Source organism: Malus sylvestris, chromosome 3 (assembly GCF_916048215.2).
Source record: "Malus sylvestris chromosome 3, drMalSylv7.2, whole genome shotgun sequence".
NCBI classification, from domain to species: Eukaryota; Viridiplantae; Streptophyta; class Magnoliopsida; order Rosales; family Rosaceae; genus Malus; species Malus sylvestris.
In genome coordinates, this window is record NC_062262.1 from 26,704,582 (window position 1) to 26,918,907 (window position 214,326).

At 36.7% G+C, this 214,326-nt stretch overlaps 12 protein-coding genes, 5 long non-coding RNA genes and 4 pseudogenes across 22 annotated transcripts; 11 read left to right on the forward strand and 10 right to left on the reverse strand.

The window, feature by feature from the left end:
- The first annotated feature begins 10,149 nt into the window (after positions 1 to 10,149).
- On the forward strand, positions 10,150 to 21,619 carry LOC126615760 (purple acid phosphatase 18-like; annotated as a pseudogene).
- A 6,427-nt stretch (positions 21,620 to 28,046) lies between these two features.
- Positions 28,047 to 40,426, forward strand: LOC126615758 (EH domain-containing protein 1-like). Of its 2 annotated transcripts, XM_050283656.1 has the most exons (17): positions 28,048 to 28,433; positions 33,627 to 33,695; positions 33,836 to 33,915; positions 35,063 to 35,131; positions 35,236 to 35,293; positions 35,480 to 35,538; positions 35,660 to 35,702; positions 35,783 to 35,844; positions 36,365 to 36,478; positions 36,584 to 36,686; positions 36,783 to 36,832; positions 38,645 to 38,773; positions 38,856 to 39,107; positions 39,224 to 39,303; positions 39,428 to 39,554; positions 39,733 to 39,876; positions 39,949 to 40,426. In XM_050283656.1, exons 1-17 carry the CDS (start codon positions 28,280 to 28,282, stop codon positions 40,132 to 40,134), a joined length of 1,779 nt encoding a protein of 592 aa, XP_050139613.1. In that variant the 5' UTR covers positions 28,048 to 28,279; the 3' UTR covers positions 40,135 to 40,426. The 2 variants fall into 2 exon arrangements, with proteins under 2 accessions (XP_050139614.1, XP_050139613.1); XM_050283657.1 differs by lacking the exon at positions 35,063 to 35,131 and having other exon boundaries at positions 28,047 to 28,433.
- A 2,230-nt stretch (positions 40,427 to 42,656) lies between these two features.
- Positions 42,657 to 46,671, forward strand: LOC126615769 (uncharacterized). Its single transcript, XR_007620895.1, has 4 exons — positions 42,657 to 43,269; positions 44,078 to 44,132; positions 45,138 to 45,255; positions 46,450 to 46,671. It is a non-coding gene; the product is annotated as an uncharacterized LOC126615769 (long non-coding RNA).
- Positions 46,672 to 48,935: 2,264 nt separating this feature from the next.
- On the forward strand, positions 48,936 to 51,568 carry LOC126615766 (exonuclease V, chloroplastic-like). The gene is made up of 4 exons (XM_050283667.1): positions 48,936 to 50,287; positions 50,389 to 50,541; positions 50,841 to 50,917; positions 51,008 to 51,568. The coding sequence occupies exons 2-4, from the start codon at positions 50,512 to 50,514 to the stop codon at positions 51,168 to 51,170; spliced, it is 270 nt and encodes an 89-aa protein (XP_050139624.1). The 5' UTR covers positions 48,936 to 50,287; positions 50,389 to 50,511; the 3' UTR covers positions 51,171 to 51,568.
- A 2,288-nt stretch (positions 51,569 to 53,856) lies between these two features.
- LOC126615759 (purple acid phosphatase 18-like) lies at positions 53,857 to 57,641 on the forward strand. Its single transcript, XM_050283658.1, has 5 exons — positions 53,857 to 54,037; positions 55,242 to 55,910; positions 56,711 to 56,899; positions 56,981 to 57,069; positions 57,296 to 57,641. The coding sequence occupies exons 1-5, from the start codon at positions 53,900 to 53,902 to the stop codon at positions 57,513 to 57,515; spliced, it is 1,305 nt and encodes a 434-aa protein (XP_050139615.1). The 5' UTR covers positions 53,857 to 53,899; the 3' UTR covers positions 57,516 to 57,641.
- Positions 57,642 to 58,002: 361 nt separating this feature from the next.
- LOC126615762 (CRS2-associated factor 2, mitochondrial-like) lies at positions 58,003 to 61,312 on the reverse strand. 3 transcript variants are annotated; one of them, XM_050283663.1, is made up of 6 exons: positions 60,739 to 61,312; positions 60,460 to 60,587; positions 60,139 to 60,364; positions 59,908 to 60,035; positions 59,678 to 59,810; positions 58,003 to 58,596 (listed from the first exon to the last, which is right to left on the reverse strand). In XM_050283663.1, exons 1-5 carry the CDS (start codon positions 61,238 to 61,240, stop codon positions 59,688 to 59,690), a joined length of 1,107 nt encoding a protein of 368 aa, XP_050139620.1. In that variant the 5' UTR covers positions 61,241 to 61,312; the 3' UTR covers positions 58,003 to 58,596; positions 59,678 to 59,687. The 3 variants fall into 3 exon arrangements, with proteins under 3 accessions (XP_050139620.1, XP_050139619.1, XP_050139618.1); XM_050283662.1 differs by having other exon boundaries at positions 58,003 to 59,076; XM_050283661.1 differs by lacking the exon at positions 58,003 to 58,596 and having other exon boundaries at positions 59,523 to 59,810.
- Positions 61,313 to 61,672: 360 nt separating this feature from the next.
- On the reverse strand, positions 61,673 to 63,611 carry LOC126617111 (uncharacterized; annotated as a pseudogene).
- A 1,685-nt stretch (positions 63,612 to 65,296) lies between these two features.
- Positions 65,297 to 67,800, forward strand: LOC126615765 (protein FATTY ACID EXPORT 5-like). Its single transcript, XM_050283666.1, has 3 exons — positions 65,297 to 65,683; positions 66,559 to 66,646; positions 67,561 to 67,800. The coding sequence occupies exons 1-3, from the start codon at positions 65,485 to 65,487 to the stop codon at positions 67,631 to 67,633; spliced, it is 360 nt and encodes a 119-aa protein (XP_050139623.1). The 5' UTR covers positions 65,297 to 65,484; the 3' UTR covers positions 67,634 to 67,800.
- LOC126615771 (uncharacterized) lies at positions 65,690 to 65,962 on the forward strand. The gene is made up of 2 exons (XR_007620897.1): positions 65,690 to 65,826; positions 65,913 to 65,962. It is a non-coding gene; the product is annotated as an uncharacterized LOC126615771 (long non-coding RNA).
- Positions 67,801 to 89,933: 22,133 nt separating the features above from the next.
- LOC126617112 (uncharacterized) lies at positions 89,934 to 94,095 on the reverse strand. Its single transcript, XM_050285169.1, has 5 exons — positions 93,995 to 94,095; positions 92,468 to 92,557; positions 91,846 to 91,913; positions 91,345 to 91,428; positions 89,934 to 91,130 (listed from the first exon to the last, which is right to left on the reverse strand). Exons 1-5 carry the CDS (start codon positions 94,093 to 94,095, stop codon positions 90,079 to 90,081), a joined length of 1,395 nt encoding a protein of 464 aa, XP_050141126.1. The 3' UTR covers positions 89,934 to 90,078.
- A 1,563-nt stretch (positions 94,096 to 95,658) lies between these two features.
- On the forward strand, positions 95,659 to 120,871 carry LOC126617113 (beta-glucosidase 12-like; annotated as a pseudogene).
- LOC126614540 (uncharacterized) lies at positions 101,426 to 103,201 on the forward strand. The gene is made up of 2 exons (XM_050282204.1): positions 101,426 to 102,738; positions 103,065 to 103,201. Exons 1-2 carry the CDS (start codon positions 101,655 to 101,657, stop codon positions 103,091 to 103,093), a joined length of 1,113 nt encoding a protein of 370 aa, XP_050138161.1. The 5' UTR covers positions 101,426 to 101,654; the 3' UTR covers positions 103,094 to 103,201.
- LOC126614534 (beta-glucosidase 12-like) lies at positions 120,810 to 143,479 on the reverse strand. 2 transcript variants are annotated; one of them, XM_050282198.1, is made up of 14 exons: positions 143,261 to 143,469; positions 143,029 to 143,098; positions 142,704 to 142,762; positions 142,466 to 142,541; positions 142,214 to 142,291; positions 142,032 to 142,119; positions 141,695 to 141,950; positions 141,393 to 141,508; positions 141,036 to 141,253; positions 140,868 to 140,899; positions 140,669 to 140,771; positions 140,417 to 140,525; positions 140,102 to 140,298; positions 120,810 to 120,879 (listed from the first exon to the last, which is right to left on the reverse strand). In XM_050282198.1, the coding sequence occupies exons 1-14, from the start codon at positions 143,429 to 143,431 to the stop codon at positions 120,872 to 120,874; spliced, it is 1,581 nt and encodes a 526-aa protein (XP_050138155.1). In that variant the 5' UTR covers positions 143,432 to 143,469; the 3' UTR covers positions 120,810 to 120,871. The 2 variants fall into 2 exon arrangements, with proteins under 2 accessions (XP_050138155.1, XP_050138156.1); XM_050282199.1 differs by lacking the exon at positions 120,810 to 120,879 and having other exon boundaries at positions 139,954 to 140,298; positions 143,261 to 143,479.
- LOC126614541 (uncharacterized) lies at positions 129,779 to 137,355 on the forward strand. The gene is made up of 5 exons (XM_050282205.1): positions 129,779 to 129,818; positions 129,949 to 130,127; positions 130,299 to 130,391; positions 130,490 to 130,513; positions 137,281 to 137,355. Exons 1-5 carry the CDS (start codon positions 129,779 to 129,781, stop codon positions 137,353 to 137,355), a joined length of 411 nt encoding a protein of 136 aa, XP_050138162.1.
- On the reverse strand, positions 136,060 to 137,910 carry LOC126614548 (uncharacterized). Its single transcript, XR_007620421.1, has 5 exons — positions 137,513 to 137,910; positions 137,191 to 137,409; positions 136,965 to 137,063; positions 136,783 to 136,866; positions 136,060 to 136,705 (listed from the first exon to the last, which is right to left on the reverse strand). It is a non-coding gene; the product is annotated as an uncharacterized LOC126614548 (long non-coding RNA).
- A 10,929-nt stretch (positions 143,480 to 154,408) lies between the features above and the next one.
- On the forward strand, positions 154,409 to 194,753 carry LOC126614555 (uncharacterized). 2 transcript variants are annotated; one of them, XR_007620431.1, is made up of 3 exons: positions 154,420 to 154,459; positions 187,073 to 187,691; positions 194,474 to 194,753. It is a non-coding gene; the product is annotated as an uncharacterized LOC126614555 (long non-coding RNA). The 2 variants fall into 2 exon arrangements; XR_007620430.1 differs by lacking the exon at positions 194,474 to 194,753 and having other exon boundaries at positions 154,409 to 154,459; positions 187,073 to 187,970.
- Positions 157,214 to 159,518, reverse strand: LOC126614542 (uncharacterized). The gene is made up of 3 exons (XM_050282206.1): positions 158,497 to 159,518; positions 157,747 to 158,017; positions 157,214 to 157,446 (listed from the first exon to the last, which is right to left on the reverse strand). Exons 2-3 carry the CDS (start codon positions 157,964 to 157,966, stop codon positions 157,325 to 157,327), a joined length of 342 nt encoding a protein of 113 aa, XP_050138163.1. The 5' UTR covers positions 157,967 to 158,017; positions 158,497 to 159,518; the 3' UTR covers positions 157,214 to 157,324.
- On the reverse strand, positions 160,475 to 163,996 carry LOC126614539 (beta-glucosidase 12-like). Its single transcript, XM_050282203.1, has 13 exons — positions 163,769 to 163,996; positions 163,537 to 163,606; positions 163,212 to 163,270; positions 162,984 to 163,059; positions 162,732 to 162,809; positions 162,550 to 162,637; positions 162,213 to 162,468; positions 161,911 to 162,026; positions 161,554 to 161,771; positions 161,386 to 161,417; positions 161,187 to 161,289; positions 160,936 to 161,044; positions 160,475 to 160,819 (listed from the first exon to the last, which is right to left on the reverse strand). The coding sequence occupies exons 1-13, from the start codon at positions 163,937 to 163,939 to the stop codon at positions 160,621 to 160,623; spliced, it is 1,575 nt and encodes a 524-aa protein (XP_050138160.1). The 5' UTR covers positions 163,940 to 163,996; the 3' UTR covers positions 160,475 to 160,620.
- Positions 175,031 to 200,955, reverse strand: LOC126614550 (uncharacterized). Its single transcript, XR_007620425.1, has 6 exons — positions 200,852 to 200,955; positions 176,256 to 176,494; positions 175,934 to 176,152; positions 175,708 to 175,806; positions 175,527 to 175,610; positions 175,031 to 175,449 (listed from the first exon to the last, which is right to left on the reverse strand). It is a non-coding gene; the product is annotated as an uncharacterized LOC126614550 (long non-coding RNA).
- LOC126614535 (beta-glucosidase 12-like) lies at positions 179,546 to 183,069 on the reverse strand. The gene is made up of 13 exons (XM_050282200.1): positions 182,850 to 183,069; positions 182,616 to 182,685; positions 182,291 to 182,349; positions 182,054 to 182,129; positions 181,802 to 181,879; positions 181,620 to 181,707; positions 181,283 to 181,538; positions 180,982 to 181,097; positions 180,625 to 180,842; positions 180,457 to 180,488; positions 180,258 to 180,360; positions 180,007 to 180,115; positions 179,546 to 179,890 (listed from the first exon to the last, which is right to left on the reverse strand). The coding sequence occupies exons 1-13, from the start codon at positions 183,018 to 183,020 to the stop codon at positions 179,692 to 179,694; spliced, it is 1,575 nt and encodes a 524-aa protein (XP_050138157.1). The 5' UTR covers positions 183,021 to 183,069; the 3' UTR covers positions 179,546 to 179,691.
- A 2,873-nt stretch (positions 200,956 to 203,828) lies between the features above and the next one.
- On the reverse strand, positions 203,829 to 207,200 carry LOC126614545 (beta-glucosidase 12-like; annotated as a pseudogene).
- Between the last annotated feature and the right edge of the window lie 7,126 nt (positions 207,201 to 214,326).

Consider the following 214,326-nt stretch of genomic DNA (forward strand, 5'->3'; position numbering starts at 1 on the left):
ATGACATTGTGCACCATGTTGCTTCTTTACATCAGGTTGCAGATATCTTCACCAAATCCTTACTTGCTGATAGGTTTGCAGATTTGACTTACAAGCTTGCAATTAGATCACCTAACTTTAGCTTAAGGGGGTGTGTTAAGGATAAAAAAGGTCCACCATATTAAATCTTTGCTTAGCTGTTAAGACAGGATTGTTAACTCATAGAATCTGTTAGAGTTTGTTAGTTTTTATGGTGACTCAGCCAATATTGTAATGTATTTATACATGTGTACTCATTCATTTGGATATATGGAAAATACACAACTTCAATTACTTTCTCTCTACAATTTCCCTCTCTCTCTACCTTCAATATTCTCTCAGAATCACGAGTCTCTACAAGGTATCTTTACCTTTGTCCACCCGTATATATATGCTTGGAGAAAGTGGGAAGAGAGGAAAGAATATAAAAAATAAAAGGATGAGTGAAAGTTGTTGGTGCCCACGTGAAGCAGAAAGAACAATATAATAAAAAATAAAGAAAATCTTAAAGGTTGTATGATGTTGTCGGAAGGAAATGAAAGAAAAATACAATAAAAAATGAGGGCCACGCATCAAGTTCTAAATTTTAATTTAGAAATTCTAATTATTTCTAGAAATTTTACTGTTTTGTTGGGCCTTCTTTTCTTCACCACGATCAAACAGCTTGGTAAGACAATATGAAACTTTGACACTATCAAGCTTAGAGACTCACGAACATTCTTAAATTGGAAATCACTCCAAAATTTGTCTGTTTGATCACTTTTTTCTCTAGAAGAAGTCGAATGTCCTACATTGGAAATATAATTCAAAATATCAAAATTCTCACAAAAAACCAATAAATTAATACTAAGCATAGCGTAAAATATATGGTATAATATCGACTCATCAGCATTCAACCTGACCTGGTAAACAAAAATATAACTGGTACCCGTGTCCTGGAAAAGTCTAAACACTAGCAGATGCCATCAAAACTTGATCAATTTCCCAATACCATTGATCTCAATAAAACATTGCGAAATATGATAGGAAAGGGAAAAAAAAGATGGAGAACGGTATTTATTACCATCTCCAAGAGGGATTCGCTTCAGCAGTGCAACCTATTTTCGTGTTGAAGTTGTTGGGATTTCTAGCCATTACTGATAGGGTTTATTACTAGGGTTCCTAGTTTTTAGTGTTGTTAATCACATAGGAGTCCAATAATCCCTATACTTAAGGGACAAGCATGTATTTTTCTATTTTGACGTAGTCTTTACCATGATTATATGACCTGTAAAATCGTGGGCAGTTGCTCTTTCTTTCAGTTCAAGTGGAAGCCTATTTGATAGCCATGTTAGTTGTTTTTCATTGAATAAGAATTCTCCCTCGTTTATGTAAGCTTTCAAGCTTTGCATTACAGAAGTTAAAAGTGATTTCTTGGTTCTAACATCTGGTATCAGAGCCTCGTTGTTGGGCCTGATCAAAATCTTACAACCTAGGTGCTAGAGTGAAGAAACAAAGACATGGTGTTTGAGAATAGTTTCGTGCAACCAGCCATTCCAAGGTTTGATGGACATTACAACCATTGGAGTATGCTAATGGAGAACTTTTTTCGTTCCAAAGAGTATTGGAACTTGGTAGAGATTGGGATCACTGCTGCAGCAGGGGGATCAGATTCCAATGAAACGCAGAAGAAGACTTTAGATGAACTGAAGTTAAAGGATTTGAAGGCCAAGAAATTTTTGTTCCAAGCCATAGATCGATCAATATTAGAGACCATTCTGAAAAAGGATACTGCAAATGATATATGGGACTCTTTGAAATAGAAATATCAAGGAACTGCACATGTAAAACATGCTCAACTACATGCTCTTCGTAAGGAGATCGAGGCGCTACACATGAAGAATGGGGAAATAGTCAATGACTATTTTGGGAGAACACTTGTCATAGCCAACAAGATGAGAACTCACGGGGAAAAGATGGATGATGTGGTGATCATCGAGAAAATTTTGATGTCCATGACTTCGAAATACGAGTTGTCTGTTCGATTGAGGAATCTAATGATCTGGACACGCTATCTATAGACGAACTCTAGAGTAGCCTTTTGGTACACAAAAAAAGGATAAGTTGACATGTGGTGGATGAACAAGCACTCCAAGTCACTCATGGAGTCCAGCAAGGAGAACGAGGTTGAGGAACTTATCGAGGAAAAGGAAGAGGACATGGTAGGCTAGGGTTCGACAAGTCAACCCTAGAATGCTATAACTGCCATGAACTAGGGCACTTTCAGTAGGAGTGTCCTACGAAACCTAAAGAAGAGAAAGTAAACTATGTGGAAACAAATAAAGAGATGATGTTGATGGCACTTGTGGAGTTCAAGGAGGCAACAATGGAGAACATATGGTTTCTTGACTCTGGGTGCAACAATCATATGTGTGGCAAGAAAGATATGTTTTGTGAGCTTGATAGCAGTTTCAAAGAATCAGTGAAGTTGGGAAACAATTCGAGTTTGACTGTGCAAGGCAAGGGAAATGTGCGAATGGAGGTGAATGGCATTATACATGTGATCACAGGTGTTTTCTATATGCCAAATTTGAAAAATAATTTGTTAAGCATTAGTCAGTTGCAAGAGAAAGGACTTACAGTACTCAGCCAACATAGAAGGTGCAAGATCTTTCACTCTGAGAAAGGTTTAATCATGGAGACCAAGATGAGTCATAATGGAATGTTTGCAGTGTTGGTTCACTATCCACCAAAAGAACAAAAGTGTTTTTCCTCCCTCACCACAGATCAAGCACAATTTTGGCACTGTCGTTATGGGCATCTCAGTTGGAATGGGCTTAAAGTGCTTCAACAGAAGCAAATGGTGGAAGGATTGCATCAGTTCACAGCCTCTTAAATGGTGTGTGAAGATTGCTTGGTAGGAAGACAACATCGAGATCCATTTCCCAAAGAAAGCTTATGGAGAGCCTCCAAGGTACTTTAGTTAGTGCATGCTGACATATGCAGACCAATTAACCCTACTTGGAACAAGGTATCTCATCCCCTTTATAGATGATTTCAACAAAAAAACATGGGTCTATTTTTTAGTAGAGAAGTTAAAAGCATTTGGTACATTCAAATCCTACAAAGCACAGGTAGAAAAAAGAAAATGGGGTATTTATAAGAAGTCTAAGGACACATCGAGGAGGAGAGTTCACCTCGCATGAGTTCACAAATTTCTGCCTTGAGAATGGGATTCATAGGCAAACTAATTGTAGCCTATACTCCCCAACAGAACGGTGTTACAGAAAGGAAAAATCGCACCATCATGAACATGGTGCAAAGCATGTTATTAGCAAAACAAATTCCCAAAACTTTCTAGTATGAAGCAGTAAATTGGATAGTGCATGTGTTGAATCAATACCCTACCCTTGCCGTGAAAAACAAGACACCTGAGGAGGCTTGGAATGGACACAAACCATCTGTGGATCATTTTAGGATTTTTGGTTGCATTACTCATGTTCACGTACCTAACAACATAAGGGTGAAGCTCGATGCCAAGAGTTGTAAGTGCATATTACTTGGGGTAAGTGACGAATCTAAGACTTATCAATTGTTTGATCCTGTTCTACAGAAAATAATTATAAGCTGAGATGTTGTGTTTGAAAATGATCAATAATGGAGTTGGGATGACAGTCACAAAGAAGCTATAGTGGCATATCTCGAGTGGGATACTGATGAAGAAAATAGCACACTAAAGGAGGAAAGTGACCCCGAGTCTAGAACTGATGAAGTTGTGGGAGAGACTGAGTCCGAATCTGATCATGGTGGCTCATTGGTTGAAGAAGACATTCAAAGTGATGAGATCTCACCTCGTATGGGACGAACTCAAAGATCACCAATTTGGATGAGAGATTATGAAACAGGTCAGGGCCTATCTGATGAGGAGAGTGCTAGCATGGCTCACTTGGCATTATTAATTCATCCAGATCCCATGACCTTTAAAGTTGTTGTGAAGTCTGAAAAATTGAGACAACCTAGGGATCAAGAGATACAATCCATCGAGAAGAACAATGTGGGAATTAATGGAGCTACCACCAAGAGGGAAACCATTAGAGTGAAGTGGGTGTTTAAAACAAAGCTCAATGAGAATGGGGAAATTGACAAGTACAAGGCACGACTAGTTGCTAAGGGTTACTGTCAACAATATGGGATCGATTATGCAGAGGTATTTGCACCAGTGGCTCGTCTAGACATTATTCGAATTATCATTTCCCTTGCTGCTTAAAAGAATTGGGTGATCTACAAACTTGATGTCAAGTCCACAGTTCTGCATGGAGAGATCAATAAAGAGGTGTTTGTTGATCAACCACCTGGATATGAACATAAAGGGCATGAGTCAAAGGTGTATCGACTCAAAAAGGCTTTATATGGACTTAAACAAGCCCCCTGAGCTTGGTATAGTCGTATAAAGTCATATTTCATCAAGGAGAGATTCAACAAGTGCCCTTATGAGCATACCTTATTCATTAAGACAGCGGAAGAAGGTAATACAAGGTTTAAACAATTTTGATAGTGTGTCTTTATATCGATGATCTCATTTTTACTGGCAATGATGAAACAATGTTTAAATAATTTAAGAAGTCTATGATGGTTGAGTTCAACATGATTAACCTTGGAAAAATGAGATATTTCCTTGGTATTGAAGTAAGACAAGGTTCTAATGGGATCTTTATCAATCAACGAAAGTATGCTCAAGAGGTCTTGGAGAGATTCAACATGGATCAATGTAACTCAGTACTCAATCATGTGGTTCATGGTTTTAAACTCACAAAGGATGAAGGATGAGTCAAAGTTAATAGCACTGTTTATAAACCGATTGTGGGAAGCCTCATGTATCTAACAACTACACATTCTGAAGGTTGATGTGTTTCTGAAGATGTGAGATTCGCTGGGTGTTTGCAAGTTTCCAGGAGTAAACTGAATGTCTGTAATCATGTAGGAGTCCAATAATCCCTATACTTGAGGGACAAACATGTATTTTTCTGTTTTGACGTAGTCTTTACCACGATTATAGGACCTGTAAAATCGTGGGCAGTTGCTCTTTCTTTCAGTTCAAGTGTAAGGCTATTTAATAGCCATGTTAGTTGTTTTTCATTTAATAAGAATTCTCCCTAGTTTATGTAAGCTTTCAAGCTTTGCATTACAGAAGTTTTCTGCGATTTCTTGGTTCTATCACTTTGATCACAGTGATTTCACAACACTCCCATTTTCACACAAGAACCCTGAACCAGAATATACAAAGGTTGTCAGAGTAAAAAGCATAAACATGCAAATGCATTTGATTGCTAGTGCATTGTAAACACCAGTTAAGAAAATGTTTCTGCATAATTGAATCATCTTTACTGTCCTATGTAATATGTCTGGAACCCAAACTGGCTCACCACTTTCATTCTTTCTTTCTGTTTCTATGACAACCTAGAACAAAGCTACATAAATACACACCATACCTCCGCAAGTACCCTCGATGAGCTTGTTCATGACCAAATAAAATAAAACGACTTGTATGCTAATTCTTGAAGTAAGCCTATATAAACTAGAAGTTCATATATGTGCCTTCAATTGTTCTTACTGAGTACATAAAAATATGGGAATTTTAATGAAACACTCCCAGTACTGTTCATTTTAACGAAAAATGATATTTTTACTCTAAAAAGTCACTTATGGTACTATTCACTTACAACACATTTTTGTCCTGTTGATTAAAACTCAAAGTTTTAAAATCATTTTCATTAGTTTTCTTTAAAAATATAGCTGAAAGGATACTTCTCTCACAAAATCAGCCTAATGTCTAACCCGCCAGACACATCCAGAATGATTATACGAGGGGCAACTCAAGCCCAATTTGGCACAATTTTTCAGAGAAGATTTTGGTTTCCAGCCCAGCTTTTAGGCACTTTGCCGGAAAAGGTGTCTAGGGAGACCATGCCATGGGATCAGTTGAGCATTCTTATTCATTATCAGTGTTTTAAAAAAACTAGTTTTAAGCATTGCCTAGGCAGTTTTTGGGGGCAGGGCTATGAAGGAAACGCCTTTGCCTGGCGGGAGACTAACCTAAATGCCTAGGCTATCGCCTTAGGCAGCTAGGTGACGTGGGCGTTTGAATTTTTTTTTTTTTTTTTTAAACAGCCCATCCACCATTTTGGGCAGGTTTTTATAAAATTCATGCTAATTTTATGTTTCTGACGTTTTTATTAGTTTATTATGACTATGTAATGTGAATTAGAGAAGTAATAATATGTCAAATATTTGCTTGCTTGGTATGGTTGCTTGATTGTTTTACAAAGTATTATATTTTATATATATTAACTACAATAATAATTTTAGGTACTGTGAGGGTATTGCCTCATACCTTGAGACTATTGCCTAAGCAAAACTATGCATAAAATGTCTTGGCTTTACCTTCACCTTTTAAAACATTATTCATTATTATTCCCTGCTTAAATACCATTAAGTTCTAAATTAACATTTATGTCTATGCTACTCAACTGTAACATTACAAATGCATAACTAATTTGATGAAATCATGAGATCTGTGAAAACAGAACCATGGAAAGCAAAAGAAAAGGCAGCTGCAACTGATGATGGCATTTGGTAATTAATGCCTGCAATTTAAAATGCGGTTTTGAAGGTCCCTAAACGGTTTCGGATGGCTAAAATCACCATATATCATAGCAAAGCAGTGTGTTTGAATTAAGACGTCGTGCTCTTTTCAAAAACGTGTCATGAGCCAAAACGAAGATCAGATACTAAATCTGTGTTCTTGTCTTCCCTAGGTCCATTCTCAAGCAACCCAAAAATATCAACCAAATATTCTTCTTCTTCTTTTAAAGCCATATTTGATATTTGAGTGAAGTTTTTCTTTCATGAGTCCTTTCCTGCCAATTTCTTTACTTTTCTTCATAAAAATTCATCCAAATATTGTCCTACATCAAAATGAAAAAAGAATAGAGAATCGGGTTAAAAGGCTAGAGGATGGAGAGAGGTTGGCATGGGTGAAAAGGATAAGAGGAGTGAGAGAGAGAGGGAGAGAGGTGACAAAAGAGAGACATAAGTCTGACAGTGGGAAAGAAAAAAAAAAAGCCGCGTGCATGATGAGATAGAAAGAAAGCGTGCATGTCAGTATGTGTAAAAGCATGCGCGTTACTGTGCGTGTGGCGTGTGATGCGTAGAATGTGACATTTGTTCTTTCTATCTTAACATTAAATAAAGTTATTAAAATACTTTTGATTAAAATTTTTAATTTTAAAACTCTTTTCTTTAGTTTCTCTTTAATTTAATGAGGGTCATGTTCTTATATATGATAATAAATGTGATACCGAATCCAAGCTCCATCTTGCATTTGATGGAGAGATTTTTTGATGTGACCCATATATAGGATGATATATCATGTGTTATTATCTAAATGGTGAAATATGTGTGTTAAAATATATATATATATATATATATATATATATATATATATATATATATTTAGAAACATAAATACAAAATAGAAGGATATATAAATTATATGAATTGTTATTGACACTCCAAAATTCTCATATTGTACTCCAAACTTTTTATATTTAGAAAGTAAAATACACTTGTGAGGAGTGTAAAATAAGATTTTTGAAGTGTCAATAACAATTCCCTAAATTAAGGTATTATAATTAGGGATGGGCAAAATACCCGCGGTTACCCGTCCATTTAAAATTCACGGTTACGGTTATGGGTAACCGTTTATTGGGTAACCGTTTGGATAAATAAACGGTTATGGGTATAACCGTTTACCCGTGAAATTTAAATTGGTAGTTATGGGTATTAACCGCTGTTATAAATGGGTAACTGTTTACCCATTTATTTTATATATGTAAAATTAACACAAACCATGTTTTCTATCGGACAAAACTTAGATCAATGTTGTTGACTATAGTGTGGTTTATATAGCGGTATTTTAATTAATTAAAAAGTAATAAACGATAATCCGTGGAGTATTTATATCCTTCAATTGAATAAATCAAACGAAATTTAAGTGAGAAAAACTAAACAGGAGCGCACTGAAATCATTTCCCTTGCAGTATGCATGCATTAGATTTAGTTAAGATGTTAGTCAAATTACCAGTGGAATTGCAGGGTAGAGCCTCTGTGTCTCAGTCAAAGCTGCTAAGAGATATTGCATTTTATTAAGGGCATCTTCATTAAGACTATCTGCAAGTTCAACGATGCTTGAATCATCTTTCAAATTTGCTACTTCTCGAACTTTCGTTGCAACCTTTTCTTGCATATGAGGGTGCTTGCATAGCATATAAATAACCCACGTAAGAGTGCACGCCGTTGTGTCTTTGCCGGCAATTATTTCAAAGGAAAACTAATGAAAAGGGTTTGAAAACTTTGAGTTTTAATGATAAGGACAAAATAAAGGGTAGAGTGAATAGTATCAGGATTGACTTTTTAGTGTAAAAATGTGGTTTTTCGTTAAAGTGAACAGTACCGGGTGCTTTTCGTTAAAGTTCCCTTATTTCAATTATTGGAATGATATAAGGATTTAAAAAATTAAATTATTGGAATGATATAAGGATTTAAAAAATTAAAATAATGAAATGTATGATAAATGTGCCTATAACGGTGTTTAATTATCAAAAAAAATTTAATTTTCAAGTTATTAAAAAACATGTAGAAGGGTGAAAAAATGGGTGATGGTAAAAAAAAAAAAAGACAAACGGGTTAAAAAGGGTAAATGGGTAAACATGTATTAAACGGTTACGGTTAAATGGGTATGCGGTTATGGGTATGGTTAACCGTTTATAAATGGTTATGAGTATGGGTATAACCGTTTAAGCAATTAACGGACGAGTAAATAGTTATGCGGGTATGAATATAAACGGTTATAGGTAAATAACCGCGGTTACATATTCGCCATAACCGTTGCCCATCCCTAATTATAATTGATTGATAGATAAAACAAAATGGGTAAGCTAGGAGACCAAATTTCATGATTTTAACCCGTTCACTTGTAATTGTTAAAATAATAATTTCATGAATTTTTGGTTGATTGCTAAAGTTATATAAATAAGTAATTTACTAAACAGCCTTTTATATTCTTTTAGACTCGCCTAGACGACTGCCAAATGCCATCTCCAACCGAAGGGTCCAGAGGGTTAGAGGGCCGAAAATAGCCCGAAAACCGTCTCCAACCGAGGGCTAGGCCAGAGGGCTCTGGAATCTGGGAGGGCCCCACAGAATCGGAGAGGGCTGGAGGGCTGGAGGGCTGGCTGCATGCAGCCAACCAGTTAGCCCGGGGCTGGCCATTTTTTTTTTAATGTTTTGTTATTTTTGTCGATTATAGCCGACAAAAATACATTCTATTACTTAATATAAATGTATTAATGTTGGTTAGAACCGACAGTAATACATTTATACTAAATAATATAAATGTATTCCTGTCGGTTATAACCGACAGCATTTCTTAAGAAATAATTCAAATGCAACGGCTATTTTTTTTTTACAGTTTTATTATTATTTTTTATTTACAAAATTTTTCATATAACTTCTATTTTTTCCTATAACTTTTATTTTACAAAATTTGTTTCATATTTTTTTAAAATTCCATTTTTTCCTATAACTTCTATTTCACAAAATTTGTTTCATTTTATTTTAAGTTGTAGTTTTTAAATAATAAATTATGTTTGGCCTTATGGCCTTCTAGCCTTCGGTTAGAGACGATTTTTTGTGACAAGGCTAAAACGAGCATTCTGGCCCTCAATTGAAGACGGAGGAAAATATGGTCATGTACTATTCATTAAAAAATTAATATCTTGAAGGATCTTGGAGAGCCAAATAACTAAAACGAACCCTCTAACTAGTCATCGGTTGCAAATGGCCTAACCGTCCCGTAAAGGCTTCACCAATTTTATATGCTCAAATCGGGCGCCCGGCCTCGTCGTAGCGGCCATGCCGCTTTTTTGAAGTGTGAAAAATAAAATATACAAACAACAATTTTCCCTAGAAAATTAGAAATAGAAGTTAACGAAAGGGACATGGGTAGTTTGGTCATTCCACAACGACAATCCAAAAAGAACACGGTGACACACGAAAGGGATATCCAACACCAATTCCCACCAAAAATGATTGCAGGCAAAGCAGGAATCAATGGACCCAAAGCTGATAATCACGGTCCTCTTCTTAATCTCCGCCACCGTCATCGCCGCCCAAGAATACGTCCGACCGCCGCCTCGCAAGGCCCTCCATTTCCCATGCAGTCGAAAACCATATTCGCTTCCCCAGCAGGTGAGTTCATCCTCGCCTTCTCATCTTCTCGCTGCTCCGTCTCTTTCACTTTCTGGGAATGTCAAGAGTTTCTGGGGATAAAAAATTGGATCCCAACTAGATTTTCTATCGAAAGCCGGAAACTTTTTCTGTTGGTCGTAAGGCAAAGGATCTAGGAAACTCAGGGTTTAAACTTTGGTATTCGGGCACAAATAGAACGAGAAACGGTGTTGGCATCATCGTGGACAAGACCTTGACACAAGATGTTGTAGATGTCAAGAGGGTAGGAGATAGAATCATGGCAATCAAGATTGTAATAGGACAAGAACTTATCAATGTGATTAGTGCGTACGCACCTCAAGTAGGGTTGGATACGAGTTCGAAGGAGAAATTTTGGGAAGAACTTGGAGACTTGGTGCAAGGAATTGTTCAGACGGAGAAGTTATTTATAGGAGGATATTTAAATGGACACGTGGGCAGGGAGACAGGCAACTATGGAGGTTTTCATGGTGGCCATGGTTTTGGGGAGAGAAACGAGGATGGGGAAGCTATCTTGGATTTTGCAATGACATATGATCTCTTCTTAGCCAACACTTTCTTTAAGAAGAGAGAAGAACATGTGATCACCTACAAGAGTGGGTCGTCAAAAACATAAATAGATTTTCTTCTAATGAGGAAAGGGGATCGTATAACTTGTAAGGATTGCAAAGTTATACCAGGAGAGAGCGTGGCTAATCAACATCGCTTGTTGGTGATGGATGTACATATCAAAAGAGTGAGACAAAAGAACAAGACTTGGAAGTGCCCAAGGACTAGACGGTGGAATCTAAAAGAAGAAAAACAAGTCATTTTCAAAGAGAAAGTAATCACCTAGTGTGTGTGGGATAGAGAGGGGGAAGCTAGCCAAATGTGGGATTCCATGGCTAGTTGTATCCGAAAAGTAGCAAAAGAGGTATTAGGAGAGTCCAAGGGCTTTGCCCCACACCAAAAGGAATCTTAGTGGTGGAATGAGGAGGTACAAACAAAGGTGAAGGCTAAGAAGGAATGTTGTAAAGCTTTATACAAGGATAGGACCGATGAAAATGGTGAAAGGTACAGAAAAGCGAAGCAAGAGGCGAAGAAAGCTGTCAGAGAAGCTAAGTTAGCGGCTTACGACGATATGTATAAACGACTAGATACCAAAGAAGGAGAGTTGGATATCTATAAACTAGCTAGAGCAAGGGAAAAGAAGACAAGGGACCTAAACCAAGTGAGGTGCATCAAGGATGAGGATGGAAAGGTTTTTGCTACAGAGAACGCGGTTAAAGACAGATGGAGAGGTTATTTTCATAATCTTTTCAATGAAGGACATGAAAGGAGTGCTTCTTTAGGGGAGTTGAGTAACTCAAAAGAGTGTATAAACTACTCTTTTTATCGTCGAATCCGGAAGGAAGAAGTGGTTGTAGCTTTGAAGAAGATGAAGCATAGAAAAGCAGTAGGCCCAGATGATATACCAATCGAAGTGTGGAAAGTTTTGGGAGAGACAGGTATAACATGGCTCACTGACCTTTTCAATAGGATTTTGAAAACGAAGAAGATGCCAAATGAGTGGCGAACGAGCACTTTGGTGCCTATCTACAAGAATAAGGGCGACGTACAAAATTGCATGAACTATAAGGGTATTAAGCTAATGAGTCATACAATGAAGCTTTGGGAGAGAGTCATTGAGCATAGATTGAGGCAAGAGACACGGGTTTCGGACAACCAATTCGGGTTCATGCCAGGGCGCTCAACCATGGAGGCAATCTATCTCTTACGAAGATTGATGGAAAGATATAGAGATGAGAAAAAGGATTTACACATGGTCTTTATAGATTTGGAAAAAGCGTATGATAGGGTCCCAAGAGACATTCTTTGGAGGATTTTAGAGAAGAAAGGAGTACGAGTAGCATATATCCAAGCTATAAAGGATATGTATGAAGGAGCAAAGACTGCCGTAAGAACTCATGAATGACAAACCGAAAGCTTTCCCATAACTGTAGGATTACATCAAGGCTCATCCTTAAGTCCTTACCTTTTTGCGTTGGTAATGGATGAGTTAACAGGACATATTCAAGATGATATTCCTTGGTGTATGCTTTTCGCGGACGATATAGTGTTGATAGATGAAACTCAGGAAGGGGTAAATGCAAAGCTTAACCTTTGGAGAGAAGTGTTGGAATCTAAAGGTCTTCGCCTAAACCGATCAAAGACAGAATATATGGAGTGCAAGTTCAGTGCAAATGGAGGCCAAAACGAGTTAGGGGTGAGGATCGAAGATCAAGAAATACCAAAGAGCGACCGTTTTCGTTACCTAGGATCTATCTTGCAAAAGAACGGAGAATTAGATGGAGATCTCAACCATAGAATACAAGCTGGATGGATGAAGTGGAAGAGTGCATCCGGCGTGTTGTGTGACCATCGTATGCCATTGAAGCTCAAGGGAAATTTTATAGGACGGCAATAAGGCCGGCGATGCTGTATGACACAGAATGTTGGGCGGTGAAGCATCAACACGTACACAAAATGGGTGTAGCGGAGATGAGGATGCTTCGTTGGATGTGTGGGCACACGAGAAAGGATAAGATTAGGAATGAGGATATCCGGGGTAAAGTAGGAGTAGCCGAAATTGAAGGAAAGATGAGAGAAAATCGGTTATAATGTTTGGACATGTGCAAAGAAGGCCTACTGACGCTCCGATTAGAAGATGCGACTATAGGACAGAGGTTCAGGGCCGAAGGGGTAGAGGAAGACCTAGGAAAACTGGAAGAGACTCTAAGAAAAGACTTAGAGTACTTGGATCTAACGAAGGACATGACACAGGACCGAGCACAATGGCGTTTTAAGATTCATATAGCCGATCCTACTCAGTGACTTGGATTTTCCAAGTCTCCAACCGAGAAGTTTTCCTCACTCGGGAAATTAAGGGAACACTACCTCAACCTACATGCTCCACTCACAAAGCTTCAACATACAAGCTTCAACAAAAGAAAATTCAAAGAACTTAGCGAAGAAGGCTTTGGTGTATTTAACACAATACGTTGAAATGAAGGAAAGCTTATTTTTTGATATCCCCGATAAGTTACAAATATGTACATATACATGAGTCAAAATAAACAAACAAGAGGGAGCCTTCACAAAGGTTGCTTAGGAGAAGTCTCAGCAGTCGGTAGAGCCCCAGAAAGAAAAGGCACCGGAGGGGGATCATTCGGAGCCTCAGTACTGGACAAAACCTTAGATGGAGGAGGCATCAGAGGTTGATCATTTGGAGCTTCATTACGCGGTACAGCCCCAGAAGACAAAGGCAATAAATGCCTTTGGAACAAACTCATAAATCTCTTATGATCAAGTAAAACCTGACCATCAGATTCCTTCATCTGGTCAAGCTTCATCTTCATGTTTGTAGCATAGTCATGTGCGAGCCGGTGCAACTGTTTATTCTCATGCTTGAGCCCTCTAATCTCCTGTTTGAGACTCATCACTTCAGCCGCTAATGATTCAACTTGGCGAGTTCGAGCAAATAGGCGTTGGGCCATATTAGACACAGAACCTACACACTGAACACTGAGAGCCAGAGAATCCTTAACAGCTAACTCATCAGACCGTTTGGAAAGTAGTCTGTTATCTTTGGGAGTGAGAAGGTTCCTGGCCACCACCTCAGCGGTCATATCATTCTTCATCACGAAATCCCCAACGGTAAGAGGACCAGTAGGGGAGACGAATGATGGGCGCCATATGTTGTCTGGAGAAGGCGGGGCTGCCTCTTCAACAAGGTTCAAGTCAAAACGACGGTCGGAGGGGCCAGACATTTTCAAAGGTGTTGAAGAGATAAGAGGTCGGACAAATCAAGATCTTAGAAGTGCAAGAATGGAGCTTCTACTGGTGGAGATTCAAGTGTGCTTTGGAACTTAATGTCAGCCCCTATAAAAATCTGCACTCGACGGAGCTTCAGAAATCGAAGAGGCGTCTGCTCAGAAATCGAAGAGGCGTTTGCTTTCTCAAAAGTTGGGCTGCTCAGAGACCACGATGGTCGATCTCAGAAATCGAAGAGGCGTTTGCTTTCTCAAAAACTGGGCTGCTCAAAGACCACGAAGGCCGATCTCAGAAATCGAAGAGGCACTTGCTTTCTCAAAAGCTGGGCTGCTTAGAGACCACGAGGGCCGATCTCAGAAATCGAAGAGGCACCTACTTTTCCAGCCTTGTCAGCACCTGTCACACGCACACTCAGCTTTGCGGAAATTATGGGCATTCAGTCGAAGACTTCTGGTGAAGTAGAAAGCACATGAATCTTACTGTTCAATCGTCCACTTCCCACACGCAACAGTAGCTCATGGGTACCACAGATAACTTTGCCAAAGTTCTCTGCCAAAGTTGAGACACGTGAAGCTTGCAGCTCCCACCACATTGCTCTGACCAAGAAGGGTAAAAGAATAGCAAAGAAACAGCATTAACAAAGTTTAGACACATAAATTTTGAAGGTCTAGCTACCATATTATTACCCACAAGGGTAAAGGAACAGTACCACTGCTGGATAATTGGAAAGTCCTTGTGTGTCAACCTCTGTGCTCCGTGGCAAGGTAGACTAGCAAACATGCCCAACCTTTACTCACATTCGAGAAAACACTCCCAACAAGATTGCTTGCTCCAAAATCGAAGAGGCATCGTCCTTCGAATCTCGAGAGCCAGACTCCCAACATGACTACTTTCTCAAAAATCGAAGAGAGGGTAAAGGAACAGTACCATTGCTGGATAATTGGAAAGTCCCTGTGTGTTAACCTCTGTGCTTCGTGGCAAGGTAGATTAGCAACACATGCCCAACCTTTACTCATATTCGAGAAAACACTCCCAACAAGATTGCTTGCTCCAAAATCGAAGAGGCACCGCCCTCCGAATCTCGAGAGCCAGACTCCCAACATGATTACTTTCTCAAAAATCGAAGAGACACCGCTCTCCGAATCTTGAGAGCCAGACCCCCAGCATGATTGCTTTCTCAAAAATCGAAGAGGTATCGTTCTCCGAATCTCGAGAGCCAGATCCTCGATAGGATTGCTTGTTCGAAAACCGAAGAGGCACCACTTTCCCAACTTCAAGAGCCGGATCTCCTTGGATAAAGCTTGTCTGTAATCTTCACACGCAACATCAGCTTTCCAGATACCATAGACCACTTTTTCAAAGTGCTCTGACAGAGTTAAAACATGTGAAGCTGACAGCTCCCACTACCGTGCTATGACCAAGCAGGGTAAAGGAATAGCATTACTACTTGTTGTTAGGGAGACTCCTATATATGTCGACCTCCATCCCCAACGGACAGGCAAACCTGCAAAAATGCTCAACCCTTCCTCATATTTGAGAGGGCATTCCCAACGAAGCCTTTCAAAATATTCAGCTTTCTTTCCCCCCGATAATACCTCTGCAAATAAGCTATACTAGAGCAAGAATATCTCATATCATCAGGGTTAAAAGCAAGAGTATCTCATATCATGCTTTTTCCCTGTCTTTTCCTTTGGCCTTGTTCTTACCTGCAAGATAAGGAGAAAGAGAGCAATCAGTCAGCACTTGGAATCAAGCTTCCAGCCAGGAACTGACTGCCTAGAACCCCTTACCTGATTACTTACCTGGCATTGCTCTCGAGTACTCATCTTCAACATCTTATGCTTCCAGGGAAGATACCGCATCTGCCTGAGGAACAGATACGCCAAGTGAGAAAGATACAAGGAAGCATGTGGAGACAAGCGTAACAGCACACATGCTGATACATCCACTACTCTGTCAAAAGCAAAAGTATCCCATATCAGCAGGGTCAAACGTACTCTAGATTTGATGGACAGCACACGTGCCGATACATCCACTACTCTGTCAAAAGCAAAAGTATCCCATATCAGCAGGGTCAAACGTACTCTAGATTTGATGGACTTGTTTTGACCCTCAAATTCTTCAGTCGGCCTTATACTCTGGAGGAAACCAGAAAACCCTCCAGCTCAGTTCAAGAATAAGCCTGTGGAAAGTTACTTCTTCAAAAGCAAAAGTATCCCATATCATCTATTCTCATTTTTCTTCTCTTTATCCTTCATGCTGCCTGCAAGATAGGGAGAATGTGAACAATCAGCCGAAGCTCTGATTGCTTACCTTGTCTATCACCTCTTTCAGCAGATCCCCTAGCTCGGCGACTTGGGGGACTCCTACTACATGGTTTGTATCACGCTTGACCAAGCCTGAAACTACAAGTAAGCTTCAAGTAAAATTGATACATTACCTTGTGCATCTCCACCAGTTAAAGATACCATCCCTAGATGGAGGAAGAGTACTTCCAGAGAAGATGCCACATCTACCTATGAGATAGATAAGGCAAGTCAAGACGATACCACACTCCGATACTTAGAAGTTTCGTGATTACGAGATCATTCTCCCACAATATTTCCTAATGTCATTTGTACTAAATCATTCACTTGTACTCACTAAAGGAGAGCTTGAACCTATGTACTTGTGTAAACCCTTCACAATTAATGAGAACTCCTCTATTCCGTGGACGTAGCCAATCTGGGTGAACCACGTACATCTTGTGTTTGCTTTCCTATCTCTATCCATTTATATACTTATCCACACTAATGACCGGAGCAATCTAGCGAAGATCACAAAAAGCGACCGTTTTCGCTACCTAGGATTTATCTTGCAAGAGAACGGAGAATTAGATGGAGATCTCAACCATAGAATACAAGCTAGATGGATGAAGTGTAAGAGTGCATCCGGCGTGTTGTGTGACCGTCGTAGGCTACTGAAGCTCAAGGGAAAATTTTATAGGACGGCAATAAGGCCATCGATGTTGTATGGCACAGAATGTTGGGCGGTGAAGCATCAACACGTACACAAAATGGGTGTAGCGGAGATGAGGATGCTTCGTGGGATGTGTGGGCACACGAGAAAGGATAAGATTGGGAATGAGGATATCCGAGGTAAAGTAGGAGTAGCCGAAATTGAAGGAAAGATGAGAAAAAATCGGTTCAGGTGATTTGGACATGTGCAAAGAAGACCTACTGACGCTCCGGTTCGAAGATGTGACTACGGGACAAAGGTTCAGGGCCGAAGGGGTAGAGGAAGACCTAGGAAAACTTTGGAAGAGACTCTAAGAAAAGACTTAGAGTACTTGGATCTAACGGAGGACATGACACAAAACCGAGCGCAATGGCGTTCTAGGATTCATATAGTCGACCCCACTTAGTGGGAAAAGGCTTTGTTGTTGTTGTTGTTGTTGTTTAGTAACTTGATTATTACTAGTTTATGCTTAGTTAATTGATTGAATTGCAGAAAAAGAAAAAATTTGTGAAATTTTGTTGCTATTTAAACGATGTGTAGAGCCCGTTTGTGTCAGATTAACATAGCATGGTTGGAAATTTATCGAACTCGAGAGGGGTCATTGTGTTGGTTTGCTGAGTGTAATGCTAGTTTTTGTTTGTTGTTGTGAGTTTTGTGGTAGTTTAAGATTAACAGGTCTTATTCCAAACTGTCATGTTCAACCGTAGGCGAAATCGAGTCCCAATAAGAATCAAACTCATTCTGACCAAAGCAACCTATCTCCATCTGATCAATCATTCGACTGACCATTGTCCACTCGATTTTTCTGTTATTTTTCATTCAAACACTAGGTACTGAACCTATGACCGAATCATTTTGTGTTGCGCCCTGAGCTGCACAGCACATTTTGTTCCTACGGCTACTTTAACCAGCACCATATAACCTCTACATCCCCATATTCAGCCAATTCTGATGCCTTTGCCTAGGGTCATGCTTGCTAATGCCTCTAGTCAATTAAGCCTAATGATTTCGTCTCAAGGATCTGGCCATTTATGATCTTAATTCATGAGCCCTCATGGCTGGATATGGGAGAAACAAACATACTTCATATGAAAAGATTTCTGGCCAATTAATCGGATGCATGCATTCTGTGCTAAACCGAAAAACAAGTGCAGTTTATTGCTAAAGTATAATTGTTATGTTAATTCCTACTCACTGTATTAAACTTGGAGTTCTTGGATGTTATGATTGCTTGGTGACATTATTATCATTGATAGTGACATAACCTATGTTAATTTGCATTCGGGGCAAGTAATTTGTACAAATTAGGTCTTTGTCTGATATTTTATCTTTATTGACTCCCAATTCCGTAACATTCTTTAGGGTTTATTAATATTAAGCATACCCTAAATATATCGTTTTCTGCAAAATGGCCTATTGCAGGTGCACATCTCTTTTGCAGGAGACAAGCACATGCGGGTGACGTGGGTCACTGATGATAAATCTGCTCCTTCAGTTGTTGAATATGGAACATCATCTGGGAAATACAGTTCTGTAGCTCAAGGAAAAAGCACCTCTTATACTTACATGCTCTATAGCTCAGGAAAGATACACCATACTGTCAGTGGGCCTCTTGAACATGACACTGTTTACTTCTACCAATGTGGAGGCCAAGCTCCTGAGTTTCAGTTCAAGACCCCTCCAGCTCAATTTCCGATTACTTTTGCTGTGGCTGGAGATCTTGGACAAACTGGATGGACGAAGTCAACGCTAGACCACATTGACGAGTGCAAATATGATGTGCATCTGCTTCCCGGAGACCTTTCATATGCTGATTACATTCAGTCTCGTTGGGATACATTTGGTGAGCTGGTGCAGCCACTTGCAAGTGCAAGGCCATGGATGGTACCCAAGGGAACCATGAAAAGGAAAATATACCATTGTTAAAGGATGGGTTTCAATCCTATAATTCCAGGTGGAAAATGCCGTATGAAGAAAGTGGATCAAGTTCAAATCTTTACTATTCCTTCGAAGTTGCAGGTGTCCATGCTATCATGCTCGGTTCATATACTGATAATGATGAGTATTCAGATCAATACAGGTGGCTGAAGGTGAGTCAAATTTCTCTTCTCCTATCAGAAGGAACAGATTTTTTCTGCTACATTAAATAATGCACAGTATATTAGTAATATTCATTCTTACTCTTTATCAGTAGCTTCTTGGATCTTGTAAATGTTTATGGTATGTGCCATCTCTTGTATGTGTTTCTGTTATAGGTCATAGTTTAGATATTCACATAAGTCCTACTATGCTGTTGGAGGCTAATAGTTTTGTCTGATTTTCTAGATAATGGGTGCACATGACATGCCTTCCATATGTCTTTATGTATTTCCTCGTCAGAAACATGGAAATTTCAATCCTGAGTAGAAGGGATGGGCATTGGGCACCCATTGAGTGTCATGGATGTGGTGGTGGTGGTGTTGGTCCCTAGTGAGTAGTAATATACGTGTATATGCACAATAAGTAAGTGAACCTGTTCTAACAATCCATCACAAAATAAGTTGGTACACAAGTTGGGGAGGGTCAGAAAATCTTTGGAGCCTCATCTGAGGGATTAGAAACATATAAAAAGGAAATTTATTAACATAAATCTCGTTGGGGTGTTGTTCAGGCCTTGAACAATGAGGGGTCCATATTTGAATATAGCTACGAGGCATGGGTTTCAAGAATTATTACAATCACTTCCAATTTAGATGTACTATTGGAGTTATTTTCTTTTATCTCTCTTGCGTTTGGAGCTATTTTCTTCTTTCACTGCCTCTCTTGTGTCAGTCTTTTTATAAAATAAAGTAGTCGTTCAGCTACACATGCAACGGTGATTTTATGGCATTCTGGTGAAACAGGCTGATCTTTCAAAGGTTGACCGACAGAAGACACCTTGGCTGCTCGTGCTCTTTCATGTTCCCTGGTACAATAGTAACAAGGCTCATCAAGGTGAAGGGGACAGCATGATGGCAGCAATGGAGCCATTGCTTTATGCTGCCAGTGCGGATATAGTATTTGCTGGTCATGTTCATGCTTATGAACGAACGGTAAAGCTATACTAAATTGGCACATATTTCTGTAGTAAATATAGAGCACTCAATTTTAATCCATGATGTCTTGTTTGACAGAAACGCGTGAACAATGGAAAATCAGATACATGCGGTGCTGTCCACATAACCATTGGTGATGGCGGAAACAAAGAAGGCTTGGCTCACAAGTATGTCTCTGTGCTCAAAAGATTTTCAAATTTGCAATGTAGGAAAATAGAATGTTTGTTCAACTCTCATGTGCTTGGAAAAAAACAATCCTGAAATCGGTTTGCATGGGATGAGTTCTGGACATTTGAATTTTATATTGTCTCTATGACAGCTACTAGTAGTCGGCAAATATGTGTCTCATTGGCACTGGTTACTAACTGTTTGTTCCAATTCCTCACAAATTGGCAGGTATAAAAACTCACCACCCGAGTGGTCAGTTTTCCGGGAAGCAAGTTTTGGTCATGGTGAGCTGAATATAGTGAATTCAACCCATGCCTTTTGGACCTGGCATAGGAATGATGACGACGAGCCTGTTAGGTCCGATCAGGTCTGGATAACCTCGTTGGTTAGTTCAGGATGTGTTGCTGAGAAGACACTTGAACTAACGAAGATACTTACGGAACCATAGAGCTTGTAATCACATGAAGTTTGTCTCTCTTCTGGTTGGCGTGTTCGTAAAATTGGCTTTCTGCAGTTCGAATGTGCAAGCTCTTCTATCTAGGCGTCAAACTTTATGCATGTACCATATATGGTTGAACTTTCCCCTTAGTGTGTGTGTGTATATATAGCCAAAAGCAAGCATGCAAAGTGGCACAAAGCTAACAAGATGGCAATGGCAATTATGAGGAACGCAATAAATGAAACTGTTGGAATACCAAAGTCTGACAAGGCCAAAGAACTATTGACCACCATTGGAGATAAGTTCAAATTGTCTGATAAGGCTGGACTGGAAGCCAATTCACCAAACTCACCTCTATGAAATTCGATGGTAATGGGAGTGTGAGGGAACACATATTGAAGATGTCAGACATTGCGTTGAAACTAAAAAACCAATTCATCAAGGATATGTGAACCTTTTGATGGTGGTTGATACAAGTAACAGATCCTTGAAACTGTTTTGTGACAACAAAGCAGCTGTGTTTTTCTCAAAGAACAACAAAAGATCATTGGATTGCCGGCTCATGGACATGCAATATTTGAAAGTCAGAGATGAAGTGAGAAAGATGACAGTTGACATTGAACACATTGGCACATACAACATGCTGGCCGATCCCATGACAAAAGCTCTACCAGTGGGAGTCTTCAAGAAGCATGTTCATGGAATGGGAGTTTATGAGACTTTTGACTCTGCAAATGAGGGGGAGTAAAAGTTTGATCATTTCTTGCTTGACTATTAAACTCATTTCAATTAAATAAACTGCCATGATGCTTTGTTATGTTTCATACGAGTAACCATTGTAGACAAATTCAAGTGAGATAAAAGCTTATGCTTAAAACTTAAACTGGTATTTTGCTAATCAGACCCATACACCTTGGCATTATCTGCAATCATTTACTGAAACCAAGCATACATGTAATTATGGAACAAAAGTGCAGAAAGATATGCACTCTGAGTTTCCATAGTTCTGTGCTCAACTTCAGTGGTGATTGTTCCATGAGGAAAACTAATGTGACGTTAGCTCAGCGATCACCATGATTCTTGTTGCAATTGAATTAAAATCACTTGACACCCAAAGTGGGATAATGTAAGATTATATTGGCTTGTCAAGTATTGTGTCACGGATCATACAAAAGGAAAGTTACTTACTAGGCAAGTAATTTTTCCTAACGTATGATTGAATAAACAATTGGCCAGGATCATGGAGCTAATGAACATTGGTTGACTTTTGTAAAACCTAAATTATGCAATATATCATGCACATGCCTTGGTGGGACAAATTAAGGAATAAATGGTGATTAGGTGTATCAATCCAATTACTATGATAGGGGTCGAATCCTAATATGAAGAACAAGTGACCTCAAGCTGGCTACAACACTCTTGATTAGCCACCTTAACCGCATACTTGTAATGACAATTTTGCTCGTCAAGGATTGGTGTAGAACTCCAATCAACAAAGTTCTCATTGACTTCTTCATCATCATCAACGTACTTATCATAAATTGGCGGGTAATTTCAATCGACTGAGTTAGTCTCTTCAACCACTTGATATTCCAACGGATGTAAAATCTCACCCATGACCTTCATACGCAGCGGAAAACCTGCTCTGATGCTACTTGATGCAGTATCTTAGGGAAACGGGGATAGAACCCGAGAATCGCTCAAGCAAGGACAACAGAGCTCGCTCGACGTTACTAATCGTGGATTCTCTCACACGACCAAGCCTAACGCTTGATTTGAGAAAGAGAAAAACTTGATGCAGTAAAAACCAAGGATCTTGAAGAGAAGGGGGATAGATGACCTGAGATTCACTCAACAAAGGCAATAGAATTTCCTTGACCTTGTTAATCACTTAATCGCTCAACACGACCCAGCCTAACACTTGATTTAGGAGGAAACACTCACTTCAACTGCACAAAGAAAAATGTATTTTTTTTAATCTAGTCTCCCAAATGCTTGTATTACATCATAATTTAATGAATGTAAAGATAAAGGAAGCATAAATGAATTATAACTTCGTAAAAGACTCTCACCATTTTTTAAATGGACTTAAAAAAATTCTAAGAGTAACTTCAATGGAAGTCCTTATAGCTATCCTTACCACCGTATTTCTCTAAATTTAAGGACTTAGTGACTTCCAATGGGTCGGAATTACAATCTCTATAGCATAGGGACTATCGGGAGTCCTAAAAAATTTCCTCACAATTAAGGACTGCTTAAGGACTCTCAAATGGGGTAAAACTTGGAAGTATTACAAGTTTCTCTCCGAGGTGAGAGTTCTCTCCACACTAAGAGTCCTTCTCACTGTTTGTGTGAGACTTTTAAACCTAAGCTTTACCGGTGGCATCGGCCCTAGCTTCGGTTGGGGTTGATTACCGTGTCCTCTGGTCTCCCTTTTCCTTCTTTTCTCATTGCCTCTACTGTTGTTTCTCCCAAATTTTAACTTTGGCATGTCCAATTTCTTAATCCCCAAAGGTAGTCCTCATCCCAGCTATCCCTTGGTTCGATCTTCAACCATATTTCCTATTGAGATCGTGTGTAGAGTTCCGATGTTTACACCAACTCGGGTGTTTCCAACAACACCACTTTCTCTGTTATCTACCAGTTTTGACAGTGTCGCTCGTGGGTTTCCACAAGCTTCATACTAGTAGTTGGCTTCTCTCACTCTGTTGCCGACTATCCCCTGCTTATGGTTGTGCTCATGTAGGTTTTCGGGGTTAGAGGTGGCGTCTAGTAAGGCATTATTCGGAGGCGATGGACTGGAATTCGCTTGGATGGATTGGAAAGCTAATGGTGGAGAAGACAGTGGAAGCTTCTCGGTTTCTTGGCTGCTGTGCAGGTCTATGGGACTTACTGTTTTCGTGGGTCATTTTATGTTTGTATTTAGTCTAAGACCCTTGGTTTTTTTGTTAATAGGTGTTTGTTGGGCCTTGTTTTGCTTGTAAATTTGTGATAGTTGTTTAATAATAATAATAATATTTTTTTTTTTAAAGGACTCTCAAATGTGTTGGGCACCATGTTAAATTTGAATAAGGTTGAAGTCCCTAGAAATGGATCCTCTCCGAATCCATTATATGGGGATCCTAAGGATTCTCATATCTCAGTCGCTCATCGTGTATCGTGCGTTCATAAATCATTTGACTTCGGAGAGGATCTGTGATTGAACTCTAAAACACTCTGCAGCTTCCAATGTTGCGGGTCACATTACTTTTTCTTTTGTTGGTCAATGGGAAATCAACGGTTGTGCGAGCTTTTTGAGATTTTTTCTGCTTTTTACTGTTTAAATCAATGGTTGTCAAATTAACAATAACTTTTTAGTCTTTTGGTCCCTATATTTAAGGACTATACTAAAAGATCATCTCCAACTCTTAGGTTAAAATCTAAAATTTTTAATGCAAAAGATTTAGGTTTTAACCCGAAACAATTTTTTTTGCTCCACCATTCTAGGTTAAATTTTTAGTCCGAGATTATTAAAAAATGAATTTAGGATAATTTTTTTTCTTAAAGTAACTGTTTTTTAAAAAAAAAATTATGTAGATTATCATAATTTAATTTTATGAACATTTTAACATAAAAATATTTAGATTCTGATAAATATTGAAAAATCACTAAATTCACATCTTAAAACTCGTGGAATACTGTAAAAGAATATGAAACATATGAAAGAATTTTGTTAATTATTTAGTCGTTGGATTTATATATTTGGACAATTATATTTTTTTTTTTTACCGTTGGATTTGATCATATTAGATTTGTAACATCCCACATCGCCCAGGGGAGTAATCCTTAAATGTATATTCTCATCCCTACCTAGCACGAGGCCTTTTGGAAGCTCATTGGCTTCAGGTTCCGTAAGAACTCCGAAGTTAAGCGAGAAGGAGGTCAGAGCACTCTCATGATGGGTAACCCACTAAGAAATTGCTTGTGAGTTCCCAAAAACAAAATTGTGAGGGAATGGTAAGCCCAAAGCGGATAATATCGTGCTACGGTGGTGGAACAGGCTCGGAGTGTGGTGGACCCGGGCCGGGATGTGACAAATGCTATCAGAGCCAATCCCTGGCCGGAAGTGTACCGACGAGGACGTCAGGCCCCTAAAGGGGGTGGATTGTAACATCCCACATCACCTAGGGGAGTGATCCTTAAATGTATATTCTCATTCATACCTAGCACGAGACCTTTTGGGAGCTCACTGGCTTTGGGTTCCGTAGGAACTCCAAAGTTAAGCGAGAAGGAGGTCAGAGCACTCTCATGATGGGTGACCCGCGGAGAAGTTGCTCGTGAGTTCCCAAAAACAAAACCGTGAGGGAATGGTAAGCCCAAAGTGGACAATATCGTGCTACGGTGATGAAACGGGCCCGAGATGTGCTGGAACCGGGCCGGGATGTGACAAGATTCCAGTCTTTGGATTTAATTAATTTGTAAATATAAAATTAAAAAAAAGTACACATATATGGTCGGCCAAACTACTAACCCAAAGGAAAGTCTGAGCTAAATTTGCCTCAAAAATGAAGTTTTGGGTTAAAACTCATATTTGGCTCTCAAGGGTTTGAGCAAGTTGGGGTAGGTTTAGAATCTAAAATTTGAGTTTTACTCCAAATGTTGGAGTAGGTCTAAGGACACTCCCATTGGAGCTAATTTTATTTTAGGTACATGAATATTCCTTAAAGTCCCTAAATAAATCCTCAAAAGTGGTAGTTGGAGTCCCTAATTTTCTTTCGAGTAAATTGTAGCAATAATCCCTTAACTTTAACTCAATTGGAGCAATGATCCTTCAACTAAAAATTCATTACCATTGGTCGCTCAACTCATCAAAACGTGCAGATGTGGTCTCTCAATTAAATATCTATTACTATTGGTCCCTCAACTTTAATCCAATTGGAGAAATAGTTCCTTAAATTTAACTCAATTGTAGCAATGGTCCTTCAAACATAACTCATTTTGACAAAATTCTAATAAAGTTGACGAAAATGACCATAACTACACGTTTTGATAAGTTAAGGAACCCCAATTGTAGCAATGTCCAACATAACTTATTTTGATAAAATTTTGACGAAGTTGAAGAAAATGACTATAGTTATACATTTTGATGAGTTGAGGGACCAATAGTAATATAATTTAAATTGAGGGACATTGCTCCAATTTGATTAAAATTGAGGGACCATTGCTAAATTTACTCTTTTCTTTTATGTACATGAATATCAGAGATGCTCTAAGTTATTAAAAGTGCATTGTCATTATTATTCCAATTCCAAATGCATGTGAGCAATTTTCAAGTTGCATTCTTTCATGCTCGATGCTGCATCAGATTCCACGGGCGAATCAAACACATAAGTATTTGCCTTTAAAAAAAAAATTCTTTTATTTATGAGAGATAAAGATAAACCAACGTAATTTTTCCGAGAATCTGATAGTTTTCCCGGAACTTTTTAATCATTTGGTCCCTACATTTAAGGACTATACTATAAGACCATCTCCAACTCTTAGTTTAAAATCTAAAATTTTTAATGCAAAAAATTTAGGTTTTAACTCCGAAACAGTTTTTCTGTTCCACCATTCTAGGTTAAATTTGTAGTCCGAGATTATTAAAGAATGAATATAGGATATTTTTTTTTTCTTAAAGTAACCTTTTTTTTTTAAACAAAATTATGTAGATTATCCTAACTAATTTTATGAACATTTTAACATAAAAATATTTAGATTCCGATAAATATTGAAAAATCACTAAATTCATACCATGAAACTAGTGGAATACTGTAAAAGAATATGAAATGCATGAAAGATTTTTTTTTTAATTATTTAGTCGTTGGATTTATATATTTAGACTGTTATATTTTTTTTTTTACCGTTGGCTTTGATCATATTAGATTTCAGTCTTTGGATTCAATTAATTTATAAAGATAAAACTAAAAAAAAGTACACATATATGGTGAGCCAACCTACTAACCCAAAAGAAATTCTGAGCTAAATTTGCCTCAAAAAATGAAGTTTTGGGTTAAAACTTATATTTGGTCCAAGGGTTAGAGCAAGTTGGAGTAGGTTTAGAACCTAAAATTTAAGTTTTACTCTAAAGGTTGGAGTAGGTCTAAGAACACTCCCATTGGAGCTAATTTTCTTTTAGGTACACTATTCTTTAAAGTCCCTAAATAAATCATGAAAAGTGGTAGTTGGAATCCCTAATTTTCTTTTAGGTACATGAATATCAGAGATGCTCTAAGTTATTAAAAGTGCATTGTCATTATTATTCCAATTCCAAATGCATGTGAGCAATTTTCAAGTTGCATTCTTTCATGCTCGATGCTGCATCAGATTCCACGGGCGAATCAAACACATAAGTATTTGCCTTTAAAAAAAAACTCTTTTATTTATGAGAGATAAAGATAAACCAACATAATTTTTCCGAGAATCTGATAGTTTTCCCGGAACTTTTTAATCTTTTGGTCCCTACATTTAAGGACTATACTATAAGACCATCTCCAACTCTTAGTTTAAAATCTAAAATTTTTAATGCAAAAAATTTAGGTTTTAACTCCGAAACAGTTTTTCTGTTCCACCATTCTAGGTTAAATTTGTAGTCCGAGATTATTAAAGAATGAATATAGGATAAATTTTTTTTCTTAAAGTAACCTTTTTTTTTAAACAAAATTATGTAGATTATCCTAACTAATTTTATGAACATTTTAACATAAAAATATTTAGATTCCGATAAATATTGAAAAATCACTAAATTCATACCATGAAACTAGTGGAATACTGTAAAAGAATATGAAATGCATGAAAGATTTTTTTTTAATTATTTAGTCGTTGGATTTATATATTTAGACTATTATACTTTGTTTTTTTACCGTTGGCTTTGATCATATTAGATTTCAGTCTTTGGATTCAATTAATTTATAAAGATAAAACTAAAAAAAAAGTACACATATATGGTGAGCCAACCTACTAACCCAAAAGAAATTCTGAGCTAAATTTGCCTCAAAAAATGAAGTTTTGGGTTAAAACTTATATTTGGTCCAAGGGTTAGAGCATGTTGGAGTAGGTTTAGAACCTAAAATTTAAGTTTTACTCTAAAGGTTGGAGTAGGTCTAAGAGCACTCCCATTGGAGCTAATTTTCTTTTAGGTACACTATTCTTTAAAGTCCCTAAATAAATCCTGAAAAGTGGTAGTTGGAATCCCTAATTTTCTTTTAGGTACATGAATATCAGAGATGCTCTAAGTTATTAAAAGTGCATTGTCATTATTATTCCAATTCCAAATGCATGTGAGCAATTTTCAAGTTGCATTAGGCTCGCTGCCGCATCAGATTCCACGGGCGAATCAAACACATAAGTATTTGCCTTTAAAAAAAAATTCTTTGATTTACGAGGGATAAAGATAAACCAGCGTAATTTTCCCGAGAATCTGAGAGTTTTCCCGGAAACCCAGCTGGAGAAAAGGCACGACTTCTGCATGACGATCATCTACGGGTTGGTGCTGATCGGCGTTGTTTTTGCGTATACTAGAAGTGCGGGCATCGTATTGCTCCTCGCTCTTGTTGGATATATCAATCTCAAAGACTCCGAGAGGAGGAAGAACTCGTATCCTGCTTTGAATCTCGAAACGGGTACGTTTGCTAAGATCATAAGACGTTAAAGGGGGAAATAAATAAAAATAAAAAAAACAAATCATAATCTGGATCTTTGTTTGTTGAGATCACAAATAGGTAACTTTTGTAGCTTGATTAATTTGATAGATTTAATTTTGCTGATAATTATGCTGAAATGTGAGTTGTTCCCTCGAATGATCTGGAAGCTTTGTGCTTCTGCAAGAGTGGAAGACTTCACTTGTTAAATTGTTTTTAGGTTTGTAGTTTAATCTTTGTCTTTTGTATATTGTTATGGAGAATAACTTACATGCAACTCGGGGGCGAATGTGGCGATATCCCAAATCAATCACGCAATGTCATGTGAGTAAATTAAAAACACGAAAAGTGAGTGATAGACTTGAATATCATCACCTACATGCAACTCGGGGACGAATGTGGCGATATCCCAAATCAATCACGCAATGTCATGTGAGTAAATTAAAAACACAAAAAGTGCGTGATAGACTTGAATATCATCACCTTAATGTTCCCGTTGTATGCAAAGAGAAAGACACTTTTTGGTATAGAGTAATGCTAGAGGCACCAAAGTAAATTCCAAAGTTTTGGTTCTCCACTCACTTCATTTGTTTATGTCTAGGCTCATTTTAAGCAGGGCCTATTTATGTCGTAGAACAACAGAGTTATGCCTTAGTCAATGCAGTAATTTTCGCCATTCTTTGGTTGTTGGGTAAAACGGTTGGAATTTCTTAAGACAATGGTCCAACAGAAACTGTAGGATTGTGTATTATTGCAACCCAATGAAGTTTTGGATAAAGATTTAGAGTTTTGGAGTTTGGAGGGTGCATTTAGGAGATGTATATACTTGGTCTAATACTTCCCTTAGTTTTCCTTACTGTCTGTAATTCTCCCCTTCTAGCTGTTCTCTTATTTCTTTAAATTAGTATCTAATCACTCGTTCCCAATTTTAATTGACTGAGATCTTATTAGTTTTCAAATTTTGATCGAAATCCCTAACATTAATGTATTAATGAATTTACATGTGAGTTACATTATTTTTTTTAAATGAAAAATAGTAATTTATTCAGGGTTTTACTGCTCGCACCTTTATTAAACTCATAATTAATTTTAAATTCAAAACATTTCCAAAATAAAAAATAAAAAAAATAGAATAAGTTTGTACCCATTAATTTTTTATAAAAAGATTTTCAATTTTTAACCTTAAATGTACCCATTTGTATACTTTTTTTTTAATTTTTTTAATCTTAAATGTACCATTTTATTATATGTAAAATGTACTTTTTAAAAAAATATATAAAATGTACCCTTTTTTAATATAAAATTCATTCAATTTAATCCAAAATTTTAAACTTATATGGTACATTCTTTTTGGTTGATTTGAGAATGGATCCATGTCAATTTAATTGAAGAAATTTACTAAAGCCTAATATCTTTGTTTTTTGTGGTGGTACATGTTTTGGTACAATTTTTTTTTGGTTAATTTTGATGAAATACCCATATATATTATATATATTGGAGAGTATAATTTATCTTTTAATATTTTTAATCCCACAAATTATCAATTTTATTTAAAATCTCATTAATATAAACACCTACAAATTTCAATTTTGAATTTAAAAAATATAATAACCTACATAAAAATACATTATTACATTAATGTAAGGAACTTCGATAAAAAACTGAAAACCAACAAGGTTTTAAGTCAAAGAAAATTAATAGTTAAGAATCACATCCAAAGTCTCCATTTATATTATCTTGCAAGTTGTAATTACAATTGTATTGTAGTAGTGAGGAAAAGAAGTCAGGGTACTGAGGTTGATCTATCTAAGGTTTAGAGATTTGGAGAGAAAAGTGGCAATAAGCGAAAGACTAGCTAGGAGGAAATTGATAAGGTGAGAGAAACTAAAAAGGAATTGAGAGTCTTCGTCAAGAGGAATTATGCGGTACTTGGACCGGACCACCCCTTCATTTTGAGGCCCACACTTATCCTACTGTGGTCCCACTCTCTCTCATTCTCCCCAATCCGAGTTCTTTCACACAAGAATGTGTCCTCCATCAAGGGCAAAGAACAAACTGTATATAGTCATGTGTCCATCGGGCGGATGGTCCTATATATTTTGGTCATTCTCTGCCCCGGACCACCATTGTGAGAGTCTTGTAATCCATGACCCTTTTCAATCGAGTTTCATTTCGTTTCTATTGTAGTTAGCTTGATTGTGTTGGGTTGGGTCTTCGGGTTGCCTTCCACCAATACGAATAATAAAAAAATTAGTAGCATAATTGTGCTCCTGTTGTTGAACAACTTTCCAAGTTTGATCATCCTAATATAGGTGTCCCCATTGCCAATAATTTGTAAGGTTTAGACCATGTGCAATGGTGCGGGTTAAAATTTAATTTTTAGCCAAGAAAATTAAGGTTCTAATCTATAAATAACTTTTCTTCTCCATTGGTTTTGGCTTAATATTTTAGCCAATATTATTAAAGAATAATTTTAGCCTATTCTTTTTTCAGTAACTTTTTTTAAAATAAAATTTATGTAGATTATCTTAATTTATTTTTATAAACATTTTAATTCCAATAAATAATGAAAAATCACTAAACCTACCTAATGAAACATAAAAGTCATGGAACAACATGAAAAACACTAAACCTACATAATATGCTTCAATCTTCTAACAATTACTAATACAAACAATAAATAAAAATTAATAAAGGATAATAAAAAAATCATAACAATTATTAATGCTAATAATATTCATCATCATTTGGTTGACTTTGTCCTTGACTTGGTAGTGGATTTTGTGGCGGACTCGACTAACAAACGTTAGATGGATCAATTGATTATCATCCTCAAAAATATTCCTTGTGGCATTCCTTTTTATAATATTTGCTTGCTTCTCATAGAAGAACTTCTTTCTATTGGGAGTGTATTTGTTGGGTCCTCCCTCATTACATCAAATTCAATCCTTTCTTGTGCTAAATAGTCTCTTGCATCCTTATTTTTCCAGTAAACGCATTTGAACATTTCTTCCTTGATCTACCCTTGGCCTTCAATTAATTTTTCAACTCCGAAACAAAGCTTGGCACCAATCAGATCTTACATCTTTCCTTATCTCTTTGCTTCCTTTTGCTTATCTCGTCCCGATGCCCTTGCAATAGTAGGAGATGGGGTCACCGATTCGTCAGTAGCGTTGTCAACATTAACACTTGAGCCTTCATGAGCAAATAATTTTGCCCATCGTTGGTCCGCATCAGTTGGTCACCTCATATAATCTTTGAGGATGTCCCAAGCATGATGCAACTTAAAAGTTTGGTTTTCGGGTGTAGTTCTTGTCTTGTAAATCGCCATTGCTTTCTCACCTTATGCAAGCAATAAATAAAGATCAATTAGTTGTAAAATAAGATTGTATACATGAAAAATAAACTATGAAGGTAGACACTTACCACTTCTTTGGTGCTCATTCTACTAGCCATGCCAACTACGGCTCACCCCAAGCTTCACATCCACGAAGTGCACGCTTTTTTTTTTTTTTTTTTTTTTTTTTTTAATCTTCCACCGATCGTGAACACCACCACCTTCCCTTTGGTTGGTGTTGGAGTCGCAGGGCCGGCCTAGGCCCAGTGCAGGCAGGGCGACCGTCCAGGGTCCAAAAAAATTAGGGGCACCAAAATTATTATGGCGGTATATTTATATATATTTTTATAAGAGTATAAATTTATAAAATTTGGTTCAAAGATATAGAAATTTAACTAGAAGTGGTGGTTTGTCATTTGAAAATAATGAGGAGGTCTTGGGTTCAAAACACCATGTGTGCTTATTTACTTTCCATTTTTTACAAATTTCTTTTTATAAGAGTATAAATTTATAAAATTTGGTTAAAAGATCAAGAAGTTTAATTAGAAACAATGATTTTTGTTGTTTAAAATTAACAAGAGGTCCTAAGTTCGAAATGCTATGTGCATGTTTATTTTTTACAAATTTTTGTTTGGTTGTTAATTTATTTTTAGTTACTATCTAGTAGCTATGTTGGTTGTTATTTTTATATATTCGTTTTAATTCAAGTCTAATCTTCAACAAAGAATAATATGTAAACCAAATTTGCAAATTATATGCCGTGTCATCAAAATGTTTAATTTAGTGCCCATTCATTAATAATACATATCAATTAAAGACTCGAAAACATCATTATTTTTTAGTCCCATATTGACAAGGTTAGTAAATAAGAAAAAAAACATCTCACGATTTATTCAAAAACACATTCAAAGTTCAGATGAAAAACAAAACTCATCATCTATCTACTTGTAAGCCTGAAGTTTTTTTGTTTCCCTCTCTCAATACAAAATAAATTAGTCTTTCTGTGTTTCTAAATTATTGAGTTTGAAGTGTTTTTCTAAGTATAATTTTTTCGATGTCTTATGTGTGAAAATAAATAATTTTCTTACATGAAGTCAGGGCACTTTTTTTTACGTCGCCCCGGGCCTCAAAAATCTCTAGACCGGCCCTGTGGAGTCGGAATTGATTTGTCCACTATTTTAGCTCACACGCCATTTTTTTTTATCTGTGCTGACGACACCATCTTCTCATAATAGAAACTCATGCCAAGCACAAAGCAACATCTTCATTATTTGACCAATTAGGCTCGAAAAATTAGGAAATGGGAAGAAATAGTTTTGGAAGTGGGTAGAAAGAAAAAAATGGAATAACTGTTATGAGGAAAGTGAATTTTGCATGGATGTTTAAATAAATACACAAGTATATATAGAATTTTTGGGTAAATTTTGATTTAAATAAAATTTTAATTGATTTAGCTTTAAATTTAATTATGGGTCGTTAAATCTATTTTTTATCGTTAGATTAGATTATATTCGATTTCACCGTTGAATTTGAAATGCTTGGTCTTAGGGGATTAAAAACCAGTGACTATCACAAAGTTGTGTAGGATGTTACAGATTGACAAGTAGTCCATCCTTTCTATTATTTCGCGCGCCACTTATGATATATACAGGCTACAGCTACGAATTAACCCCCTTTCCGTCGGTACGGAGGACACCCTGGTGGAAGGAGAAACAAAAACAAACCCTCCAAGAGCGTTTCCGTTTTAAAAATTTTGAAAAATTAAAATCTGAAAAATCCCAGTTTTCGATCAGATTATTCTCTCTTTGGTTACGATTTATGAAAATTTATTTCTTCAGTTCCGATCAGTTCGTGCTCGAAAGATCATCAGAAAATCTACCAGGAATGGTTTCGATTCGTTGATTCAGGTACATATTTACACTGTTCCGCACAAACACGCATTTATTTTCTTCACATTTCTTTTTTCAGGGAAAATTTCTTAGTTTTCTGTTTGGTTCCCGAGAAAATTGAGCAACTGTAAATTGAGTGTCGGTTTTGTTTTGTTCAGACGCTGATGGCCGCATCACCGGGAGTGATACTATAAAGTTCTTCGGCATGGCCAATCTGAATCGGGAGGAGCTCAAGCAGGTTAATTTGCGTTTTATTTTGTTTATTTGATATTTTTTTTTGGGTAATGCCAACCGAGTCACATAACAAACCGATTCTTCTTTATCTTTCGAACAATGTATACATTAACTTACTAATTTATTGTAATATCAAATTTATGTTAAAAAATCAGTCAAATTGACTGTCATCACTGACATGGCAAATGTGATACGTGGATCCTCCATTAATTGACACGTGGACTGACATTCAAACCCTTTTTTTTTTTCTTTTTGTATTTTTTTGCCTTTCTTTTTCCTCTTTTTCCATTTTTTATCTGGTCTTCGATGAAATCCATCTCCGCTGCACTTGCATATCGCCTGCAACCTGCATGTAAGCTGCATCTGCATTTCGCCTGCAACCAACCACGAACTTGTATCTCGCCGTGGCTTGAACCCAGCTCTCCGCCTCCAGGTGCGCACAAGGGCGAATCAGAGCGAGAGCCCCAGTCGGTGCTGAGATTCGAAGAGAGGGAAAAAGAGAACAGAGAGGCTTTATTTTGTGATTTTCTATTAATCAATTTAATTTGTCAGTCAGTCTACGTGTCAAATTTGGTGGGTACCATGTCTGCCACGTAAGCATTTAATAAAAAAATTGACGAATTTTTTAACGGATGTCTGACATTTCAATCAATTCGTAATATGAGATATGAGTTTGTTATATGACTTAAAATTGAGGTGTGCAAATGTAATTTACCCTATTTTCTTTTATCAAATTAGTGCGTCTCGTTTTTATTTGTTTCTTGTTTTTGCTGTAATTCAATACTATTAGTATTTGGTGAATTTGTTTTTGATGCAGAGGTTAGTGTAAGCTCAGTTAACGCGTGGTCATTTTTGAAATATATTTTGTTAGGATTGAGTTGAGGGTTTGTATTTCCGTTGAGCAATGCATAGTTATTGTGACGCTTAATATGCGAGTAGAGCCGTGGAAGTTGGCACAGATTGGGTTACTTTGATAAACTCAAGCTTAAGACTATGATCTATGCCAAACATTACATTACATTTGTAGCAGAAAGCCCCTTCCTTTTCTTTTTTTTTTCTTTGGTTAAACTTTGTTACTTGAATTTTGGGTTTACATTTGTCAAATATCATTTTTTTAGTGGCTTCCAGCCTTATTCGTTCCTTTTCTTAAGGTTTGGGCTATTGCCGATTCAAAGAGGCAGGGATATCTTGGCTTCAGTGAGTTCGTTGCCGCTATGCAGGTTATTTTATAAACTGATATTTTTATTTTTTATATATATATATAGCAAAAATCAAATATTTTGATTGATAGGAATCTGACATGTTGTTACTTTTTCATTTCCAGCTAGTTTCTCATGCACAAGCTGGACATGATATTACACACGGTTTATTGAATAGCAACGGTGGGTTTCTTTTGTTTGACTTTTATTGGAATGCATGCTTGGATTGGTAGAATCTCATGTATAAGTTGAATACTTGTAATACCTGCTTTTTAATAAATATGAATGGCACACAAGTATTTATTTATTTATTAATTTTAAAATCTTGTTTGGCACGCTCTTACTTAAACTTTGAGTGCTTTGTTTTAGTTGGCTTGGAAAGTCTGAAACCTCCTGTTATGGAGGGTTTGGATGCATTATTATTAGCGGTACGTAGGCTTTTTATACCTTTCTTATTTTTATTTTACTCATTGTCATGGATTTATTTATTTTTAATTAATTCGTTGTATATGGCCGAAGAAATTGATTTCGTGTACTTAATTTATTCAGAATAAAAAGCATTTGCCCAAGTCAAATGAAAACAAAGTAAATGGTGAGGAATTTCTCTAAGTACGAGATGTGTACTGTTACCTTTGGTTTTTGCTGTCTATTTACATATAATCTGTGACGCAGGAACTGCTGTGGTGCAGCAATCACCTTCAGCACTTTGGTTTTCTCCAGAATCATCAAAAAAGGTATATGTTGTTTCTTATTTTAAGAGGCAATTGCCCTTTTGCTTTCATGATAGTCAGAAAAAAAGGATTTATCGTAAAACTGTTTCTATTTGATACTAACTTGAATTTTCTTATTTTGATAAGTTGAGTTTATTTTTCATTGTTCGTGAGAAATTTATGATAGTTTTGCATTCCAGTCTCTCTGAGTTGTTATACTTCAAGCTGATTGCAAAAATACTTGTGTTTTTATTAGGTTAAGTTTATCAATGATCATGCGAAATTATGAGTCAGTTAGGACTCTGTCCACAACAAAGGCCAGGAGAAGCCATTTTACATAGTGAAAAAGAACGAAAAGAGCTTTGTTTACGTCAGTTTTAGGAGTGTTTATTTTATTTTTTTTATTATTATTACTATTTTATGCGTGATATGTCACAGACAGAGTTGATAAAATTTCCTGTGCATACAGAATGAAATTTGCAATACTCTTGGGTAGACATGAGTTGTGCACTCACCTTATAAAAAATCTTTGGCATATTTCTAGATACCGCTTTCTTCTGTAACATCAATTATTGATGGGTTGAAGAGACTGTATGTTCAGAAGCTGAAGCCATTAGAAGTTACTTATAAGTTCAACAATTTTGTATCCCCATTAATGGTGAGTGAGTATCATTCCCTCAGATTTATTTCAATCTTCTCAAACATCTATTTAATTGTGGCATGCTATAGTTATCAATTGATATTTAGTTGCTTTATTTCACAGACAAATGGTGATTTTGATGCCAAACCCATGGTTATGCTTTTGGGTCAATACTCCACTGGGAAAACAACATTCATTAAACATTTGCTTAAAAGTAGTTATCCAGGTAAGTTATCCTCTGGGAAAGTGTCTTTGTGTAGTTTGTCTTGCACAGAAAGCTTGTTCATCTATTTCATCCCCTATCTTACTTCACTTTTGACAGGAGCTCACATTGGTCCTGAGCCTACAACCGATCGATTTGTCGTTGTTATGGTAATTGTCAATTTATATCCTTTTATGTTGTCATTAAGACAGTCTTGAATTGCTTAGCAATTAAAAGTTAAAGTAAATGTTTTATATGGTTGTATGCAAGTTAAAAAGTAATATAATAAGGCTTTACAGGGACTCAGTAAGAATATAGAAACTAAGCTTCTTACACAAATAGCCATCCATGACTTGCCTTAATGGCACTTCCAACCCTCTCTAATCCCCTAGGGGATAGTGCCCAGTTTCTCTCCCAGGCAAAAATCAACTGGCCTAGTCCCTAAGGAATATAACGCAAGGCTGACGTTAGTCGGGTCTCAATTTCTATTTTTTTTTTTTTTTTTTTTTTTGCGCCAAGCAAGTAGAAAACAAGTGCGTGCTTCCCATAGCCTGCAGCTTGTGTGGCAACAGCACTAATGAGGTCGAATCAATCTAGAAATGTTATCGTTAGCCATGTGTCAAAATCTAAAAATGTTTTTCAGTTTTAAAAAAAATATGACAAAAAATCAGAAATGTTATAGTTGGGCCATGTGTCAAAATCTGGGTTGTTGTATTTCAATTTTTTTGTAATCCAACAATCTAGATTAACTAAGTTAATAAAAAAAATACATAAAAAAATTGTATTTTTTTTTAATAAAAACCTAACCATTATCTTCTACCTTACACCAAATTTCAATATTTTCAAATACTTTCAACCAATCTCTCTCAAAGTTTTCATAAATACACCAAATAAACTTAAAACTCTATCCACAAAAATTGTACCTTTTGGAAAATTACACATGGTTTGACGAGATTAGTTGAAAATACGAATTGTCTAGGGTATTCATGGAAGAGAATACCCTAGACAATAGGGCAGTTGTTACTATTCACTTAGGGGTGGAGATACAATAGGGCAGCTGTTACTATTCATTTAGGGGGATTGAACTGCCTATTGGCCATGGGGCTTTTTAGTGGTGGAAGTGCTCTAAACTTTTGTGTTTTGATTTAAAGAAACCTTTCCTTTATATTTATGTGTCGTCCTTTTTAGTAATTATCAGTAGGGGTTTATATCCCTTAACATTTCCATTAAAAAACTAAGGAAAACTAATAAAAAAATGCTTGAAAACTTTAGAGTTTTAATGATAAGGACAAAATAAAGGGTAAAGTGAATAGTACCAGGATTGACTTTTTAGTATAAAAATGTGATTTTTCGGTAAAGTGAACAGTACCGTGAGCTTTTCGTTAAAACTCCCAAACTAGGGTGGGTTGGCACATTTTGAAAATGTAACTTTGCATTTTGGCCTATATATTAGAGACTTGTATTTTAAATTTCAATAGAAAAAGTTGTATTTTGTCTGGTTTCTATTGGTTGAAATAGTCTCTCATATCAGTCATGAGCCAGGAATTTGGAAGGCAGATTGCAGTGTAGCGTGGCAGAATGCCAAGAGTCTGGATAGGGTACTAAGCTTATTATTAGCCTAGTTCTAGGAATTTGGAGACAAACTGAGGGACATTTTGTGTTTGTGGTCATTGATCAATAAAACAATTAACAATATTTCTTGCATCTCTTGGAAATGCTTCTGCGACGCTTAGCAGTTGTACATGTGCATTTTCCATTTTGCTTTTTGGGTGTCACTAGTACAAAAAACATGATGTCTTAGAGAGATTTCTTCATTTGTTACCTTATATTTCTTAAGAAAGTTGATAGGGTTAGTGTTAAGATATATATTCTGTTGCTGTTTGTAGACATTAAACTTTTCCAAATTCCATTTGCAGTTTTTTGTTTTCTGTTAATGCTTCTGAAATTATTATTGTTTACTAGCTAATTCTTCTTGCATGTAGTCTGGGCCTGATGAAAGAAGTATTCCTGGGAATACTATTGCCGTCCAAGCTGATATGCCATTTAGCGGTCTTACAACTTTTGGAACAGCTTTCTTGTCAAAGTTTGAGTGTGCTCAAATGCCACATTCTGTGAGTTGTCTTTCAGAATCACCTTGAAATTCTCCAAATTGTCTACTGAAACACCCAAAGCTTACACATTTTTATATCCAAGCTGCTAGAACACATTACTATTGTGGATACTCCTGGAGTTTTATCTGGAGAGAAGCAACGGACGCAAAGAGCCTATGATTTTAATGGGGTAACTTCGTGGTTTGCTGCGAAGTGTGACCTCATTCTACTTCTGTTTGATCCTCACAAACTTGATGTTAGTGATGAGTACAAGCGTGTTATTTCATCTTTACATGGCCATGACGATAAAATTCGTGTTGTTCTGAACAAGGCAGATCAAAGTGATACTCAACAAGTAAGCATAGGCAATACATGGATCTCTTTGATTATTTTCCCTCTACATATTTTTGTGGGAATTTAATTAGGTCATTGGATGTTACGCTCAAATCATTTTTCATTCTTGGTATGCAGTTGATGAGGGTTTATGGAGCGTTGATGTGGTCACTTGGGAGGGTTTTTAATACTCCCGAGGTCATGCGAGTTTATATCGGGTAGCCTCTCCATCCTTGCATTCATTAATTCCTTGGAAGCAAATCCTATAGTTTCAAATATATTCCAATGTTTCCTAGCAAATACCGTGGTTCGATCCTGGCAAGCTAAGTTTCCCTTTTGCAGCTCATTCAATGACAAAACTGTAAATGAGGCTGCTACGGGTCCAGTCGGGAAAGAACTCTTTGAAAAGGAACTGGGAGATCTTCTGTCTGATTTAAACGATATTCCAAAGAAGGCTTGTGAGCGCAAAGTGAGTTTGCTATATTTACGTATCTCGAATCTTCACTTTACCAAGATGCTCTCTGGTTTTATTTGCAAACTTATAAACTTCTTGTAGAGGTGATATTAGGTTAAGGCCCCTTATTTAAACTGAATGTTTCTTGCAGATTCCTATGGAATGGAATTTTGATGACCTTTGTTTTTCGCAGATCAACGAATTTGTGAAGCGTGCCAGAGCTGCCAAGATACATGCATGCATAATTAGCCATTTAAAGGCGGAGATGCCTGCCATGTTTTGGAAATCTACGGCTCAACAGAAGCTTATTGATAATTTGGAAGACGAATTTAAAAAGGTACCATTCCCTCCCTCCCCTGCGTATGCGCACTCTCTACTCTATATTGCTCACACTTGACGTACTATACAGGTTCAGGGGGAGCACCATCTACCTCCAGGGGATTTCCCGGACGTAAACCGCTACAGGGACATCTTGAGTGGTTACAGCATTGACAACTTCGAGAAGTTAAAACCTAAGATGATAGATGCCGTCGATGAAATGCTGGGTTATGATATCCCGGAACTCTTGAAGAAATTCAAAAATCCATACGACTAATGGGGGCAAACAGTTCTGAGAAGTATCATGAACTATGGTGGCTTTGAAATGTATATGTTGATGGAGCATTGCTCTTCTTGAGCACTTGGTGTTTGTTGTAGCATATTATGGTTTCAACTCGTATTATAGTTCCGGGATTTAGATATTGCCAATCGCTATAGAAGGTTTCTCAGGCAGGCGCGGAGAGATTTTTCAAAATGCTAGGAACACGGGATGGTATACCACATGTCTCGATACAAGTGGTAAGATTCTTGTGTTAAAAAATTAATAATATAAAAAATAAAATTTATCATCGCTTATATAGTAGCACATGATGTATCACTTGTATTATCAGCACAAAGGAAAAATTTATCGCAGGCTCCTTATGGAATGTCAATTTTATTGGGAAGTGATTTCGTATCAAGGGCAGTCTAGACAATGTCTTTTTGTAAACTGGAGGTGAGGATTGAGAGGTGATCGGTAAGTTGCGTAAGAATATTAAGGGGGCCTCAACATGCCGTGTCTCAGTTTTAACAGTTTTATTGACGGATTTGACGGAAAATGGTATTGATAATAAAAAATAGAGTTTCCGGGTGTAAAGTGACGAAAATTGGATTTCAAGGAATAAAATCAGTCCAAAATCAATTTATTGAGGGAATCTTTTTCACTTGCAAAAGTAGCGATAAAAACACTTATAATACTTGCAAGAGAGCAATGTAATTCTAGTATAAATAACTCAAGCAAGATGGTTGTAACAACCCATCCTTAATTTTATGATTTTATTAATTTTAAAAGAGTAAATTGACAAAAATGCCCTACATGCGAGATTGTTGACTCTCGTAGACCTTCATTTCGTGACGCGTATGAGCTATTATTTTACCGTATTCTCGAATTACTCGACGGTACGAACGCACAGGCACAAACGGAATGGACATCGGAGTTACGACGAAAATTTTATGAAATTACGAATCAGAAAGATATTTTGTAAAATTACTATTTTAATTATTTAATTATTATATTAATTTTATATTAATTTTTTAGGTAGGATATTTTTTTGGTGGCCACTAGGGCCCACAATCTCTCTCTCTTTCTCCCGTCTCCCTCACCTCTCGGTTCAATCTCTTTTCTCACCTTCACTTCTCTCCCACTCTCTCTTTCTAAATTTCTCCATGTGCACACAAGGTGCACAAATTTCAGACCACCACCATCCAAACTAGGGGCACCACAAGCTTTATCTCGTCCTCACGAGCATAGAACACCCAACCTCACCTCGAACTTCCTTCCAGGTCGTCAGGATCGAAACTTAATCGGGCCGTGACTTTTTCGGTCGATCCATGGCGTGTTAGCAGTCACTAAAGGTACCATTCTCTTCATCTCGTCGAGAGGTATGATTTTCGTTTTGAATCACCCAATTTCGTTGAGTATGGAAGAAGTTATAACCATTTGAACTTTCCCAGTTTCTGGCGACCTCCGCACCTTTATAAGAGTTTTTCGGCCATATCCAGACACTTTTTGAACTCCAAACAGATTTAATCTTGTTCTACACATCCCAATCTTCGTTTTGATATATTATGGGTCAAATTTGGTTAAGAAACAACGAAGTTACGAAGCTTTGAAAATTATCCAAATTTTTTACCAAAAAACCTAGTTTCCGGTGGGTTTTCCGACTAACCAATTTGACTCGACCCGGATCCATTTCTGAAATTGGAGGGGAATATTCCGTTAAAGTTAACCGTTGATCGTTAGTTGACTTTTGTTGACTTTTTTGGAATTTTCTCGGAAACCCTCCTAGGCTAATTTTGATGCCCTCGAGTCCGTTTTTAGCATCCATGTAGTGAAATTTCAAAATTTTAATGTAGTTGACAGCCGGGCCAGCTCAGTTGACATTTTAGTTGGTCGTTGACTTTTTACAAAATTTGCCTAGGACCCTCCTTAGGGTATTTCGACACCCTGATTTCAAATCCACACTTTGTTTTCCCAAATTTAATCGTTTTAGTTGAGTTTTACTAATGGCTTCCAATATTATGCTTCAATGCAATTACTATTGAAGACTCCGGTTTTCCTCTCTTGAACGGATGTGATCTCGCAAATAATTGTGAGTGGATCTTTGCTTTTAATTATCTCATATTTATTTAGTTTTCATATATATTTAATAAATAATTTTTTACGTTATGTCTAGATTAGACTAACGTTTATAAGACTTAGTGGATTGATGGAATTCATGAAATAATCCTACGAGATGCACAAGTATGCGTACTATTATAGGATGCATTAATTATACTTATGGCCATGAATAATGTTATATTGACTAGAATTATCAAATTACTATGGCATGATTATACTTGTGAAATCCTGTTCTTGGATTTCATTGTTATAATCTACGTATTTGTATTATTTAGATTTTATATTATTTCTCGAAAACTTATTTTAATTTGTTTGAATTTAGATTTTAATTAAACCAGTTACGAAGTTTGAAGTTTGGAAATTAATTATTTAAAAATATGTAGACCTTTTGAGGTCACAATTTATATTTTTGAATAGATCTTGAAACCACGAATGTTTAGGGGAAAGCCGTTTGCGAGTCCGGATTATAACGATATAATTACAGACATTTTAGTAAATTCAAGTGGAACTTTCTGGAAGCCAAGGACTTCCTTTTTCTTCTTTCCTGCGTGAAAAACCAAGGGGGCTGCTGATTCTTCTACCCTATAATTCTCCTTCACTCCAAAAAATTTCATGGAATCATAACTTTCTTGTACGGCAACGAAATCATGCACAGTCGAAGCTTATGTATTCGTAGCGAAGCGCTCTTCAAATTGATACCAAACCCATATGCTGGAACCAAACGTGCCCATATTTTGAAGCCTAGAAGCTTCAACGGCTTTTATGGTTTTTTTGCCGATTTCGGCTAACCTCGCCGGAGATAGGTCCTGACCCAAGAGGGAATAATACTCCTCTCTTCATGTGCTTCCAGGATATGTAAGTGGATCTTCTGAATTTCAAGTTTTATTTTCCCACAAGTTTGAGATTTATGTGTTTAACTTGAATTTCTGGTGTTCTTGATGGGGAGTTGTGGTGGTAACATTGATTCAAGAGCTTAGTAGCTAAGTGGAGATTGATGAACGACTTTGGAGGGCAGGACAAGAACAAAAAATGGTACATACTTTAATTTTATTGAATTGTTTGTAGTCTTTGGCTAAAAGATGAAGAATTAAGCATGTTATAGGTAAGCTAACACATTGAAATAGAAGTTGAATATGATTCCTGGATAGTTTGGGATTGCCCTGAAATTGTAAATTGGATTAAACTAGTATGGGTTTTACATTGCAGAAAACTTATTCATTTTGCAAAGGGAAACTATGTTTCAATTAGCCTACTTTGGCTCTTGATTTCTATGTCCTTGTGAGCTCTTTTGAACTAATATTGTGTGTTTTGAAAATAGACATGTCCATGATCAAAACCCATCTGATTTCACTTAATTCCATTGAGTTTTGGTTGACCAAAACTATGATCAAATTTGACTCACTAAGCGGCCAGACAGCAAGTTCTACATTTCTAGTTTTGGGATCCATTTTATAATTGGCATTACTTCCAATTTAGAGCTCTGTTTTCTACCAACATTATGTGGTTATAAATTATACAAAACATGTCTCCAAAAACATTTAAGTTCATACCATTTAGTTCAGGATTGAGCTTTCAAAAGTGAATTTCAATTTGGTTGATCAAAGGAGTTTTTATGCAGCTTATGTGGAGGAGTATTGTTTCTTTAGTACTCAATCATTCTCCTATTTTTCTTTAAATTACTTTTGATTTATACTAGTGTCGTTATTTGAAGTATAAGTTGCACTAAAATAATGTCTAAGCTACACAAGTTAATAATTTGTAATTACTCGCTTCCATGCTTGCTAATATGCATTTACTTGTGTTTGTTTTCATTTGTTCATGTGTTTGTAAATTGGTTTAGTTGTTGTGCTGGAAAGTTTGGAGGACTTGTGTTGACAAAGATAGTCGAACACGAGGTAGGAGGTTCTCGGGAAACTCCATTATAAGTATTATTCTTTATTATTTGTATTAATTTGGGATCTAAATATTCTTTGATAATTATTTGGATATGATTGCCAACTGAATACCTATATGAACTTAGCATTACTACCTAGTGTGGGATAGAGATGAAAGTCAGAAGATGAGTCAAGTACTTTATTAGTTTTTAAGTAGAAATAGTAATTAAGGGAATTTCTTGTGTTATGCTCCATATGACTAGGTGCTTAGTTGATACGTGGAATCGATAGCGTGTATGCGTACAACTATGTATAATGTGTGTTGAATTTACTGCACCATGTAGCAGTGGTACATGGATGGTCTTGCTTGGTTAATCCGCATTAGGGGACCATACTATATATGGATCGCGCTTGGTTAATCCGCGTTAGGGGACCATATGCATTCTAGAAGTGAGGAGGATTAGTTGTACTTGGTACATTTGATGGGGGAATCATATGCTTGTTTGGATTCCGTTGAGTGATGGTCTAGAATCGTATCTATATGGATTCCGTTGAGAGATGGTTCGGAATCATTTCTACTCTGCGATTCCGTTGAGTGATGTTCTGAAATCGTATCTAACTTGGGTTTCATTTAATGGTGATTATGCATTGTAATCCGTGATTCTGTTGAGTGATGGTCCGGAATCGTACCCACTTGGATCCCATTATAAGGGTCCAAAATCCCTTCTACTTTGCGATTCCGTTGAGAGATGGTCCGGGATCGTGTTCACCTTAGGGTTTATTGAATTTGGATTGAGATAGGTTCAGAGATGTAGACTTCGGCTGAACTGCGTCCCTCTAGCCCTAGTTTTTAATGTACATATGAACGATGAATTTTGTGAATCTTGTGGTTTGAATTAAAAAGGTCGTTGGATGTCTGGGTGACTCATTTGGAGTTATTAGAGACTTGACGATGTATTCATATTTACGAACTTATATTTGAGATTTATAAACTGTGATCGATGGCACTAATTTTACATGCAACAGGTCTGGGTAGATTACGAGAAACCGATTGATATTTTGGTTCCGTTGAGTGGTCCGGAACCCGACGTGGTGGGATTCCATTGAGTGGTCCGGAATCCTTACTCTTGCACATTTCCAAAAGGTTAGTCTAGAACCCTAGATTCAAGTGAATGGGAATTATTCACATTAGACTTTGTGAATATAGATTGTCGAACTGTTGCTCATAACCCAAGTAGGGAATTATATAGAGTTCTTTAATTAAATTCGTGAAAAGATATGTTATCGTATTGATCGATTAACGTAGTTAAATGCTTAGATCATGCATCCTTGTTTCATGGAATGGGTTACTTGAGGTGATTGTGGAATGATGTTGAATATGATTGTTATTAATACGATTAGATCAGTGATCATTGTGAATTGAGAATAATATTGTGCTTCATTGGTTCTTTGATATGTTATATACTACGATTTGCGGTATTATGTGAAACATAATGATTTATATGATGGATGAAATAGAAACCTTGATTGTCATGTGGGTTGTTATGTAGCTTGAATAGAATAATTCATGCTTGTAAAGTCCAAATGTTTGATTGAGGAATGTTATGCCTTTTAGCTTGAACGGACCGTGTTATATGTCAAGTTATAGCGAAGTTGAACTACGAATGGCTTGATCCCTATTGATGATACGTAGGCAATCTAACGAAAATGTTAGATGCAGCCATAAACTATACGAAAAATTTCTATGCGAATTCAACTCTTGAGTTGTGATTTGCCATATTCCGGAGGCGGGGTATGTTGGGATACGAGTTTTTAGTGACGTCACATGTCGATACTGGACGTATGTCGAGATCGGGGCGTGACAATACTTATGTTACTACTCATCATAAATGCTACACCCGGTGTTTGTACTTGCCCGGGCCAGGGCCAGATTCATGTGTATGTTCACATCGCACTATTATGCTCACTTTGGATCTATTGTAGGTGCTAGCATGTACTAGACTGCAATAGGCAACTATGTCTTGTATGTGACAAGCTTAGCGTCAGCTTCACGTGAATGTAGTACTAGAGCGTAGATTCTTTTACATCCAGCCTGTCCATGTAGCTACTTCCTATATGGCTTGTGTGTTAGCATATTTTAATGAGCACATGATATTATATGTTATTGTTGAGATATTGGGTTTTGGCATAATGTTGGAATACTTGCATGATTGCATACCTATATGTAGTATGATTTTGAAAACTATACTTACTTTACGGCAAGGGGTTATTACATTTTCAAAAATATTTTACAAAGCTTTATTTTTAGGTTGGTCACCCTTATTTTTCGCCCATCCAGGTTTTAGTGGCAGAGTTTTCGTGTCGACGATGAACCTTGGCAAATGTTCGTGTAGGAGATTACCTTTGATGGTATAATTCTTATTTTACCTCTACTGCACTTTACTTATACTCTAACATCACAGGTGAATTGGGTTCAATCCCACTCACATGCGCACTCTTGGATTTAGGCACTTTTAGGTTTAAATTTACTCACATTTTCCACATCATTACACTTTATGGCTTCGTCACCCTCCTGGTATCAACCAGCACAACTCGATTCAGAGTCCAGGTAGACATTTTGGGTTGAGGTGTGTCATGGTTTTTCGTAGGGATTATTGAAACAATTTATGTTTCTATTCTTAATTAATTGTTTGAAACAAAATTTGGAAAAAGATTTGAAAGAACAAAAACAATTAAGTAAAATCAATTAAAGAATTTGGCAAGAATAAAGAAATAAAAGAAAACGGTTTTGAAAGTTAAGTTTAAAAGGCACTAGGGTTTCACCGTCACCATTAACAATCATATGCAGTTCTATAAATTACTTATGAATTACCATACACATGCTTTGACAGTTAGGTTTTCGTAATGCACATTCTCCTCGTGATGTTCAAGCAAGAATGTATATCTAACATACACAATTTATCTGTGATGTTCAAATCAAATATAAACATGCAAGCTTTGAAAAACCATGCAACTATTAAAAGCATGATGTTCGCCTTAAGTGAAATTACAATTATCAATCACAAGAAAACTTCAGGGTGATGTTCCAACAAAAATTGCATCAAATTACTTGTCTAAACATCATATTGGTCGCAAATAATTAAGACAATTAGATAGTTTCAAACACGATGATTAATACTTCAAAATATTCAAGCATGCATAATATCATAAGCAAATTAAAAAGAAACTACATATTCTTGCTAAGGCCCATGGGACGTAGCTAAAAGTAAGAAAACTAATAATAATACTGCATGATTTCCTTCCATCAATACGTTCATGTTATTTTCATGTATTTTCTTATTCAATATGGTTCCTTTTAAAGGAAAACTAACGAAAATGATTTGAAAACTTTGAGTTTTAATGATAAGGACAAAATAAAGGGTAAAGTGAATAGTATCATGATTGACTTTTTAGTGTAAAAATGTGGTTTTTCGTTAAAGTGAACAGTACCGGATGCTTTTCGTTAAAGTTCCCTTATTAAATGTGTAAGATAGTTGTAAGGATCATGTAGGACTATTCTATAAAATACTATAAGCAACAACATAGGTAGATTTATTATGATTCAAATTGGTTTTATTTTTATCTGATAACAAACTTCATTTGCTAATATTATTGCTCGATGATTTTATCTATTACTGCTCTCTAACACTATGGAACAAATAAAATTAAAGATACCGGATTATAGTTGTCTAAGGGCTCCGAACCAGATTGGGTATATACTTGTAAAGACAGCCTGCTTTGTCCTCCAGTCTAATTATAATCCAAAAAACTTGTTTCTCTCTATATGCCTCACAGCTGCATGCTACAATCGGGAGTTCGGGGATTCAAGGTACCTTAGAGCATTTCAACAAGTTGGTGGAAGGCAATAGTAATTGGAGGGCAATGACAATAAAATTGTCCTTACTATTCACTGAAAACAGTAATTGCTTTTGTACAAGTCCATCCCGTTTGAAAGAAAGGGCAAGTTTTGGTCATGGTTAGCTGAATATGGTGAATTCAACGCATGCCTTTTGGAGCTGGCATAGGAATGATGATGATGAGCCTGTTAGGTCCCATCGGGCCATCAGGTCTGGATAATCTCGTTGGTTAGTGCGGGATGTGTTGCTGAGAAGACACACGAAGTAAGGAAGATACTTACAGAACCATAGAACTTATAATCACATGAAGTTTATCAAATCAAGGTTTGTATATTTAAACACCAGTTAAGAAAACGATTCTGCATGATTGAATCATCTTTCTGTTTCTATGACAACCTAGAACAAAGCTACGTAAAATACACATCATACCTCCGCAACTACAATCGATGAGCATGTTCATGACTAAAATAAAATATAACTACGACTTGTATGCTAATTCTTGAAGTAAGCCTACATAACTAGAAGTTCATATATGTGTTTTCAATTGTTCTTACTGAGCACTTAAAAATACAGCTGAAAGGGCACTTCTTTCACAAAATCAGCCCAATGTCTGACCCGCTAGACACATCCAGAATGATTATACAAGGGGCAACTCAAGCCCAATCTGGTTCAGTTTTTTAGAGAAGACTTCTGTTTCCAGCCCAGCTTTTAGGCACTTTGCCGGAAAGGTGTCCAGGGAGAGCATGCCATGGGATCAGTTGAGCATTCTTATTCATTATTAGTGTTTAAAAATAAAAAAAAATAAAAAAAAATAAAACTAGTTTTAAGACTTGCCTAGTCGGTTTTTGCGGGCAGGGCTATGAAGGAAACGTCTCTTCCCGGCGAGAGACTACCCTAAGGGCACGTTTATTTGGCTTCACTAACCTGGACTGAACTGGACTAGTTTTTAGTATAATCCTCTATTTGTTGGCTGACAGGACTAAGTTTAATGGTATTAAGTGGGACTCGCTTTCACTAACTCCTTCGTTAAGTGGTCCAAGCGAGACCTCCCAAATACGAGCGGACTAGCTAAGACCATCGTCGTCCTCCTGCTCGCTCGCTCTTCGTGTTCGTCCTGCTCGCCCTACTCGTCATGCTCGTCTAGATCGTCCTGATCGCTCGACTAACTACATCGGCCACGCTCGCTCGCTCGAGCAGGCTAAGAAATCGTCAGTCTCTCTCTCACTCGTCATTTACAAATTCCATTTGTTGTTTTGATTATGTGAAATCTGGATTGCTTTGATTTTGTGAAATCTGGGTTGGTCTTATGCTTTGAAATTGCTTGTTCTTCAATGATTTCTGCTTCTGGGTATTTTATGATGTAGTTGTATGGATTTGATTTCTGCTTCTGTGAAATTGCAAATTCCATTTGCTGCCACTGTAAGTTAATTCATCTGTGTCTCTTGATTCAATCTTTGACTCCTGCTACATTGTTTAGGTGGCTTTTAACCTCCTGCATAGAGCTACTTGATATTGTATCTATCAATCTATGCGAGGTCCAAGGTTTATCTTTCAATTTACTAATTTATCTTTGGGGGGAATTTTGTCATAATGAGTTAGATAGAGGCGTTCTTAGGGCTTATTTAGCATTATAATCAATTAATAAATGGATCATATGGATCATTGTTGTTCCATAAAGTAGTTAATTGGTTATCAATATCATCTGTAAGGAGTGATGTCTGGATTAAGCTTGCAGCTCTGTTCCTTTGTTTGGAAATTTTGTATGGGTTGGATGTAAGCATGAATCCCGGATTGTAAGATTATGGTGCCCTTTAACTGAAGCTTGTCATGTATTTGATTGAAATAATATGAAATAAGCACAACTGGTTGCTGATGGTGATCCAATGTAGTTTTTGGGACCAAATGAGACAATGCTCTAGATACCTGAAACATCAGTACTGAAAATGAAACATGATTGAGAAAGTCTTAGAAAAACATCCTACCTTTATATATAGGTACGTCAGATAGGCACACTCTTTCTTTGGCTTTATTCTTACAGCCAATTCTCTGTTTAGAATTGATGATATCAGAGCATTGATCTCCTTAACCTCCTTTCCTTCAATAATTGGCTATATTTTCTTATGATATCATAATAGGTTTTGCAAAAGGGGTATGGATGATGGGCGTGATTGATGAGATTCGAATGCCTGTTATAGAAACAAACCGAAACCCAATATTAGTTGACACAAGGACTCGTGTGAAAGATACACTTACTGTTGAACCACAACGAAGAAATGGAAGGTATGCACCTTTATTAGCTTCTGTTTTGGGCTGATTTTTTGTTGCCAAGTTGCCATTGATGAGGAAATGCACCAGAATGAAGTCACACTCTATTATGGCAGGCTTCAATTAATGTGCTACAAGTACATTTGGGATGATTTAGTTGCTGATAAATTCCCATCAAAGAAATTTTTCACTTTTTTTCCTTAAATCCTCATGGTATCTTATATGAAGAAATCAGAGAGATGGCTGCTAACTCAAGGTTCCCAGTAGAGGTAAAGTCTCTCCATTGAATTATTTGATACATTTAGTCTAGGAAATCAGGATTTTCGGGGTTTTCTATTGTTTGATGTTCCCATTATCACTATACTTGCTTCAAAAACCAATCACTTGATATTAAGGATGCTTTTTTTTAGTAATTTGTTTTGTTTATTAGTTCATAAACAAAATTGTGTGACATAGATTTTTCAGATAATTACCACTGATGACATAGGTGAAAAATTTGTTTCATAAACAAAATTTGTTTTGTTTATTAGTAATTTGTATACGTAAACAATTTCTCTTGGTTGTGCAGACCCTTGATGACATAGTGAGATACTACAGAAACATATGTAGCATGCTGCCCTCTACACATGACCAGCTGCTATTGAGGTGAGTATAAAATTTATACACGAGATCTTTTACATTTGCTTGGTCACAATAACTTTTGGGAAGATACTGATATGACTATTTTTTAGTTAGATATGAGTTACAGAAAGATCATTCGTTACTTGGTAAAGATGAGTTTGCATACGACTCTGATTGGGTCAAGAATCAAATACAGGGTTGTCTTGAGTTCTGGTTAGGAGAGCGAGAAGCAAGATACACTCCTAAGGATGAGGGATGGAAATGCAGGTTCTGTTAATATTCTTCTGTTTGCCCCGCTAGAAGTGCAGAGTCTGCAAACTATACTAATACACCAAGTTAGAGAAAAGCAGTAGCATTGGTGATGTTTCAATCAACATCGTCAGTAAGTGTACAAAGAAGCACAATTCTTGGAGTTGCTTTTTTGGGGTAATTGCTGTGTTGGTTGTGCCATGAATGTATCTTTCATGTTGTATTGTAGCCGTTGTTTGATTCAATTGTTGTAACTTATTCTTTGGATGAAATCATTAAACATGAGTAGTAAAATTCAATTGTTTTGTATTGAAAGCTACGCTCAAAGTGCAAAGGATGTCTCTCTATCAAATTTAGCAAAGTCAGATAGTGATGTTACAATTGTATGTTAACATTAGGATGAATGAATATGGTATTATTCATGGATTTTGGGAGGCTGTGAAGAAGAAATCAAAATTTTCTTCCTCCAAATTTGTGGTCTGATAAGTTTGAGTTTTTAACAATTTTGGGTTGCTGAATGTTTATAGATTTCTCAATATAGAGGCTTAAAGCGATTTTAGACCAAAAAGTCAGAAAGTTTGATGTACTGATTCTAAATTCCTAAGTTGTAGGAAAGCGCTGTTTGTTTTTGCAAATTGCAATTCTACAATGCACAAAAACTCAATATTTTCTTTCATTTCCAAGCAATTGTTGTTGAGTTTAATGTAATTATCATTTGATTTGACTGAGGGTATTTTGCAGTTGAGTTGGATGTAATTCTATCGTTAAAATTTGTAATTTCACTATTTTTCATTATCTTGGTTTTTAGTCCGACACTGCACCAAACGCTTCACTAAATTAATCCAGCTTAGTCTATTCTAAGCCAGTCCAGCTTAGTTCCTGAAACTAGTCAAGTCCGAGATAGTCCGGTGCAACAAACGCACCCTAAATGCCTAGGCTATCGCCTTAGGTGCCTGGCGACGTGGGCATTTTAATTTTATTTTTATTATTTTAAACAGCCCACCCAAAATGACACTGTTTTGGGTAGGTTTTATAAAATTCATGCTAATTTTACGTTTCTAACATTTAATATGACATTATAATGTGAATTAGAGAAATAACAATAAGTAAAATATTTGATTGCTTGGCATGCTTGCTAGAGGTTATGCATGAAACACCTTGACTTTGCTTTCACATTTTAAAACATTATTCATTATTATTCCCTGCTTAAATACCATTAAGTTCCAAATTAACATTTATGTCTATGCTACTCAACTGTAACATTCCATATGCATAACTAATCTAATGAAATCATGAGATCTGTGAAAACACAGCCATGGAAAGCAAATGACTAAGGGCAGCTGCAACTGATGATAGCATTTGGTAATTAATGCCTGCAATTTTAAATGCGGTTTTGAAAGCCTAAACCGTCTTAGATGATTAAAATTACCATATGTTATAGTAAAGCAGTGTGTTTGAACTAGGACGCCACGCTCTTTTCAAAAATATATCATGGGCCAAAACAGAGATCGGACATTAAATCTGCGTTCTTGTCTTCCTTAGGTCCATTCTCAAGCAACCCAAAAATCTCAACCAAATATTCTTCTTCCTCTTTTAACGCCATATTTGTTGAGTGAAGTTTTTCTTTCATGAGTCATTTCTTATCAATTTTAAAAGTGCTTCATTCATAGAAATTCACCTAAATATTGTCCTACATCAAAAAACGGAAAGAGGAAAGAGAATCGGGTGAAAAGGCTTAAGAGGATAGAGAGAGGGGGGGCATGGGCGATGAAGAGAGAGAGAGTTCGGTAACAAAAGAGAGACATAAGTTGGATGGTGGGAAAGATGAAAAAAGCCGTGTGCAAGATGAGAGAGAAAGAAAGCGTGTGTGTCAGTTTGTACGATGTGCGTGTCAGTATGTGTAAGAGCCCGCGTGTCATTGTGCATGTGACGTGTAAAATGTGACGTTTGTTCTTTTTATCGTAACATTAAATAAAGTTATTAAAATATTTTTAATTAAAATTTAAAGTTTTAAATTTTTTTTCATTAGTTTCTCTTTAATTTAGTAAGGGCCATACCCTTATATATGATACTAAATGTGAGGGCCATAGCCTTATATTCTACCAACTTCAAGGTTTTAAAAAACGTGCTAGTCGGGTGTTAGGCTTAGGCTATGTTAGTTTTTTTTTTTTTTTTTTTTTTTTAATTAAATTTATTATATAACAATAAGAATATATAAATAAGTGACTAATTATACCCTTATTTATACTTATATACATATATGGAGATGGATCCGTAGCACCAATTTTTTTACAAAAACTTTGACATATGTTCTTGGGGTCCACTCGGTAATGTATTTAAGTTTTAGGTCTTTCTTTAAAGATCATATTTATAAGAAATTACATAAATTTAAACAATATAATCGTTAGATTAAGAATTTAATGTTTCTTTGTACAACCGTATTCGTCAATTTTCATCATTACAAATAAATATCCTAATGGTTTTGAATTTACCCCCATACACACACACACACATATATATATATATATATATTTTTTTTTTTTCTTTTGCATTTAGAAACATAATATACAAACTACAATTTTACAGATGCACCTTCCCTAGAAAATTAGAAATAGAAGTTAACGAAAAGGACATGGGTAGTTTGGTCATTCCACAACGACAATCCAAAAAGAACACAGTGGCACACGGCGGAAACCTGGGTACTAGATATCCAACACCAACTCCCACAAAAAATGATTGCAGGCAAAGCAGGAGTCAATGGACCCAAAGCCGATAATCACGGTCCTCTTCTTAATCTCCGCCACCGTCATCGCCGCCCAAGAATACGTCCGACCGCCGCCTCGCAAGGCCCTCCATTTCCCATGGAGTCGAAAACCCTCTTCTCTTCCCCAGCAGGTGAGTTAATCATCACCTTCTCATCTTCTCGCTGCTCCGTCTCTTTCACTTTCTGGGAAAGTCAAGAGTTTCTGGGGATAAAAAATTGGATCCCAACTAGATTTTCTATCGAAAGCCGGAAAATTTTGCTCCGTTTTAACCTGGGTTCTGTTTGTTTTGCCAGAAAATACTTTCCTTTCTGTCTAAGCTTTGTTTTTTATTTACTGTATTTTTGTTGGTTTATTTAGTAACTTGATTATTACTGGTTTATGCTTTGTTAATTGATTGAATCGCAGAAAAAGAAAAAAGTTGTGAAATTTTGTTGCTATTTAAACGATGTGTAGAGCCCGTTAGTGTCAGATTAACATAGCATGGTTGGAAATTTATCGAAATCGAGAGGGGTCATTGTGTTGGTTTGCTGAGTGTAATGCTAGTTTTTGTTTGTTGTTGTGAGTTTTGTGGTAGTTTAAGATTAACAGGTCTTATTCCAAACTGTCATGTTCAACCGTAGGCGAAATCGAGTCCCAATAACAATCAAATTCATTCTGACCAAAGCAACCTATCTCCATCTGATAGTCATTGGACTGACCATTGTCCACTCGATTTTTCTGTTATTTTTCATTCAAACACTAGGTACTGAACCTACGACCGAATCATTTTGTGTTGCGCCCTGAGCTGCACAGCACATTTTGTTCCTATGGCTACCTTAACCAGCACCATATAACCTCCACATCCCCATATTCAGCCAATTCTGATGCCTTTGCCTAGGGCCATGCTTGCTAATGCCTCTAGTCAATTAAGCCTCGTGATTTCGTCTCAAGGATCTGGCCATTTATGATCTTAATTCATGAGCCCTCATGGCTTGATATGGGAGAAACAAACATACTTCATATGAAAAGATTTCTGGCCAATTAATTGGATGCATGCATTCTGTGCTAAACCGAAAAACAAGTGCAGTTTATTGCTAAAGTATAATTGTTATGTTAATTCCTACTCACTATATTAAATTTGGAGTTCTTGGATGTTATGATTGCTTGGTGACATTATTATCATTGATAGTGACATAACCTATGTTAATTTGCATTCAGGGCAAGTAATTTGTACGAATTAGGTCTTTGTCTGATATTTTATCTTTATTGACTCCCAATTCCGTAACATTCTTTAGGGTTTATTAATGTTAAGCATACCCTAAATATATCGTTTTCTGCAAAATGGCCTATTGCAGGTGCACATCTCTTTTGCAGGAGACAAGCACTTGCGGGTGACGTGGGTCACTGATGATAAATCTGCTCCTTCAGTTGTTGAATATGGAACATCATCTGGGAAATACAGTTCTGTAGCTCAAGGAGAAAGCACCTCCTATACTTATATGCTCTATAGGTCAGGAAAGATACACCATACTGTCATTGGGCCTCTTGAACATGACACCGTTTACTTCTACCAATGTGGAGGCCAAGCTCCTGAGTTTCAGTTCAAGACCCCTCCAGCTCAATTTCCGATTACTTTTGCTGTGGCTGGAGATCTTGGACAAACTGGATGGACGAAGTCAACGCTTGACCACATTGACCAGTGCAAATATGATGTGCATCTGCTTCCTGGAGACCTTTCATATGCTGATTACATTCAGTCTCGTTGGGATACATTTGGTGAGCTGGTGCAGCCACTTGCAAGTGCAAGGCCATGGATGGTAACCCAAGGGAACCATGAAAAGGAAAATATACCATTGTTAAAGGATGGGTTTCAATCCTATAATTCCAGGTGGAAAATGCCGTATGAAGAAAGTGGATCAAGTTCAAATCTTTACTATTCCTTCGAAGTTGCAGGTGTCCATGCTATCATGCTCGGTTCATATACTGATAATGATGAGTATTCAGATCAATACAGGTGGCTGAAGGTTAGTCAAATTTCTCTTCTCCTATCAGAAGGAACAGATTTTTTCTGCTACATTAAATAATGCACAGTATATTAGTAATATTCATTCTTACTCTTTATCCGTAGCTTCTTGGATCTTGTAAATGTTTACGATATGTGCCATCTGTTGTATGTGTTTCTGTTATAGGTCATAGTTTATGTGGCATATTCACATAGGTCCTCCTATGCTGTTGGAGGCTAATAGTTTTGTCTGATTTTCTAGATAATGGGTGCACATGACATGCCTTCCATATGTCTTCATGTATTTCCTCGTCAGAAACTTGGAAATTTCAATCCTGGGCAGAAGGGATGGGCATTGGGCACCCATTGGGAGTCACGGATGTGGTGGTGGTGGTGTTGGTCCGTAGTGAGTAGTAATATACGTGTACATGCACAATAAGTAAGTGAACCTATTCTAACAATCCATCACAAAGGAAGTTGGTACACAAGTTAGGGAGGGTCAGAAAATCTTTGGAGCCTCATCTGAGGAATTAATTCTAACATATAAAAAGGAAATTTATTAACATAAATCTCGTTGGGGTGTTGTTCCCGGTGTAGCCTATGGCACCTCGATCTTAAAGCAGGCCTTGAACAATGAGGGGTCCATATTTGAATATAGCTACGAGGCATGGGCTTCAAGAATTATTACAATCACTTCCAATTTAGATGTACTATTGGAGTTGTTTTCTTTTATCTCTCCTGCGTTTGGAACTATTTTCTTCTTTCACTGCCTCTCTTGTGTCAGTCTTTTTATAAAATAAAGTAGTCGTTCTTGTGAAACAGGCTGATCTTTCAAAGGTTGACCGACAGAAGACACCTTGGTTGCTCGTGCTCTTTCATGTTCCCTGGTACAATAGTAACAAGGCTCATCAAGGTGAAGGGAACAGCATGATGGCAGCAATGGAGCCATTGCTTTATGCTGCCAGTGCGGATATAGTATTTGCTGGTCATGTTCATGCTTATGAACGAACGGTAAAGCTATACTAAATTGGCACATATTTCTGTAGTAAATATAGAGCACTCAATTTTAATCCATGATGTCTTGTTTGACAGAAACGCGTGAACAATGGAAAATCAGATACATGCGGTGCTGTCCACATAACCATTGGTGATGGCGGAAACAAAGAAGGCTTAGCTCACAAGTATGTCTCTCTGCTCAAAAGATTTTCAAATTTGCAATGTAGGAAAATAGAATGTTTGTTCAACTCTCATGTGCTAGGAAAAAACAGTCCTGAAATCGGTTTCCATGGGATGAGTTCTGGACATTTGAATTTTATAGTCTCTATGATAGCTACTAGTAGTTGGCAAATATGAGTCTCATTGGCATTGGTTACTAACTGCTTGTTCCAATTCCTCACAAATTGGCAGGTATAAAAACCCACCACCCGAGTGGTCAGTTTTCCGGGAAGCAAGTTTTGGTCATGGTGAGCTGAATATAGTGAATTCAACCCATGCCTTTTGGAGCTGGCATAGGAATGATGATGACGAGCCTGTTAGGTCCGATCAGGTCTGGATAACCTCGTTGGTTAGTTCAGGATGTGTTGCTGAGAAGACACTTGAACTAACGAAGATACTTACGGAACCATAGATACTTACGGAACCATATATAGTAAGATTCTCCCTTTATGTTGTTCTTGGTAGTATATATTATGTATTTCTTGTTATACATTTAGAGCCGAGGCTTCGGTTATATAACACTCGGGTTAAAATGGCATTTCCAAATTGCTTCCTTAGACATTCTGAACGGAGGATAGAACCTGGGAATCACTTAGCTAGGGACAATAGAATCACTCACGTTGCTAATTGTGGATTCACTCAACACGACCAAGTCTCACACTTGATTCTAAGGATGAGAAAACTCACCCTCTTCTTGGATTAATTTTTTTAATCCACTAATTGGGTTCTTTAAAGATACATTTGGAGCCCCTTAGATAGGGAGATTACAAAGCATTGGTTGGGTAAATATTTAATGGTAGGATAGTCACTAGGCTACTCAATTAAAAGAGAATACGATTTATGTAATACGGTGAACTATATCTCAACCGTAGATACGATTAATTATGTAACTTCCATAATTTCACCGAAAACCCCGTCACATTTCACTATTAATGAACTTGGATACTCTAAATGGTGAAACCATTACAAATGAAACGAATGAGTTCATAGCAATGAGTAATCTAGAATGGGAGAGCATTGAGACCCTTCCTAGATTTTCTTTTCTTTCTTTGAAGTTTCTACAACCTCATGAACCGGAGGTGGAGATCAAGGACACTGGTGGAGAGGTGTGAAGAGAGCGGAGCGCTGAGATGGTGGCGGAGCAGAGGATATCCCTCGAAGTGCAAGGAGGATCAGACACTTGTATCCTACAGAGCATGTGTTTATAACTACTCTTAAGAGGTGAAACTTTTGTGTCCATCCAGAGGACCACGTCATCCGTATGCCCACACAAACTCAAGTGGAGATTATCTTTATTAAGTGTTAGCATTGGAAGATTTCAAAAAGCCTATAATCCGACCCTCCCAGAGAGGGTATCAGTTGGAAAATGCTTAGAAAATATCACCTGTCTTCTTCAGGTGCCATGTTCGTGATAGGGTCCCATTCCTTGGCAAGAGCATTCAAGTTGCTCTGGAACGGAGCAACCCTTTCGTCACTGACATCATCGTCAGCCCCTGCAGGACAACCCAAGTAACACAACATGATCCATCGAAAAATGAATACAAGTTAGAGAAGGAAGTTTTTAAGTCTATTTAGGAAGAGAGAGATTGCCTCTATGTGAGAGCCTAGTTTTGTAACGAATGTGTCTGTTTAATTTAGGTTATTTTGAATACAACGATATATTTACACTAAAGGATGAGGGAATTGCACTAAAAGAGCTAGTCATAATAACTAATTTTGAAAGCCCTATCTACGAGTACGAGAGTCGAACCTTAAGACTTCTCACTTACAAAATAAGAATATTCGTAGTACTAAGTGGTTGTTGCCTCATAAAGTTAAACATTTGATCTTATAATATAAAGATCTAGAAGCAAAGTGGAACAAGGTCCAACTACTACTGCTGCTTTCACCACCATTCTCCTCCTAACTACATTGTTCCTCTATTATCCAACCAACCATAATCCGAAGATCACTCCTTTTCGGGCTTTGTTACTCTGTTGTTCAAAGGATGAACTAAAGTTTAGATATTAAAACAAAAAGGAACTTACGAATAAACCAGAAAGTTAGATCTTCTAATTCAGTTGTTTCACATTGTTGCCTATTATTTCAGGCCTTGCAACTCATAATTGTACCCTAAGACGATGAATAAACTCTTGATCCCTTCACTGGTTTTATGCGATTCTTGTATACCAAATTTCAGAATTTGAAATTTCAAATTATTGACCGTTGGATCTTGGATGATGCTAAACTAAACTGTTAGAAATTTCTATGCAACTCGATTAGTCGGGTTAAAAAGCCATTGCGCACTAGGCCCCTGTACAGAGTTCCAAGCCTGCGCACCCCAAAACTACAACAAGCTTTGAAGCCGCCAAAAGGGCCAAAACACAAAAGGAAAACTAGTACGGGAAGACTGGTAAGTAAATGCTGGAAGAATGAAGGCTGACAAGGGAATGTAGTCAGATGATATTTAATTTTTCGTCTTTGGCATGCAATATTCAAGCACAAAGTGTACAACTTTTGAGATTATAACTTGCTGAATAGAGCATTGGAATTTGCATCGGAGATTTTTTTTTTTTCAAGAATTGAGTACCAAACCTGGCTGCACTTAGGCATCTGCGGACATTTTACTACTATCTGTGCACTCGGAGTCTTGCCTTTGATCCCTCTTCCCCCTCCAGAGTATAATCTGCTCATCCTTGAACAAAAGAGGGATGCAAGGTACTAGATCCTGAAAATATAAAGTTTAGAAAAAAGATAAATTTAGGGATGAATTCGAAGCCCACAACTACCACTAAACCATCTAACTTGACCAAAACAAACCGTACCCTTAATTTCACGCCTATCCTTTTGCAATCGCTGGTACCAACATGGGTGCAGTCTAGTCTCACTACCTCTTCAGTATTGAAGGTCTCCCTAACTCTATCCACAACATTCACATACACACCATTTCTCGCTGAGGACAAACAAAATTGGCATAAGAGAAAAGAGCATCATCTGAAACATCCAAAACTCAAATTCACTTACCAAGTTCACTAATTTTAAAATACGACACTTACTCAGCTTCATCAGAGGTAAACAGTTTAGTCCTATGTTTCTTAACTCCTTCGTTTCTTCAAATGTCAAGCCGTCAGCAACATTCTTTACAAGCTTTGGATATATCGGGGGATACGGCTTCCAGAGCATTACAGGTATTACTGGTCGATTCTTCGGATCATAGTTTCGACCCCGGTATAAAATGAGGACATTAATATGCCGGTAAATAATCTTCCCACCGGACTTGTCCTGCACATACACTACTATCCCCATCAGCTAATAATCTCTGAACACCGAAATTCAACGTATTATGGATATATGGACAGCCTGAGTTAAGTTCAAACCTCAAGGTGGAAGCAAACATTGTCCATGTCAAGAGTTGGCACTCCCAAACACTTGATCCTCACCGCTTCGGCTCGCTTCCAGTGGTTGTGGATATCATCTAACATGTTATGTGTAACTCCTCCCTTTCCTGACACAAACAATTTAATCCTTCAGTCCCCTCCCATCAATTCAATGACTACAAAATCAAACCAGCATTGAGCTATATAAACAGTTACACATATACAATGCAATGCCTGATCAATTTCAGAATCCTAAACCCTAAACCCCAAATCCCTTACCCATATTAATTTGCCGGGCGCAATCACTATGACGGTACCGTTCCACCAGCTCCGCCACTTCCTCCTCCTCTAGCGGGTCTCCGAGAACCCGTTTTCTCTCCTCCGCAACCCGGTCCAAGTCCACTTCTTGTTGTACCGCGGCAACAGTCCCGGTCCATTTCCGATCAAGCCGACCGGGCCCGAAAGGAGAGAACTTGGGCGACTCTCGGAACGCAATAGGTTCAACCGCCGGGTTGGTCTCCGAATACGAGTAGCTGAAGTCGAAGGGCAGGTCCGATTTGAGGGGACGGGTCACGTCGTTCTTCGGGTCTGGAGCTTTATCCTGGGTCTTGGTTTTTTTGGGCTTTGGGGATTTGGAAACCGGAGAGAACGGAGGGTCGTATTCGTATGGGTCTTCGGAGAGGGATTGGCTGAGAAGGCGGGAGAGGGAGAGGAATGGTTTGGTCGGGTCTAGGGTTAGGGTTTTGTGAGGTGAGGGACGCCATGAAAGTAGCTTCAGCATTGCAGCAGAGAGTGCAGTTTGGTTTGGTTGCTAAACGGATAGTCGGCATTAAGGAAGTGCCGAAGAAATGGGCAGAATTGTCAATTAGGGTTTCCAATGAAGGAATAATATCGTAATTTCGTTGCCACAGTATAAAACGCATGTCGTTTACATTTTCTCGTGCAATGAAATTAGTCCGGCTATAAAACAGAACATCAATATGTTGTCGGTAAATTATTTACAAGATACGGACAATTCGATGCCCGTCCACGTCATGGATCATAAATTTAAAGATTCCTTTGATGCTCATTTCGTTTTTAATTATTACTTTACTTTTTGCGGCATGGTAAAGAAAAAGTGGGACAAAAATAAAAATAAAAATAAGAAAATAATGTTAGGTAAACTAAATTCGTATCGTAAATTTTTGTTCAAATAATGTGTCACAGATCAGATTCAAAACTGTGCAAAAGCAAAATCGAGGACAAAACTCAGGCCGGCCCCGTCAAGTCATTGCTTAATCTCTCTTCTTTACATCGAATCTGGTCCTCGACCATTGACTCGAAAACATCCAAGAGGTTGTCCAGCCCCTCAGGGCTGTCCCCTACTGCCTTCAGGGCATAAACAATGCTCTGAACGGTGGACAGAAATCCCGGCTTCCACTGCAGCCTCACTTCACTGTACAAGCTCATCTTGTCCAAATTCAACTTCAAGTGCAGCAAGAGTTTCAACTAGGGGTTTTTCCCCATACATTCTCTTCGCCTTCGCCCATATTCCGTCCAGCACTACCAGATTGTTCACCTTAACATTCATCGCCTCAAGGTTGTCCGCACTGACTGCTTCTTCCGATGGAAATAAGAGTACAGATCCAGGAGGAACCTCTACCTCAAACTCTACACGTTCATCCAACTCCACACTTCCCTTCAACGGCTTTTGCAACTTCCGCACAATGAACCCCTCTGCCAGAGCATTACGCGCATCTGCGATGTGTAAAATCGTATCAAACTTTTTATCCTCACGCGTTTGAGGCATCCAAATGTGGGATAGAGAGCTCATGACACCATGCTTGCCAATGGTAGCAGCTATAACAGGTGCACCATTATCCATTTCGACACTTTCACCCGAGCCATGAACTACATCAGAAACCCTTGATACTGCGGGTAATGCGGTAGTAGCTGAACCCTCATCGATATTGCATTGCCCATCTACGTTCCTGCCACCAGTGAATTCTTCACTACTGAACTCATGTTCTTTCTCTATAAAATCTACAAATTTCTTCACTACTGAATTCAGAGTTCATTAATTTTAATTTTGAATTAAGTTTTTAATTAAATTAATTAAAAAACATTTTGATTAATAGACACAATTGTTTGGAAAGAGTTGTGTGGTTTCAAATACATTTGTGTGGTTTCAAATACATCCAAAAGGTATGAAATAGCCTATATAACTAAAGATTTTCAATTATATCGTACATCATCTTTTTCCTTTATATCTCTCCCATACAAAACCTTACAGAGATTAAACACTCAAAGCAATTCGCCAGAATTATGTAATCCAATGCAGGTTGTAAAATTAGATAGTTGTATTCTGGTCGAGCAGACGTCGTAGAATTACAAGCACAAAAGTGAGATGGAAATACTGTTCGAAGGACATAGCATTTGCACTGGCCTCTATATGTGATTCAATCAAGTTAGTACCATTTTAATTCATGTATTTATTTATATTATTTCATTCTGTATTGCAAGTATTTTTCATTAATAAAAATTTAGAATTTCAAGTTATGTTATTTTTATTTAATTTTGAATTCTTCTCCAACACTATCAAAATTGCATTTCTCACCATCAATCAAACTACTATTTTTTCTCTCTTTTGCCAAATTTGCAGATAACCCAAAACGCAACTTACCCACATTTTCTTTCCCTGCGCTCACCTCATCACAATACACAAAATCCAGCTTCTGGGTCTCTCTACTTTCTACAAGCTGATCAAACCCTGAACTTTTCAAACCATTTCGGTCCGAACCCATTTGAGAAACCGGGCCCGGCGACCGGATAACGAACCGGGATTCAAAATTAACATCATAAACAGTAACTACACTGAGATTTTTGAGTCCTAATGTAGCAATCCTAGCGGAATTAAGTAGGTGGTTCTCCTCTAGGCTGTGTTGAAGAATGGTGACGTTTACAGAGTTATGGAGCCCAGGGCTCTCAATCCGAGTGCAGAGGCAGAGCCGGACCGGTTTGGAGCACGACGGGCATATAGGTCGTTTGGAAGCGGGCTGAGTAGTCACCATTTTTAGGGTTTGAAGGAGAAAGGAAGGGTTTTGGAGAAGCGAGCAGAAATTGTTGTTTCGGGTCCGAGAACCGAACAAGCATCAATAGGTTCGAGTGGCCATGGTAGAAAATGAAAAAGTTGAGTCAGTCAGTGATAAGACGACGGGTAGCTTAATGTTTTACAAGACGACGTGTCGTTTTATAAAAGAGTATATAAAGTCATTAATGAATATGTAGAATTAGATTGGATTATTACAAATGGCAATGTTTTACGGACAAAGATTGTCTGCCCTTCTAGTTGTGGTGCCCTCCCATGCCCTCCTATTTTGTGCGGTTACGGTTAAGGCATGTTAACATTTTATATTAATTTTTTAATGAGATAATAAGACAAAAAACAATAAAAATATAAAATATTGACGTGACTTAACCGTGACCACACAAAATAAGAGGGCATGGAAGGGCACCACAACTAGGAGGGTAGACAATCCTTGTCCATGTTTTACTCAGTAAAGAAATTTATTTTATTTGAACTTTTCCAAAATGGAATTATAAGAATGGTTTAAGTTTTTTTTTTCGATATGAAAAATCATTCCCTTCAGCATTTAATATATTCTGAATATGATGAATTATTCATTCCAATTCAATCATAGAGACCAAATAAAAATCATACCTTCAAAATAAGTTAGTTCATCCAAGAGTAGCCACAAGAAGTTTAAGCAATTTTGAAAAAATAGTTGAGCTACAACCATCATGAAGTGGCTCAGTAGTTGGGGACGAATTTCTGACCATATTTCACACGACATGTTCTGAGTTCAATTCCTCACGCTTGTGAATCACACAATAGTGACTAGAGAGGAGCCGAAATGCCTTGATGAGTCATTTCGACCCAAAAAAGTTTGACTGTCATGCGTGATATGTACATAAACCTTATAAAAATTCATAATGAGGTAAATCACTCGTTTTATAAATTAATTTGGGTATAACATAAATTTCTTTTTAATAACAAATAAGTATCCTTATCATCGAACAAATATCTTACTTTAATATATCATGAATATAGTGAATTATTCATTTCAATTTAATTATAACGACCAAATAAATATCATACTTTTATTATAGTAAGCTAGCTCACCAAAGAGTAGCCACAAGTTAAGCAATTTTGAAAAAAATAGTCCACAACCATCACGGGATGGCTCAATACTTGAGAGCGAATTCTTAGCTCGTATATCATACAACATGTTCTGAATTCAATTTTTCGTGTTGATGAATCACACGATAGTGACTAAAATGAGGTTAAAATACTTCTGTGAGTTTTCTCGACTCCTAAAAAGATGAAATGTTATGGCTCAAGCTACTCTCTTTGTAGTAAGAAGAGGTAGTCCATTTTATCAATTAATTTTAGGTGTAACATAATTTCCTTTTTATAATAAGGAAAACTAACGAAAAGTCTTCAAAAACTATAGTTTTAATCAAATGACAAAATAAAGATATAAGTGAATAGTACCATGAGTAACTTTTCAAAGTAAAAATATCATTTTCGTTAAAAGTGAACAGTACCATGAATGTTTAATTAAGATTCCCATAATAAGGAAATGGATCATCTTCGAATCCCTTCCACCAAATCCACCAATCCAGCTCTTAAAATTTGATTCAACAGCTAAAAAGAGGGTTTTCTTTAAAAATTATAATAACTTTCAAATTCTAAGGATTTTGTGGATTTAATGGATTTGATGAAAGGTATCCTCCATTATAATATCATAACAGCTAATCTTGAAACGATCAAATCAAACTTAGTGGTTGAAAAATAAAAATCAAAACTCAGGAGTTGGTAATGATTGGCTAGATGAGTTTTTTGACCGACTGATTCCACGCGCCAATACAACACGAAAGTCTTTGCCTTTAAAATTTTTGTTTCTTTGATTTGTGAGGGATAAGATAAACTAGCGTAATTTTCCCGAGAATCTAAGAGTTTTCCCGGAAACCCATTTGGAGAAAATGCACGATTTCTGCTTGACGATCCCCTACGGCCTGGTGCTGATCGGCGGAGGAGTTTTTGGGTATTTCAGGAAGGGGAGCACGGCTTCTTTGGCTGGAGGAGCGGGCATCGGATTGCTCCTCACTCTTGCTGGATATATGAGTCTCAAAGCCTTCGAGGGGAAGAAGAACTCGTATCCTGCTTTCATTCTCGAAACGGGTACAATTTATTTATTTGGATTTTGGAATTTTGGTGGGTCTGGATCCCAGATTTGTAACGATACTTTAGTAAGATCATAAGACGTTAAAAGGGGAAATAAATAAAAATAAACAAAGCAAATCATAATCTGGATCACAAATTAGGTAACTTTTGTTGTTTGATGTATTTGGTAGCATTAACTTTGCTGATAGTTATGTTGGAAATTTGACTTTTGTTTTGTTTTGTTGAGGTTGTTATTTTGTTCCCTCTAATGATCTGGAAGCTTTGTGCTTCTGCAAAGGTGGAAGACTCGTTAAAACTGTTTATAGGTTTGTCGTTTAATCTTTGTTTTTTGTATGTCGTTATGGAGAAAAACTTACATGCAACTGGGAGCGGAGGTGGCGATATCCCAAATTAATCACGGAAGGCCATGTGAGCAAGTTAAAAACACGGCAGTGCGTATAGGCTTGGATATCGCCACCTTAGCGTCCCCGTTGTATGTAAAGAGAGAGGCACTTTTTGTGTAGAGTAATGCTATACACACCAAAGTAAATCCCAAAGTTATGGTTCTCCACTTACTTCATTTGTTTATGTCTAAGCTCGTTCTAAGGTTTATTTATGTCACAGAACTAAAGAGTTATGCATTAGTCAATGCAGTAAGTTTCGATTTGGTAGGGCGATTTGAAAGAAGTGCATTTAGGTGTTATGTGTTCATCATTGCCTATCAAATTTTAAGAATTGTATGAATTGAGGAGATTGAGAAAGATTATATTTTTATAAGGTCACATTCTTTGGTTTTCCTTGTATTTTGTCTATTTTCATGTTCTGCTCCTGTTACCTTGATGCTCACTCACTCGAAACGTTGTTTTGGAATTGATTGGTGTGCCTTGTAACAGTTTGTGCTGCTCTTCTTACGTGGGTCATGGGACAGCGCTATATGCAAACTTCTAAGATCATGCCTGCTGGTGTTGTTGCTGGTATCAGGTGAGTTCAGATTAATCCGCTGTTGGATATATATTTGCTAATCTAAAATTTGGTGTGCCATCAGTCTGTTGATTGTTAAACATGAGATGTACGGTCAGTACCTTATGCATGTGATTTGAATTTTATTGCAGCATATGACTTGTTTCGTACATTGCAGTCCCTGTATTTTATTTCCAGTTAACGTATTCGATTTGGTTGTTTAGAATATCTTCCTTCCCCTTCATAGCTGGCACTGTTAAATAATTAATTGGAAAAAGATAACTATTACTCGTTTGTCTGAGTAAGTTTGAGCACCTGAGGTATGCGGAACATGTTTCATTGCAGTTAGTGGTTTGGGGATGGTAGGTTCTTGTTCCCAGAGACATGTAAAAGTATAAAGTAGTTCTGTCAATGATTGGCAGATGTCATAATTTTTGTCTCGAGAACAGCCTATTTACAGCCCTTCAAATTTTATAATTTTAGGTAAAACTTGGCTCTATTGAATGTTCATCCGAATACACATTTGGATATCGAATTGTCAGAACAAGGTTGATCTGCTCCGTTGAAACCTTTTTAATAAATTTAGTTGAAGAGAGTTTCAGATCCTATATATGTTGCAGCACAATCAGTGCCAACAGAGAGTTGGAATGTCATCTAATTCCTGCTCCTGTTATATGGTTAAACAGTATGGGAAAAGGGGTCTTCTATTTCTTGTTTGGTTGTGCATAAAGAAGGGAAGGCGATGTGTCTTTATCAGATTATAAGGTCATCTTTGGTTATCGTATTGTAGTAACCGAGTAGCATTTCTGTCATTGTCATGAATCCAAACTGAAGACCACAATTTACGTATGATTAAAACCTTTCAATTGGAGCTCCTAACAGTTATATGACATATATTTGAAGTTTCTAAAGCTAACCTCTTCGTTTTGTTGCAGCGCTGTCATGACCGGATTTTATTTGTACAAAATTGCAACTGGTGGAAACCATATCCCGGCCAAGACCAAGTGATGGTATTTGAGGACTACTTTCCACAACGTATAAGCTGACTCTAAATTACACTCATCCAGATGCCCATATTTCATTTCACTAAATTGTTAATGGATATAATATCACAAGATACTATACTGTGTTGTCACGAGATACTACGTTAATCTATACAAAATGTTGTTTTCGTACCTTGCGTTCCTCGTACTTTTAATCAAATCAATGAGATAGACTCGCATTTTTTTTGTATTGTTTTCTTTGCTTAGTTAAACTCATGTTACTGCAGGCGAGGGGAATGCCTTCAGAGCATGAGAAATAACCCGACTTTCTCATCCATGAAGTAGAATTGCTTGTTTTGGAAGCAGGAACTAGATGGATGGACTGGAAAAGTTCTATTAAAATGGGGGATTCAGATGAAAACTTATAAACCATCCTCACGCGTGCAGCAACTGTAGCCAGTTTTTACTCCGATTTGAATCGGTGAGTTGTAGGAAACAGTTACCCTTCTAAACACACCAGAGAGAAAACCTCTTCACTTCGAACCTGAGACAAATCTGAAATGCATCGAAAACTCTCCAACTCTCTGCAAAACTCTGTGTAACCTTTATACTTACTGGTGTGAATCAGTTTGTGCACCGGAGGCATGCGGAACTTGTGTTGATGTGGTCAGGGGTTTAGGGATACCAGCTTTGTTATCTCATACATTTAAACGTAGAAACTGGCTCCGTCAAAGATTAGCAAATGTGATGTATGCTCTCTTAAGCAGATTCTCATGAATTCTGCACTGTGCTTGTTTGAAAACAGGAATATATAGATGCATGTGAGGTTTTATTTCAGTGGGGAACTCGTTTGGTGGCTAGGATTGAATTGGAGTGTATAATTCACCGTATGCAATGTATGGATTAGCCGTGAAGGAAACTTCTTTTCCACCTCAGTAGGATTGGAAGCAGTCCTTCTGAAAAGATTAGTGTTAGTTCCAACTGAACTTTTGAAAATATGCGTTAGTTATGAGGATTATGATTTGGCAGTCGGGTTTTCGAAAGGAGACGTTTGTTCTAGTTGGGCTTTCAAAAAAATTGGTGTTAGTTCGGGTTGGGCATCCGAAAAGAGACATTAGTTTTGACGGATTGTGATTTGTTGAGCTTTCGAAAAGATTGGTGTTAGTTTCAGCATGCCAGTCAAGATTTCATGCAGGCTCCTTTGATGCGTGGTCACACATGAAGGAGGCGTTGATAGTTTCAAATTAGATCTTATTTCCTTCTTGTCAAACTTATGATTTCTCATCATGAGTTTAGGGGAGTGTTGGAAAATAAAAACGAAAGTATTTTAGGGATTTAATTTAATTATAGTTTTGGTATGATTTGATTTGGTCTAGGTTTCCTTATCTTGTAAACAAATGATCGTTTGATTTATTTCCTAGTATTGCTCCTTTATAATCTTATAAATATCTCCTTACATAGAAGAATAAAGTATTAATATTGTTAATTGAGAAATAAGAGATTGTACAGAACTCATATTTTCATAAATCCTTTATTTCCAACTTATATTCCTATACAGCATGAAGCACGAAGGTCCCCCATAAACAAACATTACTCCATTGTCGAGGAAATATATATCGCATCTGCTATTGAGCCTTGACATATATTATCGTGGGTTATGAAATAAGCTTTGATTATGGAATCTAGTGTGTTCAACCTTATCGGTTACGTACTTACGTAAAGAATTCGGGTCATAAATTTCTACTTTTTTATTGGGTCAAATAATTTTCTACTGTTTCAACAAGTCTCTGTAGCTAGAGCCTGGCGCATACGAAAAATCTCATCACTGATCGTCCAAATGGACCTTCAGAAGTTATGCCTTCAACAGTTCGCAGACATAATATAAACATGCAGATAAATGAGCTATCTTGGATTTTGCAATGACATATGATCTCTTCTTAGCCAACACCTTCTTTAAGAAGAGAGAAGAACATGTGATCACCTACAAGAGTGGGTCGTCAAAAACACAAATAGATTTTCTTCTAATGAGGAAAGGTGGATCGTATAACTTGTAAGGATTGCAAAGTTATACCAGGAGAGAGCGTGGCTAATCAACATCGCTTGTTGGTGATAGATGTACATATCAAAAGAGTGAGACAAAAGAACAAGACTTGGAAGTGTCCAAGGACTAGATGGTGGAATCTAAAAGAAGAAAAACAAGTCATTTTCAAAGAGAAGGTAATCACCCAGTGTGTGTGGGATAGAGATGGGGAAGCTAGCCAAATGTGGGATCCCATGGCTAGTTGTATCCGAAAAGTAGCAAAAGAGGTATTAGGAGAGTCCAAGGGCTTTGCCCCACACCAAAAGGAATCTTGGTGGTGGAATGAGGAGGTACAAACAAAGGTGAAGGCTAAGAAGGAATGTTGTAAAGCCTTATACAAGGATAGGACTGATGAAAATGGTGAAAGGTATAGAAAAGCGAAGCAAGAGGCGAAGAAAGCTGTGAGAGAAGCTAAGTTAGCGGCTTACGACGATATGTATAAACGACTAGATACCAAAGAAGGAGAGTTGGATATCTATAAACTAGCTAGAGCAAGGGAAAAGAAGACAAGGGACCTAAACCAAGTGAGGTGCATCAAGGATGAGGATGGAAAGGTTCTTGCTATAGAGAACGCGGTTAAAGACAGATGGAGAGGTTATTTTCATAATCTTTTCAATGAAGGACATGAAAGGAGTGCTTCTTTAGGGGAGTTGAGTAACTCAGAAGAGTGTAGAAACTACTCTTTTTATCGTCGAATCCGGAAGGAAGAATTGGTTGTAGCTTTGAAGAAGATGAAGCATAGAAAAGGAATAGGCCCAGACGATATACCAATCGAAGTGTGGAAAGTTTTGGGAGAGACAGGTATAACATGGCTCACTGACCTTTTCAATAGGATTTTGAAAACGAAGAAGATGCCAAATGAGTGGCGAACGAGCACTTTGGTGCCTATCTACAAGAATAAGGGCGACGTACAAAATTGCATGAACTATAGGGGTATTAAGCTAATGAGTCATACAATGAAGCTTTGGGAGAGAGTCATTGAGCATAGATTGAGGCAAGAGACACGGGTTTCGGACAACCAATTCGGGTTCATGCCAGAGCGCTCAACCATGGAGGCAATCTATCTCTTACGAAGATTGATGGAAAGATATAGAGATGGGAAAAATGATTTACACATGGTCTTTATAGATTTGGAGAAAGCGTATGATAGGGTCCCAAGAGACATTCTTTGGAGGATTTTAGAGAAGAAAGGAGTACGAGTAGCATATATCCAAGCTATAAAGGATATGTATGAAGGAGCAAAGACTGCCGTAAGAACTCATGAAGGACAAACTGAAAGTTTTCCCATAACTGTAGGATTACATCAAGGCTCATCCTTAAGTCCTTACCTTTTTGCGTTGGTAATGGATGAGTTAACAGGACATATTCAAGATGATATTCCTTGGTGTATGCTTTTCGCAGACGATATAGTGTTGATAGATGAAACTCAGGAAGGGGTAAATGCAAAGCTTAACCTTTGGAGAGAAGAGTTGGAATCTAAAGGTCTTCGCCTAAGCCGATCAAAGACAGAATATATGGAGTGCAAGTTCAGTGCAAATGGAGGTCAAAACGAGTTAGGGGTGAGGATCGGAGATCAAGAAATACCAAAGAGCGACCGTTTTCGTTACCTAGGATCTATCTTGCAAAAGAACGGAGAATTAGATGGAGATCTTAACCACAGAATACAAGCTGGATGGATGAAGTGGAAGAGTGCATCCGGCGTGTTGTGTGACCGCCGTATGCCACTGAAACTCAAGGGAAAATTTTATAGGACGGCAATAAGGCCGGCGATGATGTATGGCACAGAATGTTGGGCGGTGAAGCATCAACACGTACACAAAATGGGTGTAGCGGAGATGAGGATGCTTCGTTGGATGTGTGGGCACACGAGAAAGGATAAGATTAGGAATGAGGATATCCGGGGTAAAGTAGGAGTAGCCGAAATTGAAGGAAAGATGAGAGAAAATCGGTTACGGTGGTTTGGACATGTGCAAAGAAGGCCTACTGACGCTCCGATTAGAAGATGCGACTATGGGACAGAGGTTCAGGGCCGAAGGGGTAGAGGAAGACCTAGGAAAACTTTGGAAGAGACTCTAAGAAAAGACTTAGAGTACTTGGATCTAACGAAGGACATGACACAGGACCGAGCACAATGGCGTTCTAAGATTCATATAGCCGATCCCACTCAGTGACTTGGATTTTCCAGGTCTCCAACCGAGAAGTTTTCCCCACTCAGGAAATTAAGGGAACACTACCTCAACCTACATGCTCCACTCACAAAGCTTCAACAAAAGAAAATTCAAAGAACTTAGCGAAGAAGGCTTTGGTGTATTTAACACAATACGTTGAAATGAAGGAAAGCTTATTTATTGATATCCCCGATAAGCTACAAATATGTACATATACATAAGTCAAAATAAACAAACAAGAGGGAGCCTTCACAAAGGTTGCTTAGGAGAAGTCTCAGCAGTCGGTAGAGCCCCAGAAAGCGAAGGCACCGGAGGGGGATCATTCAGAGCCTCAGTACTGGACAGAACCCTAGAAGGAGGAGGCATCAGAGGTTGATCATTTGGAGCTTCATTACGCGGTACAGCCCCAGAAGACGAAGGCAATAAATGCATTTGGAATAAACCCACAAATCTCTGATGATCAAGTAAAACCTGACCATCAGATTCCTTCATCTGGTCAAGCTTCCTCTTCATGTTTGTAGCATAGTCATGTGCGAGCCGGTGCAACTGTTTATTCTCATGCTTGAGCCTTCTAATCTCCTGTTTGAGACTCATCACTTCAGCCGCCAATGATTCAACTTGGCGGGTTCGAGCAAATAGGCGTTGGGCCATATTAGACACAGAACCTGCACACTGAACACTGAGAGCCAGAGAATCCTTAACAGCTAACTCATCAGACTGTTTGGAAAGTAGTCTGTTATCTTTGGGAGTGAGAAGGTTTCTGGCCACCACCGCAGCGGTCATATCATTCTTCATCATGGAATCCCCAACGGTAAGAGGACCAGTAGGGGAGACGAAGGATGGACGCCATATGTTGTCAGGAGAAGGCGGGGCTGCCTATTCAACAAGGTTCAAGTCAAAACGACGGTCGGAGGGGCCAGACATTTTCAAAGGTGTTGAAGAGAGAAGAGGTCGGACAAATCAAGATCTTAGAAGTGCAAGAATGGAGCTTCTACGAGTGGAGATTCAAGTGTGCTTTGGAACTTAATGCCAGCCCCTATAAAAATCTGCACTCGACGGAGCTTCAGAAATCGAAGAGGCGCCTGCTCAGAAATCGAAGAGGCGTTTGCTTTCTCAAAAGCAAGGCTGCTCAGATACCACGAGGGTCGATCTCAGAAATCGAAGAGGCATTTGCTTTCTCAAAAGCTGGGCTGCGCAAAGACCACGAAGGCCGATCTCAAAAATCGAAGAGGCGCTTGCTTTCTCAAAAGCTGGGCTGCTCAGAGACCACGAGGGCCAATCTCAGAAATCGAAGAGGCACCTACTTTTCCAGCCTTGTCAGCACCTGTCACACGCACACTCAGCTTTGCGGAAATTATGGGCATTCGGTCGAAGACTTCTGGTGAAGTAGAAAGCACATGAGTCTTACTGTTCAATCACCCACTTCCCACACGCAACAGTAGCTCATGGGTACCACATATAACTTTGCCAAAGTTCTCTGCCAAAGTTGAACACGTGAAGCTTGCAGCTCCCACTACATCGCTCTGACTAAGAAGGGTAAAAGAATAGCAAAGAAACAACACTAACAAAGTTTAGACACATAAATTTTGAAGATCTAGCTACCATATTATTACCCACAAGGGTAAAGGAACAGTACCACTGCTGGTTAATTGGAAAGTCCCTGTGTGTCAACCTCTGTGCTTCGTGGCAAGGTAGACTAGCAAACATGCCCAACCTTTAATCACATTCGAGAAAACACTCCCAACAAGATTGCTTGCTCCAAAATCGAAGAGGCACCGTCCTCCGAATCTCGAGAGCCAGACTCCCAACATGACTACTTTCTAAAAAATCGAAGAGGGTAAAGGAACAGTACCATTGCTGGATAATTGGAAAGTCCTTGGGTGTCAACCTCTGTGCTTCGTGGCAAGGTAGACTAGCAAACATGCCCAACCTTTACTCATATTCGAGAAAACACTCCCAACAAGATTGCTTGCTCCAAAATCGAAGAGGCACCGCCCTCCGAATCTCGAGAGCCAGACTCCCAACATGATTACTTTCTCAAAAATCGAAGAGACACCGCTCTCCGAATCTCGAGAGCCAGACCCCCAGCATGATTGCTTTCTCAAAAATCGAAGAGGCATCGTTCTCCGAATCTCGAGAGCCAGATCCTCGATAGGATTGCCTGTTCGAAAACCGAAGAGGCAACACTTTCCCAACTTCAAGAGCCGGATCTCCTTGGATAAAGCTGTCTGTAATCTTCACACGCAACATCAGCTTTCCAGATACCACAAACCACTTTTTCAAAGTGTTCTGACAGCGTTAAAACATGTGAAGCTGACAGCTCCCACTACCGTGCTATGACCAAGTAGGGTAAAGGAATAACATTACTACTTGTTGTTAAGGAGACTCCTATATATGTCGACCTCCATCCCCAACGGACAGGCAGACCTGCAAAAATGCTCAACCCTTCCTCATATCTGAGAGGGCACTCCCAACGAAGCCTTTCGAAATACTCAGCTTTCTTTCCCCCCGATAATACCTCTGCAAACAAGCTATACTAGAGCAAGAATATCTCATATCACCAGGGTTAAAAGCAAGAGTATCCCATATTATGCTTTTTCCCTGTCTTTTCCTTTGACCTTGTTCTTACCTGCAAGATAAGGAGAAAGAGAGCAATCAGTCAGTACTTGGAATCAAGCTTCCAGCCAGGAACTGACTGCCTGGAACCCCTTACCTGATTACTTACCTGACATTGCTCTCGAGTACTCATCTTCAACATCTTATGCTTCCAGGGAAGATACCGCATCTGCCTGAGGAACAGATAGGGCAAGGGAGAAGGATACAAGAAAGCATGTGGAGACAAGCGTAACAACACACGTGCCGATACATCCATTACTCTGTCAAAGCAAAAGTATCCCATATCAGCAGGGTCGAACGTACTCTAGATTTGATGGACTTGTTTTGACCCTCAAATTCTTCAGTCGGCCTTATACTCTGGAGGAAACCAGAAAACCCTCTAGCTCAGTTCAAGAATAAGTCTGTGGAAAGTTACTTCTTCAAAAGAAAAAGTATCCCATATCATCTCTTCTCATTTTCTTCTCTTTATCCTTCATGCTGCCTGCAAGATAGGGAGACTGTGAACAATCAGCCGGAGCTATGATTGCTTACCTTGTCTGTCACCTCTTTCAGCAGATCCCCTAGCTCGGCGACTTGGGGGACTCCTACTACATGGTTTGTATCGCGCTTGACCAAGCCTGAAACTACAAGTAAGCTTCAAGTGAAATTGATACATTACCTTGTGCATCTCCACCAGTTAAAGATACCACCCTTGGATGGAGGAAGAGTACTTCCAGAGAAGATGCCCCATCTACCTATGAGACAGATAAGGCACGTCAAGACGATACCACACTCCGATACTTAGAAGTTTCGTGATTACGAGATCATTCTCCCACAATATTTCCTAATGTCATTTGTACTAAATCATTCACTTGTACTCACTAAAGGAGAGCTTAAACCTATGTACTTGTGTAAACCCTTCACAATTAATGAGAACTCCTCTATTCCGTGGACGTAGCCAATCTGGGTGACGTACATCTTGTGTTCGCTTTCCTATCTCTATCCATTTATATACTTATCCATACTAATGATCGGAGCAATCTAGCGAAGATCACGAAAAGCGACCGTTTTCGCTACCTAAGATCTATCGTGCAAGAGAAGCTCAAGGGAAAATTTTATAGGACGGCAATAAGGCCAACGATGTTGTATGACACAGAATGTTGGGCGGTGAAGCATCAACACGTACAAAAAATGGGTGTGGCGGAGATGAGGATGCTTCGTGGGATGTGTGGGCACACGAGAAAGGATAAGATTGGGAATGAGGATATCCGAGGTAAAGTAGGAGTAGCCGAAATTGAAGGAAAGATGAGAGAAAATCGGTTCCGGTGATTTGGACATGTGCAAAGAAGGCCTACTGACGCTCCGGTTCGAAGATGTCATTACTGGATAGAGGTTCAGGGCCGAAGGGTTAGAGGAAGACCTAGGAAAACTTTGGAATAGACTCTAAGAAAAGACTTAGAGTACTTGGATCTAATGGAGGACATGACACAAAACCGAGCGCAATGGCGTTCTAGGATTCATTTAGCCGATCCCACTTAGTGGGAAAAGGCTTTGTTGTTGTTGTTGTTGTTGTGGAAAAGTCAAGGATATTTGACCATTTCAAATTAAGATGAGATCGATCGAAGAGTTGTGTACATTATCTTACTTTTCACATAATCACAAGTCCTACCTATTCTTAATCTCAATTTGGATATCATATATACAAAACACTGTTCAAATTGAAGACTGTTTAATCATTTAAATGTATCAATAGAATGAATAGTTCATTATAAATATTTTACTTGGTATCTACACCGTCGATATGATTCATATATTTAGATGACTAAACGATCTCAAATTCGAATAATTCTTTTTGTTTAGATGATCTTCAAATAAATATTAACAAACTGAACGATCCCAATGTAAAATTGACACTTTCGAGTTAGACACTTTCGAGCCATTTTCCGGCCAAACCACGGCCATTTAGCAGTAAAAAAAAAGAAAAAAGATTCCATTCTCTTTGTCTCATCTGGAAGTATGATTTTTGTTTTTGAATCACTCGATTTTGTTGAGTATTGAAGAAGTTATGAATGTTTTAAGTTTACCCAGTTTCCGGCGAGTTTTCCAGTTTTCCCGCAGACCAGTCACCTTTCACGCTATTTTCCGGCCATCGCTGTCAATCATTGGGATTCCACATAGGTATAATCGTGTTCTACACTTTCTTATCTTCATTTTGATATATTATGGGTCGAATTTGGTTAACAATCGATTGAGTTACGAAGCTTTGAAAATTGCCCAAAGAGCTTTTAATAGAATGACCAAAATCATGGATGGTGGACAATATTAGGGACCATTTCTATTGATTTTCAATCTCAGGGACCATTTCTATTTATTTTCAATCTCAGGGACCATTTCTATTGATCATGCAAATCTCATGGACTATTTTGTATAATTAGCCATAAAGGAATAACTTATTTGTAGTCATAAAAAGTTTTGGTCCTTGTTTGGGTTTAGGAATAAATTTCTCAGTGTAATAAGTTATCATTTTAATAGGTCCTGTTGTAATGAAACTCAGTTCGACATAGTAGTAATTGTTAATAGAGAACTTTAACGAAAAACTCCCGGTATTGTTCACTTTAACAAAAAACCACAATTTTACACTAAAAAGTCAATCTTGGTACTATTCACTTTACCTTTTATTTTGTCCTTATCATTAAAGCTAAAAGTTTTCAAGCTATTTTCATTAGTTTTCCTTTGTTAATAAGGACAATAATAAGCCAAGCCACAAATAAAATTTTACGATGGAATAATTTTTGTTTTTTTTTTTTTGGAGATGATACTATAGGTTTGAGCTCGCAGGTACATATGTAAAACCTTGTTAATATCTTCTTGTTGAATTCAAAATATTTCTATCTCCTCAGGAGAATCATCTTTCCCTTCTTTCCTAATTGTATTAATGATTATTTTTTCAATTAAAGCGTACTCAACTTTTTGCACAACTGAACACAAATGTTTTCAGTTATCTGACTTTGCATATGACTTTGGGTTACATGACAATTTTGATAGAAGAAAAGAAAAGGTGTACGCTTGAATTGGTCGAAGATTGTATTGTACATATTTGTCAAATTTACTTAGAAAGAAGAATTTAAGAGTTTTAATACTTTTGCTATGTATTATAAACACCTATTTTTCATTCTTTGTTGAGCATAAGGATGCTAATAATTTTAATATATTCGAACTGTTTAACACAATTTTAAAACTCATGGCATCACGTGGGCTCAATTGCTTGTAAGAGACTGTTTACAAATAATGTTGATTCACAAAATAAGTGAGACTTTGAAACGACGTAAAGTGTCAAGTTCATCACCTTCACAAAGTTACTCTAGTCACCTAGTGAGGATAATATGTAAAGATATAGAGGTAGGGAAGCAAACACAAGATGTACTTGATTCACCTTAAGTTGGGTTACATCCACGAAGGTAGATGAGTTCTTATTCATAGTGAAGAGTTTACACAATACACATGTTCAAGCATGAAATTGGTTCCAAGTGGAATATCCTGTAATTAAAATTCTATATATGCTTGACTGGCTAGCCATCAACACCAGTCAACTAAGATCACGTTTGTCAGTTAACCAGTAGCGGAAATAATCAATTTAAATACTAGGTTTAGAGAAGTGTCCCTAGTTAACTGAGGTCCAGTCTAGTATAAATGCAAACCTTGATAAGCTTAGATGTATGGACAAGTCTATATGCAAGTCAAGATGATCATGTATCATATACAAGATGTAAGAAATAAATCCAAGGAAGGCAATAATACACACAAGATGTTTTTGGCCGGAAAAAAATCACATCTAGGGTTAAAAACAGGGGACTGTCCACTGAGTCCAATCCACTAGTGAAATCAAAATTCTTACAATGTAACCACACACGCTCAATTCCTAGTTCCTAATCTATGAAGCAACTTGTACCTTTGGGCAACCTTCCCTTTCACGAGATGGATTCCTTCGGTCTTCAAGAAATGGCAGCTCCTCATGAGCTCTTCATCTTATGGCACCGAAATCAAATCAACTTATGCAAATGATGTTATGATGAAGTTGATGGCTAGTCAATTTCAGCAGTCAAACAGTTGAAAGATGAAACTAACGTGAATCCAAAAAGCGGTCAGCTCAAAGATTTGAAACTAGAAAAGCTTGACCTAAAACAAAGATCAAAATGACGAAAACTATGCTACCCTAATATGCCGACCTGGAAAATCAGAAAAATATAAATCTCCTAGCCAAATTGAAAAGAACCCTAGATTAAATTTTTATAGTGGGCTTTGTTTTAGACAAGACGGGGGACAAGAAAAACCACTTGTCATGTGTAAATACAAATTGGAAAAATCTAAAGCTGAAAAACCATTTTTGGTAAAAAGCAGTCAAATGGCTTATGTGGGTTGTCTTAAAGTGTGTGCCCAGCTCGTGTGATAGCAATGAGAAGTTTTGACGACACAGAACCACTAGACAGAATGAACTGGAAATAATGACATGAAATACATATGAATGAACAAACCCTTGATGAGAGAAGTTAAGCTTTTGAAGTAATATTTCCAGCAGCATGATCCCAAAAGTTGCAATTTAACCCTAAATCTAAGGAGAACATGTGTGGTACAATTGATTACATTTAACAAGGTAAGCCAAACAATAAAACTAGACTTCACAAAGCACAATCATTATGAGTGAGTTCTAATGATGAGTTTAAGTACAATAATGACATTAGGAATTAATTGTAGGAGAACGGTATTCTTTTATAGTTGAGGAAAGTCTTCGGCTCCCTTTCGCGATTGATATGGGTCTCTAGGAGTTTTATTCTGATGTTGTCACATTTTGCGTTGTGATTGGTCTCTTGATTGGAAAGGAACTCATGTGCTTCTGCATGGGTGCCTCTACTTGAATTCTTCATTGGGCCCTTGAAGGTACGGAGTTGACCTGTGCTCGCTAGTTTCGTGAGTGATGAAGTATGGTACAAACAACAAATATTAAATTTTCATAAAGCTCTTAAATCTCAATTTTATCTATTTAGATGAGATTACTTTGCCTAATTTCGATTATGCTCATTTACTTTTGTAAATCTTGTTGTTCCCTTCGAATCCATATAATATGGGCCAAAATTGACAAGATCACAACTACAGTTAACTCGAACTATTTAAACGGTCCAAAACATAAACTTTGGGGAATATGACAGTGATAAATAACCTATGAACCTGTAAAATAACAATTCTTCAATCATTTTTCTTAATTCAACGTCCCTCCCTTCTTTAATGTTCCAACGTAACGACGACTGCAAAATACAAGGGCACTGTCATGATTATCCATATCACCATACCAATTTACCATGTTATTTACACAATAGATCAGATTTCAAATATGCAAATAGGTGACAGTCCATTAACCTTCGCATGAAAGAGTAGGGATACCAAGATCTAATATGCTACGAAGAAAGCAACGGTGTGGTTTAGTTAAAAGATTACCTCCATACCTTTAACGGTAGCATCCCTTGCAACCATTGATGCTTTATCCTGTGGGGACATTAGAGTCACCAGGAGACAGTTTGCCAACCTGAAGTGTAACAAATTTATGATTCTATCAATTCTAAAGAAATTAGCGATAATGATAACGCAAATCTCTATCGTAAGTGGAAGCAGTCTCTCATACAGATCAGAAATTAATGAAATCATATGGAAGCTATATCAGTTATATAAACTGTTCAAATAACTTCCGAGTCCAAGCATTTTTCAGTATCGTTATTACCTTGAGGTTAAGTTCCCTTTGAAGACTGGTGTTGAAAAGGCTTGTCGCAAGCCAATTGCATGTAGATCAAAAATCTGAAGAGACATACAACGGAGAGAAAAGTTTACTACAAAATATGTAAGCAGTTATGATGGAAATGGCCACATCAATATTCTTCACTAGTAGAGAAAACTACTTGTGCGACAAATGTTTGCATGACAACGAAAAAATCGTTGCGCAAGATAGTTTTGCGCGATGGAAGAGGATATTAGTCGCACAAGAAATGTTAGCTTTGCACGATGCATAACTTTGTTGCGTAAACAAACTTTGCTATATGAAAACTATACACTTGTCGCGAAAAGTCAGTTAGTAAAACCATGAGTAATTTTTTGGTGCAAAAAACATGCACGACGAAGGGTGAATCTTTACGTGACGAAGGATTCGTCACGCAAGTTAATGTCAGTTTTCCCCGACAATTCAGTGCATGTGAATCAGAGGAATCAATGTTGTATTTAGTGTAGATGTTTGCGTGACAAAGTATTCGTCGTGTAAAGTCCCTAACCTTCCTATAAATATGCCCTTCATCTATCCTTATTCTTCACAATTCTGTTCATGCTGTGATGGAGGATAAAAACTGGGATGAGAGTGTGCCCGCCAACCCATATGATTTGAGACAACATGTGGAGTTCGCGCATGCGATTGCTGTAGCCATGGGGAATAATTGTCCTACTGCTAAGTGGCGTTCTTGGACATATGTGCCTGACAATGTCAAGAAGGTCGTGATGGATGAATTAGTAAGTATGCTGTTGATGGATTAAGGATTAATTTTGTGAATTTTTTTTGTTATATGTTGGAATTAATTATTTGCATATATATGTAACAGTGTAAGTATACTCTTGATGATGATAAGAACGAAAAGTTGATGAAGTTGATGGAGGCTGCGTTGGAGGGAGGTTACAACCGGTGGGGTCATGACGTCGAGCAGAATGGAGCACCATCAAAACAGTAGTTTTAAATTTATGTTTTTGAGGACACTATTTAAATTTAAGGTTTTTTTATTTTTTATTTTTTTATAAGTTATGTATTTGGACTTAATTAGGCTTTAATTCCTGTTTGAGTTTTTAAATAATTGAATGGATTAATTCAATTTATTTAAGGTTTCAATTATTTGTAGAATAAATATTATAACTAAATATTTGTTTGTAATTACTTAAGATTTTAATTAGTTTGCGTGACGAACAACTGTAATCGTCTCACAAAACACGGTCAGACTATCAGTCACACATTAAATGCTTGCATTTACAGCGGGCAGTTATAACAACCTAGCGTAACCAAGGATTCGTCGCTCAAAGTGTGTCGAGTTTTATATAAACACAGTTTCAGAACCTTATTATACTAGCAATATTGCCCGCGCGATGCTGCGGGCGTGAAATTCAACATGTTCAAATGCATTCTTATGCAGTATCAATTTGAATGCAATTAATCAAAGCACATGTTGCAGCATACCTTGTAATTTGTCCAAGGTGGAATTATTTTGTGATAAGGTATTGGAAAAACAAAGTTTAAACCTGTTATAGAACAATATTTCAATCAAACAGATATGGGATCACATTGACCATAAACTATTACAATATTCCATAGTTCATTACATTAGCATTTCTAGCCATTAGAACCTCGAAGACATAACTAATCAGTGTTATAGAAACTTACCACGAAATTAACAAAAGAGAATAGAAGACCGTAAGCTTCATTCGGTTTCATAGCATATCATATTCGTTTAAGAAAACCTCCTTGCAGTTTGTCGTTCAACAAATCCTACTCAGAGTAAACATAACAATAATAACTCATAGGAGCATAAAGTATAACCACACAACAACAACAACAACAAAGCCTTTTCCCACTAAGTGGGGTCGGCTATATGAATCCTAGAACGCTATTGCGCTCGGTTTTGTGTCATGTCCTCCGTTAAATCCAAGTACTCAAGTCTTTTCTTAGGGTCTCTTCCAAAGTTTTCCTAGGTCTTCCTCTACCCCTTCGGCCCTGAACCTCTGTCCCGTAGTCACATTTTCGAACCGGAGCGTCAGTAGGCCTTCTTTGCACATGTCCAAACCACCGGAACCGATTTTCTCTCATATTTCCTTCAATTTTGGCTACTCCTACTTTACCTCGGATATCCTCATTCCCAATCTTATCCTTTCTCGTGTGCCCATACATCGCACGAAGCATCCTCATCTCCGTTACACCCATTTTGTGTACGTGTTGATGCTTCACCGCCCAACATTCTGTGCCATACAACATCGCTGGCCTTATTGCCGTCCTATAAAATTTTCCCTTGAGCTTCAGTGGCCTACGACGGTCACACAACACGCCGGATGCACTCTTACACTTCATCCATCCAGCTTGTATTCTATGGTTGAGATCTCCATCTAATTCTCCGTTCTCTTGCAAGATAGATCCTAGGTAGTGAAAACGGTCACCACATAATTAAAATAATTTTGTGATCTTCGCTAGATTGCTCCGGTCATTAGTATGGATAAGTATATAAATGGATAGAGATAGGAAAGCAAACACAAGATGTACGTGGTTCACCCAGATTGGCTACGTCCACGGAATAGAGGAATTCTCATTAATTGTGAAGGGTTTACACAAGTACATAGGTTCAAGCTCTCCTTTAGTGAGTACAAGTGAATGATTTAGTACAAATGACATTAGGAAATATTGTGGGAGAATGATCTCGTAACCACGAAACTTCTAAGTACCGGTGTGTGGTATCGTCTTGACTTGCCTTATCTGTCTCATAGGTAGATGTGGCATCTTCTCTAGAAGTACTTTTCCTCCATCCAAGGGTGGTATCTGTAACTGGTGGAGATGCACAAGGTAATGTATCAATTTCACTTGAAGCTTACTTGTTGGTCAAGCGCGATACAAACCATGTAGTAGGAGTCCCCCAAGTCGCCGAGTTAGGGGATCTGCTGAAAGAGGTGACAGACAAGGTAAGCAATCAGAGCTTCGGCTGATTGTTCACATTCTCCCTATCTTGCAGGCAGCATGAAGGATAAAGAGAAGAAAAATGAGAAGAGATGATATGGGATACTTTTACTTTTGAAGAAGTAACTTTCCACAGGCTTATTCTTGAACTGGGCTGGAGGGTTTTCTGGTTTCCTCCAGAGTATAAGGCCGACTGAAGAATTTGAGGGTCAAAACAAGTCCATCAAATTTATGAAGGATTTATTTTGAAAAACATGTTCATTTGAGCAACATCATATAACATGCAATTAACAATTAAAGGCGGAATCATGCTTGCATGCACTAAAAAACAAAACATTACCATGAAATTCAAAGCCTAGTAGATTGGTGAACCAATAATCAACTCAAAACAAAGTGAGTTGAAATTATTACCTTTGTAGATTCCTCTTTGCATAAGCAAAGGCTAATCACCCAAAGAGATAGGGCCTTCAATCCTTGCTTCTTAGATCCATGGATTTGGATGGAAGAATAGGTTCTCCAAGTTCCCAAAATTGAGAACCTCTAAGTCTCTTCACCAAGGTTTGATTGTAGAAGAAATGAGTGACCTTGGAGTAGTAGGATTGCTAGATGTACCCTCCAAGGTGTTGGCCTCTTTAGAGAGAAAATGGAGAGACAATTCTCACCCATTTTCACCCAAAATAAACCCTTAATCACATTAATGAATATTTGGCTATAAAGTCATTTATATAGTCACTTCTTTAAGTGACCTAAACAACCAAAACCCTAATTCATACACATATGGCCGGCCATTTAGGGAGTTTTGGGCTTTTGGGCCTTAATGAATCTTTATTCATTAAATTGTCATACAACTTAAGTTAATGGGCTTGACGTTCGAAGCCCATTGGGCCTTAAGGTCCAAAACTATCCCGAAGTCTTTAACGAACTTATTCGTTTGATTAATTAACATATTAATTAATCCTTGCCATAAATAAATGATTAAACCATTTAATCATTCTTACTCATTTCCGTTTAATCTTCAATCTCTACCTTTTATGGTGTGCGATCCATTAGGTTCCTTTTAGCGAGGCAGTGGGCGATTAAAACAATTTTACATCGATTGTGAATTGAAACAATTTTCAATTCTCCCTTTAGTGGTTATACACGTATAGGGCTTCCACAAACCATGGTTGACGCCTAGCAGCATGTCATGGTTACCCAAGCTAATCAGAAGAGGTTAGAGAACCTATTCAGTTCGGGATTACAAATGCAATACGGTCCTTCTCTAATCTAATACTCTTGACCACATTGTTTGGTATGATAGTTTATTTACTCATGTCTACTATCCAATGTGAATCGTTTGCTTATATGATTTCCTTGAATGTGATTTGGAACGCATTCCCCAATCTCATTCATACTCTGGCCAGAGATTCCAAATCATATCATAGAGTATTCTCCCTCAACTGTTTGAAGGTTAGAGATCCCTTGTTGCGCACTTACTTGTCTCCATAGCTAAGTGGCTTAACCCCAACGATGCCGTGACACCCCTAGGGGGTGAATTAGACATAATCAAAGATTAAGGACTTAACCACAAGACAACTGTGATGCCTCAGGTCAAAGGACTACTTTGCATTATCCCAACCATGAGTTCTCATGTGACATGGAATATAAGAACTCTTTGTTGATCACGTTCAGTGAACTCATTCTCTTATTGAGCACCTACGTACTTGTCTTGATATCACACACACCAATGACTCGAGACTAGTCACTCTCCCTGAGAGAAGACACAGTACGTACTGATCTTAACGGACTGTCAATGCCCAATTGGTAATCCTATGATCAGGAACATTTAGGATGTGTCTACGAAAGAATGGTCTCATTAATCTAACTTCATTAGATTGCATTCTCCCAATCACATATTCCTTGGACTTTATCGTTTAAGCATATAACATTTATATGAGACGGCTCAAACAATAATCTTTGCCCTTTATATGTTAAACTAGATTAGTTTAACATTTGAAATGTCCGTAAAGTATCATCATATGATTGGTTTTAGGGCACATTTCCAACAATCTAGAGTACGTTCGACCCTGCTGATATGGGATACTTTTGCTTTTGACAGAGTAGTGGATGTATCGGCACGTGTGCTGGTACGCTTGTCTCCACATGCTTCCTTGTATCCTTCTCACTTGCCCTATCTGTTCCTCAGGCAGATGCGGTATCTTCCCTGGAAGCATAAGATGTTGAAGATGAGTACTCGAGAGCAATGCCAGGTAAGTAATCAGGTAAGGGGTTCCAGGCAGTCAGTTCCTGGCTGGAAGCTTGATTCCAAGTGCTGACTGATTGCTCTCTTTCTCCTTGTCTTGCAGGTAAGAACAAGGCCAAAGGAAAAGACAGGAAAAAAGCATGATATGGGATACTCTTGCTTTTAACCCTGATGATGAGATATTCTTGCTCTAGTATAGCTTGTTTACAGAGGTATTATCGGGGGGAAAGAAAGCTGAATATTTCGAAAGGCTTCTTTGGGAGTGCCCTCTCAGATAAGAGGAAGGGTTGAGCATTTTTGCAGGTCTGCCTGTCCGTTGGGGATGGAGGTCGACATATATAGGAGTCTCCCTAACATCAAGTAATAATGCTATTCCTTTACCCTGCTTGGTCATAGCACGGTAGTGGGAGCTGCCAGCTTCACATGTTTTAACTCTGTCAGAGCACTTTGAAAAAGTGGTCTGTGGTATCTGGAAAGCTGATGTTGCGTGTGAAGATTACAGACAAGCTTTATCCAAGGAGATCCAGCTCTTGAAGTTGGGAAAGTGGTGCCTCTTCGGTTTTCGAACAAGCAATCCTGTCGGGGATCTGGCTCTCGAGATTCGGAGAACGATGCCCTTTCGATTTTTGAGAAAGCAATCCTGCTGGGGGTCTGGCTCTCGAGATTCGGATAGCGGTGTCTCTTCGATTTTTGAGAAAGTAATCATGTTGGGAGTCTGGCTCTCGAGATTCGAAGGGCGGTGCCTCTTCGATTTTGGAGCAAGCAATCTTGTTGGGAGTGTTTTCTCGAATGTGAGTAAAGGTTGGGCATGTTTGCTAGTCTACCTTGCCACGTAGCACAGAGGTTGACACACAGGGACTTTCCAATTATCCAGCAGTGGTACTGTTCCTTTGCCCTCTCTTTGATTTTTGAGAAAGTAATCATGTTGGGAGTCTGGCTCTCGAGATTTGGAGGGCGGTGCCTCTTCGATTTTGGAGCAAGCAATCTTGTTGGGAGTGTTTTCTCGAATGTGAGTAAAGGTTGGGCATGTTTGCTAGTCTACCTTGCCACGAAGCACAGAGGTTGACACACCGGGACTTTCCAATTATCCAGCAGTGGTACTGTTCCTTTACCCTTGTGGATAATAATATGGTAGCTAGACCTTCAAAATTTATGTGTCTAAACTTTGTTAGTGTTGTTTCTTTGCTATTCTTTTACCCTTCTTGGTCAGAGCGATGTAGTGGGAGCTGCAAGCTTCACGTGTCTCAACTTTGTCAGAGAACTTTGGCAAAGTTATCTGTGGTACCCATAAGCTACTGTTGCGTGTGGGAAGTGGGTGATTGAATAGTACGATTCATGTTCTTTCTACTTCGCCAGAAATCTTCGACAGAATGCCCGTAATTTCCGCAAAGCTGAGTGTGCGTGTAACAGGTGCTGACAAGGCTGGAAAAGTAGGTGCTTCTTCGATTTCTGAGATCGGCCCTCGTGGTCTCTGAGCAGCCCAGCTTTTGAGAAAGCAAGCCTCTTCGATTTCTGAGATCGGCCACCAGTAGAAGCTCCAAAGCACACTTGAATATCCACCAGTAGAAGCTCAATTCTTGCACTTCTAAGATCTTGATTTGTCCAACCTCTTCTCTCTTCAACACCTTTGAAAATGTCTGGCCCCTCCGACCGTCGTTTTAACTTGAACCTTGTTGAAGAGGCAGCCCCGCCTTCTCCAGACAACATATGGCGCCCATCATTCGTCTCCCCTACTGGTCCTCTTACCGTTGGGGATTCCATGATGAAGAATGATATGACCGCTGCGATAGTGGCCAGGAACTTTCTCACTCCCAAAGATAACAGACTACTTTCCAAACGGTCTGATGAGTTGGCTGTTAAGGATTCTCTGGCTCTCAGTGTTCAGTGTGCAGGTTCTGTGTCTAATATAGCCCAACGCCTATTTGCTCGAACCCGCCAAGTTGAATCATTGGCGGCTGAAGTGATGAGTCTCAAACAGGAGATTAGAGGGCTCAAGCATGAGAATAAACAGTTGCACCGGCTCGCACATGACTATGCTACAAACATGAAGAGGAAGCTTGACCAGATGAAGGAATCTGATGGTCAGGTTTTACTGGATCATCAGAGATTTGTGGGTTTGTTCTAAAGGCATTTATTGCCTTCGTCTTCTGGGGCTGTACCGCGTAATGAAGCTCCAAATGATCAACCTCTGATGCCTCCTCCTTCTAGGGTTCTGTCCAGTACTGAGGCTCCGAATGATCCCCCTCTAGTGCCTTCTCTTTCTAGGGCTTTACCGACTGCTGAGACTTCTCCTAAGCAACCTTTGTGAAGGCTCCCTCTTGTTTGTTTATTTTGACTCAAGTATATGTACATATTTGTAACTTATCGGGGATATCAATAAATAAGTTTTCCTTCATTTCAACGTATTATGTTAAATACACCAAAGCCTTCTTCGCTAAGTTCTTTGAATTTTCTTTTGTTGAAGCTTGTATGTTGAAGCTTTGTGAGTGGAGCATGTAGGTTGAGGTAGTGTGCCCTTAATTTCCCGAGTGAGGAAAACTTCTCGGTTGGAGACTTGGAAAATCCAAATCACTGAGTGGGATCGGCTATATGAATCTTAGAACGCCATTGTGTTCTGTCATGTGTCATGTCCTCCGTTAGATCCAAGTACTCTAAGACTTTTCTTAGGGTCTCTTCCAAAGTTTTCCTAGGTCTTCCTCTACCCCTTCGGCCCTGAACCTCTGTCCCATAGTCGCATCTTCTAATCGAAGCGTCAGTAGGCCTTCTTTGCACATGTCCAAACCACAGTAACCGATTTTCTCTCATCTTTCCTTCAATTTCGGCTACTCCTACTTTACCCCGGATATCCTCATTCCTAATCTTATCCTTTCTCGTGTGCCCACACATCCAACGAAGCATCCTCATCTCCGCTACACCCATTTTGTGTACGTGTTGATGCTTCACCGCCCAACATTCTGTGCCATACAGCATCGCCGGCCTTATGGCCGTCCTATAAAATTTTCCCTTGAGCTTCAGTGGCATACGGCGATCACACAACACGCCGGATGCACTCTTTCACTTCATCCATCCAGCTTGTATTCTATGGTTGAGATCTCCATCTAATTCTTCGTTCTTTTGCAAGATAGATCCTAGGTAACGAAAACGGTCGCTCTTTGGTATTTCTTGATCTCCGATCCTCACCCCTAACTCGTTTTGGCCTCCATTTGCACTGAACTTGCACTCCATATATCCTGTCTTTGATCGGCTTAGGCGAAGAACTTTAGATTCCAGCACTTCTCTCCAAAGGTTAAGCTTTGCATTTACCCATTCCTGAGTTTCATCTATCAACACTATATTGTCTGCGAAAAGCATACACCAAGGAATATCATCTTGAATATGTCCTGTTATCTCATCCATTACCAACGCAAAAAGGTAAGGACTTAAGGATGAGCCTTGATGTAATCCTACAGTTATGGGAAAGCTTTCGGTTTGTCCTTCATGAGTTCTTACGGCAGTCTTTGCTCCTTCATACATATCCTGTATAGCTTGGATATATGCTACTCGTACTCCTTTCTTCTCTAAAATCCTCCAAAGAATGTCTCTTGGGACCCTATCATACGTTTTTTTCAAATCTATAAAGACCATGTGTAAATCCTTTTTCCCATCTCTATATCTTTCCATCAATCTTCGTAAGAGATAGATTGCCTCCATGGTTGAGCGCCCTGGCATGAACCCGAATTGGTTGTCCGAAACCCGTGTCTCTTGCCTCAATCTATGCTCAATGACTCTCTCCCAGAGCTTCATTGTATGACTCATTAGCTTAATACCCCTATAGTTCATGCAATTTTGTACATCGCCCTTATTCTTGTAGATAGGCACCAAAGTGCTCATTCGCCACTCATTTGGCATCTTCTTTGTTTTCAAAATCCTATTGAAAAGGTCAGTGAGCCATGTTATACCTGTCTCTCCCAAGACTTTCCACACTTCGATTGGTATATCGTCTGGGCCTACTGCTTTTCTATGCTTCATCTTCTTCAAAGCTACAACCACTTCTTCCTTCCGGATTCTACGATAAAAAGAGTAGTTTCTACACTCTTCTGAGTTACTCAACTCCCCTAAAGAAGCACTCCTTTCATGTCCTTCATTGAAAAGATTATGAAAATAAACTTTCCATCTGTCTTTAACCGCATTTTCTCTAGCAAGAACCTTTCCATCCTCATCCTTGATGCACCTCACTTGGTTTAGGTCCCTTGTCTTCTTTTCCCTTGCTCTAGCTAGTTTATAGATATCCAACTCTCCTTCTTTGGTATCTAGTCGCTTATACATATCGTCATAAGCCGCTAACTTAGCTTCTCTCACAGCTTTCTTCGCCTTTTGCTTCGCTTTTCTATATATTTCACCATTTTCATCGGTCCTATCCTTGTATAAGGCTTTACAACATTCCTTCTTAGCCTTCACCTTTGTTTGTACCTCTTCATTCCACCACCAAAATTCCTTTTGGTGTGGGGCAAAGCCCTTGGATTCTCCTAATACCTCTTTTGCTACTTTTCGGATACAACTAGCCATGGAATCCCACATTTGGTTAGCTTCCCCCTCTCTATCCCACACACACTGGGTGATTACTTTCTCTTTGAAAATAGCTTGTTTTTCTTCTTTTAGATTCCACCATCTAGTCCTTGGGCACTTCCAAGTCTTGTTCTTTTTTCTCTCTTTTGATATGTACATCCATCACCAACAAGCGATGTTGATTAGCCATGCTCTCTCCTGGTATAACTTTGCAATCCTTACAAGTTATACGATCCCCTTTCCTCATTAGAAGAAAATCTATTTGTGTTTTTGACGACCCACTCTTGTAGGTGATCACATGTTCTTCTCTCTTCTTAAAGAAGGTGTTGGCTAAGAAGAGATCATATGCCATTGCAAAATCCAAGATAGCTTCCCCATCCTTGTTTCTCTCCCCAAAACCATGGCCACCATGAAAACCTCCATAGTTGCCTGTCTCCCTGCCCACGTGTCCATTTAAATCTCCTCCTATAAATAATTTCTCCGTCTGGGCAATTCCTTGCACCAAGTCTCCAAGGTCTTCCCAAAATTTCTCCTTTGAACTCGTATCCAACCCTACTTGAGGTGCGTACGCACTAATCACATTGATAAGTTCTTGTCCTATTACAATCTTGATTGCCATGATTCTATCTCCTACCCTCTTGACATCTACAACATCTTGTGTCAAGGTCTTGTCTACGATGATGCCAACACCGTTTCTCGTTCTATTTGTGCCCGAATACCATAGTTTAAACCCTGAGTTTTCTAGATCCTTTGCTTTACGACCAACCCACTTAGTTTCTTGTAGGCACATAATATTTATCCTTCTCCTCACCATAACTTCTACTACTTCCATAGATTTTCCCGTCAAGGTTCCTATATTCCACGTTCCTAAACGCATTTTGCTCTCTTGAACTCTACCCTTCTGTCCTAGCTTCTTCACCCTTCCCTGTCTAATAGGATCAAAGTACTTCTTTTGTGTGTCCCGTGTAAAGTTGATAGGAGCATATGCTCCCAAACAACTTTGAGTGGAGTCGTTCGAAAAGAAGTTTCTATAGCCCCCTTGCTCATTTAACACTGCATCCGGGTGCCGATGGAGATACAGTGACCCTTGCTCACTTATCACTGTGCTCGGGCCACACAACGCGCCACTTACGGGTGACGCCCTAGCTTTAGCGCGATTTCATTCTGGATTCATTTTCATAAGGATTCGACGTAATCATGGAGTGCCGGCTGTCGACTACCTGACGCCCTCCCCCTCCTCCTTTATCCGGGCTTGGGACCGGCAATGTAAGATAAACTTACACGGCGGAGTTAGCATAAAGTATAACCATTAAATTAAATTCAATAGAACATAAAATATAATGCCTACTATACGTATAACTCCATAAACTCCTTACCACACAAACCTTGAGAGGTCCAATAGGTCTAAAAGTCTCAAAACCCTCTCCATATTTAGCTTCAATGCCTGAAAACACTGAAAAACAGAGGAAAAAACATAAATTCATCAAAATTCCTATCTCATTTACACATATTTACAACTATGTTTACCTTGTTCTTAATTGCTAAAAGAACTGAATAGTTTCTTCAATCGATTCTCAAATGCATTTAATAAGATCTGTTAAAAACAAACATATGTTGAACTACCAATGTAAGTGTACCATGAGAAGAAAAACTAAATTTTCAATTGCTCATCAATAATTAAAACTGACATATGTTAAAGGATGCATATTAGAAGAATGTAGACTTTTCAATTTGCCCATCTCACATTTTTTATTAAGTTGATTCACCAAGGTATCAGCCAACATCACATAAGAATATGCATATTCCAAGAGGAATGTGACTAACCAGAGAGATTGGTGATGGCATTTGAGATAGCAAGGGCAGTGTAGACACCTTTCCCTCATCCAGACATGTCTCCTCCGAGTAACAGCTTTGCGAACCTCTCCATCATTTAAACATCTGCAATCACAAAATAAATACGAAATAATTAAAATTTAAAAAAACAAATAAATCATGTTATTTAGAACAGAATCAGATAACAAAATTTTCAGCTGCACATAAATTGGTATCTATTTTCACTGAGTTTTCAGGATGTGAATATTACTGGACATCACCTAAATTTTCTTGGAATCCAAACAGTGAGCAAGAATTTCCCAGAAGCCCAAATTTAGAAAGAACAAAAAACATTTAAACATAAAAAGGAAACAAATAAACAAAACAAAATGAAATACCAGATAAAACACTCAATTAAAAAAAACTAAGCAGAACAAAAAGCCAATGACAAAAAATATGACCATATGTAGCAAATCCAAAGCACACCCCAGAATCTTAATAAAGACGGAGAAATAAGAAGCAGCTTTCAAATAAAAAAAAGACATAAAACTAATTTAATAGTACCTAATTTAGCATGTGGGGGATTCAAATTGGATGTTCATAACTAATAATATTTCAGAGTGTTTACAATTAGGTAAACTGTGTCCTAAATCATGTTTGCATACTGTCTTCTACTCTACTCTGTTCCAGTGTATATCGTGTTGGACTCAAACCCAACATTAACTTGCAAAAATAAAGTTAAAATGTTTTTGTTTCGAATGATCTGATACCTGAGAATAGAGAAACATACATGATAATAGAGAAAGGCCAAAAATAAGAAGCACCCATTCACTAAACCACCACTTCAAATCAACACACAGTCAGCATGCAGAGAAAGATCGCTTTGGACATAAAGCTTAACATTTTACCTGCAAGCCCGCTGTTTGAGATAAACAACACCAAATCATTATATCCCTTAAAACACGAAAATCAGGAACTTTCTCCTGAATATTTTGTGAAAAAAAGAACGGAATATTTGAGAGGAATGGAGGATTTGAGAAAAAACAGAGGGCGAGACGAAGAGACGAAATCAGAGAATCACCAGTACAAAGAAAAGGCTAAACCTAAAAGAAGACTCTTGAAGTGAAGAGCTCAACGATGACTGACGCGTGGAAAGAACGGGCAAAACTGTCATTTTACTGTTAAGATCGAAAAATAAAAGGGCAAACAAACAGAAAAACAGGGGCTAAAACGTAAAATCACTGTTAATGAACAGTGTTCATCAACTGAGTTTTAGTATATATAATTTTGCAAATGTTTTATATCAAATGATGGAAGATTCGGCTTTAGAGTCAACGAAAGGTTGGGAGGAAGAAGGCTCTCGTGAAGGGAAAGGTAAAAAAAAAAATTATTGTTGAGTTAATTGTTTTACATTTGATATGGTTGAAATTATTGTTTTAATAGGCTATTACATTTTTAATTTTTGTGGTAGGAAAAAAATGAAGAAAGCTGTGGTGACATTATAGAGGTACTGATGTAAGCGTTTGCTGACAAAAGATCGGCTGAAGCTTACGGCGAACTTATTTGCGATATAGGGGGATTGGTGCGGAAGAAGTGTTGTATCAAGTTTAACTCTTGGAAAATGGTGCCTGTGGACATGAAGAACTTCATGGTGCAACAATTATCAATAAGTTTATATTAAAGAATGTGTAATTGTTTTGTTTAAAAATAATATTTTTGCGATATTTAATTTAATTTTATTGCCATTACAGGTTGTTTAGGATGTTGATGAAACCGATGAGAAACAGCGGAAGTATGTGGATGAGCTTTTCAAGAAGTAGTTCCGAAGTGGAAGTTCGATGTACAACGGGCTGCAGAGTGCGCACAAGTTGACATTAGTTATAATATATATTTTGGTTAATAAATTAGTTTTAATAAATGTTTTGGTAATATATAATTTGGTTTGATAATTTTAATTGGATAGAATCAAATTTACATTAAGAAAGAAAATCGAAAAAAAAAAGTAACTTGCGCGATGAATATAGTGTTTGACGCGCAAATAGATTACATTATTAAATTATAAAGGAAATGAAAAAGAGAATTTTGCAAAAAAAAAAAAAAAAAGGATACTTGCGCGACGAACATAATGTTTCATCGATAGAAGGAAACTTGAGCGACGAATTATGTTCGTCGCACAAAGTGGTTCTTCCAAAAGTAATCTTGATAACCTGACATTAGTTGCAGAGGGAGAAAAATGCAGTTTTATGCAGATTTCTCCCTTGCAATTTTTCCCTTCATTTTTCTTCAATTTGGGATCCGTCGGTCCCATTTTCTCGCAATTTCTTCCTCTAAAACTTCGTCCATCTAAATCTCTAGGTTGATTGACGTATTTCGTTGTGTTTGGTAAGGGTTATATTTTTCTTATTTTCATTTAAAATTATCAATATCACTTCATACTAACACCGCAAAATTCGTTGTGTATAGGGATATTGTGTGTGACTAGCGTGCGGTGGATAACGATTTGGAAGGTATTTTCTTCGTTGTGTATATGGATATTATGTTGTGAAATTTGTTTATATTAAGTTGTTAAATTATATTAATTTTTATGTTATAATTATGTTTAATGTTGAATTGTATATGTACAAATTTGTATTTGACATACAAATATGTGTTGGAATGTACGGAGTTAATTGTAATTAACTTCGTACTTGTTTTTTTAGTAAAACTTAGTTTCCCATTTGAGGATTAGTTGGATGTCATGCATGGATGCGAAAACATGATTGCGGTCCAATTGATTCTTGAATTGTCCCATTATTTGGACAGTTTAGGAATGCAAAGTTACGCCACGTAGTTTACGGTTAAAGGATTAAGTTTCGATCATGGGAATTTCGGTGTCATCTCCGTACGTTCTTTGGGTGGCACATAGGTATTTCATATCTAAGTCGTGCACTTGAAGAAATGTAAGGAGATGTTGGCGAAATTTCTCCACATCGAAATCTAATCCGAAGTAGCTGTAAATTAAGTAACATAATTTTGCATTCCTGAATGGTATAGGACCTTTACCGGAGGCATAAGGTGAGAAAATCATGTAGATGTTGTTGTGATTGTTGCACTGTTATTGTGGTTGCAGGAATGATAGATAGAACGTGGATGCATAACCCGAATTGATGCGCCAACAAATACTTGAACGAAATTGAGGATTTTATTCTTTGCACGTACACACAACACGGGTGCAACTAGAATCCGGTATCCTTGTAGGAGGTGTAACAACACGTTAAGGGAAACTTTTGAAATTGTTCGATTTCATTTAGTAAGGAATGGAATGGTGAAGACCTATAATATTTGGAATCATCACGGGGAACAATTACACAATGCTTCGTCTTTAAACGTGACAACAGTAGGCAATGTTGAACCTAATATGGATCCTAATGAATAAGTCATGGAAATCTTAAATGAACCTTTTCCATTTGCATCGACAAATACCAATCAGGAAGTGGAAGATGACGTGCCTACAACAATGGATAGGGGAGAATTCGAAGAATATGAAAAATTATTAAAAAAATGCCAACCAAGAGTTATACCCGGGGTGTGAGGGATTTTCCGTTCTCACAGCTATTATAGAACTAATGCACGGGAAAATAAAGTATCGTATGTCGAACCAGTGTTTTGATTATTTTTTGGGGGTTTTTCAAGAGAATGCTACCAAAGGACAATTGTTTGATGAAAGACCATAGAAACGCTCAAAAGGTGTTGAATGGTTTCGTATTGGGTTATGAAAAAAATTCACACTTGCAAAAACAATTGTGTATTATCCTATAAGGAGAATGAAGCGTTGGATAAATGCCCTATATGCAATAAGTCGAGGTTCAAAATGACATCTCAGAATAGATCGATGAAGATCCCACAAAAAGTCATGCGTTATTTACCTTTGAAGCCTGGGTTGCAGCGGTTGTATATGTTTACGCATACTGCCACTGACATGAGATGGCATAACGAAAAGCGAGTAGATAACAATGTCCTAAGGCATCCTGTAGATGGTGAAGCATGGAAAGAGTTCGATCGAACGTTCCCTGGTTTTTTTGCTAATCCTCGGAACGTTAGATTGGGACTTGCCACTGACGAATTCAATCTGTTCGAGGTACCAACACCACAGTATCTGGCCGATTTTCGTATAATTTGCCACCATGGAAATGTATGAAACAAGAATACATGATGATGACTATTAATAACTGAGGATCCTGGTAGGTCAATCAATGTATACTTACGGCTGTTGGTGGATGAGCTAAAGGATTTATAGACACATGGTGTGCGCATATACGATAAGTGTATTGGCAAGGTTTTCACTTTGCGGGCAGCAGTGATGTGGAATGTGAATGATTTCACTGCATATGCAATGGTTTCTAGGTGGAGCACTAGGGGTTATATGGCAGGCTATGTATGCAAGGAAGATGTAACATCTAGTTGGCACACCGAAAAAGTTTGCTACCTTGGTCATCAAAGATGGTTACCATGAGACCACAAGTGGCGGGAAAAGGATAAAGAGTTTGACAGGGAAAAAGAGCATCAACTCAGACCTAGAGAATGGTCCGGTGATCAGATTTTGGAAAAGCTTAACTGGTTGGATTTTGCTCATTTCGGGATCAATGTCAATAGGACCAGACCTTCGACACTTATAAACTGGATGCACAAGTTGATAGGAGCATATTTATGCGACTTGATTAGCTTGTTTTCTTGCATTTATGTTGTTAGTTCATAGTTATTTTAGTATTTTAAGCTATTTTCGTGTGTTTGTAGGTCCAATGGGCTAAAGTTGCAAGAAAGTGTTTTTTGGGTGCATTTTGGAGCATTTTTGGGTTTGGAATGGATATCACATGCATGAAGCAAGGTGGATGGATGAAATTGAAGACCAAAAGAGGCTAGGATTATGCTGAAGTTATGAATAAATTAATTCAAGAAAAGGAAGTTAAAGATACACCCAAGAAAGAAGGAATGTTAGCCAAAGTTTCCTTGTTTTGTCTTAAACCTTTCCTAATCCTAAATCACCTATGTTCCAGCTGCAAAGGGGTGTTCTAAATACTTTAGGACACTTAATTACATGTTTTTAGAAGGACAATCCTTGCCACAAAGGATGCATCAACTTACCTTTCCCTTGCCTTTCCGTGCACATTATCCTTATCCCCTTCATTATCTCATTGCTGCGCCATTCCACCACCTTTCCACTTTCCTTCCCTTTTCCTTGTCACACAACCAACCTTTCACACTTTCCTTTGCCATGCACTCCACCCATGTTCCCTTGTTGCAGCAACCTTTCACTTTATGTCACAACAACCTTTCACTCTTTCCTTTGCCATATGTCTCCATCCTTGTCCCCTAACCTTTCACTTTGTGTCACAACAACCTTTCACACTTTCTTTTGTCGTACACTCCATCCATGTCCCCTTGCTGCATATCCTTTTTTCCCTTTCCCCCTAGTATCTACTGCACTCCTACTTAACCTCTGCCATGCTTTCTTCTATCTCTATTTAAAGTACTTTTTGCCGTACCATTTGGGGGGATTCATCAATCATCCACACCACCCTACATCCATTGTCTACCATTCATGCTTTTCAGCCATATTCCATCCATTAACACCAATCATTCTTCATCACAAATACACTCAGAAACACTCTTGGTCGCAACTTTCATCCATCAACACATCCCATTCTAAATACACAATCTTTCATACAATACACCATCCAAACCTTCACCCATCCCTTGTGCCGCAACAAAGAGAAGAATGAGGACCCTTGGAATGCTTGCTATTCAAGTTTTGATTGCTGGATCATTCTTAGGTGTAATCTATCTTTTGATTTCAATGTAAGGACCTTCTAGCTAGCTAATCACCCATACTTTTTCCCAAATTCGTCAAAAATCTGTCTTAAGTCTTTAGTTACTTATTTTACTTTAAATTCATCCAAAACCTAACCCCCCTTTACTTTATTGTATCAAATTAGTTAGAATCTGTCTTAGTTTGTGTTTTTAAGTGTTTTGAGTCAAGTTTAAATCAATTTTCGTCCAAATCACTCTATAGTGTCTAGTTTGAGTCTATTTGATTGTTTTGTGCTGTTTTGAGTTGTTTAGCTTGCTTTGAGTCATATAAGTCTAGTTAAGAGTTTTTGAGCCTAGTTTTGTGTTTTAAAGTCAGTTTTAAATAGATTAGCAATCCTTCCTAATTCTCGGTTCAGAACGATCCCTACTTACGTTTTTAATACAATTGTCAATAAGAGGGTTTAATTTGTGTGTCGAGTTAATTTTCACATCAAATTTTGGCGCCGTTGTCGGGGATTAGCAACTTTGCTAATCCTTTGTTGTTTCTTTTTGTTTATTTTCGTGTGTTATTGCTCCTAGTTTCTGACCTTGTTTTGTTTTATTGTTTTTAGGTACTCGTTTATGACTCGTAGTTCTCAACCTGTTCGTGAGCATATATTGGAGTTTGACGACGACTTTGAACGAACGTTGAGAAGAAAGAGGAGACATCCAGAACGAAGTCTACCTAGTTCTAGTTCTGAATCCGAATTTGAAGAAAAGAAAGAGGAGGAACAAGACATGTTTGCGAACAATCGAACAATCAAAGAGCTTTCAGCCTCAGGATTGGACAATGTCGTGCCCCTTTGCATTCAATACCCCGTGGCTGCCCAAGGAAAGACCGATGAGTTTGAGTTGAAGTCAAGCTTGCTGCATCATATTCCCAAATACCATGGGCTATCCATGGAAGATCCAAACAAGCATTTGAAGAAGTTTGAAGTGGTGTGCTCAAGCATGACACCCATCAACTTTATTCTTTTGACCGTTTATACTTGAAGGGCACATGTTAACATATTAAATTGGAGCCTTTACAAAAAGCACAATATAATGAGATACTCAATATTTAATTTTAAACTTTTTTCTTATTATGATATATATCCTTTTGTCATTTTAGGAAGATGTGGGGATTATAAAGGATATGGAGTTGGATGCTTACCGATTCTCTATTTCATGGTCCAGATTATTACCAAGTAAGTTGCTCCACATCCTCATATTTGGTTGGGACCAATGTCAATATATATTGTGCATAAGAATTATTTGTCCTACGAGAAAATTATTCTCTTTATGTACTTTTAACTAAATTAATGTGATCGAGTTATCTATTGTATAACCCTTATTTTTCTTGTTATTTTTGTTCTAATAAGATGGAACGTTAAGTAGTGGGGTTAACAGAAAAGGAATTGGTTATTACAACAATCTCATTGATGAACTCCTACGCAATGGTTACACTAGTAGAAAAACACGTTTGCGCGAGTAATCTTGCGCGACGGAGCAAATTTTGTCGCGCAAAGTATGTTTGCGCGACGCAAAACACAAAACGTCGCGCAAAGTCATTTTGTGCGACGACACTTTGCGCGACGTAGATTGGCGTCGCTCAAAATATCTTTGCGCGACGTAAAAACTTCAGCGTCGCTCAAAGTCATTTTGCGCGACGTTTTGTTCGTCGCGCAAGATCTTGGCGCCAAACAAACAATTTTTTGCCAACTTTGCGCGACGCAGGTGCACTTGCGTCGTGCAAAACAGCTTTGCGCGACGCAGTTGCACCTAAGTCGCGCAAAGTCTATTTTTTATTTTTTATTTTTTTTGGCCTTTTGTTTATGGGTACAAAATTAAATAATTAAAATCTACTTAGTAAATACATATACCATTGAATTTGATGGGAAACGCATTGTACGAAATTAGTTTCAACAATCCAACCGTCAAAAATCGCAAAGTCCTTTTGCTTTTCTTTTGGGGTTCTTGCATTGCCTTTTTCTTTTATGGTATTCAAGTGTAAATGTTTTAAATTGACGATCGAATTAGTTCATTGTATTCGTATAGGGTTAAAGAGTGTAGCGGTAAAAAATCATCAAAATCGAAGTTAAAATAACCATTAAATCGTGATTTTTTGTTTATAGCAGTCGAAAAGGTTTGTCCCGTTACTTGATCTCTGCATGTTTGTTTTTTACGATTTTTGGCGTATGCGATCTCGAAGCATATACAAACAAGTTTGACAGTTGGATAACTAGTTTCATACAATTCGTATCCCATAAAAACGTTAGATTCACTAACACTTGGAGTTTATTTATACTTTCATTAAATATAACATAAGATTTTGTGGTAGCCACTTGTGTAAATATTTTAAATTGACGATCGAATGAGGTTATTGTATTCATATAGGATCAAGGAGTGTAACTGTAAAAAATCATCAAAATCAGAGTTAAAATAACCGTTAAATTGTGCTTTGTCGTTTATAATCGTCGAAACGTTTTATTCTGTTACTTGATCTCTGCATGTTTATTAATACTTTCATCAACTATAACATAAGATTTTCTGGTATCCACTTGTGTAAATATTTTAAATTGACGATGGAATTACTTTAATGTATTCATATAGGATCAAGGAGTGTAGCTGTAAAAAATCATCAAAATTGGAGTTAAAATAACCGTTAAATCGTGATTTTTCGTTTATATCTGTTGAGAAGTTTTGTCTCGTTACTTGATCTCCGACTTTTTGCAATTTTTGGCATATGCGATTTTGAAGCATATACAAACAAGTTTGATGGTTGGATCTTTAAAACTAGTTTTATACAATGCGTATAACACTTAAGAAATTGAATGATATATATGTTTACTAAGTATATTTTAATTAATTTATTTTGTACTTATAACACTTAAGAAATTGAATGATATATGTAAACAAAATTATTGTGGGTTTTTGTTAGAAAAATATATTATTGTGGGGTTTATGTAAAAAAAATTTTGAATTTAAAAGAAGAAAAGTCACATTTTCAGTAATTTTTATAATAATTTAAAAAAAAAAAAACTAACTTGCGCGACGCCTTAATAGTATCGTCACGCAAAACCACTTTGCGCGACGTCAAATTGTATCCTTGCGTCGCGCTAGTTGTGATAATTTTGGCACTGCAATAGTGAAAAATAGGCGCTGTTTTTTCAATTTTTGTAGTTTGGACCCCAAATCTTGAACCCCTCTTTCTCTTCCCTCTCGCTCATCTCTCCCTCTCTCTTTCCCGTGAACCCCAAATCTTCCCTCTCGCTCATCCTCTACCTCTCTCTTTCCTCTTCACAATCTCGAATCCAACCACCATCGTTACTCTGTCGGTTGTCTCTCTCCCTTTTGTTCTAACGACGGGCCGCCACGCGAATCTCCAAGCCACAATTCAATGCTGAAACTTATCCCGCTGTAGAGCTCAGGGTGGCAATTTTGTAAATTACTTGCCCCAGGATGAGGCGATGGTGATTGGGCTCGGCGTCGACGAAGGCGGATTGAACGCCCTGGAGTTGCGGAGAGTGGTGGATCTTCTTAACCGAGAGCTTTCTGGCATGCTGAAGTTAAGCCTAAGGTTTCGGCGACAAGGTAAAATTACTGCTATGAATTTACATCTTGACTTGCAAAAGCTGGAAACTTCACACTGAATAATCAATTTCTTGATAATATTTTCACTGTTTTTATTGAATATTATTGAATATTCTTTAAACCCTAATAGCTGTAAAGCTGTGTTTAGCTAGGGTTTAGTGAGCTGTGTTATTCCCTCTTCGGTGTAAAGCTTGTTAATAAGCTGTAAAGCATGTGTTAGAGAGTGTAGAGGTCATCATACTCCATCATACTCTCATGCTTGCTTAGCTGACTTGCTTAGCTGCCATTGTCCCCTACTCTCCTCTCTCTTTCCCGATTATTCTTCTATTTATGCTTAATCTTGTAAACTGTTTGAAACAATGAAATATACATTAAGGTTTTCTATATGGTATCAGAGCAGTGATCCCTCGTGGACCTGCATCTGTGTTCTTCCGAAATCCTACCAAATTCAAACCAGTTAAAGCCATTATGGCAACATCATCAGAGAAAGTTTCAAAAAACGAAACTATGGATACCAACCCAATTCAACGTTTGAGCTCAGTGCTCCTAAACGAATTCAACTATCTGCCTTGGTCACGAGCTATTTCTCTCGCTCTTGGAGGACGTGGAAAGCTCCAGTTCATTCAAAAGGATGATATCATGCCCGAAACAACTTCACAAGATTATGCAGCATGGGTGTCCCAAGATCAACTTATCATGTCTTGGCTGTTGAATTCTATGGAACCAAAGATGGCTGAGATTTTCAGTTATTCAGTATCATCTCACCACCTTTGGATTTCTGTACGAGACATGTATGGAGATCTAAACAATGCTGCGCGAGTCTTCCAGCTGAAGAAAGATCTTACAGAATTACAACAGGGAAATATCTCTTTTGTTCAACATCTTGGCAACTTGAAGGCCAAATGGAATGAATTGGATCTCTACAGACCTCATACCATGGACACAACCATTCTTTTAAAGAGTGCTGAAGAAGACAAAGTGTTCCAGTTGCTTGCCAGCATCGGACCAGAATATGAGGACCTTAAAAGTCATCTCCTGATGACACCTGAACTTCCCACCTTCCAGATGGTCTGCAACGTTATTCAACGCGAAGAAATAAGGAAGAAGGTCATGAATGCAGTCGTTGTCGTTGGAGAATCAGATCTTAGGCCATCAGAAGCAAGAGCCTTCACCTCGTTCAGACCATACAAGGGAAAACGACCAGACTTAAAGTGTTCTCACTGTGTGAAAATAGGTCGTCCAGGCATTGGACACATAAAAGAAAAGTGCTGGATTCTTCATCCAGAACTTAAACCCAAGTTCAATGATGATGGAAGAGCACCAAGAAACCAAATGAAGCCTGCCTACACTCCTCAAGGAAACCTTGTTTGCGACAATGTCTCCAAAAATGTGATGAACTCTTCCTCTAGTCCCATTACTCTCATAAATGAATTTGCTAACTTCTTGCAACAGAAACAAGGGACAACAAATCATGAAAATCCTGCAGCCATGCTCGGCAAGTTTGCTGGCTTCCTCGAACAATCAAGCTCAATGTCACAAAATGATGTGCCAGGTATTGTTGCAACTATTTCCACTGCATTGGATCTTAGTAGTAGCCGTGGTTTTTGGATAGTCGACTCAGAAGCTTCTGATCACATGACTAACGATGCATCTTTACTAAATGATTTTCAAAACTTCTCCACTCCTTCTTTTGTCTCCGTAGCTAATGGCACCAAATTTAGTATAGTAGGCATAGGAAAACTCAAAATCTTCTCAAGTAAAAAGGAATCCCTTGTCATGCATGTCCTTTCCTTTCCTTTCAAGTTGTTGTCAGTAGGAAGAATAACACAATTGCTAAATTGTCTTGCAATTTTTTCCACTCACTGTGTGATTTTCCAGGACCGAGTTTCGAAGGAAACGATTGGTAAAGGTTTCTTCCTCAATGGACTGTACTATGTCAACTTCTCTTCAAGTTTTCCAAAAGGTTTCTACGTAAACTCAAACACAGTAAACAAGGAGCAGCTGTGGCACATGAGATTAGCTCATCCTTCTTCCCATGTTATGTCTTTTATTTTTCCTAGTTTCTCTAAAGAGATTTCAGATTGTGAAGTTTGTCAAAAATCTAAGTCCACCAGGTTACCCTTTCCCCATTCTCTCTCTAGAGCTACCAAAGTTTTTGAAATTGTCCATTCCGACATTTGGGGACCTGCAACCTTAGAGTCTTTTCATGGCTACAGATTCTTTATATCTTTCATTGATGATTTCTCTAGAACTACCTTTGTGTATTTACTTAAATTCAAGCACGAAGCTTTCCAGTGTTTCAAAAATTTTCATAACTTAGTTCAAAATCATTTTAACTCTAATATTGGCATCTTAAGGTCTGATAATGGCTCTGAGTATACTTCCAAAATCATGACAACTTACTTAAGTGAGCATGGAATCTTGCAACAAACTAGTTGTGTAGGAACACCACAACAAAATGGCATTTCAGAAAGGAAGAACTGAGATTTGCTTGAGAAAACACGGTCACTAATGTTACAAGCAAACCTTCCAAAGAAGTTCTGGTCTCAAGCTATACAAACCGCTGCATACATCATAAATCGACTTCCTAGCAGAATCTTGAAGTTTAAATCTCCTTGTCAAATTCTCAAGGGGAGAGATATTGACATAAGTCATCTCCGTGTGTTTGGATGTGTGTGCTATGTGCATATTCAAACTATTCACCGAGATAAACTTGATCCAAGGGCTATCAAGTGTGCATTCGTAGGCTACTCAACTTCCCAAAATGGATACAAATGCTATGATTTTAAAACCAGAAAGGTGTTTGTATCCAGGGATGTACGGTTTGATGAGACACACTTCTTCTTCAGAAGCATGATGATGAACCTCAAGGGGAGCTCTCATATGAAGTGTTTCCCACTCCTCTCGTCCTTTATGATCTAAGACTGTCAACACCGCACAATGAAGCAATTGAGATAGAGCTAGCTCATGAAAATATGGAAGCAAATAATGAAGAAGTCCTCCACGAAAGGAGAGAGCCCCTTGAACAACCTACTCCTCCACGGAGGAATCCTTCTCGAAACAGACAACCTCCAGCCAGGCTTGATGATTTTGAAATCTACATGCCTAGATATCCTATTGGACAAATGGTTTACCATAGCAAGACCTCCCCATCTCATGCAGCATTTGTCACTAAGTTATCTCAACACTCGGAGCCTCGATCCTTCGAAGAGGCAAACCAATCTCCTGTATGGAGATGTGCTATGCTTGAGGAACTGAAGGCACTCGAAGAAACTAAAACTTGGAGCATTATTTCTCTGCCAAAAGATCAACGTGTGGTTGGGGCAAGATGGATTTACAAGACAAAATTTAACTCAGATGGAACCATCCAGCGGCACAAGGCAAGGTTAGTTGCAAGGGGCTTCACGCAAACCTACGGGGTAGATTACAAAGAAACCTTTGCCCCGGTGGCAAAGATGAACACAGTTAGAGTTCTTCTTTCGGTGGCTATCAATTCACAATGGTCTCTACATCAAATGGATGTAAAAAACGCTTTTCTTCATGGAGAGTTGGAAGAAGAAGTGTACATGCGCCTACCACCTGGTCATGAACGAGAGAAGGAACAAGGAGTAGTATGCAAGCTTCACAAGGCCATTTATGGTCTCAAGCAATCTCCAAGGGCTTGGTACTCAAAACTAAGCTCTGTCCTTATGTCATCCGGTTTTAAACGAAGCAATGCAGATTCTTCAATGTTCACTAGGCTTGGCACACATGGAAGATTAGTGGTACTTGTTTATGTTGATGATCTCATTGTCACAGGAGATAATCCAGAAGAAATCAATGCTCTCAAAGCCACCTTACATTCAACATTCTCAATCAAAGATCTCGGCAGACTTAGATACTTTCTCAGAATCGAAATGGATCAATCTCCAACAGGGTTGTTTCTAAATCAACAAAAGTACGTTCTCGATCTTTTAGAAGAAGCCAATATGATGCATTGCAAACCTGCTAAAACACCTCTACCAACAAATTTCAAGCATGAAACCTCAGGCATCCAGCTTGAAAATGCATCGGAGTATCAAAGGTTGGTAGGAAAACTTATCTATTTGACTATAACTCGACCTAACATTGCTTATGCTGTTAGCTTTGTCAGCCAGTTCATGCATTCTCCCACATCTCATCATCTGCAACTAGTTAAAAGGATCCTTCGATACTTAAAAAGCTCAATGTCTACCGGGATTTTCATGCAAAACAACGGACACTTCACCATTGAAGGATACACAGACTCTGATTGGGCAGGCAACGTCCTTGATCGCAAGTCCACAACTGGTTACTGCACTCTTGTAGGTGGTAACCTCGTCACGTGGAAGAGCAAAAAGCAATCTGTTGTAGCTCGGTCCAGCGCAGAAGCTGAGTACCGTGCAATGGCATCTACTGCATGCGAACTAATTTGGCTAAAGAGTTTGCTACATGATCTTGACATCATCTCTTCCAAGCCAATTCTCCTCCACTGTGACAATCAAGCAGCGATGCATATTGCTGCCAACCCCGCCTTTCATGAACGAACAAAGCATATCGAGGTTGACTGTCATTTCGTCCGCAACCAAGTCCAATCCAAGCTGTTACAAACTGCATTTGTTCGCTCCAGTGATCAACTAGCCGATGTGTTCACCAAGCCCCTTCCTTCTTCTCAACTTGATCGTATCCTCTTCAAGCTTGGATCCAGAAAATCTCTCGATCCAGCTTGAGGGGGAGTATTGAATATTATTGAATATTCTTTAAACCCTAATAGCTGTAAAGCTGTGTTTAGCTAGGGTTTAGTGAGCTGTGTTATTCCCTCTTCGGTGTAAAGCTTGTTAATAAGCTGTAAAGCATGTGTTAGAGAGTGTAGAGGTCATCATACTCCATCATACTCTCATGCTTGCTTAGCTGACTTGCTTAGCTGCCATTGTCCCCTACTCTCCTCTCTCTTTCCTGATTATTCTTCTATTTATGCTTAATCTTGTAAACTGTTGGAAACAATGAAATATACATTAAGGTTTTCTATAGTTTTTGTGTTGCTGCCGCCCCATTCTTGTCAGTGGCTAGTGATAAATCGTTGCATGAATTTCTGGATAGTTTTCTACAGTTTAGGAGTAGGTGGTATGACTTCCCTCATCGTGGCACCAATGAATTGGTGGCGGGGACATCGTTGGGGAGTTCGAATTGAGCCACCGTGTGTTTATCACTACACCACGAACCCTCTTTAATAGGTAATAGCATTCATTTGTAGCATTTTTTTTCTTAAAAATGCTATCAAATAGTATTTTATGCCTTTAATAGCATTTTGATAGTGTTTGCATATTTTATGCCTATAATAGTATTCTTTTATATGGTTATTAGTAGTGAGTCAGTGACGTCCCCATTTAGATTTCTGGGTATTTACTTTGATGCAGAGGGGATGAAGGCATAAAGCTTGTAACAGAAGCAATATGCTATGTAAGAATTTTCAATGACTTGGGAATTGTAAGCAATGTTGATGGTTGTGTGATAACTAATTAAGGTTTGTTGTTTCAATGGGAAAAATAGAGTATTAATTTCGTATTGATACAAATTTTTTTGTACATTTTTGTTGGCTCAGGAGACACATGGAATGCCTGAGGAACCACTTGGTGCCCACCCCACGTACCTATGTCAGTGCAAAGGCTATAAGTTTTCCAAGAAGACTGGTAAGAAACAAGCTTCTTTCACTTAGCTTTCTAATCATTCAACTACAAATTGTCGCTTGTCTTGCATATCATAAACTTGGCATCATTCATCTTCTACTGTCATCCATGAGAAATTTCATGCCTCCATGAGTTGGTTTGCATTGCAGCTATTATGTGATGTGAGCACACCTGAGCACACATATATAGATAACTAGTTTTAGTCAATTTGCATGTCTAGTGAGTGAAACTGTTTTTAGAGGCATGTAATCACAAAAACCCGCTTCTTGTTCTAAATCCGCACATATGTTAGCATATCTATACAGTAGTTATAATAATGTATTAGGATTCTATGTGGTTCGTATTTTTTTGTTGGGTGACCTAGTGGCATATCTATTTTCAATCTCCGCTTCTTGTTCCAAATACCTCTTGGAATTTTACTCTGGTTGTTTCCTTTTTAATTCAGCTTCCGCTTAGCGATACATGTCTGCTTATGTTGATTATATATGTGGGTTTTGAATCAACATGTTAACTAATTGGGTAAGTTTTAAATCAACATGGTAGTTTTTCTTTCAAATGGTAGTTTCTCGATCAATTTACCAATACTTTCCTCATCCAAATGATTCAACAGATTGCTTCGTTAGCAATTCCAAGTCGGAACAGTCTTCTGGTTAAAGGTTTGAGACTCTAGACTCTGGCATTTTACTCTGTAAAAAGTATGAATTCAGGAGCATGGGTTTCTTTGCATTTTACACAGTTTTTGTAAAGCTTTTTAGATGACTTGATGTAGCTCTCATACTTGAACTTCAAAGTGATAAACCGTAAATCAGCGATAGTAAATCTTAATCTGTTACTGGCTAAAAAACGAAAAACCTTCAACCGAAAACTGCAAAAGATATTTAATTAACAATTATTTGCTGGACTAGGGAGGAAGGAAGGTTTAGGTGATTGAGGAAATTCGATATTGATTAAAGTGAATCTTGTTTGGAGGTTATTTGCTTAAATCATATATTTTTTTGTTTGAGGAAATTGGACATTTGGATGTGAATTGAGCATTGGATAGTGATCTGATATTGGTAGGGGTGATAAGAGTAATGAAGTCCAACATGTGTTTCTGTACATTTGGTTTTCCTGTGTCTTTACTTCATGGCGCAAGAATATATTCACTTTTATTGTTTCAAAACCCTAGCTGATGTGATTATAATTTCGGACCCTAGCTGATGTGATTATAAGAGTGATTGGAGATGTAAATGCTTGCAGATGGAAGGATAGTATGGTAAGAGTGATTGGCCGGCTGTAGAATATTAGGTTGTAAGTTGAATAATTTGTTCATGGTTTATGTCGTTGTCTGTTGGCAATTCATGTTAGGAAAAAGAAAAACACAGAGGTCTTTCATTTCACTTTCTCTTCCAAGAGTACATAAGCTTATTCTATCATTAATTTCGTGAGCGTGAGATGAAGGATTTAGCTTGCAAATAGCAAATTTAACTTGTTTTTCCTTAAAGGGTAAATGATCAAATTTAGCAAAAGCTATTACTTCATAATGCTGCAATTATTTCTTTGTAATGGCTCATGGATATGCAAAAGTAACTTTAATTTCCTCATGTTAGTTTTATTTTATTATTATTTTTATATTCATGTTATTTCTTTTTCAAGAAATGAATAGTTTGTAATGTTATATTTTTATGGTTCAAAAAGTGTATAGATGTCGCAGTTGATCACTCGTCGTTGGAGTGTGACCAATGTGCCTCCCGCATTATCAACATCTACTGCTCCACCTGTGAGTGCTCCATTGATTAGGGAGCCTACACCCCTTGCTGAGGCTACTTCTACGGTGTCTCAGGTGCCCGTCTCATTGACGTCATCAGTGTCTGTTGAGTCGCTCAGTGCACGGCGGCCTCACCGACGTCGTCGCGACCCGGAGCCTTCTAATCAGACTTCCTCGGCATCCAGAGTCGAATTTTTTATACAAATTTAAGCTTAGGGTTTTCACAATTTAAGTATTTTTGGCCAGCTAAAAAAAACACCAGGGGGCCTAGTCGAATGCTGAAGGAGTTACAGGGCGTACGTTAGACCAACTCCAAGATCAAGATTGCATATGACCCGTGACATTGTGGAGCGGCTACCTCACAGCAGCATAACGACGTTGCTAGTAGCTGTGGTGCTGTTATTCGAGATAATTGTCCTTTTTAGCGGGAGGGTGCAAGAACTTGTACAAGCCATACAGATGTCCGGCCTCCAAATCTCGCTACCAGCATCTTATCTTGCTCCACCTTCGACCTCAGAGCCACCTCGCCTTGTCGATACCCAGTAGCTTGATGTATTAAACCTAGTTCACTTGTAGTTTTTTTTTTCTTTTTGTTCGGACATCTTGTATGTACATTTTCATATATTTTATAATTAAATACTTTTGCTTGGTTAATTAATTATTCTTTAGAATTTAATTACAATATTTATCAAAAATTTAAAAAAAAAGTATTTTTCAGAAAAATTTAAAAAAATGAATATTTTTCACTAAAAAAAAAAAAAGAGTTTGCGCGACGCACGCCCTAGGATGTGCGTCGCGCAAAGTGTCTTTGCGCGACGCATATTATTTCTTCGTCGCGCAAACTGATGTGAAATATATAAGCACTCAAATTAAACCCTCTTTTTATCAATTGTAGCAATGTATGTAAGTAGGGATCGTTCTAGACCGGGGATTAGGAGGGATTGCAAAATCACTTGGAATTGACTCAAATACGTAAAAACAAGTTTAAAAATACTAAACTAGACTCAAAGAATGCAAAACTAAACCTTAAAACACCAAAACAAACCAAAAGACTCAAAACAGCCCCAAAACACTCAAAACTGCCTTAAAAACACAATCTGGGCAGTTTTGGACACTAAGCACCAAATTGGACGAATTTGGGTTTTAACTTGAATCAAAACACTTAAAAACACAAAGTAAAACACTTACTAACTAATTTGACACTTTAAAACAAAGGGGGATTGGTTTTGGACGAATTTAAAAACAAAACAAACTTTGTAAATTAGAACAGATTGTAAAAACGAAATTGATTTAAATGGGTGGATGGAAGGCTAGCTAAGGGGTTCATCTCCACACATGTTATACTTGCATATAAAACGATTTCCAATTGCTTTTCAATAAACCATGAACTCTCAACGCCCCAAGTTAATTAGGTCCGCTTAAATTAACCTTCAGATTTTCCTAACGTTATTGAATTGGATGATTGCATACGACAACCCAAAACATTCCCCACAAGTCCCCTACATGATTGCATAATAGAGATACAAGCAAGAATCATTAAGTTCTATGAAAACCATAAGCATTGACGAAGCACTTGTTACTATGAGTGCATGAAACTTATGCCAAGAATTTACTTAACGCGATTGAGATCATCAACCTTTACTACTTGTGAATATAAGTCCATAACGATTAGGTGAAATTTCCTTATATCCTAGCATTCAATTTATGCATGATAATTAAGCGTGCACTCTCAACCAACACACACAAATCAATGTAATTTACGTAGATAAGTAAATTGAATTCACAACTTATGAAACGCAATTAGACGTAATCAAATCATAACGCAAGCATAAACATGTATTTCGAATCCCCCCCTAGCCAAGGGGGGGTTTAGTTCCTCATACGCACAAAACAAAGAGTAATAAGTTTAAACATTGAAATTAAAGGAAAGGAAACACCTAGAAATTCCAACGGCGTGAACTTGAATTGCATGAACTTCCAAGCTTCCTTCTCCTCCTCCTTGGTGCGGCAAAGGACTTTGGACAGGTTCTTTGGGGTTATGGATGGTGGAGAAGGGTTATGGATGGATGTAGTAGTGTTTAGGGGAAGGGGATGGTGCGGCAAAGGTGTGGAGAAGTATTTGGACGAATTTGTAGAGTGAATGAATTTGTATGAGAGGTGGTGCCTTAAAGGGTGCAGCAATGAGTTGTATATATAGGCAGAAAATCCCTCTCCTAGGTAGCAAAGGACAAGGTTTAAAAGACCTAAACTGCATAGGATAATAACATACAATCCTACTAGGAAAACAAGTCAAAAACCCAAAAGGAATGGGAGATAAGGTGCAGCACAAAGAGTGTGAAATGATAAGGCTTCTAGAAACCAAAATCCCAAGGGAAATAGGGTAGAAAATTCGGCACAAAGGCTAGGGTTCTAGAAGATAATGCAAGGCATATTTTTAGGGGCTTCTAGAAAGGTTCTAGGCGCCATTTATGTAGGATAAGATTAGGTCTTCTAGAAATCCCATTTTAAGCATCTTAATCTAGTTAGAAACCCTCCTAAGTGGCTAGAATGTGGATAGTTTAGGATTAGGATAAGATAGGATAGGATAAGGTTGGTTTGGATAAGATAAGCTAAGATAAGGTTATGGATGAGGTTTTGGATAAGGTTCCTTATCTTGAGCTGATTTTTGACTTTAACTCTTCTTCTTCACATAGGAACCCTTGCTTGAGTAGGAAACTTCATTCGTCTAGGAATCCATCTTCAATTAGGACTCCTACATTGATTAGGAATCCTTCTTCATTTAGGAATCCTTCGTTTAAGCCCTTTCCTACTTCAACTAGGAAACTTTGTATCTTCAATTCTTCAACTTTGAAATGCCTTCCTAGCTTCATCAATCCTTCAAATTCGTCCACCCCTTGTGCTTCGTATGCATGAACTCCATTTTAGCCCACTTTTGCTTCAAAAGGCTCCAAAATGCATCCTTTGTCCTTAGAACCTGAAAACACATAAAACTAGCTTAAAAGACTACTTTACTAAGGAAAAACACTATAAATGCACAAGAACAAGATAAACTAAGGCGCATAAATATGCTCCTATCAAATTCCCCCACACTTAACTTTTGCTAGTCCTCGAGCAAAACAAAACAAAACAAAGTAAACAAAACGAAATAAAACAAGTAAAACACAACCTAAACCTTCCAACAATCGCCTCAGGGATTTCCAATGCACATGACATGTTAAAAATCATCTTTCCCACAGATTTTAGCCATCCTTACACTTAAGCACATATTTAATCATAGTCACTACTCATTAGTTCACAAATAACCAATTAAAACATGATTTTGAATGTAGTAACATGCCTTAGAGAATCCCTCAATTCCTTACTAGATATTCACTCTATTTTCACTCAGATTTTCTGACTACACACCCTATACTAGTCATATGTGAGAAGATAGATGTGAATATGAAAACGAATGCTCACATATATGTATAACAAAGAAGCACTTTTCGGAGTTAATAACATATTTATAAATATGATCTCATGAATGGAATGCTACTACTTAGATGCGAGAATCAATGACACCATAGGCTCAAACCAATTTCAAACTCCACAAATTGAAATACACAACACTCAAGATTAAAGTCAAGGGTTGTAACGGGGCTTAAGGTATTGGCTAACAAAAACGGATATGGAAAACAAACGTTCTTTAAAACAGTAGTAAGCAAAGTATGGAAATCGAAACTTAGAATTCTCTTTAGTATGCCGAAATCAATTTCACAACAGAAGGGGGGACTCAAACAATCAATTAGGGCCGAATGCAACTCTTTGGACCCTTTCTTCAACAAACAACACTTTGGACTCTTTTTCACATGCCTTTCAACTATTTTGCATGTTTTTCACAACTTTTTCTTTTTTTCTTTTCTTTTTCACGAAATTTTTTTTTTCTTTTCTTTTTCGTGCCTCATTCAAGACTTTGGCACACCCACAACAAAACTCACTTCCCCCACACTTGTTTTCTGCCTACTATGATAAAAAGGAATTCATTTTGAGTCATTCTTACTACGTTTTAAGAACAAGGGTGTGGATGGTCCTAATCTAGGCTTGGTGAGGATAATGTGGTTAACAAAGAAGATAGGCTAAACAAGGCTCAACGGGGTTAAAACCTACAAAACATAATGGAATAGGGATACACGGCTTTTGGGCTATGGTGGACACTACACAACTTAATCTTGAATATGTGTTATGCAAATCAATGACATGTTTTGAATGACATGGGCATGAGTTCTAGTGTTTGGTTCTAAGTGATGAAACGCCTTCTAAGTAGCAACCAAGCAAAGAATAATGAGATCATGCAACGACTTTAGAAAACAAAGAATGCACAGATTTTAACTCTCCAAATAAACGTTTAGGCTCAAGTCTCACAAGGTTGTAGCGTTAGTTTGAGTTACTTCCTTCAAGCATGTTACAAAAACGGATTTTTTCTTTATGATTACATGTGAAGTCATAAGTTATAACCACAACCAAGCATAAACCAAAGAGTAAATCAAACTTTTATCCATGTTTATAACTCTCTTTAACCGTCATGCAATTACAAACCGAATCCTCATCATTGTGTTGGAAGGTACCCTAAGACACAAACAAACACATAAAAACGACTCTTTTTGATTTTTTAAAACAAATTTTTCAAATTTTTATGGAATTTTCGGATTTTTGACTCAACACACACTAAAACACACCAAAATAGCTTAAAAAGGCTTAAAAACCGCAAGAAACAACATTTGAAATCATGAGTGAGAAACCCCTACGAATTTGCAAGAAAACACTTTGACACTTTGGTTACCCCCCCACACTTAAATCAAACATTGTCCTCAATGTTTCAAGCATAAACTAACACAAATAACAAATAAACAAGAAAACAGCAACTAACACACTAATCATGGCAGAAACGAAATAAACAACAAAGAGAAAAGTTGAGGAACGCAAATCTGGAATTGGAGTGCTTTCTCGGTCTTCCTTTGTTGAATGCATGGGTTGCCTCCCAAGTAGCGCTTTCTTTAACGTCTTGCAGCCGGACGATGCTCCATTGAAGGTTTATGGAACCCCACGGCATGGAGGGGTTTTTCCACCACCTATCCTACGAAATACTTCATTCTTTGGGTCCTTGAATGGGATGGGATAATGATCCTTTCTTATTGTCATGTTTTGCTTCTCTAAATCAACACGAACTCTCCCACCACGTTGTCTTCGATTAGGTACCTGCACCATACAAGGTAACAACCTATTAGTTGAAATGGGAATCGAAATTGGAATAGGTGGCTTACCTTTGTACGGCAAAGAAGTGGTAGCACTATGGATAGATGCACAAGGGGTGCACTCGGCCAGATTTGGTGATTTCAAGGTTGGGGCCGTGCACTCTTTGTTGTTCACTCCAATTCCTTCCTCGATGGTGGGTTGTGGTACATTCTTCTTGACTAGTGTTGAACATTCTTGCCCTATATTTTCAATTACATTAATAGCACAACAAGAACGAACATCATTAGTACTCTCTACCGATTCAGAAACCTTAAAGTTAATCATATCACCACCAAAGGCCATAGTTACTGCTCCCTTGGCCACGTCAATCTTGGTTTGAGCCGTTTTCATGAATGGTCGTCCAAGCAAGAGTGGTGATGGTGGAGAGTGGGTTGAGTCCTCCATATCAAGCACATAGAAATCTGCAGGAAAAATCAAATGGTCTACCTGCACCAAAACATCTTCCAACACTCTTTTGGGATATGCATTAGATCGATCGGCTAATTGAATAATAACACCATCATTTTTAAGCTTTCCTAGATTCATAGATGCATAAACAGAATATGGCATGACATTTATAGATGCACCTAAATCTAACATAGCATGATCAAACCTCGTATTGCCAATAACACAAGGGATAGTGAAACTACCTGGATCTTTGCATTTAGGTGGTAACTTTCTTTGCAACAATGCCGATACATTCTCACTTACGTGTACCACCTCTTTCTCCCGAATCCGTTTCCTTGTCGTACAAAGCTTCTTCAAAAACTTGGCATACTTCGGGATTTGCTTTATAGCATCGAGGAGAGGGATATTGACATGCACCTTTCTAAACGTCTCAAGAACGTCTTTTTCCTCTTCTTCGTTCTTGGCTTGCAAAAATCTGCTAGGAAAGGGTACATCCGGAGGAATAACATTAGAATTAACTTGAATTATACCTTCCTTACCCTTATTGGCCGAATTGGATGGCATGGGTGGTTGCGGCAAGGATTGCTCAATCCTTGCCATGGCTTTTGCTTTCTCCTCCTCTTCTATTTGCAACTTCTGGTCCTCCTTGAGAGCAGATTTGGATGGTTTTGGCTCGGTTCTTACTTCTTTTCCGCTCCTTAGCATGATGGCCTTGGCAGTTTCGACTCCTCCCCTCGGATTGACAACAGTTGAACTTGGCAACTTGCCTTGCTCTCGAAATTGGCCCATGAACTCCGCAATCTGCCCTACTTGCTTCTCTAACTCATCCATCCTTTTGTCTCTATTTTGCATACCCTGCGCCATAGAAGTTAGTAATTGAAAAATCTGATCATTATCAATGGACGAACCTGAATTGGTTTGGGTGGGTTGTGCTTGAGGTTGTGTGGTTGCAAACGGCTTTTGATAGAAACCCGGGGGTTGTTGCCTAAATGTGCTTTGTTGTTGGCCTTGTTGGGGTTCTTGCCATTTGAAATTTGGATGATCTCTCCAACCGGGATTGTAGGTATTAGAGAAGGGGTCATTCCTCGGTTGGTATTGGTTGCCAAATCCCACGGCATTGAGGGTCTCCCACCCTCCATTTTCTATCAATTGTGGGCACTTGTCCGTAAGGTGTCCGTGCGTGGAGCATATGCCACAAACTGCCACGTTTTGCACTTTTGGACTTTCCACCACCTGAGAAAGCAAAGTAGTAAGGTTAGCCATTTGATTTTGAAGTTCGGTTATGGCACTTACCTCATTGATTTGGTGTTGCCGTGGGTTGCTCCTTTGTCCAACGCCTTCGTATTGTTGGGCATTCAACGCACGATTGGCAATCAATATCTTTGCAGCCGTAGGGGTCTTGTCCACCAATGCTCCTCCGGCTGAGGCATCTAGCATTTGACGTTCAATTGGTAGAAGTCCCTCGTAGAAGTATTGTAGAAGTAGTTCCTCCTTCATTTGATGCTGTGGACATGAAGCAAGAAGAGATTTAAAACGTTCATAATATGTAGGAAACGACTCACCTTCATCTTGTTGAATTCCACTTATCCTTTTTCGTAGGAGGATGACTCGAGAAGTTGGGAAAAACTTCTCCAAGTACGCTCGTTTCATGCTCTCCCATGATGTGACGGTTCCGGGAGCCAATTCGTACAACCAATCTTTTGCCTTCTCTTGGAGAGAAAAGGGGAAGGCCTTCATCTTCAAAATGCTCTCATCCACGTTCACCGGAGTCATGCTTGAGCAAACGACTTCAAACTCCTTCAAATGCTTGTTCGGATCTTCCATGGACAACCCATGGTACTTCGGAATGTGATGTAACAAGCTTGACTTCAATTCGAACTCGGCAGTTTTGTTCGGAGCTGCCCTAGGGTATTGGATACATAGAGGTGCGGCATTATCCAATCCCGAAGCGGAAAGCTCCTTGATCGTTCGGTTGTCCACTGCCATGTCTTCCACTTCCTCTTCAAATTCAGAAACGGACTCGGAACTTGCACTTGATTTACTAGGTTCCGGGTTCTTCCTCTTCCGTCTCAACTCACGCTCAAAATCGTCGTCAAAGTCTAAAATATGTTCGTGAACCGGATTAGAACTCCGAGTCATAAACAAGTACCTAAAACAAGAAACAAAATAACATAAGAATCTGATCTACTAAGAAAAACGAAAATAACAATCCAAGGGATTAGCAAAGTTGCTAATCCCCGGCAACGGCGCCAAAATTTGATGTGAAATATATAAGCACTCAAATTAAACCCTCTTTTTATCAATTGTAGCAATGTATGTAAGTAGGGATCGTTCTAGACCGGGGATTAGGAGGGATTGCAAAATCACTTGGAATTGACTCAAATACGTAAAAACAAGTTTAAAAATACTAAACTAGACTCAAAGAATGCAAAACTAAACCTTAAAACACCAAAACAAACCAAAAGACTCAAAACAGCCCCAAAACACTCAAAACTGCCTTAAAAACACAATCTGTGCAGTTTTGGACACTAAGCACCAAATTGGACGAATTTGGGTTTTAACTTGAATCAAAACACTTAAAAACACAAAGTAAAACACTTACTAACTAATTTGACACTTTAAAACAAAGGGGGATTGGTTTTGGACGAATTTAAAAACAAAACAAACTTTGTAAATTAGAACAGATTGTAAAAACGAAATTGATTTAAATGGGTGGATGGAAGGCTAGCTAAGGGGTTCATCTCCACACATGTTATACTTGCATATAAAACGATTTCCAATTGCTTTTCAATAAACCATGAACTCTCAACGCCCCAAGTTAATTAGGTCCGCTTAAATTAAACTTCAGATTTTCCTAACGTTATTGAATTGGATGATTGCATACGACAACCCAAAACATTCCCCACAAGTCCCCTACATGATTGCATAATAGAGATACAAGCAAGAATCATTAAGTTCTATGAAAACCATAAGCATTGACGAAGCACTTGTTACTATGAGTGCATGAAACTTATGCCAAGAATTTACTTAACGCGATTGAGATCATCAACCTTTACTACTTGTGAATATAAGTCCATAACGATTAGGTGAAATTTCCTTATATCCTAGCATTCAATTTATGCATGATAATTAAGCGTGCACTCTCAACCAACACACACAAATCAATGTAATTTACGTAGATAAGTAAATTGAATTCACAACTTATGAAACGCAATTAGACGTAATCAAATCATAACGCAAGCATAAACATGTATTTCGAATCCCCCCCTAGCCAAGGGGGGGTTTAGTTCCTCATACGCACAAAACAAAGAGTAATAAGTTTAAACATTGAAATTAAAGGAAAGGAAACACCTAGAAATTCCAACGGCGTGAACTTGAATTGCATGAACTTCCAAGCTTCCTTCTCCTCCTCCTTGGTGCGGCAAAGGACTTTGGACAGGTTCTTTGGGGTTATGGATGGTGGAGAAGGGTTATGGATGGATGTAGTAGTGTTTAGGGGAAGGGGATGGTGCGGCAAAGGTGTGGAGAAGTATTTGGACGAATTTGTAGAGTGAATGAATTTGTATGAGAGGTGGTGCCTTAAAGGGTGCAGCAATGAGTTGTATATATAGGCAGAAAATCCCTCTCCTAGGTAGCAAAGGACAAGGTTTAAAAGACCTAAACTGCATAGGATAATAACATACAATCCTACTAGGAAAACAAGTCAAAAACCCAAAAGGAATGGGAGATAAGGTGCAGCACAAAGAGTGTGAAATGATAAGGCTTCTAGAAACCAAAATCCCAAGGGAAATAGGGTAGAAAATTCGGCACAAAGGCTAGGGTTCTAGAAGATAATGCAAGGCATATTTTTAGGGGCTTCTAGAAAGGTTCTAGGCGCCATTTATGTAGGATAAGATTAGGTCTTCTAGAAATCCCATTTTAAGCATCTTAATCTAGTTAGAAACCCTCCTAAGTGGCTAGAATGTGGATAGTTTAGGATTAGGATAAGATAGGATAGGATAAGGTTGGTTTGGATAAGATAAGCTAAGATAAGGTTATGGATGAGGTTTTGGATAAGGTTCCTTATCTTGAGCTGATTTTTGACTTTAACTCTTCTTCTTCACATAGGAACCCTTGCTTGAGTAGGAAACTTCATTCGTCTAGGAATCCATCTTCAATTAGGACTCCTACATTGATTAGGAATCCTTCTTCATTTAGGAATCCTTCGTTTAAGCCCTTTCCTACTTCAACTAGGAAACTTTGTATCTTCAATTCTTCAACTTTGAAATGCCTTCCTAGCTTCATCAATCCTTCAAATTCGTCCACCCCTTGTGCTTCGTATGCATGAACTCCATTTTAGCCCACTTTTGCTTCAAAAGGCTCCAAAATGCATCATTTGTCCTTAGAACCTGAAAACACATAAAACTAGCTTAAAAGACTACTTTACTAAGGAAAAACACTATAAATGCACAAGAACAAGATAAACTAAGGCGCATAAATATGCTCCTATCACAAACCCTAGCGTCACTGCCTTGGCGCGATAGTTAGCGCGCGACGAAGGTTGCATCGCGCAAACCCTTGCGCAACGATTTTTGACCTTGCACGACGAATATACGTACGTCGCGCAAAGTGTTTTTTTTTACTAGTGTTAATCATCCTACCTTAAACAATAATTACATGAATTTTTAGAACACCATTCAATCAGACTTTTAATTTGATTTTACTGATCATGTATATATAGGATTAAAGCCATTTGTGACACTCTTTCATGGGGATGTTCCCCAAGCTTTAGAAGATGAATATGGTGGTTTCTTAAGCCCTCGTATTGTGTAAGTGAACAAAATTTATTCTCTCAGTGATAATTTGATAAAATGCATACTGATATTCGTAACATAAATGTGTATCTACAGCAATCATTTTAAAGACTATGCGGAACTTTGTTATAAGGAATTTGGTGATCGAGTCAAGCACTGGTTCACGGAAAATGAGCCATATACTTTTAGTTACATGGGTTATGCTGTTGGGACTCAAGTACCGGGATGCTGCTCTTCTTGGCAAAACCTAAACTGCACCGGTGGAGATTCAGCCATTGAACCATACTTGGTGGCACACCACCTTCTTCTTGCTCATGGAGCAGCTGTAGAATTGTACAAGAATAAATATCAGGTTCAATAACTTTTGTTCTTTTTTTTTTTGGGTCAATGGCTTCGGATTCATTGGTGTCAAACTGATTTGAGTCTGCTTCGGATTCAAAGCAAGATAAAGATGCTGCCTTACGATCTTTGGATTTTATGTTTGCATGGCAAGTGTCTTATTAAATTATATATCAACCCAATTACATGTTTACTTATGAATTGAAACATTGATACTACCTAGCTAGCAGTACTCTTTATATATAATAATATAATTAGGCTAATATCCGGAATTGTCATGTTTTGTAGGTTTTTGGACCCATTAACAAGTGGTGACTATCCACACACCATGCGACCAATTGTTGGGAAAAGATTGCCCAGATTCACAAAAGAACAATCCAAGTTGCTAAACGGATTATTTGATTTTCTTGGAATAAATTGTTATACTGCTAGATACACAAGTAGTGCACCCAAGAACAATTCACTACCGGCAAGCTACGTAACAGATTCTCGAGCTGATCTTACAAGTGAGTGCAAAAGGAAACTTAGTTTGAATAGCTTATGTTCTTTGTACTTCTTTGCCTAGTTTAACTTCTTAATTACTTTAATTATATTCTAGTATTTGCACCAATTGTATTCTAAGGTTTGTAAATATTGTGGCAGCTGAGCTTAATGGAGTACTCATTGGTCCACAGGTAAATATCAAATTTATCATTTTGAGCTATTTGCATTTGGAGGAGTAGTTTTTTTTTTCCCCAACATTTACGTATTATCTTCAAATGGTGTTGCAGGCTGCGTCAGATTGGTTATATGTATATCCAAAAGGAATTCATGATCTTGTGCTTTACACAAAGGAAAAATATAATGATCCACTCATTTATATTACTGAGAATGGTATGTAATACAAACTTTTAAGCCTTGATTAATTGCAAAAGTTTCACATATTTATAGTGGTGTAAATGAAACTACACGTTTTCTTTTAGTTTTAGAGGAAGAAACTAAATTTAATTTTTTTTGTGTAATAATATGTACATAGGTGTATTAGAGTTGAATAATCCAGAACTATCACTTGAAGAGGCCCTTCATGATACCAGTAGAATTGACTACTACTATTGTCACCTGTGTTACCTTTAAGCGGCGATCAAGTAAGTAGTTATTAACAAAATGATTAAGGCAATATACTGCCTAGCCTTCTTATGTTATGGTTATTTAATCATTATATTGACCTAACCCATTTGTACATTTGTGTGTGTGTGTGCAGAAATGGCGCGAAAGTGAAGGGATACTTTGCATGGACATTGTTAGACAACTTTTAATGGACTTCTGGATACACTGTCCAATTTGGTTTAAACTACGTGGATTATAAAGATGGGCTGAAAAGATACCCAAAACTCTCAACACATTGGTTCAAAAATTTGCTTAAGAAGAATAAATTCAAAGAAAGCTACAATTCATTATAAACATTTAAGTGGATAATTTTTTTTTATGTATTTATATTTCAATTCCTTATGCATTTGTATTTCCTTGCAATAATGTAAACATTCTTTGAGATTCAATAATTCAATAAAAAGCTATAAGTGCTATGAATGCTACAATAAAACCTCTCTCTATAAACGAATAACTTATTTGTAGTTGTAAAAAGTTTTGGTCTGTTTGGGTTTAGGAATAAATTTCACACTGTAATAAGTTATCATTTTAATAGGTCCTGTTGTAAGGAAACTCAGTTTGACATAGTAGTAATTGTTAATAGGGAACTTTAACGAAAAACTCCTGGTACTGTTCACTTTAATAAAAAAACCACAATTTTACACTAAAAAGTCAATCTTGGTACTATTCACTTTATCTTTATTTTGTCGTTATCGTTAAAGCTCAAAGTTTTCAAGCTCTTTTTATTAGTTTTCCTTTGTTAATAAGGACAATAATAAGCTACGCCACAAATAAAATTTTAAGATGGAAGAATTTTATTTTATTTATTTATTATTTTTTTGGAGATAATACTACAGCTTTGAGTTTGCAGGTACGTATGTAAAACCTTGTCAATATATTCTTGTTGAAGTCAAAATATTTCTAACTCCTCAGGAGAATCATCTTTCCCTTCTTGCCTAATTGTATTAATGATTATTTTTTCAATTAAAGCGTACTCAACTTTTTACACAATTGAACACAAATGTTTTCAGTTAGCTGGCTTTGCATATGACTTTGGGTTACGTGACAATTTTGATAGAAGAAAAGAAAAAGTGTACACTTGAATTGGTCGAAGATTGTATTGTACATATTTGTCAAATTTACTTAGAAAGAATAATTAAAGATTTTTAAAACTTTTGCTATGTATTATAAACACCTATTTTTAATTCTTTGTTGAACATAAGGATGCTAATAGATTTTAATATATTCCACCTTTTTCACACAGTTTTAAAACTGATGGCATCACGCGGGTTCAATTGCTTGTAAGAGACTATTTACAAATAATGTTGATGCTCAAAATAAGTGAGACTATGGAACGACGTAAAGTGTCAAGTTTGTCACCTTCGCAAAGTTACTCCCGTCACCTAGTGAGGATAATATGTAAAGATATAGAGGGTAGATGAGTTCTTATTAATAGTGAAGAGTTTACACAATACACATGTTCAAGCATGAAATCGGTTCCAAGTGAAATATCATGTAATTAAAATTCTATATATGCTTGACTTGCTAGTCATCAACACTAGTCAACTAAGATCACGTTTGTCAATTAACCAGCAACGGAAATAATCAATTTAAAAACTAGGTTTACAGAAATGTCCCTAGTTAACTGAGGTCCAGTCTATTATAAATGCAAACCTTGATTAGCTTAGATGCATGGACAAGTCTATATGCAAGTCAAGATGAACATCTATCATATACAAGATGTAAGAAATAAATCCAAGGAAAGCAATAGTACACACATGATGTTTTTGGCTAGAAAAATTTCACTCTAGGGTTAAAAACTGGAGACTTTCCACTGAGTCCAATCCACTAGTGAAATCAACATTCTTACAATGTAACCACACAAGCTCAATTCCTAGTTCCTAATCTATGGAGCAACTTGTACCCTTGTGCAACCTTCCTTTTCACGAGCTGGATTCCTTCGGTCTTCAGGAAGTGGTAGCTCCTCCTGAGCTCTTCATCTTATGGCACCAAAATCAAATCAACTTATGCAAATGATATGATGAAGTTGATGGCTAGTAAGTTTCACCAGTCAAACCCTTGAAAGATGAAACTAATGTGAATCCAAAAAGTAGTCAGCTCAAAGATTTGAAACTAGAAAAGCTTGACCTAAAACAAAGATCAAAATCACGAAAACAATGCCTACCCTCATATGCAATGATCTGGATAATCAGAAAAATATAAATCTCCTAGCCAAGTTGAAAAGAACCCTAGATTAATTTTTTATAGTGGGCTTTGTTTTAGACAAGACGGAGGACAAAAAAAACCACGTGTCATGTGTACAAGCAAACTGGAAAAATCTAAGGCTGAAAAACCATTTTAAAAAAAAAGTAGTCATATGGCTCATGTGGGTTGTCTTAAAGTATGTGCCTAGCTCGCGTGATAGCAACGAGAAGTTTTAACAACACAGAACCACTAGACAAAATGAACTGGAAATAATGACATGAAATACATATGAATGAACAAACCTTTGATGAGAGAAGTTAAGCTCTTGCAGTGATATTTCCAGCATCATGATCCCAAAAGTTGCAATTCAACCCTAAATATAACGAGAATATGTGTGGTACAATTGATTACATTTAACAAGGGAAGCCAAACAATAAAACTAGACTTCACAAAGCACAATCATTATGAGTGAGTTCTAATGACGAGTTTAAATACAATAATGGCATTAGGAATTAATTGTAGGAGAACGGTCGTCTTTTATAGTTGAGGAAAGTCTTCAGTTCCCTTTTGCGGTTGATATAGTACTCTACGAGTTTTATTCTGATGTTGACACATTTTGTGTTATGATTGGTCTCTTGATTCAACGTCCCTCCATTCTTTAATGTTCCAACGTAACGAGGATTGCAAAATACAAGAGCACTGTCATGATTATCCATATCACCATACCAATTTACCAGGTTATTTACACAATAGATTAGATTTCAAATAAGCAAATAAGTGACAGTCCATTAACCTTCGCATGAAAAAGTAGGTATACCAAGATCTAATATGCTACAAAGAAAGCTACGACGTGGTTTAGTTCCGAGTCCAAGCATTTTTCAGCATGGTTATTAACTTGAGGTTAAGTTCCCTCTAAAGACTGGTGTTGAAAAGGCTTGTCGCAAGCCAATTGCATGTAGATAAAAAACCTGTAGAGACATACAACGGAGAGAAAAGTTTACTACAAAATATGTAAGCAATTATGATGGAAATGGCCACATCAATATACTTCACTAGTAGAAAAAACTACTTGCGCGACAACGAAAAAATCATCGTGCAAGATAGTTTTGCGCAATGGAAGAGGATATTAGTCGCACAAGAAAGGTCAGCTTTGCGCGACGCATAACTTTGTCGCACAAACTTTGCCCAACGAAAACAATACACTTTTCACGCAATGTCAGTAAGAAAAATCACGAGCAATTTTTTGGTGTGAAAAACATGTGCGACGAAGGGTGAATCTTTACGTGACGAAGGATTCGTCACGCAAGTCACTGTCATTTTTTCCCGACAATTAAGTGCATGTGAATCAGAGGAATCAATACTGTATTTAGCATAGATGTTTGCGCGACAAAGCATTTGTCGTGCAAAGTCCCTAACCTTCCTATATATATGCCATTCTACTATCATTATTCTTCATAGTTATGTTCGTGCTGTGATGGAGGAAAAAAACTAGGACGAGAGCGTGCCCGCCAACCCATATGATTTGAGACAACATGTGGAGTTCGCGCATGCGATTGTTGTAGCCATGGGGAATAATTGTCCTACTGCTGAGTGGTGTTCTTGGAAATATGTGCCCGACAGTGTCAAGAAGGTGGTGATGGATGAATTATTAGTAATTATGCTGTTGATGGATCAATAATTAATTTTGTGAATTTTTTATGTTATATGTCGGAATTAATTATTTGCATATATATGTAATAGTGTAAGTATACTCTTCATGATGATACGAACGAAGAGTTGATGAAGTTGATGGAGACGGCGTTGGAAGGAGGTTACAACTGGTGGTGCTATGACGTCGAGCAGAATGGAGCACCATCGAAATAGGCTTTAATTCCTATTTGAGTTTTTAAATAATTGAATAGATTAACTCAATTAGGCTGTGCATTTCAAGAGGAGAAAGAAGAAAGCCAATTTGTTTTCAAAATGACTTGTCCAAAACGACTTCGTTTTGAGCCAATCATTAAAAAAATTTAAAACCTCACTCACGAGTCACATGAGAACCCTCGCATGATAGAGCAATCAACTCCTTCAACATTCAGAACCTTTACTTTAGCAATAATAACTAATCATCTGCCGCTCGGCCCGCTTCTGTTCCTTACGGCATCGATCAACTCTCTGCTGCACCGATGGGCCGATGGGCCGGGTGACGACTCGACGACATCTCTGGTGAAAATTTGCATTTTTTCTCCGTGTAAACCTCTGGTCTTGACTCTAGAGGCTAGCCGCTGATCCTCTTCCTCTTGGTCAAAGAGGTTTGTAGTTTGTACTTTCTTTGACTTTATCCATTAAATAATTTTGCCATACTGTTGTGATGCTGCATCTACTGATGCTGCACCTACTGATGGTGCATCAATGAAGCTGTATCAGTGATGCTACACCTACTGAAGCTGCATCAGTGATGCTGCAGATGAATAGCATGCTTTCAGCCTAGATGCAATTTTTACTCGAATTTTAATTGTTCTACAGTTCAAATGGATAGAGGCATATAGAGTTTTATAGTCTTAAAGACTAGGCAATTAGCACTTGTATTTTTTTATTTGGAGCTTTTATATTGGGACCATCCTAAGTTAAAATCTTGGATCCGCCACTGATCCTATCTGACATTGATTAGTTTGTGTATAGTAGATCAGTTTAAAGTTTTGTTTCTGCCAAACTTGAATTGGCTTTAGAATTAGGGTTTTTAAATTTCGTTTTAAATTTAAGTAGAAATTATTATGCATGTGTACAGTAATTTAAATCTTTGTAATCTAACAAATTTATTTCCAATTTTGTAGATGTAATACCTTATTAGAACCCAGAAGGCGATGACTTTTACACCTTGATTGACGACTACACCTACTACTGCCGCCACTGCTTCGGCAGAGATGGACCAAAGGTCAATGAATCCGGTTGACCCGGTTGGTCCTCCAGTCCTACAGGCATCGGCATATTCGACTTCTTCGGTGGTGCTACCTGTTAGCGCTCGACGTGCTCATCGGTGCCCTTGCACTCCAGACCAGATGTCGCATCGGGATCCACAACCAATGCCTCCGGTACACAGCTAGGTATACTATCCAATTTACTCCCTCATTCCCATGTTAACTTAGTTTTGTTATTTTAGGTTCAGTTTGTTTAGTTATGTCATTTAAGGATTAAAAAGTTATCATATATATATATATATATATATATATATATATATATATATATATATGTATATGTATATATATATTGTTTATTGTTGTCATTGTTCCGAACCTATTATTAAACTGTTGTGATCATTGTGTTGGATACGTATATTGTTTATGTTATTTTCAGGGTTTTGGGAAATGTTTTCATTATAGGAGGTTATGCAGAAATTTTAGTGTGATTTGTTATTAGTTTTGGGCTAACGTTAATTTTTCATTTCTTTGCAGCCAAGAAAAACACCCGGGGACCTTATCAACAATTGAAGACGACGAAGGTCACCCGGGTGACCAACGATCGTATCACAATCGGATATGATGAGCGACATCAGATAGCACCAACGATGGAGTAGCATAGTGCATTGGCCCATGACATTGGGCACGTTGGGCAGACCTTTTGCCCTATGCGGTTAGGAATTAACTGTAGGAGAATGGTCGTCTTTTATAGTTGAGGAGAGTCTTTGGTTCCCTTTCGCGATTGATATGGTACTCTACGAGTTTTATTCTGATGTTGACACATTTTGTGTTATGATTGGTCTCTTGATTCAACGTCCCTCCCTTCATTAATGTTCCAACGTAACGAGGATTGCAAAATACAAGAGCACTGTCATGATTATCCATATCACCATACTAATTTACCAGGTTATTTACAAAATAGATTAGATTTCAAATATGCAAGTAGGTGACAGTCCATTAACCTTCGCATGAAAAAGTAGGGATAGCAATATCTAATATGCTACGAAGAAAGCAACGTGGTTTAGTTAAAAGATTACCTCCATACCTTTAATGGTAGCATATTTGCAACCATTGATGCTTTATCCTGTGGGGACATTAGAGTCACCAGTAGACAGTTTGCCAACCTGAAGTGTACATGGAGAATTTCGAATCCCATTGTAATAAATTTGTGATTCTATCAATTATAAAGAAATTAGCGATAATGATAATGCAAATCTCTATCATAAGTAGCAGCGGTCTCTCATACAGATCAGAAATTAATGAAATGCTTTGGAAGCTATGTCAGTTATATAAAGTGTTCAAATAACTTCCGAGTCCAAGCATTTTTCAGCATGGTTATTACCTTGAGGTTAAGTTCCCTCTAAAGACTGGTGTTGGAAAGGCTTGTCGCAAGCCAATTGCATGTAGATAAAAAACCTGTAGAGACATACAACGGAGAGAAAAGTTTACTACAAAATATGTAAGCAGTTATGATGGAGATGGCCACATCAATATACTTCACTAGTAGAAAAAACTACTTGCGCGACAACGAAAAAATCATCGCGCAAGATAGTTTTGCACGATGGAAGAGGATATTAGTGGCACAAGAAAGGTCAGCTTTGCGCGACGCTTAACTTTGTCGCGCAAACAAACTTTGCCTGACGAAAACAATACACTTATCGCGCAAAGTCAATAAGAAAAATCGCGAGCAATTTTTTGGTGCAAAAAACATGCGCGACGAAGGGTGAATCTTTATGGGACGAAGGATTCGTCATTCAAGTCATTGTCAGTTTTTCCCAACAATTCAGTGCATGTGAATCAGAGGAATCAATATTGTATTTAGCGTAGATGTTTGCGCGACAAAGCATTTGTCGTGCAAAGTCCCTAACCTTCCTATATATATGTCATTTGTCCCGCAAAGTCCCTAACCTTCCTATATATATGCCATTTTACTATCATTATTCTTCAAAATTATGTTCGTGCTGTGATGGAGGATAAAAACTAGGATGAGAGCGTGCCCGCCAACTCGTATGATTTGAGACAACATGTGGAGTTCGCGCATGCGATTGTTGTAGCCATGGGAAATAATTGTTCTACTGCTGAGTGGTGTTCTTGGAAATATGTGCCCGACAGTGTCAAGAAGGTGGTGATGGATGAATTATTAGTAATTATGTTGTTGATGGATCAATAATTAATTTTGTGAATTTTTTTTATTATATGTTGGAATTAATTATTTGCAAATATGTGTAACAGTGTAAGTATACTCTTGATGATGATATGAACGAAGAGTTGATGAAGTTGATGGAGGCGGCGTTGGAGGGAGGTTACAACCGGTGGCGCTATGACGTCAATCAGAATTGAGCACCATCGAAATAGTAGTTTTAAATTTCTGTTTTTGAGGACACTATATAAATTTAAGGTTTTTTTTTTATAAGTTATGTATTTAGACTCAATTAGGCTATGCATTTTAGGAGGAGAAAGAAGAAAGCCAAATTTTTTTCAAAATGACTTGTCCAAAACGACTTCGTTTTGAGCCAAGTCATTAAAAAAATTTAAAACCTCACTCACGAGTCACATGAGAACCCTTACACTAGAGCAATCAACTCCTTCAGCATTCAGAACCTTCACTTTACTAATAATACCTAATCGTCTGCCACTCGGCCCGCTTCTGGTCCTTATGGCATCGATCAACTCTCTGCTGCATTTTAGTTTCTATTCACTATTGCACCAACAGGCGGGGCGACAAGTCGACGACATCCCTGGTGAAAATCTGCAGTTTTTCTCCGTGTAAAGCTCTGGTCTAGACTCTGGTGGCTAGCCTCTGGTCTCTTCTTCTTGGTCGAAGAGGTTTGTAGTTTGTACTCTCTTTGACTCTGTCCATTAAATAATTTTGCCATCCTGTTGTGATGTTGCACCTACTGATGGTGCATCAATGATGCTACACCTACTGATGTTGCATATGAATAGCATGCTTTCAGCCTAGTTGCAATTTTTACTCAAATTTTCGCTGTTCTACAGTTCAAATGGATAGAGGCACATGAAGTTTTATAGTCTTATAGACTAGGCAATTAGCACTTGTTTTTTTTTTATTTGGAGCTTTTATATTGGGACAATCCTAAGTTAAAATCTTGGATCCACCACTGATCCTATCTGACATTGATTAATTTGTGTATAGTAGATCAATTTAAAGTTTTGTTTCTGCCAAACTTGAATTGGCTTTAGAATTAGGGTTTTTAAATTTCTTATTAAATTTAAGTAGAAATTATTATGCATGTGTACGGTAATTTAAATCTTTGTAATCTAACAAATTTATTTCCAATTTTGTAGATGCAATAGCTCATTAGAACCCGGAAGGCGATGACTTCTACACCTTGATCGACGACTACACCTACTTCTGCCACCACTGCTTCGGCAGAGATGGACCATAGGTCAATGAATCCGTTTGACCCAGTTGGTCCTCCAGTCCTACAGGCATTGGCATATTCGACTTCTTCGGTGGTGCTACCTGTTAGCGCCCGACGTGCTCACCGGTGCCCCGACACTCCAGACCAAATGTCGCCATCTAGATCCACAACTAATGCCTCCGGTACACAGCTAGGTATACTATCCTAATTTACTCCCTCATTCCCATGTTAACTTAGTTTTGTTATTTTAGGTTCAGTTTGTTAAGTTATGTCATTTAAGGATTAAAAAGTTATCATATATATATATATATGTGTGTGTGTGTGTGTATATGTGTATATATATTGTTTATTGTTGTCATCGTTCCGAACCTATTATTAAATTGTTGTGATCATTGTGTTGGATACGTATATTGTTTATATTATTTTCAGGGTTTTAAGAAATGTTTTCATTATAGGGAGGTTATATAGAAATTTTAGTATGATTTGTTATTGGTTTTAGGTTAACGTTAATTTTTCATTTCTTTGCAGCCAAGAAAAACACCCGAGGACCTTGTCGGCAATTGAAGACGGCGAAGGTCACCCGGATGACCAACGATTGTATCACAATCAGATATGATGAGCGACATCGGACAACACCAACGACGGAGTAGCATAGTGCATTCGCCCATGACATTGGGCACGTCATGCGGACCTTTTGCCCTATGCGGTGGAAGGCTTGGAAGGCGATGCCGGAGAAGGTGAAGAACACGGTGCGTAATCATTTGTTAGTAAGTATTTTTTCCTTTTTAATTCTTTTCATTTAAAATTTATATATTTATATTTATTAATGTCTTTTATTACTAATACTTTCGTAATATTAATGTCTTTTATTACTACAATTTGGATGACATCAACGAGGACATGTTGGCTTGCCTCAATCGACTATACTCTGAACGCTACAAGCAGTGGAAGAGTGACTTGCACCAGTATTTCGAGATGTTTAGTAATCCGCAGGTCGCTCTCGAGGAGGGTGTCCCGAACGAGCTAGAAGACCGACAAGATAATTGGGATTGGCTTTGCGGTCATTTTCAGGAGCCGGGCTATGTGGTGCGTTTTTAATTATGACTTCTTTCATGTTACTTTTTAAAATTTTTACTAATGTTTATTATGAATTTTTTTTTAATTTTTTATGTTCTTTAAATATTACAACTAATATGTTTATTTTGTGTATAACAGAAGAAGGCGAAGGCGAACAAGGGCAATCGGGAGAAGAAGACTCTTTTCCACCATTCAGGTTCAAGGCCTTTCTCATATAGGATGGAGGAGTGGCGGAAGGTATATATTACAGCTTTTATTTCCAATTTTAAAATGTCGCTAGTAATGTTTTTTGTTTGTTTTCGTACTAACATTTTCCTTATCTTTTTCTATTTCAGGAGGGTTCAAAATTCCCGGAGATCGACGTCTTTGCTAACGTTTATGTTCGGCCTGGGATGAGTTGACCGAGTCACTTCTTGTAAGTAATTTCTTATGCATTAAAGATTTATACTAATTATTTCAAATTGTTTTCTATTAATAATCCATGTTTTTTTCACAGGCGACTATGGTGGAGATGGGTTAGTCGCTTCAGGAGTTCACCTCCTAGCTTCCCCTGGACACGCCAATCAAATCTGTGGATCCCCCTGAAGATGTGGGGTTTCACATCCTTACAGAGACTTTCAACCACACTTTTGGTCAGACGCAGGGGACATATTGTCGGGGGATGGGAAATGCCAGGTGGCGGGAGAGTAGAGCATCTTCATCCTCGCAGTCAAAGGGCGAGGTTACGATTTTCACGCAGAAAGTCACTCGCATGAGGAGTGAGCTCGCATCGTACATGTCTTAAATGTCAATGCTTGTACAAGCCCTCAGTTCCTCCGGGATCCGTCTCCCCAGTTTTTCTGCACCACCACCATCAGAGCCCTTCCACACCGTGCATACACAGCAATCAGGTCCGTCGACCTCCAACCCCGTCCTAACCCCACCTTCTTCTAACAACAAGATTACCAAGCACCTCTAAATAACTTGCTTATAGATTATTCCTTATTTTTTTCATAGTTTTTGTTCCCTCTTTCTTTTTAAACTTTGTATTTGTTTGTACATTTTGATTTATATTATAAAAAAATTGTTTTTTATTCATTAATTTCTTTTTTCTTTTTTTCTGAATTGTATGAAATATATATTTTTAATAATATTCCTTTTATTCTATTTATTATTATTATTTTTTATTAAAAATTACACTTGCACGATGTAGACATGTCATCGCGCAAAACCATGCGCTTGTTACATGTTTTGTCGCACAAAGATTTTCGAGACGAATTTTAGACGTCTCTAGAAATTCTCGCCACAAAGCACACCTGTACCCTTTTATATCATGCGACGAAAGCCTTTGTCCGTATACCTTTCGCACAACGAATGTGCACTTCTTCGTCGCACGAGGTCTTTTTTCACGACCTTTGCGCAAGGATCATGTTTACCTTTATCATGTTCTATATAAAAACAACTCTTCATGCCGTAAGGATTATGTTGATCTTTACCTAGACTACTCCTTATGCTACTGGACTTCAAATATTTTCTTTCCTACAAACCTCACCTAATTAAAGGAATCCCACCTTCCTCTCCTCTCTTGATTTATTGTATTCTCTCAAATGCTATTATAATTTCATCTCTCATATGCCAAAGGAAAATCAAGTTGTTCGTACGATCCAAGTATTGCGAGTGTACGCATACGATGATTATAGGTTGTTGTATCCTAATCTGCTACACTGAGACATTGCCTTAGAGGGGCAAAATCTACTCTTCAAGACAGTGACTACACACCTCAACCTAAAATCTTGTTCTAATTGAGGATCGACGAAGAACGTTCTCTACCTACAAAAGTTAAGTATTTTATTTTATTTGGTTTATTTTATTTAATAAATTGAGGTGATAAATTTGTGATATACTAATATTATTTTATGTGATTTGTTGTAGGAGAAGTAGCATCATTCTCGCAAATATTTCCAACAAGTTCAAACCATGTCGGCTCCTTAATCTAACATCTAATCTAACAAATCTATTGTTTGACCAAAAAAAAAAATCTTAGGATTTTTTTTTGAAGTTTAAGTTCGCAAAGTTTCTAATGGATGGTCACGATTATAACATCTAAATGGTGTAGATTGTGCCATATGTCTTGTTTAATAACTGATTTAATTTGATCATGTGCAATTTATGTGTGCCGTTGTTATTGAGGTGTGATTCCTAGAAACAGCCATATCACACGCTCCTCATGCTTTCTTTTTAACAGATTTTAGAGAGAGAGAGAGAATCCAATGTAGATATATTCTTGAGAGATTACACTAGTGACCTTCTTTCTTCCATTTCTCTACAATTCGGCGATCACATTCTCTGTGATTTCATAAGTTAAATCCTACTGGAAATCGAGTTCATCACCCCTAAACACACTAACATGGCCTCAAAGCTAGGTTTGAATTGAATCAAGGGGCATGATCTGAGAAATGTTCTTTGAGCTTTCAACCAAGAGCTCAAATAAATTAAAGAACAAAATGTCTGGATCTGGAGCTGATCTTCAAGCTTTGATCTTCAATAGTGTCAAGTATGAATTTTTGTGTGTCGAATGATGACTATCTTCAAGTCTCACAATCTCTTGGGTTGTGCTAAAAATGGTTATGAACTTCCCTGAGATGAGAAGCAAATGGATGGGAAGTAGCTGATTGTTGCTCAGGATCTTATTTCCAGAGATGCAAAAGCCCTGAGGTTAATTCAAAGTACAATGAGTGATGAATTTTTTTTCAGGATTGCAAATCAAGAGACATTTAACAAAGCTTGGGATGTGTTGAAGAATGAATACAAAGGCGATTATCAGGTCATGGCAATGAAATTACAAGGTATTCGTCTTCATTTTGAGAATGCTAGAATGAGTAATGGTGAATCTCTGTTTGATTATTTGACTAGATTGTTTGCTTTGGTGAGTCAAATGAAAATGCACAAAGAGGATTTGTTAAATAAAATTATGGTAGAGAAGCTGTAAATTAGCCTAACTCCTACTTATGTTACTATTGTATCTTTTATTGAGGGTACAAAGAAAATCAGTGAGATTGATCCAACTGAGTCTACGACAACACCCAAAGGTTTTGAGCAAAGATGAATGAGACATGCTGAAGATGGAAAGGTGAATGAAAGAGCATTTAGTAGCCTAAGTATTCAGCCAAAAGAGAACTCACAAGTTGGTGGTTATAAAGGCAAGAAGCCTTGGAAGAATAAGTAGTAGAAGAAACACTATGTGAAACAAAATGAGAAGCCAAATGTGATTGTAAAGAACTATGGTAGTAAAGGAGATTGCAAGATTTGTGCAAATTTACATTTTGGTGAATGCTGGTTTAAATCCAAAGTGTCACAAATGTGATACGTTTGGGCATATTGCCAAAGATTGTAGGAGTAAAATGGTCAAACTGGTTCATTATGTCAAGGAGGGGGGAAAAGGCACTAGTATGTTCTTTGCTTGCGATTCCGCAACAACTGTCAAGAATGAACATGTCTGGTATATAGATAATGGATACAGCAATCATATGACTTTACATGAGTCAATGTTGATTGATGAAGACAAAAATGTGACTACATGACTTTTTTTTTTTTAAAAAAAACAACCGATATTATCTATACACTAAGGGGGATGAGGTGTGCTTAACTTCACAATGGGCTAACAATAATGAGGTTCAAATTCACCTTTGGCGAGAATCAAATCTAAGACCTCTCACTTACAAGCAAGGTTCTAAAAAATGATAGGCTCTACTCGAGCGTCGGGCTAGAGCCTAGCACCTAGGCGGCTAGGCGGTCTAGGCGCCTAGGCAAACTAGGTGGATTTAAGTAAATCTATTATGTTTCATGTAAATAAGTGTCCCGTTTGCACTTAAAATAAATATAATTTCATCATAAACTACAAAATAGAATGACATATAATTATGAAGTATTGGAACATAATGAAAACATGCGGAACAAGCATGTAATGTGTGTTCATTAAATTATTCAACAAGTCTCTTCCAATTTATTGAAAAAAAAGTAAAATAGAAAATGAAAGTTATCTATTTTCTGTTTAAGTAGTCACAACCTAAGCGGGTGCCTAGACCTGATGAGGCACCCACCTTGACTACCCAGGCACCCGCCTAACCCGTCCAGACTTACCTAGGCACCCGCTAGTCAAATAATCAAATAGAGATTCACCAAAGCAAACAATCTAATCAAATAACAAATCCTCTCCATGCATTTTCATTTGACTCACCAAAGCAAACAATCTAGTCAAATAATCAAATAGAGATTCACCATTACTCATTCTAGCGTTCTCAAAATCAAGACGAATACCTTGTAATTTCATTGCCATGACCTGATAATCGCCTTTGTATTCTTGCTTCAACACATTCCAAGCTTTGTTAAATGTCTCCTGATTTGCAATCCTGAAAAAAAATTTGTCACTCAATGTACTTTGAATTAACCTCAGGGCTTTTGCATCTCTGGAAATAAGATCCTGAGCAACAATCAGTAGATAGTCATCATTTGACACAAAAAAATTCATAGTTAACACTATTGAAGATCAGAGTTTGAATATCAGCTCCAGATCTAGACATTTTTTTCTTCAATTTATTTGAGCTCTTGGTTGAAAGCTCAAAGAACATTTCTCAGATCATGCCCCTTGATTCAATTCGAACCTAGCTTTGAGGCCATGTTAGTGTGTTTAGGGGTGATGAACTCGATTTCCAATAGGATTTAACTCATGAAATCACTGAGAATGTGATCGCCGAATTGTAGAGAAATGGAAGAAAGATGGTCACCAATGTAATCTCTCAAGAATATATCTACATTGGATTCTCTCTCTCTCTCTCTCTAAAATATGTTAAAAAGAAAGCATGAGGAGCATGTGATATAGCTGTTACTAGGCATCACACCTCAATAACAACGGCACACATAAGTTGCACATGATCAAATTAAATCAATTATAAAACAAGACATGTGGCACAATCTACACCATTTAGATGTTATAATTGTGACCATCCATTAGAAACTTTGCGAACTTAAACTTCAAAAAAAATCCTGAGATTTTTTTTTTGGTCAAACGATAGATTTGTTAGATTAGATGTTAGATTAAGGGGCCGACAGGGTTTGAACTTGTTGGAATTATTTTCGATAAGGATGCTACTTCTCCTACAACAAATCACATAAAATAATATTAGTATATCACAATTTTATCACCTCAATTTATTAAATAAAATAAACCAAATAAAATAAAATACTTAACTTTTGTAGGTAGAGAACGTTCTTCGTCGATCCTCAATTAGAACAAGATTTTAGGTTGAGGTGTGTAGTCACTGTCCTTAAGAGTAGATTTTGCCCCTCTAAGACAACGTCTCGGTGTAGCAGGTTATGGCGCCCTACCATCCAGGATACAACAACCTATAATCATCGTAAGCGTACACTCACAATACTTGGATCGTACGAACAACTTGATTTTCCTTTGGCATATGAGAGATGAAATTATAATAGCATTTGAGATAATACAATAAATCAAGAGAGGAGAGGAAGGTGGGATTCCTTTAATTAGGTGAGGTTTGTAGTAAAGAAAATATTTGAAGTCCAATAGCAAAAGGAGTAGTCTAGGTAAAGATCAACATAATCCTTACGGCATGAAGAGTTGTTTTATATAGAACATGATAAAGGTAAACATGATCCTTGCGCAAAGGTCGTGAAAAAAGACCTCGTGCGACGAAGAAGTGCACATTCGTTGCGCGAAAGGTATACGAACAAAGGTTTTAGTCACATGATATAAAAGGGTACAAGTGTGCTTTGTGATGAGAATTTTTGGAGACGTCTAAAATTCGTCTCGAAAATCTTTGCGCGACGAAACATGTAACATGCGCGTGGTTTTACGCGACGACAGGTCTGCATCGCGCAAGTGTAATTTTTAATAAAAAATAAATAAATAAAAGGAATATTATTAAAAATATAATATCATACAATTCAGAAAAAAAAAACAAATTAATGAATAAAAAACAATTTTTTTATAATATAAATAAAAATGTATAAACAAATACAAAGTTTAAAAAGAAAGAGGGAACAAAAACTATGGAAAAAAATTAAGGAATAATCTATAAGCAAGTCATTTAGAGGTGCTTGGTAATCTTGCTGCTAGAAGAAGGTGGGGTTAGGGACGGAGTCGAAGGTCGACGGGCCTGATTGCTGTGTATGCACGGTGTGGAGGGGCTCTGACGGTCGTGGTGCAAAAAAACTGGGGAGACGAATCCCGGAGGAACTAAGGGCTTGTACAAGCATTCACATTTAAGACATGTACGATGCAAGCTCACTCCTCATGCTAGCGACTTCCTGCGTCAAAGCCATAACCTCGCCCTTCGACTGCAAGGATGAAGATGCTCTACTCTCCCGCCACCTGGCATTTCCCATCCCCCGACAATATGTCCCTTGCGTCCGACCAAAAGTGTGGTTGAACGTCTCTGTAAGGATGTGAAACCCCGCATCTTCAGAGGGATCCACAGATCGATTGGCGTGTCCTGGGGAAGCTGGGAGGCGAACTCCTGAAGCGACTAACCCTTCTCCACCATAGTCGCCTATGAAAAAAACATGGATTATTAATAGAAAACAATTTGAAATCATTAGTATAAATCTTTAATGCATAAGAAATTACTTGCAAGAAGTAACTCGGTCAACTCATCCCAGGCCGAACATAAACGTTAGCAAAGACATCGATCTCCGGGAATTTTGAACCCTCCTGAAATAGAAAAAGATAAGGAAAATGTTAGTACGAAAACAAACAAAAAACATTATTAGCGACATTTTAAAATTGGAAATAAAAGCTGTAATATATACCTTCTGCCATGCCTACATCCTATATGAGAAAGGCCTTAAACCCGAATGGTGGAAAAGAGTCTTCTTCTCCCGATTGCCCTTGTTCGCCTTCGCCTTCTTCTGTTATACACAAAATAAACATATTAGTCGTAATACTTAAAGAACATAAAAATTTTAAAAAAATCATAATAAACATTAGTAAAAATTTTAAAAAGTAACATGAAAGAAGTCCTAATTAAAAACGCACCACATAGCCCGGCTCCTGAAAATGACCGCAAAGTCAATCCCAATTTTCTTGTCGGTCTTCAAGCTCGTTCGGGCAACCCTCCTAGAGAGTGACCTGCGGATCACTAAACATCTCGAAATACTGGTGCAAGTCACTCTTCCACAACTTGTAGCGTTCGGAGTATAGCCGATTGAGGTACGTCAACATGTCCTCGTTGATGTCATCCAAATTGTAGTTTGTCTACATGTAACAAATATTATGAAAGTATTATTAATAAAAGACAATAATAAATATAAATATATAAATTTTAGATGAAAAGCATTAAAAAGGCAAAAATACTTACTAACAAATGATTGCGCACCGTGTTCTTCACCTTCTCTGGCATCGCCTTCCAAGACTTCCACTGCATAGGGCAAAAGGTCCGCACGACGTGCCCAATGTCATGGGCTAATGCACTATGCTACTCCGTCGTTGGTGTTGTCCGATGTCGCTCATCATATCCGATTGTGATACGATCATTGGTCACCCGGGTGACCTTTGCTGTCTTCAATTGCCAACAAGGTCCCCAGGTGTTTTTCTTGGCTGCAAAGAAATGAAAAATTAACGTTAACCCAAAACTAATAACAAATCATACTAAAATTTCTGCATAACCTCCATATAATGAAAACATTTCCCAAAACCCTAAAAATAACATAAACAATATACATATCCAACACAATGATCACAACAGTTTAATAATAGGTTCGGAACGATGACAACAATAAACAATATATATATATATATATATATATATATGATAACTTTTTAATCCTTAAATGACATAACTTAACAAACTGAACCTAAAATAACAAAACTAAGTTAAAATGTGAATGAGGTAGTAAATTAGGATAGTATACCTAGCTGTGTACCGGAGGCATTGGTTGTGGATCCCGTTGGCGACATCTGGTATGGAGTGCGGGGGCACCGGTGAGCACGTCGGGCGCTAACAGGTAGCACCACCGAAGAAGTCAAATATACCGGTGCCAGTAGGACTGGAGGACCAACTGGGTCAACCGGAATCATTGACCTATGGTCCATCTCTGCCGAAGCAGTGGCAGCAGTAGTAGGTGTAGTCGTCGATCAAGGTGTAAAACTCATCACCTTCCAGGTTCTAATGAGCTATTACATCTACAAAATTGGAAATAAATTTGTTAGATTACAAAGATTTAAATTACCGTACACATGCATAATAATTTCTACTTAAATTTAAAACGAAATTTAAAAACCCTAATTCTAAACCCAATTCAAGTTTGGCAGAAACAAAACTTTAAACTGATCTACTATACACAAACTAATCAATGTCAAATAGGATCAGCGGTGGATCAAAGATTTTAACTTAGGAGGTCCCAATATAAAAGCTCCAAATAAAAAAAAAACAAGTGCTAATTGCCTGGTCTATAAGACTATTAAACTCCATGTGCCTTTATCCATTTGAACTGTAGAACAGTTAAAATTTGAGTAAAAATTGCAACTAGGCTGAAAGCATGCTATTCATATGCAGCATCAGTAGGTGTAGCATCATTGATGCACCATCAGTAGGTGCAGCATCATAACAGGATGGCAAAATTATTTAATGGACAGATTCAAAGAGAGTACAAACTACAAACCTTTTGGACCAAGAAGAAGAGGACCAGCGGCTAGCCTCCAGAGTCCAGACCAGAGCTTTACACGGAGAAAAAATGTAGCCAGTCAAGCGTATATAGAATTTTAATTCCAGGATATTTCACTTGGAACCAATTTCATGCTTGAACGTGTGTATTGTGTAATCTCTTCACTATTAATAAGAACTCATCTACCCTCTATATCTTTACATATTATCCTCACTAGGTGACGGGAATAACTTTGTGAAGGTGACAAACTTGACACCATACGTCGTTCCATAGTCTCACTTATTTTGTGCATCAACATTATTTGTAAATAGTCTCTTACAAGCAATTGAGCCCGCGTGTGCCATCAGTTTTAAAATTGTGTTAAACAGGTGGAATATATTAAAATCTATTAGAATCCTTATGTTCAACAAAGAATTAAAAATAGGTGTTTATAATACGTAGCAAAAGTTTTAAAAATATGTACAATACAATCCTCGACCAATTCAAGCGTACACTTTTTCTTTTCTTCTATCAAAATTGTCATGTAACCCAAAGTCATATGCAAAGTCAGCTAACTGAAAACATTTGTGTTCAGTTGTGTAAAAAGTTGATCACGCTATAATTGAAAAAATAATCGTTAATACAATTAGGAAAGAAGGGAAAGATGATTCTCATGAGGAGTTAGAAATATTTTGACTTCAACAAGAAGATATTGACAAGGTTTTACATACGTACCTGCAAGCTCAAAGCTGTAGTATTATCTCCAAAAAAAATAATAAATAAATAAAATAAAATTATTCCATCTTAAAATTTTATTTGTGGCGTAGCTTATTATTGTCCTTATTAACAAAGGAAAACTAATAAAAAAGTGCTTAAAAACTTTGAGCTTTAACGATAACGACAAAATAAAAGGTAAAGTGAATAGTACCATGATTGACTTTTTAGTGTAAAATTGTGGTTTTTTGTTAAAGTGAACAGTACCAGGAGTTTTTCCTTAAAGTTCCCTATTAACAATTACTACTATGTCGAACTGAGTTTCCTTACAACATGACCTATTAAAATGATAACTTATTACAATGTGAAATTTATTCCTAAACCCAAACATGGACTAAAACTTTTTATGACTACAAATAAGTTGTTCGTTTATAGAGAGAGGTTTTATTGTAGCATTCACAGCACTTATAGCTTTTTATTGAATTATTGAATCTCAAAGAATGTTTACATTATTGCAAGGAAATACAAATGCATAAGGAATTGAAATATAAATACATAAAAAAATAAAAAAATTATCCACTTAAATGTTTATAATGAACTGTAGCTTTCTTTGAATTTATTCTTCTTAAGAAAATTTTTGAACCAGTGTGCTGAGAGTTTTGGGTATCTTTTCAGGCCATCTTTATAATCCACGTAGTTTAAACCAAATCGGACAGTGTATCCGGCAGTCCATTCAAAGTCGTCTAACAATGTCCATGCAAAGTATCCCTTCACTTTCGCGCCATTTCTGCACACACACACACACAAATGTACAAATTGGTTAGGTCAATATAATGATTAAATAACCATAACATAAGAAGGCTAGGCAGTATATAGCCTTAATCATTTTGTTAATAACTACTTACTTGATCGCCGCTTGAAGGTAACACAGGTGACGATAGTAGTAGTCAATTCTACTGGTATCATGAAGGGCCTCTTCAAGTGATAGTTCTGGATTATTCAACTCTGATACACCTATGTACATATTATTACACAAAAAAAATTAAATTTAGTTTCTTCCTCTAAAACTAAAAGAAAACGTGTAGTTTCATTTTACACCACTATAAATATGTGAAACTTTTGCAATTAATCAAGGCTTAAAAGTTTGTATTACATACCATTCTCAGTAATATAAATGAGTGGATCATTATATTTTTCCTTTGTGTAAAGCACAAGATCGTGAATTCCTTTTGGATATACATATAACCAATCTGAAGCAGCCTGCAACACCATTTGAAGATAATACATAAATATTGGGGAAAAAAAAAACTACTCCTCCAAATGCAAATACCTCAAAATGATAAATTTGATATTTACCTGTGGACCAATGAGTACTCCATTAAGCTCAGCTGCCACAATATTTAAAAACATTAGAATACAATTGGTGTAAATATTAGAATATAATTAAAGTAATTAAGAAGTTAAACTAGGCAAAGAAGTACAAAGAACTTAAGCTATTCAAACTAAGTTTCCTTTTGCACTCACTTGTAAGATCAGCTCGAGAATCTGTTACGTAGCTTGCCGGTAGTGAATTGTTGTTGGGTGCACTACTTGTGTATCTAGCAGTATAATAATTTATTCCAAGAAAATCAAATGATCCGTTTAGCAACTTGGATTGTTCTTTTGTGAATTTGGGCAATCTTTTCCCAACAATTGATCGCATGGTGTGTGGATAGTCACCACTTGTTAATGGGTCCAAAAACCTACAAAACATGACAATTCCGGATATTAGCCTAATTATATTATTATATATAAAGAGTACTGCTAGCTAGGTAGTATCAATGTTTCAATTCATAAGTAAACATGTAATTGGGTTGATATATAATTTAATAAGACACTTGCCATCCAAACATAAAATCCAAAGATCGTAAGGCAGCATCTTTATCTTGCTTTGAATCCGAAGCAGGCTCAAACCAGTCTGACACCAATGTTATCCCTATCAAGCCTTTTTGAGTTGCCTACACAAAAATACGAATTTTGGTTGAACAAATAGGAGCTATGGAAAAAGATACAACCTTTAGATTATCTCACTACAGAGAGTATTCCCTCTTGTATTACAACTCAATAATAATGATTCATATAGAATTCTCAATTAGGAGCCAATAATCTGACCCCAAAAAAAAAAAGAACAAAAGTTATTGAACCTGATATCTATTCTTGTACAATTCTACAGCTGCTCCATGAGCAAGAAGAAGGTGGTGTGCCACCAAGTATGGTTCAATGGCTGAATCTCCACCGGTGCAGTTTAGGTTTTGCCAAGAAGAGCAGCGTCCCGGTACTTGAGTACCAACAGCATAACCCATGTAACTAAAAGTATATGGCTCATTTTCCGTGAACCAGTGCTTGACTCGATCACCAAATTCCTTATAACAAAGTTCCGCATAGTCTTTAAAATGATCGCTGTAGATACACATTTATGTTACGAATATCAGTATGCATTTTATCAAATTATCACTGAGAGAATAAATTTTGTTCACTTACACAATACGAGGGCTTAAGAAACCACCATATTCATCTTCTAAAGCTTGGGGAACATCCCCATGAAAGAGTGTCACAAATGGCTTTAATCCTATATATACATGATCAGTAAAATCAAATTAAAAGTCTGATTGAATGATGTTCTAAAAATTCATGTAATAATTGTTTAAGGTAGGATGATTAACCATTGCGTAGGAGTTCATCGATGAGATTGTCGTAATAATCAATTCCTTTTCTGTTAACGCCACCACTTAACGTTCCATCTAATTAGAACAAAAATAACAAGAAAAATAAGGGTTATACACTAGATAACTCGATCACATTAATTTAGTTAAAAGTATATAAAGAGAATAATTTTCTCGTAGGACAAATAATTCTTATGCACAATATATATTGACATTGGTCCCAACCAAATATGAGGATGTGGAGCAACTTACTTGGTAATAATCTGGACCATGAAATAGAGAATCGGTAAGCATCCAACTCCATATCCTTCATAATCCCCACATCTTCCTAGAATGACAAAAGGATATATATCATAATAAGAAAAAAGTTTAAAATTAAATATTGAGGATCTCATTATATTGTGCTTTTTATAAAGGCTCCAATTTAATATGTTAACATGTGCCCTTCAAGTATAAACGGTCAAGATAATAAAGTTATGAGATTCTAGACCTTATAGCGGTGATATTGATCAATAGCAACGTCTCCGTTACTGCCATCAGCGATTTTTTCTGCACTTATTCAAAAACATAATGGTGAAATCCATATCGTATGCAAAGTACTTCATGTGCGTGCGTATTGATGAAGTATATACATATATTGTACATATCACATGACCACGTACTATTTGTCTCCCAACAAAGTGCATGGTTATCAGAGGGGTTGGAGTTTTGTTAGGTATACTTGTCCTCATGAAGAAAAGAATGAGGTGCTAATTACACACCTTTGAAATGAAGTTGCTAAAGTTTTCATATTACCAATTGATTAAATCACAGACCTGGATGTTTGTGGGTGTAGGTATCCCATATGCTTGGTCCTCTTCCATCTTCTTTTACTGCACCTTCATACTGAAATATACATACATGCATATTCGTAAGTGTACTACCACACACGCAAGGAAGATGTCAACATTATAATTCATGCATGGATGCTAACTGCATGTATAAAATGTACCAATAAAATGGTAAATAATCCCAGAAGATACATATATAATACATATATATATTGACCTGATAAGATGCAGAACCTGTGCCAAATATGAACCCTGGTTCAAAACTGTTGCGATTGAGGAATTCGCAATAAACAGGTGGATCCGTATTAGCAGCTTTGCTATTTGTCGATGCAAAGCCAATGAGTAGCAGCACACCAAAGAGCAAAGATCTTGAATATTTCATTGCCATAACTTGGGAATTTTGATATCGATCGAGATAATTAAGTTGTCTCTTCCTGGAATATTGCATGGGGTTTATATAGAGGAAGGGAGGAAGGGATATGGTGTCTACGTACCTGCTCATGAGAATAGTAAAGGGTTAAAATTCGTAAACAAATTGAATTTTGAAGTCCTAGTTTAAAGACCAGGTCATGGTCTGCAGTTTAAAAGAAAGCACGTTTACCTGCGTTTTCCAACACGAGAAAAATATTATCTGCGTTCATTTATCTGGATTTTTATATTATGTCTGCGAACTGTTGAAGCCATGACTTCTGAAGGTCAATATGGACGATCAGTGATGAGATTTTTCGCATGCGCCAGGCTCCAGCTACAGTGACTTGTTCAAACAGTAGAAAATTATTTGACCCATAGAAATTTATGACCCGAATTCTTTACGTAAGTACATAACCGATAAGGTTGAAGAATTTAATCTTTGAATTAAATCCTGATCTTTTTCTTGTTGTTAGAGTTTTAACATTGAAAGCGTCCTGTTATCAAGGGTACGATGCATGGACACGGGAGAAAACCTCTGTATCCCGTATCGGACACTCTGAGGATACGGATACGCGAAGGATACGTGTGGATACACACCCGATACGTATCGGAATGAAGAGATACGTATCGAACTGATAAGATACGCGTATCGTATTGTCCAGATACAAGTATCCTACATTTCGGATACGTTTGATACTAAAATAGGAGGATAATCAGAAGAAAAATAAAAAATAATCACAATAAATCCGCAGAATCGTGATTGATCGAAGTTAGGTAACTGAAATCACTCTAAAATCGGAGGATAATTAGAAGAAAAAAAAAATTGGATTTATCTCCCGAACCTCAGAATCAGAAATCACTCTACTTGGGAGACTTTCACGAATCAGACCGTCGTCTGCAACAGTTCCGTCATCTCCGTCGTCTCTATCTTCTCCGTCTACAACTGCTCCGTCGTCTTCTTCGTCTCTGTCTGCAACTCCTGGTGAGTGAGTGGGGAGCTTTCGTTTTCAGTTTCACTTTGTTTATAGTTAAACTGTGAAATCGAAACCCATCTCTGAAACAGTGAAACCGAAAGTCTGAAACTGAAAGCTTAATCTGATATAAAGCCTTTTGCAGTTTTGCTTTTCGAAAGTTGAAAAACTAATATAATATGTATATCACTACCCATAACCCGACACGACACGACACGAAATTAACAGGTATTCGGGTCGACACGATAACGAAACGGGTCATTATCGGGTAACCCGATAAGCACCTGTTAAGATAACGGGTTGGTTCGGGTATACACGTGGGTAACACGATACACGATAAGCAAAATATTAATTTAATAATTTTATAACCCTAAAAAAATACTATAATAATTATATTTATTAATTTAACAATTTTATACCACTAAAAACTATAATAATTATATATATATATATAATTATATATATATATATATATATATATATATATATTAAATTAACTATAATAATTATAATAATTATATATACTACAATAAGTATACCCCAAAAATATTAACTATAATAGTTATATATATATATATATATATATTAAATTTTATACCCCTGAAAACTATAATAATTATACATACAAAATAAATAGATTTAAATCTACTTAATAAATAAATAAATATATATACACACACACACACACCATTGAATTTCATGGGATACGAATTGTACAAAACTAATTTCAACGATCCAACCGTCAAACTTGTTTGTATATGTTTCGAGATCACATCAGCAAAAAATTACAAAAAAAAACATTCACAGATCAAGTAACGAGATAAAACTTTCCGACGGTTATAAACGAAAAATCACGATTTAACGGTTATTTTATCTCCGATTTTAATGATTTTTTACAGCTACACTCCTTGACCCTATATGAATACAATGAATGAATTCGATCTTCAATTTAAAATATTTACACTAGTGGATACCACAAAATCTTATGTTATACTTGATGAAAGTATGAATAAACTCTGAAGTGTTAGTGAATCTATTGTTTTGATGGGATACGCATTCTACGAAACTAGTTTCAACGATCCAACCGTCAAACATGTTTGTATATACTTCGAGATCACATGCGCCAAAAATTGCAAAAAACAAACATTCAAAGATCATGTAACGAGACAAAACGTTTAGACATTTATAAACGGAAAATCACGATTTAACGGTTGTTTTAACTCCAAGTTTGATAATTTTTTACAGCTACACTCCTTGACCCTATATGAATACAATGAATAAATTCGATCTTCAATTTAAAATATTTACACTAGTGGATACCACAAAATCTTATGTTATACTTAATGAAAATATGAATAAACTCTTAAGTATTAGTGAATCTATTGTTTTGATGAGATACGCATTTTACGAAACTAGTTTCAACGATCTAACCGTCAAACTTGTTTGTATATACTTCGAGATCGCATACGTCAAAAATTGCAAAAAACAAACATTCAGAGATCAAGTAACGAGACAAAACTTTTCGACGGTTATAAACGAAAAATCACGATTTAACGGTTATTTTAACTCCGATTTTGATGATTTTTTACATCTACAATCCTTGACCCTATATGAATACAATGAATGAATTCGATCTTCAATTTAAAATATTTACACTAGTGGATACCATAAAATCTTATGTTATACTTGATGAAAGTATGAATAAACTCTTAAGTGTTAGTGAATCTATTATTTTGATGGGATACGCATTCTACGAAACTAGTTTCAACGATCTAACCGTCAAACATGTTTGTATATACTTCAAGATCGCATACGCCAAAAATTGTAAAAAAACAAATATTCAGAGATCAAGTAACAGGACAAAACTTTTTTACGGTTATAAACGAAAAATCACGATTTAACGGTTATTTGAACTCCGATTTTGATGATTTTTTACATCTACACTTCTTGACCCTATATGAATACAATGAATGAATTCGATCTTCAATTTAAAATATTTACACTAGTGGATACCACAAAATCTTATGTTATACTTGATGAAAGTATGAATAAACTCTTAAGTGTTAGTGAATCTATTATTTTGATGGGATACGCATTCTACGAAACTAGTTTCAACGATCTAACCGTCAAACATGTTTGTATATACTTCAAGATCGCATACACCAAAAATTGTAAAACAACAAATATTCAGAGATCAAGTAACAGGACAAAACTATTTTACGGTTATAAACGAAAAATCACGATTTAACGGTTATTTGAACTCCGATTTTGATGATTTTTTACATCTACACTTCTTGACCCTATATGAATACAATGAATGAATTCGATCTTCAATTTAAAATATTTACACTAGTAGATACCACAAAATCTTATGTTATACTTGATGAAAGTATGAATAAACTCTTAAGTATTAGTGAATCTATTGTTTTGATGAGATACGCATTTTGTGAAACTAGTTTCAACGATCCAACCGTCAAAGTTGTTTGTATGTGCTTCGAGATCACATATGCCAAAAATTGCAAAAAAACAAACATTCAGAGATCAAGTAAAAGGACAAAACTTTTCGACGGTTATAAACAAAAAATTACGATTTAAAGGTTATTTTAATTCGATTTTGATGATTTTTACAGCTACACTCCTTGACCCTATATGAATACAATGAATGAATTCGATCTTCAATTTAAAATATTTACACTAGTGGATATCACAAAATCTTATGTTATACTTAATGAAAGTAAGAATAAACTTTTAAGTGTTAGTTAATCTATTGTTTTGATGAGATACGCATTCTACGAAACTAGTTTCAACGATCTAACCATCATACTTGTTTGTATATGGTTCGAGATCGCATACGCCAAAAATTGCAAAAAACAAACATTCAAAGATTAAGTAACAGGACAAAACTTTTCGAAGGTTATAAACGAAAAATCACAATTTAATGGTTATTTTAACTCCGATTTTGATGATTTTTTACAACTACATTCCGTGACCCTATATGAATACAATGATTGAATTCGATCTTCAATTTAAAATATTTACACTAGTGGATACCACAAAATCTTATGTTATACTTAATGAAAGTACGAATAAACACACTAGTGGGTCACTTTCATTAAGCTTTGAGTTTCATTTGCGAAAAGTATATAGAATTATATGAAAAACGTGAATCGAATTGCCATGCATGAAATGATATGAATTGATATATGATGCATATGTATGAATTGGTGCGGCAGACGCACAGGTGAGTATCAGGTGAGTATTTAAATACTGTTATGATGATGTTGATATATATTGAGCTCAAATCCTGCACCATGGTTTAGTGCTTATAGTATTCACCGCATCGCACGCTCGTGTTAGATCCAAGTAGATGCTAGTCGTACAGTCCACGCGGAGTGGGTGCGACGGGCCAGTCTCAGAGAGTTAGTGAGATTCCGACTGGTGGGTGACCTTAGATTATGTGCACAGATGATTGATGAGAAAGCACTAGAGCGTAATATTAACCATTGAGTCGTACAAACTACATTAGGTGGTTCCGACTTATGTGCAGAAGGCCGGACAGGTCACAGAGGTGACTTCGGCAGAGTGAGAGTGATAGATTTTGAGCTCTAGGTTCAACCGTACAGGGCTATTAGAGGGCCTCCGGTTGATTACTTTCTTGCACCTGATATGATTATTGTTGATGCATCCATACTTAACTGTTGAATTAGACATGGCATGGCATGATTGATAAAGAAAAATGTTGAGATAGTAAAAAATGAAGTTTTGAGAATATATATGTATATTTATATTTTACATTTCTGGGAAAGTATACAAGTTTTACGGAGAGGGGTTACAACGTTTTGAGAAATGTTTGGATTTGGAAAAGAATTGTTTTACTGACCCACTCAATTTTGGTTTTGCGCCCCTCCAGGTTCAGGAATCACAAAGGTGTGGTGACTACGAGGAATTCGACGGTGTTCTGACAGATTGGACAAAATTAGGACTCACCTTCGGGTGTATCAACTTATAAATTGTATAATTAAAGCTTCCGTACTGTGCAAATGGTTACGTCACTCTCACGTGACGGCCAGCATGCCCTCATTCGGGACGGGGTGTGTCAGTTGGTATCAGAGCATGGTTGCAATCTTGTACATCTTGAGAAGTTCTAGTGAATTCTGTCAGAACTACACCGCCTCGTAGCAAGCCACGTAGTTAGAGGAACTTAGTCTCCCTGATTTAGCGGTTTAGGGGGAAACTATTACTATGGTGATTCAGTCTATTGTCTAAAGGGACATTTTAAGATGGGTAATGAGTTGAACTTGAATCACTTAAGAGAAATGATGAACCTGAGGGAACAAAGTGACGGATTAACCAATTGGAAAAGATGTTTCGGATTATGCAAGTTAAAGGAAATTTCCTTCTGACAAGTGGGTCGAGACGACTACCTGGTTTGAGTTATGAACGTGTATCCTGATGGAAGCAGGAGTATTAATTGTTGTCACCAGAGGAAGCAGCCGATTTAAAATTGTTTAAGGACTTGTTTAAGGAAAAGTTTATTCCTCCGGCATTGATCGATGGTAGTAAACAAGAGTTTGCAAATGTGAATCAAGGAAGTTGACGAAAATGAGTATTATAGAAAGTTTTCAGACTAGCCTCGTTTCCATCCAGATATTATTGTTAATTTGGTTGAGGTGTTATGTTGTTTATGCTGGATAGTAAGAAAAAGCGGCGTTCTTTGAGTGACCACTATCCATTGTATTTATTACCAGGAGTATACGAGATGTTGTTGAGCCTTGAGGACTCTGAGAACATGATCAACGAGAGTAAAGAGGAATAAGAAAAGAATGGGAATCAAAAGAAGACGATAAAGTTAATGATTCGTTATATCAAGAATATCGAAGGATTCAGAGCTTCAAAAGAAGTGAAGCTAGAGCTATGTCTTCCAGCTGAGGTTTTAATGCCACTGGTCAAAGTTAAAGTGATAGATTTACTGGTAATTCCAGATTTTAGAGATAAGGTGTCTCGAGTAAGAGAAATGTACCTTTGTGCCGTAGGTACAACATTAAACACTTTGGGAAGTGTGAAATCAAGGAATGTGTTTATGTGGACAGATGGGACATAGAATTATGAATCGTCCCTAAAATCAGTTGTACCCAACAGTTTTCTATGACATCGTAGTATCGATTCAGCAGGTTTATGAACTTAGTGGTTTGGTCGGATTGACCGTGGGTACAGAGAGATTTGATGAGTTAAATGTTCAGCCATACAGGCCACAAGAGGTGGATCCGGCTGATATATATATATATATATATATATATTTTTTTTTTTATTATGTATGATATTGCTTAGAAAGTAGTAATTAAACGCGGTTGAGACGAGTGTATGTATTTTGCATTGAGTGACAAAATAGTAATATTATATCTTTGAGAGTTGTTGCTTACTTATCGAGACAACGATGATTTATCAGTATTGCGGGCTGCAGACCGTAATATTAATAACTCATTCGTGGATTCGTTAAGCAAGCAACCTAGTAGATTATTTTATGTTAGTATTGTACTTATTTAGAATGCTTAATAATAATAGAATATATATTGTATCAGTTAATTCTGTTCCATTAGATTGGTTGGTTATAATTGTGACAAGACGGAATGGTACAGGAAACCAGTACTTTCCATCGATCTGGATGACCAGAGATTACTTTTGTAAGTATGCAAAGTGGATTGAGTCAGGCCGTTATTTATGCTGTGAGAGCAAAGAGATTGTTTTCGAAAGGCTGCCAAAAATACTTAGCTCATGTGATGCTAAATGATGTTGCTCGGAGTAGTGTGAAGGATGTTAAAGGGGTTAGACTTTTCTTGATGTCTTCCCTGAGAAATTACCTGAATTGCCTTCAGGCAGAGATGTGGAGTTCACTATTGAATTGGTGCCAGGTACAAATTTTATGATAGAGATCAGTTCATGATGAGTTAAGAAAATTGGAAATTTAGTTGAAAGCATTGGTTGACAAAAGTTTCATTCAACCTAGTACAACACTTTTGAGGAGCCCCAGTTCGTTGATGAGAAAGAAAATGGACTTTAAAGACTATTCATTGATTATAGATAATGGAATCGGGTAACGATTGAGAACCGTTATCCATTGTGGTGTACTGATGTTTATTTGATCAGCTCAGAGGTGCTTGTGTACTTTCAAAGATTGATTTGAGGTCTGGTTATTACCAATTAAAGATTATGAATGACGTTGTTCCTAAGATTGTTTTCTGGACTCGTTATGGTCTTTATGAACTTTGGTGATGCTATACGGATACTCATGCTGTTTTATGAGTTGATGGATGAAGTATTCCAGGAATGCCTTGATAGATTGATATCATTTTTCATTGACGATATTCTGGTATACTCTAAGCCTAGAGCAGAGCATGTTAGATATTTTAAGTTGATGTTACAAAGTTTGAGGGAACGTCGGTTGTATGCTAAGTAGCAAATGCTAAAGTTAGATGAATCAGGTGGCATTCTGAGATTTGTTATATATTCTTAAGGTATTCAAGTGAATCCTTAAAAGATAGCAGAAATTGAGGAATTGGAACAACCATGAGCTGTAATTGAGATTCGGAATTTCTTAGCTTACCAGGCTATCTTGGATGGTTGTGAAAGATTTTTCAGTCATTGCTTTGCCATTGACGAGACTGTTGAGAAAAGAGGTTATGTATGAGTGGGAAGGAAATTGTGAGCAAAGGATTCAACAACTGAAGTATTTCCTCACTCATGCACGTATTTTAGTATTCCTAGAAGATAGCGGTAATTATTGATTTATGGTGATATTACATTAAACGTTCTTGGATGTGTATTGATACAAATGTTAGGGTGATGGCATATGTTTCATGACAAATGGAACCTCATAAGATGAATTACCTTACTGGTGATTTGGAAGTCACGATTATCATCCTTGCTGTGAAGTTATGGAGACATTCTATGTTGATAAGAATGCAAGATTTTACAAATCAAAAAAGTCTTCAATATCCATTACTTGGAAGGATTTTGATATGAGGCAGCGAAGGTGAATTGTATTGCTTAATGAACATGATTGTACGATCAGGGTGATCGTAAAGTTTGTTCTAGCTGAAGCACTTGGTGAGAAGACTACAGTAAGATTAATGTCTGGCACGTTTGCCAAGAGTATCATCTTGTGGATTGAAAACCAACGGAATAAAAATTAAGAATGGAAGATCGAGAAGAAGTTATACTTGTTAAATTTCAAGTTAGGCATTTTTGGTAAGGTCGTACTCGAGACTCAAATGCTTGACGAAGAAATTTAAGAATTAACCAAGGCAAGGAAAGAAGGGGAAAAAGAAAGATTACAGGATTCGTGAATCGGATGGTATGTGAATACAAGCAAACGAAAAGTATGTGCCTAATGCTGTGGGTTTAAAGCAAGCAATTTTGGACGAAGTACACTGTTCAACTTCTGCAATATTCCGAAAGTAATAAGATTTATCATACCATTCGACATTTTTATTGGTCAGCAGATTGAGGCAGAAAGAAATAAACCTTGGATTGAGACAGCTATTTTCTGTTTCGCAGCGGAAATGGAAAAAGATTACTTTGGATTATGTGTACAAGCTTCCTTGTACACAAGATGGTTATGGTCGAATTTAAAGTAATAGTTGGTTAACGTAACAAGTTAGTACATTTACTCCAGTGTTGAGTAACAACCTTTCCCAGACTGTGCAACATCACTTAATTGTTTTATGGATAGGAGAATTGGTTTACGGAACTGCTGAGTTTCTTAAGTATGTTGGTTGCGCAGTTTCCGAAATAACGCCATAAGGTCCATGAAATGTGTCATATGTGTCGATTTTTGCGGATTTGTGGATGGAATGCTTCTGGGTAAAGAAAGATTCAATCACGAAAAAGTTTTAGTAGACCCTGAGACTATGGATGAGTCTCCTCAAAGTATTCAGGTGATTAAGTTTAACCTGAAAGTAGCCAAGCATGGCAAAAGAGATTAACAGATGGATATGCCACTAATCAAGTGTATAACGTAGATGATTTATATCATTTAAGATTTCATCTTAGAAAAGAAATAGTGAGATTTGGAAAGAAAGACAAGATAAGTCTTAAACACATCAGACCGTTTTGATCACTAAAGGAATCGATGAAGTTGCATACAAGTTGTGATGTATTCAGAATTGGCTAAGGTGCATAATGTATTTTATATTTCGACGCATTGTCACCATGTTGTAGATTCGCCGCATATGATTCTGGTTCAACCTTGGAGATTAATCCGGATTCGACTTGATAAGCAACCAATGACGACTTTGGATTGGAAAAAGAAAGTACTGAGAATGACAGTATAAGTGGTAAAAGTTTTGTGAAGAAACCATTCAGTAGAAAATTATGTTGGAGAAAAAGAATCGGATGAGAGAGATTTACCCGAGGCTATTGTATGAGTATAGATGATTTAGTTGGTTGCTGGAATTTTGGGGACGAAATTCTATAAGGAGGGGAGATTGTCACAGCCCGTCCCGGAATTTTTAATTCCGAGGACATGAAATTACGAAAATGCCCCTAATACGTGACTAAGGTATAATTTTTACGTTCGTTATATCTAAGCTCCTAAAATTTGGTAAGTAGAGTGGAGACTTAGACTTAAATTTTATGTTAGAATTTGTAGTTGGGGATTGGGTAGGATCCCACACCCCTCAATTCTCTCCCTCTTTCCCGTACCTTGTCTCTCTCTCTCCTCTCTCACAATCTCTCATTCTCCGTCTCTCTCCCTCACTCTCGAACGTACGGACCACCACCATATAACCCTGAAACTTCATGGATCGAGGGTTTTGAAGGCACCATCGTGCTTGTGAGGACTCCACGAACTCAAAGACACCATTTTCAGGACAATCCAAGCTCATAGTGAGATTAGTGAGGTCCCAAGGAAGCTCGGAGTGCTTCGTTTGAAGGAATTGGACGTCGGGATCACGAGCTGCAAGTTTGGCCGGTTTTGCTTCGACTTTTCCGGTGAGATTTAGTTGTTTTTGAAGCTTAAAAGTAGTATATTGTGATTCTACATGTTTGGGGCTTCATTTTGATATATTATACGAAGAAAATGGGTGAGAAACGAAGGAGAACAAGGCATTTGAAAAATGCCCAGAATCCGGCCACCGGAGAAAAACCAGTCCGGCGAACTCGCGAGGAAGAAGGTGCGCGTGGGCGCGCGTGGACCCGTGCCTTCCTTGGCGCGTGGGGGCGCGTGCTACAGTAAAAAAATTATTTTAAAAATTCTTCGACGTCCGTAACGTCGAGTAGATCAATGTGGTATATTCATATACCCAAATTGAGCACCGTATGAGAAAGTTATTAAGGATTGTTGGTTAGGTGTTCAAATAACGTTTTATAGTTTTTGCATTTAGGTGAAAATATGAATTGACGATCCGACCGTTGGATCATCACCAAACTTTGATACGTTGCAATACGTAATATTTGAGGATTATAGGAACTTACGGATTGGGAATCCGATTTACGGATCTTCCGGAATTGGAGTTGTAAGTTCATAAAATAGAATGTAAACCGTCACTTAGTTTTGTTAATTGACGGAGATCCGACCGTTGGATGGTGATGAAATTTTAGGATGTTGTCCTAGAGATATATTGTGGACCTCTGGAAGTTATAGATTTAAAATCTGAGTGGCAGATCTTCCGGATCGATCTACGTAGTGACGTATTTTATATAAGTTATATGTTCTATCGATATGAATTCTGAGGCTGGATTTGATTACTGTTCTAGGCGGCGATCGTCATGACGCCTTGATGTGTGGTGCTAGGGAGTTGTTGGACGAACTCCAGGTGAGTGGGCAGTTTTGTTTTCCGTATACATATATACTTGCCGTTTTCCCAGAAATTGAAAATGCATGAAATTATGCTTTAAAAGAAAATGTATAAAAGTATATGAGATATATTAGTTGAAATGCCATGCATAGAAGTATGCGAAAAGTATATAGAATTATATGAAAAACGTGAATCGAATTGCCATGCATGAAATGATATGAATTGATATATGATGCATATGTCTGAATTGGTGCGGCGGACGCACAGGTGAGTATCAGGTGAGTATTTAAATACTGTTATGATGATGTTGATATATATTGAGCTCAAATCCTGCACCATGGTTTAGTGCTTATAGTATTCACCGCATCGCACGCTCGTCTTAGATCCAAGTAGATGCTAGTCGTACAGTCCACGCGGAGTGGGTGCGACGGGCCAGTCTCAGAGAGTTAGTGAGATTCCGACTGGTGGGTGACCTTAGATTATGTGCACAGATGATTGATGAGAAAGCACTAGAGCGTAATATTAACCATTGAGTCGTACAGACTACATTAGGTGGTTCCGACTTATGTGCAGAAGGCCGGACAGGTCACAGAGGTGACTCCGGCAGAGTGAGAGTGATAGATTTTGAGCTCTAGGTTCAACCGTACAGGGCTATTAGAGGGCCTCCGGTTGATTACTTTCTTGCACCTGATATGATTATTGTTGATGCATCCATACTTAACTGTTGAATTAGACATGGCATGGCATGATTGATAAAGAAAAATGTTGAGATAGTAAAAAATGAAGTTTTGAGAATATATATGTATATTTATATTTTACATTTATGGGAAAGTATACAAGTTTTACGGAGAGGGGTTACAACGTTTTGAGAAATGTTTGGATTTGGAAAAGAATTGTTTTACTGACCCACTCAATTTTGGTTTTGCGCCCCTCCAGGTTCAGGAATCACAAAGGTGTGGTGACTACGAGGAATTCGACGGTGTTCTGACAGATTGGACAAAATTAGGACTCACCTTCGGGTGTATCAACTTATAAATTGTATAATTAAAGCTTCCGTACTGTGCAAATGGTTACGTCACTCTCACGTGACGGCCAGCATGCCCTCCTTCGGGACGGGGTGTGTCACAAACTCCTAATTTAAGTATAATTTTTTCATTGTAATTAGACACTTATTTATATAATATATAATAATTTACTTAAATCTGTCTAGTCCGCCTATGCCTCACCTAGGCGCTAGTGCCCAATCAGATGTCCAACTAGCACCTAACTTTGTTGCTGTTGCGCTCGACGTTTCTTTTTTATTCCCTGGAAAACCAACAAAACAACGCCATTTAGGTGTTTAATTAAAAATAAATAAATTATACCTCTTCAGTCTTCACTCGTTTCCCTTTTTTAAACTCCACAAATTAGAGCACACCATGTGGTATGACTGTGACATGTAGGATGTTACTTTCAATTCATGTGTTTCGAAGAGGTAATACGAATTTATAGTCCTAAGCCTTTCTAGAAATTAGTAGCAGGAAAACTATATTGCTAGCATACTCACTCCGGATTTCGGTTATTGTATGTGTTGTTATTCAGTTTTGGGAGTTTTTGGGTAGCAAATGGCTTAGCATTTTAGTGGGATACGTGAGGTATTTATAGGAGGGTGACCAGCCATACACCTTGTTCATGGGATTATTTTTGTTCCTTCTCAATCAGGTTCAAATTCACTGAAAATGTCATGGCAATTGCATTTTCAGCTTTCTAGTCCCATACACCTTCTCCATCAAATATAACATTGTTTGACCCAAAAACCTTCTTGATTGCTAAGTTACAAACTTTGTAACCCTTCACAACTTCGCATAACCAACAGAGATCTCTTTCACAAAAGTTTTATCCAGTTTTATCTCTGTTGTCCAGGAACATGATTGTAACAAATGCAGCCAAACACTCTGAGATGTTTTATTCTTGGCTTTCTACCACTAAATGCATCAAATGGATTCTTGTTCTGCAAAGCTTTAGTTGACATCTATTTAGAAGATATATTGCAGTGTTAGAAGCTTTTCCCCAAAAATCATAAGCTAGATTCTTATCAAGTAACATGCCTTTAGCTATTTCAATGAAGGTCATGTTCTTCCTCTCAGCAACACCATTTTGTTTAGGCGAATAAGCCACTATCAGTTGCCTTTCAAGGCCTAGATCATCACAGAAGCTTTGAAACTCTAGAGAAGTATATTCTCCTCCTCAGTCACGTCTTGATTTTTGAATTTGAAAACCACTTTCAAGCTGAACCATAGCTTTAAAGCTTTTAAATACACATAATACGCCTGACTTAGGCTTCAAGAAATATAGTCAGCACATTCTGGTATGGTCATCAATAAATATCAGAAAGTGTCTATTTCCACCAAGTGTAGCGACCTGCATAGGACTACATACATCAGAGTGTATCAACTCCAATGACTTATTTGCTCTCCAAGTCATCTCCTTACTGAATGCCTCTCAGTGATGTTTTCCTACAATGCATCATTCATAGACAACATTTGATTTCTTCAATTTAGACAGGCATAATACCATTTCCTTATCAGCCAACATATGCAAACTCTGAAAATTCAAGTGACCAAATCTTTTGTGCCACTCTCAAGAGTCTTCTTCAACTATTGCTGTGTATGCACGGTGTGGAGGGGCTCTGACGGTCGTGGTGCAAAAAAACTGGGGAGACGGATCCCGGAGGAACTAAGGGCTTGTACAAGCATTCACATTTAAGACATGTACGATGCAAGCTCATTCCTCATGCTAGCGACTTCCTGCGTCAAAGCCATAACCTCGCCCTTCGACTGCAAGGATGAAGATGCTCTACTCTCCCTCCACCTGGCATTTCCCATCCCCCGACAATATATCCCTTGCGTCCGACCAAAAGTGTGGTTGAACGTCTCTGTAAGGATGTGAAACCCCGCATCTTCAGAGGGATCCACAGATGAAAAGCATTAAAAAGGCAAAAATACTTACTAACAAATGATTGCGCACCGTGTTCTTCACCTTCTTTGGCATCGCCTTCCAAGACTTCCACTGCATAGGGCAAAAGGTCCGCACGACGTGCCCAATGTCATGGGCCAATGCACTATGCTACTCCGTAGATGGTTTTGTCCGATGTCGCTCATCATATCCGATTGTGATACGATCATTGGTCACCCGGGTGACCTTCGCCGTCTTCAATTGCCGACAAGGTCCCCAGGTGTTTTTCTTGGCTGCAAAGAAATGAAAAATTAACGTTAACCCAAATCTAATAACAAATCATACTAAAATTTCTGCATAACCTCCATATAATGAAAACTTTTCCCAAAACCCTAAAAATAACATAAACAATATACATATCCAACACAATGATCACAACAGTTTAATAATACGTTCGGAACGATGACAACAATAAACAATATATATATATATGATAACTTTTTAATCCTTAAATGACATAACTTAACAAACTGAACCTAAAATAACAAAACTAAGTTAACATGGGAATGAGGTAGTAAATTAGGATAGTATACCTAGCTGTGTACCAGAGGCATTGGTTGTGGATCCCGTTGGCGACATCTGGTATGGAGTGCGGGGGCACCGGTAAGCACGTCGGGCGTTAACAGGTAGCACCACCGAAGAAGTCGAATATGCCGGTGCCAGTAGGACTGGAGGACCAACTGGGTCAACCGGATTCATTGACCTATGGTCCATCTCTGCCGAAGCATTGGCGGCAGTAGTAGGTGTAGTCATCGATCAAGGTGTAAAACTCATCGCCTTCCGGGTTCTAATGAGCTATTACATCTACAAAATTGGAAATAAATTTGTTAGATTACAAAGATTTAAATTACCGTACACATGCATAATAATTTCTACTTAAATTTAAAACGAAATTTAAAAACCCTAATTCTAAACCCAATTCAAGTTTGGCAGAAACAAAACTTTAAACTGATCTACTATACACAAATAATCAATGTCATATAGGATCAGTGGTGGATCAAAGATTTTAACTTAGGATGGTCCCAATATAAAAGCTCCAAATAAAAAAAAAACAAGTGTTAATTGCCTGGTCTATAAGACTATAAAACTCCATGTGCCTCTATCCATTTGAACTGTAGAACAGTTAAAATTTGAGTAAAAATTGCAACTACGCTGAAAGCATGTTATTCATATGCAGCATTAGTAGATGTAGCATCATTGATGCACCATCAGTAGGTGCAGCATCATAACAGGATGGCAAAATTATTTAATGGACAGATTCAAAGAGAGTACAAACTACAAACCTTTTCGACCAAGAAGAAGAGGACCAGCGGCTAGCCTCCAGAGTCCAGACCAGAGCTTTACACGGAGAAAAAATGTAGATTTTCACCAAAGATGTCGTCGACTCGTCGCCCCGCCCGTCGGTGCAATAGTGAACAGAAACTAAAGTGCAGCAGAGAGTTGATCGATGCCGTAAGGAATAGAAGCGGGCCGAGCGGCAGACGATTAGATATTATTGGTAAAGTGAAGGTTCTGAATGCTGAATGAGTTGATTGCTCTATCGTGTGAGGGTTCTCATGTGACTCGTGAGTGAGGTTTTAAATTTTTTAATGACTTGGCTCAAACCGAAGTCGTTTTGGACAAGTCATTTTGCAAAAAAATTGGTTTTCTTCTTTCTCCTCATGAAATGCACAACCTAATTGAGTTAATCTATTCAATTATTTAAAAACTCAAACAGGAATTAAAGCCTAATTGAGTCCAAATAAATAACTTATATAAAAAAAAAACCTTAAATTTAAATAGTGTCCTCAAAAACAAAAATTTAAAACTACTATTTCGATGGTGCTCCACTCTGCTTAACGTCATAGCGCCACCGGTTGTAACCTCCCTCCAACGCAGCCTCCATCAACTTCATCAACTCTTTGTTCGTATCATCATCAAGAGTATACTTACAATGTTACACATATATGCAAATAATTCATTCCAACATATAACAAAAAAAATTCACAAAATTAATTATTGATCCATCAACAACATGATTACTAATAATTCATCCATCACCACCTTCTTGATACAATCGTGCACATATTTCCTAGAACGCCACTCAGCAGTAGAACAATTATTCACCATGGCTACAACAATTGCATGTGCGAACTCCACATGTTGTCTCAAATCATACGGGTTGGTGATGGATAGCCAGTCAAGCATATATAGAATTTTAGTTGACTAGTGTTGATGATTAGCCAGTCAAGCGTATATAGAATTTTAATTCCAGGATATTTCACTTGGAACCAATTTCATGCTTGAACGTGTGTATTGTGTAAACTCTTCACTATTAATAAGAACTCACCTACTCTTCACTAGGTGACGGGAATAACTTTGTGAAGGTGACAAACTTGACACCATACGTCGTTCCATAGTCTCACTTATTTTGTGCATCAACATTATTTGTAAATAGTCTCTTACAAGCAATTGAGCCCGCGTGTGCCATCAGTTTTAAAATTGTGTTAAACAGGTGGAATATATTAAAATCTATTAGAATCCTTATGTTCAACAAAGAATTAAAAATAGGTGTTTATAATACGTAGCAAAAGTTTTAAAAATATGTACAATACAATCCTCGACCAATTCAAGCGTACACTTTTTCTTTTCTTCTATCAAAATTGTCATGTAACCCAAAGTCATATGCAAAGTCAGCTAACTGAAAACATTTGTGTTCAGTTGTGTAAAAAGTTGATCACGCTTTAATTGAAAAAATAATCGTTAATACAATTAGGAAAGAAGGGAAAGATGATTCTCATGAGGAGTTAGAAATATTTTGACTTCAACAAGAAGATATTGACAAGGTTTTACATACGTACCTGCAAGCTCAAAGCTGTAGTATTATCTCCAAAAAAAATAATAAATAAATAAAATAAAATTATTCCATCTTAAAATTTTATTTGTGGCGTAGCTTATTATTGTCCTTATTAACAAAGGAAAACTAATAAAAAAGTGCTTAAAAACTTTGAGCTTTAACGATAACGACAAAATAAAAGGTAAAGTGAATAGTACAAAGATTGACTTTTTAGTGTAAAATTGTGGTTTTTTGTTAAAGTGAACAGTATCAGGAGTTTTTCGTTAAAGTTCCCTATTAACAATTACTACTATGTCGAACTGGGTTTCCTTACAACAGGACCTATTAAAATGATAACTTATTACAATGTGAAATTTATTCCTAAACCCAAACATGGACTAAAACTTTTTATGACTACAAATAAGTTATTCGTTTATAGAGAGAGGTTTTATTGTAGCATTCACAGCACTTATAGCTTTTTATTGAATTATTGAATCTCAAAGAATGTTTACATTATTGCAAGGAAATACAAATGCATAAGGAATTGAAATATAAATACATAAAAAAATAAAAAAATTATCCACTTAAATGTTTATAATGAACTGTAGCTTTCTTTGAATTTATTCTTCTTAAGAAAATTTTTGAACCAGTGTGCTGAGAGTTTTGGGTATCTTTTCAGGCCATCTTTATAATCCACGTAGTTTAAACCAAATCGGACAGTGTATCCGGCAGTCCATTCAAAGTCGTCTAACAATGTCCATGCAAAGTATCCCTTCACTTTCGCGCCATTTCTGCACACACACACACAAATGTACAAATTGGTTAGGTCAATATAATGATTAAATAACCATAACATAAGAAGGCTAGGCAGTATATAGCCTTAATCATTTTTTTAATAACTACTTACTTGATCGCCGCTTGAAGGTAACACAGGTGACGATAGTAGTAGTCAATTCTACTGGTATCATGAAGGGCCTCTTCAAGTGATAGTTCTGGATTATTCAACTCTGATACACCTATGTACATATTATTACACAAAAAAATTAAATTTAGTTTCTTCCTCTAAAACTAAAAGAAAACGTGTAGTTTCATTTTACACCACTATAAATATGTGAAACTTTTGCAATTAATCAAGGCTTAAAAGTTTGTATTACATACCATTCTCAGTAATATAAATGAGTGGATCATTATATTTTTCCTTTGTGTAAAGCACAAGATCGTGAATTCCTTTTGGATATACATATAACCAATCAGAAGCAGCCTGCAACACCATTTGAAGATAATACATAAATATTGGGGAAAAAAAAAACTACTCCTCCAAATGCAAATACCTCAAAATGATAAATTTGATATTTACCTGTGGACCAATGAGTACTCCATTAAGCTCAGCTGCCACAATATTTAAAAACATTAGAATACAATTGGTGTAAATATTAGAATATAATTAAAGTAATTAAGAAGTTAAACTAGGCAAAGAAGTACAAAGAACTTAAGCTATTCAAACTAAGTTTCCTTTTGCACTCACTTGTAAGATCAGCTCGAGAATCTGTTACGTAGCTTGCCGGTAGTGAATTGTTGTTGGGTGCTCTACTTGTGTATCTAGCAGTATAATAATTTATTCCAAGAAAATCAAATGATCCGTTTAGCAACTTGGATTGTTCTTTTGTGAATTTGGGCAATCTTTTCCCAACAATTGATCGCATGGTGTGTGGATAGTCACCACTTGTTAATGGGTCCAAAAACCTACAAAACATGACAATTCCGGATATTAGCCTAATTATATTATTATATATAAAGAGTACTGCTAGCTAGGTAGTATCAATGTTTCAATTCATAAGTAAACATGTAATTGGGTTGATATATAATTTAATAAGACACTTGCCATCCAAACATAAAATCCAAAGATCGTAAGGCAGCATCTTTATCTTGCTTTGAATCCGAAGCAGGCTCAAACCAGTCTGACACCAATGTTATCCCTATCAAGCCTTTTTGAGTTGCCTACACAAAAATACGAATTTTGGTTGAACAAATAGGAGCTATGGAAAAAGATACAACCTTTAGATTATCTCACTACAGAGAGTATTCCCTCTTGTATTACAACTCAATAATAATGATTCATATAGAATTCTCAATTAGGAGCCAATAATCTGACCCCAAAAAAAAAAAGAACAAAAGTTATTGAACCTGATATCTATTCTTGTACAATTCTACAACTGCTCCATGAGCAAGAAGAAGGTGGTGTGCCACCAAGTATGGTTCAATGGCTGAATCTCCACCGGTGCAGTTTAGGTTTTGCCAAGAAGAGCAGCGTCCCGGTACTTGAGTACCAACAGCATAACCCATGTAACTAAAAGTATATGGCTCATTTTCCGTGAACCAGTGCTTGACTCGATCACCAAATTCCTTATAACAAAGTTCCGCATAGTCTTTAAAATGATCGCTATAGATACACATTTATGTTACGAATATCAGTATGCATTTTATCAAATTATTACTGAGAGAATAAATTTTGTTCACTTACACAATACGAGGGCTTAAGAAACCACCATATTCATCTTCTAAAGCTTGGGGAACATCCCCATGAAAGAGTGTCACAAATGGCTTTAATCCTATATATACATGATCAGTAAAATCAAATTAAAAGTCTGATTGAATGATGTTCTAAAAATTCATGTAATAATTGTTTAAGGTAGGATGATTAACCATTGCGTAGGAGTTCATCGATGAGATTGTCGTAATAATCAATTCCTTTTCTGTTAACGCCACCACTTAACGTTCCATCTAATTAGAACAAAAATAACAAGAAAAATAAGGGTTATACACTAGATAACTCGATCACATTAATTTAGTTAAAAGTATATAAAGAGAATAATTTTCTCGTAGGACAAATAATTCTTATGCACAATATATATTGACATTGGTCCCAACCAAATATGAGGATGTGGAGCAACTTACTTGGTAATAATCTGGACCATGAAATAGAGAATCGGTAAGCATCCAACTCCATATCCTTCATAATCCCCACATCTTCCTAGAATGACAAAAGGATATATATCATAATAAGAAAAAAGTTTAAAATTAAATATTGAGGATCTCATTATATTGTAAGGCTCCAATTTAATATGTTAACATGTGCCCTTCAAGTATAAACGGTCAAGATAATAAAGTTATGAGATTCTAGACCTTATAGCGGTGATATTGATCAATAGCAACGTCTCCGTTACTGCCATCAGCGATTTTTTCTGCACTTATTCAAAAACATAATGGTGAAATCCATATCGTATGCAAAGTACTTCATGTGCGTGCGTATTGATGAAGTATATACATATATTGTACATATCACATGACCACGTACTATTTGTCTCCCAACAAAGTGCATGGTTATCAGAGGGGTTGGAGTTTTGTTAGGTATACTTGTCCTCATGAAGAAAAGAATGAGGTGCTAATTACACACCTTTGAAATGAAGTTGCTAAAGTTTTCATATTACCAATTGATTAAATCACAGACCTGGATGTTTGTGGGTGTAGGTATCCCATATGCTTGGTCCTCTTCCATCTTCTTTTACTGCACCTTCATACTGAAATATACATACATGCATATTCGTAAGTGTACTACCACACACGCAAGGAAGATGTCAACATTATAATTCATGCATGGATGCTAACTGCATGTATAAAATGTACCAATAAAATGGTAAATAATCCCAGAAGATATATATATAATACATATATATATTGACCTGATAAGATGCAGAACCTGTGCCAAATATGAACCCTGGTTCAAAACTGTTGCGATTGAGGAATTCGCAATAAACAGGTGGATCCGTATTAGCAGCTTTGCTATTTGTCGATGCAAAGCCAATGAGTAGCAGCACACCAAAGAGCAAAGATCTTGAATATTTCATTGCCATAACTTGGGAATTTTGATATCGATCGAGATAATTAAGTTGTCTCTTCCTGGAATATTGCATGGGGTTTATATAGAGGAAGGGAGGAAGGGATATGGTGTCTACGTACCTGCTCATGAGAATAGTAAAGGGTTAAAATTCGTAAACAAATTGAATTTTGAAGTCCTAGTTTAAAGACCAGGTCATGGTCTGCAGTTTAAAAGAAAGCACGTTTACCTGCGTTTTCCAACAAGAGAAAAATATTATCTGCGTTCATTTATCTGGATTTTTATATTATGTCTGCGAACTGTTGAAGCCATGACTTCTGAAGGTCAATATGGACGATCAGTGATGAGATTTTTCGCATGCGCCAGGCTCAGCTACAGTGACTTGTTCAAACAGTAGAAAATTATTTGACCCATAGAAATTTATGACCCGAATTCTTTACGTAAGTACATAACCGATAAGGTTGAAAAATTTAATCTTTGAATTAAATCCTGATCTTTTTCTTGTTGTTAGAGTTTTAATATTGAAAGCGTCTTGTTATCAAGGGTACGATGCATGGACACGGGAGAAAACCTCCGTATCCCGTATCGGATACTCTGAGGATACGGATACGCGAAGGATACGTGTGGATACACGCCCGATACGTATCGGAATGAAGAGATACGTATCGAACTGATAAGATACGCGTATCGTATTGTCCAGATACAAGTATCCTACATTTCGGATACGTTTGATACTAAAATAGGAGGATAATCAGAAGAAAAATAAAAAATAATCACAATAAATCCGCAGAATCGTGATTGATCGAAGTTAGGTAACTGAAATCACTCTAAAATCGGAGGATAATTAGAAGAAAAAAAAATTGGATTTATCTCCCGAACCTCAGAATCAGAAATCACTCTACTTGGGAGACTTTCACGAATCAGACCGTCATCTGCAACAGTTCCGTCATCTCCGTCGTCTCTATCTTCTCCGTCTGCAACTGCTCCGTCGTCTTCTTCGTCTCTGTCTACAACTCCTGGTGAGTGAGTGGTGAGCTTTCGTTTTCAGTTTCACTTTGTTTATAGTTAAACTGTGAAACCGAAACCCATCTCTGAAACAGTGAAACCGAAAGTCTGAAATTGAAAGCTTAATCTGATATAAAGCCTTTTGCAGTTTTTCTTTTCGAAAGTTGAAAAACTAATATAATATGTATATCACTACCCATAACCCGACCCGACACGACACGACACGAAATTAACAGGTGTTCGGGTCGACACGATAACGAAACGGGTCGTTATCGGGTAACCCGATAAGCACCTGTTAAGATAACGGGTTGGTTCGGGTATACACGTGGGTAACACGATACACGATAAGCAAAATATTAATTTTATAATTTTATAACCCTAAAAAAAATACTATAATAATTATATTTAATAATTTAACAATTTTACAATTTTATACCACTAAAAACTATAATAATTATATATATATATATATATATATATATATATATTAAATTAACTATAATAGTTATACATATATATATATATATATATATTAAATTTTATACCCCTAAAAACTATAATAATTATACATACAAAATAAATAGATTTAAATCTACTTAATAAATAAATAAATATATATACACACACACACACACCATTGAATTTCATGGGATACGAATTATACAAAACTAATTTCAATGATCCAACCGTCAAACTTGTTTGTATATGCTTCGAGATCACATCAGCAAAAAATTACAAAAAAAAACATTCACAAATCAAGTAACGAGATAAAACTTTCCGACGGTTATAAACGAAAAATCACGATTTAACGGTTATTTTATCTCCGATTTTAATGATTTTTTACAGCTACACTCCTTGACTCTATATGAATACAATGAATGAATTCGATCTTCAATTTAAAATATTTACACTAGTGGATACCACAAAATCTTATGTTATACTTGATGAAAGTATGAATAAACTCTTAAGTGTTAGAGAATCTATTGTTTTGATGGGATACGCATTCTACGAAACTAGTTTCAACGATCCAACCGTCAAACATGTTTGTATATACTTCGAGATCACATGCGCCAAAAATTGCAAAAAACAAACATTCAAAGATCAAGTAACGAGACAAAACTTTTAGACGGTTATAAACGGAAAATCACGATTTAACGGTTATTTTAACTCCAATTTTGATAATTTTTTACAGCTACACTCCTTGACCCTATATGAATACAATGAATAAATTCGATCTTCAATTTAAAATATTTACACTAGTGGATACCACAAAATCTTATGTTATACTTAATGAAAATAAGAATAAACTCTTAAGTATTAGTGAATCTATTGTTTTGATGAGATACGCATTTTACGAACTAGTTTCAACGATCTAACCGTCAAACTTGTTTGTATATACTTCAAGATCGCATACGTCAAAAATTGCAAAAAACAAACATTCAGAGATCAACTAACGAGACAAAACTTTTCGCGGTTATAAACGAAAAATCACAATTTAACGGTTATTTTAACTCTGATTTTGATGATTTTTTACGTCTACACTCCTTGACCCTATATGAATACAATGAATGATTTCGATCTTCAATTTAAAATATTTACACTAGTGGATACCACAAAATCTTATGTTATACTTGATGAAAGTATGAATAAACTCTTAAGTGTTAGTGAATCTATTATTTTGATGGGATACGCATTCTACGAAACTAGTTTCAACGATCTAACCGTCAAACATGTTTGTATATACTTCAAGATCGCATACGCCAAAAATTGTAAAAAAAAAATATTCAGAGATCAAGTAACAGGACAAAACGTTTTTACGGTTATAAACGAAAAATCACGATTTAACGGTTATTTTAACTCCGATTTTGATGATTTTTTACATCTACACTTCTTGACCCTATATGAATACAATGAATGAATTCGATCTTCAATTTAAAATATTTACACTAGTAGATACCACAAAATCTTATGTTATACTTGATGAAAGTATGAATAAACTCTTAAGTTTTAGTGAATCTATTGTTTTGATGAGATACGCATTTTGTGAAACTAGTTTCAATGATCCAACCGTCAAACTTGTTTGTATGTGCTTCGAGATCACATATGCCAAAAATTGCAAAAAAACAAACATTCAGAGATCAAGTAAAAGGACAACTTTTCGACGGTTATAAACGAAAAATTACGATTTAAAGGTTATTTTAATTCGATTTTGATGATTTTTACAGCTACACTCCTTGACCCTATATAAATACAATGAATGAATTCGATCTTCAATTTAAAATATTTACACTAGTGGATACCACAAAATCTTATGTTATACTTGATGAAAGTATGAATAAACTCTTAAGTGCTAGTGAATCTATTGTTTTGATGGGATACGCATTCTACGAAACTAGTTTCAACGATCCAACCGTTAAACATGTTTGTATATACTTCGAGATTGCATATGCCAAAAATTGCAAAACAAACATTCAGAGATCAAGTAACGAGACAAAACTTTTAGACGGTTATAAACAAAAAATCACGATTTAACGGTTATTTTAACTCCGATTTTGATGATTTTTTACAGCTACACTCCTTGACCCTATATGAATACAATGAATGAATTCGATCTTCAATTTAAAATATTTACACTAGTGGATATCACAAAATCTTATGTTATACTTAATGAAAGTAAGAATAAACTTTTAAGTGTTAGTTAATCTATTGTTTTGATGAGATACGCATTCTACGAAACTAGTTTCAACGATCTAACCATCATACTTGTTTGTATATGGTTCGAGATCGCATACGCCAAAAATTGCAAAAAACAAACATTCAAAGATTAAGTAACGGGACAAAACTTTTCGAAGGTTATAAACGAAAAATCACAATTTAATGGTTATTTTAACTCCGATTTTGATGGTTTTTTACAACTACACTCCTTGACCCTATATGAATACAGTGATTGAATTCGATCTTCAATTTAAAATATTTACACTAGTGGATACCACAAAATCTTATGTTATACTTAATGAAAGTACGAATAAACACACTAGTGGGTCACTTTCATTAAGCTTTGAGTTTCATTAGCAATGTTTAAACTTTTGAGAAAAGCTTTACAACCTTGAAAACAAAAACGCTTTCATTTTGCATATCCTTGCACATTTAATATTTGTAATAGATTAGTAGTGTATGGATGTATTTTTTATGAGGCTCTTATTTTCAAGTGTAGATGTAGTATTTAAGCGACAATTGTGTTTTAATGTTTCGAAGTAATATTTATGTGACAATGTGTGGTATGTGCAAATTTAAGAAAAAAAATATTTTTCTTAACGGGTCATAACGGGTCGGGTCACTTTACCCGTTGGGTAAAGTGACTCGACCTATTAAGGACCCGTCCGTTAAGATAACAGGTGTGACACGACACGACCCGTTAAGATAACAGGTGTTACACGAACACGACTGACCCGACCCGTTTGCCAGGCCTACCCATACCCACAATAATATATTATAATACTCATACCACTACCCATCCCATAATCCATTCGAATTTGAAGAATCCTTCGAATCTGATGAAGCCTGTTGCTTTTCTCTTTTTAACTTTTTGTATTATTATAATATTATTGTATTTTACATATTATAATATATTATTGTGTAGTGGTATCAATGTTTAGTTTATAATAAGTTTATGTATATGCTTTCATGATGTGTTTTTTATCTCATATATATTTGAATGCTTATTTTATAATGTTTTAGATATATTTATTTATTTATATTTTTTAATTGTCGTATTCCTGACGTATCGTGTTCTCGGTTATAGAAATTTGACGTATCCCCGTGTCGTATCGTGTTTTATCCTCGCATCTGTGTCCGTGTCCATGCATCGTAGCGAACCTATTATGGCGCTAAGAGGACAGCCGCCCCTCCTCTAGCCGGAAAAGAAGCCCAGGAGTCTGATTTTCTGTGCTGCCACACCTCTGGTTCTATCGGAAATGAGGTTTGGTTTGCTGAAGGAAGAGGAGCCTCCATGTCCCAACGAAAAAGATGATGCAGAGAGACTCATTTTCTCTCTCCCTCGTGACAAAGTAACATTTTTGTCTTCTTTAGTTGTCATCCTATGAGCTTCTGCCACCTTCAATACTATTCACTAAAGGGCTCCTTATGAATTGGGAGGTGATATATATATATATGCCGACAAAAAAATCGGGAGGTGTGGCGCCAGAAATATTACAACCATTAGCATGTCTACATCACTCAGCCTACGCTTTTTAGCACTTGCATGTCTACACCAAATATATTACATCAGTTACCACTTGCATGTCTACATCACAAAAAAATTGTGATGTTTTTTTTTTTAAAAAATATAGCTTATTAAAAAATTTAAAATATTAAATGTGTTTGACAAAACAAAAAAGAAATATTTTTTATAAAATATCTGTTGGCAATGATTGTAAAAAAGTATAGAAAGGAAAAGTCTACCATGTTTCTAAAAGCAATGCCTTTTTATTTCAAAATATAATAATCGGTGTCTATTTAATAAAGTTTTCAAATAACAAGTGCATCCCCATATATTTTAAAAAATTACAATTATTGTCCTTACATAATTCTCTTTGACAATTATTATCTCACATTAAATATCATATCATGTTTAGTCATTTAACATATTCATATCATGTTTAGTCATTTAAGATATTATTTTTATTTATTAAAAGCACTTTTATCAAAAAGGTAAAGCAAGCACTCAACACTTTATTTTACAGTTATTTATTCTCAAAACGCAGCAGAAGCATTTTTTTTCAAAGCACAACAATAGCAAATTATCCCTTATTCACATGTTTAACACCATTAATTCTTTTAAAATTTATAATAATTTTCATAAGACTTCTCAAAAATATTTCTTAAAGCACTACAGACTAGTAATCACTTGAATTTTCATCTCATACCATCAAATTACTAAGACACTAATTAAAGCAAAAATTCTAATACTTTTATATGTTGTATGCTAAATAAACCCAAACTCCTAATTTAAGTATAATTTTTTCATTGTAATTAGACACTTATTTATATAATATATAATAATTTACTTAAATCTGTCTAGTCCGCCTATGCCTCACCTAGGCGCTAGTGCCCAATCAGGTGTCCAACTAGCACCTAACTTTGTTGCTGTTGCGCTCAACGTTTCTTTTTTATTCCCTGGAAAACCAACAAAACAACGCCATTTAGGTGTTTAACTAAAAATAAATAAATTATACCTCTTCAGTCTTCACTCGTTTCCCTTTTTTAAACTCCACAAATTAGAGCACACCATGTGGTATGACTGTGACATGTAGGATGTTACTTTCAATTCATGTGTTTCGAAGAGGTAATACGAATTTATAGTCCTAAGCCTTTCTAGAAATTAGTAGCAGGAAAACTATATTGCTAGCATACTCACTCCGGATTTCGGTTATTGTATGTGTTGTTATTCAGTTTTGGGAGTTTTTGGGTAGCAAATGGCTTAGCATTTTAGTGGGATACGTGGGGTATTTATAGGAGGGTGACCAGCCATACACCTTGTTCATGGGATTATTTTTGTTCCTTCTCAATCAGGTTCAAATTCACTGAAAATGTCATGGCAATTGCATTTTCAGCTTTCTAGTCCCATACACCTTCTCCATCAAATATAACATTGTTTGACACAAAAACCTTCTTGATTGCTAAGTTACAAACTTTGTAACCCTTCACAACTTCGCATAACCAACAGAGATCTCTTTCACAAAAGTTTTATCCAGTTTTATCTCAGTTGTCCAGGAACATGATTGTAACAAATGCAGCCAAACACTCTGAGATGTTTTATTCTTTGCTTTCTACCACTAAATGCATCAAATGGATTCTTGTTCTGCAAAGCTTTAGTTGACATCTATTTAGAAGATATATTGCAGTGTTAGAAGCTTTTCCCCAAAAATCATAAGGTAGATTCTTATCAAGTAACATGCCTTTAGCTATTTCAATAAAGATCATGTTCTTCCTCTCAGCAACACCATTTTGTTTAGGCGAATAAGCCACTATCAGTTGCCTTTCAAGGCCTAGATCATCACAGAAGCTTTGAAACTCTAGAGAAGTATATTCTCCTCCTCAGTCACGTCTTGATTTTTGAATTTGAAAACCACTTTCAAGCTGAACCATAGCTTTAAAGCTTTTAAATACACATAATACGCCTGACTTAGGCTTCAAGAAATATAGTCAGCACATTCTGGTATGGTCATCAATAAATATCAGAAAGTGTCTATTTCCACCAAGTGTAGCGACCTGCATAGGACTACATACATCAGAGTGTATCAACTCCAATGACTTATTTGCTCTCCAAGTCATCTCCTTACTGAATGCCTCTCAGTGATATTTTCCTACAATGCATCATTCATAGACAACATTTGATTTCTTCAATTTAGACAGGCATAATACCATTTCCTTATCAGCCAACATATGCAAACTCTGAAAATTCAAGTGACCAAATCTTTTGTGCCACTCTCAAGAGTCTTCTTCAGCTATTGCTTTCAATGCAGATGGCATTATATCCTTCATGATAAGAGGAAAACATATGTTTCCTGTCATTTGTATTGCGACCACATGTCTTTCAAGGCTTCTATCTTTAAATATTTCAACTTTATCATCTCTAAACAATAAGAAATATTCATGCTCTAACATTTGGCCTACACTTAGCAAGTTTTTATCTAAATCAGGAACAAGCATAACCTCTTTGATATGCCTTGTACTATTTTTGGTTTCAATCACCAAGGTTCCTTTTGCAACAGCTTGTAATATCTGTATGTTTCCCATCTTAAGCCATGTAGTGCCACTTAGTACTACAATCTAGTGCTAGCCGCCTCCCCGATTAATGCCTAGGCATTTGAAAATTAAGAAAGGGTGTCTAGACCTGATGCGGCACCCACCTAGACTACCTAGGCACCTGCCTAACCCGTCCAAACTTGCCTAGGCACCCGCTTAGGTTGCGACTACTTAAACAGAAAATAGATAACTTTCATTTTCTATTTTACTTTTTTCAATTAATTGGAAGAGACTTGTTGAATAGTTAAATGAACACATATTACATGCTTGTTCCGCATGTTTTCATTATGTTCCAATACTTCATAATTATATGTCATTCTATTTTGTAGTTTATGATGAAATTATATATATTTTAAGTGCAAACGGGACACTTATTTACACGAAACATAATAGATTTACTTAAATCCACCTAGTCTGCCAAGGCACCTAAACCGCCTAGCCGCCTAGGCGCTAGGCTCCAGCCCGACGCCCGACTAAAGCCTAGCGTTTTTTAGAACCTTGCTTGTCAGTGAGAGGTCTTAGATTTGATTCTCGCCAAAGGTGAATTTGTACCTCATTATTGTTAGCCCATTGTGAAGATAAGCACACCTCATCCCCCTTAGTGTATAGATAATATCGGTTGTTTAAAAAGAAAAAAGTCATGTAGTCACATTTCTGTCTTCATCAATCAACATTGATTCATGTAAAGTCATGTGATTGTTGTATCCATTATCTATATACCAGACATGTTCATTCTTGACAGTTGTTGCGGAATCGCAAGCAAAGAACATACTAGTGCCTTTTCCCCCCTCCTTGACATAATGAACCTGTTTGACCATTTTACTCCTACAATCTTTGGCAATATGCCCAAACGTATCACATTTGTGACACTTTGGATTTAAACCAGCATTCACCAAAATGTAAATTTGCACAAATCTTGCAATCTCCTTTACTACCATAGTTCTTTACAATCACATTTGGCTTCTCATTTTGTTTCACATAGTGTTTCTTCTACTACTTATTCTTCCAAGGCTTATTGCCTTTATAACCACCAACTTGTGAGTTCTGTTTTGGTTGAATACTTAGGCTACTAAATGCTCTTTCATTCACCTCTCCATCTTCAGCATGTCTCATTCATCTTTGCTCAAAACCTTTGGGTGTTGTTGTAGACTCAGTTGGATCAATCTCACTGATTTTCTTTGTACCCTCAATAAAAGATACAATAGTAACCTAAGTAGGAGTGAGGCTAATGTACAACTTCTCTACCATAATTTTATTTAACAAATCCTCTCCGTGCATTTTCATTTGACTCACCAAAGCAAACTATCTAGTCCAATAATCAAATAGAGATTCACCATTACTCATTCTAGCATTCTCAAAATCAAGACGAATACCTTGTAATTTCATTGCCATGACCTGATAATCGCCTTGGTATTCCTGCTTCAACACATCCCAAGCTTTGTTAAATGTCTCTTGATTCGCAATCCTGAAAAAAATTCCGTCACTCACTGTACTTTGAATTAACCTCAGGGCTTTTGCATCTCTGGAAATAAGATCCTGAGCAACAATCAGCTACTTCTCAACCATTTGCTTCTCATCTGAGGGATGTTCATAGCCATTTTCAGCACAACCCAAGAGATTGTGAGACTTGAAGATAGTCATCATTTGACACACAAAAATACATAGTTGACACTATTGAAAATCAGAGCTTGAATATCAGCTCCAGATCCAGACATTTTGTTCTTCAATTTATTTGAGCTCTTGGTTGAAAGCTCAAAGAACATTTCTCAGATCATGCCCCTCATTCAATTCGAACCTAGCTCTAAGGCCATGTTAGTGTGTTTAGGGGTGATGAACTCGATTTCCAATAGGATTTAACTCATGAAATCACTGAGAATGTGATCGTCGAATTGTAGAGAAATGGAAGAAAGATGGTCACCAATGTAATCTCTCAAGAATATATCTACATTGGATTCTCTCTCTCTCTCTCTAAAATATGTTAAAAAGAAAGCATGAGGAGCGTGTGATATAGCTGTTTCTAGGCATCACACCTCAATAACAACGGCACACATGAGTTGCACATGATCAAATTAAATCAATTATAAAACAAGACATGTGGCACAATCTACACCATTTAGATGTTATAATCGTGACCATCCATTAGAAACTTTGCGAACTTAAACTTCAAAAAAAATCCTGAGATTTTTTTTTTGGTCAAACGATAGATTTGTTAGATTAGATGTTAGATTAAGGAGCCGACAGGGTTTGAACTTGTTGGAAATATTTTTGATAAGGATGCTACTTCTCCTACAACAAATCACATAAAATAATGTTAGTATATCACAATTTTATCACCTCAATTTATTAAATAAAATAAACCAAATAAAATAAAATACTTAACTTCTGTAGGTAGAGAACGTTCTTCGTCGATCCTCAATTAGAACAAGATTTTAGGTTGAGGTGTGTAGTCACTGTCCTTAAGAGTAGATTTTGCCCCTCTAAGACAATGTCTCGGTGTAGCAGGTTATGGCACCCTACCATCCAGGATACAACAACCTATAATCATCTTAAGCGTACACTCACAATACTTGGATCGTACGAACAACTTGATTTTCCTTTGGCATATGAGAGATGAAATTATAATAGCATTTGAGAGAATACAATAAATCAAGAGAGGAGAGGAAGGTGGGATTCCTTTAATTAGGTGAGGTTTGTAGGAAAGAAAATATTTGAAGTCCAATAGCAAAAGGAGTAGTCTAGATAAAGATCAACATAATCCTTACGGCATGAAGAGTTGTTTTTATATAGAACATGATAAAGGTAAACATGATCCTTGCGCAAAGGTCGTGAAAAAAGACCTCGTGCGACGAAGAAGTCCACATTCGTTGCGCGAAAGGTATACGGACAAAGGCTTTCGTCGCATGATATAAAAGGGTACAAGTGTTTTGTGATGAGAATTTCTGGAGACGTCTAAAATTCGTCTCGAAAATCTTTGCACGACGAAACATGTAACACGCGCGTGGTTTTACACGACGACAAGTATGCGTCGCGCAAGTGTAATTTTTAATAAAAAATAATAATAATAAATAGAATAAAAGGAATATTATTAAAAATATATATTTCATACAATTCAGAAGAAAAAAAAACAAATTAATGAATAAAAAACAATTTTTTTATAATATAAATAAAAATGTACAAACAAATACAAAGTTTAAAAAGAAAGAGGGAACAAAAACTATGAAAAAAATAAGGAATAATCTATACGCAAGTCATTTAGAGGTGCTTGGTAATCTTGCTGCTAGAAGAATGTGGGGTTAGGGATGGGGTCGAAGGTCGACGGGCCTGATTGCTGTGTATGCACGGTGTGGAGGGGCTCTGACGGTCGTGGTGCAAAAAAACTGGGGAGACGGATCCCGGAGGAACTAAGGGCTTGTACAAGCATTCACATGTAAGACATGTACGATGCAAGCTCACTCCTCATGCTAGCGACTTCCTGCGTCAAAGCCATAACCTCGCCCTTCGACTGCAAGGATGAAGATGCTCTACTCTCCCTCCACCTGGCATTTCCCATCCCCCGACAATATGTCCCTTGCGTCCGACCAAAAGTGTGGTTGAACGTCTCTGTAAGGATGTGAAACCCCGCATCTTCAGAGGGATCCACAGATCGATTGGCGTGTCCTGGGGAAGTTGGGAGGCGAACTCCTGAAGCGACTAACCCTTCTCCACCATAGTCGCCTATGAAAAAAACATGGATTATTAATAGAAAACAATTTGAAATCATTAGTATAAATCTTTAATGCATAAGAAATTACTTGCAAGAAGTAACTCGGTCAACTCATCTCAGGCCGAACATAAACGTTAGCAAAGACATCGATCTCCGGGAATTTTGAACCCTCCTGAAATAGAAAAGATAAGGAAAATGTTAGTACGAAAACAAACAAAAAACATTATTAGCGACATTTTAAAATTGGAAATAAAAACTGTAATATATACCTTCTGCCACACCTACATCCTATATGAGAAAGGCCTTAAACCCGAATGGTGGAAAAGAGTCTTCTTCTCCCGATTGCCCTTGTTCGCCTTCGCCTTCTTCTGTTATACACAAAATAAACATATTAGTCGTAATATTTAAAGAACATAAAAAATTTAAAAAAATCATAATAAACATTAGTAAAATTTTTAAAAAGTAACATGAAAGAAGTCCTAATTAAAAACGCACCACATAGCCCGGCTCCTGAAAATGACCGCAAAGTCAATCCCAATTATCTTGTCGGTCTTCGAGCTCGTTCGGGCAACCCTCCTCGAGAGCGACCTGCGGATCACTAAACATCTCGAAATACTGGTGCAAGTCACTCTTCCACAACTTGTAGCGTTCGGAGTATAGCCGATTGAGGTACGTCAACATGTCCTCGTTGATGTCATCCAAATTGTAGTTTGTCTACATGTAACAAATATTATGAAAGTATTATTAATAAAAGACATTAATAAATATAAATATATAAATTTTAGATGAAAAGCATTAAAAAGGCAAAAATACTTACTAACAAATGATTGCGCACCGTGTTCTTCACCTTCTCTGGCATCGCCTTCCAAGACTTCCACTGCATAGGGCAAAAGGTCCGCATGACGTGCCCAATGTCATGGGCCAATGCACTATGCTACTCCGTCGTTGGTGTTGTCCGATGTCGCTCATCATATCCGATTGTGATACGATCATTGGTCACCCGGGTGACCTTCGCCGTCTTCAATTGCCGACAAGGTCCCCAGGTGTTTTTCTTGGCTGCAAAGAAATGAAAAATTAACGTTAACCCAAATCTAATAACAAATCATACTAAAATTTCTGCATAACCTCCATATAATGAAAACTTTTCCCAAAACCCTAAAAATAACATAAACAATATACATATCCAACACAATGATCACAACAGTTTAATAATAGGTTCGGAACGATGACAACAATAAACAATATATATATATATATATGATAACTTTTTAATCCTTAAATGACATAACTTAACAAACTGAACCTAAAATAACAAAACTAAGTTAACATGGGAATGAGGTAGTAAATTAGGATAGTATACCTAGCTGTGTACCGGAGGCATTGGTTGTGGATCCCGTTGGCAACATCTGGTATGGAGTGCGGGGGCACCGGTAAGCACGTCGGGCGCTAACAGGTAGCACCACCGAAGAAGTCGAATATGCCGGTGCCAGTAGGACTGGAGGACCAATTGGGTCAACCGGATTCATTGACCTATGGTCCATCTCTGCCGAAGCAATGGCGGCAGTAGTAGGTGTAGTCGTCGATCAAGGTGTAAAACTCATCGCCTTCCGGGTTCTAATGAGCTATTACATCTACAAAATTGGAAATAAATTTGTTAGATTACAAAGATTTAAATTACCGTACACATGCATAATAATTTCTACTTAAATTTAAAACGAAATTTAAAAACCCTAATTCTAAACCCAATTCAAGTTTGGCAGAAACAAAACTTTAAACTGATCTACTATACACAAATAATCAATGTCATATAGGATCAGTGGTGGATCAAAGATTTTAACTTAGGATGGTCCCAATATAAAAGCTCCAAATAAAAAAAAAACAAGTGCTAATTGCCTGGTCTATAAGACTATAAAACTCCATGTGCCTCTATCCATTTGAACTGTAGAACAGTTAAAATTTGAGTAAAAATTGCAACTAGGCTGAAAGCATGCTATTCATATGCAGCATCAGTAGGTGTAGCATCATTGATGCACCATCAGTAGGTGCAGCATCATAACAGGATGGCAAAATTATTTAATGGACAGATTCAAAGAGAGTACAAACTACAAACCTTTTCGACCAAGAAGAAGAGGACCAGCGGCTAGCCTCCAGAGTCCAGACCAGAGCTTTACACGGAGAAAAAATGTAGATTTTCACCAAAGATGTCGTCGACTCGTCGCCCCGCCCGTCGGTGCAATAGTGAACAGAAACTAAAGTGCAGCAAAGAGTTGATCGATGCCGTAAGGAATAGAAGCGGGCCGAGCGGCAGACGATTAGATATTATTGGTAAAGTGAAGGTTCTGAATGCTGAATAAGTTGATTGCTCTATCGTGTGAGGGTTCTCATGTGACTCGTGAGTGAGGTTTTAAATTTTTTTAATGACTTGGCTCAAACCGAAGTCGTTTTGGACAAGTCATTTTGCAAAAAAATTGGCTTTCTTCTTTCTCCTCATGAAATGCACAACCTAATTGAGTTAATCTATTCAATTATTTAAAAACTCAAACAGGAATTAAAGCCTAATTGAGTCCAAATAAATAACTTATAGAAAAAAAAACCTTAAATTTAAATAGTGTCCTCAAAAACAAAAATTTAAAACTACTATTTCGATGGTGCTCCACTCTGCTTAACGTCATAGCGCCACCGGTTGTAACCTCCCTCCAACGCCGCCTCCATCAACTTCATCAACTCTTTGTTCGTATCATCATCAAGAGTATACTTACAATGTTACACATATATGCAAATAATTCATTCCAACATATAACAAAAAAAATTCACAAAATTAATTATTGATCCATCAACAGCATAATTACTAATAATTCATCCATCACCACCTTCTTGATACAATCGTGCACATATTTCCTAGAACGCCACTCAGCAGTAGAACAATTATTCACCATGGCTACAACAATTGCATGTGCGAACTCCACATGTTGTCTCAAATCATACGGGTTGGTGATGGATAGCCAGTCAAGCATATATAGAATTTTAGTTGACTAGTGTTGATGACTAGCCAGTCAAGCGTATATAGAATTTTAATTCCAGGATATTTCACTTGGAACCAATTTCATGCTTGAACGTGTGTATTGTGTAAACTCTTCACTATTAATAAGAACTCATCTACCCTCTATATCTTTACATATTATCCTCACTAGGTGACGGGAATAACTTTGTGAAGGTGACAAACTTGACACCATACGTCGTTCCATAGTCTCACTTATTTTGTGCATCAACATTATTTGTAAATAGTCTCTTACAAGCAATTGAGCCCGCGTGTGCCATCAGTTTAAAATTGTGTTAAACAGGTGGAATATATTAAAATCTATTAGAATCCTTATGTTCAACAAAGAATTAAAAATAGGTGTTTATAATACGTAGCAAAAGTTTTAAAAATATGTACAATACAATCCTCGACCAATTCAAGCGTACACTTTTTCTTTTCTTCTATCAAAATTGTCATGTAACCCAAAGTCATATGCAAAGTCAGCTAACTGAAAACATTTGTGTTCAGTTGTGTAAAAAGTTGATCACGCTTTAATTGAAAAAATAATCGTTAATACAATTAGGAAAGAAGGGAAAGATGATTCTCATGAGGAGTTAGAAATATTTTGACTTCAACAAGAAGATATTGACAAGGTTTTACATACGTACCTGCAAGCTCAAAGCTGTAGTATTATCTCCAAAAAAAATAATAAATAAATAAAATAAAATTATTCCATCTTAAAATTTTATTTGTGGCGTAGCTTATTATTGTCCTTATTAACAAAGGAAAACTAATAAAAAGTGCTTAAAAACTTTGAGCTTTAACGATAACGACAAAATAAAAGGTAAATTGAATAGTACAAGGATTGACTTTTTAGTGTAAAATTGTGGTTTTTTGTTAAAGTGAACAGTACCAGGAGTTTTTCGTTAAAGTTCCCTATTAACAATTACTACTATGTCGAACTGGGTTTCCTTACAACAGGACCTATTAAAATGATAACTTATTACAATGTGAAATTTATTCCTAAACCCACACATGGACTAAAACTTTTTATGACTACAAATAAGTTATTCGTTTATAGAGAGAGGTTTTATTGTAGCATTCACAGCACTTATAGCTTTTTATTGAATTATTGAATCTCAAAGAATGTTTACATTATTGCAAGGAAATACAAATGCATAAGGAATTGGAATATAAATACATAAAAAAATAAAAAAATTATCCACTTAAATGTTTATAATGAACTGTAGCTTTCTTTGAATTTATTCTTCTTAAGAAAATTTTTGAACCAGTGTGCTGAGAGTTTTGGGTATCTTTTCAGGCCATCTTTATAATCCACGTAGTTTAAACCAAATCGGACAGTGTATCCGGCAGTCCATTCAAAGTCGTCTAACAATGTCCATGCAAAGTATCCCTTCACTTTCGCGCCATTTCTGCACACACACACACAAATGTACAAATTGGTTAGGTCAATATAATGATTAAATAACCATAACATAAGAAGGCTAGGCAGTATATAGCCTTAATCATTTTTTTAATAACTACTTACTTGATCGCCGCTTGAAGGTAACACAGGTGACGATAGTAGTAGTCAATTCTACTGGTATCATGAAGGGCCTCTTCAAGTGATAGTTCTGGATTATTCAACTCTGATACACCTATGTACATATTATTACACAAAAAAATTAAATTTAGTTTCTTCCTCTAAAACTAAAAGAAAACGTGTAGTTTCATTTTACACCACTATAAATATGTGAAACTTTTGCAATTAATCAAGGCTTAAAAGTTTGTATTACATACCATTCTCAGTAATATAAATGAGTGGATCATTATATTTTTCCTTTGTGTAAAGCACAAGATCGTGAATTCCTTTTGGATATACATATAACCAATCAGAAGCAGCCTGCAACACCATTTGAAGATAATACATAAATATTGGGGAAAAAAAAAACTACTCCTCCAAATGCAAATACCTCAAAATGATAAATTTGATATTTACCTGTGGACCAATGAGTACTCCATTAAGCTCAGCTGCCACAATATTTAAAAACATTAGAATACAATTGGTGTAAATATTAGAATATAATTAAAGTAATTAAGAAGTTAAACTAGGCAAAGAAGTACAAAGAACTTAAGCTATTCAAACTAAGTTTCCTTTTGCACTCACTTGTAAGATCAGCTCGAGAATCTGTTACGTAGCTTGCCGGTAGTGAATTGTTGTTGGGTGCACTACTTGTGTATCTAGCAGTATAATAATTTATTCCAAGAAAATCAAATGATCCGTTTAGCAACTTGGATTGTTCTTTTGTGAATTTGGGCAATCTTTTCCCAACAATTGATCGCATGGTGTGTGGATAGTCACCACTTGTTAATGGGTCCAAAAACCTTCAAAACATGACAATTCCGGATATTAGCCTAATTATATTATTATATATAAAGAGTACTGCTAGCTAGGTAGTATCAATGTTTCAATTCATAAGTAAACATGTAATTGGGTTGATATATAATTTAATAAGACACTTGCCATCCAAACATAAAATCCAAAGATCGTAAGGCAGCATCTTTATCTTGCTTTGAATCCGAAGCAGGCTCATACCAGTCTGACACCAATGTTATCCCTATCAAGCCTTTTTGAGTTGCCTACACAAAAATACGAATTTTGGTTGAACAAATAGGAGCTATGGAAAAAGATACAACCTTTAGATTATCTCACTACAGAGAGTATTCCCTCTTGTATTACAACTCAATAATAATGATTCATATAGAATTCTCAATTAGGAGCCAATAATCTGACCCCAAAAAAAAAAGAACAAAAGTTATTGAACCTGATATCTATTCTTGTACAATTCTACAGCTGCTCCATGAGCAAGAAGAAGGTGGTGTGCCACCAAGTATGGTTCAATGGCTGAATCTCCACCGGTGCAGTTTAGGTTTTGCCAAGAAGAGCAGCGTCCCGGTACTTGAGTACCAACAGCATAACCCATGTAACTAAAAGTATATGGCTCATTTTCCGTGAACCAGTGCTTGACTCGATCACCAAATTCCTTATAACAAAGTTCCGCATAGTCTTTAAAATGATCGCTGTAGATACACATTTATGTTACGAATATCAGTATTCATTTTATCAAATTATCACTGAGAGAATAAATTTTGTTCACTTACACAATACGAGGGCTTAAGAAACCACCATATTCATCTTCTAAAGCTTGGGGAACATCCCCATGAAAGAGTGTCACAAATGGCTTTAATCCTATATATACATGATCAGTAAAATCAAATTAAAAGTCTGATTGAATGATGTTCTAAAAATTCATGTAATAATTGTTTAAGGTAGGATGATTAACCATTGCGTAGGAGTTCATCGATGAGATTGTCGTAATAATCAATTCCTTTTCTGTTAACGCCACCACTTAACGTTCCATCTAATTAGAACAAAAATAACAAGAAAAATAAGGGTTATACACTAGATAACTCGATCACATTAATTTAGTTAAAAGTATATAAAGAGAATAATTTTCTCGTAGGACAAATAATTCTTATGCACAATATATATTGACATTGGTCCCAACCAAATATGAGGATGTGGAGCAACTTACTTGGTAATAATCTGGACCATGAAATAGAGAATCGGTAAGCATCCAACTCCATATCCTTCATAATCCCCACATCTTCCTAGAATGACAAAAGGATATATATCATAATAAGAAAAAAGTTTAAATTAAATATTGAGGATCTCATTATATTGTGCTTTTTATAAAGGCTCCAATTTAATATGTTAACATGTGCCCTTCAAGTATAAACGATCAAGATAATAAAGTTATGAGATTCTAGACCTTATAGCGGTGATATTGATCAATAGCAACGTCTCCGTTACTGCCATCAGCGATTTTTTCTGCACTTATTCAAAAACATAATGGTGAAATCCATATCGTATGCAAAGTACTTCATGTGCGTGCGTATTGATGAAGTATATACATATATTGTACATATCACATGACCACGTACTATTTGTCTCCCAACAAAGTGCATGGTTATCAGAGGGGTTGGAGTTTTGTTAGGTATACTTGTCCTCATGAAGAAAAGAATGAGGTGCTAATTACACACCTTTGAAATGAAGTTGCTAAAGTTTTCATATTACCAATTGATTAAATCACAGACCTGGATGTTTGTGGGTGTAGGTATCCCATATGCTTGGTCCTCTTCCATCTTCTTTTACTGCACCTTCATACTGAAATATACATACATGCATATTCGTAAGTGTACTACCACACACGCAAGGAAGATGTCAACATTATAATTCATGCATGGATGCTAACTGCATGTATAAAATGTACCAATAAAATGGTAAATAATCCCAGAAGATATATATATATAATACATATATATATTGACCTGATAAGATGCAGAACCTGTGCCAAATATGAACCCTGGTTCAAAACTGTTGCGATTGAGGAATTCGCAATAAACAGGTGGATCCGTATTAGCAGCTTTGCTATTTGTCGATGCAAAGCCAATGAGTAGCAGCACACCAAAGAGCAAAGATCTTGAATATTTCATTGCCATAACTTGGGAATTTTGATATCGATCGAGATAATTAAGTTGTCTCTTCCTGGAATATTGCATGGGGTTTATATAGAGGAAGGGAGGAAGGGATATGGTGTCTACGTACCTGCTCATGAGAATAGTAAAGGGTTAAAATTCGTAAACAAATTGAATTTTGAAGTCCTAGTTTAAAGACCAGGTCATGGTCTGCAGTTTAAAAGAAAGCACGTTTACCTGCGTTTTCCAACACGAGAAAAATATTATCTGCGTTCATTTATCTGGATTTTTATATTATGTCTGCGAACTGTTGAAGCCATGACTTCTGAAGGTCAATATGGACGATCAGTGATGAGATTTTTCGCATGCGCCAGGCTCCAGCTACAGTGACTTGTTCAAACAGTAGAAAATTATTTGACCCATAGAAATTTATGACCCGAATTCTTTACGTAAGTACATAACCGATAAGGTTGAAGAATTTAATCTTTGAATTAAATCCTGATCTTTTTCTTGTTAGAGTTTTAATATTGAAAGCGTCCTGTTATCAAGGGTACGATGCATGGACACGGGAGAAAACCTATGTATCCCGTATCGGACACTCTGAGGATACGGATACGCGAAGGATACGTGTGGATACACGCCCGATACGTATCGGAATGAAGAGATACGTATCGAACTGATAAGATACGCGTATCGTATTGTCCAGATACAAGTATCCTACATTTCGGATACGTTTGATACTAAAATAGGAGGATAATCAGAAGAAAAATAAAAAATAATCACAATAAATCCGCAGAATCGTGATTGATCGAAGTTAGGTAACTGAAATCACTCTAAAATCGGAGGATAATTAGAAGAAAAAAAAATTGGATTTATCTCCCGAACCTCAGAATCAGAAATCACTCTACTTGGGAGACTTTCACGAATCAGACCGTCGTCTCTATCTTCTCCGTCTGCAACTGCTCCGTCATCTTCTTCGTCTCTGTCTGCAACTCCTGGTGAGTGAGTGGGGAGCTTTCGTTTTCAGTTTCACTTTGTTTATAGTTAAACTGTGAAATCGAAACCCATCTCTGAAACAGTGAAACCGAAAGTCTGAAACTGAAAGCTTAATCTGATATAAAGCCTTTTGCAGTTTTGCTTTTCGAAAGTTGAAAAACTAATATAATATGTATATCACTACCCATAACCCGACACGAAATTAACAGGTATTCGGGTCGACACGATAACGAAACGGGTCATTATCGGGTAACCCGATAAGCACCTGTTAAAATAACGGGTTGGTTCGGGTATACACGTGGGTAACACGATACACGATAAGCAAAATATTAATTTAATAATTTTATAACCCTAAAAAAAATACTATAATAATTATATTTATTAATTTAACAATTTTATACCACTAAAAACTATAATAATTATATATATATATATATATATATATATATATATTAAATTAACTATAATAATTATAATAATTATATATACTACAATAAGTATACCCCAAAAATATTAACTATAATAGTTATATATATATATATATATATATATATTAAATTTTATACCCCTGAAAACTATAATAATTATACATACAAAATAAATAGATTTAAATCTACTTAATAAATAAATAAATATATATACACACACACACACACCATTGAAATGGGATACGAATTGTACAAAACTAATTTCAACGATCCAACCGTCAAACTTGTTTGTATATGTTTCGAGATCACATCAGCAAAAAATTACAAAAAAAAACATTCACAGATCAAGTAACGAGATAAAACTTTCCGACGGTTATAAACGAAAAATCACGATTTAACGGTTATTTTATCTCCGATTTTAATGATTTTTTACAGCTACACTCCTTGACCCTATATGAATACAATGAATGAATTCGATCTTCAATTTAAAATATTTACACTAGTGGATACCACAAAATCTTATGTTATACTTGATGAAAGTATGAATAAACTCTGAAGTGTTAGTGAATCTATTGTTTTGATGGGATACGCATTCTACGAAACTAGTTTCAACGATCCAACCGTCAAACATGTTTGTATATACTTCGAGATCACATGCGCCAAAAATTGCAAAAAACAAACATTCAAAGATCATGTAACGAGACAAAACGTTTAGACATTTATAAACGGAAAATCACGATTTAACGGTTGTTTTAACTCCAATTGTGATAATTTTTTACAGCTACACTCCTTGACCCTATATGAATACAATGAATAAATTCGATCTTCAATTTAAAATATTTACACTAGTGGATACCACAAAATCTTATGTTATACTTAATGAAAATATGAATAAACTCTTAAGTATTAGTGAATCTATTGTTTTGATGAGATACGCATTTTACGAAACTAGTTTCAACGATCTAACCATCAAACTTGTTTGTATATACTTCGAGATCACATACGTCAAAAATTGCAAAAAACAAACATTCAGAGATCAACTAACGAGACAAAACTTTTCGACGGTTATAAACGAAAAATCACGATTTAACGGTTATTTTAACTCCGATTTTGATGATTTTTTACATCTACAATCCTTGACCCTATATGAATACAATGAATGAATTCGATCTTCAATTTAAAATATTTACACTAGTGGATACCACAAAATCTTATGTTATACTTGATGAAAGTATGAATAAACTCTTAAGTGTTAGTGAATCTATTATTTTGATGGGATACGCATTCTACGAAACTAGTTTCAACGATCTAACCATCAAACATGTTTGTATATACTTCAAGATCGCATACACCAAAAATTGTAAAAAAACAAATATTCAGAGATCAAGTAACAGGACAAAACTTTTTTACGGTTATAAACGAAAAATCACGATTTAACGGTTATTTGAACTCCGATTTTGATGATTTTTTACATCTACAATCCTTGACCCTATATGAATACAATGAATGAATTCGATCTTCAATTTAAAATATTTACACTAGTGGATACCACAAAATCTTATGTTATACTTGATGAAAGTATGAATAAACTCTTAAGTGTTAGTGAATCTATTATTTTGATGGGATACGCATTCTACGAAACTAGTTTCAACGATCTAACCGTCAAACATGTTTGTATATACTTCAAGATCGCATACACCAAAAATTGTAAAACAACAAATATTCAGAGATCAAGTAACATGACAAAACTATTTTACGGTTATAAACGAAAAATCACGATTTAACGGTTATTTGAACTCCGATTTTGATGATTTTTTACATCAACACTTCTTGACCCTATATGAATACAATGAATGAATTCGATCTTCAATTTAAAATATTTACACTAGTAGATACCACAAAATCTTATGTTATACTTGATGAAAGTATGAATAAACTCTTAAGTATTAGTGAATCTATTGTTTTGATGAGATACGCATTTTGTGAAACTAGTTTCAACGATCCAACCATCAAACTTGTTTGTATGTGCTTCGAGATCACATATGCCAAAAATTGCAAAAAAACAAACATTCAGAGATCAAGTAAAAGGACAAAACTTTTCGACGGTTATAAACAAAAATTACGATTTAAAGGTTATTTTAATTTGATTTTGATGATTTTTACAGCTACACTCCTTGACCCTATATGAATACAATGAATGAATTCGATCTTCAATTTAAAATATTTACACTAGTGGATATCATAAAATCTTATGTTATAATTAATGAAAGTAAGAATAAACTTTTAAGTGTTAGTTAATCTATTGTTTTGATGAGATACGCATTCTACGAAACTAGTTTCAACGATCTAACCATCATACTTGTTTGTATATGGTTCGAGATCGCATACGCCAAAAATTGCAAAAAACAAACATTCAAAGATTAAGTAACGGGACAAAACTTTTCGAAGGTTATAAACGAAAAATCACAATTTAATGGTTATTTTAACTCCGATTTTGATGATTTTTTACAACTACACTCCGTGACCCTATATGAATACAATGATTGAATTCGATCTTCAATTTAAAATATTTACACTAGTGGATACCACAAAATCTTATGTTATACTTAATGAAAGTACGAATAAACACACTAGTGGGTCACTTTCATTAAGCTTTGAGTTTCATTTGCGAAAAGTATATAGAATTATATGAAAAATGTGAATCGAATTGCCATGCATGAAATGATATGAATTGATATATGATGCATATGTATGAATTGGTGCGGCGGACGCACAGGTGAGTATTTAAATACTGTTATGATGATGTTGATATATATTGAGCTCAAATCCTGCACCATGGTTTAGTGCTTATAGTATTCACCGCATCGCACGCTCGCCTTGGATCCAAGTAGATGCTAGTCGTACAGTCCACGCGGAGTGGGTGCGACGGGCCAGTCTCAGAGAGTTAGTGAGATTCCGACTGGTGGGTGACCTTAGATTATGTGCACAGATGATTGATGAGAAAGCACTAGAGCGTAATATTAACCATTGAGTCGTACAAACTACATTAGGTGGTTCCGACTTATGTGCAGAAGGCCGGACAGGTCACAGAGGTGACTCCGGCAGAGTGAGAGTGATAGATTTTGAGCTCTAGGTTCAACCGTACAGGGCTATTAGAGGGCCTCCGGTTGATTACTTTCTTGCACCTGATATGATTATTGTTGATGCATCCATACTTAACTGTTGAATTAGACATGGCATGGCATGATTGATAAAGAAAAATGTTGAGATAGTAAAAAATGAAGTTTTGAGAATATATGTATATTTATATTTTACATTTCTGGGAAAGTATACAAGTTTTACGGAGAGGGGTTACAACGTTTTGAGAAATGTTTGGATTTGGAAAAGAATTGTTTTACTGACCCACTCAATTTTGGTTTTGCGCCCCTCCAGGTTCAGGAATCACAAAGGTGTGGTGACTACGAGGAATTCGACGGTGTTCTGACAGATTGGACAAAATTAGGACTCACCTTCGGGTGTATCAACTTATAAATTGTATAATTAAAGCTTCCGTACTGTGCAAATGGTTACGTCACTCTCACGTGACAGCCAGCATGCCCTCCTTCGGGACGGGGTGTGTCAGTTGGTATCAGAGCATGGTTGCAATCTTGTACATCTTGAGAAGTTATAGTGAATTCTGTCAGAACTACACCGCCTCGTAGCAAGCCACGTAGTTAGAGGAACTTAGTCTCCCTGATTTAGCGGTTTAGGGGGAAACTATTACTATGGTGATTCAGTCTATTGTCTAAAGGGACATTTTAAGATGGGTAATGAGTTGAACTTGAATCACTTAAGAGAAATGATGAACCTGAGGGAACAAAGTGACGGATTAACCAATTGGAAAAGATGTTTCGGATTATGCAAGTTAAAGGAAATTTCCTTCTGACAGGTGGGTCGAGACGACTACCTGGTTTGAGTTATAAACGTGTATCCTGATGGAAGCAGGAGTATTAATTGTTGTCACCAGAGGAAGCAGCCGATTTAAAATTGTTTAAGGAAAAGTTTATTCCTCCGGCATTGATCGATGGTAGTAAACAAGAGTTTGCAAATGTGAATCAAGGAAGTTGACGACAAATGAGTATTATAGAAAGTTTTCAGACTAGCCTCGTTTCCATCCAGATATTATTGTTAATTTGGTTGAGGTGTTATGTTGTTTATGCTGGATAGTAAGAAAAAGCGGCGTTCTTTGAGTGACCACTATCCATTGTATTTATTACCAGGAGTATACGAGATATTGTTGAGCCTTGAGGACTCTGAGAACATGATCAACGAGAGTAAAGAGGAATAAGAAAAGAATGGGAATCAAAAGAAGACGATAAAGTTAATGATTCGTTATATCAAGAATATCGAAGGATTCAGAGCTTCAAAAGAAGTGAAGCTAGAGCTATGTCTTCCAGCTGAGGTTTTAATGCTACTGGTCAAAGTCAAAGTGATAGATTTACTGGTAATTCCAGATTTTAGAGATAAGGTGTCTCGAGTAAGAGAAATGTACCTTTGTGCCGTAGGTACAACATTAAACACTTTGGGAAGTGTGAAATCAAGGAATGTGTTTATGTGGACAGATGGGACATAGAATTATGAATCGTCCCTAAAATCAGTTGTACCCAACAGTTTTCTATGACATCGTAGTATCGATTCAGCAGGTTTATGAACTTAGTGGTTTGGTCGGATTGACCGTGGGTACAGAGAGATTTGATGAGTTAAATGTTCAGCCGTACAGGCCACAAGAGGTGGATCCGGCTGATATATATATATATTTTTTTTATTATGTATGATATTGCTTAGAAAGTAGTAATTAAACGCGGTTGAGACGAGTGTATGCATTTTGCATTGAGTGACAAAATAGTAATATTATATCTTTGAGAGTTGTTGCTTACTTATCGAGACAACGATGATTTATCAGTATTGCGGGCTGCAGACCGTAATATTAATAACTCATTCGTGGATTCGTTAAGCAAGCAACCTGGTAGATTATTTTATGTTAGTATTGTACTTATTTAGAATGCTTAATAATAATAGAATATATATTGTATCAGTTAATTCTGTTCCATTAGATTGGTTGGTTATAATTGTGACAAGACGGAATGTTACGGGAAACCAGTACTTTCCATCGATCTGGATGACCAGAGATTACTTTTGTAAGTATGCAAAGTGGATTGAGTCAGGCCGTTATTTATGCTGTGAGAGCAAAGAGATTGTTTTCGAAAGGCTGCCAAAAATACTTAGCTCATGTGATGCTAAATGATGTTGCTCGGAGTAGTGTGAAGGATGTTAAAGGGGTTAGACTTTTCTTGATGTCTTCCCTGAGAAATTACCTGAATTGCCTTCAGGCAGAGATGTGGAGTTCACTATTGAATTGGTGCCAGGTACAAATTTTATGATAGAGATCAGTTCATGATGAGTTAAGAAAATTGGAAATTTAGTTGAAAGCATTGGTTGACAAAAATTTCATTCAACCTAGTACAACACTTTTGAGGAGCCCCAGTTCGTTGATGAGAAAGAAAATGGACTTTAAAGACTATTCATTGATTATAGATAATGGAATCGGGTAACGAATGAGAACCGTTATCCATTGTGGTGTACTGATGTTTATTTGATCAGCTCAGAGGTGCTTGTGTACTTTCAAAGATTGATTTGAGGTCTGGTTATTACCAATTAAAGATTATGAATGACGTTGTTCCTAAGATTGTTTTCTGGACTCGTTATGGTCTTTATGAACTTTGGTGATGCTATACGGATACTCATGCTGTTTTATGAGTTGATGGATGAAGTATTCCAGGAATGCCTTGATAGATTGATATCATTTTTCATTGACGATATTCTGGTATACTCTAAGCCTAGAGCAGAGCATGTTAGATATTTTAAGTTGATGTTACAAAGTTTGAGGGAACGTCGGTTGTATGCTAAGTAGCAAATGCTAAAGTTAGATGAATCAGGTGGCATTCTGAGATTTGTTATATATTCTTAAGGTATTCAAGTGAATCCTTAAAAGATAGCAGAAATTGAGGAATTGGAACAACCATGAGTTGTAATTGAGATTCGGAATTTCTTAGCTTACCAGGCTATCTTGGATGGTTGTGAAAGATTTTTCAGTCATTGCTTTGTCATTGATGAGACTGTTGAGAAAAGAGGTTATGTATGAGTGGGAAGGAAATTGTGAGCAAAGGATTCAACAACTGGAGTATTTCCTCACTCATGCACGTATTTTAGTATTCCTAGAAGATAGCGGTAATTATTGATTTATGGTGATATTACATTAAACGTTCTTGGATGTGTATTGATACAAATGTTAGGGTGATGGCATATGTTTCATGACAAATGGAACCTCATAAGATGAATTACCCTACTGGTGATTTGGAAGTCACGATTATCATCCTTGCTGTGAAGTTACGGAGACATTCTATGTTGATAAGAATGCAAGATTTTACAAATAAAAAAAGTCTTCAATATCCATTACTTGGAAGGATTTTGATATGAGGCAGCGAAGGTGAATTGTATTGCTTAATGAACATGATTGTACGATCAGGGTGATCGTAAAGTTTGTTCTAGCTGAAGCACTTGGTGAGAAGACTACAGTAAGATTAATGTCTGGCACGTTTGCCAAGAGTATCATCTTGTGGATTGAAAACCAACGGAATAAAAATTAAGAATGGAAGATCGAGAAGAAGTTATACTTGTTAAATTTCAAGTTAGGCATTTTTGGTAAGGTCGTACTCGAGACTCAAATGCTTGACGAAGAAATTTAAGAATTAACCAAGGCAAGGAAAGAAGGGGAAAAAGAAAGATTACAGGATTCGTGAATCGGATGGTATGTGAATACAAGCAAACGAAAAGTATGTGCCTAATGCTGTGGGTTTAAAGCAAGCAATTTTGGACGAAGTACACTGTTCAACTTCTGCAATATTCCGAAAGTAATAAGATTTATCATACCATTCGACATTTTTATTGGTCAGCAGATTGAGGCAGAAAGAAATAAACCTTGGATTGAGACAGCTATTTTCTGTTTCGCAGCGGAAATGGAAAAAGATTACTTTGGATTATGTGTACAAGCTTCCTTGTACACAAGATGGTTATGGTCGAATTTAAAGTAATAGTTGGTTAACGTAACAAGTTAGTACATTTACTCCAGTGTTGAGTAACAACCTTTCCCAGACAGTGCAACAGCACTTAATTGTTTTATGGATAGGAGAATTGGTTTACGGAACTGCTGAGTTTCTTAAGTATGTTGGTTGCGCAGTTTCCGAAATAACGCCATAAGGTCCATGAAATGTGTCATATGTGTCGATTTTTGCGGATTTGTGGATGGAATGCTTCTGGGTAAAGAAAGATTCAATCACGAAAGAGTTTTAGTAGACCCTGAGACTATGGATGAGTCTCCTCAAAGTATTCAGGTGATTAAGTTTAACCTGAAAGTAGCCAAGCATGGCAAAAGAGATTAACAGATGGATATGCCACTAATCAAGTGTATAACGTAGATGATTTATATCATTTAAGATTTCATCTTAGAAAAGAAATAGTGAGATTTGGAAAGAAAGACAAGATAAGTCTTAAACACATCAGACCGTTTTGATCACTAAAGGAATCGATGAAGTTGCATACAAGTTGTGATGTATTCAGAATTGGCTAAGGTGCATAATGTATTTTATATTTCGACGCATTGTCACCATGTTGTAGATTCGCCGCATATGATTCTGGTTCAACCTTGGAGATTAATCCGGATTCGACTTGATAAGCAACCAATGACGACTTTGGATTGGAAAAAGAAAGTATTGAGAATGACAGTATAAGTGGTAAAAGTTTTGTGAAGAAACCATTCAGTAGAAAATTATGTTGGAGAAAAAGAATAGGATGAGAGAGATTTACCCGAGGCTATTGTATGAGTATAGATGATTTAGTTGGTTGCTGGAATTTCGGGGACGAAATTCTATAAGGAGGGGAGATTGTCACAGCCCGTCCCGGAATTTTTAATTTCGAGGACATGAAATTACGAAAATGCCCCTAATACGTGACTAAGGTATAATTTTTACGTTCGTTATATCTAAGCTCCTAAAATTTGGTAAGTAGAGTGGAGACTTAGACTTAAATTTTATGTTAGAATTTGTAGTTGGGGATTGGGTAGGATCCCACACCCCTCAATTCTCTCCCTCTTTCCCGTACCTTGTCTCTCTCTCTCCTCTCTCACAATCTCTCATTCTCCGTCTCTCTCCCTCACTCTCGAACGTACGGACCACCACCATATAACCCTGAAACTTCATGGATCGAGGGTTTTGAAGGCACCATCGTGCTTGTGAGGACTCCACGAACTCAAAAACACCATTTTCAGGACAATCCAAGCTCATAGTGAGATTAGTGAGGTCCCAAGGAAGTTCGGAGTGCTTCGTTTGAAGGAATTGGACGTCGGGATCACGAGCTGCAAGTTTGGCCGGTTTTGCTTCGACTTTTCCGGTGAGATTTAGTTGTTTTTGAAGCTTAAAAGTAGTATATTGTGATTCTACATGTTTGGGGCTTCATTTTGATATATTATACGAAGAAAATGGGTGAGAAACGAAGGAGAACAAGGCATTTGAAAAATGCCCAGAATCCGGCCACCGGAGAAAAACCAGTCCGGCGAACTCGCGAGGAAGAAGGTGCGCGTGGGCGCGCGTGGACCCGTGCCTTCCTTGGCGCGTGGGGGCGCGTGCTACAGTAAAAAAATTATTTTAAAAATTTGTCGACGTCCATGACGTCGAGTAGATCAATGTGGTATATTCATATACCCAAATTGAGCACCGTATGAGAAAGTTATTAAGGATTGTTGGTTAGGTGTTCAAATAACGTTTTATAGTTTTTGCATTTAGGTGAAAATATGAATTGACGATCCGACCGTTGGATCATCACCAAACTTTGATACGTTGAAATACGTAATATTTGAGGATTATAGGAACTTACAGATTGGGAATCCGATTTACGGATCTTCCGGAATTGGAGTTGTAAGTTCATAAAATAGAATGTAAACCGTCACTTAGTTTTGTTAATTGACGGAGATCCGACCGTTGGATGGTGATGAAATTTTAGGATTTTGTCCTAGAGATATATTGTGGACCTCTGGAAGTTATGGATTTAAAATCTGAGTGGCAGATCTTCCGGATCGATCTACGTAGTGACGTATTTTATATAAGTTATATGTTCTATCGATATGAATTCTGAGGCTGGATTTGATTACTGTTCTAGGCGGCGATCGTCATGACGCCTTGATGTGTGGTGCTAGGGAGTTGTTGGACGAACTCCAGGTGAGTGGGCAGTTTTGTTTTCCGTATACATATATACTTGCCGTTTTCCCAGAAATTGAAAATGCATGAAATTATGCTTTAAATGAAAATGTATAAAAGTATATGAGATATATTAGTTGAAATGCCATGCATAGAAGTATGCGAAAAGTATATAGAATTATATGAAAAACGTGAATCGAATTGCCATGCATGAAATGATATGAATTGATATATGATGCATATGTATGAATTGGTGCGGCGGACGCACAGGTGAGTATTTAAATACTGTTATGATGATGTTGATATATATTGAGCTCAAATCCTGCACCATGGTTTAGTGCTTATAGTATTCACCGCATCGCACGCTCGCCTTGGATCCAAGTAGATGCTAGTCGTACAGTCCATGCGGAGTGGGTGCGACGGGCCAGTCTCAGAGAGTTAGTGAGATTCCGACTGGTGGGTGACCTTAGATTATGTGCACAGATGATTGATGAGAAAGCACTAGAGCGTAATATTAACCATTGAGTCGTACAGACTACATTAGGTGGTTCCGACTTATGTGCAGAAGGCCGGACAGGTCACAGAGGTGACTCCGGCAGAGTGAGAGTGATAGATTTTGAGCTCTAGGTTCAACCGTACAGGGCTATTAGAGGGCCTCCGGTTGATTACTTTCTTGCACCTGATATGATTATTGTTGATGCATCCATACTTAACTGTTGAATTAGACATGGCATGGCATGATTGATAAAGAAAAATGTTGAGATAGTAAAAAATGAAGTTTTGAGAATATATATGTATATTTATATTTTACATTTCTGGGAAAGTATACAAGTTTTACGGAGAGGGGTTACAACGTTTTGAGAAATGTTTGGATTTGGAAAATAATTGTTTTACTGACCCACTCAATTTTGGTTTTGCGCCCCTCCAGGTTCAGGAATCACAAAGGTGTGGTGACTACGAGGAATTCGACGGTGTTCTGACAGATTGGACAAAATTAGGACTCACCTTCGGGTGTATCAACTTATAAATTGTATAATTAAAGCTTCCGTACTGTGCAAATGGTTACGTCACTCTCACGTGACGGCCAGCATGCCCTCCTTCGGGACGGGGTGTGTCACAAACTCCTAATTTAAGTATAATTTTTTCATTGTAATTAGACACTTATTTATATAATATATAATAATTTACTTAAATCTGTCTAGTCCGCCTATGCCTCACCAAGGCGCTAGTGCCCAATCAGGTGTCCAACTAGCACCTAACTTTGTTGCTGTTGCGCCCGACGTTTCTTTTTTATTCCCTGGAAAACCAACAAAACAACGCCATTTAGATGTTTAATTAAAAATAAATAAATTATACCTCTTCAGTCTTCACTCGTTTCCCTTTTTTAAACTCCACAAATTAGAGCACACCATGTGGTATGACTGTGACATGTAGGATGTTACTTTCAATTCATGTGTTTCGAAGAGGTAATACGAATTTATAGTCCTAAGCCTTTCTAGAAATTAGTAGCAGGAAAACTATATTGCTAGCATACTCACTCCGGATTTCGGTTATTGTATGTGTTGTTATTCAGTTTTGGGAGTTTTTGGGTAGCAAATGGCTTAGCATTTTAGTGGGATACGTGAGGTATTTATAGGAGGGTGACCAGCCATACACCTTGTTCATGGGATTATTTTTGTTCCTTCTCAATCAGGTTCAAATTCACTGAAAATGTCATGGCAATTGCATTTTCAGCTTTCTAGTCCCATACACCTTCTCCATCAAATATAACATTGTTTGACCCAAAAACCTTCTTGATTGCTAAGTTACAAACTTTGTAACCCTTCACAACTTCGCATAACCAACAGAGATCTCTTTCACAAAAGTTTTATCCAGTTTTATCTCAGTTGTCCAGGAACATGATTGTAACAAATGCAGCCAAACACTGTGAGATGTTTTATTCTTGGCTTTCTACCACTAAATGCATCAAATGGATTCTTGTTCTGCAAAGCTTTAGTTGACATCTATTTAGAAGATATATTGCAGTGTTAGAAGCTTTTCCCCAAAAATCATAAGCTAGATTCTTATCAAGTAACATGCCTTTAGCTATTTCAATAAAGGTCATGTTCTTCCTCTCAGCAACACCATTTTGTTTAGGCGAATAAGCCACTGTCAGTTGCCTTTCAAGGCCTAGATCATCACAGAAGCTTTGAAATTCTAGAGAAGTATATTCTCCTCCTCAGTCACGTCTTGATTTTTTAATTTGAAAACCACTTTCAAGCTGAACCATAGCTTTAAAGCTTTTAAATACACATAATACGCCTGACTTAGGCTTTAAGAAATATAGTCAGCACATTCTGGTATGGTCATCAATAAATATCAGAAAGTGTCTATTTCCACCAAGTGTAGCGACCTGCATAGGACTACATACATCAGAGTGTATCAACTCCAATGACTTATTTGCTCTCCAAGTCATCTCCTTACTGAATGCCTCTCAGTGATGTTTTCCTACAATGCATCATTCATAGACAACATTTGATTTCTTCAATTTAGACAGGCATAATACCATTTCCTTATCAGCCAACATATGCAAACTCTAAAAATTCAAGTGACCAAATCTTTTGTGCCACTCTCAAGAGTCTTCTTCAGCTATTGCTTTCAATGCAGATGGCATTATATCCTTCATGATGAGAGGAAAACATATGTTTCCTGTCATTTGTACTGCGACCACATGTCTTTCAAGGCTTCTATCTTTAAATATTTCAACTTTATCATCTCTAAACAATAAGAAATATTCATGCTCTAACATTTGGCCTACACTTAGCAAGTTTTTATCTAAATCAGGAACAAGCATAACCTCTTTGATATGCCTTGTACTATTTTTGGTTTCAATCACCAAGGTTCCTTTTGCAACAGCTTGTAATATCTGTATGTTTCCCATCTTAAGCCATGTAGTGGCACTTAGTACTACAGTCTAGTGCTAGCCGCCTCCCCGATTAATGCCTAGGCATTTGAAAATTAAGAAAGGGTGTCTAGACCTGATGAGGCACCCACCTAGACTACCTAGGTACCTGCCTAACCCGTCCAAACTTGCCTAGGCACCCGCTTAGGTTGCGACTACTTAAACAGAAAATAGATAACTTTCATTTTCTATTTTACTTTTTTCAATTAATTGGAAGAGACTTGTTGAATAGTTAAATGAACACACATTACATGCTTGTTCCGCATGTTTTCATTATGTTCCAATACTTCATAATTATATGTCATTCTATTTTGTAGTTTATGATGAAATTATATATATTTTAAGTGCAAACGGGACACTTATTTACACGAAACATAATAGATTTACTTAAATCCACCTAGTCTGCCTAGGCACCTAAACCGCCTAGCCGCCTAGGCGCTAGGCTCCAGCCCGACGCCCGACTAAAGCCTAGCGTTTTTTAGAACCTTGCTTGTCAGTGAGAGGTCTTAGATTTGATTCTCGCCAAAGGTGAATTTGAACCTCATTATTGTTAGCCCATTGTGAAGATAAGCACACCTCATCCCCCTTAGTGTATAGATAATATCGGTTGTTTAAAAAGAAAAAAGTCATGTAGTCACATTTCTGTCTTCATCAATCAACATTGATTCATGTAAAGTCATGTGATTGTTGTATCCATTATCTATATACCAGACATGTTCATTCTTGACAGTTGTTGCGGAATCGCAAGCAAAGAACATACTAGTGCCTTTTCCCCCCTCCTTGACATAATGAACCTGTTTGACCATTTTACTCCTACAATCTTTGGCAATATGCCCAAACGTATCACATTTGTGACACTTTGGATTTAAACCAGCATTCACCAAATTGTAAATTTGCACAAATCTTGCAATCTCCTTTACTACCATAGTTCTTTACAATCACATTTGGCTTCTCATTTTGTTTCACATAGTGTTTCTTCTACTACTTATTCTTCCAAGGCTTATTGCCTTTATAACCACCAACTTGTGAGTTCTGTTTTGGTTGAATACTTAGGCTACTAAATGCTCTTTCATTCACCTCTCCATCTTCAGCATGTCTCATTCATCTTTGCTCAAAACCTTTGGGTGTTGTTGTAGACTCAGTTGGATCAATCTCACTGATTTTCTTTGTACCCTCAATAAAAGATACAATAGTAACCTAAGTAGGAGTGAGGCTAATGTACAACTTCTCTACCATAATTTTATTTAACAAATCCTCTCCGTGCATTTTCATTTGACTCACCAAAGCAAACTATCTAGTCCAATAATCAAATAGAGATTCACCATTACTCATTCTAGCATTCTCAAAATCAAGACGAATACCTTGTAATTTCATTGCCATGACCTGATAATCGCCTTTGTATTCCTGCTTCAACACATCCCAAGCTTTGTTAAATGTCTCTTGATTCGCAATCCTGAAAAAAATTCCGTCACTCACTGTACTTTGAATTAACCTCAGGGCTTTTGCATCTCTGGAAATAAGATCCTGAGCAACAATCAGCTACTTCTCAACCATTTGCTTCTCATCTGAGGGAAGTTCATAGCCATTTTCAGCACAACCCAAGAGATTGTGAGACTTGAAGATAGTCATCATTTGACACACAAAAATTCATAGTTAACACTATTGAAAATCAGAGCTTGAATATCAGCTCCAGATCCAGACATTTTGTTCTTCAATTTATTTGAGCTCTTGGTTGAAAGCTCAAAGAACATTTCTCAGATCATGCCCCTCATTCAATTCAAACCTAGCTCTAAGGCCATGTTAGTGTGTTTAGGGGTGATGAACTCGATTTCCAATAGGATTTAACTCATGAAATCACTGAGAATGTGATCGTCGAATTGTAGAGAAATGGAAGAAAGATGGTCACCAATGTAATCTCTCAAGAATATATCTACATTGGATTCTCTCTCTCTCTCTCTAAAATATGTTAAAAAGAAAGCATGAGGAGCGTGTGATATAGCTGTTTCTAGGCATCACACCTCAATAACAACGGCACACATGAGTTGCACATGATCAAATTAAATCAATTATAAAACAAGACATGTGGCACAATCTACACCATTTAGATGTTATAATCGTGACCATCCATTAGAAACTTTGCGAACTTAAACTTCAAAAAAAATCCTGAGATTTTTTTTTTTGGTCAAACGATAGATTTGTTAGATTAGATGTTAGATTAAGGAGCCGACAGGGTTTGAACTTGTTGGAAATATTTTTGATAAGGATGCTACTTCTCCTACAACAAATCACATAAAATAATGTTAGTATATCACAATTTTATCACCTCAATTTATTAAATAAAATAAACCAAATAAAATAAAATACTTAACTTCTGTAGGTAGAGAACGTTCTTCGTCGATCCTCAATTAGAACAAGATTTTAGGTTGAGGTGTGTAGTCACTGTCCTTAAGAGTAGATTTTGCCCCTCTAAGACAATGTCTCGGTGTAGCAGGTTATGGCGCCCTACCATCTAGGATACAACAACCTATAATCATCTTAAGCGTACACTCACAATACTTGGATCGTACGAACAACTTGATTTTCCTTTGGCATATGAGAGATGAAATTATAATAGCATTTGAGAGAATACAATAAATCAAGAGAGGAGAGGAAGGTGGGATTCCTTTAATTAGGTGAGGTTTGTAGGAAAGAAAATATTTGAAGTCCAATAGCAAAAGGAGTAGTCTAGGTAAAGATCAACATAATCATTACGGCATGAAGAGTTGTTTTTATATAGAACATGATAAAGGTAAACATGATCCTTGCGCAAAGGTCGTTAAAAAAGACCTCGTGCGACGAAGAAGTCCACATTCGTTGCGCGAAAGGTATACGGACAAAGGCTTTCGTCGCATGATATAAAAGGGTACAAGTGTTTTGTGATGAGAATTTCTGGAGACGTCTAAAATTCGTCTCGAAAATCTTTGCATGACGAAACATGTAACACGCGTGTGGTTTTACACGACGATAGGTATGCGTCGCGCAAGTGTAATTTTTAATAAAAAATAATAATAATAAATAGAATAAAAGGAATATTATTAAAAATATATATTTCATACAATTCAGAAGAAAAAAAAAACAAATTAATGAATAAAAAACAATTTTTTTATAATATAAATAAAAATGTACAAACAAATACAAAGTTTAAAAAGAAAGGGGGAACAAAAACTATGAAAAAAATAAGGAATAATCTATACGCAAGTCATTTAGAGGTGCTTGGTAATCTTGCTGCTAGAAGAAGGTGGGGTTAGGGACGAGGTCGAAGGTCGACAGGCCTGATTGCTGTGTATGCACGGTGTGGAGGGGCTCTGACGGTCGTGGTGCAAAAAAACTGGGGAGACGGATCCCGGAGGAACTAAGGGCTTGTACAAGCATTCACATTTAAGACATGTACGATGCAAGCTCATTCCTCATGCTAGTGACTTCCTGCGTCAAAGCCATAACCTCGCCCTTCGACTGCAAGGATGAAGATGCTCTACTCTCCCTCCACCTGGCATTTCCCATCCCCCGACAATATGTCCCTTGCGTCCGACCAAAAGTGTGGTTGAACGTCTCTGTAAGGATGTGAAACCCCGCATCTTCAGAGGGATCCACAGATGAAAAGCATTAAAAAGGCAAAAATACTTACTAACAAATGATTGCGCACCGTGTTCTTCACCTTCTCTGGCATCGCCTTCCAAGACTTCCACTGCATAGGGCAAAAGGTCCGCACGACGTGCCCAATGTCATGGGCCAATGCACTATGCTACTCCGTAGATGGTTTTGTCCGATGTCGCTCATCATATCCGATTGTGATACGATCATTGGTCACCCGGGTGACCTTCGCCGTCTTCAATTGCCGACAAGGTCCCCAGGTGTTTTTCTTGGCTGCAAAGAAATGAAAAATTAACGTTAACCCAAATCTAATAACAAATCATACTAAAATTTCTGCATAACCTCCATATAATGAAAACATTTCCCAAAACCCTAAAAATAACATAAACAATATACATATCCAACACAATGATCACAACAGTTTAATAATAGGTTCGGAACGATGACAACAATAAACAATATATATATATATGATAACTTTTTAATCCTTAAATGACATAACTTAACAAACTGAACCTAAAATAACAAAACTAAGTTAACATGGGAATGAGGTAGTAAATTAGGATAGTATACCTAGCTGTGTACCGGAGGCATTGGTTGTGGATCCCGTTGGCGACATCTGGTATGGAGTGCGGGGGCACCGGTAAGCACGTCGGGCGTTAACAGGTAGCACCACCGAAGAAGTCGAATATGCCGGTGCCAGTAGGACTGGAGGACCAACTGGGTCAACCGAATTCATTGACCTATGGTCCATCTCTGCCGAAGCAGTGGCGGCAGTAGTAGGTGTAGTCGTCGATCAAGGTGTAAAACTCATCACCTTCCGGGTTCTAATGAGCTATTACATCTACAAAATTGGAAATAAATTTGTTAGATTACAAAGATTTAAATTACCGTACACATGCATAATAATTTCTACTTAAATTTAAAACGAAATTTAAAAACCCTAATTCTAAACCCAATTCAAGTTTGGCAGAAACAAAACTTTAAACTGATCTACTATACACAAATAATCAATGTCATATAGGATCAGTGGTGGATCAAAAATTTTAACTTAGGATGGTCCCAATATAAAAGCTCCAAATAAAAAAAAAACAAGTGCTAATTGCCTGGTCTATAAGACTATAAAACTCCATGTGCCTCTATCCATTTGAACTGTAGAACAGTTAAAATTTGAGTAAAAATTGCAACTACGCTGAAAGCATGCTATTCATATGCAGCATTAGTAGGTGTAGCATCATTGATGCACCATCAGTAGGTGCAGCATCATAACAGGATGGCAAAATTATTTAATGGACAGATTCAAAGAGAGTACAAACTACAAACTACAGATTTAAATAGTGTCCTCAAAAACAAAAATTTAAAACTACCATTTCGATGGTGCTCCACTCTGCTTAACGTCATAGCGCCACCGGTTGTAACCTCCCTCCAACGCCGCCTCCATCAACTTCATCAACTCTTTGTTCGTATCATCATCAAGAGTATACTTACAATGTTACACATATATGCAAATAATTCATTCCAACATATAACAAAAAAAATTCACAAAATTAATTATTGATCCATCAACAACATAATTACTAATAATTCATCCATCACCACCTTCTTGATACAATCGTGCACATATTTCCTAGAACGCCACTCAGCAGTAGAACAATTATTCACCATGGCTACAACAATTGCATGTGCGAACTCCACATGTTGTCTCAAATCATACGGGTTGGTGATGGATAGCCAGTCAAGCATATATAGAATTTTAGTTGACTAGTGTTGATGATTAGCCAGTCAAGCGTATATAGAATTTTAATTCCAGGATATTTCACTTGGAACCAATTTCATGCTTGAACGTGTGTACTGTGTAAACTCTTCACTATTAATAAGAACTCATCTACCCTCTATATCTTTACATATTATCCTCACTAGGTGACGGGAATAACTTTGTGAAGGTGACAAACTTGACACCATACGTCGTTCCATAGTCTCACTTATTTTGTGCATCAACATTATTTGTAAATAGTCTCTTACAAGCAATTGAGCCCGCGTGTGCCATCAGTTTTAAAATTGTGTTAAACAGGTGGAATATATTAAAATCTATTAGAATCCTTATGTTCAACAAAGAATTAAAAATAGGTGTTTATAATACGTAGCAAAAGTTTTAAAAATATGTACAATACAATCCTCGACCAATTCAAGCGTACACTTTTTCTTTTCTTCTATCAAAATTGTCATGTAACCCAAAGTCATATGCAAAGTCAGCTAACTGAAAACATTTGTGTTCAGTTGTGTAAAAAGTTGATCACGCTTTAATTGAAAAAATAATCGTTAATACAATTAGGAAAGAAGGGAAAGATGATTCTCATGAGGAGTTAGAAATATTTTGACTTCAACAAGAAGATATTGACAAGGTTTTACATACGTACCTGCAAGCTCAAAGTTGTAGTATTATCTCCAAAAAAAATAATAAATAAATAAAATAAAATTATTCCATCTTAAAATTTTATTTGTGGCGTAGCTTATTATTGTCCTTATTAACAAAGGAAAACTAATAAAAAAGTGCTTAAAAACTTTGAGCTTTAACGATAACGACAAAATAAAAGGTAAAGTGAATAGTACAAAGATTGACTTTTTAGTGTAAAATTGTGGTTTTTTGTTAAAGTGAACAGTATCAGGAGTTTTTCGTTAAAGTTCCCTATTAACAATTACTACTATGTCGAACTGGGTTTCCTTACAATAGGACCTATTAAAATGATAACTTATTACAATGTGAAATTTATTCCTAAACCCAAACATGGACTAAAACTTTTTATGACTACAAATAAGTTATTCGTTTATAGAGAGAGGTTTTATTGTAGCATTCACAACACTTATAGCTTTTTATTGAATTATTGAATCTCAAAGAATGTTTACATTATTGCAAGGAAATACAAATGCATAAGGAATTGGAATATAAATACATAAAAAAATAAAAAAATTATCCACTTAAATGTTTATAATGAACTGTAGCTTTCTTTGAATTTATTCTTCTTAAGAAAATTTTTGAACCAGTGTGCTGAGAGTTTTGGGTATCTTTTCAGGCCATCTTTATAATCCACGTAGTTTAAACCAAATCGGACAGTGTATCCGGCAGTCCATTCAAAGTCGTCTAACAATGTCCATGCAAAGTATCCCTTCACTTTCGCGCCAAAGTTGATAGGAGCATATGCTCCCAAACAACTTTGAGTGGAGTCGTTCGAAAAGAAGTTTCTATGGCCCCATTGCTCATTTAACACTGCATCCGGGTGCCGATGGAGATACAGCGACCCTTGCTCACTTATCACTGTGCTCGGGCCACACAGCGCGCCACTTACGGGTAACGCCCTAGCTTTAGCGCGATTTTGTTCTGGATTCATTTTCATAAGGATTCGACGTGATCATGGAGTGCCGGCTGTCGACTACCTGACGCCCTCCCCCTCCTCCTTTATCCGGGCTTGGGACCGGCCATGTAAGACATAGGCGGAGTTAAGGAATTGAAATATAAATACAAAAAAAAAATAAAAAATTATCCACTTAAATGTTTATAATGAACTGTAGCTTTCTTTGAATTTATTCTTCTTAAGAAAATTTTTGAACCAATGTGCTGACAGTTTTGGGTATCTTTTCAGGCCATCTTTATAATCCACGTAGTTTAAACCAAATCGGACAGTGTATCCGGCAGTCCATTCAAAGTCGTCTAACAATGTCCATGCAAAGTATCCCTTTACTTTCGCGCCATTTCTGCACACACACACACAAATGTACAAATTGGTTAGGTCAATATAATGATTAAATAACCATAACATAAGAAGGCTAGGCAGTATATAGCCTTAATGATTTTGTTAATAACTACTTACTTGATCGCCGCTTGAAGGTAACACAGGTGACGATAGTAGTAGTCAATTCTACTAGTATCATGAAGGGCCTCTTCAAGTGATAGTTCTGGATTATTCAATTCTGATACACCTATGTACATATTATTACACAAAAAAATTAAATTTAGTTTCTTCCTCTAAAACTAAAAGAAAACGTGTAGTTTCATTTTACACCACTATAAATATGTGAAACTTTTGCAATTAATCAAGGCTTAAAAGTTTGTATTACATACCATTCTCAGTAATATAAATGAGTGGATCATTATATTTTTCCTTTGTGTAAAGCACAAGATCGTGAATTCCTTTTCGATATACATATAACCAATCTGAAGCAGCCTGCAACACCATTTGAAGATAATACATAAATATTGGGGAAAAAAAAAACTACTCCAAATGCAAATACCTCAAAATGATAAATTTGATATTTACCTGTGGACCAATGAGTACTCCATTAAGCTCAGCTGCCACAATATTTACAAACATTAGAATACAATTGGTGTAAATATTAGAATATAATTAAAGTAATTAAGAAGTTAAACTAGGCAAAGAAGTACAAAGAACTTAAGCTATTCAAACTAAGTTTCCTTTTGCACTCACTTGTAAGATCAGCTCGAGAATCTGTTACGTAGCTTGCCGGTAGTGAATTGTTGTTGGGTGCACTACTTGTGTATCTAGCAGTATAATAATTTATTCCAAGAAAATCAAATGATCCGTTTAGCAACTTGGATTGTTCTTTTGTGAATTTGGGCAATCTTTTCCCAACAATTGATCGCATGGTGTGTGGATAGTCACCACTTGTTAATGGGTCCAAAAACCTACAAAACATGACAATTCCGGATATTAGCCTAATTATATTATTATATATAAAGAGTACTGCTAGCTAGGTAGTATCAATGTTTCAATTCATAAGTAAACATGTAATTGGGTTGATATATAATTTAATAAGACACTTGCCATCCAAACATAAAATCCAAAGATCGTAAGGCAGCATCTTTATCTTGCTTTGAATCCGAAGCAGGCTCAAACCATTATGACACCAATGTTATCCCTATCAAGCCTTTTTGAGTTGCCTACACAAAAATACGAATTTTGGTTGAACAAATAGGAGCTATGGAAAAAGATACAACCTTTAGATTATCTCACTACAGAGAGTATTCCCTCTTGTATTACAACTCAATAATAATGATTCATATAGAATTCTCAATTAGGAGCCAATAATCTGACCCCAAAAAAAAAGAACAAAAGTTATTGAACCTGATATCTATTCTTGTACAATTCTACAGCTGCTCCATGAGCAAGAAGAAGGTGGTGTGCCACCAAGTATGGTTCAATGGCTGAATCTCCACCGGTGCAGTTTAGGTTTTGCCAAGAAGAGCAGCGTCCCGGTACTTGAGTACCAACAGCATAACCCATGTAACTAAAAGTATATGGCTCATTTTCCGTGAACCAGTGCTTGACTCGATCACCAAATTCCTTATAACAAAGTTCCGCATAGTCTTTAAAATGATCGCTGTAGATACACATTTATGTTACGAATATCAGTATGCATTTTATCAAATTATCACTGAGAGAATAAATTTTGTTCACTTACACAATACGAGGGCTTAAGAAACCACCATATTCATCTTCTAAAGCTTGGGGAACATCCCCATGAAAGATTGTCACAAATGGCTTTAATCCTATATATACATGATCAGTAAAATCAAATTAAAAGTCTGATTGAATGATGTTCTAAAAATTCATGTAATAATTGTTTAAGGTAGGATGATTAACCATTGCGTAGGAGTTCATCGATGAGATTGTCGTAATAATCAATTCCTTTTCTGTTAACGCCACCACTTAACGTTCCATCTAATTAGAACAAAAATAACAAGAAAAATAAGGGTTATACACTAGATAACTCGATCACATTAATTTAGTTATAAAAGTATATAAAGAGAATAATTTTCTCGTAGGACAAATAATTCTTATGCACAATATATATTGACATTGGTCCCAACCAAATATGAGGATGTGGAGCAACTTACTTGGTAATAATCTGGACCATGAAATAGAGAATCGGTAAGCATCCAACTCCATATCCTTCATAATCCCCACATCTTCCTAGAATGACAAAAGGATATATATCATAATAAGAAAAAAGTTTAAAATTAAATATTGAGGATCTCATTATATTGTGCTTTTTATAAAGGCTCCAATTTAATATGTTAACATGTGCCCTTCAAGTATAAACGGTCAAGATAATAAAGTTATGAGATTCTAGACCTTATAGCGGTGATATTGATCAATAGCAACGTCTCCGTTACTGCCATCAGCGATTTTTTCTGCACTTATTCAAAAACATAATGGTGAAATCCATATCGTATGCAAAGTACTTCATGTGCGTGCGTATTGATGAAGTATATACATATATTGTACATATCACATGACCACGTACTATTTGTCTCCCAACAAAGTGCATGGTTATCAGAGGGGTTGGAGTTTTGGTAGGTATACTTGTCCTCATGAAGAAAAGAATGAGGTGCTAATTACACACCTTTGAAATGAAGTTGCTAAAGTTTTCATATTACCAATTGATTAAATCACAGACCTGGATGTTTGTGGGTGTAGGTATCCCATATGCTTGGTCCTCTTCCATCTTCTTTTACTGCACGTTCATACTGAAATATACATACATGCATATTCGTAAGTGTACTACCACACACGCAAGGAAGATGTCAACATTATAATTCATGCATGGATGCTAACTGCATGTATAAAATGTACCAATAAAATGGTAAATAATCCCAGAAGATATATATATAATACATATATATATTGACCTGATAAGATGCAGAACCTGTGCCAAATATGAACCCTGGTTCAAAACTGTTGCGATTGAGGAATTCGCAATAAACAGGTGGATCCGTATTAGCAGCTTTGCTATTTGTCGATGCAAAGCCAATGAGTAGCAGCACACCAAAGAGCAAAGATCTTGAATATTTCATTGCCATAACTTGGGAATTTTGATATCGATCGAGATAATTAAGTTGTCTCTTCCTGGAATATTGCATGGGGTTTATATAGAGGAAGGGAGGAAGGGATATGGTGTCTACGTACCTGCTCATGAGAATAGTAAAGGGTTAAAATTCGTAAACAAATTGAATTTTGACGTCCTAGTTTAAAGACCAGGTCATGGTCTGCAGTTTAAAAGAAAGCACGTTTACCTGCGTTTTCCAACAAGAGAAAAATATTATCTGCGTTCATTTATCTGGATTTTTATATTATGTCTGCGAACTGTTGAAGCCATGACTTCTGAAGGTCAATATGGACGATCAGTGATGAGATTTTTCGCATGCGCCAGGCTCAGCTACAGTGACTTGTTCAAACAGTAGAAAATTATTTGACCCATAGAAATTTATGACCCGAATTCTTTACGCAAGTACATAACCGATAAGGTTGAAAAATTTAATCTTTGAATTAAATCCTGATCTTTTTCTTGTTGTTAGAGTTTTAATATTGAAAGCGTCCTGTTATCAAGGGTACGATGCATGGACACGGGAGAAAACCTCCGTATCCCGTATCGGACACTCTGAGGATACGGATACGCGAAGGATACGTGTGGATACACGCCCGATACGTATCGAAATGAAGAGATACGTATCGAACTGATAAGATACGCGTATCGTATTGTCCAGATACAAGTATCCTACATTTCGGATACGTTTGATACTAAAATAGGAGGATAATCAGAAGAAAAATAAAAAATAATCACAATAAATCCGCAGAATCGTGATTGATCGAAGATAGGTAACTGAAATCACTCTAAAATCGGAGGATAATTAGAAGAAAAAAAAATTGGATTTATCTCCCGAACCTCAGAATCAGAAATCACTCTACTTGGGAGACTTTCATGAATCAGACCGTCATCTGCAACAGTTCCGTCATCTCCGTCGTCTCTATCTTCTCCGTCTGCAACTGCTCCGTCGTCTTCTTCGTCTATGTCTGCAACTCCTGGTGAGTGAGTGGTGAGCTTTCGTTTTCAGTTTCACTTTGTTTATAGTTAAACTGTGAAACCGAAACCCATCTCTGAAACAGTGAAACCGAAAGTCTGAAACTGAAAGCTTAATCTGATATAAAGCCTTTTGCAGTTTTGCTTTTCGAAAGTTGAAAAACTAATATAATATGTATATCACTACCCATAACCCGACCCGACACGACACGACACGACACGAAATTAACAGGTGTTCGGGTCGACACGATAACGAAACGGGTCGTTATCGGGTAACCCGATAAGCACCTGTTAAGATAACGGGTTGGTTCGGGTATACACGTGGGTAACACGATACACGATAAGCAAAATATTAATTTAATAATTTTATAACCCTAAAAAAAATACTATAATAATTATATTTAATAATTTAACAATTTTATACCACTAAAAACTATAATAATTATATATATATATATTAAATTAACTATAATAATTATAATAATTATATATACTACAATAAGTATACCCCAAAAATATTAACTATAATAGTTATACATATATATATATATATATATATATTAAATTTTATACCCCTAAAAACTATAATAATTATACATACAAAATAAATAGATTTAAATCTACTTAATAAATAAATAAATATATATACACACACACACACACCATTGAATTTCATGGGATACGCATTCTACGAAACTAGTTTCAACGATCCAACCGTCAAACATGTTTGTATATACTTCGAGATCACATGCGCCAAAAATTGCAAAAAACAAACATTCAAAGATCAAGTAACGAGACAAAATTTTTAGACGGTTATAAACGAAAAATCACGATTTAACGGTTATTTTAACTCCAATTTTGATAATTTTTTACAGCTACACTCTTTGACCCTATATGAATACAATGAATAAATTCGATCTTCAATTTAAAATATTTACACTAGTGGATACCACAAAATCTTATGTTATACTTAATGAAAATAAGAATAAACTCTTAAGTATTAGTGAATCTATTGTTTTGATAAGATACGCATTTTACGAAACTAGTTTCAACGATCTAACCGTCAAACTTGTTTGTATATACTTCAAGATCGCATACGTCAAAAATTGCAAAAAACAAACATTCAGAGATCAACTAACGAGACAAAACTTTTCGACGGTTATAAACGAAAAATCACAATTTAACGGTTATTTTAACTCCGATTTTGATGATTTTTTACGTCTACACTCCTTGACCCTATATGAATACAATGAATGATTTCGATCTTCAATTTAAAATATTTACACTAGTGGATACCACAAAATCTTATGTTATACTTGATGAAAGTATGAATAAACTCTTAAGTGTTAGTGAATCTATTATTTTGATGGGATACGCATTCTACAAAACTGGTTTCAACGATCTAACCGTCAAACATGTTTGTATATACTTCAAGATCGCATACGCCAAAAATTGTAAAAAAACAAATATTCAGAGATCAAGTAACAGGACAAAACGTTTTTACGGTTATAAACGAAAAATCACGATTTAACGGTTATTTTAACTCCGATTTTGATGATTTTTTACATCTACACTTCTTGACCCTATATGAATACAATGAATGAATTCGATCTTCAATTTAAAATATTTACACTAGTAGATACCACAAAATCTTATGTTATACTTGATGAAAGTATGAATAAACTCTTAAGTGTTAGAGAATCTATTGTTTTGATGGGATACGCATTCTACGAAACTAGTTTCAACGATCCAACCGTCAAACATGTTTGTATATACTTCGAGATCACATGCGCCAAAAATTGCAAAAAACAAACATTCAAAGATCAAGTAATGAGACAAAACTTTTAGACGGTTATAAACGGAAAATCACGATTTAATGGTTATTTTAACTCCAATTTTGATAATTTTTTACAGCTACACTCCTTGACCCTATATGAATACAATGAATAAATTCGATCTTCAATTTAAAATATTTACACTAGTGGATACCACAAAATCTTATGTTATACTTAATGAAAATAAGAATAAACTCTTAAGTATTAGTGAATCTATTGTTTTGATAAGATACGCATTTTACGAAACTAGTATCAACGATCTAACCGTCAAACTTGTTTGTATATACTTCAAGATCGCATACGTCAAAAATTGCAAAAAACAAACATTCAGAGATCAACTAACGAGACAAAACTTTTCGACGGTTATAAACGAAAAATCACAATTTAACAGTTATTTTAACTCCGATTTTGATGATTTTTTACGTCTACACTCCTTGACCCTATATGAATACAATGAATGATTTCGATCTTCAATTTAAAATATTTACACTAGTGGATACCACAAAATCTTATGTTATACTTGATGAAAGTATGAATAAACTCTTAAGTGTTAGTGAATCTATTATTTTGATGGGATACGCATTCTACGAAACTGGTTTCAACGATCTAACCGTCAAACATGTTTGTATATACTTCAAGATCGCATACGCCAAAAATTGTAAAAAAACAAATATTCAGAGATCAAGTAACAGGACAAAACGTTTTTACGGTTATAAACGAAAAATCACGATTTAACGGTTATTTTAACTCCGATTTTGATGATTTTTTACATCTACACTTCTTGACCCTATATGAATACAATGAATGAATTCGATCTTCAATTTAAAATATTTACACTAGTAGATACCACAAAATCTTATGTTATACTTGATGAAAGTATGAATAAACTCTTAAGTATTAGTGAATCTATTGTTTTGATGAGATACGCATTTTGTGAAACTAGTTTCAATGATCCAACCGTCAAACTTGTTTGTATGTGCTTCGAGATCACATATGCCAAAAATTGCAAAAAAACAAACATTCAGAGATCAAGTAAAAGGACAAAACTTTTCGACGGTTATAAATGAAAAATCACGATTTAAAGGTTATTTTAATTCGATTTTGATGATTTTTACAGCTACATTCCTTGACCCTATATAAATACAATGAATGAATTTGATCTTCAATTTAAAATATTTACACTAGTGGATACCACAAAATCTTATGTTATACTTGATGAAAGTATGAATAAACTCTTAAGTGCTAGTGAATCTATTGTTTTGATGGGATACGCATTCTACGAAACTAGTTTCAACGATCCAACCGTCAAACATGTTTGTATATACTTCGAGATTGCATATGCCAAAAATTGCAAAAAACAAACATTCAGAGATCAAGTAACGAGACAAAACTTTTAGACGGTTATAAACAAAAAATCACGATTTAACGGTTATTTTAACTCCGATTTTGATGATTTTTTACAGCTACACTCCTTGACCCTATATAAATACAATGAATGAATTCGATCTTCAATTTAAAATATTTACACTAGTGAATATCACAAAATCTTATGTTATACTTAATGAAAGTAAGAATAAACTTTTAAGTGTTAGTTAATCTATTGTTTTGATGAGATACACATTCTACGAAACTAGTTTCAACGATCTAACCATCATACTTGTTTGTATATGGTTCGAGATCGCATACGCCAAAAATTGCAAAAAACAAACATTCAAAGATTAAGTAACGGGACAAAACTTTTTGAAGGTTATAAACGAAAAATCACAATTTAATGGTTATTTTAACTCCGATTTTGATGATTTTTTACAACTACACTCCTTGACCCTATATGAATACAGTGATTGAATTCGATCTTCAATTTAAAATATTTACACTAGTGGATACCACAAAATCTTATGTTATACTTAATGAAAGTACGAATAAACACACTAGTGGGTCACTTTCATTAAGCTTTGAGTTTCATTGGCAATGTTTAAACTTTTGAGAAAAGCTTTACAACCTTGAAAACAAAAACGCTTTCATTTTGCATATCCTTGCACATTTAATATTTGTAATAGATTAGTAGTGTATGGATGTATTTTTTATGAGGCTCTTATTTTCAAGTGTAGATGTAGTATTTAAGCGACAATTGTGTTTTAATGTTTCGAAGTAATATTTATGTGAGAATGTGTGGTATGTGCAAATTTAAGAAAAAAAATATTTTTCTTAACGGGTCATAACGGGTCGGGTCACTTTACCCGTTGGGTAAAGTGACCCGACCTATTAAGGACCCGTCCGTTAAGATAATAGGTGTGACACGACACGACCCGTTAAGATAACAGGTGTTACACGAACACGACTGACCCGACCCGTTTGCCAGGCCTACCCATACCCACAATAATATATTATAATACTCATACCACTACCCATCCCATAGTCCATTCGAATTTGATGAATCCTTCGAATCTGATGAAGCCTGTTGCTTTTCTCTTTTTAACTTTTTGTATTATTATAATATTATTGTATTTTACATATTATAATATATTATTGTGTAGTGGTATCAATGTTTAGTTTATAATAAGTTTATGTATATGCTTTCATGATGTGTTTTTTATCTCATATATATTTGAATGCTTATTTTATAATGTTTTAGATATATTTATTTATTTATATTTTTTAATTGTCGTATTCCTGACGTATCGTGTTCTCGGTTATAGAAATTTGACGTATCCCCGTGTCGTATCGTGTCGTATCCTCGCATCTGTGTCCGTGTCCATGCATCGTAGCGAACCTATTATGGCGCTAAGAGGACAGCCGCCCATCCTCTAGCCGGAAAAGAAGCCCAGGAGTCTGATTTTCTGTGCTGCCACACCTCTGGTTCTATCGGAAATGAGGTTTGGTTTGCTGAAGGAAGAGGAGCCTCCATGTCCCAACGAAAAAGATGATGCAGAGAGACTCATTTTCTCTCTCCCTCGTGACAAAGTAACATTTTTGTCTTCTTTAGTTGTCATCCTATGAGCTTCTGCCACCTTCAATACTATTCACTAAAGGGCTCCTTATGAATTGGGAGGTGATATATATATATATATATATATATATATATATATATATATATATATATATATATATATATGCCGACAAAAAAATCGGGAGGTGTGGCGCCAGAAATATTACAACCATTAGCATGTCTACATCACTCAGCCTACGCTTTTTAGCACTTGCATGTCTACACCAAATATATTACATCAGTTACCACTTGCATGTCTACATCACAAAAAAATTGTGATGTTTTTTTTTTTAAAAAATATAGCTTATTAAAAAATTTAAAATATTAAATGTGTTTGACAAAACAAAAAAGAAATATTTTTTATAAAATATCTGTTGGCAATGATTGTAAAAAAGTATAGAAAGGAAAAGTCTACCATGTTTCTAAAAGCAATGCCTTTTTATTTCAAAATATAGTAATCGGTGTCTATTTAATAAAGTTTTCAAATAACAAGTGCATCCCCATATATTTTAAAAAATTACAATTATTGTCCTTACATAATTCTCTTTGACAATTATTATCTCACATTAAATATCATATCATGTTTAGTCATTTAACATATTCATATCATGTTTAGTCATTTAAGATATTATTTTTATTTATTAAAAGCATTTTTATCAAAAAGGTAAAGCAAGCACTCAACACTTTATTTTACAGTTATTTATTCTCAAAACGCAGCAGAAGCATTTTTTTTCAAAGCACAACAATAGCAAATTATCCCATATTCACATGTTTAACACCATTAATTCTTTTAAAATTTATAATAATTTTCATAAGACTTCTCAAAAATATTTCTTAAAGCACTACAGACTAGTAATCACTTGAATTTTCATCTCATACACCATCAAATTACTAAGACACTAATTAAAGCAAAAATTCTAATACTTTTATATGTTGTATGCTAAATAAACCCAAACTCCTAATTTAAGTATAATTTTTTCATTGTAATTAGACACTTATTTATATAATATATAATAATTTACTTAAATCTGTCTAGTCCGCCTATGCCTCACCTAGGCGCTAGTGCCCAATCAGGTGTCCAACTAGCACCTAACTTTGTTGCTGTTGCGCTCAACGTTTCTTTTTTATTCCCTGGAAAACCAACAAAACAACGCCATTTAGGTGTTTAACTAAAAATAAATAAATTATACCTCTTTAGTCTTCACTCGTTTCCCTTTTTTAAACTCCACAAATTAGAGCACACCATGTGGTATGACTGTGACATGTAGGATGTTACTTTCAATTCATGTGTTTCGAAGAGGTAATACGAATTTATAGTCCTAAGCCTTTCTAGAAATTAGTAGCAGGAAAAC

Excerpts from the sequence above, each read along its gene's own strand:
- LOC126614534 (XM_050282198.1), bottom strand. The coding sequence starts at position 143,431 with ATGGCAATGAAATATTCAAGATCTTTGCTCTTTGGTGTGCTGCTACTC. Across the intron at positions 140,900-141,035 it reads TTCTCGAGCTGATCTTACAA|CTGAGCTTAATGGAGTACTC; the intron begins GTGAGTGCAAAA and ends ATATTGTGGCAG. Across the intron at positions 140,299-140,416 it reads TACCTTCAAGCGGCGATCAA|AAATGGCGCGAAAGTGAAGG; the intron begins GTAAGTAGTTAT and ends GTGTGTGTGCAG.
- LOC126617112 (XM_050285169.1), bottom strand. The coding sequence starts at position 94,095 with ATGGGACCGACGGATCCCAAATTGAAGAAAAATGAAGGGAAAAATTGC. Across the intron at positions 92,558-93,994 it reads CCCTCTGCAACTAATGTCAG|GTATCAGATCATTCGAAACA; the intron begins GTTATCAAGATT and ends CTCTATTCTCAG. Across the intron at positions 91,131-91,344 it reads CAAGGTTTGTGTGGTAAGGA|GCGCTAAAGCTAGGGCGTCA; the intron begins GTTTATGGAGTT and ends CAGAATGAAATC.
- LOC126615758 (XM_050283656.1), top strand. The coding sequence starts at position 28,280 with ATGACGATCATCTACGGGTTGGTGCTGATCGGCGTTGTTTTTGCGTAT. Across the intron at positions 33,916-35,062 it reads ATCGGGAGGAGCTCAAGCAG|GTTTGGGCTATTGCCGATTC; the intron begins GTTAATTTGCGT and ends CCTTTTCTTAAG. Across the intron at positions 39,108-39,223 it reads ATCAAAGTGATACTCAACAA|TTGATGAGGGTTTATGGAGC; the intron begins GTAAGCATAGGC and ends CTTGGTATGCAG.
- LOC126615759 (XM_050283658.1), top strand. The coding sequence starts at position 53,900 with ATGGACCCAAAGCCGATAATCACGGTCCTCTTCTTAATCTCCGCCACC. Across the intron at positions 55,911-56,710 it reads ATCAATACAGGTGGCTGAAG|GCTGATCTTTCAAAGGTTGA; the intron begins GTTAGTCAAATT and ends CTTGTGAAACAG. Across the intron at positions 56,900-56,980 it reads TTCATGCTTATGAACGAACG|AAACGCGTGAACAATGGAAA; the intron begins GTAAAGCTATAC and ends CTTGTTTGACAG.
- LOC126614541 (XM_050282205.1), top strand. The coding sequence starts at position 129,779 with ATGCGGTGGAAGGCTTGGAAGGCGATGCCGGAGAAGGTGA. Across the intron at positions 129,819-129,948 it reads GGCGATGCCGGAGAAGGTGA|ACTACAATTTGGATGACATC; the intron begins AGAACACGGTGC and ends ATGTCTTTTATT. Across the intron at positions 130,128-130,298 it reads ACCGACAAGATAATTGGGAT|GCGAAGGCGAACAAGGGCAA; the intron begins TGGCTTTGCGGT and ends TAACAGAAGAAG.
- LOC126615762 (XM_050283663.1), bottom strand. The coding sequence starts at position 61,240 with ATGCTGAAGCTACTTTCATGGCGTCCCTCACCTCACAAAACCCTAACC. Across the intron at positions 60,588-60,738 it reads CGCCCGGCAAATTAATATGG|GAAAGGGAGGAGTTACACAT; the intron begins GTAAGGGATTTG and ends TGTTTGTGTCAG. Across the intron at positions 59,811-59,907 it reads GGATAGGCGTGAAATTAAGG|GATCTAGTACCTTGCATCCC; the intron begins GTACGGTTTGTT and ends TTATATTTTCAG.
- LOC126614542 (XM_050282206.1), bottom strand. The coding sequence starts at position 157,966 with ATGACTACACCTACTACTGCCGCCAATGCTTCGGCAGAGATGGACCAT. Across the intron at positions 157,447-157,746 it reads TGCCTCTGGTACACAGCTAG|CCAAGAAAAACACCTGGGGA; the intron begins GTATACTATCCT and ends ATTTCTTTGCAG.
- LOC126614535 (XM_050282200.1), bottom strand. The coding sequence starts at position 183,020 with ATGGCAATGAAATATTCAAGATCTTTGCTCTTTGGTGTGCTGCTACTC. Across the intron at positions 181,708-181,801 it reads CGATGAACTCCTACGCAATG|GATTAAAGCCATTTGTGACA; the intron begins GTTAATCATCCT and ends ATGTATATATAG. Across the intron at positions 180,116-180,257 it reads CATTTATATTACTGAGAATG|GTGTATCAGAGTTGAATAAT; the intron begins GTATGTAATACA and ends ATATGTACATAG.
- LOC126614540 (XM_050282204.1), top strand. The coding sequence starts at position 101,655 with ATGGCAACATCATCAGAGAAAGTTTCAAAAAACGAAACTATGGATACC. Across the intron at positions 102,739-103,064 it reads GTCACAAAATGATGTGCCAG|GACCGAGTTTCGAAGGAAAC; the intron begins GTATTGTTGCAA and ends GTGATTTTCCAG.
- LOC126615766 (XM_050283667.1), top strand. The coding sequence starts at position 50,512 with ATGGCTGCTAACTCAAGGTTCCCAGTAGAG. Across the intron at positions 50,542-50,840 it reads ACTCAAGGTTCCCAGTAGAG|ACCCTTGATGACATAGTGAG; the intron begins GTAAAGTCTCTC and ends TTGGTTGTGCAG. Across the intron at positions 50,918-51,007 it reads CATGACCAGCTGCTATTGAG|ATATGAGTTACAGAAAGATC; the intron begins GTGAGTATAAAA and ends TTTTTTAGTTAG.
- LOC126615765 (XM_050283666.1), top strand. The coding sequence starts at position 65,485 with ATGCACGATTTCTGCTTGACGATCCCCTACGGCCTGGTGCTGATCGGC. Across the intron at positions 65,684-66,558 it reads TGCTTTCATTCTCGAAACGG|TTTGTGCTGCTCTTCTTACG; the intron begins GTACAATTTATT and ends GCCTTGTAACAG. Across the intron at positions 66,647-67,560 it reads GGTGTTGTTGCTGGTATCAG|CGCTGTCATGACCGGATTTT; the intron begins GTGAGTTCAGAT and ends GTTTTGTTGCAG.
- LOC126614539 (XM_050282203.1), bottom strand. The coding sequence starts at position 163,939 with ATGGCAATGAAATATTCAAGATCTTTGCTCTTTGGTGTGCTGCTACTC. Across the intron at positions 163,607-163,768 it reads CAGGTTCTGCATCTTATCAG|TATGAAGGTGCAGTAAAAGA; the intron begins GTCAATATATAT and ends TGTATATTTCAG. Across the intron at positions 160,820-160,935 it reads TACCTTCAAGCGGCGATCAA|AAATGGCGCGAAAGTGAAGG; the intron begins GTAAGTAGTTAT and ends GTGTGTGTGCAG.